At 37.2% G+C, this 288,358-nt stretch overlaps 4 protein-coding genes across 7 annotated transcripts; 3 read left to right on the top strand and 1 right to left on the bottom strand.

The window, feature by feature from the left end:
- The first annotated feature begins 25,149 nt into the window (after positions 1–25,149).
- On the top strand, positions 25,150–34,578 carry Taf1 (TATA-box binding protein associated factor 1). 4 transcript variants are annotated; one of them, XM_090176788.1, is made up of 23 exons: positions 25,150–25,291; positions 25,381–26,250; positions 26,310–26,465; positions 26,545–26,620; positions 26,684–26,782; positions 26,849–27,087; positions 28,028–28,099; positions 28,163–28,279; positions 28,340–28,687; positions 29,511–29,701; positions 29,767–29,881; positions 29,960–30,101; positions 30,298–30,357; positions 30,444–30,574; positions 30,663–31,016; positions 31,085–31,163; positions 31,244–31,626; positions 31,691–31,827; positions 31,892–32,462; positions 32,895–33,072; positions 33,142–33,425; positions 33,487–33,858; positions 33,924–34,578. In XM_090176788.1, exons 1-23 carry the CDS (start codon positions 25,187–25,189, stop codon positions 34,416–34,418), a joined length of 5,574 nt encoding a protein of 1,857 aa, XP_090032914.1. In that variant the 5' UTR covers positions 25,150–25,186; the 3' UTR covers positions 34,419–34,578. The 4 variants fall into 4 exon arrangements, with proteins under 4 accessions (XP_090032914.1, XP_090032913.1, XP_090032916.1 ...); XM_090176787.1 differs by having other exon boundaries at positions 26,533–26,620; positions 33,924–34,577; XM_090176790.1 differs by lacking the exon at positions 30,298–30,357 and having other exon boundaries at positions 33,924–34,577.
- A 1,822-nt stretch (positions 34,579–36,400) lies between these two features.
- Positions 36,401–38,560, bottom strand: LOC149943505 (uncharacterized). Its single transcript, XM_090175398.1, has 4 exons — positions 38,533–38,560; positions 37,898–38,461; positions 37,756–37,831; positions 36,401–37,692 (listed from the first exon to the last, which is right to left on the bottom strand). Exons 2-4 carry the CDS (start codon positions 38,450–38,452, stop codon positions 37,307–37,309), a joined length of 1,017 nt encoding a protein of 338 aa, XP_090031524.1. The 5' UTR covers positions 38,453–38,461; positions 38,533–38,560; the 3' UTR covers positions 36,401–37,306.
- Positions 38,561–46,181: 7,621 nt separating this feature from the next.
- Positions 46,182–49,403, top strand: LOC149943504 (uncharacterized). Its single transcript, XM_090176110.1, has 7 exons — positions 46,182–46,466; positions 46,530–47,057; positions 47,603–47,726; positions 47,794–48,051; positions 48,106–48,188; positions 48,443–48,818; positions 48,892–49,403. Exons 1-7 carry the CDS (start codon positions 46,182–46,184, stop codon positions 49,401–49,403), a joined length of 2,166 nt encoding a protein of 721 aa, XP_090032236.1.
- Positions 49,404–93,422: 44,019 nt separating this feature from the next.
- On the top strand, positions 93,423–276,211 carry LOC149943503 (gamma-aminobutyric acid receptor subunit beta-like). Its single transcript, XM_090174893.1, has 8 exons — positions 93,423–93,779; positions 101,237–101,319; positions 114,479–114,546; positions 133,155–133,381; positions 219,091–219,173; positions 245,405–245,542; positions 248,301–248,794; positions 275,742–276,211. The coding sequence occupies exons 1-8, from the start codon at positions 93,697–93,699 to the stop codon at positions 276,015–276,017; spliced, it is 1,452 nt and encodes a 483-aa protein (XP_090031019.1). The 5' UTR covers positions 93,423–93,696; the 3' UTR covers positions 276,018–276,211.
- Positions 276,212–288,358: the final 12,147 nt, after the last annotated feature.

The raw sequence follows: 288,358 nt of genomic DNA, 5'->3' as shown, positions 1-288,358 counted from the left end.
TCTACATATTTGCAAATTTATATTAGAAATATTTTATTATATTTGCATAATATATCATTTTAAGAAATCTTTTGAGAGGATATGTATTACGAATATCGAATCAAAACAGATGACGAAATATATGAAAGCGTCCAAATTACCTTACTGAAGCAAATCGTGATTTGGAACAATTTCCTTTAGAGAAAGCTATAGGCTCAGCCTAAAAGGGGGAATATACTTTTTTCAAGCTCAGTCACCAACACGACCGAAGGTAAAACAAAGGTTAAGTATACTACCGTGTATCGTATCAAAATGATCCCGAGTCTTGACTGAATTGTAGCGACGTAGGAATAAAGAAATAGAGTATTCCGTTTCCATGGAAACGCGATTCAAACAACTACTAATGAAAACGATTGGAGACTTCCCACGTGTATATCCAGGACTCGGCTCCTAATAGGCCTATTGCCAAGAATAAATTTGAAATCCTGCCTGTTTCGAAGGCGGGTGGCTAAAAAAAGGTATAACGGAACCACGCACGTACGCGTACGGGGTCACGCACGCCACGTCAGAGGGTTGGCAAGGTATCGGTGTAGGAGAGAGCAAACGCGAGTGACACCTATCGAACGAATGGGGAACTAAGCCATCAAAAAAGCGTTGCTTTTACGTGAAAGGCTAGTGAGCCCAGTTGGAGTATATTCAGGATGAAAGCGTACGTCGATCAATGTGTACGGCTTACATGACATCACGCGTATGCAAATATTTGAGTAGCTTCAAAAAGACATTTTTATTCAGAGAGCCCTGTTGACCGAACACGAAATTACCTGTCCTGAACCTTTAACCGTTGGAACATTAAAACCAATAATTTCGTTTTTCAGGGACGGCAAGCGTCTTGATTAGCGTAAATGTATTTCTTTTCACGACAATACCCTAAGACTTCTCTTTACGGTTCGCTATCCCGCAGAAAGATGTACTTGGTGAACCCAAAAGTATATAAGATATCACTTACGACAGAAGTGTTCATGTCTCTACACTTCTGAAGTCATTAACTTGAAATAACCCGAGCTCTTTCATAAAAACTTGTTGAGGTTAACGGTAGTATAGTTAGAGTAAGCCAAAGTGACATAATTCCCAAAAGTGTGACAATCCCTGTACTTTCGTATGCTAAAGGTTTAATGAATGCTTGACTCGAGATCGAAAACATAAAAGACTAGTTATTGTCGCCTTTCTGGATCTTTTTTTCAGTCTATGGTATTATATCGTACGTAGATGGCGATAGCATTTCCACAGAATGACGAAAAATAAAAAAATACACTAACTTTGACTAGTGCTCACTACGAGGCGTTATTTGTTGGTATTAAGTTCCCTCCCTCCTCAAGGCATACTTTCCCTTCTCTCCTCCCCCAACTTGTATTTCGCTCGTAACATTCATTCAGAAGTAGGTCCGATTGACACACTTTTGGTAATTATGTCACTTTTGGTGTAAGGAGCTGTTGGCTCTCGTGGCGTGAAGGGCTTGCCACTACCATCCTACGCATTGTAACCCGGTCACCTGAATTAATGGCTTTAAAAAGTCGCTTGATGACTTAGGCCTAAGGTAGTGCCAAGGGTATTAGCCTAGCTGATTATTTAAATATGCACCTTAGCATGCTCCCGATGATTTTACAACATACGTTTTGGAATACCATAAGTCTATGATATTATTCTATAAGTTTGTCACTTTCGGGAATATTTTACGGAGAGCTAGTAACGGAGTGAGGTCATCACAAGAAGAAAATCTCCCCCTAGCGAGGCGCTGTCAAAGGCTACGCGTGACGCGTTAGCAAGCGGATGCAAAGTGGCGACGAAGCCCTTAATGCAATCTGTCTTGTAAATAGCTCTCAGTAAAACTTTACCATGTGAAGAATAAGAAGTGTCACACTTATGTAACAATATTATACACTTATGGTAATACAAATTAAACAAAAAATAACATATTGTGATTTTTCTAACATTATTATTTAGGGCAAATATAGTTTATTAATATGTAAATATCCCTACTTGAAACATGTACATACCTCAGCAGGCCTCCCGATGATTTTCCAACATAAGTTTCGAAAAAGAAAATAAAAAATATATAGTATTTGGATTTTTCTAACATTATTACATCAGGAAAATATAAATTATAATATTATTATGAAGGGCTTGCCACCACCCTCCTACGCATTGTAACTCGGCCACCTGAATTAATGGCCTTAAAAGTCGCTTGATGACTTAGGCCTAAGGTGGTGACTTGGGTATTAGCCTCGCTGATTATTATTATATCGGAACTTCATACAGATAATATCATCATTATTTGATCAGGTCTGATAACGCAACTGGTTTGATTATAAGTTGTTTTAATTGAAAACCATTTTAAGCCTTCTAAGATACATGTTTCAATAACTAAATCTTAGAAAAATCTTAACATATTATTTACTTCTGATGATATATATGGTAATGAACTTGTAGTTAGTCCAATAGGTACACGCTTCATTTCTATAGCATAAATGGATACTTTTTAAAGAAATATATTATTTACTTCTGGTGAATAGCAAAAGTTTCCACACCACAATTACACAAATCATTAAAAAAAATTTAAACTCATAAAACAAAAAAAACAACGAAGTTCATTAAAAAAAAACGAAGAACAAACCTTACGGGGAACGTCGAAACCTAGAGAGCAGTAAACCCCAATCCAGAACCCCTTGATGGAATCCACCGCGGCAGACATCTAAATTCCCCCACATATAAAAAGGCCATAATAGAGTTTTTTTGCTCTTTTATTTTTTCAAATTGATAGGCATCGGCGAGAGTAGTAAAGCGAAACCAAGAACCGGAGGAATGGAAAAAAAAAACCCAAGCCGTATAGAGTGGTGTTAGATTTCGTCAATAGGACCCAGTATTCTCTCTTTTAGGCAATCTTTATTCTGCCGGGACCAACTTTACAATCTCACACACCACGATTCAACCACGGAGCTTACCACGCGGTTTAATCAACGTAAGGAAGGAAGTGTAGTCTGTTTTAGCCGAGTTAACCTTCTAAGGGCAGTTGACTATAAACTATAGGGTTAAAGTCTCGGGGTAGAGAGTCCTAAACAGGAGATTTTTTAGCCATTTGATGAAGAGTAGGGGTGAGGGTATCAAAGAGCCTCATGATGTTGGGGAGGGGGCTGAGGGCTGGAATGGTCTACGCTGTTGAGATAGAAGACTACAGGCCATAGAGAGGCAAGCGGCAGTGATGTATGTTTATGGTCGTGAAAGAAAAAGGCTCTCTCCTCCGAATTCTCCGGAATTGCACCCCGTAGAAGCGAGAACGTTGCCTCACATTTGTTATCCGTTCTGGCGGAAGGCCACTGCCACCAACGCCGCCCCAATAAGGGAGCTACAGTTTCGCTAATATAGCTCTCTCTCTCTCTCCTATGGCCCTGGCTACGGCACCCTTCGCCAGCTTGCGTGGACCAGACGGACCCAGGAGTCGTGATCTATGGCGCTTTTTTTCCAACGGGGATTCTGGCCTGGAGAGAAGGCAGTTTGAAGTTTAACGCTGCCTAGCTGCGATTGAAACTTAAATAAGAAGTCCCTCAACCTAGATTTTTAGAAGGTGCCACGTTCGTAGAATCGGAGAAAATCTTGTTAAATTATTATAGCGCCTTTGAATCGTTTCAAATTGAAGTAGGAGAGACTGTTACCGATATACCATTACCTCAATTCTTATGTTGGATTGTATGATACTGTACGTAATTTGGTTAAAGCAAGAATTTAATCAGACTATTAGATAATATATGGCTGCGACATGATTTCACGAAGGTATTCTCCAACTACAAGGAGATAGAGAGCCTGTGATCATACCAGAGTGTCTTATCCCCTTACTTGGAAACGTATTCTCTGTTCACATTCAAGTTCAACCTAATTTTATCAATACTTAGCCATCAAAATGTACGTTAAAATTTACCAATCATAATAGATAGATAAAGAAAATGTTTAAGATTCAATACTAATATACTAAGATAATCTTAAATTACAAAGTAATTAAGATTCAATACTAATATACTAAGATAATCTTAAATTACAAAATTATTAAGATTCAATACTAATATACTAAGATAATCTTAAATTAGAAAATAATTAAGATTCGATACTAATATACTAAGATAATCTTAAATTACAAAATAATTAAGATTTGATACTAATATATTAAGATAGTCTTAAATTACAAAATAATTAAGATTCGATACTAATATACTAAGATAGTCTTAAATTACAAAATAATTAAGATTCGATACTAATATACTAAGATAGTCTTAAATTACAAAATAATTAAGATTCGATACTAATATACTAAGATAGTCTCAAATTACAAAATAATTAAGATTCGATACGAATATAATAAGATTATTTTAAATTACAAAATATTTAAGATTCGATACTAATATACTAAGATAATTTTATATTACAAAATATTTAAGATCCCATTCTAAGATAATCTTAAATTAGAAAATATTTAAGATCCCATTCTAAGATAATCTTAAATTAGAAAAATCAGTTTATGATATCTGAAATCACTTTAAGATTCAAAATCGCGTTTGCAAAATAAGCAAATGTCGACGGATTTGAGAAAACTAGGTTGGCACCTCGTACGGACATGAAGAGCGCAAAACATGAGGTATCCCGTGAGAAGTTTGTTCCGAGCTATAACCGAAAGCATCCGAAAAACTAGCGATAGTCAGTGTTGAAATTCTTGAGTTCGCTAGCATTAAGGCTATGTGATGGGGATGGGAGAATACGGTGCTCTGAGTATCGGGTGTCAGAATCCGAGGCGCACCCATCCTGAGCTCCGAAAATTTCTCTCCACTTGGACTGATGCGGGGAGTTGGAAAATGAAATTGCCTTGTTAGGATCCTGCGGTCACTTTCACACGTGTCAACGGAGAAGGAGATTTGCTGGAAATTACCTCTCCTTTTTATATATTACTAAGGAGGGGCAGAAATGCCCTGGCTTGGTTTCCTATTTTTATATCAGAAAAATAGCCTATACTCAAGTTATCGGGTGCCAGTTACTCCCCTACGCGAACGGGACCCGAGTATTCTGTCATTTTCTTTCGCAATTCATCATATCCATTTATAACCCCCAAATTCAGACGAGTAATTTCTGAAGTCAATAATTATCAATTTGAAACCGGCAAAAAAATATACTTAATGGAAAGAATTAACGACTTGAAATTGAAATACTATATCCATCGTACGAAAAAAGTTGAAACCGAGGGGTCGGACACTTGCCATTATTTTGTACGGGATTTCGGGATTTCGTAGAGATTTTGGCGATTTTATCATTACTTTTTAAAGTAATTTTGGGATTTTAGACAAAGTGTACGGGATTTTGGTAAATGTCCGACCCCTCGGTTGAAACTAATTTTAACTATCTAATTTCAGACCATTTATGATTTAATTTAATTCATCGTTCAATTTAGAGAAATTCTAATTTTAAATTACGTGTTGAAATTTTTGAGTTAGTTTTCATTAAATAGGTAAGAAAATATTGCTCACAAACAGCAAACGAAATAACGTACGTAACGATCAACAAAAACTGTAAATTTATTGAAATATAATAAACATCTTTTAACCACTTTTAATTGAGGTTTAATCGATCACGTCCTTGGTCACTCTTATGATTAACTCATTATTGAATCCGATTAAATATAAATCTGTATCTTTGTTTTCCTAAAACAACTGCGACTTCCCACGATCAGCAAAGTCCATCTTCCCATTACTGTCCAGGGTGAATTTTTTTTATAGGTCCCTGTAGCCAAAAATGGCAACAGCCGCAAGAGGGGTCATCCGACCGACCAAGGGTGGACAGAGAGAGTGTTCTTTAATGAGTCATCGATCGTCTGATGGCCAACCAAATGATCCCTGAACCCTCACTTTCGTCAAGAGCCATTCGCTCGAGCTCTGACCTTACCAGATTTCTTTGGGTCGATAAGCGTGGGGACATACAACAAAAGTTTCAACAACGTTATTGTTAACTGGGACGTTAAGGTGATGGTCGCAGAAACCCGGAAAACTACTCCGAGTTTCAATTTACACCCACAGACTATTAGAGAAGCGAGCCCCTTCTAAAACAAGTTAACACTTCCGTTTGAAGAAAAAGATTTTTATCTGCAGCTTCAGTTGAAATTTAAAATGTTGTTTCCTATGAAAGATTACTGCATAGAGATAAAGAAAAGTTACAAATTATAGCTTGTAGTATTGAATACTATCACGAAATACTTTATACTATAAAGAAAACATTTTACCCCAAAATGGCAAAAGAAATGTGGACCACGAATTTAACATTGGTTTTATATTGGAAAACCACAGTTCACCGCGTGAATTTCCAATCTATAAAATTGAGGAAAATATTTGTGGTACCTAGAACTGCAACCCTACTACCCTAGAAGTGACATTTCAAAACATTCTTGAAAGAGAAAGCTATATAATTTTTTCGTTCATTAGGACAAAGGTAATATAGACCTCCATACCCTAGATTCGAATTCTGAGAGCTTTCCATTTGAGGGTTTTGTAACGAAGCGTATACAAATTTCCGACTACAGACCAATTAATCAAGGTTTCAATTGCGAACCAAAGGGGGCGTAGGGATAGTTTTCGGTCGCAAAATCAATTCCATTGTTTATTAAATTCGCAAATCTATTGTAAGACCTAGTTTTCACAGCATTTTGGTTATTTTAGGTTACGGTTACGATTAGTTAAAGTTAGGTTAGGAGAAATGAAATAACTATATGAATACTTAGATCTGCCATCTGCTTCAAAAATTAATTTGTGTTGTGAAAATAGATTTAACCATTGGAAATTGATAATCATTATTACTTAAACTAACCCTTATATACTACTTAGTTCGGTTGCCAATCCAAATCGGAGCTGCGCCAGAGTGTTAGTGTCCAAAATAGGTTCGACAAGAAACTTACAATTAAAACAATAGGAAGTATCATAGCTATTACTTTACTTATGGTAAAACTTATATTGATTATTTTCTAATTGTATCGAATTATCGTGGGAGAAAAAAAGTCAAACGCTGACGTTGAAGTAAATGGTTTTTAAAATGGATGACTCCTACTACCTATACGACACACACAAAAAAAGATATTTTATATTTACTGAGCTGACAATTGCGCAATGGCGATGTCATTTCTGTAAAAGAGACATTATTAGGAAGACAATGGAAGTGTCACGAAGGCGTTGACCAAAAACAAGACATGTAATGTACACGGAAGAAGGAGGATATTACGGTATACATTCGGACGATTTATTTTTTTCTGCTTCCAGAAACCATCATACAAAGCCATTGCTATCTTCTATATTTTCAACACGTTTCACGGACTTTGGGTCTCTAGGAAAAAGGATCATAGCGTAGGATAGCGAACGGAGGGGGGGGGGGGTGCCCATCACCGGTGCCCCTCTATTTATACCTTCCCGTAACAATGGGAAGGAAGCAACAGTTTCGCTCTCCATCCTCCGTTCTCGGGATGATCCCTCTTCATCTCTTTTTGCTCCCGCGCCTCCTAAATCGACACCTGTCAAAAATTCCATCTTCATTCTGTCAGGCGTTCGCTTTAAAGGATTTTGCCAGCTTTGTACTTCTCTGCACTCCCCCCCCCCCTCTTTACAACAGAAATCACCCGTTAAGCTTACCCAGTGTGTTTTGATGGTTAAGTTTGCGTCATTTTGAACTGCCAGGATGTATTTTGCTAAACGAAATTTTTCTTAACCTTTATTTGCTAAGTTTCAAATATGAACCTTATTTTTTGCGTCATCATTAAATAACGGACACCAGATTTGTTCTAATTTAAATCATTTAAATGTTTCGGGAATTCACTAAACTGTACCTTTACAGTTTAGTCGTAGCTTTTATGAAATTATTTGTACCATTTCAAGAATAGGGCGTTTCAATAAATGAGTCTCAATAATATCTGACGTATGCGCAGTTAGGCGAAAGAGCAAACTAGGATGGTACTTTCACGTCATACCTATGAAATCAGTTTAGTCTTCTCTTCGTTTCTTAAAAGTACCATCTTAATAGTTATTTAGATATTTAGTTATTAATAGATGGCGATGCGGTTGAGGATTTTATTTGATTTGAGCAGAAGCATGATTGGGAGAATTACAAAAAATTGTCTCAACATGGTTGCTCTAACTACAGTGTGTCAGAATTTATAGCCCGGTGTACCTAGTAGCAAAGACCATACCACCGGAGCTCTATCATCATAGTGCCCTACGCCAGCGTCCACACAGCCCGGACAGGTGATAAGTCCAGCATGGGTAGTAGTACCCTACTACTGATGGTCACACCTTTGACGCAAGCCACTCATCCCAGCAGAAGGTGCAGCAATGGGTGGACGAATCCCCACTTCGCACACAACAGTGGGATTAAGAATGGATGCTGTGGCAACTCCAGCCGACACCCTACCTACGGAGGTAAAGAGTCAAACCGTTTGGAGAGAGCTCCTAAAGGGGAACGACGAGCACACAGCGGTCCAAGTAACCCGGCACAGCTGGCACCGGAGATCCCGGTGTGGCTCCAAAAGGCCGGGAAACAGGACCGCCGTGCCCTCATACGGAGGCTTGCCGCCCGACAGCAGGCTACCCAATCCGCCGAGGCGGCCAGTTTGCACGGACCCTCTCCGTTAGTCTGAGCCGAAACTCAGTATCCAGCCCCTACCTGACCGAAGTCGGAGGTGGAGGTAGGACCATTTGATCAGAGCTAACATCTCCCAGTGCGCCGACGCCCTTATGGGTTACAAGAGCCGGACCCCGACTCCCCGGTAAAGCCACCAGTTATTACACACTCTAACCCATTTAGGGCCTCGCTCTAGCCACAGACCACCTACCCCAAGACGGACTATCGCTGGTAGTAATGTAAATGTTTTTATGTCTGTTAGCTCTAAAATAAAAGTCGCATAATTTTTTAGACACCTTTTTTCGAGGTTGATGCAAGTCCTTTTGGGGTAGGTGGTCCTGTGTTCTCACTAAGTAATAATAAATATATTCATATTCAGATATAAAGAACAAATGGCTTATTTTTAGTCAGACATTGGATAAGCAAAAATTAATATCATCTTAATAATAATAATACAAATTTAAATAATTTGAAGTCACGAATTGGAAATAAAAAAATTTTGACTTCAATGTTTTCCACTAATTGACGTTGCGAATATTCTAAAATGTTAAGCTTCTCAATTCAAACCTAACCTATGCATTTTAAGTAGCTACCCAATTGAACTAAATTTTCGAACCCTTTCAGTGTACATAGAGAAACGTGAGAAGTTCATTAACTGCTAAATTTTCGTCTGCAAAGTAGACGAAAAATCATTAAGCATCTGCGCTAATTAGCAGTCGAAGATCCAGCGGTTTATGAGAGCTAGGAGCAACAAACACAAGGAGAACGCAGCTAGCTCTTAAACACGCTAACGCAATGTTGTGTACAAATTTCATTGGACGAGCCTTTACGCTGCACGTTTTACGGGCGGGGGGGGGGAGACAATATCCGAATTTTCCCATTCCGACGGCAGCAGGCGCTAAAGCTTCTAACCAATGAAAATTGTACGCAAGAAAATGCACGACTTCCGACGGGTTGCGTTCTCCTTGTGTGGGGTGCTGTGTTTGTTGCTCCTAGATAGGTCTTCACAAGATTTGTGGGACAAAATTGTTATTGGTATACAAATTTATATTCCATAGTTCATACTAGATGGCGCTATAAGAGAAAATATACCAGATGGCGGTACTAACCGATATTCTTTTGTTTTTCAGTCTGTTGTCAATCTAACAAAAGCTGTGTAAGACGTAATAAAGATTTATTACTCATTTCAGTTACCAAAACGATTATAATTCAATAATTTTCACCCCCTAACTTTTGGAATTGACCTACTTAGAATATGTTCAGATCACATTTCCAAAAAAATTCAAATAGGAGTTTTAAGTCACATTTTATTAGTAACATAAGAAACATAAGTATTACACTTCCTATTCACACAATGAAATTTTTTTAATGATAGTCGATTTCGCCAATAACAACGTAAACCATTACGTACTGACGGACTGACAACACACAACTGCTCCTACTATTTGGAGGATGCCCGGAAAATCGCCGACAGTCCTCCGGCAGCCTTTTCGACGGACCAGCCAAGGCCTATTGAAAATTGAAATGCTTTCAAACGTGTAAATAACGCTTACTTTCGGAAAATAATGATGAATTATTGAATCGTAAGATAAAAATAACTATTATAAACACTGGCTCCATTTCAGAAGTTAGTTATTTTCTAATTTGAAACCTAAACGCGTGTACGCTCGTATTTCTCGACATCAAACTAACCAACTATTTTGCCAACGGAAAGAGTAGGAAGGGACGAGTTTCCTTCCTATTTCGAAATCACTCCACGATTAACCGAATTCGTTCTGTGCCATACGTATGTTTATTGTGTGACTTATGCACGCTACAGTCAAGCTTTTATATGAATTGTGGAATCACACATCGTCTTAATCCAAAGCAAGGCCGTAGCCAGGACATCGATATAGAGCGGGCGAACCGTATTTTAGGAGGGGTGAATTGTCCCAAAAGGGGCCGTCGGAGTTGAGTTGCAGAAAAGGCAGTACGGGCGCCGCCTGTACTGCCCCCCCCCCCTGGCTACGGGCCTGATCCAAAGCCTACTATTCTGGTGCCATCATTTCATACAAACGTAAGTTCACCTTTGCCAAATAGGCGAAACTATAAAATAAATTTGGTCTTAGCCAACTTGTTAAAATGGGAAAACAAAATCACGTGACTACCATTTCACAGCCAACTTCGATTCGGTAACTCGTGTTTATAGTTGGCCGTGTGAGGGCTAAGAAAAAATATATTCCTTCCAGATACTGCAGACAGCTAATTAACTTACACTTTTCTATTACAAAATGTTTTAAATAATAATAATAATTAGATAATTTAGAAAATTTAAACCGCCATTAGCAAAATAAAATGACCAATAGTTCGAATTTCGTAGGATAGATGGCGCTGCAGTTCTCCACAAAGTCATGTGACTACCATCTTTTCATCCCCCCTGGACTTTATAGTCTCGCCTATTGGATTCTACCTGTTTATTTGCCAATCAACTGAGGCGAATAGTGGATTTACGTTGTTCGTTTAGTTAATCAAACTGACAGTCCGTTGAAAGGACATCTGACCACTTCTTCTATGGGAAATGGTTTTCTACGAATTTGTTTCAAATTTAAATAAGTTGTTAAACCTGATCAGATAACCAAAATTGTACACTGCCAATTTTCCATAGCTCCTATAGTTTGTCCAGTATCAGCGGTCAAAGTTTGACAAAACTTTTTTTTAAATCTCGTGCGTCGCGGGTTCGAACTTTTCCCTATTTAGGCCCCTACTAAAAAGCATATCGGCATACCGGCATACCAGTTTGCCAAGATAAGAGCAAACTTAGCCTGCTTATACAAATTGTTTTAACTTAATTTTCACGCAATGTTTTGAATGTTTATACATTTTACAGACTTTATCGATTTAACTTCATTTTCAAGCAATGTTTTGAATGTTTATCCATTTTATCGACTATCGATTTAACTTCATTTTCGAGCAATGTTTTGAATGTTTATCCATTTTATCGACTTTATCGATTTAACTTCATTTTCAAGCAATGTTTTGAATGTTTATCCATTTTATCGACTTTATCGATTTAACTTCATTTTCAAGCAATGTTTTGAATGTTTATCCATTTTATCGACTTTATCGATTTAACTTCATTTTCAAGCAATGTTTTGAATGTTTATCCATTTTATCGACTATCGATTTAACTTCATTTTCGAGCAATGTTTTGAATGTTTATCCATTTTACCGACATTTTTATTCAGTTTAAGTGTTGTAAATATTTAATCAGTTCAAATTACTTTAATTGTTGAAATTAAATTAACTCAATTTAAACGTGATATTTAATTGATTTTACTTCATTTCTTACGGGGCATACCTGCACTAAAGGTACGTAGCTTCATACAATCGTCATATAATATCACGATTGTATGAAGTGATGTCCCTTTGGCGCAGTATGCCCACTCTAAGCGGTCGGAAATTAATTAAAATCAACTAAATATGACGTTTCTATTAAGTGACGTCATTATGGCGCAGGTATGCCCCTCTAAGCGCAGGTATGCCCAATGAAAAGTAGTCGGAATTGAAGTTAAATCAATTAAATATCACGTTTCTATGAACTTATCTCCCTTTGGCGCAGGTATGCCCCTCTAAGCGCAGGTACACCCATTGAAAAAAATTCGGAAATGAAATAAAAACAATTAAATTATAAAATATCAAGTTAAAATTGAGTTAATTTAAATACAACACTTAAACTGAATAAAAATGTCGGTAAAATGGATAAACATTCAAAACAATGCGCGAAAATGAAGTTTAAACGATATGTATAAGCTGGCCAAGTTCGCTCTTATCTTGGCTAACTGGTATGACCGGTATGCCGGTATGCTTTTTAGTAGGTCCCCATATTTACATATTTAAAATCCAAACTACATTACTTTTCATTTTAACAAATTATCCGATGAATTTTCGTACGTGGAATAATTTGTAAATATTTTCCATAAGAAATATTTTAATAAACGAAATATACACCGTTTCGGAAACCTACAGATTTCCATTTGTCACACATGTTCCGATTTATTAATTATTTCTTACTATTTATATTTTCTTTATTAAACCATTTCTTATGGAAAATATTGATAAATAATTAAACGTACGAAAATTCATCGAATAATAAACCGCCGTCAATTCGCCGAAATAATTTTCAACAAAAAAGATTTTTAGGATAACGTAGGACTACGAAAGACGAACAAACGGTTAGACTATACTAAATACTCAAAATTAAAACAGATGGCGTGAGAATACAATAGAATTTCTCTGCTTTGCAACGCTCGCATTTTTAAATACACAAAAATATTGAACCCGCAACGCACGAGACTACAACACGAACCAATATAATGGTAATTTTTTTAACCAAAAGATTACACTAAGTTTTGTCCAACTTTGACCACTGGTACTGGACAAACTATAGAATCTAGGGAAAATTGGCAATGGACAATTTCGGTCCTTTTACCAGGTTTAACAACATATGTAAAATTTAAATAAATCCGTAGAAAGCCCCATAGAAGAAGTGCGATGTCTTTGGTGTAAGACGTTGCTTGTATTTCCCAAATCATAGTGTTAGATTTTTAACTATTTATTTTCTATTAGTCAATAATTAGTAGGGAACAAAGCCGCAAAATTAATTTTAGGTAGGACCTTTAAAGGTTTTTCATAGTATTACGTAGGGTGGGCCAAATGAATTCCAGGAATAAATACTTGTCGGAAAGATTACCAATGAACTAAATACTTGTCGTCAAGACTATCAATGGAATAAAAACTTATCGGCAAGACTACCAATGGAATAAATACTTGTTGTGAAGACTACCAATGGAATAAAACCTTATCGGCAAGACTACCAATGGAATAAAAACTTATCGGCAAGACTACCAATGGAATAAATACTTGTTGTGAAGACTACCAATGGAATAAAACCTTATCGGCAAGACTACCAATGGAATAAAAACTTATCGGCAAGACTACCAATGGAATAAATACTTGTTGTGAAGACTACCAATGGAATAAAACCTTATCGGCAAGACTACCAATGGAATAAAAACTTATCGGCAAGACTACCAATGGAATAAATACTTGTTGTGAAGACTACCAATGGAATAAAACCTTATCGGCAAGACTACCAATGGAATAAAAACTTATCGGCAAGACTACCAATGGAATAAATACTTGTTGTGAAGACTACCAATGGAATAAAACCTTATCGGCAAGACTACCAATGGAATAAAAACTTATCGGCAAGACTACCAATGGAATAAAAACTTGTTGTGAAGACTACCAATGGAATAAAACCTTATCGGCAAGACTACCAATGGAATAAAAACTTATCGGCAAGACTACCAATGGAATAAATACTTGTTGTGAAGACTACCAATGGAATAAAACCTTATCGGCAAGACTACCAATGGAATAAAAACTTATCGGCAAGACTACCAATGGAATAAAAACTTATCGGCAAGACTACCAATGGAATAAATACTTGTTGTGAAGACTACCAATGGAATAAAACCTTATCGGCAAGACTACCAATGGAATAAAAACTTATCGGCAAGACTACCAATGGAATAAAAACTTATCGGCAAGACTACCAATGGAATAAAAACTTATCGGCAAGACTACCAATGGAATAAATATTTGTTGTGAAGACTACCAATGGAATAAATACTTGTTGTGAAGACTACCAATGGAATAAATACTTGTCGTCACGACTACCAATGGGATAAATACTTGTCGTCAAGACTATCAATGGAATAAAAACTTATCGGAAAGACTACCAATGGAATAAATACTTGTTGTGGAGACTACCATGAAATGGAATAAATACTAGTCGTCACGACTATCAATGGAGTAAAAACTTATCGGCAAGACTACCAATGGAATAAATATTTGTTGTGAAGACTACCAATGGAATAAATACTTGTCGTCAAGACTACCAATGGAATAAATACTTGTCGTCAAGACTACCAATGGAATAAATACTTGTCGTCCAAACTACCAAAGAAATAATCAACCACAGTCTGCTTAGTGGACCTCTAGCTCGGTCACGCCACTATAGCGGTTTCTTCTTAGATCCACATTCTACGTCACTCCACACATAGCTATCACTAATTATTTAAACTAACTGGCACCTAGGAGCAACAAACACAGCACCACACACTAGGAACGCAACCCGTCAGAAGTCGTACATTTCCTTGTGTACATTTTTCATTGGCTAAACGCTTTACAGCCTGCTGCCGTCGGAAGGGGTAAATGTCTTCCCCCTTTCCGTAAAACGCTCAGTGTAAAGGTTCGTCCAATGAAATTTGTACACAACACTGCGTTAGTGTTTTTAAAGGCTAGCTGCTTTCTCCTTGTGTTTGTTGCTCATAGCTGGCACATTCATAGCACATAATTATAGACTTTAATTCTTTCGTTTTAGGAAAATGTGCATCTTTTTTGGTAACCTTTTAGAAAGCCAAGAACAATATAAAACTCTGTAGAAGTGAGAACTAAAGTGGCCGGAGTCTAGCACGAGCTGACAAGTATATCCTGGCGAAGTGCGCGAGATTCTCTTAATGAATGAAAAGGGGCTAGATCCGCGATATCATCGTCCTTTCTCGGTTCTTATTCGGGGCCCCAAAAATCCAACGCTATCTTATTGCGTCCTCCAGGGATCGCTACAGAAGTATTCTCTCCAAGAACAAGAGATACTAAAATTGAGTCACTTTAATTAGATACCCTTCTTCCGTGTCACTCCCACCCCCGTCTTTCCTGCCTTTTTGGGGGTTCATCCCCATCTTTTGGCGGAGGGGGTTTACGGGGGAGGGGGGGATAGGAGATGGTCGAAGACGATACTGGCTAAAGAAAAGAGTGTCTACCAAGAAGGGGGACCGTGTGAAGGGAGGGCAGTACAGAGATCTCATTTCACTAGACATATTCCGTTTAATAACAACCCCTACTAGTACGTTTCGCTGCGGAAAGCCGGAGAGTCGCGGGGAAGGAGGAGTAGTTGTTAGCTATGAAAAATGGCGTTTGCCACAACAACCCCCGTGGGGTTGCTTCCTCTCAACGCGCTATCGGAGACCCAACTTTTACTAGCTTTTGTTGGCGACGTGGATGGGTTATGCAATTTCGCTGGTCCGTGAGTGTTACAACCATATTCAGACGTTACGAAGGATTATACTATCTCAGAGACCGAATTTATTTCATTTTTTTGTTTCGTTTTCTACTTTACATTGTTAGCTGAATGTTTAATGAATAAAGTTTTCCGGTTGATTAGTCTTGTTTCCGTTGCCAGTTTAGAGAATTTTCCGTAACAAGTGAGCTTCGGTAGGGGTAAAATATGAATTATTTGGTAATAATGTTTCGCGGAGTTGTAGGCAACATATTTGACGAACTTTGTTTGGTGAGTTGTTGAAAATATAAAAGAGGAATAGAAAATATAATTTAGACAAGGTCTTTAAAAATTTTCTTGAAGTTTTAAAGCTAGCGAAGTACTTTTAGGTAATATCAAAAGTGTGTCAGCTGTACCTTCGCGCCTATTAAAATTTCTAGTGAGACCTAGTCACACTATAGACTACATAACTTACTTTAGTTGGAAAAATACTAGCAACATTATATTTAGTCTATGGCATGGCGTGATTTTCGATTTAAACGCCTCACACGGCGGCGCTGGAGTACCTCAATTTTGATGACGTATTTTCCGACCCCTCTTCGTTTCCCTTCTTTACTTTGCGACAAACTCCCATTAACTACTATACCGTTCTGACACACTTTTGGGTCTTACGCTACTTTTGGTAATATGATATTTCAATAAACGAGGCGTAACCTTACCGGAAGTTAATAGTCCTAAATTACCCCGATACGATAAATTTGTAGGTGTTTCTATTCCTCTTCTAAATTTTCAATTGGTGAGGATAGTTTTTACTAGAGTTGGCGAAACACGGTGCATTTTCGTTCACATGTTCCACGAAAGGTTGTCTAACTTTCATAGAGGTCGGGGACGGTTAATCATTATCCATGATTAAATTGATTTTTTTCGGGAAAAAATGTAAACAAAGAAATTTACCGGTTAATATTTCGGAAAATGATTAAAAAACATGTATTACTCGTAAAATTTTAGCTTTTTATCGAAAAAAACGTCGTTTTTCCGTTTAATTTTACAAATTTATCAATATATTAATTATCTAAACTATCACGTCTTATGTTTTTAACCTCTGAAGGAAATTACTCGTAATTACTAAGAAACTACCTCTATTACAACAAAATGTCTAAATTTACATTAGCAAAGGTATTTTACATCAATATTATAATTTAGTTTTGTGCAAAAAAAAGATGCGTACGAAAATTATTAGTTATATTTGAAACTAAGCCTCGGTTACTTTAAATTTTCAACCAATTATTGCTCACACTTTAAATCCAATTTAAAACCAATGGTTTAGCCAAGTCTAAAGCTGGTTTTATCCTGTCGCGTATCCCACTTTATTGCTTAATTTAGCATTCGCATAATTACATAGAAATGTTGGAGAAATAACGGTATCGCTGTTTTCCCAATGAGGTAGAATAAATAGAGATCCAAACAAATCTGGTATTCGCGGGACACATTTTATTTGAGTAGGAGAATTAGGCTTAAGTTTCAACTTTATCCAATCGTGTTGGCGCCATCTGTTTCTATAAGCAGACACTTTTGCCAAATATGTTAAGATTTAGTTTTCCAATAACACGATAGATGGCGCCAACATGATTTTATTAAGTTCATTCACTAGGCCTAACTCTCCAATTCAACAAATACTGTCCCGCGAAACGGTAGGAGTTGGATCTCTATTTATTCTACCTCATTGTGTTTTCCAGAGCTTAAAATATTCCCAAAAGATATGCATCAGCGCCGCTAGCGGCAGATAACAGAAGTGTTGGATTTAAATTTGGTCGCCTATTCTGTAATAAAAATACTTCTTAAATGGGAACGGTCAAGCTTTAACCAGTTAGATAGCCCTATAGCCCATTAAAAACTAAAATTTATGGCGAAAACCGCATAAAAAAATATTGAGTGGTTAATTTTTAATAAAATAGAGAAATTTCGGGAAATCGAAAAGCGCGCGTCCACCGCGACACCTGGTGAGAAGTCGGTGAGACAGAAAAACAACGTAAAAGCGCGTGCTGCTGAAGACGCAAAATATAAGTTTTGCACGCGCGGCGCGTTCCAGTTATAAGAGACCTAAGCCTAAATTGCGCGATTTTAAAAGTTAGGATAGTTCGCAAATCGCTCATACGGGGTTAGGGGCGCTGGCGGCAGCCCCTAAGATGGCGGCGAAAATTCAAACCCAAACACCTGGCGTTATTTTTCGTTTCAACTTTTTGGGCCAAAAGCTATTTTTTCAAGACAAAAAAGGGTACGTGCTAGTATATTGAGAGTCTTGTTAATCTTTTGATACGGAAATAAGGCCATATTTGGAAAAGCTTGGCCGTTCCCTTTTAAAATATTTTATTTTAAAAGAGGATGGTTATTTCATGGAGTAGTGCTGTAACATAATGTTAAGACGTTAACGAAATAATGGTGGCTGGTAAGAACGGGGATAATTAAACACCGGTCTATTTTCGCACGTGTAGCATAGTGATGAGTGGTGTAGTCCTAAAATAAAAAGAACCGGGGCGCTACCTGGGTACGGCCAACTTCGAATTCGCGCGTAACCGAAGTTGGCTGTACCGGCTTCTATAAATGTAGGTCCAACTTCGATTTTTAGCGTGATCGAAGTTGGCCATACCTAGGTAACGATTTGAAATTGTTATTGTATTTTTCTGCGGGCAAAATTTATCATAAATTCACACACCCTTTATTCGAGAAAAATGATTTACGAAATAGAAGCAAGGCGCGCCCTGACAAGTGGAAAAAAAGGGGCAGGGCGCGCCCTTGCAAAATAACCAAGCCGGGGCTGGGCCCTGCCTTTGAAAAAAGCACCGGGGCGACGTCCTGCCCCGCCCTGGCCCGACTACACCACTGGAAGACCGCTATCATGAGAATCTGTGACTTAGACCATTGATGTCATCAGGCCGCTTCACGTAGAAAAAGACAACACTCTTGCTTTTATCCCTGATTATTTGAAATTATATAATATACTTCAATACTTCAATAAATTTAAGAAAAGGTACATCATAACTACAGTAGTAATGTCAATCCAAATTAAAAATTAATTGAATTAAAATTAGATACCAATAAATAAACAATAATTTAAAATAAATATCGATAAAATCTAAATTGTATTCATGCAAATAATTTGTTTTTTCAATCAAGAAATTTGTAATTATATGTTACATAACATCATGTATTTTATTGTAGCTATACACTAACAACAAAGCATAAATTTATAGAATGTAATCTGAAGTTTTTGGTCAGGGCTTACAGGGGATGTATTTATTATAAGTCTCGGAGAAAGATATTTTTTTAAATGTTTGTCTCTAAATGAGCGTTGGGATTTGCGCCTCCCTTCGCTTCATTCGAGATGCGAAGTGTACCGTTAATTGGATGTGTTCTTCCAGAAAATAATCCCTGTCGACTGGCCCAAAAAGAAGAATAAATAATTGGCGAAGGACCTTAATTTCTTTATCTCACTTCAATTTTCTTGCCTTTCTTCTCATTTTCTGCCCAATTCTGTTGGGTATACTCGATTCCTTAATAAACCCGTCTTTATTTCATTTCACCGAAAACTTAAACGTCTACGAAGTTAATCTAAGTTAAATGCGTTTGTTGACGTTCGTTAGTTGAACCTAGGAGCAACAAACACAAGGAGGACGCAGCTAGCCTTTAAACACGCTAACGCAGTGTTGTGTACAAATTTCATTGGACGAACCTTTAGAACGTTTTACGGAAAGGGGGAAGACAATTTCCAAATTTTCTCCTTCCGACGGCAGCAGGCGCTAAAGCGTCTAACCAAGGACAGTAGATACAGGGACGAGAAAGCAGGGGGGAAAATTCGATTTTAAACGTCTTCATATTCACGGGGAGTTAGATGTAAACAAACCGCGGCCATTGTTAAGACGTGGTTCACCATGGACAGTATTATTGTAGTTACTTTTTACCATTTTGATGTTAAATTAAAAATAAAACTACGAGCGTAAATAAAAAAATGCCCATTTGTTTTGAACACTTAAGCCTCGTCAAGAACTGCTAAAATTAGGTTACCGCCATTTTTTTTGTTTACAACTAACTCTCTTCGCGTTTAGGTCGTTTTAGGTGATATATTCCAACAGAGTCCGCCAATACACTTTCTTGTCCCTGTATCTACTGTCCTTGGTCTAACCAATGAAAACTGTACACAATAAAATGCATGACTTTTGACGGGTTGCGTTCTCCTTGGGTGGGGTGCTGTGCTTGTTGCTCCTAGGTTGAACATCCCATGAAAGGTATAGTAAGTGTTGAACGCAATCATAGGTATTTAGTTTTCACAAGATTATATACATAAGCCTATAATTAGGTCCCCATAAGTAAATTGATTTCATGGGTCTAGCATAGAGCCCCATGTTCAAATTAACGTACGACGATAGGGCAGTAGCGACATCTTCTTTTTAAAAAAATTGTACATCTAAAATATTATCTTACTTGGTAGATCAGCCACACTCGGGTTGATAAATGCCACACAAAACCCGGCTAAATCTCAAATTAGGAAAATAAATACTTTCAGAAACACAACTCTTATTTCTACTAACCATTTTTAGGTTCTGATGAATCATTTTGTAAAGATAAGTGTTAATTTTAAGTTTTAAAGCGATAAAATTGTGAATAAGCCATGGCTACGCAATGAGGTAGAATAAATAAAGATCCAAATCCTTCTTCCAGGACCCACCGTTTCGCGGGACAGTTTTTATTTGAGTTGGAGAGTTAGGCTTAGTAAGTTAACTAAATCAAATCGTGTTGGCGCCATCTATCGTGTTATTGGAAAACTAAAACTTAATCTATTTTGAAAAAGTGTCTGCTTATAGAAACAGATGGCGCCAACACGATTTGATTAAGTTGAAACTTAAGCCTAATTCTCCTACTCAAATAAAACGTGTCCCGCGAATCCCAGATTTGTTTGGATCTCTATTTATTCTACCTGATTTTCTCCCGCGAGGTTCTAAGTTTAAAAACGTTCGCGCACGGCTTGTGCGCATTCATCATGCATTTCGCGAAACTTATTTCAGAAATGCATAGTTGAGGACGTAACCACTAGGAGCCCGAGGTGCAGATTATGAATACCTACCTCTTAATAAAAATTAAATTTGGCCTAGACCTTTGCCTTATGATAGGCTGATGATTATATTTATTTCTTGTTTAGTAATAAAATATATATAGAACATAACTTTTACAAGAGAAGTAGCGAGCTAGGCCAATGGTGCACAAATGGGCGCTCTTTAAAAAATGGTGACCTCGACCTTCAAACTGGCCATCTTGACCTTCTAAATATCAAGCCCTTCATGCCACGTGAGCCGCTTTTACTCCTTAAACTTACTATTACCGTTAAGGGGGAAGAATACAGTAAAAGCCTCTTTTTCGTTCAAGCTGAACGTTTCTGTTTTAACAATTACATCATTGAATTATATTTTTCTTATTAGGCTCAACCTTCCTCTAGTGCTTAAAATAATCTTGATAATTCTAATATTAATAGTTAACGAGATATAAGGTCCTAACTAAAGGGTAGTTTGGGCGATTGCCCAACTTGTTTAGCTCCGGGGGAGCGAATTAAAGCGTAATAACTTAATTACTTTAAAATTTGAAATTGTCAAAATTATTTTAAGCACTAAACAAGAGGCTGTTCTACACTGAAATATTAATTTTATAAGTTAAAATATAAAATTAAAAGAGTTCAGCTTGAAATAGCGCGAAAGTAGACAATGGCCACTGTAGTCTTCCCCCTTAATAATAATAATAATAATAATAATCAGCTAGGCTAATACCCAAGGCACCACCTTAGGCCTAAGTCATCATGCGACTTTTGAAGCCCTTAATTCAGGTGGCCGGGTTACAATGCGTAGGAGCGTGGTGGCATGCCACCTTAACCTCAACAAGTTTTTAAAAATCCCTCTAAACAGTGTCGAGATAACTTGCACACTCTAGGCGGAAGGAGTAGTTCCGAGTTTTCACCCAGTGCCCCAAGATGGGATCGAACGATTCTCCTCTTGCTGCGAGGTGCAAATGCTAACCACTTCGCCACCCCACAATTACAAGTAGTTAGGTTTCTATCTACAAGCATTTGCTATGAAGTAGACATATGATGTCGAGGATATTATTATCATGAGCGTATGCATTTAGGAATTAAGGTCTTTACAATTTTTCTTTCTGTACGCCTCGTTTCTAAGGCGGAAACATCAAAGTGATGGATTCGCGTGGATTGGTCGGCTCACGCGTGTTAGCGTTTTTGCTGCTTAAAAAAAACATCACATGGTGAAGACCAAAAGATAAATGTGCAGCCGGAGAAAAAGCGATAGGAATCCTCTTCTCAGGGAATAAATAACGCGGAATTGGAGCGAGGGAGGATTGTTGCACTACTTTGGTATCTTTCTCCGAAGTTGAGAGCTTATCCACACTGCTCTGAAGCAGCTGAGAGCTTTGTAGCAGTGTTGCCAATGTTTGAAAGTTGAAATTCCCATTGCTGGGTAGTAAATTGCCCACAAATTCCCACACACCTATTTAGCCCCGCTCCCAACGAAAACTCAACGGAAAACATGCCATAATTTTCAAAAATTTGAAAAGTTTACTTTTTAAAATTAAATTTTATTGAAATAAAATGTTTAAACATTTTAGTTGTTAGGCCTATGCATTTATTGATTGTAGTATTAGGAGGCACCTCCTTTATATTATTTGTAAAAACCAAGATTAACAAAAATACACTGCTCTAGATAATTTCAGGCTTTCTATTGATAGCCAAATTAAAAAAAAAACATAGGATAAATACCCGCAGACATGAAAATGCCCACAAAATCAACGTTTTTGAAAAAAACTACCTTTTTCCCACAGAGCCATAATGAACCCCAAAAATTCCCACAATATGGGAAATTTCCCACGATATGGCAACACTGCTTTGTAGTTCAAAATTGTACTTATTCGCGACCGAAAACTATCACTACGCCCCCTTTTGGTTTGCCATTGAAATCTAGCAGACGCTATTAGATTTTTCTCATCGTTATTCGTAAATTTGATTTTATAAATAGTGATACTTGGATTTTAATATAATTTTTCCATCGTTTGCTTATATTTTGATGTTTATTTAAGAAAAACATTCCTATGACCAGGAAACTATATAGGTATACACTTGGAATGTCTAAGGAAGATTTTTACGGCCGTGATGAAGCTCGTAGAAACGGGCGTGTCTTAAAGCGGGAAAACTCACGAGAAAAACTCTGGCGCCTCGCTACCCTCATTCGACGAAAACTCGTCATTAAGCCTAGTCATGGTTTTCATATTATTAGCTTACCTGATTATCTCTTTTATAACCATACACATACATGAAAGTGGGTATCACTACGCTTCTTTCGCGAAGAACATTATAATTACTTCAAAATATTTAGTACGATAACAAATTTAGGTTTTTAAATCCATTGTTTTATAAGCCTTTTTTGCGCGGAAAGATCACCTATTTGTTACCATGACGACGCATTCTTTTCGCGTCAAACCTCGAGCCAATGAATTTGAAATGTCGTGTTACATCTTAAGCTTGTTTTCCACTGGCCCGCGCAACGACGCGTTTCTCAGCTTTGAAACGTTTTTACGCGCGTAAAGAAAATAACATTATGACGCGCGCTAGTGGAAAACAAGCTTAAAGCTTGTTTTCCACTAGCGCGCGTCATAATGTTATTTTCTTTACGCGCGTAAAAACGTTTGAACGTTTCAAAGCTGAGAAACGCGTCGTTGCGCGCGCTAGTGGAAAACAAGCTTAAAGCTTGTTTTCCACTAGCGCGCGTCATAATGTTATTTTCTTTACGCGCGTAAAAACGTTTGAACGTTTCAAAGCTGAGAAACGCGTCCTGGTGAAGAAAAAGAGCCAATCCTCCCAAGCAGTTTCCGGTAGCATGCATTGGGGGATTTGTGCACAAGTTTAGGTTTTTCACCACCAGGTGGATTCATGTAGCCAGTTTGGCCAGCTGCAGTCTTATGATATGTCAGATAGTCTAAATATTTATCATGGAACAATATGTATTAGTATATGTAACATAACATTTCCTTTGAAAAAAATTCAATGAGACCTTGTTTCACGCGTAACATACATTAAGCGGACCCAAAAATGCAAAATGCTTATCATCCTTGCGCTATTGAAAAGGTTACCATGGAAATGAAATCATGTGATCGCGAGGCACGAGCTAAACTTGACATGGGCAAAGCCAGAAACGCGTGAGGAATTCTCACCAACTTCCGTCTCCCATCAGAAAATTTGATGACGCATATTTCGCCACCGAGTTGTAAGTGACGTAATTTACGTCATACCCCGCGAGCAAGGTTTCATTAACGAAAATGCTTTTATGGCATACTTATGAGTATTGGTAATAATGATTGAAACGAGTCTAGGTGGCGCTGCAGTATCACGCCCGTCCGAGGTGATAGCGCTTATTATCTAGCGTCTGCTATTGTCAAATTTAACAAAATTGTCTAAATCTAGTCGCCATAGACTAGCGGCAGTTTTCGGAAGCTTGCGTTTGGAACATGGACGTGAATCAGACGCTATTTTAACAAGGTTGCCATGTATTTTTCCGTTATGAAATAAATAATTTATTTAACATTCGCAAATGTATGGCAACTGTTTTTCATATAGATATTATCTCATTTCTATAGTTTTCCAGCGACTAGTTGACAGGGTTGCCATACATTTTCGTTGTGAAATAAAAAAATTAGAACAAAAATATGTATGGCAGCCCTGTTAAAATAGCGTCTGCTTCACCATGTTCCACACGTGGTGACGCAGCCTTCCAAAAACCGCCGCTTGGGGGAAATAGGAATAACGCCCATTGCTCCATATGTAACCGTGTTACCATGGAGGAAACACTAAACAGGTTAAAATAATAATAAAATGCAGATTTTCCACGTACTATTATGTTTTTAAGCCAGACAATGAGTCTTCTCAGATTTTATTTGCCTAAAAACATAGTTGATAGCGCGGGTTCTGATTTGAAAGTAAAAACCCCAAAATGTTCTGTTTCTGGAGATGGTGCGTCATCTATGAACTGTTGCTTGCAGCATCGTCGTGACCTAGATTTAGACAAATTGAAATATTTGGAAATTTCTATATAAAAAACCCAAATCGTATGTGGTAAGTCATTAGTTATTTATATGAAAAAAAAAAGTAAAATTTTTATTTTCAAAGAAAACCCTGGCATAGTAAAACTTTAAACGAAATGCCCACTATGGCGCTGGCCACGTAACTATTTAACAGACAACTGCATCACGTGATTTGTGTATACTCGTCTGCTTAATATGATAATGTTATGAGCAGTTTTATTTCGCTGCTTTAGTTTGAAATTACATGTTTTTGTAATAGGACAATGCTTTATTAAATAATTGATTAGAAATATGGATAGCGACGAAGAAAACGAAACCGAAAGACTTACTTTAACCGGATTTTGGTTTGGAAATATTGATGAAAGTGGCCAACTTGAAAATGACATTCTAGATGCTGTAAGTTAAAGTTTACAAACCATAGCTTAACCTACTTATTATCTTGGAAGTGTTAATTATAAGTTTTCGGTGCCATTTAATTTTTTTAGGAGTCTAAAAGAAGCCTTCATCAGCTTAGTAACTTTGGAATTGGAAGTTTCTTAAGAGAAATTGCTGATGAACTTGGTGATCAAGATTCTCAAGACAGCGAGACAAATGATTTCGACAATGATCTTCAAGACTCGCAACATTCCAAAGATAGCAATGGGAGATTATTTGACACGGATGTAAAAGCTGCGAATGCTGTGGATTATTCCGACATCACTGAGTTAGCTGATGAAGAAGAATCAGATGATCGAGAAAATTATGATGATAAAGATGATTACGATGCAGATGATGAAAATAATCCCTCCTTTAATAGATCAGATTCGGAACTTATGCCTCCCCCACCCATTCCACCTCCTAAAGGGTGCGATAGTAATTCTCCGGGATCTCTGAAAGGGAAAAAATTGGATACACCATTGGCTGCTATGCTTCCTTCTAAGTATGCTGATTTGGATGTAACAGAATTATTTCCGGAGTTCAGACCAGGTCGAGTGCTACGCTTCTCCAGGTTGTTTGGTCCTGGTAAACCCTCTAGTCTACCTCAAATATGGAGAGGAGTGAAAAGCCGTAAAAAGAAGAAACATCATGATAATGAAATTAGTTTTACCGAAACAAAACAATGTGTTGGATTTTCTTTGCAATATTTAAAAGAACCACCTCCTGATATGATTGAAGATGACGAAGAAGCTTTAATTCTTCAACCTGAAGAGAATAGTATGAATGGAAATAGAAATGAGGGTAACAAACCTAAGGACTTAACTCCTGGTATTGCTGACTGGCGATATGGCCCAGCTCAATTGTGGTACGACATGTTGCACGTTCCTGATACTGGTGATGGATTCGATTATGGCTTTCGCCTTAAAGACAATAAAAATGTAAGTAATTACTAATTTTTTACTATCCAAAGCTATATCATTTAATATTTATTAAACAGGAGATGGATGAAGAGGACAGAGAACTTGAAAAAAGTACAGAAATCAAAAAGGAATTGGTAGTTGACGAAGATTTCCCGGATGATTCATTTCACATGGTTACCCAATTACAATGGGAAGATGACATAATTTGGAATGGAGAAGACCTGAAACACAAGGTAAATGGAAACATATTTAATGTTAAGCTTAGCTTTTTTATATGCTTTGAATAATTTCAATTGGCAGGTTTTATCCAAGATTAACAACAAAAATAACGCAGCTGGATGGGTACCTTCAAGTATGAACAGAACTGCTTCCGCCTTCAGCCAGCAAAGTATTTATTCTATTGTTTGGTTGTAAATATATACAGGATTAACAGTAAATTTATTTTAATTAGGCAAAACCATCGCAACTACCAACCTAGCGACTATCAACCCAACTTCCAAGCCGTCTTCGTCAAAAGCCTTGAATAAAGCCAATATATTAGGAGTTATTAGTAAGTTAATTTTTTTGGCTTAATTTTACCTTGTTGAGATTACTGAATTGGTTCTTGATTTTAAAGAAGGAGAGCCCCAAGAAGAAAGAGATGATACTTGGTATTCCATTTTTCCGGTTGAAAATGAAGAATTAGTTTACGGCTGTTGGGAAAATGATATAATATGGGATGCGCAGTCGGTGAATAAGATTCCAGAACCGAGCATATTAACACTGGATCCCAATGATGAAAACATTGTCTTGGGTATACCCGATGATCCTGATCCAAATGCTAAACCAAGCACTGAGCCTGTGAAAGAGAAAAAGGTAATTCATATGTTCTTGACGATTGATTTACACTCTCTATCACAGTTTGGCATAAACGCAAACACCATATTGCCAGTCATGTTTTCTGTCATACCACATTTAGAGTGTTAAAAATATAGTGCGTGTTTCCACACTGCATGTATTGTGTGTTTTGGAGTGAATACAATATCCCAACACTCCCCAAAGAGCCTCGCTACGAAAGGTCCATCCAATATTGTTATTTAATTTTCATCAAATCAATGCTAGTGGGGTGGAGGAGTGGTTAGCACTTTCGCATCGGAGCGAGAGGAGCCGTAAAAATATTGCTGAGGTTCACGGTAATAGAAAATGTAGGGAGCTGTTGGCTCGTGTGCCATGAAAGGCTTTCCACCACCCTCCTACCCATTCTAACCCGGTTTAAAGGCATTAAAAGCCGCTCGATGACTTGGACTTAAGGTTGTGCCAAGGGTATTAGCCTAGCTGATTATTACTCTGTTAATACCACCTGGTTGTTGTAAAATATGCTTTAGCAACAGCTCATTATGGAACTTTTGAGGTTGTCTTATGGCATTCTTATTCTGTATCTTTGACCCCTAAAAGATTTACAATTATGCTTGTGTAAAATGACATTAGAAAATAATGTGCCACACAGTCCTTATGTTTAAATATCAAGTGATATTTGTAGCTTGCTTGTGTTCGCTGCCATGGTAACGTGTATAGGTCGGCCATGACATTAAGATGCCCATGGCGGTCATGTTATTATTTCACAGGATTGTGTGGCATTTTGCTTCAAGATCCGAGAGGTGAAATATTTGTCGTGGCGGCCGTTTCTAAGGCTAGTCTTAGCTTTGACGAACGCTTACAACGTATAAGAGCAAGCACCCAATTGCCATTAACTGTGTCACCCTTTACCCATGGCAAAATAGCATAACTTGTTTTCTAAAAAACCTTTTTTTCAAAGGATATGGTTCGTAAATCAAGAATTTTACTTGGAAAAGCAGGTGTAATTGCGGAACCAGAACCTCCAAGTCCTGTACGTATTTGACATGATAATTTGAATGGCTTTGATGCGTTATAAAGTGTTATATTTATGCAGCCACCACCCCAAAATGATGAGAAAGATCCTTTTAATATTTCAAACGATGAATTTTACAATCCTAAATTGACTCAAGATACCGCTCTCAAACCTAATGTTGGTGGAAATCTTATTCAAGTAGGTGTCTGTTATTACAATATAATAACTATTTCATTAATAACCTAAAAAATATTTTAGCACTCTACACCCTCCATTGAACTCCGAGCACCATTTTTCCCAACTCATATTGGACCTTTGAAACTCAGAAGTTTTCATCGACAAGCGATGAAGCGATACTCCCATGGACCTAATTCCCAACCTGGCCCACATGGAGTGATTCCACTGCTTAAACATATAAAGAAAAAAGCCAAAGCAAGAGAACACGAACGTCAGTTATCTGGTGGTGGTGAAATGTTTTTCATGCGAACTGCTGAGGATTTGACTGGACGAGATGGTGAACTAATTTTAACCGAGTATTCCGAAGAACATGCCCCACTTGTAATGCAAGTTGGAATGGCTACCAAAATCAAAAACTACTACAAAAGAGTAAGTTGTCAATTTTATATTATTATTCTTCATTATAATTCAAAACTGTCATAGACCCTCTTAAACTTTATTTACATGGTTAAAATAACCGCCCAAAAACCAGGTACGAATATGCATCATTAGAATCAGAAAAGTATAAAAGTAGTATGATGAGTTAGATAAACTTCTCTTTAATTAAGTTACAATTTAATTTGGGGTTCGATAAAGACCCTAGGCTGTTTTTCATTTCTGCTACGGAATAATGACAATGCCATGGGGTTATCTGTAAAATTTAAGCCCTCCAACAGGCTTTTTTCGTGTTTAAAATACTGCGGGAGGTTTCGATATAGTTCATGGAGTAAATTTTAAAGCCGGCTACTGTGCTTAGCCATTGTAGCTTTGTTAGTGATTGTACGGGAACCCCAACCCCAACCCGATAAATTGGGGATTCCCGGGTTTTTTTAGTCCAAATCCAAAAAAAAGGCTTAGCTACAACCAAAATGGAGAAGGACGGGGCAAGTCAGCCTATTCTCTCAGCGACTTATCTTGTTCTAAGGGACAAAGGTTGCGTCACACTCGCCTTTTGTTTGCTGTTGTTTTGATTTCGTTTTTGGTTTTACTTAACTTTTACGCTTAAAAATAAAAATTCCAAAAAAAACTCAACCTGGTTTTTCGGGTTTTTTTCTGTCCCCGACCCCAACCCCGACTCAGACTCAAATGTCACCCCGTATGATCACTAAGCTTAGTTAGAAACGGAACTCTGAGTGCAGCTGGTCCTATAGATCTTCTTAAACTGTTAGTTTCTATTGAATATCGCAACATATTATAATTTGTATTTGCTCAGAAACCTGGAAAAGATACTGGAGCTCCAGATTACAAATATGGGGAGACTGCTTATGCTCACACTTCTCCGTTTTTGGGCTCTTTGGGACCTGGTCAAAGTATTCAAGCTTTTGAAAATAACCTCTTCCGGGCTCCACTTTATGATCATGAACTTCCAGACACCGATTTCTTAGTCATAAGAACGAGACAACAGTAAGTTGTTTTGTCTTGAAAAAGGCTATACATTTGTGAATATATGTGATGATAAATATTTTCAGCTACTACGTACGAGAAGTTGAAACTATTTACACTGTTGGTCAAGAATTGCCTTTATTTGAAGTACCTGGTCCAAATTCAAAAAAAGCCAATAATTTTATTAGAGATTTTCTACAAGTATGTAAAATTATTTTTCTTTTACATTTACTTTTCAATCCAAGTATTGTAATTTAAGATATAATTTATTATCTCTAGGTATTTATATATCGATTGTTTTGGAAGAGCCGAGATACTCCTCGTCGTATCAAAATGGAAGATATCAAGAAAGCATTCCCATCTCATTCGGAAAGTAGTATTCGGAAACGTCTAAAACTATGTGCTGATTTTAAAAGAACTGGTATTAAGTTTATTAATTTTTTTGGCATGTTTGGAGCATTTTGCGCTAATTGGTTGGTGTTTTTCTATATAAAGATTTATAATTAGTTATAAGAGCATGTGGATTTTAGGTTTAATGATGTTTTTTCTTGCTTGCTACTTTTATTTTATGGGTTTTTGCTTCTAAAGAAACATTTTGTCGCAAACGTTGCCTGTAGGAATGCCTGTCTTTATGCATCGTAATGCTTTGCGTTTTTCACTGCGTATGGGTAATCCAGGTATTTCATAAATGCAGCGCCCCCCCCTTTCTCATTAAATTTAAAATTATCGCATATATTCCTTTTTTAACATCATTTTAAATTAGGTATGGATTCAAATTGGTGGGTGTTGAAACCTGAATTTCGTCTGCCAACTGAAGAAGAAATACGTGCTATGGTCTCTCCTGAGCAATGTTGCGCTTATTACAGTATGTTGGCTGCTGAACAACGTCTTAAAGTAAATTGAATTTTTATTTTTTTATAACTTTGACAAATACTTTTAACCAAAAAAATTAATGTTTCATTACTAATATGGTTTTGTTTAGGATGCTGGATATGGAGAGAAATCATTATTTGCCCCTGAAGATGATAACGATGAAGAAATGCAAGGCAAAATGGATGACGAGGTCAAAGCTGCTCCTTGGAATACAACTCGTGCATTTATATCTGCTATGAAAGGAAAATGTTTGCTGCAATTGACTGGTGTTGCTGACCCTACTGGTTGTGATGAAGGTTTTTCTTACGTAAGAGTTCCTAATAAGCCACAACAAATGAAAGATGAGGAAGGGAAGCAACAGTCTTCCAAAAAAACTGTTACTGGAACAGATGCCGACTTAAGAAGATTATCCTTAACCAATGCTAAAACACTGCTTAGGAAGTTCGGTGTACCAGAAGATGAAGTAATTATTACAATTATTTTCTTCCTATCTTCATTCCAGTAATAATCACATTTGCACCTTTATTGCAGATTAAGAAACTTTCCAGATGGGAAGTTATAGATGTAGTTAGAACTTTATCAACTGAACAAGCCAAAGCTGGAGAAGAAGGTTAGTTATTCGGTTTTGCAAAGGCTGGATTTTTAGGGCCCATGAATTGAAAATTTTTAATACATTTATGTAATTTTTAGCTGCTATGAGTAAATTTGCTAGAGGAAATCGCTTCAGCATTGCTGAACATCAAGAACGGTATAAAGAAGAGTGTCAACGAATTTTCGATCTACAAAACAGAGTTTTAAACTCAAAAGAAGTTTTGTCAACTGATGAAGATTCTAGCTCAGATGACAACTCTGACATCGAAGAGATGGGAAAGAACATTGAGAACATGCTTTCCAATAAGAAAACCAGTTCCCAGTTATCCCACGAACGGGAAGAGGCGGAAAGGCGAGAATTGCAAAAACTAATTATGGGTGAGGATGCTGGAAGTATGGAAGAAAAGAAACGAAAGGAGAAAGATAAAAGGAATGACAGGGAAGATGATAGTACATCTGTTGCTAGTATGGGCTCAAGTGCTGTAAGTACTAATGATTTGATAGTATTGACAAATTAATTTTACTAATTATATTTTATTTCTTTAGACTGGTAGAATACTTAAAATCTACCGAACATTTAAAAAACCAGATGGTACGGAGTATGTTCGTATTGAGACTGTCAGGAAACCCCCGGTTATTGACACTTATGTCCGCATAAGAACTACAAAAGACCCAGCATTTATGTAAGATATATCTCTGTTTTTTATGTTCTTTTTGCTTATGTTTTTAAATTATCTTTTCTAATAGAAAACAGTTTGCATCAACATTGGATGAGCATCAGAAAGAAGAAATAAGAAAGGAACGAAGGAGAATCCAAGAACAATTACGTCGTCTTAAGCGAAATGCTGAAAAAGAACGAACAGCTCCCCCAAAAAAGAAACCAAAGAAGGAACAACCGCAGCTTAAGCTGAAATGTGGTGCTTGTGGAGCCATTGGACATATGAGAACAAACAAAACATGCCCATTGTATCAACCCTCTGCACCAGTTCCTCCTGTTCAAGTGGCAATGACAGAGGAGCAAGAAGAAGAAATTGAGCAGTTCCCACTGAATGAAGATGAATTGGTAAAAGTAGATGAAACCAAAGTGGTGCTCTCAAAATCTCTATTGAAACATGCTGATGAGATAAGGAGGAAGTCTTTGGTACTCAAGTTCCCCAAAGATGTTGCTATGAGGAAAAGGAGGAGAGCTGGTACCGTTACTCATTGTGATTATCTAAAGAAGCCACATAAAACTGCAAATCGAAGAAGAACTGATCCTGTAGTTACAATATCTATTATTTTGGAAAGCATTTTGAATGAAATGAGAGACTTACCTGATGTAAGTTATGACAGAATGTAATGTATCTCTTAAAAAAAGGTATCCACCTACCTAAGTTGCTAATATTATTCGCATGAAACAAGTCCCTTCTCAGGTTCTTGTAAATTTTTCAAAATACCTTTTGGGATAAAAATAGGGTAGGGTAAGTGACTTCACAAATGATTACATTGATAAAATATTGTTTATAAATAAGTAATTAAAGCATAATGTAATACATACTTTAAATTGAGAAATGATATATTTTATACTTCTGCAATCATTCGGTAAATTTTTGCCTAGTGGAACATGTCTTAAGCCTGTGAAGGTGCATGTTTCATTTCTATAGCCTAGTTGGATATTTCTTTCGTAAGAGATATATTACATACTTCTGGTTACTTATAATTTTATCTTAGATGAAGAGATAATTTACAATTTTAAAACCATAAATTTTAGACTCAACCCTTTTGGGCTCCTGTTAACCCAAAAACTGTGCCAGATTATCATAAAATAGTCACCAGACCTATGGATCTTCAGTCAATGAGGGAAAAGGTTCGCCAAAAAAAATACCAAAGCCGCGAAGACTTCTTAGCTGATGTACACCAACTTGTAGAAAACAGCTCTAAATATAATGGTGTGTGCTTTTTAAGCTTACTGGTACCACAAGTTCTGATCACTTAGTATATTTTATACTCTATTACAGGTGCCAACAGTACTTTGACCCATACTGCTCAAAAAATGCTAGAGTTGACTGTGCAAAGGTTTTCGGAGAAAGAAGACCGTTTCATGAGATTAGAGAAAGCTATTAATCCTTTGTTGGATGACAATGACCAAGTCGCTTTCTCTTACATTTTGGAAACCATAGTTACTCAAAGATTGAAAAGTATTCCTGAATCTTGGCCATTCCATAAACCTGTTAACAAGAAGTTTGTCAAAGACTACTATAATGTTATTAAAACTCCTATTGACTTGGATGCCATTATCAGGGTAAAATATCTTCACTTCATTAGGAATGTTTTGAATATTAATTGATTTTTCTTTGTTCCAGAATATAAAATCTCATAAATACTACAATAGGGAAGATTTCCATAATGATGTCTCTCTTCTGCTTAAAAATAGCATGCAATTCAATGGCCCCGATAGTCAGTTTACTAAGAAAGCCAAAGAAATTGTCGATGCCTGCCGAAACGCTTTGGACGAATACGATGAGCAGCTGACCCAGCTTGAACAAGCTATTAATGATGCTAGGGAAGCTGCCCTCGAAGCGGCTGAATCCGATTCGATCATCACCGGCAATTCTTATCCTCATGAAGAAATGAATGACTTAGACCATCATTATGATGAAGGTGGGAGTGGAATGAAACGGGATAATGATTTTGATTATGATAGACAAAGTGATTTTGAACCACCCATGAAAAAGGTAAGCTGATAACAAAATATTAATATATTTAAACAAACACTTTTATAACGGTTCTAAAATAATAGTCAAAACGAGAAGATGAAGATGATTTTGTGGATATTGAAGGCAGCTTTGAAGAGGCCAAAACACCGAAGCGTCCAAATCCTCCTGACCTTGAAGATGATAATAGTGTCTTGGAAAAAGATTTGCAAATAACACCAGAAAACAGTGACAATGAGCAATTGTCTGACAGTGAAGGGGAAGATGCGAAATTGATGTCTTTAATGGAAAATGTTGGTTATGTTAAAGATGATGATGATAGTCGGGACATGAATCGAGATTCTGATGGAGAGCACCAAGAGAATGAAACAGAAATGATTGATGAGAATTATGATCCCTCAGATTTTCTGCTGCAAGGACAGTATAATTTTCAGCAAAACCCCAGTGAAAATCAGTCTGAGGATATGATTGATAATGATTTAGCAGTGTCTGAATCGGATGAAGATGAAAAAAATATTTCCAGAGCAGAACCCAGTTCACCAATGGATAAAAATGATGATGATGATGATTTATGGTTTTGAAAATTATTTATGGCATGCTTGAAGGTTTTCATAAGAAGTATATATTGTAAATAAAGTGTGGTGTAATGCCTTTGTTAATATTATATTGAAATCAAATGACATGCAATTACTTAAAGAGACAAATTAAAATAAGTGTATAATATTGTTACATATGTGCAGGGTTGCCACAATAATTTCAGATTAAAATTACCTGACCATTTTATTCCCGAACTAAAATTAGACCATTTTTAGCTTCATATTTTACTTTTATCAGAAGTTTATAAATTGAAATCAACCTACATTTCAGTACAAAAGTATTATTGCAACGCTAATTAATAATCATAGAATTTGTCAGATATTAGAGAATGAGCAATGTATTCTAAGTTTTGGTGCCTGAAGGACCGGCGCCCCCTCCAGGCTCGTTCTTTATAACCTTCTAAAACGCGAAGTAGAGGACAGACCGTACCTAGCCAAACGCACCTAGTATCAGCCTAACGAGCAGTCTGCCAAATGGGCAGTGCATTTTGCCTACAGTCGGACAAGGTAACAGTCCATTTGACCGACTTCTCAGTCGGCGTAACGTGTATTTTGTGGTCGGACCTTGGAGTAGGGAAGTATTCTGGAGTGGAAAAGTCGGGCGCCACCTGCGGCTTTGTAGAATTCCCATCACCAAACACCGGTGTAGTCTGGGTAATTCTAACAGCAATAGGTGGGAAAGGACGTTCTTATTACCGCTATGGGATTTTCCACTCCAGAATACTTCCTTTCTCCAAGGTCGGACAAACGAAACTCTCCCATATGGAGATGAATTTCCTGTCTTGCGTAGTTTCGTGTTTATAGTTTAAAATCGTCTGCACTTCATATGAAGTGTAACGAAATAGCAGATTCTTATTGGTATTTCATATAAATTATAATTTTGCTGGGGGGTCAGCATTTTTATCCACCTTTAAATATAGGTGTATAATACCAAAAAAAATTTACGTTTATTAAAAATAGCTTTTGCATACAATTATCTGATAGAGAACGCTTTAAAGTCACTGTACAATTTTATTCGATGTTCATTCCTATGTAAACATATTCAAAAGAAAATCTTTTACGTTTCTAAAGGTTCTATAGTAGTGCCGCTCCAAGCAATTATGCTATAACTTGAAAGAGATCGTACTATTGGAGAAAATTTAGAAATCGGCCTAAAACAGTAAACCCCACAAAAATTGCGCTCTGAAATCTCCATATCAGTTTGATTTCTGAATTCACTTAGAGATAAGAAAAACTTATTTATGGAAATTTGTATATCACCTCTGGTATTTCTGTCGCCCTCCAAGGGTTCCAATATCGTCCGCTGCCTCCCATGGCTTTTCACACCGGTGGCGCTGATAATCGCTGATTTGTGAAGGGAATAAAGGAAATTGATGGGGTCTTCCATAAAGAACGCGTTGGAGGTTCTATTCCCTTTAAAACAAACTGTCTGAACTCTCATAAATTTCCCTGATTGTTACTTAAAAAATGGAATTTCCCTGACTTTTCTGTCGACATTCCAATTCCCTGATCTGCTGATATTTCACGGTTTGTATGAACCGTCTTAGGAACTGCCAGTTACTGCGTTCAAAACTTTGCTATCACCAATATTTTTAAAAGAATAGCCAAGCATAGTCGAGGCATATTGGCATTTTAAACGCTTTGAAAATGAAAACTAAGGCTTACTTTGACTATAATAAACATTACCTTCATTTCTGCCGGTACTTATTTTAGAAAATAACTATATAAGCTTATTGCATGTATTTATCGTCACCAAACTTAACATTTTAGTTGTTTGGCTCTAAGACAGACTACTATTAACCAAAATTGTTGAGTGTTATACTTTTGTTTAAGCTGTTACTAATGGCGGATGTAAATATTATTTCTGTAGTGTTAATAGTGGCCGCCATGACAGTTACCGTTTTTTATCAATAGGGAAATTACATTGGTGACATTATGAGTTTCAAATTGAAAGCACTCTATAGCTTTTGCAAGTTTTATTAAACAATTTATGTATCAAATGCCTAATATCAAAAGTAAATAGGGGGAGAAAGTCTGGCACTTGGGTCCAACCGCACGACGTCTTATTTGAGGGGTAAAATTTTTGGGCTTCGGAAATGACTTCCCCCTCGCCTCTTTACAGGGAAACAAAGGTATCGGTTGTACTCCGCCACGATGAAAAATAGTTCTCTATAAAATACGTGAATATTAAACTTTTGCTTTCGATAATTTGGTTAATTTAGTTCCAAAATAAAGTAGATATATGATAGAAACTAAAATGCGACATTTTAAAAATAATAACACGACTTTTGAAAAGTAATAAACCGTAACTATATTAACGCTCACTTAAATCGTGGAGAGCGTGGCGCCATCTAAGAACGGAGATCGGGACTAATTGGTGAATCTACGATGTTAAGGCCTAACAATTTGCAAGTTTAACTGAAATAATAGCTATAGCTACTAGATTTTTTTGTTATTTTACAATTGATATAGTAATTATTAATTAAAATCAACTGTTATCGACGGAAATAATGTTCAGCATTTGACAGAGAGACTATTTGAAATCGCGAGGCGGTGACATGGTTGCCAGGGAATAAAATTCAAAATTTTCATCTTGAGCGCGGACCGGAATACCACAAATGCCCTACTTCGCGCGTAATGTGCTATCCTTATTGGTTAGAAATATCACGTGATCACTAGCTCTTCAAAAAGGGTGTCAAGCATGGTGGAAGGTAAAATCTGAAGGCAGTGATAGACTTTATCCCTATATTTACTTTTGCTAATATGACATTTCATTGGTGTCTAAGGCCTTTGGCAAACACCATAGCTCCGTTATAAAAAATAAAAAAACCAACAACAAAACACTCATTTCAAAGCAATTGACTAACTGAATCTTATGTGGCACCAAACTTTGGCTGACTTTCCCATTTAAAAATATGACCTTCAACACATTCTGTTGTAACACACAGAAGTGAGCCACAAATTCTTTGTTTAACATTCACTACAGGATATTTATGACATATTTGACAAATTCTGAAAAGTGTCAAAAGACATGATGAAAAGACCATAAATTTTTCCTCAAAATGGGGATCAAATTCACTAGTGGGTTCATTTGAGATGTCACTATGGTGTTTACCACCTTCACGGGTTACAGTTTCTTGAGAAAAAGTAATTGGTTCTGGCACTGGTTCTTCAGGCATATCTTCATTTTCAGATTCAGTGTCAAGGGCAACTGACTCACTCAAAAACATTATAGGAACAGCAAATGATTCTATTAAATCTAAAACCAAATAATTCTAAAATGTACATCCCAATTAATTTAGTAATTTAAATTCATTCTTACCACTTGGACGGACAAGAGTTCCTATAGATTTTACCTTCAGTTCCGAAGTTTGGACACCCACTGATATACTAGTTTTCTAAAATCAATATCATTTAAATAACTAAAATAGATTTTAAAACAGGTAAGAAAATGTCTTACTTACACTAGAGGCATAGGAATGGAAGATTAAGGCCTGTGCGGTACTCTCAGCCTCGTGAAAACTTGTGTCCATACCATAATGCTTACTCTCAATTGTTGGTAAGGTCAATGAAGGAATCTCTTCCATAATAAATAATTTAGGAATTCCATGTAGTGAGGGAATAGTAACTGTCGCAGAGCTTGATGCAACATTGGCAATATCCTCTTCTCTATTTAATGATTGATGAATTTCTAATGGTGGGGGAGCAGAAACAGCAACCAAGCTTGGTTCACCACTAGTAATTCTTAGTACTTTATTAAATACACTTGGTACTGCACCACGATTAAGATGTTGTTTAACACCTGTATAATCATAATTATAGCAGTCATCAGTAAAGTGGTCAGAACATACTGCTAAACTAAGGGGGGGAATCCAATCGTCAGATCTCCCCAGTCTCTTAAGCCACTGGCTTTTAATTTGAGCATTCTTTGGAAAACAGTGATACTTTATCTTCTTATCATTAGTATACTGACGAGTATTGTCACAGTTAAAAACTGCACATTTATATCCACCAGGCATCTTTCTAACCTGAAACCAATGTCCCCAAAATTTTAATGATGTCTAAATATTATTAAAATTATTTCGATAAATATACTTACCGAAGAACTAAATATAAAACTGCTACGGTAATTGTGCAAAACACGAAATTAACGATCCAATTATTTCGATAAAAAACGTTGCGAAATTTCTTGACTACAAACTCACGGAACGAAATAAGCTTACGTATCGTATTGGCCGAGAGTTTAAAGTGTTAGCTTCGCGGTGATTGGTTGTATGTTGCTTACCGGTGTTCGCGGCCAATACAGTAAGCAGCGTTGCCAGACGTACGATAATTATCGCACAGTGCGATAATTTAATCAAAATTTTTAGGGCGTACTATAATTTTCATGGCGTACGATATCGTACCATTATTTCGATAATTCTGCCTCAACGTACTATAATGTACGATAATCTTTAGATTTTTTTAAAAACCTACGAACGATTTATATTTTATTACTAGGACGTTGCAAAAACCGAAAACGGAATTTTCAACAAATACTTGAGCGGAGCGAGATGCAAATCCGGTGGTTAATTAGGCTTAGATTAATTAAACTCAAGTAGAGAAAGAAAAGCGAGATAAATAATTTAGTTTTTAAAGATTACTCTTTATTTCAATTCGTTTGCATTAATGAGTGGAGAAACAGTTATAAGATGCGGGGAACGACTTGCCGGTGTGGAATCTGAGGTCGACGTCGACGTGGCCCATTGTTTAAATGTTCTTTTACGTAAAATTTCAAAATAAATTTTTAAACGTGTTGTTTTTTTTAAATAAAAATATAAATTTCAAAACTCATTTAAACGTTTTGTTTTTTTCGGTCAATAAAAATATAAATTTAAAAATTCATTTAAACGTTTTGTGTTTTTCGGTCATTGTCAGCTGTTGAGTCTTTTTAGTTTTACACGAGCCTAGTATAGGCTAGAGTAAAACTCCCGTAGCCGCTACGGTCCCCGCCGCCGCCGTTCGCAAACACGCCGTTTTCGAACGCCACGGTAGGATTCCCACCGTCCGCAATAACGTCGTTCTCTTACGCCACGGTAGAATCCTCCTACGCTCGCGCTTTAAACCAGAGAGGGAAAGGCCGTAGAAAGCTAGCCATATGCTGCTATAGTTACACCAGCTTTTCATCCCTAAAATTCACGCGGTTTAGACAACCAACAACCTTGCAAGTCAGGCAATCGGGATTCGGCGATCTTCTGGCGTTTCCGTCTCAGGCGTTTTGGCGTTTTCGTTCGCACACGGTTTCCGCAACAGCGCTTGCCTCTCGCTTCCATTCGGGTGGGGGAGGGTAAGATATGGCGACTCTCCCACCGAGCGCTCCTATCTATTGTTGGCGACTCTTCGGAGCCCAGCCATTCTGTGGAATTTGGGAACTATGCTATCACCTTCCCTGAGCCCCTAGGTGTGAAGGGAGGGGAGGGGGTGGCATGGGTTTTCGTAAGTGCATCTCTAAACGTGGTGAAATCGCTTCTGTTGGTTTTTTAACCCTTTAGCCCAACCACTCTGGGTAATTTTTGAAATTGTCACCCCTATATTTCCCACAAACATATTTCGAGCGGTTCCCATATTACCCACAAAAATATTTCGAGCGGTTTTTCTCGACCGTTTATTTTATTTGTTCATGTTTCCGTTACCGGTTATACTACTATTCGTGTGTTCGTAAAGCTTGGCTCGTGTGAAACTATTATTTGGGACTGCCGGGCCCACTTGTTTCCCCTCTCGTGGCTCCGTCAGACAGCAATTTTCTGGCGCCGGCTCTTCTGGAGTCGTTTTCCCCCCAACACGACCGATTAACCACTCTTTCCCTTTCGACTCGTTTTCCGAAACCCCACTTTTTTTCCCCCCAATTCATCGCAGTGAGAGAATACCAATTTTTTTTAAAGCGCGGAACAATCACCCGTTTTTCCCTCTCGAGTCGTTTTCCGAAACGCCCCTTTTCGTTTCATCCAATAGCTTCTCTAGGACCGGACAGCCACTTTTTCTGCCAGTTTCCACAGTGAGAGCTACGCTCAATTAATTTATATAACATTTCTACTTAAAAGCGAATGATATACATTTTCTGTACGCGTAGTCCTGAGTGTGAGTTTATTACTCCTAGCTATTACCGCATTTTTTAATACATTTTTAATCATATTCAGTTCATTTAATTATGATAATAGACATTTTGTTTATTTCCCTGAAATAAAACTCCTGTAGTGCTTTAAAAAAATCATCTAAATTCAACGCATTTTTGTATGAATTAAAATTTAGCGCCAAAAAGAAATGTACGATAATTTTCCAGGAAAATAGATAATTTTTTGGCCTAGATACGATAATTTCAGATTTTCGATCTGGCAACACTGACAGTAAGTTGTAACCATGGGCGCATCAAAATTCTAAGAAGGAATTCTGAGAAGAGTTCTTCGTGACTAGTTCGTGAGAACTCGCTAAAAAGCGTAAAAAGTAAAAAGATTCTTCTAAAGATCGCGGCTTACGAGAATGCCATGAACGTTCTAATATAAGCAGAAATATATGAACCGAAATTATCAGCGACTGCTTTTTTATTCTGAGGCGTTTTCCCACAGCGCTAGGGGAGGGTGACAAGGAAGCATTCAAATATTTCAACCCACCCGCGGCCAAGGTATATTTTTGAGTGCATGCCGGGTAGAGTATTATGCCATCTAGTGAGTGAAAAATGAAATAGTTCCAGTTGAACGAAGGTCAAATTATCGAACGTATTATAGTCTGCGAACCTAGGCTTACTAGTTGATAGATTGTGAAGTTGTAGTATCATTTAGTATGCAGTCGGAAAGTAGTTTAACTTTTTAAATAATGGAAGAAAACTTAAGAATACGTGATAAATTGATAGGATATTTAAAAAACCTTAACCGCCCGTTTGTTGCGTCAAGAAAGCAGGTTTTTTTTAACTAAATTGATATCTGATATAATGGTAGCTGTAATTCTTTACACTGACTGAAAAAGGTACTTTTTAAGTATTTTTTTAGTCCGTGTTTTTTTAAAGTTTCTCACGGCGGCCACCAGGGTGAGTATTCAAATCTGTACCACGGACCCGTAGAGGATTGCATTCCGCGGAGGGGGGGACTACAACCGAGTAAAGAGAGGGGGAGACGGGGAAAACGCCTTTAGTATAAGCGGGATAGGTCGCTGATAATTTCGGTTCATGTATTTCTGATATAAGCCTTTGACAATAAATATTTTTACACAATTTCACAACAATATAATATGAAGGAATAAAACATTTTATTTATAATTTAAAAGGAAATATTTCATTATAAATTAACTTAACATTCGGTTTTCTCTGAAATTCATTTTCGTCCACAAAAATATCATAATGTTTATTTTCTTCAGCATCAAGTAAACTGATGACTGATGCAAAGTCTAAATTCTTTGACTGATGTCAAGTTCGGAAATGTGTCGCCAGCGTTGCCAGATCGAAAATCTTAAATTATCGTGTCTAGGCCAAAAAATTATCGATTTTCCTGGAAAATTATCGTACATTTCTTTTTGGCGATAAATTTTAATTCATACATAAATGGGAAAACGTGTAAATATCTTGGGAATTTCATGGGAATGACTTGGTTATAGTTTGGGACTTTCTTTGGAAAAACTTGGTAATTTCTTTGGAATACCGTAGGATTGTATTTGGAAAACCTTTGGGATTTCTTGGGAAAACCGTATGATTTTATTTAGAAAACCATGGGAACTCCTTAAGGATTTCTTGGGAATACTCTGGGAATTTCTTGGAAAAACCATGGGAACACCTAGGGCATTTCTTGAGAATACTTTGGGAATGTCTTTGCGAAACCTTGCAAATACCTTTGGAAAACCTTGGTAATTTCTTGAGAATTTCTGTGCGAAACCGTGGGAATATCTTTGGAAAAACCTTGGGAATATCTTTGGGATTGTCTTGGGTATTTGTCTTAAGAATATCTTAAGAAGTGCTTGGGAAAAAAGTGCCAAACTTCCCAATATTTCCCAAAAAAATATCTTACGAAATTCCATAGAATTTCCCTTTACAAATTCTTAAGAAAGTTTTTGTAAGGGTAGGCCCTTTATACAGCTTCTAACAATCTCGTATTAGAGAGGGACCTTTTTCCTGGCAGACGCGCGCCTTTGCTTCCAGGCAAAAGCTCGAACGGCTTGCTTGTAGCAAAAAGGGTAAACGCCAAGAACGAAAGAATGCCTCCGAATCTCTGGGGACCCTTTTCGGGTTGATCCGAGTCGTGGAAAGCTTCGCGCCACCGCCGCTGACGTACCCTAACCCTAATATCCGTCACTTCGAGGAATCTCGTACGGACCTTGATTCCGTGATTCCGAATCTCAAGAATCTAATCAGGAATCTTGGGAATATTCGAATCTTCGGAATCTTGGAATCCTACTCGAATCGATGAATCACATACGAATCACGTTTCTCTCCCACCCCAGGCGAAAGGCGCCAAGGGTGGCGTTGCGATTCTGGTTGCTAGTTCTCTTCCGACGGTACAGTTTCCTTCCCCAGGATGTGTCGGGATGGAGGTGCTGGCTCTTAAGATTCGCTTTACCACTGTCTGGATTACGCCTTTTGACATCTATGACCGGGGTGGTGTAGCCTTAAAGGTGGCCCAGCATCATACATGGGCAAACCTCCGGAGGGCTTTGAGGGCCTCATTGAAATTAACGTTAAGCCCTTCAGCCCTCCGAAGTTCCCTCCGAAGTTCCCTCCGGAGGTTTGCCCTCGTATGCCCAGCACACACTACACGTTCTACGGCAAGTGGTATGCATTGGCACTATCCAGCGGCGGACAGGAAACGTTTTAGAATCCTTTTGGGTGACACACTGGGGGACGCTCCGTTATCTGTATACTCTGCGGAAAATCTTCTCCGCCAGATTTCCCTGGATACGATTCCTACCAACAGGGCCGTGCTTAGGGGGTGGAGAGCAGGGCGGTCGCCCAGGGCCGCTAAAATTTTACCATAGGGATGTATATACCGGAAGAGCCGCTACACTCACAAGTCAGTTTCGCCCATGCATTTCGCCCGGGGCCGCGAGACCTCTAAGCACGGCCCTGCCTACCAAAAAGGGTGGGGGCGCTCGTCTCCTCGTCGGCCTCCATGGTGCTCCATTGGTGCTAGTTGGAGGGCCTATTGCGACAGGCTACATGCACACACGCCCCTGGAACCAGGTTAGGTGGAGCAAAACAGGGATCCGCCCCAGGAAGCTCCTTACGCTCCATAATGGTGCTGAAATACCAGAAAAATGTTGTGTAGTGTTTGGCATACTCAGCTGACGCTGACATACATCTCCCGCCAGTGTATGTCCCTGAACTATTACTCGCGCGACCTTCCACCAGGTACAATGCCCCATTCTCGGCAGAGGAACTATATGGGGTCCTTTTCGGGTTACGCAATACGGCTCTGGGCGTGGACAACATTTCTAACCTTATTATAAAAAATGCTACTCCGACGTTCCGCACAGCACTTCTGAGTTTCTACAACAGCCCCAAGACCGATCGGGTTTCCGGAAGGGTCGGCGGACAACATATAATGCTTCCCGGTTGACTACAGCGGCACAGTGCGCCCTAGCAACCAACCAACATTGTCTATAAGATGCCTTCGGGAGTGTTCCTCACCACGCGGCCTCGAGGGTAACCTTCTCAGCTGCGTGGAAAGTTTCTTGACAGATCGTATCTCCCAAGTGCGAGTCAACGGTTAAGCAGGGCGTCCCTCAGGGCAGCTTGGTAAGTCCCCTCCTCTTCAGCATCATGCTGGATGGGATTCCCTTGCTATGTCCCAGGGCGGTCGAACAAGGTGAACACGCAAATGATATCGCTGCCTGGATATGCGGTCGGAACTTTGAGCGTCTATATACGACGATGCAGGTCGCCCTGGACAATGTTTCGTCCTATGGCGTAAGATAGGGTCTAAACTTCCAGCTGCTGAAATGCAAATACATAGTTCTATCCAAGGTCAAACAGATTCCGGACGCTCTTCAACTTCAGCTAGGACACAATATCCTGTCGAGGGTGACGTCATACAGATATCTAGGGGTTACTATAGACCACAATCTCTCATCGGCAGCCCACATCGACGGGCTGATCTCGACTTCTCTGGAGCATCTCAATCTTTTGAGGGCGGTTTCGGTGACTGACTGGGGGGCCGACAGAGCAGTCCTTAGAATGCTTTACACCCATCTCATTCGCTCCAGGATGGATTATTCCAGCTCTCTCTATGCGTCGGCCACCTCCACTGCTTTTGCTAAGCTTGACAAGGTTCAAAATGCAGCTCTCAGAGTCATCCTTGGTCATTAGTTTCATGGAGGCGGAAGCAGCGCTTTCTCCATTGTGCTTCAGATGCGATTTGTTGAACCTCCTCAACCTCGCTCCGTGCGCCGCGGCGGACACTCCTTCTTACTACACTTCCTTTCTGAGGAAAGGATTGTCTCCTCTCGAGACTTTGTTACATCACTTCCCGTTGGGACGTTTACTATTCCTCCTCAGGGCTTGGCGTTTGGCACAGGCCCACAACCTGAGCTGGCTCTTCAATACCTCCCGTCGCCATTTGAAGGGTTCGCCGTCCTGGCAGCCGCCCGCCGCGACGATTCTCTCGACTTCGCTCACTACCGCTAAGGAGGATAACAGTTCGGATATGCTGCGACAAATTTCCCTCGCGGCTCTAGAACCTCACGGAAAGAACGCTACAGTCATCTATACCGACGGCTCGTTGGCTGAGGGCTCGGGTGTGGCGCGTGCGGCTTTCGCGATCCCGGCTATCAATGTCGGCGCGATGCGTCTTGTGGATTCCGGTCATCCCATAAATAGGTTCGGACTCTTCGCTATTCAAATAGCTTTGTCTTACGCAGCTTCACTCTCGTTCTACGGACCCGGTGGTCACCACCATTCACGACCTTTGTGATGGATACCAGTGGCCGATAACTCCCACGTGGTGTCCGGCTCATGTTGGAGCTCCGGGCAAGAAAATGGCGGACCGTCTGACGGGAGTTACTAAGCTTCTACGCCCAGTAAAGATGGACTTCCTCCTCGCGGAGGAAAAGGGAGCCTGCCGCAGGGAAATTTCATCGACATGGACTCAAGAGCAAAGATGGGCGTTTTCAGCTCAATCACGGTCCATGACCAGTATTATTTCAGAAAATATAGGATAGCGAGATACAATTTCATAGGTCGAGGAAACTTCGCCCCTAAATATATTGAAATGAGTGAGTGAGATTTGAAAGTTTACTAATATTATTGCGTTACCACTTCGTACCGTGATAATACAACGGAGAACGACGAATGAACTAAAATTTACAAAACCGTGTTCTCAAATCCAAACAATATTAAATAAACATATTATCTTGTTAAAAATTACTGATATGGATTTATTTGAAAGGAGTTATGAACGGCGTTCACGTCGTGAATATTTCAATTAATATTGAAGCCCTCAGATACCGTTGTTATCTACGAGAATAGTATTTTTGGCACCGATTCAAACGTTAAAAAAATATTTTTTTAACGACGACTTTATTCTTTGAAAAATTCATACGAACCGAGTTTTGAGTTAGTTTTAAAAAATGCACACATTATTTGCTCAGAAATATCGTTTACAAATATTATCTGGACTTTATAAATTATCAGTTTTTAAGCGTTTTTTTCCTTCACAAAAAATAAGACAGAAGAGTATGAACATTGCACGTAAGAACTTACGAATCGCGGTCACATTAGAGTAGATCTTAACAATGTCAGACGAAGACGACCACGTTGACGCCGATAGTTTAGGTTCAGGGAACAATTTAAAATCAGTAGACGTGAAAAATATCGATTTAGTTATGTGCCCTTCTTTTACGGAAAAATTTAACTCCGGGAATTTCGGCAAGCGTAAGCTAAATATGTTTTACGTCTACGATGGTTCAGTGCCAATTACTGGTACCAATGTCCCTGGTCCCAATAAAGTTCTTACTTGTAAATTATGCAACGAAAGGAAAAGAGGAGACGGAGCGGGAAACTTCGAAAGACACTTGCAGGTACGTTTACTTGACTTTAATTAAACATTCAATAAATTCACGACGCTTGTACGGACATTTCAGAAAAAACACAAAGATGTTTCGCTTTACCCTCGTGACTTGGGAAGTAACAGTTGTTTTCTTAAATCGCACGATCTACCACTGAAACAAGTTGAAAAGACGTCTTTAACTTCAGCTCAGCAATTATGTTTCAAGCAATGTATGGTAGACCTAGTCGCTGTCGACGGTCTTCCGCTTCGATTTGTCGAAGGAAAGGCTTTTAAAGCATTTATGTGCTTGTTCCTACCGCATATCAACCTTCAGTCACGTCGATCCGTAAGGAGAGATTTAGAAAATTTTGTTTCTAACGATATAACGCCAATGCTAAAGGAAACTCTGCGAGATATTCCGTACATACACTTAACATTAGATATTTGGATTTCCCGAACGAGGGAAGCTGTCCTTGGAGTAAAATGTCAATTTATTGACGATATGTTTAAGCTTCAACATCGAACTCTTGCTTTCGTACATTTCGAAGAGAAACATACTGGGGAAAATATTCTTTCCAAACTTGAGGACATTCTTAGTAATCTAAGTATCGCTTCAACACAGGTAATCTTAAAGGGAGTATTACCTACAATTCATTATTTAACCTAGATCCGAAAAAACCAGTCCGCCGCTTTCTAAAGCGAGAGGCAGAAGCAGGACCGTGCAGGGGGTGGAAGAGCAGGGGGGTAAAATCCCTGGGGCCCTACCGAAAAGGCCACACGAGGTACTTATAGGGGGCCCATAGCTGTAGGGCTCATCAAAGAAGCTCAGGGGGGGGGGGGCATGAGAACGATTGACAATTCTTTGAAGGCTCGAGGGGTGTGCAAATATAACTCTGATAAGCTAACACCCACATCACCACCACAGGCCTAAGTCATCTTGTGACTTGTATTGCCTTATTAACGGTGGCCCGCGAGTGACGTTTGCCCCGGGCTGCAGAATATCTCTGCACGGCCCTGGGCAGAGCCGAAATATCTTGAAAGCATGGTTAACCCTAGTAAACACGAGGTCTAATACTCTCTTTGCGCTAATTTCGGAATGGGATATTTAACACGATTTTTGTCTTGCCTCGCTCTATGTCTACAGTGATTTTATTAATCTAAAAATAGATGGTCACAGTCTGTGCGGACAACGCGAGTAATATGATAAAAGCTTTCAATTTACAAGCGCTGTATGCCGAACCTTGGGAAGACGAAGAGTCCGACGATGATTCCGGCTACCAATTAGATGATGGTATTTACTTGTAAAACTTTGGTGCAAATTACGTAATTTTAAATTTCGATTAATCGTTTATATATAGCGTGGAATGATAACAGCTGGATAATTGTACAGGATACAATTGCTAAAGCCAAGTGGAATAGACTAAGCTGTGTAGCCCATACACTCCAGATAGTCGTCGTAAACAATCTCAAAATTGATTCCTTTTCGAAGCCAGTGTGCGATTATGTCCACGGCGTCATTATGTTTTTCAGGAAATCAACAAGGTGGCCTGGATTTAGTGTGCCCAGTGCAAACACGTTGGAACTCCTTATGTTTCGCAATGGAACGGTTTCTAAAGGTAAGTTTCACTACGTTTTTGGTAGTAATCCGCTGTTATAATACTTGTTTCAAGGATTACTTTTAGTTGTCACAAAACCTTCGCCTCAAATCCCCAACCGTAACAGGCGTTTGGTAGAGGGCAAGAATAAAACCAAAGTGGGTTTTTGGTTTAAAAAATGGTGGACATGGCGGACATGAAAAGCCAAAACATGCTTGTCCAACCCGTGGTGCAAGGGGAATTCCATGACCAATCATGTTTGGACATTCTCGTTCGCCATTATCCCTCCAAATCCCCGCCCAGGAATTATTTTTCGTCGATCGAACGCCTTGTACAATTGGATTTTGTAAAAACATTTCGCATCCTTTAATAACCATCTTTGTTTATTTACGGCTTGTTTTATCTTTCCAAGCCGGTAATGAGATCGGCAATTACAAAGACCCTAATGGAAGCTATAAACACCAAGGACAATTCATTGTCGAAACATGGAATAACAAGTGCACCATCACCAGGATTATTTTCAAAAATTAAAGATATTCACAATTTATTAAACCCACTGAAAGTCGCTACGGATTGTTTGCAAGGAGACGGACCTCAAATTTCCATCGTAGTAATGAAATTACTTGAAGTTTTTGAAAATATTTTTGCCAACACCACTACGAAGTTCGTTGCACTCCGCGATAATATTTTGAAAGATTTGGAATCGAGATTCGCTGCCCACTTATCTGATCCCTTTTATTTGATACCAGCAATGGTGGACCCGAGACAAAAATTGTTTATTTTTGAAGGTAACTATTGTTTCCGGAAACCATTCTCATTTACAAGAAGTTAGTCTCTAGTATCCATTTTTTATATTTATAGAAGACTTCAGCTCTCCACCTTGGGCGCATACCTACCCGCACTTTAAAACACCAAGCAAAAAAGACGCCGTTGAAATGCTAACAACCTACGCTGTCGAATTTTTCGTTCCACCTAGCCAGGACCATGAAACGGAATCAGCTGAGCGAAATTCCAGCTGTTTTGCTCTTATGCATAAAAAGAAGCGCAGATTAGAGCCAGGATCTTTAGAAGAAATTATTAATAATTACATTACTGAAGTTCAAGCCAATCCCGATTTAACGTGCCCATTAGCGTATTGGAGAGAAAACAACCAAAAATATGGACCGATAGCTCCGTTAGCTAAACGACATTTGTCTACCCCCGCCACTTCGGCGGGCTATGAAAGAATGTTTTCAAAAGGTGGCTCCCTACAAAGAGCCAGGCGCGCGAGGCTCGGAATTACTACTGTTCAGGACTGTTTACTATATCAAGAATTTAGGCAGCCACAAATAGAAGCCATTTTAACAAAACAAGATATTGTAGAAGACGACTAATCAGTTTATTATTGATTGAAATGTAGCTTGGGTTTGCTAATACTGTAGTCATTATTAAATGTAATAAATTGTTTTTCGAAATCAAGCTTTAATTTCAGTACAATCCCAAAATAAGTAACATCATATCTAAAAGTATGACACCTAATGAATAAGTTCAGTCGCTGTGTTTCGAAATGAAATACCAGGTGCTGCGCGGTCACTTCGAACAGTTCTCGTTTTTCACGCAGTGCTCTTCTAATAGTTCCTCCTCGTTTTTTGCTCGCCCTATTGTCAAAGGTCGATTCACACTATGAGGTTTTCGCTTCTTCGAGCGCTTTTCTCGCTTAGGCGCGTCTCGTTCATACTTGAAACATTTGCGCACTTCCCGTATATGAACGTGACGCGCGATCGACGGGAAAAGCGCCAGAAGAATTGAAGACGCAAAAGGCTCATAGTGTGGATCGACTTGTTCACTACACGCGCGTTGCGGGGAAATATAGACTGGCTGGTCAAAGGGGTAGTGCAGCACACGGAAGTCGTCAACAAGCACTTTAAAGGCCCATTTTCATGCTCGCTGGTAGCGGATAAAAATCGTCAAAATTCGCATCCACCACTCGCAAGCGTGAAAATAAAGCTAATATATCTGTTTAAAACAGATCGACGCGGAAAGTGAAAAGGTGTGTAGCGGAAGCGGATTTTGTCGATTTTTACCCGCTACCAGCGAGCATGAAAATGGGGCTTAAGAATACTGGTCGAATCTCGTTACGTTACGTGGCCAGAAACCGACTGCGGCGAAATAAAATATGTTATGGTCCCACATTTCCCCTTATTGGCGACGGAAATCACAGTGGCGCTCTTAGCGGTGGTGGAAGAAACTACTAGATTTAGCAGACGCTTCACCCTTATAGGGGTAGGCACCGCAGCGCCACCAAGTCCAGTGTCCGTCGCGAATAGACGCGTGCTCTTGGAGCTAAACCACTCAGTCTCTCTATGGTCGATTGAATAGCTTATTTACCATATTTTGGAACAAACAGTAGCTAAATTAAACATAAAGGCAATTAGAAGTGACTGACTGTCTGACCGCGCCAGAAAAACCTAAATTGAAACTAAACAACTTAACAGAGATATAGTATTAGTTCTTCTGTTCATAGTTTACGCTACCGTGATCAACCTTGAAAGGATTTCAAGGTTATTCACGCCAGATATCGATGGATGGAAAAAAGCGAAAAAACCTCGCCCTTTAGACTTGAACTTCGTTGTTCTTGACTATGGGTAGTTAATTTTGTTAAAACGTGACCAATATAGGCACGATAGTTTTTTGAACATTTGTAAATGACTCGTTCGTCATTCTATGCAAACATATTTCTGGGTTTAGTTTTTATCAAGCAGGCTCACATTTAGAAAAAAATAATCTCTTAAAACTCAGATATCCTCGTTATCGAATAAACATTAAGCTTAGACATTCTCTCCCGGTAAAATATCAAATTATTAAAAAAGAAACTACAAAATTACAATCACCCCAAAAAGAGCCAATATTATCTCGGAGCTCAGATCGTTATACTAATCAAAATGTTTAGCTCAACGTGACCTATTCACCCTAATAAAAAAATATTAAAATTTTATCGAGAAAAAACTTCAGTGAACAATATGTACCTAGGTTTTTTAAGTGAAATAGAATACGAATGACGATACACTCATTGTTTTTTGTGTCGAAACCTAAAAGGAACGACTCTTTCCGCGAGATTACCAAAGTTGGTCGATCATACTTTTGTTCACGCTGGTAGTGCTAAAACGACCCCACTCATAAATGGTATTGCAGGGATTTCTAGATCGGGTTACGCCATGATATTAATGCGTGATCGCAGGCACTATTTGGTCAAGCTCTGTAGTGAAACTGGTATTAACAACTCTCGAAATGCCCATCTATGCTCAAGAGTGGTCAGTAACTAGGACACAATGGCGTCTTCTGAATGCGAAGCCTTTTCCTGGCTCCCAAGCCATTATGCGGATAACTTAAACGCGGCGGGATGACACGATACTCGCGCGCCTCGGCTGTGGCAGACTTCCCACTTCCATCGCTTTAATCTAAGTTTCACGGCCTCCGGCACTAGGTGTGGAGCCGCAGTGGATGACGCTTCCCACGCCTTATTCGCTTGCCCATCGCGACGGACGGCCCGGGCTTTTCTTCTTCGGGCACTAACGTCTAGGGCTCTGCCGGCCAATCTAGTAGACGTCCTCAGTGCAGGTACACGCTGGATTCTCCGACGTCGTTGCGGCCACCTGTGACATTTTACGTAAAACCATTCAAGCTTGATTATAACAGTTTTCGGGCGTTTGTTTGGGCCTTTTATATTACTTGATGGTATTGTAGTGAATGAGTCCCTCTCCTGTGTGCATGGTGTGAAGGCTTCCAGCCATATTATACACCAGCCTTTTACACGTTATTCTGCCCCTCCCCCAAAGATAACGTCGTCAGAGAGCCGTTGGTGAGTATTATATTTAAACAACTTATACTCTTTTTAGTGGACTTTAACCTAAATTATATATCCCATGTAAAAATATTGTTTATAATTGCTGTAATTTATGTTATTCACCAATGTTCAAACGATCCAATCAACGCGAGGTGTACCTATAATTATCACCTTTTGGGTCAAAATGTAACTTTACTATCTTTATTTGAACCAGTTTTAAGCGATTTAACTAGAGATAATTTAGAATGTTATATTATAAATTCTCTCTGATTTAACTAGTCTCACAACTATGGTCGAAAACGATTTGAAGAGCTTCGAAACCTTTTTAGACGAAACGCGTATGAGTGAACGTGGCTATAGTTGAACCGTATTCGTATTACCGAGCGTATTAGCTCGTCGTATTCTCGGGCGTATTACAATCGACTACAATTTGGTTGGCTCGAATTTGGAACTTCGAAGGTGAGGTTTGAATCTCATGCAGACGGAAAATACAGTGAGCCCCTTTACAGGCTTGAAAATAAAGAACTTTTTAAAGTGAACCAGTGAGTGGCAGTTACCATCGACTTAGCCTTCGACCCCGTGCCCTGAAATACCTGAGCTGATCCATAATAGGTATCCGTAGACCAAGTTGAATTAAACGCCCCACCGGCCTTCGAATTATTACAATTTCCCGTGCAAAATTTTGACGTAGGGAATGAAAAGTCACCTGCTACTCGATTTTCGGGCTGGAATTTTCTAACACCAGTGAGACCCTTTTATTTAGTGGTCCAGTGAACCACTGACCCTCAACTGACCACCTTCGATTTAACTTTTTAACTGACCTAGACAATTTTTAACTGGTCATTTGCCTAGTCACACCGCCTTTTCTATAATATTCGAACAGCTAGATTGGTTTTGGTTGCGAATAGATGAATCAAGGAACCTTGTACAAGTGTGTAGCCGAACAAGAATCACGGAATCAAATAAGAATCAAAGAATCAAGAGTGGAATCACGGAATCAAATAAGAATCAAAGAATCAAGAGCGGAAGCACGGAATCAAATAAGAATCAAAGAATCAAGAGTGGAATCACGGAATCAAATAAGAATCAAAGAATCAAGAGTGGAATCACGGAATCAAATAAGAGTCAAAGAATCAAGAGTGGAATCACGGAATCAAATAAGAGTCAAAGAATCAAGAGTGGAATCACGGAATCAAATAAGAGTCAAAGAATCAAGAGTGGAATCACGGAATCAAATAAGAGTTAAAGAATCAAGAGTGGAATCACGGAATCAAATAAGAGTCAAAGAATCAAGAGTGGAATCACGGAATCAAATAAGAGTTAAAGAATCAAGAGTGGAATCACGGAATCAAATAAGAGTCAAAAGAATCAAAAGTGGAATCACGGAATCAAATAAGAGTCAAAGAATCAAGAGTGGAATCACGGAATCAAATAAGAGTCAAAGAACCAAGAGTGGAATCACGGAATCAAATAAGAATCAAAGAATCAAGAGTGGAATCACGGAATCAAATAAGAATCAAAGAATCAAGAGTGGAATCACGGAATCAAATAAGAATCAAAGAATCAAGAGTGGAATCACGGAATCAAATAAGAATCAAAGAATCAAGAGTGGAATCACGGAATCAAATAAGAGTCAAAGAATCAAGAGTGGAATCACGGAATCAAATAAGAGTTAAAGAATCAAGAGTGGAATCACGGAATCAAATAAGAATCAAAGAATCAAGAGTGGAATCACGGAATCGAATAAGAATCAAAGAATCAAGAGTGGAATCACGGAATCAAATAAGAGTCAAAGAATCAAGAGTGGAATCACGGAATCAAATAAGAGTCAAAGAATCAAGAGTGGAATCACGGAATCAAATAAGAGTTAAAGAATCAAGAGTGGAATCACGGAATCAAATAAGAGTCAAAGTATTTATAATAAACTATAGTTATTCCAAGTGAAATAACTTTTCGTAATTATTTATAGAGATTAGGGGTTGTCTCATTTAAGATAATCACTGTAGCTAACTAGTCTGGAAGGTGGACTGCTTTACATGGAGCATAGTTCCGAACTTCCGATTTTATTTCCTTGTGTCGCACATTTAGCAAAAACTATTCAGCAGCGACGCAGTACACATAATTTTTAGAAATTATCAAGAATTTTTTTGGGGTGGTGGCAGCGTGAAGGGGAACAATTATCACACCCCTTCAAAAATTCCATAGCATTTTTTTAATTACGTTAAAATCTAAAAACCCTTTCTTTAGATGGGGTATTTAACCAGCAGTTAGTTAGTTCCGCATAAAAATATTTGTTCTTCGTAAAAATTATTAGTTCTTCATAAAAATTATAATTGTAACATCAATGAAAATAATCCAAATCTGCGGTGGTACCATAAGATTCCAATGGAAAAAGTTAACTTACTTTCTTGGACAAAGCCATTATAACATTAATGCTGATAGTTTCTTTTTTTCGGTCCGCTTCATTGCTGTTTTCGTATTTTTCACTTCCAGCTAGATCCACCAAATTCAAAGTTCCTATAGGATGTGCAATAGGTGCTTAAATATAATCATAAACAACTGTCATTCTGACCTTCGCTAGACTGTTGCCAGATTTAGACCTTACAGTCGCAATACCAAACTGTATTTGACTTTGAATAGGAGTTTATTGACATACTTATTAGATCTGATTAGCATTTTAGTGACATGTCTATAAAATATGATCATGGAGCAAAGAATTTTATTGAAGTGTTCATTACATTTTATCAGAGATCACAGGATTTTATTGGCCTGCGTTTTAAATCTGATCAGGAAGCGTAGGATTTTATTGATGTGCCTATTCGATCTGAGCAGGGAGATAAAAGTGACAGTGAAATAAAACAATTGTTTTAAAACCACGCTTTAGCACTCTTTGACTGTACTACATTTCTAGCACCCTTTTTCACTGACTATGTAGATGCACTTACAATTGTTAATCAACTCCTTTTCAAGGTCTGCTACCTAAGCTCAGCGCCGTAACCAGCCTTAAAATTTGGGTAGGGGACTAGTAGGGCACGGTTTTTAGTGGCGTAGTATGAGCGAGTGAGGCGCTCCGCTATGTATATGTTTTAATCTGTTGTCCGTTGCTCAATGGGCAGTTGACCAGAGCCTAGCTACAACGAGTGAAGGGCGCGCCGTTATTGTTAGATTTACTACAAGCAGTGTCGTCGCCAGAATTACAAGTTTGGAGGTGCTTGAGACATAAGCCCTGCATGGGCGTTATTTGGGAGGGGTCGTTACGTTTTTGGAACAACTCATTTTAAGAAAAATTCCAAGATTGCGCCAAAATTAGGATAGAATTGGCCCAATCCGCGAAACCCCCTCAACTTTAACCCTCTCCGATATGCCCAAGAATTCACGAAGCCCTGTTTGATGTGATTCTAAATATTTACTTTCACCAGGTAACACGGCATCGAAAAAAACATTCCTTTGGCTTAGAATAGAAGAGTATTTGGCTCAAGCGCTGCCAAAACCAGCCTAGCGATGCCACTAACTACGAGTTCATAATAATTTTCCTAGTAAAGAAATATACCCCCTAGAGGTCCAGGGGATATGCTCCCCAAAACTGAATAAATTAGGTACGCGGCGTACGCCCCTTGTGTTATAGCATGTGTGAGAACTGATAAATTAAATTTTCGCCTCTGTATCTCTTTACACTGCTAGTTTTCTAGTTCAACGGAAAAACTTTAATGATCACCGAAATATCTGGGCACTTTCCTTAGATTTCAATTTAATCTCAAAATTTTAGGTAGGGCACGGCCAGAGTGCCCTCCCCCCTCTGGTTACGGCCCTGTCTAAGCTAATTCAAGATATGCTACAATGAACTGCTAAAACTGAAAAAATTTATACCCTCGCAACTTTCACTTGTGATAATGTTGTTGCCTGTGATATGAAGCATAAAAACGGAATGGGATCTTGACGAATGATCGTTGCTTAATGTGGCTGCCGTTGCCCGCTTTTTTCGTGCTTGTTTTAATAAATTATACACCTACAAATTAGAATGATTAATAAAAAAAATATATATAATAAAAACATATATTTACTTCACTGGCAGAGTGCACGGTATAGACCACTAAATTCGATATCTGTATGTTTCCATCCTTGGTTTCATTTAGTTCGATTGCCATTTTGGATGAATTGTTGAAAGGTTCATTTTTATTTTGAAGCAAATTGTTGATGACTTCATTGTAGATTTCTAAAACACTGACCGTATGAGGGCCAGGTGGTTCTGTTTCCCGGCCTTTTAGGGCACACCGGGATCTCCGGTGCCAGCTGTGCCGGGTTATGTGGACCACTGTGTGCCCGTCGTTCCCCTTTAGGAGCTCTTTCCCAAGGGTATGACTCTTTACCTACGTAGGTAGGGTGTCGGCTGGAGTTGCTACAGCATCCACTCTTAATCCCACTGCTGTGAGCTAAGTGGAAATTGGTCCACCCATTGCTGCACCTTCTGCTGGGTTGAGTGGGTTGCGTCAAAGGTGCAACCATCAGTAGTAGGGTACTACTACCCATGCTGGATTTGTCACCTATCCGGGCTTGGGGACGCTGTCGTAGGTCACTATAATGGTATGGCTATAAATTCTGACACACTGGTCGGGTGTCACCCCCAAATAACGCCCAAACGGGTGACACCCGGGATGGGCCACCCCCCTCCCCCCTAGCTACGCCACTGCCCATCTGATGGCGACACGCCGCAACTTCAACTTTTTTAGAGAAATCGCTGTTAATGTACAGCTGTAGAATTATAAACTTATGATAATACCGAGTAAATGAATATATGATTCCAATTAAGTTGGCTTTTAAAAATAAACTGCAACATAATGGGCGCGCGTTTTAAAATTATGTATTGCAGCGTTTATTAAATACTCAAACCGACCGGATGCGTTTTTATTAATTTATTAAATCTAACGTAAAAAACGCAAAATTTCCGACGGAGATGGTATGAGCCTAACAGTCCTTTCAAATTAAACAAACCGGAAAACATCATCCGTTTCGTTTCCACTTCCGAATCAACCAGTTTTCAATACCAGAGTCTAGAGAAGATTTCGTTCCTCGCTGACGTTTTCTTTTACCTTATTTTCGATCTCAGCGATACACACCAAAATAAATTTATGCTCCTCTATTAACTGACACCAAAAGTTAGGGCTGTGCGAGTAGTGGTTTTATGCAATCTAGTCGGGTTTCGAGTATTAATAAATTTTTCATCTGGTAGTCCAGTCGGGTAATATTTTAATCGAGTTGGGTACTCGAGTACTCGAGTAGTTAGAAAAATCGTTCGGGTACTTGATTAATCGACGAATTCTATTCGGGTAGTCAAGTAATTAAGAAAAATTTAAGTAGCCTACTAGTTACTACTTATTGGATGTTAGGTAAGAACTAACAAGTTAAAAGAGATATAAATAATTAACAAAACGCTAAACTTGAGAAAATTACTCAGGCACTCACGGCAGAGAGAATTCTGAGCTCTTTCAAAACCGAAACTTAAAAACTTAATCCGAATCCAGTCAGCCAATCACTCCAGGTCATTGAAAGGGATGTCCGTTTGGATTTATTTCCCCTGTTTTTCTACCCGGGCGACTGGCTATGACAAAGATATAATTGTCGATTACCCGAATATTGTCGGCCGGAACAATTCGGCGAGTTTTACAGGTGGCTTATTCGAGTATTCGAGTACCCGATTAAGGCCAATTTCTGATACTCGGTAATCGACGAGTATTTAAAATTTTCTTATTCGAGTATCTGACCTTAAAAATCGTCGAGTACTCGCACAGCCCTACCAAAAGTACAGGGCATTTTCAAACCTTCCAAATACCAGCCCCTCAAACGGAATAGGCACAACAACATGATGAATACGCCGCAACGACACAAGCTCTCAACAACTACTTCTTACCAAGACGCAACAGAGTCGTTGAGAAATAAAAATTTCGACAAACTAAACCACTCCAATGTGACTCAATTGATTAATATTCAATAAGATAAGCTGTAATTTTCACAATCGCAATAAAGAAATTTTGGATCATCTCAACCAAACGTGTTTATCAAATTCATTTTGTAGCAAAGCTTTGAAAGAACTAGGCCTGAACCTGTATCGTTCCTTTAGATAACACCCTGTGTATCGAAAATATGTGCAGGTCAAAACAAATGAAGTAGCAGTTATTATAGACTGACTGGTTAAAAATTCGACAATTTGTATGAGTCTACCATCACCGCTTTTAACCAAGATTGAAAATTGTATCTCAAACTCAAAACCTTATGCTGAAGGTATTTGACATCGGTGGATAACAAATAACCGCGCTTCAACACTCGGAGCCTGTTTTATCATTTTGGATTTCAAAACATTCTTAACATAGAACCAAAACCAAACCTGAGTGACTTTACTTTTAAAGTATTTATTTATGCCTCTGATTGGGAAATTCTTGACCAGCCTCAGTTTTAAGCAACAGCTCATCCGAGATATCATTCATGTTGTTCAATCAAGAAAACCAGCCTACAACATTGTTGACTTTAGAAAAACTTAACTTAATTGTTGCCAAATTTGTCATTTCTTAAAGTTCGTTCAATCCAAAACTCCCTTAAGTACAACCACGAGTATCCATGTCTCTTGAACGACATCACTAGACTGAAAGTTTCACGCTCACATACATGTTAACAATCCAATGACCAGGTTGCGATACACCACCAGCGAATCTCTTTCCACAACACGGTCTGACATTAATACTTAAAATAGTTTAAAAAATTCCTTATCACAGTGTGAAATTGTTAGTACTTGAAATTATTTGTTTGTTAATCAAGTAAAAGTTTACAACAATTATTCTTTCACTAATTTTTTAAAACATTTTCTCGGAGATTGTAACTTTGAGTGAAGATATTCCAAGTTTTACGGATATTTTAAGAACATTACAAGGGAATTCATTTTCTTTTTCAATTATTTAAAAAAAATCCTTTACTTCTATATATATTGATCAAAATAACCAGTCTCTAGGAATCGTCGATATCGTATGGTGGCGTTGTCTTGTTTCCTTACTTCGATATCGTATGGTGGCGTTGTCTTGTTTCCTTACTTCGATATCGCATGGTAGCGTGCTCTTGTTTCCTTACTTCAATATCGTATGGTGGCGTTGTCTTGTTTCCTTACTTCGATTTCGCATGGTGGCGTGCGCTTGTTTCCTTACTTCGATATCGCATGGTGGCGTGCGCTTGTTTCCTTACTTTGATATCGCATGGTGGCGTTGTCTTGTTTCCTTACTTCGATATCGCATGGTAGCTTGCTCTTGTTTCCTTACTTCAATATCGTATGGTGGCGTTGTCTTGTTTCCTTACTTCGATTTCGCATGGTGGCGTGCGCTTGTTTCCTTACTTCGATATCGCATGGTGGCGTGCGCTTGTTTCCTTACTTTGATATCGCATGGTGGCGTTGTCTTGTTTCCTTACTTCGATTTCGCATGGTGGCGTGCGCTTGTTTCCTTACTTCGATATCGCATGGTGGCGTGCGCTTGTTTCCTTACTTTGATATCGCATGGTGGCGTTGTCTTGTTTCCTTATTTCGATATCGTATGGTGGCGTTGTCTTGTTTCCTTACATCGATATCTCATGGTGGCGTGCTCTTGTTTCCTTACTTCAATATCGTATGGTGGCGTTGTCTTGTTTCCTTAAATCGATATCGCATGGTGGCGTGCTCTTATTTCCTTACTTCGATATCGCATGGTGGCGTGCTCTTTTTTCCTTACTTCGATATCGTATGGTGGCGTTGCCTTGTTTCCTTACTTCGATATCGTATGGTGGCGTTCTATTGTTTCCTTACTTCGATATCGTATGGTGGCGTGCTCTTGTTTCCTTACTTCAATATCGTATGGTGGCGTTGTCTTGTTTCCTTACTTCGATATCGCATGGTGGCGTGCTCTTATTTCCTTACTTCGATATCGTATGGTGGCGTGCTCTTGTTTCCTTACTTCAATATCGTATGGTGGCGTTGTCTTGTTTCCTTACTTCGATATCGCATGGTGGCGTGCTCTTTTTTCCTTACTTCGATATCGTATGGTGGCGTTCTATTGTTTCCTTACTTCGATATCGTATGGTGGCGTGCTCTTGATTCCTTACTTCGATATCGTATGGTGGCGTTGTCTTGTTTCCTTACTTTGATATCGCATGGTGGAGTGCTTTTGTTTCGTTACTTCAATATCGCATGGTGGCGTTCTATTGTTTCCTTACTTCGATATCGTATGGCGGCGTGCTCTTGATTCCTTACTTCGATATCGTATGGTGGCGTTGTCTTGTTTCCTTACTTTGATATCGCATGGTGGCGTGCTTTTGTTTCCTTACTTCAATATCGCATGGTGGCGTTGTCTTGTTTCCTTACATCGATATTGCATGGTGGCGTGCTCTTGTTTCCTTACTTCGATATCGTATGGTGGCGTTGTCTTGTTTTTCCTTCTTCGATATCGCATGGTGGCGTGCTCTTGTTTCCTTACTTCGATATCGCATGGTGGCGTGCTCTTGTTTCCTTACTTCGACATCGTATGGTGGCGTTGTCTTGTTTTTCCTACTTCGATATCGCATGGTGGCGTGCTCTTGTTTCCTTACTTCAATATCGTATGGTGGCGTTGTCTTGTTTCCTTACTTCGATATCGCATGGTGGCGTGCTCTTGTTTCCTTACTTCAATATCGTATGGTGGCGTTGTCTTGTTTCCTTACTTCGATATCGCATGGTGGCGTGCTCTTATTTCCTTACTTCGATATCGCATGGTGGCGTGCTCTTTTTTCCTTACTTCGATATCGTATGGTGGCGTTGCCTTGTTTCCTTACTTCGATATCGTATGGTGGCGTTCTATTGTTTCCTTACTTCGATATCGTATGGTGGCGTGCTCTTGTTTCCTTACTTCAATATCGTATGGTGGCGTTGTCTTGTTTCCTTACTTCGATATCGTATGGTGGCGTGCTCTTGTTTCCTTACTTCAATATCGTATGGTGGCGTTGTCTTGTTTCCTTACTTCGATATCGTATGGCGGCGTGCTCTTGATTCCTTACTTCGATATCGTATGGTGGCGTTGTCTTGTTTCCTTACTTTGATATCGCATGGTGGCGTGCTTTTGTTTCCTTACTTCAATATCGCATGGTGGCGTTGTCTTGTTTCCTTACATCGATATCGCATGGTGGCGTGCTCTTGTTTCCTTACTTCGATATCGTATGGTGGCGTTGTCTTGTTTTTCCTTCTTCGATATCGCATGGTGGCGTGCTCTTGTTTCCTTACTTCGATATCGCATGGTGGCGTGCTCTTGTTTCCTTACTTCAACATCGTATGGTGGCGTTGTCTTGTTTTTCCTACTTCGATATCGCATGGTGGCGTGCTCTTGTTTCCTTACTTCGATATCGCATGGTGGCGTTGTCTTGTTTCCTTACTTCGATATCGCATGGTGGCGTTGCCTTGTTTCCTTACTTCGATATCGTATGGTGGCGTTCTATTGTTTCCTTACTTCGATATCGTATGGCGGCGTGCTCTTGATTCCTTACTTCGATATCGTATGGTGGCGTTGTCTTGTTTCCTTACTTTGATATCGCATGGTGGCGTGCTTTTGTTTCCTTACTTCAATATCGCATGGTGGCGTTGTCTTGTTTTCTTATTTCGATATCGCATGGTGGCGTGCTCTTGCTTCCTTACTTCGATATCGTATGGTGGCGTTGTCTTGTTTCCTTACATCGATATCGCATGGTGGCGTACTCTTGTTTCCTTACTTCGATATCGTATGGTGGCGTTGTCTTGTTTTTCCTTCTTCGATATCGCATGGTGGCGTGATCTTGTTTCGTTACTTCGATATCGCATGGTGGTGTGCTCTTGTTTCCTTACTTCGATATCGCATGGTGGCGTGCTCTTGTTTCCTTACTTCGACATCGTATGGTGGCGTTGTCTTGTTTTTCCTACTTCGATATCGCATGGTGGCGTGCTCTTGTTTCCTTACTTCGATATCGCATGGTGGCGTTGTCTTGTTTCCTTACTTCGATATCGCATGGTGGCGTGCTCTTGTTTCCTTATTTCGATATCGTATTTTGGCGTTGTCTTGTTTTTCCTACTTCAATATCGTATGGTGGCGTTGTCTTGTTTCCTTACTTCGATATCGTATGGTGGCATTGTCTTGTTTTTCCTACTTCGATATCGCATGGTGGCGTGCTCTTGTTTCCTTACTTCGATATCGCATGGTGGCGTTGTCTTGTTTCCTTACTTTGATATCGCATGGTGGCGTGCTCTTGTTTCCTTACTTCGACATCGTATGGTGGCGTTGTCTTGTTTTTCCTACTTCGATATCGCATGGTGGCGTGCTCTTGTTTCCTTACTTCGATATCGCATGGTGGCGTTGTCTTGTTTCCTTACTTCGATATCGCATGGTGGCGTTGCCTTGTTTCCTTACTTCGATATCGTATGGTGGCGTTCTATTGTTTCCTTACTTCGATATCGTATGGCGGCGTGCTCTTGATTCCTTACTTTGATATCGCATGGTGGCGTGCTTTTGTTTCCTTACTTCAATATCGCATGGTGGCGTTGTCTTGTTTTCTTATTTCGATATCGCATGGTGGCGTGCTCTTGCTTCCTTACTTCGATATCGTATGGTGGCGTTGTGTTGTTTCCTTACATCGATATCGCATGGTGGCGTACTCTTGTTTCCTTACTTCGATATCGTATGGTGGCGTTGTCTTGTTTTTCCTTCTTCGATATCGCATGGTGGCGTGATCTTGTTTCGTTACTTCGATATCGCATGGTGGCGTGCTCTTGTTTCCTTACTTCGATATCGCATGGTGGCGTGCTCTTGTTTCCTTACTTCGACATCGTATGGTAGCGTTGTCTTGTTTTTCCTACTTCGATATCGCATGGTGGCGTGCTCTTGTTTCCTTACTTCGATATCGCATGGTGGCGTTGTCTTGTTTCCTTACTTCGATATCGCATGGTGGCGTGCTCTTGTTTCCTTATTTCGATATCGTATTTTGGCGTTGTCTTGTTTTTCCTACTTCAATATCGTATGGTGGCGTTGTCTTGTTTCCTTACTTCGATATCGCATGGTGGCGTGCTCTTGTTTCCTTACTTCGACATCGTATGGTGGCGTTGTCTTGTTTTTCCTACTTCGATATCGCATGGTGGCGTGCTCTTGTTTCCTTACTTCAATATCGTATGGTGGCGTTGTCTTGTTTCCTTACTTCGATATCGCATGGTGGCGTGCTCTTGTTTCCTTACTTCAATATCGTATGGTGGCGTTGTCTTGTTTCCTTACATCGATATCGCATGGTGGTGTGCTCTTGTTTCCTTACTTCGATATCGTATGGTGGCGTTGTCTTGTTTTTCCTTCTTCGATATCGCATGGTGGCGTGCTCTTGTTTCCTTACTTCGATATCGTATGGGGGCGTTGTCTTGTTTTTCCTTCTTCGATATCGCATGGTGGCGTGCTCTTGTTTCCTTACTTCGATATCGCATGGTGGCGTGCTCTTGTTTCCTTACTTCGATATCGTATGGTGGCGTTGTCTTGTTTTTCCTTCTTCGATATCGCATGGTGGCGTGTTCTTGTTTCCTTACTTCGATATCGCATGGTGGCGTGCTCTTGTTTCCTTACTTCGATATCGCATGGTGGCGTGCTCTTGTTTCGTTACTTCGATATCGCATGGTGGCGTGCTCTTGTTTCCTTACTTCGATATCGCATGGTGGCGTGCTCTTGTTTCCTTACTTCGACATCGTATGGTGGCGTTGTCTTGTTTTTCCATAACATCGATGATGTTAAACAAAGAGTGAATTCCATGCTCAACTAAAAAGTGTCAAAACTGTCAATGTATAGCAGTAGGAAATAAGTGCAAAAATATAAGCGATTGAGGAAGATCGTCTAAAGGAATTAGAATCCGTTGTAAATTTTTTAATAAAAATGCCACCATGATATCAGAGAGGAAAAAATCGTGGAAACCTTGCGTAACAACAGAGGGTGATTACGGAGAAATAGAGCTGGAAATCATTTCGTCTTCATAATCCGAAAATGAAAGCTCTTCTTCAACGGAAGTTGAAAACAGCGTATGTACACAATTTTTCATTTTCAAAATACGCGGTTGATAATTGTAGGGCTAAACTTTAAAAATTATTTTAGGAAATGCGACGTATTAATTGAAACAGCATTAGGAGAGCTGGGAGCAACGGCAACATTAACTGAAGATGAAATTGATTCCGAATTGATGGTAAAATTAAACTAGTTATTCTACATTTTAATCGAATCGCTTTACTTTATATTTGTGTGTGTTTTATTAACGTGTTCCATTGAAAGCTTAGATAGGGTAACTTTGGTAAATGGATCTATAACTTAGCGTGGAGAATTCCAGAATCGACTATCATTTTTAATAATAATTGACATATTGTAAACGAAAACCGCAATAAAAAAGCCGCCTCGAAAACCAAAATATACCAAAGGTATTTGTGGGCATTTCCAAGAGAGGCCGAAAGAAATAGAAAACGAGTGTTGCGGACACTATAACTGTCTAAAAGTGAATCCACGCAATTTAAGTTTTTATGTTTGGACGCGTTAATTCTTGTGTTAATCATGCGACTACGTAATGAATTTTGAAATGATAGAAATCTCCTTCAGTTAGCGAAAAATAACATGAGATTCGCCCCGTATAGCAACCTCTGCCTTTGGCAGTACGGACGTTTAGATCCGGGAAATCGCGAAGGTCTGCCATCATGCTGCGTTTCCCGGATTAGGAACACTTTCCATCAATCGGCGTTATCTACAAGGAACAAGTTGTCAGAAATTTTTATATCGGTGCTCCAAGCGTAATCAAGACGGCCTACCACACCGGTTGTCTCATCATAAAGCAATACGCCAGTGTCCACAAGCCCAGACAGGTGAAAAGAGCCATGGGCAGTAGAACCCTACTACTGACGGTCTTACCTCGACGCTAGCCACTCATCCCGCCAAAAGATGCAGCAATGGGGTGATCAACTTCCATTTCGCGCACAGTTGGGGGATAGAGAGTGGATGCTCTAGGATCTCCACCCGACACCCTACCTGCGCAGGTAGAGACCCAAGCCCTATGCGAGAACGACGGGTATATTGCAAGCCCCGTTACCCGGCACAGCTGGCACCGAAGATCCCGGTGTAGCTCCAAAACGCCAGGAACCAGGGTCACAGCGCCTCATACGGAGACCCACCGCCCCACAGCAGTCTACCAGGTCCTCCGAAGTGGCATGGATGCCTGGAACATAATAGTGCTCCGCATGGCTCTGGCTCCAGGTCCGGCTCCAGCTCCGACTTAAACCCTATCGGCTCCAGTCTGCTCCGGCTTTAGTTCCGGTGAAAGCCGGAGCCGGATCTGGAGCCACGGCTCCGGCACCAAGTGTCTTAAACCGGATCCAGGAGCCGGCTACTGAGCCGTCTCCAAAACTTTTATGGTAATTTCTTATGTCTAAGCTTTGGGAGCGTCCATAAATTACGTGAGGCATTTAGGGGAGGGAGGGGATCGAGCTGAATCTCACCCAATCTCACGTGGAGGAGAGGGGGGTTGCGGCAAATATAACGTAATTTTGTCTACAAGAAACAGTGTAAAATTGCGATAAAACTGGGTTAAATTAAGTAATTCAACCCTTGCACACCTTTATCAGCATGCCCTATGACCTCTATTGCCCAAGTGTACGTGGTGATCAGAAAAAGAGATGCTGCAATACATGTGGTATCTACTTTTCATCCCTCACAAAAGCTGCAGAGCACCGGCGTGCGGTCCACAGAGCACCACCTGCACCAGCGCGCAAAGTGTGACCGTCACGGATTGTCACACGCCGAGTTTCTGAGCTTCTGTGTGCAAGCGACAACAGTTTAAAGTTGCTAAATCAGAGCAACATGTTGGTTCCAGTAGTCACTCTTGAGACCACACATGAGTCCCCGTGGACTGAATTAGAATGAATATTCTTTTACGAATTTTAATAGTTCCTTAATACTTAAAATCTAAGTATTTTATTGTTCGATTTTCTCACTTTGATTCTAGACTACGTTCTATCTATAATACTAGTCTTAACTAGTCTTAAATATAAATAATTAAGCAAATTATGTTTTTTTTTTTAAATAAATCCAACGCAATCAAACACAGACTAACGTATTTACACTAAAAATACGCCTTTTGAAAAATCTCAGGTGATATTAGGAGGGAGGGAGGGGGGCGAGCTAAATCTCACGACATCTCACCAAGGGGGGAGGGGTTCGAAAAATAACCAAAATCGCCTCCCGTAATTAATGGAATCTCCCTTTTTTGTTATGAATTTACGAGTCCAGATTCCACTGATAATTTGGTAAATACTAATTATTTAAGTCCAAGCAGTAGCAGTGGTACACGTCACTGGTAATTTGGTTTTCTATCTTGTGTAAAAATAAAATAAAATATTATTATTAGTATTGATGAATGATGATGCTGTGAAGTTTATTTAACGCTTTGATTAGCTTTTGAAACACAATAGTGTATTCTTTCACAGAAATATTAGTGTTATCTTAATATTTACATGCGCTTTAAAATAATTAGTGCAATCGGAGACGGCTCCTGGCTCGGGCTCCGACTCTAGGATTTGGCATCCGGCTCCGGTTTTTTAGGGGAGCCGAGTTCTGGCTCCGGCTCCGTCTCCGACACCCCGTCGGAGCCGATATTGGCTCGGGAGCCGTGAACGGCTCCGGCTCCGGCTCCGACCTTGGATCCGGATCTGCGGAGCACCAATACATAAAACATATGTACGCGAAAACAAACAATCAATGTTATAAGAATAATAAAAACTAGATCAGCTAGATATATAAGCGTCTACCGAAATATCGGGGCATTCCCTCTTGAGTCATGATCAAATCTATTTAACTCTTAGTACTTTTAAATGTAAATATCTGTAGTTAATAAAAGTGTTTTAGACAATCATGTGCCATCTCATCAATTGACTTGGACATAACAGTTAGCCTGAACTGAAATCCAGTTTCCAGCCCCTACCTGACCAAAGTCGGAGGCTGAGATTGGACCATTTGATTACGGCTAACATATCCCAGTGCTCCACCACCCTTGTGGGTTACAAGAGCTGGACCCTGACTCCCCGGTAAAGCTACCAGTTATTCCACACCGTGACCCGTTAAAGAACGGAATCTACAAGGGTTACGAAGAAGGAATCCCTTACCATAGGCATTTTTAGTCATCCCTTTTTTTGTATAGACGTTCTGGGGAGATTTCATCCGCTACCCATTCTTGTTTCCGTATTTCGCCCAGCTAAACTCCTTCCCTCCCCCAAATCACCTGTTTAGCGTGGGACCAGTGACTGAGGATACTTCGTGAAGAAGTTTGGGGGGGGGGGGATTTCAGAACCCTAGATGATTGCGACCCTTGTTGTAACTAAAATTGAGTTTTATCACTTTAATCGAAGACCTACATAACCTTCTACTATTTCTTTTAACCTTCTAGTTATAAAACGGCCTCTGCAGGCTCCGTAAGAATATAACACGGGCCATGATGAACAACTAAAAAGGTTTTACCTACTACCTACCTTTACCATTATATACTAATATAATAACCTTTTGGGTTCACGCGACACGTATTTGATAGGGTTTTACCCGTTTCCCAATTTTATTGATAAAAAAAGCCATGATACCTCCAACGAGAGATCGGTAATTCCAAGAAATCCGAAATAAGCCTCGATTTCTTCAAAATCCTGAATTTTTTCAAAATCTCGAAATCTGGCTAGAAATCCAGAAATTCTGACGTGAATTCTTGAAATCTGGCTAGAAATCCAGAAATGCTGACGCGAATTCATGAAATCTGGCTAGAAATCCAGAAATGCTGACGCGAATTCTTGAAATCTGGCTAGAAATCCAGAAATTCTGACGCGAATTCTCGAAATCTGGCGAAAAATTCAGAAATTCTGACGCTAATTCTCGAAATTTGGCGATAAATCCAGAAATCCTGACGCGAGTTCTCGAAATCTGGCTAGAAATCCAGAAATTCTGACGTGAATTCTCGAAATCTGGCGAAAAATCCAGAAATTCTGACCCTAATTCTCGAAATTTGGCGAAAAATCCAGAAATTCTGACCCTAATTCTCGAAATCTGGCGAAAAATCCAGAAATCCGGCGAGAAATCCAGAAATCCTGACGTGAATTCTCAAAATCTGGCGAAAAATCCAGGAATTCTGACGCGAAGTCTCGAAATCCGGCGATAAATTCAGAAATCCGGACGCGAATTGTCGAAATCCGGCGAGAAATTCAGAAATCCAGACGCGAATTCTCGAAATCTGGCTAGAAATCCAAAAACCCTGATGCGAATTCTTGAAATCTCGCGATAACTCCAGAAATCCTCACGCGAATTCTCGAAATCTGGCTAGAAATCCGAAATAAGCCTCGATTTTTTCAAAATCCTGAATTTTTTCAAAATCTCGGAATCTGGCTAGAAATTGAGAAATTCTGAAGCGAATTCTCGAAATCTGGCGAAAAATCCAGAAATTAGCCTCGATTTCTTCAAAATCCCGAATTTTTTCAAAATCTCGAAATCTGGCTAGAAATTGAGAAATCCGGACGCGAATTCTCGAAATCTGGCTAGAAATCCCGAAACCCGACAAAAAATCCGGAAATCCTACGAGAAATCGCGAAATCCCGACCTTAAAGCTTGCCAATCAGAATAGTAAAAGCTAATACTTTTTTGTGTAGTCTTTTAATAGTGGTACGCTGACTAAAATCACGAACTATAGGCAGACATTGCAATAATAGTGTAACGAAAAATGTAAGGCATATACGCTAAATACTAAATTTAATCAAATAACGCCTTTCAATTAAAATATTAAATAAGATGGTTATGAAGTCATTGACAGTGCTTCTAGTTTCCGGCATGTGTGCGCGCTGGTAGCGTAGGCCTGCCGGAGACGATGGGTTCCTATGGTCCCTACCATTAGTTTGTTTCGCCAGAGCCCTTCCTAAACGATTCGGTCCAAACAACATTCACTCGCTTTCCATTTCTGGATTGGCGGGTTATTCTCCTAATCCTTTCCGTTGTAATCACAATTCCTATCATTTCCTTTTTTTTAATTAAGAAACCAAAAATAACGAGGGTGCCAATCCTCTTTTATACCATACATTAGTATATAGAAACTTTTCCAAAATGAACTATATTTTGTAAAACGGATATATTAGTGTGTGATTTTTGAAGAAAATCCCAATGACGTAGGGATGACGTGTGACGTGGAAGGATGGATCGCCGCCACTACAGAGCTTCGCTCGGATAATATAAGTATTCTGAAACTTACGAAACTCAATCTGCGATTGGTTGGTCTTGCTGCCATCTAGGAGCAGCTAGCCTTTAAACACGCTAACGAAGTTTTGTGTACAATTTTCATTGCTTTTCTTCCCACCCCCTTGAGGGTTGTTCCTTGCTGTGGTAAGGGGGCTTGTGTGGGTTTGGGCTAAGCTGACGGGTCTGGTGGGTCTTCGAACGCCAGATTCCCGATGTGTTCCCCAAACTCCAGACTAAACGCGACCTGGTTCTCCTGATGGTCACACCTTGCACGGTGGGGGGCTTACGGTTGATTGTTGACCCGAAGGGCTGTTGGCGCAGAGAAATTCCTGTGTCCAGCTCGTCCCGGAGGTGAGATCGCCTAACTGAGTTGACTGATTCCCTAATGGTTACGCCTTGTTGGTGGGGAGCTTCAGGGAGTTGTTTGACGTGCGGGCTGTGCTGGGTTAAGGTTTCCTATACCAGATTGGCCGTGCTTAGACTCCTGACCGAATGTAACCGTCCTCTGTTGAGGTTTCGGGTCTCGACTATGGCCCGTCTAAAACTAGTCCCGCTTGTTGGCCGTAAGTGGCGTCCTGTAGCCTGGGTGGTTGAGTCAAAGGATGCGGTTGCGATCGCTCAAGGCCCAACGGTCCCAAGACAATACACTGCTTGGCCTCTGAATCTGGGGTAGACAGGTGGTTGGTATTGGCCGATATCAATCAATCGGCTGTCCTTCGGGACAAGGTCAACTGGGCTCCGACTACTTTATTGTTGGTCGGATCCGGGTATATCCGTCCCGTAGCGACGCTAGATCCCCCTGTTGGGCTCCATGGTGGGTGGAGAGCGGGGCGGACGAAACTTTTTCACTTCTCATTATGGAATCATTAAACTTAAACCCCTCAACCTCTGGGTTGTCAGATGTAGCGCCAGGCGCTGTTGTACCAGAAGCTCTATTGGAGCCTTCGAGATTTGATCAACTTAAGCTCATTCGTGAGACAGTTGACCTGCTTTTGGACCAAAGAGATGGTCGTATTACGATCGACTTCCGTCGTGAAATGCGTACCAATTTAAATGCTCTTTCTGATATCATTGCTAAGCAGGAATGTGTTATCGCAAGCCTGACGGCAAAAAATATTGAAACTTCATCCTATTTGGACAAACTGTTGTCGAAACCCAACTTTGCCGCTGTTGCGAGTCGTGGTGGTGCCCCCACAGGGCGCACAATTGGTACTAAATCTGTGGTGAGGTCTGTGGCACCTAAGGGTCCACAACCTCGTTTGCTCCCCAACGATCATGTTGTCCTGGTTAAATCCACGGACTCCAAGCTTACTTCTGCCACTCTCAAACAGAGCTTGTGCTCTGAAATTTTCCCTTGGAAAAATCGCATCGCCGTCCAATCTGTCCGTCCTGGACGTACTGGGTTGGTTGTTCGTTGCCCTTCGGCTGCGGACGCCACCAATCTGAAATCGGCTATTTATAAGTTGAAATCTTTAACTACCCACGTCGGAACTAGCCACCCCACTTTGGCCAAGCCTAAGGTGATAATCTTTGGAATTGAGGATTCCTTTAAAAAAGAGGACGTTAGTTCTCTAATTTTGGACCAGAATAATTTGAACTTGGGTGACGATGAACTGGAGGCAAAATTTTGCCTTCAGGGTCGAAATGAAACCAAAAATTGTGTTTTTGAGTGCTCTCCCGAGTGCTACAAAACCCTAATGGCACTGAAAAATGTTCATCTTGATTGGAAAAGAATATTTCTTTGTACCTCGCTGCTTCAAGTGTTGCCTCTCGGGGCACACTCAAAAGAATTGTTCTGCTAAAGAACAACTTTGTACTTCATGCGGGGACGCCCACAGTTACAAAGATTGTACCGCTGCAACTAAATGTTGTAGAGCGTGTCATACCAATAATACCACTCGTGGCACTTCTTTTTGGACTGGACACAAGTCCATTGACCCGAATTGTCCCCTCTATAAGAGGGAGATGGAACTTTGAAAGCTACGTAACGGCTATGTGGAGCTCTCTGAGTAACACCTCCACAGCCGGTACCCTAACTTCAGCTTTGCTTTTGAACCAATATACTTTTCTGCTCATTTTATTTCTATTATCTTTCTCCAGTTATTCCTTTGCACCTGCGCCCCTCCGGCCCTCCCCTTTCGGCCTTCTTTCCTGTTATTCTTTTCTGTACTTCTCAATATGCCGTTTATTGGCCTTTGTACTTCTCCTATTAGTAATTTATAACTCCTGTAGTATGGCTATTTTTATATACCGTGGAGCAGGAGTATAAAACAGACACCTAATGCCTCTTGGGGCAAGGCGGCAATTGGAGCTGGCCGGGTGCTCCGCCTTCCCCTCACTAGGACTTTTATCAAAAGTCGTCTTAATACTACTAGCTACTCTTCGTGGCAAATACAGTGGACTACCTCAGATAAGGGCCGACTCACGTTTTCCCTTATTCCTTCGGTCAGCAATCTTTTTGCTGACATTAATTACTTTTCTTCCCAATTAATTGCGAGCCACGGAAAATTCCCGGCCTATCTTTATGGGCTCGGTCACTGCGCTGAGCCTTCCTGTATTTGTGGTTCTCTAAATGTGGATGCCACGCATTTTCTGATGGATTGCCCACTTACTGATCGTTTTCGAAGCTCCCTTGTTAACGACGCTGGCAACGTCGTATTAACGAACAATAACATTACTACCTTCTCTAGGATAATGAAATTTATATTCTCTAATTATAAGTTAATTGTATCCTTGCATAGGAACCCTGCAGCCGCTCCTGCATCGCCTTCTGTTAACATTGATGATTCTTCAGACTAAGATGCTCGCCGATTTCTCTCCTTCATCATATTTAAATCTCAACTCTTTGTATTCAATCATCGATTGTCCTTACTTGTGATTTTCACTTGCTGCTCATTTTTCACTTTCAGAACAAGAGTTTCTCACTCACCACTATTATGGTGTTCATCCAATTATTCTGTATGCGCACTACTTCGAGCCTTGTGCTTCTTTCCCTGCACCTTATGTACTCCTCTCTATGGACATGGATTTTCATGTCTTTGTGTTTCCGCCACTGTAGTATGAGCGTTAGCTCGTGGAACAGGGGCCTATAAATGCTAAACAAACTGCGTCTTGGGGCACCCCCTTGAGGGTCGTTCCTTGCTGTGGTAAGGGGGCTTGTGTGGATTCGGGCTAAGCTGATGGTGCCTGGTGGGTCTTCGAACGCCAGGACCCTGATGTGTTCCCCGAACTCCAGACTAAACGTGACCTGGTTCCCCTAATGGTCACACCTTGCACGGTGGGGGGCTTACGGTGGATTGTTGACCCAAAGGGCTGTTGGCTCAGTGACTTATCCTGTGTCCAGTTCGTCCCGGCGGTGAGATTCCCTAACTGAAGTGACTGATTCCCTAATGGTTACGCCTTGTTGGTGGGGAGCTTCAGGGAGTTGTTTGACGTGCGGGCTGTGCTGGGTTAAGGTCTCCTATACCAGATTGGCCGTGCTTAGACTCCTGACTAAATGTAACCACCCTCTGTTGAGGTTTCGGACCTCGACTATGGCCCGTCTAAAACTAGTCCCGCCTTTGAGGGGCTCCACACCCGGCGTTCAGAGTCGCTGGGCTCTTGGGGGCGGTCCACACCCGCTTAGCTGGGTCACTGGAGTCCTTGGGGGTCTTGCGCTCGGAGCGCTGGGTCACTGGAACCTCGGGGGTGTTCCATACTCGGCATTCAATATCCTACTGGGGAGGATAGTTGGCGGTGGAAGAGGAAGTCACTCTAGTCCTCAGCTGTGCGAGGGTGGGAATTAGGGCCATATGTGAGCCTGTCTTTATGGCTGTCTCACTGGCCGAACGTTTGTTTCGCAAAGTGCATTTTTGTCCCGGCATGACTCTTTGTCTTGTGTGCTGCCGCAGTGCCCAGCGGAACGGCGGGGTACAAATACATAACCTTATGTTGGCCGTGGGTGGTGTCCTGTAGCCGGGGTGGAGGGGATCCTGGTGGTTGAGTCAAAGGATGCAGTTGCGGTCGCTCAAAGCCCAGCGGTCCCAAGGCAATACACTGCTTCGGCCTCTGAATCCGGGGTAGGCAGGTGGTTGGTATTGGCCGATATCAATTAATCGGCTGTCCTTTAGGACTAGGTCAACTAGGCTCCGGCTACTTTATTGTTAGTCCCTGATCTAGCTATGCTAGAATCAGCTAGATCCCCTTGTTGGGCTCCATGGTGGGTGGGGAGCGGGGCGGATGTTACTTTTTACTTCTCAAAATTGGATACTGAAACTCTTAACCCATCAACTTCCGAGTTGATATCCACTGCGCCTAGCGCTGATTTGCCTCCATATACCTTGGAGAAATCCAATCTCGAAAGGTTGACGATCCTTCGGGAATCGTTCGACCTGCTTTTAGAACAGCGTGACGGACGCATCACGATCGACTTTCGTCGCGAGATGCGAGCCCCGTTTAATGCTACGTCCGACTTAATTGCTGAGCAGGAATGCAAAATTGTGGCCCTGTCGGCAAAAAATCTAGAAAATGTGTCTTTTGTGGACAAATTGTTGACAAACCAACCTCTTTTTTCCGCTGTTGCGCAACGTAAAGGGGCCCCTCCCAAGGGCCCCTCTGGTACTACTCCTCCTCCTGCTGTGAGGCCAAAGGCCCCTCAGCCTCGTTTGCTTCCAAACGATCATGTGCTCCTGGTGAAAGCCACGGATGCCAAACTTTCTATTGCAGATCTAAAAGCGTCTCTTTGTACCGAAATTGTTCCATGGAAACATAGAATCGCTGTCAACTCCATTTGTCCTGCCCCACCAAACTGCAAGCTGCCATTTCTAAATCAAAGAAATTGATTAAAACTGTCAGGACAAGCAACCCGACCTTAGCACGCCCCAATATAATAATCTTTTGGGGTTGATGAGACTATTGAAAAGGCGAACGTCAGTTCCCTTATCCTTGACCAAAACAATTTGTCTTACGCTGACGAAGACCTTGAGTTTTGCCTTAATGGTCGTAATAATACAAAGAATTGGGTCTTTGAGTGCTCTCCGGCACTTTACAAGACCTTAATGGAACTAAAAAGGTCCACATCGATTGGACCATGTGTCCTCTGAAAGAGTACTTCCAGTGGCGTAAATAGCGCCCCCGCAGACCCCGCAGCACGGGGGGGGGGGCCCGAGAACTAGGGGCCCCCAAACGTTTATGATTAAAATCGGTGCTATTTATAAGGGCCCCGAGTTGTTTTTCGCGGGGGGCCCCCGGGATTCCTAGTTACGCCACTGAGTACTTCTTTGTACCGCGCTGCTTTAAATCTTGCCTCTTGGGGCATACGCAAAAAACTTGTACTGCACCCGCCCAATTTTGTACCTTATGTGGTGATGAGCACGGTTACCATCAGTGTAAGGCAGCCACGAAATGTTGTCGGGCGTGCCATCTTAACAATACTATCCGTGGTACTTCCTTCAGGACTGGGCACAAGTCCATAGACCCGAATTGTCCCCTCTATAAGAGGGAGATGGAAATTCGAAAGCAACGTACCGGTTATGTGGAGCTCTCTAAGAAACCCCTCCACTACCGGTACCCTCACTTCTGCTTTGTACTAACACTATTCTTTACTTATTTTATCAACTATCTTTTCCTCTAGTTTCCAAATTTGTACCTAGGTGCTTCTGACCCTTCCTTTTCGGCTCTCTTTCCTATATTTATTTTCTGTACTCCTCATGATGCCGTTTAATTGGCCTGTGTATTTCTCTTTAAATTAATTTATAACTCCTGTAGTATGGATATTTTTATATACCGTGGAGCAGGAGTATAAAACAGTCACCTAATGCCTCTTGGGGCACACTCAAAAGAATTGTTCTGCTAAAGAACAACTTTGCACTTCATGCGGGGACGCCCATAGTTACAAAGATTGCACCACCGCAACTAAATGTTGTAGAGCGTGTCATACCAATAACACCACTCGTGGCACTTCCTTTAGGACTGGACACAAGTCCATTGATCCGAATTCTCCCCTCTATTAGAGGGAGATGGAACTACGTAAGCAACGTACCGGCTATGTGGGGCTCTGTTGAAAACAAAACGATTTCGAACTTCGCACCGCCAATATCTCCTTCGTCACTTAGTGTTTTACAAAGTTTTATTCTTTATCTCTACCCACCATAACGCGTATGTTTTTTAACAAGAGGTATATAAACCCTGTGTATATTTCGATAATTTGGTTCATTTCGTTCTTTATACTTTTTTGATGTCTTATTAAAAGTAATTCTCAGTTTTACATAAACGTCTGGTTCTTGTCATCATGTTCACTCACTCTTGTTGCTGCTAAGTTACTTCAACAGGCTCTCTGAGTAACACCCCCACTGCCGGTACCTTATTTTCAGCTTTTGGGTTAATCTACTCCTCTGCTCATTTTATTTCTATTATCTTTCTCTAGTTACTTCCTTTGCACTTGGGTTTTTCTAACCCTCCCATTTTCGGCCTTTTCGGCTCTCTTTTCTGTCACTTCTATTCTGTACTCCTCATCATGCCGTAATATTTGGCCTTTATACTTCACCTTACATTAATTTATAACTCCTGTAGTATGGAAGCTTTTATAGTTTTTCCGTGGAGCAGGAGTATAATATAGACACTTAATGGACGAACCTTTACGCTGAACTTTTTACGGAAAGGGGGAAGACAATTTCCGAATTTTCCCCTTCCGACGAATTAAAAATGTACACAAGAAAATGCACGACTTTTGGGGTGCTGTGTTTGTGACTCCTAGCTGCCATGAATGTAACCTTCGAACGGATCCACATGGGCCGTTATCCTTTTTTCCATTGTGCTTAGACTTGTTAATGCTCATAAAGCGTCCATATATTTAATAATAATAATAATCAGCTAAGCTAATACCCCTACTGCTTAAGTGTGCACACACCACTGAATGTGGTTAAGATTAATGCCCCTTATTCGTTTATAGATAACAATTTCATTAGAATTAATTAACTTAAAATGTCAGTTAAGCCTTTAAATATTAACCTCGCGCAACGCATTAGCTTGGCAATTTTGGAATATAAATTTCGAGAAATCGGAATGCAGCTGGCTATTACTAAATTTCCAGTGTATACTTTGAAAAACATAGGCTGAGTAGCCCATTTACCCCTTAGAATAATGTTACAAGAAACGAATAAATAACGGTTTCCTATAATAATTAACCAGTTTATTTTTTGTGACGTTTGTGGTAAATCATCGCTTAACATCTCCGTATCATACAACTGAAAATATTACAAATGGTAATTTTAATTATTTTTTCCAAAGGGAAATAAATTTGCATAATACACATGTAACTCACGCGCTCCTATCTCTTCAATAACTTCGTCGGCATCCGCGAAGTCATTGGAAAAGTTCAAAGGAACGCTCTCTTGCTCATCGCTATGTTTTTTAGCTAGCAAAAAAATATTTTTGTAATGAAATCCAGTCGCCGGTAAATTTATCCGTAAAACAACGTATTCTAAATTTTCTAAATGATTAGGCTCAAGATCGGCCTCAATTTCTTCAGTGTTCAATTCCTCATTATCAGATTCAGAATTTTAAATTTTACTCAGATAGCATTCTATAAACATAATAAAGTATAACATATGTTGACAACAGCTTACATGGGAGAAGTGTCATTAAAATTTAATCTTCTTTTTCGTGCCCTTTCAGTAAAGGGAGTCGATATTCTTTTGAATCTGGGACCATTAAATCGCTTTTTAAATCGCATGTAGGGCAATTGAATGGCTAAGCCAAATTCCTTATAAGCTGGGCGATTTTTTTCTAAGTAAAATATATTATTTTAGGCATTTTCGCGACCTTTTTTTGTAGTGAAATGTATTAGAAACTTTTAAATAGGTATTATTTTTTTTTATTCAAAGAAGAAAGGGCTGATTGAGTCTGAGAAGACCGCGAGCCCGGCGAAGACACCATCTGATTAATCAGGGCGAGATATGTGTAACGGCCACGCCAACGGGGGGATACGTGGGGACAGGGGTGGGGACACCCGTGGCGGAAGTATTCCGACCACCCGTTGGGGGATTGGTGGTCGTCCTCACACGGTCATCCACGAACTCTGCCTCCCGGACGCCTGGGATTACAGGAGTGAGCCACTACTCCCGGTAGGTATTACGGTTTAATTGAGAAAATTATGTGTTTGCCCCAATTTCAATACCGTACCAATTGGTCTGTGTGCTTTGACAATAATTGCCTTTTAAAAGCGTCAATGCCTAGAAGCTATTGTATTTGTTAACAAAAATTAGACATTGTTTTCCAAAAGATAATTAAAATTAAAATATATCACGCTTACTTTTCTTCGAAACGGGCATTTTAGCCAATGAGCCTTTGACACACGTTCTCTCTCATCTACAAGCTGTTAGCCCGAGCTCAATTTGAGACCAAGATCAGGTATTTTTAAATAAATATTGTGAGCCTGAGACGAGACCGATAAGTTTTCACGTTAAAGCCGAGCCCGAGCTGAGGTATTGTGGAAGGCATATTGTAACTAGTGAGCCTGAGCTTGAGCCCCTGTTAAAATACAAATTACTTCGAGCTCGAGCTTGAACCCATTTCATTATTCAAATTACTTGGGGCTCGAGCCCGAGCCCGTATTTAGAATTAACGTACTAAGAGCTCAACCTTGAGCCCAACATAATACTTGAGCCCGAGCTCGAGGCATGCTTTTGGTAGTTTTCATATCTGAGGAGACTAAGGTGAGCCCGAGCTCAACTCCCGATTACGATTGAGCCCGAGACCGAGAGCGATTTTTATACGGTTTTCGTATCTAAGGATGAGCCGATCTCCTTCCAAATTCGCGATATTGTTTAGCCCTAAGCCCACGTTCGAAATTTATTTCGGCAACAAAAGCGTTAGAAGCTAGCACCGTCTGGATTCCCGGGCTCAGAGCTCGCCTCCGACTGTCTTCCAGGAATGGGTTATTTGATAAATAAATTGTGCGATGAAGCAACTTGAGCAACTCTAGAGTCCAGAGCTGTCGAAAGGGTTTAATCCCGACCTTTAGCTTGTCTGAGTATTTTGAAACATCGAACTCGAGCTTGAGCCTTTAGTAGTTTTAAAACATAGTGAGAACGAGCTCGAGGCCACCATTTTATTTGTAAGTGAGCCTGATCCCATGTAGAATTGTAATTGTTGCGAGCTTGAGCCCGAGAGTGCCCGTATATTTCTAACTACAGTGAGTCCGAGCCCGAGACGGTTTGTAGGTTTTAAATCTACTGAGCTCGAGACCTCACATCGGCGAGGAAATTTAATTTGTGAGCTCGAGCCCGAAACCCGGCCAATAATTGGTGTGACCAAAGTGAGCCCGAGACCATCCGTAAGCTCATATACGAATTCAGTGAGGTGCGATCGAACCCAGCTCTTGGCGTTGACCAATGCCTTCACCCCGTGTTTCTTAGAAAATCTACCCATATGTAGGCGGGGATTTGAATTTCACTCAAAAACGTTATCCAATAAGCAGACCGATCTCATCCGCATAGCTAGCGCCCTCTCTTGGCCAAATATTTTTTAGAAAATGTTATGTGGTGAAGCTAAGGGGAAATCGTCTTAGCTAACTAGCTTACACGGACTTTAAATACCAAAAATGTACGTGAACTTTAAACCATTTATGTCTAATTTGATTTTTCAAAATCCTTTTTAAAGCTTTTTAAATGCTAAAAAACTTTCGAAACAAAGATAGTGATTGCAATTTTAGATGAGTAAGCTATGCTTTCGTAATAAAGTGCGCGCCTATCGCTTTTCGGGATCAAACAAGTTTATTTTGGCTTGCCCAACTTGTCAATTTTTCAAGTTGCGTTTCTCTTTTTATCCGTTTATTTAAAGATCTTTTATATTCATGGCATTTCGATCTCTTTTTTCATTATATTAATACTTTTACCATTATTAATTTTAAAAACCACCTATGGACTATAAAGCAGTTAAATTACGCGAAAAAGTAGAAAAATCCACAATAAAAAGGGGGCAAAAAAGCTAAACACTAACCAATTTATAGTAATGATAAAACTTACGAAATACTCGTAACAATAGGTCTTCGATAATATTTTATTTTAAATTTAATTCTCGAAGACCTATTGGTGCGTCTTCATCTGCTTCGTAACCAACAAGAAAACCCTTGTATGCTTTCTGGATAACTTATTCCTCTTTTCATTTGTGATATGTAGGTAGCAGTCAGTCCCAAACACTTTTAGGTGCTTGAGAGACGGATTCGGTTTTCCAGTCTATAATTCATATGGCGTCTTTCCTGCAACGCGTGTCGGTGTAGTACGGTTGAGTATGTATGTCGTCCACAGTTTCGGCGGCAGATCTGGCTTGGAATTCATCCATGATAGTCCGATTTTGCATCTCTGCTACTCCATTCTGCTCCGGAATGTGTGCGCCATCGAGGTTCGATGATTTTGGCCGATCTCTTGCGTAGTGATCAGCTAGCTAAAACCCAAGGCTCCACCCTAGGACCAAGTCATCTAGCGACTTTCATTGCCTTAATTCGGGTGGCTGGGTTAGATTGCGTAGGAGGGTGGTGGTAAGCCCTTTATGGCAAATCAGCTAGGCTAATCACGGATATTCAATATACAGGACGAGTCACTGAATGGAGTCGTCCATGTTTTTTTTATCGCCTTATTTGTTCCAAAATATGGCTGTACTGACAAGGGAAGGTGACGGTCTTGGACTATAAGTCGGGGATCCGAGAAAACGTTATGGTAACCTTTAGACCATGCCCCAGAAAGGTATCAGCCGGGCGGATTTTTTAGCAGAGTCAAAAGGTCAAGTTTTATGACCTTTCGAAATTTTGACCTTGGTCGAGCAGGAAATTCCTTATGGGATTTTATATGCTAATTTCATGGTCAATATGGTTAAAATGGTCAGTTTGCGATGGGAGTGGTCAATATGGTTAAAAATGGTCAGTTTGCGATGGGAGTGGTCATAATGGTCCAAAATGGTCAGTTTGCGATGGGAGTGGTCAATATGGTTAAAAATGGTCAGTTTGCGATGTGAGTGGTCATAATGGTCCAAAATGGTCAGTTTGTGATGGGAGTGGTCAATATGGTTAAAAATGATCAGTTTTCGATGGGAGTGGTCAATATGGTTAAAAATGGTCAGTTTTCGATGGGAGTGGTCAATATGGTTAAAAATGGTCAGTTTGCGATGGGAGTGGTCAATATGGTCCAAAATGGTCAGATTGCGATAAGAGTGGTCAATATGGTACCAAAGGGTCAGTTTTGCGATGGGAGTCTCCATAATAAACAAAAATGGTCAGTTTACCTAACGCCCTTTAAAACATTGGATTTCGTGTGAGACCAAATTTCTCAGTTAAAAGGAGAGTCGATATAAGTAAACAAAATGGCGGAGCCAAGTCTTATTTAGGCGAGCTTTTATTTTTGTCTTGAAAATGTTGCATTATTTGGTAGATAAGTTAATCCCAGATACGTTTGAAAATGGGAAAAACTTAAAGATGTGTTTATGGGAGCTGTAAAAATGACTCGAGTTTTATGAAGAGCAAGTAAACAGGTTATTTTTGTGCCATTTCCAAAACCTAAAATAACATTTACGAATGTAAAGAATGGATCGCCAGGTGTGGGAGACTGGATACTTTCGATGTAAATAGCATAAAGAAAAATGCTTTAGTCCCATTCGACCGAAGGCGGTTTTTGAGGTGTCCCATTCGACCGAATTCCGCCGAAACGTGCGGTTTTTATGTGTCCCATTCGACCGAACGCTTTTATGTGTCCAATTCGACCGAACGCTGCTATATAAATTGACTTTTGCTATGTTTTCAATTTAGTTACTGAAGTCGTTTGCAATGGAGCGGATAGCTAATAAAGGAGGGTATATGAATTATATTTTTATCTTCACCTAGTCAAGAAAAGTAACTGAACCAAACTGAAATAGTAAACCTAAACTAACCTAACCTAACCTAACCTAACCTAACCTAACCTAAACATGGATCTTCGATAGTACATACCTTATAAATAAAATACCAAATCACCCCGCCAATTGGGCTACATTTTAAAATTCTTTCGGTCGAATGGGATTCGGTCGAATTGGATTTCGGTAGAATGGGAATAAACGAAGAAAAATACCTTCGTTCGTTCCTTACACTTTAAATGGGGTCAAGGTCCTACAGTAGCAAATCCTGATATCGTGGACTATAGGGAAACAGATGAATATAAGGTACGTGGTGATACAATATGTATCAGTGTGGAAATATATTACAAAATTTCAGATTAATTTCAGATTTATAAAGAGCACTACGCCGTCTATAAGGCTGAAGAAAAGAAGTGGTTCACTCTAGAAGAACACCAGTCCCATTCTCAGGATCAGAAACTCGATGTTAATGTTCCGTCAGCATCTGCAGTAAAACAAAAACTAGAAAATGTTTCTGAATCAAATCAAGCCAATACAACTTTGAGAACCGATGAAGAGTTTACTGGACGGTTGGAGGACGCAGTGTCGTATGATGTTACTCCTCATTTATATGTACCAACTATAGACAATCCTTCAATAAAACAAGAACCAGAAGATGTTTATCAGATACGCAATGATTCTGGTTCTGAGATGGAACTAGTGTATGAACAATGAAACGCAACTGAATTGAATGACAGGACTAACAAGGAGACATCCCGAAGTGTAACCCACCGATTTTGTTCAAACTCGGGGGAATGGTAGACCTTCATGTAACTTGAAAAATCCTAAAGGGAATTTATTTAATGGGCAACCATTTTACCATGACAACGAAAAATGTTTTTGACAACAACAAATGGAAATTTTCCCATTGAAAATAACATGGGATTCTGATCGATTCTTAGGACCCCCCTGTGAAAAATTTTAACAAATTTCAAAATTTCGAAAATTCCAAAAATAGAAAAAATTAATAAATATTGACAAAAAAACCCATCAAAATTGATCAAGTGTTGATCAATTTGAGGTAAAAATCCCATGTTATTTTCAATGGGAAAATTTAATATTTTGTGTTGTCAAAAACATTTTTCGTTGCCATGGCAAAACGGTTGCCCATTGAATAAATTCCCTTTAGGATTTTTCAAGTTACATGAAGGTCTACTAATCCCCCGAGTTTGAACCAAATCGATGGGTTACACTTCGGGATGTCTCCTTGTAAGTTAACGAACAGCTCATTTCACTATATTGCTACTGAACTTTCCAAACATGTTCCCAAATGTTGGGCTTTTTCTCATAATGAAATGGACTGAGAATTAAATTTGCCGAAATTTTCGAAAATAAACAATAGCATCGTTATCTCCTTAACAATTGAAGTAACTTCTGCTAAAAATATTGAGATAAAGGTTTTAAACAAACTTATTCCCTAGGATCACGTAGCTGTTTTTATGTTTATAAATTTGATTTGTGATGTAAATACTATCATTTGACCGGATTACTATTGAAATTTTGAAAAAGAATTTGAAATTGTTTCAATGAAAACTTTTCATGCGATAACTAAACGATCAATACCATTTGCCAAAAGTGCAAAAATCTCAAAACTTATCTTCGAAAAAGAAAGACTCGTGAGATTTCTTTAAATTTTTTAAACACGCGTTCCCTTACTTTAAAATTCGTTTCTTCACCAAGTAATAACCTTTTCTTTATTAATTTATTATTGAATTCTAAAATTAATATATCTTCATTTGTTTGCTTCCGAATAGATAAGGCAAAACGAGCAAAGCAGACGACTTTTACACGTGCTTTCGAAATCCTGCCGTGGGACGTTTTGCGACGAATTTTTAAATTCAGTGACTCGGCCTGCATATTGAATGTCCGTGGGTTAATACCCTTGGCATCACCGGAGGCCTAAGTTCTCTAGTGACTTTTATTGCCTTTAATTCAGTTGGCCGGGTTAGATTGCGTAGGAGGGTAGTGGTAAGCCTTTTACGCCACGTGAGCCAACAAGTTTTTATGGAAAGGGCAAACCGAACAACTCAGGGGAAAACTCGATAAATTCGTCTTTTAAATACTCCGTCCCTTTATCCGTGATGAACTCTCGGACGGTACACTCGTGATTCTTGAAGAATGCGAGAAAATCCTTGAAGCGTTCGACAATGTCAGGCTTCTTGGCCAGAAAATATGCTACTAGGATGCCGGAGTAGTCTTCCTTGAAGAGGAGGTAATAACGCTTTCCGCTTATAGATGCCGTCGGAGCTGGACCCCAGATGTCGGAATGGACCCCTTCTCCCGGTTTCGTGGCTTTCTCAACTCTGTTGCCGAAGCTGCTACGAGTCATCTTGCCATAGACACAACCCTCACAGATCTTTTCAGTTTTCAAATTGGTGACTTCGTAGCCCAGTTTCATCAGCGTGGCGCTTGTATTGATGAGCCATACGTTCATGCCATACTTGTAGGTCTGCTCGTTTATCATTCCTTGGATCTGCAGATAGGTAAACCGGACCCGACGAGTGTTCCACCTTGATATCCAAACGGAATAGAGACTCCACCCTCCCAGGAAGACGTAGATGACGCCTTCCTTCTCGTACAAACCACAGAACATCGCAGTGGATTAAAACCCTAGCTTGGCGTTTCGCTTCATGGCACTCTTCAGTGAGAAGACAGAATATCGCGTCGTATGGTCTACCCAACTTTGAAACCTACGCGGGTGTCACTTTTTCCATCAACAATCATCTGCGCTTTATTTACAACTTTTAGCGTAGCTGGACTATATAAGTTTCTGAAGCTGATGAACTTCGAAGAATCATTCGTGACATGCTGTGTAGCGCCGGAATCTAAATACAAGAGAGACTCTGCCGATGAACGAGAAACTAGACCGTTTACAGTGAAGAGACCTCCACCGTCAGTCGGGTAGGTGTTGGTACTGCTTCAGCTGTTTCCGTTGCTTCCCGTTGGCTTCTTCAGCTACGTGCAATTCTTTTCCAAATGCACATGCTGGCCGTAGCATTTCGGACGATATTTGCGGAGATTCTGTCTTGAAGAATGTTCCGTGCTACTGCTGTGATCTCTACGAGCTATTAGCCCGGATGAGTCTGCAGAGGCCGCTCCGTCTTGTGTTGCAAGGCTGATCAGAAGTCCAAGCTCAGCAACAGTTTGCTTTGCCTCCGGCAATGTGAGCATTCCGAATTCTCGATATTCATCATTTGGCAAGGACTCAAAGATGCATGTGATGAGGATGATACTTTCTTCTCCCTCTTCGCAGTCGTCAAAATATCAGTCCACAGAGAACGTAATTGAGTGAGTTGGGTTTCCATGTCGACATCGGGAGATTTTGTGGCTCGCATAAGCTTATGCGAGAAGCTTTCGAAGCCAGTTCGACGACTTTTGTTTAAAAAACTCCAGGAGCTTTTCACACCTTCTGGACCTTGTAAGATAGTGCAATGAAGGTGGTACTGAACGCTACTTGTGACTTCCTCGGGACAGTCGGATATGTCTCTTCTGAGGCTGTGGCTATTACTGGTTTCATCCTATCTCCCGTGACAACGTGGTGTACATCTCGTATTGTCAAGACATCGCTGACTTGTCTCTTCCAGCTTCATAAATTCTCAGGACCGGACAATTTGTCAATGCCATTACGAAGAAGGCCGTCCATCATAAGAGAAGTCAGGATACAGTAGATGCCAATAACCTCAGATGATCATCTTAATGTCGGTAGCGCAGTGGAAGCGTGCTGGGTTTACAACCTGTTGAAGTTTACAACACAACAAGCCGAGTGCAACCGTAAAAGATAATCAAACCCACGGTTTAAAAGATAACTGGTTCAATTTAATTTAGAAATATCAACAAGAGTTACAAAATTTAAAGCAGACATAGTAAAAAAATGGATCTATTTATAATTTTGGCACTGAGTTTCCCGCGGGTCTAAAGGATATCCTAGTATTTAGTTAGTCTTCGTAGTTTTATAATGTTTTGGCTTAGCCGCTTAACTTTGTTTTGATCGACATTGCAGGGGTTCGGTCTCTTTAGAACTTTTGGTTTTGGGTAGGGAGCTTCTTAACAATCAACTTTCAGTTCCGGCCGCACTTAAGTTGACTCGTTTAATTTTTGAGAGAAGCAGAATTCACGCAATAGCATATTTGGACTAAATTACAGCTAGACTCCGTCTTAGGCTTACATGTAATTGCAACGATAATACTATAACACAGACCAACTAATACACTATTGTCACATGAACGCATTTTGTGGTCTTGCAAATAGGGGTCCAATGACTGGTTTGCCTACCTCAAAAACATTTCTGGCGTCACTTCTGTCAGACATACGAACAATCTGCCAAATTGTTTTTATCCGGTTCATCTCACAAAAATAAAGTGAAGATACATGTCGAGAATGATTTGACAAACGTACATCTGGCTGAGACTTACAGGGTGCAAGGCAATGACCCAAGTAGCCAACATGAATACGACCCGAATCGTCGTTAAAGGCATTATGCTCGCCTCGAAACAATACACTTATGACCACAACAGTGTTATCTCTTTACTAAAGCTTGGTTTTCTTCAAATCGTTTATCTTTCAGCGGCGCCGATCATAATGTTTCCCAGTGAGGGGGATCCAACAAATATTAAATTAATATTAAATCATTTAATTTAAAAAGTGATATTAACTAACACAGTTTTAATAGAAAAATGTTCCCGAAAATTTTATTAATAGTAGAAAATGTTTTTTCTGGTATCACATTCATCAAAAAATTATTCGTCAACGCTATCGAAATCAATGTTTTCTGTAAATTTTTTATACATGTGTAGGATAGCTAAATCGTTCAGTCTTTCTTGAGTTATAAAATACACGAATAGGTAGATTAATCCATAATAACTCTTTGCAATGCAGTCCATAGGTGTTTCTTATTAACTTAACAGTCTTTCTTGACCAATAATATTTCTTAAAAAGATTTTTAGCCTTCTTAATGTGCTTTCCGTCGTGGTAGAGATAATCGGTATGGTTAACAAAATGTTTAATAGTTTCGTCAGCTCTGGAATCAGTGTTATTAGAAAATCGTGCTTATTCAAAAACGAAATTACATCGGCAATTCTGGAAAACTTAATTTTCTCTGAAGCAGCGCAATCTAGGAGCATTTCTCGGTGCAATAACAAGCAATTTCTGTCAAAGAATTCGATTACGGTTTCTTCAGAAACAGTTTTATCGCCTATAATGAATTTTTCAAAATACTCTAGTTGGTTCATAACATCCGGATGAAATCTCTCCTGCAAACTAGTAATTGTTCAAACTATTCCTTCCTGTAGGATTCCTTTGGGGTAAAGTTTTCTGGTGCACTGCCATCGTAATATCGCTTAGGTACTTTTCTTAAGCGTACCCCACACGAGTCACTTGATGCGCTTTGCGGTAATCTGTCAATTTGTTACTCTGTTAATAACGTTTCAAAAATATAATACAAAAACGCAACTGCATGATTTCTAGGTTATTTGCAGCCGTGCAAGTTGAACTCCACAATTCTTCAAAGCCTCTCTCAGGTCTTTGTTTCAGAATTCTTTGAATATTGTCAATTATTGAACGGGCTTCTTTATAGTTTAAATTAAATTTCCATTATTAATGGGTTTTAAATAGAAGAACACGTTATATTTCTTGATGGCTTACAAAAATCCCGAAGCCTTAAAAGCAACATGGCTAGTTGCCGTCTTAGATGTATTTTGCAGAAATTTCATTAGTATTGAATAGTTTCTTAGAAATTATTTCAAAGATGCTATTCGAACACACCATCTAGTTTGACAAAAAGTACGCAAACTCCTTTCGGAGTTAAAAAATTTGCTTGAAGATTCTTAAACATTGAAACTCTTTTAGCCGACCCTTTGATAAAAGATCTTAGATCTTTTGCAATTTCATGGCCCCAACCAAATCTTAAAAAATTTTATAGGAAAAATAGGATTATATTTCTAAAAATATCGGACTTTATAGGATTTTTTTAAACCATAGGATTTTATAGGACTATATATGCAATTTCATTTAGAAACCGAATCTATATTTAGTGAAATAAATCTTTGATTTTCACTTAAAAATATTTAAGCATTTTATCACAAAAATATAGTAGCTAACAATGTTAACAATAACAAAAGTATAGACTAGAATGATTTTGTATAGGAATTTATGACCGAGGCCTTTTTCCCGGAAAATTTTCAGTATTTTTCAGAAAAAAATAAAAAAAAGTTTTCATTCCATGATTAGTCTAATATAATGTTTGCAAATTTCAATAAAGCGGCATTTTCACCTAATCTTTTGAATCTGAAAGTAAAACTAAACCACTAGACTAGTTTAAACTGATTGACAATGTAACACTATTAATGTTTTGTAGTATGTTTACTGTTATTAGACATTTTATATCGATAAAAAGTTAAAAACAATAAAAACCCTTAAAGAGTAATTTATGTTTCAATTTTTAATTTTTAATTTTTCCGATTTACGGAAAATTTTCTGGAAATTTTTCCGGAAAATTACAACACTGAATTTATCCTACAGCTAAATCAGGCAATTTAACTGACAATTTTTGAGTGGCTGGATTTGAAATGGGCAAAATATCAAAATTATAGGACTTTTTGGGGATTTTGTTAAAAATATAGGATATGTCATAGGACATTTTTGAAAATATAGGATGTCATAGGACATTTTTGAAAATATAGGATGTCATAGGACATTTTTTTAAATATAGGATGTCATAGGACATTTTTGAAAATATAGGATGTCATAGGACATTTTTGAAAATATAGGATGTTATAGGACATTTTTGAAAAAATAGGATTTTATAGTAAATAAAGGACTTCTGGGGGCCGTGCAATTCCTAATAAATACGTAAAGGTGATTTTTTTCAAGGCTATGCGCGCAACAATGAACACCCTAGTGCGAAGACCACTTGCGTTATTCGCTCCATCATAGCACTGGCCGCGACAGTGAGAGATATCGAGTTCGCAACGTATCAATACATCATTTAATATAGAAAACAGGGTTTCGGCAGATGTTGAACGGGTGTCATAAAAACCAAAGATAATTTAAACTTCGTACCCTAGATTCGAAATCACTCTCTCGCGCGTTGCCGATAGCGTTTACCCACTTCCCGCCGGAACTCAGAAAAAATTCGCTCCAATGGTGGCGCACTACTGCCATCTAGGGATAGAAACTAATTTTTTTTTTGGAAGTTGCAGTGCGTAATTTGACGCGTTTTGCGTTCAACTCGAAGTTTTAAAACATGATGGACCATAATTATAGCACTAAAAAAGTTTCAAATCGAAAGAAAAAACCTAGACTTACTAAAGGTGAGTAATATAATCTTACAAGCGATTCAAGCATAATTTGACTAAACTTAATAGTTCATTCAATTTCATTTACCATTTTAATAGGGTTCGTGTTTAACATCGACATTCTTAAGGAATATTTGCCTGAAATTTTAGAAAAGTCTTCAAGATTGGCATCATTACCGAAAGAAGATATTCAAGCACCAGAATTACCATTTGTTAAAGTAAGTTTTTATTGGAAATATATGATTTACAATTAAGCGTGTTTCTATAAATACTCTTGTTTTAAATAAAACAAATCTAGGCCTAAATATGGCGCCTTACCGCAACCGATGGAGCCGATTTTTCTGAGGTCACGTGCCGGAAGAGGGTAAACGCTTCGTAACAAAACCGTGAATGGGAAAGCTCTCAGTATTCGAATCTAGGGTACGAAGTTTAAATTATCTTTGTAAAAACTATAAAATATTCGTGACTTTAGAAACTGTCATCAACAACACGAAAATAAAAAGTAACTTGCTTTTTCACCGATATATCAGTTGTTGATAAAGTATTTGGCCCCTTTAATAATATCGACTACTTGTCGAAGAACATTAAGTGGATAATAAACATAAGTATGACACTTCCTATTCACACAATGCAAATTTTTTAATGATTGTCTGTTTCGCCAATGACAACGTAAAACATTACGTACCGGGAGACTGACAACCTTCCGCAAACTACTCCTAGTATTTGGAGAGGATGCGCGGAAAATCGTCGACGGTTCGCCGACAGCTTTTTCGACGGACCAGCCAAGGCCTATTGAAAATTAAAATGCTTTCGAAAGTGTAAATAACGCTTACTTTTGGAAAATAATGATGAATTATTGAATCGGAAGCTAAAAATAACTATTATAAACACTGGCTCCATTTCAGAAGTTAGTTTTTTCCAATTTGGTGTAGTCTACATTGTAGAAACCTTCAAAATTATCTATGGTTATTATGTCGTGTCCGCAGCGCAATTTTTAGACCTCAAATGGACAGGGCGCAAAGCTCCCACCATTATTAAAAAAAGGTGCCTCAGTACGGTTCGGCGTACTTTCTTTACCCAACGCGTTATTAACCCTTGGAACTGTCTTCCGTCGTACGTTAAAATTAAATCGTCGGTGTTTGCCTTTAAGGCACGTTTAGATAAGTTTCGCGGATGGCGCTAATGTGTGTGTATATATTGTTTGGGTACTGGGTGTATTTATCTATAGCGATGTCTACGTAATCTTTTATTTATTTTTGCCTGTAAACTTTAGTGTTTTATTACTTTCAATTACTTGTCCATTGCTTGTTCATAACCTGTCAGGGCACAATAAGTGTATAGCTTTCTTTATCTGATGAAATAAAAAATTATTATTATAAAAAGAACCGGGACGCTACCTAGGTTCGGCCAACTTCAATTTCGCGCTTAATCGAAGTTGGCTGTACCGGCCGCTATAAATGTACGTCCAACTTCGATTTTTAGCGTGATCAAAGCTGGCTGTACCTAGGTAACGATTTGAAATTGTTATGGTATTTTCCTGCGGGCCAAATATATAATAAATCCACACACCCTTATTCGAGAAAAATGATTAATGAAATTGAAGCAAGGGAGCGCCCTGGCAAAATGTAAAAACCAAGCCGGGGCGGCGCCCTGCCTTTGAAAAAGCACCGGGGCGACGCCCTGTCCCAACTACACCACTGATTTCAAACCTAAACGCGTGTACGCTCGTATTTCTTGCCATCAAACTAACCAACTATTTTGCCAACGGAAAGAGTAGGAAGGGACGAGTTTCCTGTTCGGAAACTTCCTATTTCGCAATCGCTCCACGACAGACTATCATAACCGAATTCTTCCTGTGCCATACTTATGTTTATTATCCACTTATGGTAAAGGAAATTTATCGTTGATCACATCGTGTGATATCCATTTACTTCTGGTACATCTTCCGAGCGCCGGAGTAAAAGTTGATACAAGTTCGAGTTTTTGTTCGTATGACCCTTTAGTCAAGATCCAAATTAAAAGAAATTTTTTTCGTTAAGGCTTCACAAGACTGTTTCAGATGTTGAAACATTGGCCTTTGTTTTTAAAACCATTCAGCATTTGAAGCAGCTCTGTGAAAAGTACTGTGTTCGTGTTTTTGGAACCTTTCAATAGCTCTTTTCCAATTACAAAATCGGTCATTAACAAATTAATGTTGGTTTTTCAGTTGAAGAAACATTTCCTACAACAGTTTTGTCTGTAACAGCAGATTGACAAATTTTACAATAAGCTTTATCGACGTCCTTTTCACGTGATTGAGCCACGGATTGAAATTTTCGATTATTGATAATTTTCGGTCCTACACTGGAAACACTTGGTTTGACAATTAAAGTAGAGTGTGGGTTCTTGAACAGATTCGTCTGTATCAAACGAGTTATCGACTGCATTCGAAATGGTTGTATCATCCTGGATCGTTCGCGAACATTTTACTAACGGTTCATTAATATTTTGACAGTTATTTTTCGACGATTGCTTCCATTTTTGTAAATTTTTGTCCATTATAGGTCCTAAAGTATTCAAACACCCACAGGAATTATACTTTAAATTAATATAATTTTATAATTTTTTAATATGGAAATTGAATATATTTACAATTAAAAATTATATCTGATATGATTCAAATGAATTTTTCTAATATAAATCATTATATTTAACATATTATTACCACTAATTATTATTTAAACGAAACTTTTTAATTTTGAAATGGTTTAATGCTATTCAATATTTAATATTTTAATTCAACAGAGTGCGCTACAAAATGTTTAGAAGGCGTGGTCTGAATAATAAATAGTAAAATCACGGCACCACACCTAAATGCTACATTTGTTTGTTCTTAGTTGCTTCAGAATGTTCTTGTCAATGTTTATTTGATTATTAATATATTTATACTAAAAGGCAGGGAAATAATGTAATATAATTTTATACTAAATTAAAAAAGCACTTATCAAAATATAACTAAATTTATACACAAAAGATAATGTTAACAGGTTTTTAACATGTTATATATTTTTACAGGAATCCATACCTCTACTTGGAATGCTTATCCTGCCGTATTGCGTATGGTAAGATCACTCAGACGGCTTTGGCCTCGCCTGCGAGAGTAAAAATCCCGTTTGCGCACGCTCCCCTTTCACTTAGTTGTTTTAGTGACGTCAAAAAAGCCATCAGACACATCGAGACGAAAATCTGCCGCGATAAGCATTCCAAGTAGAGGTATGGATTCCTTATTTTTGTTAATCATTCCGCGGAATTCTTAGAAACCACCTCGCGGTACCTGTGGTTCCGGGGTACATAGTCAGGAACCACTGTTGTCATTACACTTCAACCGGAAGAGTTGCAAAACCGTAGATCAATCTTAGCCCCAGAACTTGAGCAATGTCAATGTTTGGGAGTTATTGATTTTCTTAAAGGAAGTATAACCCTAGCAGGGATGATCAAGTTTCCATTAATACTCACGACAGTCTAGAACGTAGTAGAAAATTTCAATTTCCCATCTTGCTGGGAGGTGTTGAGAAGTATCGTTGGAAGTTATACGCTACTAATTTGTAAAATGGCTAAATTACATTTTATAGCAAATTGAAGTAAGTTACTAACCATTCTAATTTTAGTAAATTATTAATTCTTAGTTTATTACTAAATTATGATTTTTTATACCAAATTTTATCTGAGTTGAACTATTCTATATGTTTTAAATAAAACAAAGCTTAAAATACAGTTAAAAGTTGGTATTGTAATAAATCAGTAAGTAAAAATAAAAATATTAATTTAAAATGTAATCTTGGGTGCCCTGGCCAAAAGAATGATACTGTGACAGACGAGTTAGTTATTTTGATGTTAAGAGCTGGGAATTGTGTAAAAATATCTAGTAAAATATCATTGAAATCGGTGGCTCTCCATGGTTTTTGGGTAAAAGTGATTTTGGCCAACAAATTATTTAATTGAAGCAAAAATATTTGTTTGATCAGGTTGAAAGAGGTCGGAAACTGTAGATAATGTGATTATGGCAAAAAATAAAATTTGAGGAAACATTTTGTGGGGAAAAACTAACTTTTTCCATGTTTTCGACAATTATTATACAAAGAACCGTTCAGACAATGCAACTTAATTAGCGCCAATTAGTGGTTCGTGTCCGAAGTAACGACTAATTAGTCCCCCTATGCCTTTCACACCTTTCCAACAATATCTTTTGGTGGGTCATAATAGTACCGCAATTGTCCACACACGGGTTCTCCAATAGTAATTATATTTTCAACAATACAGACATCCAGAACATGCAATTAAATTATTTTAATTTAAAATCAGAGAGCCATTTGCTAATAGCGTAAGCTTTGGAAAGTAGGTCTGGATGGTACACACGTCCCGCAACGTTTTAAGAGCAGGTTTAGGTCATTTCGCGAGTCGTCAATTGTCCACGTTTCGCCGAATTGAAAGTTGCGCCGCCGAATTTGAACTTGCTCGTCCGCGCAGACTCGGTGAAAATCAGGAGCCAGAATGACTATAGGAACCGCGCGGTATCGGTTGAAGCAAAATCAAGTCCGTAGGCCAACACGACTCGGATGTCAGCTGGGAAAGCCCTTTCTCGTATATATGTACACACGCAGGATCGCCGATCAATAATCATGGAGACCTGGGCGTCACTGAAAACGCGTCTAAGCTTTCCCGCTGTTTTAGTGTGGTGCGGCGCGCTCCGGCGTTTTCCGAAGGCGTTGACTGAGAGCAGCCCCGCGCGAGGATCGATAGAGTATAAAATGTTGTTCCCTTCAACCACCCCTTCGTTGCTCTAGGCCTAGGTGGGAAAAATACCTTCCTTTTTTCTACAATCCACGCGTAACACACAACTCCGTTTTTAGTAAACCCCGTCTAAGACCCGTCGTCTCTCTTTAAAAAGCCCTAATTTCCAAGTCACCGCCGGACAAGTATTCGGGAATTCTTCGAGGAAGTCTCAACCGCGACTTTTTTCTAATTTCCGCGCGAGCTCGAAAATATTAAAATCGCCGACGTTATGACGATAAATTTCGAATCAAACGCTCCGATTCGCGATCTGGTTCGAAGCCCCGTCTTCTCGCGTCGATAATGTAAACGATCGGAGGACGGATTGCGAGCCTCTTTGATCCGCGATTGTGATCCGCAAAGAAGCGAAATCGAAAATTCAAAGACGAGTTTCGGAGGGTTGTCTCTCGCTGCGAACTATGTCTACCGGTAAATCGGAAGCCGAGGCTTAATCGCTGACCGGCGACTAAGACGTCTGTCGTCCGGGCTCCGAGTGCAGTTGACGGATGTCGCGTCTTGGATGATCACGCGACGCGCGAGGCCCAGGTATGAACCATAACACCTGATTTCTAAAAGAATGAGAAATTGGCGGGTCTGCCTTAGAAGATGGCTTATTCTGATGGCTATTGGTTTGATGACGAGTACAACTCGCGTTTTAGGGTAAGTAATCTGACTATACCATCGGTTACTTAAACCATAAACTATTTTACGCAACAATTCAATACTGTTATCTCGTAAAATGAGCTCACGAACCGGGGCAAACATCCGGAAAATAATGTCCGCGAAAGTGTCTATAAGACACATGGTCTGTCTCCAAATCATATTCGTGTCGTTGTTCTGGTTCCGATAAGCAGACGGAGAGTTTGCAAACATATAGCTACATTAAGGTAGAGCGTGTAGAACTGGTAGGATTCAACACAATGTCTGAATAATTGTCCGTTTGGTGTTATTAAACTACTTGGTGATATTTCGTAACTTAATTCCTAACTATTTTGGGCAACTGGTGCTGTATTCAATTGATACCATCGTAAATATAATGGCTTACCGTGTTTGTTCAGTTTCTAATTACCTAAACCATGACCTCACTTTTCAATATCGTGTAAAAATTTTATATACAGCATAGTCCATGTACCTTTCGCGCTGGCAATATACTCGCATATTCTGCCAAAACATGTAAAAATTATCCATTGAACTTCAATCAATTTATTTACAAGGTCTATATAGGAGCTGTTGACGTAAATTATGCAAAAATCAATCCATTTCAATAACCAAACACGTTTAAAATAACGCGATGAAGTAGACAAATATTGAGCAAAGCTCCACACCACCAAAGTGCCGTTTTTCGATAGTAATACATTTGGATAGAGGGTGGAAAATGGCAATGCTATTTTAAGATTACACTATTTTTGATTTTCTTTTTTGCATAAAATGCAAATGCGCTGAAGCTTAGCGTATGCCTTTAATACACTGGCCTCATTTAAAAAATCAATATGGAAATGTACAGACGACGGAACAGAGAAGTTTTAGTACCGCGCGCCTGTGTTAAAACAGTCTCATACTGTTCCGGCATTATACAAGCATGCACACTTTAACGCGAAATCTTAATAACCGCCACCTTGTGGTCAGGAACCGAATTATATCGCCAATTATATGGACTACTTAATGAACAAGGCTTAATATATTAGTTTTCGAGCTAAGCGTATAGAACGACTAAACTGGGCACTACTCGGGGAAATAAATCCGAGATTCTGAGCAGCGTGACTTATGGATTTATCGGGAATAAGAAACCTCGAAATGACCAAAGTTTTTTATCATTTTCTTTCTAGGCCAACAGCGAAAACGTGTTTCCTATACTCGATAAAAAATACTATTACCCCATTTCTGAAAACAATGCGAATGAAAAGTTAACGGGGGCTTAAGAGCTAGTTCGGTTAGAGCCAATTGGTAGGGTCAAGTCTGCTGTGTAGACTTAGTTGGACTCGTTCACGCTTCGGTGAATAGCGTGACACGTTCTATACTTAAGCCTAGTTTATTTTCAGAAAGTGCACGCTGATATAGTTTTTACGAACAGCAAACACTAACTTTGGAAGATCCGCTTTAAATTATACAAATTCGTTTCTGCCAAATTTCTTGGGCACATTAGGTAGTAGTGTAGTTTATGCGACATTATTTTGATTGTTTCCGTCATTAACTTCCCTGGCGACGATTTAAATATTCCACGACGGACAGGTTAGTTGACAATATCGTCCATTATTTAATTGAAATAACATCTATAGCGATTTAACTGGCAACGTCGAAATATTATCAGCTGTATATAACCAATAAAACTAGGGTCTCAAATTGCATTGTATTAATGAACGTGCATTTACAATTGTTTTTACCGCAATAAAAGAAAAATATCTTAAAGATTTTAATATGTACACATGCATAAATAAACGTGGTAACACTCGTGAAGTTAAATGCTAATTAGCTAGTCTAAAACAAAAAGCCTAAATCAGCTAGCGGCTTTTAATGCCTGTAATCCAGGTGACCAGGTCAAACCGCGTAGGACGGCGGGGTTCATGCCAAGCGAGCCAACAGTTCCCAACACTAATCAACCTCAACAAGGTTTTACGGAAAGGGGAAACCAAAGACTCAACACAAACTTAACGCGGAAGGATTTGTTACGAGATTTCATTCGGTGCCAACAGTCCGGATCAAATCCGGCTCCTGTTGCTGCGAGGTGAAAGTGCTAACTACCTAGCCTTAAGTAGAAGACTTGAACTGAACAACATTTCGACAAATTTATACTTTCATTTGATATTTGAAATTAGAGAAAACTGTAAATTTGGATTGGGTCAGTAATTATAATAATCATAATAATAATCAACTCGTTTATTCCCATTCGACCGAAATCCCATTCGACTGAATCCCATTCGACCGAAAGAATTTTAAAATGTAGCCCAGTTGGCGGGGTGATTTGGTATTTCTTTTATAAGGTATGTACTATCGAAGATCCATCTTTAGGTTAGGTTAGGTTAGATTAGGTTAGGTTAGGTTAGGTTAGGTTAGGTTAGATATATATACCCTCCTTTATTAGCTATCCGCTCCATTGCAAACGACTTCAGTAACTAAATTGAAAACATAGCAAAAGCCAATTTATATAGCAGCGTTCGGTCGAATGGGCACATAAAAGCGTTCGGTCGAATGGGACACATAAAAACCGCACGTTTCGGCGGAATTCGGTCGAATGGGACACCTCAAAAACCGCCTTCGGTCAAATGGGATTTCGGTCGAATGGGACTAAAGCTAATCAACTAGGCTAATACCCAAGGCACCACCTTTGGTCCACGTCATCTAGCGACTCGGCCGGGTTACAACATGTAGAAGTTCCCTACACTTACCACCAGTGATAGATTCTCAGGAAGATAATCTTTGTTGAGAGATCTGCCATAGAGCTGGGCTCAGAGAGAATGCTCAGGAGAAAAGCAACAGCTAACATTTGGAAGAATTCCAAAAAAAAGGCTGGTACCAGAGGGGGTTAAATCTTTAAGGAACCTATCACTATAAACAACAATCCGAGGATGCTGGAGATTCTTAGGCACTCGAGAAGGAACCACTTGGAATCAACAGCGTTCTCGCTCCCAAAACGAGCAACCGGAAAAAGAGGAAAAAGAATATGGAAAGAGGGATGGAAAAGGTCGCGACTGGAGGCTCATCGTCGGGAGAAAGAGAATCCAGGACCTTCGAATCCCCCTTTCGCTCTACGACTTCTCCTTTAAGTATTATTGATCCGAACATCCGAGCGACTAATACATGCTGATTCCTAGAGATGCATCCGCCTTCCCAAAACGGAAGGGCAAAAGGAAGAACGAAGAAGAAATTTCAGATTGAAACGGAGTTCAAAGCCACCGGGACCATCGTCAAAAAAATGAAACGATAGAAGCTAAATTTAGCGCGGACCGGAAGTAAAGGATGTACCGTACTCGAGATTCAACTACGGCTATAATAGTATTTTCAAAACTTTTCAATGAACTTTCACGTGTCTAGGTTAGGGCTGTGCGATTAGTGGTTTTAGGCAATCGAGTATCAATTTTTTGTCATCGAGTATTCGAGTCGAGTAATATTGAAGTCGAGTCGAGTAATCGAGTACTTGATTAAGGGGAAACTTTCTCTTATTCGAGTCGAGTAACAAAAAAAACCACGAGTAATATTTTTAACGAGTCGGGTTATCGAGAACTTGAATAGGAGCTGGTTTTATTCAAGTAATTAAAGTAACTTTCAATGCTGAAAAATGTTCCTTTAATTTAAATGAACCACAGTTTCCACAACTTTGTAGGTACCGTTTATTGCCCCCCAATAAACTTTGAAGCAACGAGGATAGAAAAAACCAATACTCGACGCGGTTAGAGAGAAGCTTATTCGAGTATTCGTGTACCCGAATATGCAATTGTTTGGTACTCGGTAATCGACGAGTATTCTCGAACTGCTTATTCGAGGTCAAGTTCTCCACTTAAAAAAAGACCGAGTTCTCGATGATGTTCGAGTACTGGCGCAGCTTTAGTCTAGGTCGATTTAGACGAAAATCTGTTGTCTAATATCCAAGATTGATGACCAGATAGGATCATCCAAAAATATAAAATGTTAAACTAATAATGCTAGATTTGGGCCCGGGCCCCGGGTAAATCCATAACTCCCAATAACTTATACAACTTGAGGCCCCAGTAATAAATAATAATATCATAATAATAATCAGCTAGGCTAATACCCAAGGCTCCACCATTAATTCAGGTGGACGGGTTACAACGCGTATGAGGGTGGTGGCAAGCCCTTCATGCCACGCGAGCCAACAGCTCCCTACACTCACTATTACCGTTAACCTAAACAAGTTTTTATGGAAGGGGAAACCGAAGAGCTCGGGGGAAAACCCCTTAACCAGTGAGGAGAGAACTTGCAAACTCAACGCGGAAGGAGTTATTCCGAGTTTTCACCCAGTGCCACAAGTTGGGATTGAACCCGGCTCCTTTTGCTGCGAGGTGAAAGCGCTAACCACTCCGCCACCCCACCTATTTTGGAACCAATTTTGTATACCTCTAGAAACCTAATTCAATATGTTACAATGTTTTGCATCACCTCGAGTGGGAAAAAATGGGGCCCCAAATATCGGGGCCCTAGTGCGCCTAGTCGTAGATTCGCAGCTGATAATTCGGGCTCCAAGAGATCCGTTATTTCTCATAGAAAACTACGCGTTTACGAAGAAGGACTTGGAAGTAAGGTTCAAATTGGGACCACCAGGCTCTGCAAGTTCCTGCAATTTGTACCGGTTTCACATCAACAAGAAACTATAAGATGCAGCTAAGAATAACCGAATCTAAATTCGTCTGTTTAAAGCATATTTTTTCGAGGTGGCTGCTCGCCCGTTTTTTCTCCGGAGCTGAGCCCACGTGGTCCGCCTGAGTGGTTGATATAAATTTAATTCCAAATCCATATTGGCGGCCCAGAAGAAACGGTCAGAGGGGTGGGGGTAGGCAATAGCGTTCCCACTCGGTAATGAGTTTATACCGAGAGCCTGCGTGTGCGCTTTTCCTCAAGGCTCTTTGGCCAGGCGCGTACCTTTATACTCTAGCGCGGTTCGAGCAAATATCCAGCTGACAGTTGAAATCGAAGCCCGGGAAAGGGTTAAACCCGTCCGCCGTATTAGTCCCTTGACTGCCGCCTTTCGTCCCAGTGTCACGTAAGCCTTGAACTGGTAACTTTTACTTACGCGACGTCTACACGCATTAATATAGGGGCGTTACGAGTTCTGTTTTGTAATAGGAGGCTAAAGTTTTTTATTCGGAAGAGAGAAATGGAAAAAGGTAGTCGCAAATGTGTTATTCCCTTCGCCAAATGGTTCAAGTATAAATCGATTATTCGCCGAGTAAGGCGACATCGCCCCTTCATAGAGATGCTGGAAAAACCCACGGCGAAAAAATTCGCGTAAAAAAAATAACATACCGAAAATGCGAAGTTCAAGTAGTAAAAAAGTTTATCTCATATTACAGTTGCGGAACTAGAACCTATAGCTTTAGCTATGTATATTCGACAAGTTGGCAGGCCGAAAAGCCCAGTTTTTAAAGAAAGCTAATCAAAAGTTTTCGGGGATTACTATTTACATATTCTTACTTTAAATTAAACTACGACGCCATTGGTAATTGCGCCACGAAAACCGATTTTGGAGGTCGATAGAGACTTTTCAAGCAAAATGAGAAAAGACCTTACTATAAATTCCTAGCTAAACAGGCCAAACACTTTCACAAAGAGAACATAGCGCAACTTCAGTAGGACTTTCAAACTTATTTATCGTCTGTTTTTAAAAATTCTGCCTATGCTCATTCCTATTTGATTGGCATTTTCTGAAGCGTCACCCATAACCTGGATTTTCAAAATATAGCTAAGGTAGCCTACGTTAAGATAGTATATTTCAAAATATAGTAAGTCCATAACTGAATTATTTACCAAATCAATGAGATATAGTTAATTAATTATTTATAATGGTTTGTATAAAACTATAACCGTTAAATGAGTAGGATTGTGATAAAAAATCCATTATTTATCCCGACAACTAGGTTGGCACGTTTACCAGATAATCCTTTTTTAAGCCTCCCTGGTTCATGAAAAATCGGGCTAAACCTACTGCTTCTCTATACACAAAAGTAAATAACCACATAAGTAGTAGTTTATAGAATGATCTATTGTATTTTTTAAGGCGTAAATTGAGTGAAATAAAATGAAATTTAAAAGACAAAGTTTTTTTGGTTAAAATTAGTACGTTTACGTTTGTGATTAAAAAGCAGGCGAACTTTCGCTACAAAGTATTTCAGTTTGATATCAGAGGCTTATGCTATTGTCTGATATTCTTGGGAACTCATTCTGGCCAAAATGTGGTAAAATCAAAATTCAGACATTTTAAAGGGGATCGGCCAAGCTTTTCCAAATATGGCCTTATTTCTGTATCAAATGGTTAACAAGACGTTCAATATACTAACACGTACCTTTTTTTGTCTTGAAAAAATAGCTTTTGGCCCAAAAAGTTGAAACGAAAAATAACGCGAGTTGTTTGGGTTTGAATTTTCGCCGCCATCTTAGGGGCTGCCACCAGTGCCCCTAACCCCGTATGAGCGATTTGCGAACTATCCTAACTTTTAAAATCGCGCAATTTAGGCTAAGGGCTCTTATAACAGGAACGCGCCGCGCGTGCAAAACATATTTTTTGCGTCTTCAGCAGCGCGCCCTTTTACGTTGTTTTTATGTCTCACCGCGCTTTTCAATTTCCCGAAATTTCTTTTTTTATTAAAAATTAACCACTCAATATTTTTTGATGGGGTTTTCGCCATAAATTTTAGTTTTTAACGGGCTATAGGGCTTTCTAACTGGTTCAAGCTTGACCGTTCCCCTTTAACGTAAATCAAACCCCTAAAAATTCAGTCTTTTTAATTTAGTAACCTTAGTTGAATACCACTAAATTTCGTTTACAAATAACACCAAACGGAGAATACATAAGCTTTAGCTTATACCATATTATTATTTAAAATATTAAAATAACAATCGCTGTACATTTTAAAAAGCGCAAAGCGAATTATCGTTCTTAATTTCAACGTATTTGAGGTTCTTTTTTAATTTGAAGAAAACGGAATATGATTTACGAGCTGGTGTTTCTATCGCAAATTGCTAGACCTCATTACGTTCTGGCAAAAATTTCGAATGAAAAAGGCCAATAATAACAAAAGTCCCTGCCGTAACGTGACTCTAATTCGAAACAAAGGTGAAATTGCGATATTAGGCGCTTCTTAAAGAAGAAAGATTCTCTTTTGCAGCAATGCGTAGACACACGTAGAACGAGTCAACACACGAAATGTCCCCTAATGGATGGCCAAAAAGATCAAAATGAAACTTCACATTTGACTTTCAAAATTGCTCGTCCGAGCCAAATTATTACGAAATAACAGATAGGTTGAATCCCTAAAACATAAACGACAGTAAAAATTTACAACTAATACGTGGTTTAAATGTAAACACCAAAGAATAGGCATCCATACGCTTTAGGCGGATCGAAGATTAAATTTATAAAAATCACGTCTTTTGATTTTTCTTTCCAGCGAGGAGCGTTTAAACATCACGAAAATTCTAAACGCTTTTTTCGAAAAGGGCTACGACAAGAGAGTTAGACCCAACTATGGAGGTACGTTCATAAGCGCTTTTTCATTTCAACACTACCAAGTTTTCACGTCGATCGAACTCGGTTCTTTATTATTTCTAAATTAATTAATTGTCACTTTTCATAAATTCATTAACAAATTTTTGAAAATTGCAAACTAATTAAGAGCCAAAAGGCAAAACTATTGTCAATTCTAATACAAATTTTGAATTTCAGTTCCTATAAATATTTGAGAAACAAAAATTAAATGTTCGCTGATTAATTAAAATTCAACCGTGTAAAAACGAAACAAAAATTAAAGCGATCCCAGTTAGCTTGTAAAATTTAAATTTCCCACTATCTCCTATAAACAAGGCTGCACCTCAGTACTTCTATGTATTGGGGGAAAGTCCATAAGTATCTGAAGGGGCTACACAGTGACGGGCGCGTAATCTATTTGCCACTTTTTCTTTAGACAAACTGTCCTATGGTAGAATTGCTAAGTGACCGAACCATCTCTCTACAACCCTGGCATTAGCGAATCTGATCACCTTCTATATTTGAATCGTTTCACTTTATCTTACCCAATAATTATTAAGATTTTATATTATCAGATATTCCAATTTTATTTTATTTTATTTTAAAAATGTATTTTACTTTCTACCCTTTAACTTTGCCAAACGTGATAATAAATTTGATTGCTGAAAAAATTGCGACGCATTGCGTTCACTCTTAAAATAAATAACAAATTTCTGAAAACCCGCGGATTTCCAAAAATTCCAGTACACGTTAATGTGATACCGTAAAAGAGAGGGTCGATTTCGAAAGTGTTAATGCATTTGGCTTGTAAATTTATTTAAATATCCGGATAAAATCTGCAACATTAAACCAATAATATACTTAGTAGCGGAGCCGATCAAAATCGAAAAAGCGTCAAATTTATATCGTGGGCTAAATAAAGAGCGTCAAAAAAGTGTGGGAAAAATCTTCCAATTTATTCATTAGGCTTTTAAGCATCATTTCCTGTTTTGCATAACGATATTTCGAAGTAATAATATGCATAAATGGTAAGGTTTTCCCCATAACATCCGCTCTGGCATTAAGGTACAAGCAACCGACTCAGCTCTTGAATCCGAAATTTTCCCAAAAAGGCCAGCCAGCTATTTTTAACCTTTACAAACGCGGATAAGGCTGTATTAGTCAAAGAGCGGATAAGCCATAATATCGGGAGCCAATAAAAATAGCAAAGCGTTATTACGCCAGCCAAGATTGACTTTACTTGACGGTTATAACAAAGGAGAACGAGAGGGTCAAGTCTAGGTCATAAAATGTGATTTAAACAACCACGCTTTGTAAAGCGCGGCGTGACATTGACTTGTTTGCTTATCAATGTCGTGGTTTTTATTGCGTAGGAAGCAGTGATTATGGGTGTGTCTTACTTGATAGCTATAGCCAATCGATACTTACGGGTCTTTATGACTACATCGTATTACGAGGTATATCCCATTATCCTTCTATTTGCGCGAGTGGACTAACAGTCCTTGTTGCTGTATAGCCCTATATACAATCAATGTTCCGGGACATAAAAGTGGTTTTGAGTTTCCTGTTAAAGGCAGTCCTTGTTTAACCGGATTTTGTAAACTATTTAATTTGGTAACTTATCTAAAATCAAGTTACGATTTCTTACATTGCGTTACATTGTATACAGGGTGTTACGGATAAGAGTACCGAAACTTTCTATATGCATTCTATGGGTCTCTATGAGTAAAAAATGTCTAATAAACATGGGTCCTAAAGTGCTTCGTTTCAGAGATACGGGCTCCCAGGAAACTAGCCCAAAACCCGGACACAGCCTTAAATCTGGCAAACAATATTCTTCTTTTAACCAAATTGTTTTCATTAAACTATCATTTGTTTTTTATCCGTAAGGCGAGAAACTTTAATAACAAGTGGCAAAAGTTCATTAATGTCCTTTTAGAAGTAAAATGAGTTTGAAGACAAAGCCATTTTAATTTAGTGATACGATTTTAATTATTAAATTTAAAGATACAAATGTCATAAAAATTCTAAAGGAATGGTTTTAAAATTGTCTAATTCGTTTTGTAGCTAATATGGCACATTGGTCTAGGAACGCTTATTGTACGGACGGGCTCAAGAAAAATGGGTTAGAAACTCAAAGCAGTAGATTCCTAAATGACTGGTGTCAGATCGACACAAAGTTTAAACATTGTTTTTTTTTTGTGATTGGCATGTAACCTGGAGAGAGGTACAAATAATATTTCGACTGGTTTTACCAAATAGACGAACGATTGAATCTTTGAACTTTTAACCCAATAAGCGTTCTCGGACGGGCCATATTAACCACAGAACGAATTAGACAAACTTAAAAGCATTCTTTTAGAAATATTATGACATTTTATCTTTAATTTTGATAATTAAATTCGTTCGTAACCGAGGGGTAAGACACTCTGCGAACTCGGTGTACACTGCCGTACCTCTGACAGTGCTAAATGGAACTCGCGAACTCTTGAAAATATGTACCTTTAACAGTGCTAAATGCACGAACTCGGTGTACAGACTATCTGAGACTGTCTTACCCCTCGTTCGTAACGACAAAATGTTTTTATTTTATTTGGAACCGTGTCAATAAAATTAAAATGGCTTTGTCTTCAAACTCATTTTACTTCTAAAAGGACATTAATGAACTTTTGCCACTTGTTATTAAAGTTTCTCGCCTCACGGATAAAAAACAATTGATAGTTTAATGAAAACAATTTGGTTCAAGGAAGAATATTGTTTGCCAGATTTAAGGCTGTGTCCGGGTTTTGGGGTAGTTTTTTGGGAGCCCATATCTCTGAAACGAAGAACTTTAGGACCTATGTTTATTAGACATTTTTTACTCATAGAGACCCATAGAATGCATATAGAAAGTTTCGGTACTCTTATCCGTAACACCCTGTATTGTTATACTCGGTGTTTAGATTTGATCGGTACATAAACTAGAATTCAGAAATTTCCGTTGTTCTTATTAAATTGGTAAGTTTTAGTTTTTGCAATGTAGATAAGACGCTACAATGAGAAAGTTGTAAAGTATAACTTTAAATGTAGTTGGTTCTCGAAAATAACACTATTTTGCACCAAAATATAATATAAAGCCATGAAAAACATTGCTTTCCCGAAGCAAAGTAAAAAGATATAAAAATATTAAAATCATATTATGCACGTAAGTTCCTAATGCTTCAGAAATTCTCAATTTTTGTTAAAACCAAAAGTTAAACGTTCTATTAATTAACAATAAAAAATCAAAAAGTAACGATAAATTGATCCATGCACGTGCCCTCACGTTTAGTCTAAATGGGACTTGTTCCCCAATCGCTACCTTAGAGCAAGAGTCAAGCAAGTCTGAAAACCCCTATTTGAGAAAAACCAGTTCGAAATCTGGCAAAATAACAATGACAATCTAATAATGAAAATTTATAAAATAGAGTGAAAACATGTATTGAAAATTTTGTACTGAGGCATCTTAATTTAAAAACACTCGAGGATTCTTATTTTTAATTTCTTTCAATAGTCACGTATCTCGACTTACTTGACTTTTGCTCTCAGGTAGCGCCATGAGGATTAACATTACTCCACACGTGGTTGTTTGGCGGTTGAATGACCCACCTTCACCAGGCAATAGAATAAGACAGATAAAATAGCAAACCAATTAAGTCACGAATAATCCAGACATACAGGGTGGAAGCCTCAGCCGTGGTCCAGCCTCGGTACTTCTCCTAGTACACCAGAGTGCTGCGGGTCGAACACTTCTACAGGCGCTGGTATTACCAAAATAGACCAATGGGATAATTAGAAGCGCAAATCTATCCAATCGCCCGAAAAAGCATTTGGAAGATGCGCTTCTAATTCTCCCACTGGTCTATTTTTAGACTAGGAAAAGTAACGAGGCTGGACCACGGCTGAGGTTTATAATTCTCCCATTGGTCTATTTTTGGCCTACCAGCGCCTGTAGAAGTGTTCCACCCGCAGCACTCTGGTGTACTAGGAGAAGAACCGAGGCTGGACCACGGCTGAGGCTTCCACGCTGTAGGTTGATCAAAAAACCACTTGATATGACGCAAAGTTGACAAGGAGCGCGTTTCCGTTGCTGACGTTCTGATAATTACATTTACAGTATTTCCTACATTAAATGAATTACAAATGGTGGATTTCATTTTACAAGGCACTTTGGACAAATAACCATCGCATTTATAACGCGTGTGACTTTAGCAAGTACATTTTAATTAAAACATCTGTCACAAAAGTATCATACGCCCCGAAACTGACACAATAACGAGATACGTGCGGCAGTCTTTTTCGAAACAGTTCAATACGAATCAATCTCAATAAGTGAGGTACAAATTTCTGTAGAGTAAAGTATAACGTGTCATACATTTCCACAGTAATTAGTAGGCCTGGTGGCAGCCAACGAAAGTTATCTTAGAAGGGTTAAATCCCTTTTAGCGCCCTACTTAGGAAAAGGGTGTTATCTCCGGTGTTTAGAAAACGCGCGGGCTTGCGCCCCTACTTGAGATTCCGGGTGTGCGGTCCAGACTCTTTTCATATACGTCGCTTGACCGGCGAAAGACCGCTCGGAATACTAAACACTCGGCCAGTTTACAAGGTTAAGAAATGAACTCTGTTCTCAAATAGAAAGAGCGCGAACCGTGCCTGTGGTGCGTATTAATGGGCAGTGCCCCTAAAGGCGGAGGCTGTAATCATACGCGTAAATTAAAACTTATACTAATTCATTACCAAAAGTGAGTTCAATATACGACAACAACAGATGTGCCACCATAATTATTCAATTTAGCCCTAGTCACTATACCACATGGCTAAACATTTCAATGTCAAAATGGGCATTTTTTGGTTTTAGCTCATTCAATTCAGATAAGCATTTTTACGTATGTTTTGTTTTAATAATTTACGATATAGGTTAATTGGGCAAGCAAAATCTAAAAATTGGCAGTAGAAACTGCTTCATAAAAGTGTAGAAAAGCTCTTATTGTTGACGTTCCTACGTAGTTTACCCTTTCAATTGTACTAGATCCATAAAACGGCTAGCACCTTCATGCGGGATGCAGTCATTGAGTTGGGAATATTAATCTAGAGATCCAATCAAATCTGCTCCCCGCGAAACAAGTTTTTGGAAATTACGAATGTGCCGTCTCTTCTAAAATGACGAGAAAACGTTATCATATGACTCGTGGCGCCATCCATTATTTTTGAAAAAACAATCTTTTCGCCGGAAAACGCGTCTTATTTGAACGAACCATTGAGAGATAGACGGCGCCACGGGTAGAATGATAAAGTTTTCTCGTCATTTGGGAGCAGACGGCAGTATTCTTTTTTTTTTAAACTTGTTTCGCGAAATACTGAAATCCGACGTTTTGATTGGACTTGTAGATTAATATTCGCAACTCAATGGATGCAGTCACGTGGATTACTATTTAGCACGTACATTCGATCGATGGGTGGTGCTAATATTGCCACTAATCTGGTTAATTAGCCAACGACGATGTAAGATAAGATTTTATCCTCTAGGTTCGTGACAAATCTAGCGATCGGCTAAGCAGAAATAATCCATCTCTTCTTAGAGTACCGATAGATCGGTCACGAACCTATTGGGTAAAGTCTTAGTTTAAATTCCCAGTGTGTCCAGTGCCAATTTACCTATGAGCTGAGTTAGCCGCAGCTCGTGCCTCCGAATTTAAGGGACCCTGACCTGCCCCCATTTAATAGGTGTAATTAATTCTGGCTCTTCGATTTAACACTCGAATTCTGTGGCCTTCAGCTCTTCCGCGCCTTGAATTATATTTAGATATCCTAGAGGTCCACACAGCTCGTTGGGCCTGCCCGCGAGAGTAATTGGTCGGCTAATGATGTTTTGTAATATTTCATCAATCTAGGGCTATTTTCTTTTTAGTTATGCAGGGCTGCCACCAAATAAAAAGGTTATTGCAATATTGAAAAAATTCTTTCAAGGAAATAAATCATAAAATTTGTTATAGATCTAGAGTAAAATTACGTTCAATAAGTATCAAAAGAAAATTGAATTCCCTGACTTTTCCTTGATATTATTACAAATTCTTAAAATTCCCTGACTTTTCCTTGATATTATTACAAATTCTTAAAATTCCCTGACTTTTCCTTGATATTATTACAAATTCTTAAAATTCCCTGACTTTTCCTTGATATTATTACAAATTCTTAAAATTCCCTGACTTTTCCTTGATATTATTACAAATTCTTAAAATTCCCTGACTTTTCCTTGATATTATTACAAATTCTTAAAATTCCCTGACTTTTCCTTGATATTATTACAAATTCTTAAAATTCCCTGACTTTTCCTTGATATTATTACAAATTCTTAAAATTCCCTGACTTTTCCTTGATATTATTACAAATTCTTAAAATTCCCTGACTTTTCCTTGATATTATTACAAATTCTTAATATTCCCTGAATTCTTCGGTCCATTTTTAAATTCGCTGTTTTCCCTGACATGTTGCAACCCTGTTATGACTCAAATAACTAACTTCGATAACTATCTTAATTTCGGTTAAGAAGCTTGAGCCGTCGACAAATAACATAGGCACTCATAAGGCAAGCATAAAAATGTTAGCCCTTTTCTGTCTAGCCTAACTAACTACACGCCCTCTAGCGCGGCTCTCTTCAGTAAGAAATTTAGGACAAAATGGCAACGACCAAACGAGTCAACGCCGTTCATTCCAAATTATAACCTTGAAAAACCAAGTTTAATAAATTTAAAGAAGCATATAAATATAAACAGATTGATTAATTACCTTTCCAATTAGTGGAACTGGATGTGCATTTAAAATAGTTGGTCCAGATTGTCCTATGAAATGTAGTGAGCAAACATATTTCGCACTCTTCTTGTAGTCGAATTTATCAATATAGGCCAAGTCATAACCGCTGTTCAATAACCACGATTCAAATTTTGTAAATTGTTTTTTAGGGTTTGGAAACCTATAGTATTTAATTCCCTCAACTTCGCGCCTTGAATCATTCTTGCAGTCGCCATAAAAACACTTTTTTACCGTCATTATACGTACAAAATTTAAATTTTTCGTAAATAAACAGAGAGCTATAGGAGGCAGCCATATTGTCCTATATTTTTGTTTCCTTAACAATTCGCGAGGTGGCGATGCAGTCGTTTAGCGTGACCGTTCTTGGGAAATTTCTTTGCCGGGAGTTTGGCTTACCTTATGAGTCCCTATGTTATTCGTCGATGCTGAGCGTTTAACGAAAGATCAAAAAACGGATTTAAAAATTTGTATTCAGATTATCCGGTACAAAAATAAAGAACAGCCTAATCCAGCAGAAATCAAAATGTCGTCTAAGCTCAGGCACCACCAAACACGGACGAACGTTAGGGTTAATTCAGTCGAGTCTTGGATCAGGGAGTACAGAACGGGAGATGAATAGAGGGGGATTTTTTGGTTCTGCTGCAATGAGCTACACTTCAGCAGGCGCCTCTGCAAAATACGGGACACCTCGACTATTTAACGCCATCTATTATCAGCGGCCATGCGATTTTTGTTGAGAAATTCAAATTTTACACTCACGTGGTGAAAATAAGCATGGACCATTGTTACATAAATCGACTTTCAAAAGTCAAAAAAAAAAATTGTAATTATTTTAACAGATCTTATAATTATTTTATATCATTTATTTTTCTATTTTAGGGAATGTGTTTAAAAATGCCATGTTAAAGGCAAAAATGGGAAATATATTAGCCAATCATTGCAAAGGCTTAAGGTTTGAAATATGATACAAAATTATATTTACATTGATTTAGTACTATGATTTAAGTTGTATTGTATCCTAAAAATTATACGCTTTACTTAAGAAACTTGGAATATTGCCAGTCGTAAGATAATTTAAATATTTACAATTAGGATTTACGTTATCTAATGAAAGACGGCAGCATCCACTTCCTCCATAAACAACAAAGCCACAAAAATTAGGTAGATGGCGCAAAAAGCCGTATCTTGTCCCGTATTTTTCCAACCTTTCCACCCACTTTCAACCCACCCCACCTCGATTCTCTGGCTTCTTGGTTGAGAACCCCAAAAGATCTGGCAAAACGACTCCCGTTCTGTACTCCCTGCTTGGATTATAAGCGAGTTTCAATAATATCTGACACACGAAAAAGCAGACTAGGATGTAAAAGTGATCAGCCTTTAGAGCCTTCGCCGCGCCGTGGCGTGCCGACAAATTTTCAACGGCGGCGGCGTAAGGATAATTTAACCAGAGGCGGCGGCGTAAGGATAATTTAACCAGAGGCGGCGGCGTAAGGATAATTTAACCAGAGGCGGCGGCGTAAGGATAATTTAACCAGAGGCGGCGGCGTAAGGATAATTTAACCAGAGGCGGCAGCGTAAGGATAATTTAACCAGAGGCGGCGGCGTAAGGATAATTTAACCAGAGGCGGCGGCGTAAGGATAATTTAACCAGAGGCGGCGGCGTAAGGATAATTTAACCAGAGGCGGCAGCGTAAGGATAATTTAACCAGAGGCGGCGGCGTAAGGATAATTTAACCAGAGGCGGCGGCGTAAGGATAATTTAACCAGAGGCGGCGGCGTAAGGATAATTTAACCAGAGGCGGTGGCGTAAGGATAATTTAACCAGAGGCGGCGGCGTAAGGATAATTTAACCAGAGGCGGCGGCGTAAGGATAATTTAACCAGTATAGTAAACATGATTAACTAATTGTTTTGCGATACATTTTAGTATTTTCAAAATTCTAGTCATAATTTGAAATGGCGTTAAGCCTTGGCTATAAGCGAACCGGGGTGAAGCGATTTCGCACGTGTGAACCAAGAATTCTCGTAGGCGGTCAAAACTGGCATTCAAACCATGGGCCAAATAATGATAAATCATTATTTGGCCCATGTTCAAACCGACCTAAACTGGGTTTTAGGCTCTAGTGTGAGCGTGGCTTAATTGGTTACTAACAACATAATGCGTTTCTGCAAAATTCGGAGGTCGTTAATAGGTTTCTGCGGAGTATTATCGAAACTTTTCGATTTTAATGCGTTTTTGCATTTCCGCATCTCGGAAACTAGACCGGATAGAAAAATACGGATTTCAAATTTAGAATCAGCGCCTTAAAATTAGTATGAGGAGCATTCAAACTCAAAAAGTCTAAAATGGTCGATAATGTAGTATGAACTAAATCGAAAAATCGTCTGCTAACACCGCTACGAGCCTACGACTTCTTTTTAAACGTCACTGGCGTAAATTACCCTGGTGGCATAAATGTTAAATACGTTGACTAACCAAAAATATGGTAATTTATACTATTTTTAATACAGGGACGTTTCGGTGTCAAGGAATTTCTCTAGCAACGCGAAACACTCTTCTCTCTATCCCTCTATCGGGGAAAATATACATAAAAGCTACTGCGCACACAGCAGCCACATTTAACAATCTGTAGACGCTAATATACGGAACTATATTTAAAAAGGCTGCTCTTTCCGCACATGCACATTCTTTAGCCGCTAGAGGAATGATAAGAAGTATTTTTGCGTTTCAGGGGACCCGAAGTGTTCCTGTATTAATATTTTGCAGAAACATTGTTAGCCAATACGGGTCGTAAACCAAGCTTCACCGTATGAATGGAGAAGTTATTTCCAAAACGTGTTAGGCACACAAACGCATTTGCTAGACAAGTTTCAAAGATTGGTCGTTTTTTGGAGCCGAGGCTTAGTTTTAATATTTAAATTTAGTAACGCTTGAACAAATAAAATTAATATAAAATTCGTTTTTAACGCCAATAGTTCTTTTTATAAAGAAACGTGGCCTTATTGTTTTACTTTTACAAATCTACGAGCGCGCGCTACACTCGCCAGATAAATATAGTTTTTTTCTAGCGTGCGTGCAAATCGCTCGTGCTAAGAATAAACTAATATAGCTGGATCTTGTGACGTAAGAGCTACATTTTAACAAGTTGGGCAAAACCACTTTTTATTTTATAAAATCAACTATTGAATTATTTTCAAGCATTGGATCTAGTTTTGTTTTATAAGAATTACGAGTAATTTATAAGCCTTTAGAATCAGAAAAAATCTTATAAAAATGAAAAGGCGTAGAAAACTGTCTAAACTTAGACACGACTAAAACCACTCTAAAATCAGAAATGGAAAAAGCTCCGTAAAATTCAGAAACAGGTATTTTAACTATTCAAAACGATCAATCAATTGTAATTAATTTTTAAATCTGATAATAAATTTTAATTTGAAATATAAAAGACACCCGAAACTTTTAAAATCACTCAAAATTTCGAATCCGCCTAGAAGTTGCCAATCTTCTAAAACGTTTATACTCTAGACAATTAAAAATTAAAAAATAAATGTCAAAACCCCTCAAACGTTAGAAAGAGTCCAAATAGACCATTTACGATACACCACTCAAATAAGTAGGTTGGTTGAAAAACCGATAAAATCAGAAACTACCAAAACCAAAAATGGAAAACCGACGACGAAATTGCTATACAGTTAGGCAACCAGAAATTAATAAAAGTGGGTAGACTCGTAGTAAAACCTTCATAATAATATCCATGGCATCACCACAGGCCCAAGTGAGCTAGCGACCTTTAATGCCTTTAATTCAGCTGGCCAGGCTACAATGCGTAGGATGGTGGCAACAAGCCCTTCATGTCACACGAGCCAACAGTTCCCTACAATGTTAACCTCTACAAGTTTTATGGAAAGGTGAAACCTCCTCTTATTGCTAAGCATTCCCCAACACCACCTTAGTAAAAAGAACAATGAAATTTCATAAGATAAGAAGGGGAACTGGTCTACCTGCCACCCACGGTGTGATAACCAGAGAAAATCTAACCTCCAAAGCTCTTTTTCTCATGGGTCTGCAGTTTACTAACTTTTCCATACGTTTCCATGTTGCATTTGAATACGAATGCAAGTAAGTTCTTTGAAAGGCTTGCCACCACCCTACTACGCATTGTAACCCGGCAACCTGTTTAAAGGGATTACAAGTCATTAATGACTTAGCCCACAACCAATGTAAGAAGAAAAAAAAAGGATTCCCAAGGGATTATAAAGTGCTAGATGACTTGGGCCTAAGATAGTGCCTTGGGTATTAGCCTAGCCGATTATTATTATTATACTATTTGGCAAATTGCGATATGCAAATTGCTAGAAATGATATAATACGGTACTTAATTTCGTTTAACTATAAATGGGAAGCGGCAATTATCCAGTTTTACGCTCGTATCATTCCCAAATTTCTCAGTTCGCCTCATTTCAAAGTTATTATTGATTTACGTTGCGTATGATGCCTCGCAAACTTCAAACTATCAACCCTTGATACTAATTTACAACGTACATAGACAACTAGAGAGGGCAGAAGGACTGGATTAAAAGAATAACTTAGAATCGATATCTTTCTTTCCAATCGGTGCTAACGGCAATCGCGTACGCTGGCAACTTGCGTGTGTCGTGTAGACAGTCGCGTATGGACGCATTTAGCCTAGTTCTCTTTGGGGAAATCAATTTAATGTGGAAGCTCTCTTCGTCCACGGGCTTTCCGAACTAAGAACAATTTCCTGTCTAAAGAAGAAAATTCCGCTCAAGAGCCCTTAGGAGATACTCAAAATGATTAAATTGAACTATTCTTTACCCCAAATACTTTGAAACGCGCGGCTTATGGTAATTAAGAAATATATATTGTAAAATGTTAGGCTTTAGAGACCTAGTTTGCAAATTGTTACCAAACTGTAACGACTTTCTATGACAGGTGTATTGCGTAAAAGTGGTTGAAAGCTAGACCAGAAATCAGTTTGAAGCGCTAAATGTCTCCAAAACAAGAATATAAATTAGAACATAATTCAGTCTTTTAAATAACCTAAATGTATCTTCTCTAACGTTTCGGTGTCCTTGATGAAACCAGAACAATTAAACGAAAGATACGTAAAAATTTTACTTAAAAACCCGGAAAACAAACGTATAAGTAAGAACATAATTCAGTCTTCTATAAAAGAAATGAAATTTCTCTAACGTTTCGGTGTCCATTATAAAACAAGAACTATTAAACTATACGAAATTAAAGCAACGTTTGAAAGTGAAATACGTCCCCTTTATTTATGAACCAACTGCGGAGTTGAAATCTAACTATACCATTTAAGTTTCTATTGAAATATATGAATTCGTGGAAGACATTTGTCGCTCAATTTGTCACAATAGAAGAATTCGACCAACTCACGCTTTTAATCAAATTTCTCCAACACTTTGTTTAATTAGATACGTGCTAGTAGCTATACCGCAAACTCGGACTGCGAGCCCTTAAGCTTCCGACTAACGCACGCCATACTGCTTTCGGTTCGATGTTTTTGTCCCGTCCATAACTCTTGTCGGCATAAAGGACTATCGCCTTGGAGCGGTCAGTACTAAAGGCACCAGTTCGCCTAAATCAGAATCAGTAAATGGCCAGAAAAATCCGGGCCTCCGCAATTTGGAGGGGGTCGACGTGCCTCGATAAATTTAAATGTCAACTCGCATTTTGCGAGCGACTATTTATGCAAATTTTAAAACGGAATAAAAGTAGGAAAGTTCTTCCGAAACGAATTGTTTCCGTATACGCGCCAATGATAATTGCGAACTGGCTCGATTACATTTTGGGGACTTAATTATCTAAATTACCAGTTGGAGGAAAGTTCGCGTGCAAGTGTCCCACCTATAGGGGAAAAACCTCTGACTGTTCAGATTTAGCCGCTCCGAATTTAAAGCGCTTATTTTTAAATCAATTTAATTGGTTTTCGTTCATAAAATATTAGAAAGCTTAAGAGTGAATAAAAAACACTGAATCTGCGATAAATTTGTTTCACGTTCGGGAGGTTAAATTGGAAAAGTGAATTTTTCCGATTCACTTTGCGAAATGTTTATTTAAAAAAAAAGCTTTCAAGAATAACTTCATTTTCTCTATCTCCCCCAAAGGGACGTCTCTGTTCACACGATACAATTGTTATTCATACCAATTGTACGATATCCCAATCAGTTTAATGAAAATGCATTGACAATCTCAAAATTATTACGAAATAGATGTATACGAGTTTGTAAATTTGCTTGTGTATTTTTCAGTACTTAAATAAACTAATTAACTAATTTCGATTACTATTTTATAGGTACTCCTGTGGTGGTGGGCGTAACAATGTATATCATAAGTATCAGTTCAGTATCCGAAGTACAAATGGTGAGTTCAATTGGCTAAATTCTTTATTTAGCGAAAAATGTTTCACCTCATTAAACAAGCACAATAGAATCCTTCGAAATCGTTCTTCGGATATTGCCCCCAAATCGCCTTTTACGCGTGACTCTTAAAATCAAAATTTTGAACCGTGAAACTAAAACAACATTACATTTAGAAAAAAATGATATCGTCGCGAACATTGGTGATAAAAGTTTACGGTTTTCGTCACAAATATCAGATTTCATCATTCCTTGATTACGATACCATAAATTTCATTTCTATTGCATCCAAACTCCTGACACCTTGAAAGACACTCTAACAAGAAGACTACCCAAGGTGTTACACACCGATTTTGGTCAAACTCGGGGGATTGGTAGACCTTCATGTAACTTGAAAAATCCTAAAGGGATTTTATTCAATGGGCAATGGTTTTGCCATGGCAACGAAAAATGTTTTTGACAACATAAAATGGAAATTTTCCCATTGAAAATAACATGGGATTTTGACCGATTCCACGGGGTCCCCCCATGTGAAACATTTTACAAAATTGAAAAAAAAATTAAAATACCAAAATGATAAAAAAATTGATAAAAATGGACGAAAAAAATCAAAATTTGTCACATTTTGAACAATTTCTTTAATTTTTTTCACAGGGAAATCGCTCAAAATCCCATGTTATTTTATGTTGTCAAAACATTTTTCGTTGCCATGGCAAACCCGTTGCCCATTGAATAAAATCCCTTTAGGATTTTTCAAGTTACATGAATGTCTACCAATCCTCCGAGTTTGAACAAAATCGGTGTGTAACACCTCGGGTGGTCTCCTTGTAAGTGTACCCACTCACATTGCGACCCTCAATTATAAATCAATTCTACATATATGTGTTGACTGTGAAATATTTGTTATACTGTTTGGCGCAATATACCGTTACAATAAAATATTTATTAAGTTTTTAAATTACTGTGTACGTATCAGTGAAATAACCTTATTTGCAATAACATTTTCGTATGGTACGAAATTAAATTATAAGTTTTTATAACATTTAGTAAAATGGGATAAATATTTAGTTCCCAATAGACTAAGCTCCGTTCAATTGGATAATTTGCAATTATGTGGGTGAAATTCAAAGCAGAGTTCCTATTGGCTATTAAAAAGTGTCACCATGGTTAAAACCTTTTAATAAACGTTTTCTTCTCTATTCTAAAATAAAATTTCTGAATTCGGTGTTATAATCGCAAAAAGTTTTGGCTTTTGGCTTATGACGTTTACCGGATTCGCCCTACTTGGCATTTTTTTTAACAACTTTCAATTTAGCCATTAAAATTAATTAAATATTTGGTTTACTAAGTAAGTTTGAGTGTGGAATCTAGATACTAGTTCTGAAAAATTATTCTAAAAATCGTGATATTAATGACACATAATTGAAAAAAATGTTTTTTTCGGGGGTATCACAAGGAGTACTGAAATGTTACCTCACCAGTTAGTTAATGAAAAGTGTTTTCTTCTGATATCAAAAAATGTCTGTACACTCTGTTTGAAAGAAGTTGCGTTATTTATAATCGCTTGATGCATTTTAGGTGTTTCCTAGTTTCGAGGAAAGTTTGGAAACGCTATAACTTCTCAACCGTTGGTTGTAGAGGGATAATTTTTCCACTTTCTAAATATGAATCGACCATTGTCAATTCAAAAACGCGCGAGTCAGTGCCGTAGAACCAATATTTAAAAAGTTGTCAAAAATGAGTTTTGACGGTTCCCGCCAAACTATTAATTTTTGGCGGACGAAACCAATAAATAACGAAAGATATTGGAAAATAAATAAATGTTGCAATTGGTTTCATCGAACTATCTATTATAGTTTTCTAGCAGAATTAAAAAGAGGGCAAAAATTTCAGCTGTCGAAGACTTTTCAAACAGAGTGTACATTAGTTTGCTCTTCATTTTTCAACTATTAATGAATTATGGAATTTTGATTTAATTCCGGGTCAGGTGGAACCGTTGTGTCCTATCTACCTTTACGGAAACGGGGGATCAAAATTGGATCAAATGTTGATATAATTTAATTGAGCCCGAATTGGATCAAAAATTAGACAGATCAAACAGGGATCAAATTATTACTTGATCCCAAGTGGATCCAATATTTATATATTTTATTTTATCTACATTGAATGAAACGGTAATCACAAAATTACCTGATGTTAATTTTTTTAATCAGCTAGGCTAATACCCTTGGCACCACCTTAGGCCTAAGTCATCAAGCGACTTTTGAAGCCTTTAATTCAGGTGGCCGGGTTACAATGCGTAGGAGGGTGGTGGCAAGCCCTGCATGCCACGCGAGCTAACAGCTCCCTACACTAACTATTACCGTTAACCTCGACAAGGCTTTATGGAATGGGTAACCGAAGAGCTCGGGAGAAAACACCTTAAACCAGTGGGGAAAGAACTTGCAAACTCAAAGCAGAAGTAGTTGTTCCGAGTTTTCACCCAGTGCCACAAGCTGGGATCGAACCCGGCTCCTCTTGCTGCAAGGTGAAAGTGCTAACCACCCCTATGGACTGCATTGCAAAGGATGATAAAATTAGCGAAAGAGTAGATTATGAAAAGGGATAAAAAAGCTAAAAAAATTTAAAAACTTACAAATAGCTCGTACCGATAGATCTTCGCTAATTTTATTACATAATTACTTGGTCCAAATTGAATCCAATTTTGAAATAAATTGTTTGATCAAACGAGGATATAATTATTATTTGATCCAAATTGGACCCAATGTTAATATAGAATATTTGGATGAAATAGGGATCAAATAATCACTTGATCAAGTTTTTACCCAATGTCTATACACAGGGGCGGATTAACACTGACGGCGCCCCTAGGCACATAAAATTTTATCGCCCCAAATCCAAACTAGCTGTTGATTTCAGGTTTTGTTTTGAAAATCAAAAACCATTTAAAAAATATAACTTACTAACTTTTAAGTATCTACTATAGTTTGATTTCCCTTCAACGGAGAACCTTAACCTTGGATCGGACCATTATCGTATTTTTTAGCGTTTGGATAATTGTGCAACAAGATTACTGTCCGTCCAATGTGACGATATTTCAGCGATATTTTTAATAAATTCGCCGAAGAATGATTAAATGTGACCTGTTTTACAGTTTCTTCGTTTTACTACATTAGTCTGTCTAATTTTGAACAAAACGTTTGAGAAAATGGAAAAACGATATCAGAATATTGGCGCCCCTGGAAAAGTGGCGCCCTAGGCACGTGCCTACTGTGCCTAATGATTAATACGCCCCTGTCTATACACATTTGAGTAAAGTAATAAAATTACGTAAGATGAACTGGAATAGTTTAAGCTAAAGGATAAATTTAGGGCTGCTAACTGCTAGGAATAGCGTTTAATACCTTGCCAGAATAGTTAAAAAAATGCACTACAGGCTGAGCTATTAACTAAACTACAACTGTGTTTTTGTTTTCAAATTTTTAAGTTTCCAAGAAACTTTTACTGATTCGCACGAGCACTTTAGTCTTACAGAAAAAGCTATTAAAAATAATTTTTGTGAATTTAATTAGAATCGAAATTATTAAGTTTAAAGGGGAACGGTCAAGCTTTAACCAGTTAGATAGCCCTATAGCGAATTAAAAACTAAAATTTATGGTGAAAACCGCATCAAAAAATATTGAGTGGTTAATTTTTAATAAAATAAAGAAATTTCGGGAAATCCGCCGCGACACCTGGTGAGAAGTCGGTGAGACAGAAAACGACGTAAAAGCGCGCGCTGCTGAAGACGAAAAAAATATGTTTTGCACGCGCGGCGCGTTCCAGTTATAAGAGACTTAAGCCTAAATTGCGCGATTTTAAAAGTTAGGATAGTTTGCAAATCGCTCATACGGGGTTAGGGGCGCTGGCGGTAGCCCCTAAGATGGCGGCGAAAATGCAAACCCAAACACCTGGCATTATTTTTCGTTTCAACCTTTTGGGCCAAATGCTATTTTTTCAAGACAAAAAAGGTACGTGTTAGTATATTGAACGTCTTGTTAATCTTTTGATACGGAAATAAGGCCATATTTGGAAAAGCTTCGCCGTTCCCCTTTAAGATTTACAACTCAGCTTCCGCTAATTTCATCAAATTAGGATCAAACTTTGATCCAATTTTGATTTTGTTGAAATTGTATCAAACAGTAAGGCAAAATTCTTAATTTCATTACTGACCAAATATTCGGAATTGAAAATTTGTTCATGTTATTCAAGAGCCCGAAGAATTTTCAAATAAGTACAACGAATAATAAAGAAAGATGGAAGTATTTCGTGGTGTCTTGTAAAAATGACATTATTTTTAATTATTACGAATTTGAAGTACCAAATTGTAATTAAGCACTTTTAGCGGTTTAGTGCGAATTGGAGAAGGTATAAATCTCGATAAAGTTTTGATTTGGTTTTGATCCAACATGGAAAAATGTTAAATCTCTAAAAGTAGAACAAAAGTACTTATATTAAGGCTTAGGATTATAATTGCATTAATAATAATTTAAATATTGAGCGACGCCATGTTTTATTCAAAAATTATTTTAATTAATTTTTGATTCTGATTTAATTGAAATAAAATACTTTTCATCGAAAATTCGTAAAATATTTATTATTAAAAATAAATAATGTAATAAAAATTGTTAAATGTTTTCTTTGATAATATTTTGGTCTAATCTTGATCTAAATTATTTGATCCAAAATTATTATATCCTTTCTGGAAATGATTATATGCAATCTTGGTCAAAATTATTTGATCCTTTCTTGATATCACTTGATTCAATCTTGATCAAGATTTTTTGGTACATTATTATTTGATCCAATCTTGATCAAAATTATTTGATCGTAAAATTATTTGACCTTTTCTTGATATCACTTGTTTCAATCTCCTAAATTTTATCAAGTGATTTTCGTTAGGGTAATCATATTCAAATCAGTTCAAATCCTGTTTTGATTTTCCTTTTGGCCGTTGAAACCGAATCACGGATTTTAAGAAAGTGTTATTGAATCTTTTTGGAGATTTACTAAATTGGATTTTACAAATTTCAACTCATACTCGATGGAGTAGAAAAACTAAATGTTACTTCCCAAAAAAGTATTTTTTCACATAATGTGTCACTCATTATAATGCTGTACTTCAAAAACTACAAATTATTTTTGGTAAATTAAGAATATAAAATTAAAAAATTCATAATAGTTGAAAAACGTTCTAGCACAAGACTACGTCACTGATTTCATAATCATACCTGTAATAACCTTGAGACAAAGAATTTAGACCCAAAGAATTCTTGGATTGTATATTCTTTGACTGAAAATGTTTCCTTGGATTAGTCCCCCACCAAATGAAAATCTTAGAGACACCACTATCAAATCTCCAAAATATTTTGAATTTCGACGCGGTAGTATCTAGGGATACTATGCCCGAAGTCCATAAAAATCAAAATTGAAACATAATATCAAAATTTATTTTGAAAGAATATAGAGATGGAAATTTTATCTTCTCAGCGATTACTATTGAGAATTGTAACTCCGTTTTCTAAAATCAGGATCATATTTTTGAAAGAAATTGAACAGAAAATTTTCGGCTTTCATATTATTTTTGGTTTGGGTCTCCGTTGCCTCTTCGGCTACGACATACCTTCTTTCCACACCTTAAACTCGTCACTTTAAAGTTATAAACTGATCAAAAATTTGGAGGGAGCAAGTACATTAATTAACCCTTCAACGTTTTTGATTAGTTCAAAACTTTAAATTTTAGGATAACCGCATAAAGAAGCATAGTGATAAACTTACAAATCCGAAAATATACTAAAATAAAAAACTAAACAAAGGTAAGAAGATCTTAAATATAAAATAAAATATTTATCAGTAATAGTTTGAAATATAATTTTTATTTTCATTAGACATATATTTCGGGAAAATTATTTTCAATCAATAAAATTCAAAATGGCTATACCAAAAAAATATTACGTTGAGTAGCTTTTAAATATCGATTAAAATATTTGTCAGTAATATTTCAAATATAATTTTTATTTAAATTAGAGATATATTTCAGAAGAATTATATTTAATTGCTAATAGGTAATATTTCCATAATACTAATTTTAAGTAGAGGGAACAATTTGGTTGACACTTTTATTTCGGTAGACAATTAATACGTTTGGAACACATACGAGAATGGGGTAGGTACATTTGTTCGAATTTCAATCATCCGAACGGTGGAACAAATGTTCGAATTTCATTCATCCGAACCGCCGAAATAACAAATGTTTCAATTGTTCGAATTGGAGAACTTGTTTGTTTCATTCGTCCGAATCGGTAGCATCACTTGTCCTAATTCTGTCGCTAAATTAGTATTTCTTATTGCTGTTTTTTTGGTCCATATTTTTTTTAGTGCAATAATTAATTTTTTTCGCTTTGGCCGATATAGTAAGTGGGAATTGCGTTGAATGTTGTGGATATTTTAGGTTAGGTTAGGTTAGGTTAGGTTATTTTAGGTTTAGTGCTCGGAATTGTTTATTCATTATTCACAAATTTTCCGATTTATTTAACAAACGTTGGTAAAAAGGATATCAATTTGACTTATTTAATTATGTTTTTTACGCAACCAAGCATTTATTTGGAAAAAAGTGGCATTTATTTAAATAATTGTTTGTTTTATTTAAATAATAGGCTTATTCACTCGCGATTATTCAAACTTTTTATCATTTTTATTCAACTATTAGTTATTTAAATAAATATTTTTTAAATAACGCCGGGCTTATTTTATTCATGGATAAAAATTAATCGAAATCCGAGCACTAGTTAGGTTAGGTTAGGTTAGGTTCACGTTAATGTTACTATTTTCTTATATTAACAATATTTTTAAAAAAACAAGCAATTCCTTATGTTCGAAAAAACGGACAAACGATTATTCGAACAAATGAAAAGTTAACATAAATTGAACGACCAAATCACCAACAAAAGTTGTGATAAATTTTTCGGGCAAATGAAATACGTTTTCGGACATATGATCCTGTTTTCCAGCATTCGGACAAATGATCATTCGGACATTTGTACCACCGTTCGGACGAGTGAAATTCGAACAAATGTACCCAAATCACGAGAATAAATCAGCAGAAACCACCTCATTTCATTTTCATACGCACAAATAATAATAATCAGCTAGGCCCAAGTCATCTAGCGACTTATATTGCCTTTAAACAGGGTTACAGTGCGTAGGAGGGTGGTGGCAAGGCTTCCATGCCACGCCAGCTAATACCCTTAACATCAACAAGTTTTTATGGAAAAGGGAAACCAAAGAACTCGAGTGAAAACCCCTTAAACCAGTGGGGATAAAACTTACAAACTAAACGCGGAAGGAGTTGTTACGAGTTTTCATCCAGTGCAAGAAGCTGGGATCAAACCCGGCTCCGCTTGCTGCGAAGCGAAAGTGCACTCAACCCCAATCCACCGAACATTAAAATTGCAAAATAGGAACACAAGAGATTCACAGGGGAATGATAGTTGTAAAGTTTTCACGTCACACCAAAAAATACAAGATGATAGTTTAGACAAATTGGGGTTTGAATATGTTACCTAATTTTTAGTAAGTTTTTAGTCTTTGTCTTTTTGGAGTACAGATTACTATTTTTTAGGTACCGTAAATTAGCTTTTCAGTATTATTCAACTCTATCCAACCAGTAGCGTAGACAAGGGGGGGGGGGGTTCCGGGTCCAGAGACCCCCTTGGACTACCTTTGACTGTACTAAATTTCCACCCCTTCTCGACCCCCCTCTTAACATTCACATATTTCAACCCCCCTTGGGGAATTTCTGACTACGCCACTGTATCCAACTAATATGACTAGACCCATAGCTATATGATACTAACCCCTTAATGTGGCCGCCAATAGATGCTAAACATTTCAAAACTCATTACCTCACGAAGTTTAAATTTGGCACCTTACAACTGTAAAATTCAATTTTAGGACTTCACGAAGCAAATTGACTTGATCAAAATAACGAAGAAGCACTAAAAAGTTGCTTAATATTAAAATTATTAGGGATAAACATAATATGGGTCGAGATCTATACTCAAAAATATCATTTTCGGAATAAATTGAGTGAAACTCCCGAAATGCATGTAGATTTCAAGGTGAAAATCGATAATTTGAAGAAAAAAACGGACATAAATACAATTTCTGAGCCAGGCTTTCATATTTCCTATCGATTGAAACGTAATTTAATAGGCCTTTCTATAAAATAACATTGACCTTCTTGTTTAGATGTATCGGGCGCTGTCACTCGTGACGTAGAAGTGACGTTTCACTATGATAGCCAATAGACGCTAGCATAAACTCTATTAATTTATGTCTTATTCAACTTGTTAAAAAGTTCCACGCGCGTCTTGATATTTTAGCGTAAATGGGCTCGAGCGATTTTGCGCGTGCCCCCTGAAATTAAAAAAAACATTGCGCGAGCCTTTACGCTAAAATATTAAAGAGCGCGTGAAACATTGGAACAAGTTGAACAAAATACGAATTAAAATTCGACGAGTAGCCCTTTTTATAAAGATCTAACCTTCGAAACTGAACTGAACTCCTACGTGTCTCGTGACGAAACCGATACATTAAAACAAGTTCGGCAAGCGTAATGACTTTATAGCGAACGATTGAGTATACACTATCTTGCACGCGAAACTAACACATTCAATTCGCTGCTGGATGCCCGGGCATTTTACGAAACTGAGTGTGGTCGTCAGTATCCGAAATTTACTATATGTATCCTGGATTGATTGATCCAAAGAATCTCCGGGGAGAGTTTTCTATCGAATAGATATGGGATTTTATAGAGAATACAGTTTGTGCCTTAACTTAGATGGGACTTCGGTGAATGGCTTTAGGGAGAGTAAAGTCCCCGTCATTTGCGCTGGGAAATAAATTGTCGCCAAATTGTCCTTCCCATCCGCACCTTTACATTCAAATCAATCGCGCCGGGTTTATAGAGCTCTTCCGGTTTTAGTCATGATTGAATTTCCGCATTGAACTCCTTTCAAATACACTTCTTCTCAAAAGGTACACTTTTTACTTAAATCTAAAGCCCCAAACGCCACTCTGAATTTATATTTATTGGGGTATTGAAATTGGAATTGCCTTTGGATTTCGGCCATACACTCGCGCACGGAGTAAGGCAAATTGATTTCCATTGAATGTTCAGTTCAAAGAACCAGCGAAAGTTTACAGTGCTAAAAATTGACTGTGTTTATTTTTAAACTTTCTATATTAAAACTCCTTTTTTTTTGTTATATTTCAATTGATTCGTATTTTACAGATCTAGATTGGAATTTTTTAAATAAAAGTATTTAAAAAAAACCCGACATATTGTTTTAAAATCTTTGAATGGCACCAGATGGAAAAAATTCGACATGGCCAATTAATGTAGCAAGTTTCTCTTGGGGTAGTTTGTCACGAAAAGTAGTTGATACATTTATAGATATAATGAATGGTATTACAACACCAATTAAATAATCAGCTAGACTAATACCCAATGCCCAAGTCATCTACAATGCGTTAGAGGGTGGTGCCACTCGATCCAACAGCTCCCTACACTCACTGTCAGGGTTGTTCAAATTGCATTTGTGGTCGGATGGTTTTGTTCTCATCGCCCAAAAGGAAATTGCATTGTAGTTTCTGATTAAATTTAGACAACGCCGTCAGGCATTGTGTTAATTAAAATTGGGTGTCGAAGGTTTCCGAAACTATGAAGTACGCTTGTTAATTACACATATTCGCGGTTTTCAAAGGAGCTTGAAATACCAAAAAAAGTCTTACTTTCAGTTTTCAAGCGCCTTTGAGGTTAACGGTAATAGTTAGTGTAGGGAGCTGTTGGTTCGCGTGGCATGAGGGCTTGCCACCACCCTCCTACGCATTGTAACCCGGCCACCTGAATTAAAGGCTACAAAAGTCGCTTGATGACTTAGGCCTAAGGTGGTGATTATTATTATAATTATTATTATTACCTTGATCTATTCTAAAATGTATTTTTGGGCTATGCTAAAACGTATTCGCTAGGCTTATATTTAACTAAAATATCGTTGAGGCTACGCAATTTTATTAGTGCAAAATTAGTGGTTCATAACCGATATAACAATATTGGTCACCCTACGCTATTCACCCTTTTCCACCAAACAAGGCGTTTATCAGGGTTGTTCAAAATGCATTTTGAGTTAAAAACAGTATTTTGCATTTTACATTTTGCATTTTGAGTTTCTACGCAACTATTTTGCATTTTGAGTTTCTACGCAACTATTTTGCATTTTGAGTTTCTACGCAACTATTTTGCATTTTACATTTTGCATTTTGAGTTTCTACGCAACTATTTTGCATTTAACATTTTGCATTTTGAGTTTCAACGCAACTATTTTGCATTTTGAGTTTCTACGCAACTATTTTGCATTTTACATTTTGCATTCTGAGTTTCTACGCCACTATTTTGCATTTTGAGTTTCTACGCAACTATTTTGCATTTTACATTTTGCATTTTGAGTTTCTTCGCAACTATTTTGCATATTACATTTTGCATTTTGTGGGTTTGATATGTGGAAAACTTTTTCAAAAGGTTTTTACTCTGGTACCATCATCGCCACTCTTGTAGAGAAAGTTCGTCTGATTTTTACTCCCAATTAGTAACCATAGATGGCGATACTCAGTTAATTACTTACTAAGAAGCAAACGAACATTCGTACAGTGCCACCGCTTTATTTCCAAAGCTGGCTGCGAGAATGGTTTTCAAATATCTACATTATTATTGTTAATTACTAATTAATAATAATGATTAATTAGTAATTTATTAGGGAAGGAGCAAACTGTAAATTAGGCCCAAAGTTTTTCAAAACATTATGTACTAAAATTAGCAATGGTTTCCAATTTCATTATCTGCATATGAAGTCTTCTTGATCTTTTCCAGGTTGTCTGGAATTTGTGATTAGATTGCTTGACCTAGTTTTTCGTAGAATTTGGTTAAGTTTAGGTTCGATTCGTTAACTAAAATTCCAATTATGTTAAAAAAAGCGTTGTTTACAAGAGGTTATAGGGCTAAGTCCTACTTTGTGACTGGTAAGCCCTGAGCTTAAATTATATTATTTTATAACACTCGAAAAATTTACAAAGGAGGTGAGAAAATAAATAAAGTTTGAATGTAAGACGTTTTTTACAGTTTGGGAGGTAAAATTAGGAAAATAAAGATTAAAAAAGTGAACAATCGACACTTGTTAGGCCTAGTTTTAGGCTTAGCTATTAAAACTTAAAAAAAAAAACTATTTTTGCTCAAGGTTACATAATTATTATTAAATGTAACAAAATCACTCATAAGTATGCCATAAAAGCATTTTCTTTAATGAAATCCTGTTCACGGGATATGACGTATATTTTCTTTACTTCCAACTTCGTGACGAAAAACGCGTCATCAGCTTAACTGATGAGAAGTTAGAGATTGCGGATTTAACAATCTGTAGTTTAGCTGGTGAATCGTGATCACGTGATTTCGTTTCCATGGTAACCTTTTCAATAGCGCAAGGATTATAAGAATTTTAAGTTAAAAGGAACCACCTATGGACTGCATTTTCGGGTCCACTTTTTGTATGTGCCCCGTGAAACAAGGTCTCATTGAAATATTTTCTATGGAAATGTTATACAGAGGCACACTTATGAGTTATTATATTACATATGTTATTTGTTAGCGACTGTGTATAGAAATCCGCTTTTACTCGTGAACCCAAAAAAATATCTTTAAATTTTTATGCAAACGCGAAACTAGTCGTCCAATTCTATAAGTTTACGATTTAAACTGTATTGTGTAAATAAAGTTGTGTTTTTAAAATTTTTAATCTGAGAAAAGAACTGAGTTAGTTTCCGAAAGTTTGTCGCTGAAATTTTCGATTTAACAATGTTTTGGAAAAAATTATTGGCCAATAGGTGATTATGAAAAAGAATTGCGCGCAGAGGCTCACGGGAGTTGGTTATTTTTTGACAAAGCGTCGGCTGCTTCAATTCGTCTGCACCTACCGAGGCCCGCGGTCGTCCGCGTTTAGTAAAAAGTACCAACCATGGATTGATTGTTTGAATAGTTGGCTGTAGTTACTAGTTTTGGGTGACGTAGGGTACGCGACGATTGTATTAATAGTTGTAGACTAAACTAAGATTTTAGTTTCCTATTATCTTATAAAATGTTTTCTATTTGTCATTGTTAAGTTAGGTTAGGTAAGGTTTATGTTAAGGTTAGGATAGGTTAGGATAGCAATTTCTGGTTCTTTTGTAGCTGATTCGAAATTAATTACCTTGTTTTCCATAGAAACCAGCCATCTTTGTCTCTATGTAGCTTCCCCGAATGCACATTCCCTGTTTTACATTGAAATAAAAAATTTGTTTCTTCTGTAGTTATTCCGTATTTAATTACCCTGTTTTCTATTGTAACAAACCATTTCTCGCTCTTTTGTAGCTGCTCCGTATTTAAATATCCTGTTTTCCATTTAAAAAAGCCTTCGTTTAGTCTGCAACTCAAAAATCGGTCACCTAACATTGTAAGTGAAAAACGTTAACGGTTGGTCCACCAAAAAGTGTACCAACGTTTGCTGTTCACACTGTTTAATTCACTGCCGATTAGTTGAACAAGTTTGGTGGCTAAAGCAATTCGCCTTTAAAAGTTGTGTAGTCTGAACACCCATTTACTCTTATAACAACTTCACATATAGACTCTTAAACGCGTCTTCCCAATCGACCGCCATTACCTTACCGTCTACGGGGAGGATGATGACATAACCGGTTTTGGGGGGTATGAAATTTCTGCGGTATAGGGCTTGCTCGTTAGTTGTCTGTACGATAATGGCGGCGCCCAGTAAACGTTTCTAAAAAGAGTGTATATCAAGTTCAAAAACGTTCAAAAATCGCCGTTCAATTTATCCTCCTCCACTAACAAGGAGACATCCCGAAGTGTAACCCACCGATTTTGTTCAAACTCGGGGGATTGGTAGACCTTCATGTAACTTGAAAAATCCTAAAGGGAATTTATTCAATGGGCAACCGTTTTGCCATGGCAACGAAAAACGTTTTTGCAAATAACATGGGATTCTGACCGATTCCTAGGGCCCCCCCTGTGAAAAATTTTAACCAATTTCAAAATTTCGAAAATGCCAAAAATAGAAAAAACAGATAAAAATTGACAAAAAAAACATCAAAACTGATCAACTTTTGATCAATTTGAGGTCAAAATCCCATGTTATTTTCAATGGGAAAATTTAATAATTTGTGTTGTCAAAAACATTTTACGTTGCCATGGCAAAACGGTTGCTCATTGAATAAATTCCCTTTAGTATTTTTCATGATACATGAAGGTCTACCAATCCCCCGAGTTTGAACAAAATCGGTCGGTTACACTTCGGGATGTCTCCTTGTAAGACTAGTTTCAAAAACTAAAGAGCGCCGTCTACTGGGCGTCAGCGTAAATATAGTGATATACAAAACATTAAGTATTTTAGGGATATACGCAACTGCCTTCAAATAGAAAAACAAACACCTATAATTTCAACTATATACGTTACACTTCAAATATATCTTGGTAAGGGGCTAGTTTCTACTGACGAAAGAAGATCTGTCCGAAATAGGAGCTTTGCAGAAATCTTGACAAAGAGTTTTTCCCCGCCAATTTTATTGTTCTCCAGCAGCAATTCCCAGAAAAGCATTTCTTTTCTAACGCACGGCTGCCACGGCTCGGTCCTATGGCGCACTGACAATCCGGATAATGTCCCGAAATAAAGGGTGGCAATGTTACGATTCTTTGTACGACGTTGTTGCCAGTAGCGACCGCGAAGCGTATCGAACGGTAGAGACAGGGTGAAGTCGGCCCTTTTTACTGGTATTTAAGGGCTCTTTCTTGATCAACTAAAGCCATTTATTACATCAGTAGCACCCCTTTGCCAAGTCTTAAAGAAAGCATTTCTTAAGGGCACCGCCATTTTTTTCTTCTCTCTTCGTCTACCAGAAAACTATTAGCTATCGTTACTTTTATTTCACTCCGAAGATGTTCGTTAGTTGCGTTAATTACTGATACATGTTCTCTATACGGAGAGCATTAGATAAAGTTATTTTTCGTGTTCTGTTTCTAAAAGCTGCTGGCTCGTGTGGCATGAAGGGCTTGTCACCACCCGCCTACGCGTTATAACCACCTGATTTAAAAAGGCATTAAGTGTAATTGGTTGACTAGGATATAAGCAGGGCCGGACTTAGAGATCCTGGGCCCATAGGCAGATAAGAAGTCTGGGCCCCCTTTACTCTTATCCCTGGAACTAGGCTGTGCCTGAATTTCCCTGAGCTCTACGGTTATATTACTAAATAAAACCTCTTAACAATCGTCGACTAAATATGCGATAATTATGCAACATTGCGATTTAAGGCTGCGTCCGTAAAGTGCCAGGCAGAAATTTTAGTAATTTTAAAACAAAATCTTCTGCCTAGAAATTTCTTCAATATAAATTACGATTGATATTATAGATTTATGCCTTCGAATACAGTAATTACGGTCACTGGAGGGCCCCTTCCAAGGATGGGCCCATAGGCCACGGCCTAGGTTGGCCTAGGCGGAAATACGGCACTGGATATAAGGTGGTACCTTCGCTGATTATTATTAAATACGAGCAGAATTCTTCACTCGTTTCAAACTTTAACAATTTATAGTTTAGCTCGTGCATCGCGATCACGTGATTTCGTTTCCATGGTAACCTTTTCAATAGCGCAAGAATTATAAGAGTTTTCCATTTTTGTGTCCGCTTATTGTATGTTCCGTGTGAAACAATGTCTCATTGAAATATTTTCTATGGAAATGTTATACAGAGGCACACTTATGAGTTACATATGAAAAATTCGTATATTTCTTGTGTTATTGTAAAAGATACCATAGAATACAAATTTCGCGATCACTAAAGTAAAGTTTGTCAAAGCCAGAATAGACGATTCAATAAAACATCTTCAAGGAAATTGCCAAGAAGTAATATTTCCGATAGCCAGGACGTGCAAGTTACTGTTTATATAGTGCTTTTTGAATTAATTCAAACTTTTCACCGGTACGGTATGCAATAAGTGTTTCCTTTTAACCAAGTAGCTTTTTTCGACGCATCAATTCTTAAAAAAACACGACGTTCTATACAGGTGAAAAGTTACCATTATTTCAACAAGCACTATATTAACAGAGATCTGGAGGTCCTGGCTTTCGGATATATTTCTTCTTGGCGATTTCCTTGAAGATGTTTTTTTGAAGCGCCTATTAAGCTAGTTTTCAAAATCCGCTTTACTAAATTCCATTTTTCCATCTCAAATTATGTTTATGAATTTTCAATTGAGGGGGCTCAGCAAATTCCTAAGGGGCACTCTAAAAATTATTTTTTTCCCAAAGACCTATGAGGCTAAGCCTACTTTAAAATGAGCTTCTAGGTCCACACGCACGGGCCACACTGGCGTTTTACATTGGAACACGTGGTTTAAATAAATATAAATTAAATTTATTTATTTCCAATCACCTAATAGTCCAAGAGCCCATGAGAAAATAAGCATGTGATAAAGTACACGATGGGTCAAGGTATTTTTTTAATTAGGTTAGTGATTTGTAACAAAGAACTGTTTGTCTTACGGGTCAAAGTGGGGGTTTTCCGGAAATACGAACCACGTGACGTCACTTCCGGTGACCTTGAAAACTGATATGACCTGATATTGGTAGCATTCGATAGGTCTCAACGTGCTCTTACCAAATATCGCTAAATTAACCTTCAAATCTGAACCAAACGGCGTATAAGACTAAAGAAGTAATTTTGTCTTATACATGTAAATTGGGGAGTGGCCCGAAATTAGTTATTGGGCGTTATTATTTCCCTCAAGTTTTCGGAAGCATTCGTTGGGAACATGGTGAAGCAGACGCAATTTTAAGATGGTTGCCATGCATTTTTCGTTCTAAATTATTTATTTCGCATCGAAAATGTATGGCAGCCCTGTTTTCCAGAGATTTATTATCAGGGTTGTGATTCATTTTCGGTATGAAATGAATTACGTGCCATATTATTGTTTCTGCTACAGCTAAAAATTTCAACTTCACATGTTGGAAGTGATACTAATCTAGTAAAGCAAGGTACACGAAAGTAAATAACATAGTTTGGACTGTTTGACTTAATAGGATATTTTTATTGATTTTGTTTACTTACTTTGATATTTTTCTAGGGGCACATTGATATTTTAAGGGGGCACAGATAACTTTTGAAGGGGCACGAATTGGGCACTCCCAGATTTTTTTTGAGGGAGCCCAAATTATTTTTGAGGGCCCTCAGGCTAATACGCCTGAAAGTAGCGAAACGCGAACACCTAATTAAATGAATTTAAAGACAAACCGTCGAGTTACCTGGTTTTGGAAATAAAGTAGCGAAACGCGAACACTTTAATTTAAATCAATTTTTAGACAAATTGAATTTTTCGAGTTACCTGGTTTTGGAAATAAAGTAGCGAAACGCGAACACTTTAATTTAAATGCATTTTTAGACAAATTGAATTTTTCGAGTTACCTGGTTTTGGAAATAAAGTAGCGAAACTCGAACACTTTAATTTAAATCAATTTTTAGACAAATTGAATTTTTCGAGTTACCTGGTTTTGGAAATGAGGTAGCGACATGGGAATACTTTTGTTGGAGTTAGATGGCACCCGTATTAATTGGTACGAAATTAAAATATCACAATAGCGCATACGCGGGTCAGTTGGGTCCCGCGAATTGACCAGAAATCTCACTTAATATTAAAATTAGTTAACGCAACTGAAAACGTAGTTCAGAAATAATCAGTACCAACTAAAACTATAATTTACAACAAATTCGGTCCTAATTTAAACAGGTTATGTGCATTTGAAGTCGAAGATCGCTAAAAATTATATCTCCAACAATTACTAAAATGGGCAAATGCCCCAATTTCGGGCCCCCGATCTCACAAATGTTAACAATGCCGACGACACCATACGTGAAACTAATACACACAAATCCTCTAGGATTGTGTGTTAAACCGTTACGTCATACTTATGTTACATATGCTATATAAGGGTGCCCAAATTGCCAATGTTTATAGATTCGGACATCCTTGCCTTACTAGCGGTGGCTGTAGGTAATAAATTTTTATAATTCCTTCCTTCAGTCGTTCTGTACAGTTTTCTGCTAAAAGATGAAGGATCGAAGGTTCGACTAGATTTTCATTGTGCGGTGAAATATTTAAACAAATCATTTTATACAGAGAAGGAATAATATATTATTAATTGTATAAATATTCCATTTATTAAATTGCTATATTAAAATAATCGACTATCTAGAAATTTCAAAATTAAAGGAAATGTGATTTTTTCTTGCTGTAACTAAAGGAGCTTGAGAAAATGTATTGCATATAGTGTTGTAAGTCGGAAAATTTTCTGTGTAAAATTTCCCGCTGGGAAAATTTTCCGGAAAATGACCGAGTGCTTTTTTTCCGGAAATTTTCCGTATTTTTCCGAAAAAAATATAAAAAGTTTTCATTCCATGATTAGTCTAATACATTGTTTGCATATTTAAATAAAGCGGTATTTTCACCTAATTTCTTCGAATCTGTAAGTAAAACTAAACCTCTAGACTAGTTTAAACTGATTAACAATGTAACACTATTAATGTTTTGTAGTATGTTTACTGATATTAGACATTTTATATCGATAAAAAGTTAAAAACATTAAAAACCCTTAAAAAGTAATTTATGTGTCAATTTTTTATTTTTCCGACCATTTTCTGGAAATTTTTCCGCATTTTATTTTTGCGAAAAATTAACAACACTAATTGCATATAAACAAAAAACCATGAGGGCCATGTTGGCCGGTCAGAGTTGGTTTCGCCCCCCCCCCCATTTTGGGACGAAACCAAATCTATATCATGAATAAGGAGCGTTGTGCTTGGGTTTATCGAGTAGACGCATAATCAAAGGACATTAATTATGAATAGATCGATTTCGAAAGTCAGTGGGTGAAGATTCACTTCCTATACGTCACAACGGCTTCTGCTCCGTCGTCTAATTTTCATCTTCCAAGCTTGGTTTCATTAGGGTAAAAACGTATCTTCGACGCAAAAATATTGTATTAGCCTCGGTCACTCAACTTTGGCAAATAGAAACGATTTGATGCACGTAAAGAAAAATGCATAATGACGCGCGCTAGTGGAAACCAAGATTTACGGGTTATTTTTTTGCGTCAACGCAAAAATATAGTAGAAGCCTTGGTTTCCATTAGCTCGCGTAACGGCGCGTCACTCAACTTTTGGCAAATGAGAACGATTTGACGCGCGTAAAGAAAATGCATTACGACGCGCTAGCGGAATCGAAACATTAACCTTAATGAAAACCAGTACTTTATCTTTCGGAGGGACGGCAGACGAAGGAACAGACGACGTTATGACGAATGGAAAGTGAGTCTTCACAAATTAACGGAAACAAAGTTTTCACACACTGACTACTTTCGGAATCATTCTATTTTAAAAATTGAAATAAGGCATAAAATAAAATCAGTTTTTGGTTTTGCAGGACTTTACTGCAGACTTTTATTTTCGTCAGGCGTGGGAGGACCCTCGCCTGGAGTTTAAATCGCGGCCGGGCTTCGAAAGCCTGACCGTGGGTGCTGAGGTCGCCGACCGAATTTGGGTGCCAGACACTTTCTTCGCCAACGAGAAAACAGCCTACTTCCACTTGGCCACAACGCCCAACACCTTCCTTAGAATAGGTTACCAAGGACAAGTCTTCAGAAGCATCAGGTAGGAAACTAAATATATGCGCTTCTAAATGCGAAATTTCATGAAATTCTAAAGCACACGTGCGTTATGTCTATTACTATTTTGGAATTAGGCATATTAGCGAATGGACGTTTTCTAAGTTCTAGAAGGATGGCACGAAATATCTAGATGAATAGCTATACATTTCTAGACGGGTAGCACTAAATATTTAGATAAATAGCTCTACATTCCTAGAAGGGTAGTAATAAATATCTAGATGAATAGTCATACATTTCTAGACGGGTAGCACTAATTATTTAGATAAATAGCTCTACATTCCTAGAAGGGTAGTAATAAATATCTAGATGAATAGTCATACATTTCTAGACGGGTAGCACTAATTATTTAGATAAATAGCTCTACATTCCTAGAAGGGTAGCACTAAATATCTAGATGAATTGCCCTACATTTCTAGACGGGTAGCACTAAATATTTAGATAAATAGCTCTACATTCCTAGAAGGGTAGTAATAAATATCTAGATGAATAGTCATACATTTCTAGACGGGTAGCACTAATTATTTAGATAAATAGCTCTACATTCCTAGAAGGGTAGCACTAAATATCTAGATGAATTGCCCTACATTTCTAGACGGGTAGCACTAAATATTTAGATAAATAGCTCTACATTCCTAGAAGGGTAGCACTAAATATCTAGATGAATAGCCCTACATTTCTAGACGGGTAGCACTAAATATTTAGATAAATAGCTCTACATTCCTAGAAGGGTAGTAATAAATATCTAGATGAATAGTCATACATTTCTAGACGGGTAGCACTAATTATTTAGATAAATAGCTCTACATTCCTAGAAGGGTAGCACTAAATATCTAGATGAATTGCCCTACATTTCTAGACGGGTAGCACTAAATATTTAGATAAATAGCTCTACATTCCTAGAAGGGTAGCACTAAATATCTAGATGAATTGCCCTACATTTCTAGACGGGTAGCACTAAATATTTAGATAAATAGCTCTACATTCCTAGAAGGGTAGCACTAAATATCTAGATGAATAGCCCTACATTTCTAGACGGGTAGCACTAAATATTTAGATAAATAGCTCTACATTCCTAGAAGGGTAGCAATAAATATCTAGATGAATAGTCATACATTTCTAGACGGGTAGCACTAATTATTTAGATAAATAGCTCTACATTCCTAGAAGGGTAGCACTAAATATCTAGATGAATTGCCCTACATTTCTAGACGGGTAGCACTAAATATTTAGATAAATAGCTCTACATTCCTAGAAGGGTAGCACTAAATATCTAGATGAATAGCCCTACATTTCTAGACGGGTAGCACTAAATATTTAGATAAATAGCTCTACATTCCTAGAAGGGTAGCAATAAATATCTAGATGAATAGTCATACATTTCTAGACGGGTAGCACTAATTATTTAGATAAATAGCTCTACATTCCTAGAAGGGTAGCACTAAATATCTAGATGAATTGCCCTACATTTCTAGACGGGTAGCACTAAATATTTAGATAAATAGCTCTACATTCCTAGAAGGGTAGTAATAAATATCTAGATGAATAGTCATACATTTCTAGACGGGTAGCACTAATTATTTAGATAAATAGCTCTACATTCCTAGAAGGGTAGCACTAAATATCTAGATGAATTGCCCTACATTTCTAGACGGGTAGCACTAAATATTTAGATAAATAGCTCTACATTCCTAGAAGGGTAGCACTAAATATCTAGATGAATAGCCCTACATTTCTAGACGGGTAGCACTAAATATTTAGATAAATAGCTCTACATTACTAGAAGGGTAGTAATAAATATCTAGATGAATAGTCATACATTTCTAGACGGGTAGCACTAATTATTTAGATAAATAGCTCTACATTCCTAGAAGGGTAGCACTAAATATCTAGATGAATAGCCCTACATTTCTAGACGGGTAGCACTAAATATTTAGATAAATAGCTCTACATTCCTAGAAGGGTAGTAATAAATATCTAGATGAATAGTCATACATTTCTAGACGGGTAGCACTAATTATTTAGATAAATAGCTCTACATTCCTAGAAGGGTAGCACTAAATATCTAGATGAATTGCCCTACATTTCTAGACGGGTAGCACTAAATATTTAGATAAATAGCTCTACATTCCTAGAAGGGTAGCACTAAATATCTAGATGAATAGCTCTACATTTCTAGACGGGTAGCACTAAATATTTAGAAAATAGCTCTACATTCCTAGAAGGGTAGCAATAAATATCTAGATAAATAGCCCTACATTTCTAGACGGGTAGTACTAAATATTTAGATAAATAGCTCCACATTCCTAGAAGGGTAGCAATAAATATCTAGATAAATAGTTCTACATTTCTAGACGGGTAGCACTAAATATTTAGATAAATAGCTCTACATTCCTAGAACGGTAGCACTAAATATCTAGAAGAATAGCCATACATTTCTAGAACGGTAGCACTAAATATCTAGATGAATAGCCCTAAATTTCTAGAAAGATAGCCCTAAATTTCTAGAAAGATAGCCCTAAATTTCTAGAAGAAAAGTATGGCTCTAAATATTTAGAAGTATATGGCTCTATATTTCTAGAACGCTAGTCTTACCCCAAAAACCTCTAGATCGATTGTCCAAAACATTCTATAAATAAATGGTATTTATAAAAGGTAGCGCAAAATGTCTGTAAGGATTTTAACACTTACGGTAGCATATTTTTCATTTTCCCCCGAATTACATGCCCACCTAAAACTCCGTTTTCAAAGAAACACTCAAAAGTATCGGATAAGGACGAAGAAAGAGCAAAATGATATTTCTTTTCGGAGAAGCTTACTTTGAGAATGGGATAATCTCCAATTTTATAGTAATATCGTCACGCCTGACAACTTGGTTTCCTTGAAATGGAAAGTGTATGTTTTCGGCTCAAACTTGGAAGCTCGGGTAGGATCCTAGCCGACGCCGATGCTTCAAGAAATTCCAATCATATTGTTATGAAAAAGGGATTCTTAAGCGGTTTTTTTGAAGTTACATTTTGGCCGAAGCTATTCCAATCTTTTTTCTAATTTCGTTTTCTTTCTATCATATCTCAAAAAAAGCCCTCGTTTTTCGCCGCTCGGTCCCTTTATTAAATTCCTAAAGCTCTCTACTTTCGGTTCGAGAATATAAGATAAAAATAAGATTACCGACTCCGAAAACAAAACGTATACCGTCTATTCCAAAGGGCTCAAAGTTCCCGCCGAGTAGGTCACCTTTACCGACGCCGAATTTATCCGTTTTCGAATAACCCTGGATCGTATTAAAACCTACTTATCGCTTTATTTCGTGACTGTCGCTGATCAAAAGAGGCCTTTACAATTTAAACCGATACACGAGGATTGTTAATTATTCAGCCGTAAAGAATAAAAATGAAAAGTGGAATTAGGTAATAGAGATACGACGGCGAAATTTTAAGAACTTTCTCGTACATTGAGAAATTTGAGAAATTTGTAATCGTGACAGCTGGAAACGCGTTCGGTCGGCTCATCATAAATTCCCCCGAATATTAAATTTTATCTCGTTTTAAATATTACGGCGACTTAGCACCTGCCTATGAATATATTATCAAAACAGATAGCGCGTAGTATTTTGAATAATTTCACTTTCAAATTTTGCAGGTGAAAACATTAATACGAAGATTACGGGGTTTTCGTTATGATCTTATAAAATCAATTTGACTGTTTGAAGATCTTTTTTCGTCTTTGATAATTAGGCTTTTGACTTTGGCAAATATATTAAGTTCTAAAATTCGAGATTAGCCAGTGAACAGCACGAAGAACCTTTCAGATATTTAGAGACTCCTAATTCGGATTTTAATAAGAACTAATTTAAAATATTTCAAACAAATACCTGAATACCTTTTGAGAGAGTCGAGGTTGGTATGAACGGGGTACTGACCGTGTTACCAGGCGATTAAATGAAATGAGGCTCGTCAAATACAATTTGACCCGGTGGTATAAGCAAATCTTATAGGGGTCAGGGTGGTTGTTTGTTTATAGAAAGTATTCAGCTAGGCTACCCAAGGCACCATCTTAGGCCTAAGTCACCAAGCGACATTTAAAGCCATTATTTCAGGTGGCCGGGTTACAATGCGTAGGAGGGTGGTGGCAAGCCCTTCATGTCACACGAGCTAACAGCTCCCTAAACTTACTATTACCGTTAACCTCAACAAGTTTTTATGGAAGGGGAAACTGAAGAACTCGGGGAAAAACCCTTTAAACCAGTGGGGAGAGAACTTGCAAACTCAACGCTGAAGTAGAGCTCGGGGAAACGGATAAATTAACCGTCAAAATTTCAATTAATCATAAAAAATTCGATTAACTGTTTATTTATGGAATTTATTCGCATTAATTATACGATTTAATATGTAACAAATAAGTTTTTGTTCGGATAATTTTCGTATATGGATATAAAAGAAATGAACGGAAAATTTTCTATCCGAACGCCGAGTTCTACGCAGAAGGAGTGGTTCGGAGCTTTCACCCAGTGCCAGTGGCGTAGCTGAGAACTCAGAGGCCCCCTGCAAAAATCTCATAGTGAAAAATAGTGCGGACCATCAGCTACGCCACTGCTCAGTTCCACAAACTGGGATCGAACCCGGCTCCTCTTGCTGCGATGTGAAAGTGCTTACCACTCCGCGCCAGTAAGGAAGTGTGGTGTTTTTAAAAGGTTTATTTATAACTGCATAGATATGCACAGTAAATAAAATTTCCCTTTAAATAAATATCACAATACTTATATTAAATAACTTCCACGTCAAGTTATGACTGATTTAAGAAGCGTTTAGCTATTTGAGAGTTTTTCTATGATATTAAATTTTTTTCCGAACTAATTTATGACGTAAAAATATTACATATATTTGAAAGGCTATTTTGAATCTCAACTACATAATTGAGAAGATAAAGAACGGGGCAAGTTTGGGCAATCGAGTTCATTCGTCATTAGTCAGCTAATGCGCGTACCTCGACACGACTCCGTTCGAAATTGGTAAGTGACTAGCCGAGCATTCTCACGTACCATACCTTTGCATCGGTGTCATGCAAACCTGGGCGATATACACGTACATGTACGAAAGTCATTTTTCACGCCGAAATACTCCATTAATTTCAATGACACGCAATGAATAAAAATGGGTTAATATCGAAGCAGGGACCCCAGCAGCTGAGACCAAAAAAGAAAAATTGAGCCGAAGCCTAATCAAACATTTTCTCTGGGCTCTATTTTATACCTTGATATGTAAACGACATTTTTCGCGAAACGCGCGTATATTTTTCTTCGAACCCTTTCGATCAAATATTAGGGTTAAACTTTCACGCCTTTTCGTGATTACCCATTATGGATTTATATACGTATCACTTCACACACTTCTCAAAATCTTCGACTTTTTCTATCTCAATTGACGCATTCACATAAATTATTGCCTACAAGCAAATATTCAAAAAGGGGCGAAATCCACCAGAGGTACCTTCCTATATAATAATGTTTGAGGTAGATGGCGAGACTATAAAGTTTATGAAAAATAAACTTTTTTAAAAAGTTATTAATTAATTACTAAATTATAGTACTTTAAATTCTTATTAAAAAAATATAATTTTTGTAATTTAAATTAACAATTAATTTTAACAGTAGTTAACACTCTCCGCCATAGATGGCACTATAATACGATTTTAAAATATCCAATCAGGGAAGATAATTTTGTATTTTAAATCTCGACATAACCGTTCTCCACTAAAACTGAAAACTTATCAAACTTATGACGTCATGTTGCTATCAGAGCGCCATCTACTAACAAATAACGCCATCACCACGTTACCTCGGATGAATTTTACCCCTTTAAAGTCTTCTTTGCCCGTTATAAATTGTAAATCGATCTATAGAATACTCTCACTCCCACGTGACATGCTGTCACTTTTTTCTGTAGAAAAATATTCCCCCAAAATGACAGCTATGACCAAAGCTACGGAGTGTTCCTGCTCTGTTGGCAAGCTCAGAAGATCAGTTCAAATGCTTAAAGATATCCGACGAATGATAATTTTCCATTTTTCAAGCCCTATTTCCGAAATTCAAAGGATTATGTGGCGCTGTAATCGTGTGAACCATGATTTCCTTCAAGTACTTAAGAATAAGGGAACGTTAAACATAATTCTCTAATACCACCCAAGCATACTTTGATGCCTAAGTTAGTTTGCTTTTTAAATCGCAAAACGTAAACATAGATAGCGCTAAAGAGTGCCACAAGAAAATAAAGATCATACGAACTTTCGTTACCAATTCTTGGTAACTGAATTAATTCTTTACAATTCGCTACTATCTAGAAACCATTATATTTTAAAACTTCCAGCGTAGTGCGCATTATATTTAAACTTGACCCTTTTCGGGGACAGAAGGGAATTTAGGGAAAGTGCGAGGAAGACAAAGGTTCCAATTAAGGGACGACCCTCAAAAACAAGGGAGAGATTAATTTTTACGGGGCTTCCGTTCCGAACCCTTTTAATCCCAGCGTAGCGTTTAATGAAGCAGTTCCTGCCACCTGGACAATTTTTGTAAGGCACATTTTACACCAAGCGAGGCTGCTATTTTAAGCTTTTTTTGGATTGTTCATTAGCGTTAATTACGGTTATGGAGCTGGCTCTCGACTAAAATAGAATAAACAGCGGAAAATGTGAAGTTTGACACTGGCTTACCACGGTTCTTTATTTTTCACTTCAACAGGCTTGAGAGACGCTTTATAGTTCACTGTATTTTTTTAGAAGTAGCTTAATTTAACTTTAGGAAGAATCGAGGGAAAAATTTAATATCTGTGACGTTTCTTACTTTACGCTTCTAAGTGTTTCCCCGTTTGATGATTCAATGATAATCAGCTACGTTACTACCCTTGGCACCACCTTAGGCCTAAGTTAATCTAGCGGCATTTAACGCCATTAATTCAGGTGGCTGGGTTACAATGCCAACAGCTCTCTATTACCGTTAACCACAGCAAGTTTCCCAAAGCGGAAGGAGTTGTTCCGAGTTTTCACCCAGTGCCACAAGCTGGGCCATACGAAAGTGTTAACTCCGCCACACAATGTGTTCAAGGACACCTTCAAATTGATTTTCATTTAAATTAAATACATTCATAATATACCCTTATAAAACGTAATTGTCAAATATTTCATTTGACTTGTAATTATGATATGTATTTTCGGTTCACTGTCGCGTCTCATTTGAAAACCAACAAGGCTTCAGATGAAATTATTTTGATTAAGGAAAATAGACTAGAGGTCGGCGTTTGAAGAAATTATACGATTGTTTATATTTATCCATAAGCGAGAATTATTCAGAAATATTCGAAAAAAATGATTAATTTTGCATGTTAAATCGTTGTTTAATCGTATAATTTATTCGTATAAATCAAATAATACTAATTTTAATGATTAATTGAAATTTTTGCGGTTAATTTATTTGTTCCGCCGACCTCTTAAATAGACTAGGATGTTGTAGCTTAGCAAATATAACTTAATATTTGTATTTGATAACAATAGTTTGAGTTATTGCCACCACCCTCCTACGCATTGTAACCCGGCCACCGGAATTAAAAAAGGCTTTAAAAGTCGATCGATGACTTAGGCCTAAGGTGGCGCCAAGGGTATTAGCCTAGCTGATTATTAAGAGCAGTTCAACATAAAAAACATACCAATATAAATACGCTTTGAAAAGCTCATGAAAACAGAGGCTATAGTTGCGGCTTCATCTTCTATGTTAACTCGAATACGTTCTTGGTGTGACTCTAAAATATACGTGTATACAAGGAGAGACCTTGGTTTATTACTGTACATATAATGCTCACGTCAATGCAATTTGCATTGATTTAGCAATTTAACACGACAAAATAAAATTCATACAATACTAACACTAGATTTTTGCACTTAAATTTAAAACGTTCGTTTTACTATAATTAAAATTTTATTTGGTCGTCTGGATTAACTAAATTGCCTAGCTATAGAGTTTTCTTGGTCTACCACGAAACAATAATCTAGATGGGCTAACAGCTTTGGATAAAAAAATCGCAACGCGTTTCGTTACATTTCTGACAAACTTGGGGTCACTGGTCAGTTGATTACTGTTGAACGGAATTCTTACAGCGCTTTTGACGGACTGTGCAGTATACAAGATCCGCGATTCCAATTAAGGCCATGTCTACCATGAGTTTATCTAGATTCGTGTTAATATTAAAAACGCATCCATGACAACGCCAGAAGTAAAATTTTATATCTGCAATGAAGAATATAAATTAAGGCTGATTTTCACTAGAGCGTGGTATAATAAAATTGTATTAGGCCATGCGCAAAATAATGATAAATCCAGGACATGAGTCTGATACCTTCACGCGTCCACTGAAAGATACAGGCGGCCATTTTAATAGGCGGAAAAGGGGGTAAATAAAAAAAAATGGGAGCAAAATTAAGCAGAAATTTCCGGTTTCCCGAACGCCATCTAGTGTTGACTAAGTCGGAATTCGGAAATAAGTAGCGGTTGTAATTTGAATATCCTGCCAGGTTTAGCCCCTCATTTTTAGATTAAATTGAACGATTCTAAGAAAGTATATGATTAATATTAAATAATTATATATTATAATAATAATCAGCTAGGCTAATAGCCAAGGCACTACCTTAGGCCCAAGTCATCGAGCGACTTATAATGCCTTTCATCAGGTCACCGGGTTACAATGCGTAGGAGGGTGGTGGCAAGTCCTTCATGCCACGCGATCCAATAGCTTCCTACACTCACTATTATACCGTTAACCTCTACAAATTTTTATGGAAAGGGAAACTGGAGATAACTTGCAAACTCATCGCGGAAAGAGTAGTTGCTCCTCTTATTATGAGGCGAAAGCGCTAACCACTCCGCTAGTTACGAGCTTAGTATGTATAAAAATAAGTACTTACTTTAATAACCACAAGCCCTCAAGGCTGTAGCTGTGCATAAATATTCCAGGATATTTACTACCGTGTATTATTATTGAAAACTGTCCCTAAAAAATTTCCCCCCAAAATAACGTAGGTCCGCGATCGCGCGTTTTCCAATAGGGGCAGCGTTACCATACGTACTATAATTATGCTACAAATACCATAATTTTGCATCATATTATAAATGGTACTATTATTTAGCGTACTATATAGTACCAAAATGTACCATGTTTCCAACCTATTGTACTATAATGGTAGTATTTTGATATTTACATAATTTCTACTACTAAAATAATAAGAATTTCTCATTAACTATGCATAAAATCGTCGCCTGAAAGCAAACACCACGTAACTTTATACTAATTAAAAGTATAGTTAAAGTTACGTAGTTTTTGCTTTCAGGCGATGAAATATTAAGCCCACGTTCAAGTGTTGGCAGATCACTCGAAAGTTGATACCATAGAAATCGGAATTTTTTAATCGTCGCGCGCGGCAATATTTCAAAAATCGTTCTAGTTAGCTATTCCGATTTCTATCGTCGATATTGACTACATCCACTCCAGATAAAGAAACGTCACGAGAACAGTTATCCGCATGTTATGCAACAAACACTTTCAATTAAAAGTAATTAATTATATTTTATATTGGTACCATAATTCCCATTGTTGTACTATAATTTTTACCCTTTTGTACAATAATTCGGTCAGGAAAATCTGGCAACGCTGAATAGGGGGCAATAGTGGTCGGGTGTTAGCGCGCTTTAGTCCCATTCGACCGAAATCCCATTCGACCGAAGGCGGTTTTTGAGGTGTCCCATTCGACCGAATTCCGCCGAAACGTGCGGTTTTATAATAATAATAATAATCAGCTAGGCTAATACCCAAGGCACCACCTTCGGCCTAAGTCATCAAGCGACTTTTGAAGCCTTTAATTCAGTGGCCGGGTTACAATGCGTAGGAGGGTGTCCCATTCGACCGAACGCTGCTATATAAATTGGCTTTTGGAATGAGCATGAATTATATTTTTATCTTCACCTAGTCAAGAAAAGTAACTGAACCAAAACTGAAATAGTAAACTTAACCAACTCTAACCTAACCTAACCTAACCTAACCTAAACATGGATCTTCGATAGTACATACCTTATAAATAAAATACCAAATCACCCCGCCAATTGGGCTACATTTTAAAATTCTTTCGGTCGAATGGGACTTCGGTCGAATGGGAATAAACGGTTAGCGCTATTGGACGGGTTTTTCGCATAGAGTCAGGTCCTGGATTTATCGTTATTTGGCTAATGAATAGGCCTACCGCTTGCCGTCATGGCGTTGTTGCCCTAGTGGAAACCAGTCTTTAGCCTAAAATGGCGTGACCAAAATCGAACAGTGATCGAGCGATTACATCTCTTTGCAGTCTATAGCAATAGAAAAACCCCTCCGGAAGAATGGGAATGGGCTAGCTCTACCTGCACGGCGCGTCTATATGGAATAGTTCTTTTTATAAAATAACCTTGGCCATCTTGTTGAAATGTTGCCTCCCCGCTTCAGCTGTGGATCCGTTTTCTCTCCCACTAAAGAGTTTATGAACTCATTCTTAGGCATTGGTTGAACTATTCCAGGGCAACATTTCAACAAGACATTTTATAAAATCAACAATTGGATTATGCCGTGCACTGTTTTCCGAAGAGTTGTCTCACGATGGCTCAGTAGTAAATCAATTTTAAAGAGTCAACGTGATGGCAGCGGTTGACAAAAAGAGGGTTGACAATAGGTTTATTTTCTGACGTAAATGAAACAGATCCTATTGCTGGCTCTATCTCATTGACCTCATCACGCTGCTCCAAGCGCAAAAAGACCAGTTGTTAACCCCTTTTTGTTAAACCTCATTCTCTTGGCAATGGCATGAATTAATGGCAATGCTTTAATATTGTGTTACAATACTTCTCCTTGGACATGGACGACTTGAATTAAAGCTTTCCAGCCAAAAGCAAGTTGACTACGTTTATTCCCATTCGACCGAAATCCCATTCGACCGAATCCCATTCGACCGAAAGAATTTTAAAATGTAGCCCAATTGGCGGGGTGATTTGGTATTTTATTTATAAGGTATGTACTATCGAAGATCCATGTTTAGGTTAGGTTAGGTTAGGTTAGAGTTGGTTAAGTTTACTATTTCAGTTTTGGTTCAGTTACTTTTCTTGACTAGGTGAAGATAAAAATATAATTCATGCTCATTCCATTTTATTTTCAAATAAATGCATAGTACAAAGATATTAAAATGGCTTATTATTGATGTATAAATACCCTCCTTTATTAGCTATCCGCTCCATTGCAAACGACTTCAGTAACTAAATTGAAAACATAGCAAAAGCCAATTTATATAGCAGCGTTCGGTCGAATGGGACACATAAAAGCGTTCGGTCGAATGGGACACATAAAAACCGCACGTTTCGGCGGAATTCGGTCGAATGGGACACCTCAAAAACCGCCTTCGGTCGAATGGGATTTCGGTCGAATGGGACTAAATGCTTGTTACGATAACATCATCGCGCGTGGTAACACAAATGTATGTTCTTTTTTGTTACCATTTCACCAAGAATATATTTATTTATACTCAGGGAGAATGAATATATCGAGACTATCGACGGACACGCTGAGGCCCTAACCCCGTCACCCTAAGGGGGGGGGGGGAAGGAGGGGGTCTTATTTTTGGCGTCCTCGCAGCAGCGTTAATCGCGTCGAAAAACGTAATTTTTAAGAACCAATGAGCTTGCAGTATTATTTGATTTTATTACAGCGGAGCAGCATACCGGGGCCCCAACGGGTGGAATTGGAGAAACGCTAAAAATAATCTCGACATATTAATTCTCCCTGAGTATAAATAAATGCATTCTTGATTTCACTACCGACCTTAGTTCCAAAATCAGGTATAGAAAAAAACAATGTTTGAGTAAAAAATTTTGAGTTGTTAATTTTCCGGAAATCAGAAAAATAAAAAATTTAAAATATATATATTGCTTTTTAAGGGTTTTAATTCCAGACTAGTCTAGACATTTGGTTTTACTTTTGGACTCGACAAAACGAGGCGAAAATCCCGCGAAATTTAAATTTGCGAACAATATTAGGTTAATCATGGAATTAAATCCTTTTTTTCGGAAAAATACGGAAAATATTTGAAGGAAAATTTTCCAACTTACAACTGTAAAATATTGTTAAAAATGAATGGTAATAAATCGATAACTTTAAACTAAAACAATATTTAACTATAAATAAAGGTTTAAATACACTTTCCATAAACAAATTCGCTGAATTCCAGTTACTTGGTTTTGGAAGTACGGTTAACGGAATAGAGGTAGAATAGAATAATGGCCCTGTGACGTCCTATCATTTAAAAATTTCCGCCCAAAATAACTACGGATTTAAGGAAATTTAACTCATATTTAAGATTTTTTTAAAGCTTGCCAAAGCTTCCGTTCTTTCATATACAGGGTGTTTCAAAAGATTATGCAAAAATTTGAAAGAGTTGTAGCGGGTGAGTTGAGAAGTATGCCTGTTTTTTCCCCATTTTCCTACGATGAGTTAAAAGAGCGCCAAAGAGCTACAAAGTGTGGGCTACTAGCCCCTGAAAGTAGGCTGCAACAAGCGCAAAACCAAGCAGCACGGACTTAAATACTGTTTAAGTTTACTTTTTTACGCTGGTTACCTCGATTTGTTTACAAAGTCCTTTTTTACCTATCACACGAACCCAAACCTTAATGTTCGCATCTCCCTACTGCTTGGTTTGGTGCTTGTTGCAGCCTACTTCCAGGGGTAGTAGGCCACACTTTGAAGCTCTCTGGCGCTCTTTTACTCATCGTAGGAAAATGAAAAAAAAAACAGGCATACTTCTCAACTCACCCGTACAACTCCTTAAAATTTTTACATAACCTTTTGAAACACCCTGTATAGCAAAAGACAGAGTACGAGAGCGATCGAGGCACCAACACGGAAGTGGAAAAAAGAGCTGGAAATGGAGCTCAATGAGGCGAAGCGCCAGCCTCAGTGACGACAAGGCTAATATAACCTCCCTTCTCTAAATTAGTCATTACACTTATTGGCTACTTGATCGGCTGCACCAGAAATGAGAGACATTAGAAATGGTGCTGGCTATCGGGCCGAACAGGTTAATATAAGAGACACACCCAAAAAATGAAAGACCAGACCACCTAATAAGCTGAACTTCCCACAATTTTTCCTTTTTACCCCATTAATTTTTCTTTAAAACAAAAAGATATATCTATTCTTCCACGCGAGATTCCACGGCGATACATGTAATATGACATCGTATCATCATTCTTCTGGGTTTTTTTGGCAGACAATATTACGTTCGTTGTAGCGCGGGGGTCAACAAAAGGTCAAAGAATGCGTACTACAGGAATCACGAAAGGAGTTATCCCTATTTGTTATCGCAGTGTTTAAGAAAATTATTTATTGGTTACCATGGAAACTAAGACAAATGATTAAAGATGTTTGTTTATGCTCGATTTTGCTGTTTTGTTGTATGGTGCAACATTTTAACATAAATGCTTTTATCAAAGCAGTTTAAAGGTGGGCAAATAGGATGGGGTCAACCAAGGCACAGATATTTAAAATGCTGGGGAGATGAGTTGGGGTCTACCAAGGCACAGATATTGAAAATTCTGGGGAGATGAGTTGGGGTCTACCAAGGCACAGATATTTAAAATTCTGGATAGATGACTTGGGGTCTACCAATGCACAGATATTGAAAATTCTGGGGAGATGAGTTGTGGTCTACCGAAGCACAGATATTTAAAATGCTAGGGAAATAGGATGGGGTCTACCAAGACACAGATATTTAAAATTCTGGCGAGATGAGTTGTGGGCTACCGAAGCACAGATATTTAAAATGCTGGGGAGATGAGTTGGGGTCTACCAAGGCACAGATATTTAAAATTCTGGATAGATGACTTGGGGTCTACCAATGCACAGATATTGAAAATTCTGGGGAGATGAGTTGTGGTCTACCGAAGCACAGATATTTAAAATGCTAGGGAAATAGGATGGGGTCTACCAAGGCACAGATATTGAAAATGCTGGGGAGATGAATTGGGCTATACCAAGAGACAGATATTTACAATGTTTTAGATTTCAAGAGATATTTATTAAATAATTAAATAATCTAAATCATATTTTACTTTATTTCATATATGTTCTAAAATAATTGTGATTGATATTCTTCACAAATAGATTAGATATACATATTTATCATACATAAATGTATATATTTTAAAACCCTTTTCTGACATTTGAGCCTTTAAACTGACTAACAGTAAATTAAGAAAATATTAAATTTTAAAGCTGTACGAGTGTACATCTGGGGAAACCCAGTTTGTTATCCTCTTGTAAAATATAGCAAGAGTAAAATCGTTCCGATGTTGTGAGCATTTTCCAAGAAAAATCGAGACTCTCCGTAACAGAGCTTCCACATTTGATATCTAAAATTTCCCTGTTGCGATAATTTTACCAAATGAAAAATCCCTTTTTTCCTATTTTTGACTTGGAAATTCCCATATTATATTTTGGAGCTTTTAATACTAATTGATATAGCTATTCAGTTTAATTCTGAAAATAATCCCAAATATAAGGTTTTACTTAATACAAAATTACTTACATTGGAATAATTTTGCAAAAATATATCATCAAAAGTCGCAAATGGATATTTAGAACATGACTAGAAACGAATTAAAAATATTTTTTACATGACTCATAACATAATTTATCCATGGACTAAATATACAATTACTGTAGACTAGAACAGGTAATGTTATCCGAAAAGCTAAAAATTCCCTTTCTTCCCGTGCAAAGAACACTTTTCCCTCATTTTCCCCCGCGAAAGGCCGTTTTCCCTCACTTTTCTAGTTTTTCCTCTTAAATTACATTATTCCCCGGAAAAGGGAAAAATTCGCCGCATGTGGAAGCACTGCTCCCTAAACCGGTAATTGGCGCTAGTTACGTTAAAAACTATTCGATACGCTTGTCAGCTGACGATTTTCCGATTTCGAATATCCTACACTTTTTCATCACACAATTTAATCGATATATTATGTAACCGACCTTTTCTGATTTTTTTGTCAGTATTTCATTTTATAACTTTAAAAAAAAAAGTGACGGCACAATTTTAGTTCTTGAATGATACAATAGATGTCGCTTTCTGCAGCTCCTCCAACCTAGTGTATTAGGTCCTAATGGTTGAGATTTCCAAAGCTTACGAAAGGGGACTGAATACTTGCAACGGGGCATACAGCGAATCTATCACGTTCCTAAAATTTTAATCATAATTTATAATAAACATCATTTTGATTGAAGAAAAATAAGTTAAAGTATGAAAAGGTACACACCTATATTATGTTTATCAGTAGATTATTTCAACAAAAAAATTGTAAAACATTTTATAGAAATCAACTATAAATATTTGGTTATTTCCTTCGACTGAAATCCTTAGTGTAAACGCTGCGACCCAAATTTCGCATAATAGAAATGATAAAACCCGTTTAATCCCTAGTGAGATGTTTTCTGATACATGAATTCTACGCAAAAGTGATATTACAAAACATTGAACCGCCCTGTTTGGGTTATTAATGTGTTTCTGGATAATTAATAAACTCTCTGGCTGACCCTATATCTCGGGCTTCCCTTTCCGGCGAGTTTTATTCCCGTCCTTTAATTATGGACATTATTTAAATGAGGAGCCCCGTCTAAATGGATTAGAAAATTAATTTGGATTGTTGGGGTGGAATAGCCGCAGTAATAGTTTGGGTTTTTACGGCCTTGCATTTTTAAACGTCTTGACCATTTTGTGCAACGTATCATGGAAACCAAAAATAAATCGTCTGTATAGACTCCGCTACGCTATCAAACGCTAAGCCTGAATAATGCATGATATTCGTGACGTAATTGCTGATAAAATTACACGTTTTGTAAAGTACAACCGTCACAAAATTTTAAGTAGATTAATTTAATTTCATTTAATTCAATGAAATATTATACGGTAAATATTATATTTAAATGGTAGAGTAGATAGTGGAATTGAAAGCAGAAACGTTAACAATAATGCCCATTTCCGTTGGAAAAATAAAAATTCTAATACTGGTTGAATATTAGTATTCCAACCATTCCCATTCCGTTGGATATACATGTAACCAAAAGTAGCGTAAGACCCAAAAGTATGTCAGAACGCTATAAAAGTTAATCAGAGTTTGTCGCAACGTAAAAAAGGGAAACGAAGAGGGGTCGGAAAATACGTCATCAAAATCGAGGTACTCCAGCGCCGTGAGGCGTTTTAGAACGTATGTCTACGGGTGGGTAACTAAATATAATGTTGCTAGTACTATTCCAACTAGTAGGTTATGTAGTCTATAGTGTGACTAGGTCTCACTAGAAATTTTAATAGGCGCGAAGGTACAGCTGCCACACTCTTGGGTCTTCTGCTACTTTTGATGTAACCTTTATCATTCCGTACTAAAGTTGTAAGTCGGAAAATTTTCCGGAAAATTACCGAGGCCTTTTTTTCCGGGTAATTTTTCGTATTTTTCCGAAAAAAAAAATATTAGCTTAATATTTTTCGCAAATTTAAATTTCGCCTCATTTTGTCGAATTCAAAAGTAAAACTAAACCTCTAGACTAGTCTAGAATAAAAACCCTTGAAAAGTAATATATGTTAAAAAATTTTATTTTTCCGATTTGCATTTAATTTTTCCGCATTTAATATTTCGGGAAAATTAACAACTCTATTCCCTAGCATTCCCGATACAAGGTATCGCGACCAGAAAGAAGAAAAATCCATTCCCAATAATTACCGAACCCAAGATTAGTTTTAAAATCGATTCCTTAATAATAAATAAGATATCAATCTCGTTGTAAAAAACCATTTGGCTACTAGAAAAAAACTAAATCAGACGCGATTTAAGCACACGACTGTGACGTTTTCCCTTACCGCTCTCATCACATGGGAAAATGAAAATTCGACCATTATCCCAGTCATTCGCCCTAAGCATAAATAAATATATTGCTAGTACAGCAGTGACATTGTAACTTTCATTGTGAATAAAACCTTTTTAAGTTGAAAATTACCCTAATCTACCATTAGACTAAATAGACCCTTGTATAAAATACAACTTATGTGGTTATTTACTTTTGTGCATAGAGAGACTGAAGGTTTAGCCCGATTTTTCGTGAACCAGGGCGGCTCATTATTATCTTTCATCTGGCAGACATGCAACACTGGTTGGCTGGTCGATATAAAATAACTAAATAATTTTAATATGTCTAGCCCAAATAAGGACTGAACATAAGCTAAATTCTTAAAACCAAAGAATAATGATAGTTGCCAGTCCTACAGCAATAGCTTTAAAGTCTTTGCCAAGGGTTTTGGCCGGTTTAGCTCGGATTGTATAGAAGAGTCTATTTGCTTAAGGGGAGATTTTAAATGTAAGGTTCAGCTTCTAACAATACTCAATGGTGTCGCTACAGTCTAAGGCGTAGTAGAAAATTAAAATTTCCCATCCTACTGCGAGGTGTATCGAAGTATCGTTGGAAGGATTGTCTACTGCGTTCTAGACTGTCGCGCTTCCAGTGAGTATATTTTACAATGAAAACTCGTCTACTATCACGCACGTCGACTTGTTTTAAACTTAACCAGCGCCAGTTACCATCAGCTTCTGTTAACCCAGGTGAGATAATTTGATCCACTATAAATCAAACACTGGTTAGCTGGTTGATATAAAATAACTAAATAAATGTAATATGTCTAGCCCAAATAAGGACTGAACATAAGCTAAATTCTTAAAACCAAAGAATAATGAATGTTTCCAGTCCTACAGCAATAGCTTTAAAGTCTTTGCCAAGGGTTTGGTCGGTTTAGTACCCCACACAAGGAGAACGCAACGCGTCAAAAGTCGTCCATTTTCTTGTGTACAGTTTTCATTGCTAAGGTTGGAAGGTTAAAATTACGAAATTGTCCTCCCCCTGTCGGTTAAATGCTCAGTGTAAAGTCTTGTCCAATGAAATTTGTACACAACACGAGCGGGTTTAAAGGCTATAGCTGCGTTCTCCTTGTGTTTGTTGCTCCTAGATCCATCAGTTTTTAGAAGACCTCTATGGAAATTCGAAAAGCTAATACCTAATTGAAGATATATTAATCAGGCCTAAACAAATCGGCATCTGATTAATCAAAGGAATCACAAATTATTTCCTCGTTCTATTATTAGCTTACCAAGACTATAACGATATTATATCAATAACGGTACCTTTCTAACAATAATTTAAGGCGATAATAGAGGGTACAAGATTGAAAACGGTTTTGGGTTTAGGCGACCACTACGGCCATGATCGTTAGAAGAGCGAATATAGTTTCCCGGCGTCATTATGTTATCTTCGTGTCTTATTGAAGTTTGGGCTCAATGCCCATAAGCTTAATTCCATCTTTGTTCCAGCGAAATCTTCTTTCCGTTCTGGCTTATCGAAGCAAATTCCTTTTTTTCGGGCGAAAGCCTCGATCCGTGGAAATGCCAGAGGTCTCATTTGTTTGAAAGAATAACAGAGAAAATGGGAGCTCGTATCCGTTCTGGCCGCAATCTCGTATTATCTTCTAAAACGCTTTGATAGTGCCGGGATTTTTAGTTAGTAGTCCCACCGAAAGCGAATAAAAGGCCAAGAAAACGAGGTTTAATTGGACCGGTCTAAATTCCTTGCCGAATTCGCACCTAAAAGTTACGCTAGCAGAACCACAATTTAAACAATTGTTGTTCTTAAAGAAATACGGCAGAAAATTTTATTTCAGTTCAGGGTAACGCCATTAGAGGTAGATTTTTAAATACGCATTACTAGATGGCACCAGCAGTCAAAAAACGTAAAATATATGATTATCTACTGGTTAAAGATATTTTTCCGCTAAATTATTCGGTTTCCCCTTTCCATAAAAACTTGTTAGCGCCATCTGGTGTAAATGAAAACATTAAAATTGAACCTCTAAATGTGAGCAATTTGTGAGCTCGTCTATTAGGAATTATATCGATGTAATATTTATACTTTGGCCTATCCTAATGATCGATATTCATGGATTATTAATTCCTAATAGGTTCAAAACATTTAGAGAAACCATCAATAAAACCTACTCTCTATAATTAATTAAAATTATAGTTATAATATCGCCGCTGCTATACATGTATTACCGATTTCGAATCTAAATTATGAAAACCACTCAGTAAATAAAGCAGATTTTGTGAGGTCGTATAAATTCGTTTTATAAGTAAAGAACCTTTATTTTTTTACAAATCGAAATCAATTTTCTAAGGAGAAAAATTGACAGTTATAAAAGATAATAAAAGTTCAAATTATAATGCCTACAAGTTACGATAGATAAAATATAAGTCGAGGAATATTTAGCGAAAAAGATCAAATACAGACATCGGGAGAAAAATCAAACAAGAATGTCCCTCCCAATCGCGATCCTGGAGTGAATATTTTTATCATCGTAAAAATCGAAAAAGCAACAGAACCGCCAACTGGCAAAGTCCAACGCAGGCTACGGAGCTCAGCACTTATTTTTACCCATAAAATAGGCCACGGCTTTCATTTTTATAGTATATCTAAAAGACTGAAAGCACTAATAAAATTGAGTAAAAACGGTTATTACGTGGTCTATCAAGTTGATCTAATCGACCAACATATAAATGATATTGAGCGTATCATACTGAGAAATATGATTAGAGCCAAATCGATAATATATTAAACCCTTATTTATAGGAACGCGCGACTCTCACGGACCGTTTTTTTCTGTTTGCATTGTCGATGGAAATTTATTCCCTTTAACCTCCAGGGATTTATATTTTACTACCAGTAAGAACGCGTAGAAGTAACTAAGAACTATGTACGTTAATATTTTCCTCGCTACCATCTAGGAGCAACAAACACAGCACCCCACACAAGGAGAACGCAACCCGTCAAAAGTCGTGCATTTTCTTGCGTACATTTTTCATTGGTTAGACGCTTTAGCGCCCGCTGCCGTCGGAAGGGGAAAATTCCGAAATTGTCTTTCCCCCCGCCCGTAAAACGTTCGGCGTAAAGGTTCGTCCAATGAAATTTGTACACAACACTGCGTTAGCGTGTTTAAAGACTAGCTGCGTTCTCCTTGTGTTTGTTGCTCCTAGCTACCATGATGTTATACTTTTCAAAATGGACACGCCCTAAAAAATCTGTCTGTAGCGCCATCTGGAAAATTCAAAAGTGGGATATATTTTCCCCGCTCTGTTTGAAGATTCAAAATTGGAAAATAATTTTTTGAATTTTTATTGGCTGACTAAAGTATTATAATTTACAATTATAGTAATAAATAATAATAACAATAAACAAGAATAATAAATTATAATTTAAAGACTCCATTGTCCACGACCATATGAAAATGTAGACACTAGAGGGCAGCAGTCCATTCCCTGGGTTTGAGAAGAATAATTTCAAGGCGTCAAAAATTAATATTTTCATTATTCTTATTTTACTCTCCAAAAAGGCATAGTAAACAAGAATGATAAGATCCAGTGATTATTATATTTTCAGAAATATGAGAAAAGCTAAGTATAGACAGAAAAATTGACCGATTACGTTTTTGTAAAGGCCCGTGCATGGGTAACTTCTTCAATTTATTTCTGGCATTTTAATTAGACAATTTTGGTCACTAGGTGTCTCGACAGCGGTATCTAAGCAACGACAAAGGTTTCAAAAGTCGAAAGCCAAAAAAATTTCGCATTGCAAAGTGTTGGATTATAGTAAATTTGGGATGTTATTTGATTTTTTTTTCTTTTTTTAAAAGAAATTTAATTTCCAGAATTTAATTAAAAGACAGTTAAATTATAATTTTGTCTCAATGGCAAAGGCTGACTCTGAAAACTCCTTATTAGTTTCAGATCAGAGAGCCATCTATCGTGAAACAGAAGCAAAGAAACTAGTTGTAGCGTCTTTAAAGGGAGTATAACCTTTTCAGAAATTTGGGGAAACACATAATTCCCGCCCCTCATTTTTCTAACCACGTCTTATACGTAGTGTGAAATACAGTGGTTTTTGAGGAATTATCCCACTGAAAGTATCCACGTTTTGGTAGTGCTTTAATTTCTCATATCTACTAGAAGGCCTTTCGTGAATCTAAAACCACGTACCTCATTATTAAGAAATTATATTTGAATAATTATCCAAACTAAAATGAAAATAATTCATTTATAGCTCGGATATTGTTGTTTATATGTTCATTAAGGGTGCATTTAAAAAATTTACACTAAATATGAAACAATAAAGTTTTCAAGTGAGAAAACCTCTTCAGGGCGGGCACGCTTCCCCTAATAGAAGAATTGGCGGTTTCTACTATCGTTCTAGACTAGCGCCACGAGCGAGAAAAGAGAGAAGCTATGGCGCGCCCTACCAAACAAGGAGGGTTCTACTCAATTTAAAATGTACCCGATTGTCAGGAGGTTTATTTAATAACGTAGGTAACTATTACGTTATCAGAGAGTTTTTCTTTAAAACTTAGTACTTACAAGTGCGTCCAGCTGTTCGGGTTATTCAGCTTGTAATTATCAGATATCGGAGGATAATCGGTTAGTCAGACCAGATTAATCTTTTATATCCCCCTAACCCAGCAATCTGATTTTAAATTGTATCTGATTCATTATCGCAAGAAACAGATCTGAATTAATCTGCTATAATTAATCTGACCAGATTTAGTTAGCTGAACAGTTATCTGACATGTACGTTTAGTTTGAAATTTTGTGGAACCAAATTATAATTTTTAAAGGAATTTAATAAGGGGATAGCTGTGATGCATCTGAAATCGGTTCACATTATTTTTATCGGTTTACTATTAATTCAGATTAGTATCGGGTTTAATCTTTTTAGTTTGAGTTTTGGTCAATTACAACTCATCTGTTGGAAACCATATCTTAGTTACTATAGGATTGAAAGCATGTGGTTTTCACGCGCCAGCTTACAAATTTTTTGTAAGAATTGGAATTGTTAATATTTGAGTATATAACGTCTGTTGTAGATAAGTTTTTCCATGAATTCATGGTATTTCACGAAATGGAACTTTCCCAACAAAACGTGCCTAAGCCTAGAATAAACGAACATATGAGTAATGATAAAGGTGCCACGAAATTTTCCGTTACTTATAGCATTGAAAGAGCTTAAATGGTCAATACCAGATATTTATAAGTTACATGTTTTTAAGGGCTTAGCCTTGGTTTCCACTAGCGCTCCTAACGGCCTGTCATTCAACTTTGAGACGTACAAACGGTTTGACTCGCGTAAAGAATAAAACATTACGTCGCGCGCTAGTGGAAACCAAGCGTAAGGTGGACACTCCTTTTCTAAGAGAATCTCTTAAAAATATATATTATATCAAGAAGGTATTGAAGTTACTAAGAATATTTCAGCATTCAAGGTCATACCATATAGCAAACTTGAATGGGAAAGCAGACGAATTTAAGCAACAAAGGCTGCGAGGATGGGAATCAGAATCCTGCAGTCCAATATTCTTAGTAACTTCAATACATTCTTGATTATATACTTATGGTATTACGAAAATTAGTCAAGCATTTTCTTTCTTAATGATCAAAACAAATTGGTCAATATTAGTAAAAAAATCCTTAATGACGGCAGAATTCAAGTAAGATTTTTGCCGAAGTAAGTATAGTTAACGGCGCTATTTTAGCCGTGCTGCGATATAATATATCATTGGTATTAGGAATAAGTTTAACCCACTTTCTCGTGAGAAAAATATTCCAAAACGGAATCGGACACGTTTCGCATGCACGAATAGCAATGGCGGATATTCAGTATTAACCTCGCTTTAAAACAAATTACAGCTCCTAAGAATCCTTAATATTTTACGAGCCGAAACGCAAACTTGATTCATGAAACAATGTCATGCGCTTCGAGAAAGTCACGCTCGTACCTTTCCAAAATCGCTTTGCTGGTCCCAACTAATCCGGCTACAAATTTTGACAAAGTACCGCGATATCAGCAAGGTCTGTCCCTGGGGACCAACCCTCACTTTTCAAGTATTACTTTGAGCGAGAGGAGCGTGTACGGTGCGTGATAAACTTGTGAAGGAACGAAAAAAAATTGACAGATTTATACGCGTCATTTTGGGCTGTTAGTTGTTAAGAAATGTTTTTTAAATGATCTTACTTTCGAATAATAGATGTCGCTGCTGCGTGCGCTGTCTCGAGAACGAGATCGATTGTTTTGGGGCAGTCAAAGGTTACGTAATGTCCTCCTGGAGCGTCGGCGAAAGGACTCTGCCAAGAATGTTGATTTCATTATATTCATAAGTGGGCATCGTACAAAGTATTCAAATGGTTTGTTACTGGAGAAAATGTACTCTTTTCAACTACATAAATGAATAGTGATTTAAACTTTAATCATTTTTAATCACAATTAATTTTTATATATCCAAAGATAAACTTTTGAGCCAATAATAATGCGTAAGAAAAGTAAAATGGTTTATCGTATCTATTAGACGGGTTAAACATCCCTTTTAAAACGTGTACCGGAACTTGTAGGAGTACGCGCTGAAGTTACGTCTACACGTTTTAGAGGAGAGGCTTATATGGTATGAAAATGCACTGCCTCAAATTCCAAAACAATAAATATTTTTTTTTATCGATTCTACATACTTTGAATAATCAATTGAACTCAAAGGCTTACAATTTATTCATGAACACTTTTAATACCGCATCTAGTGTCACACGTGAATATTTGATATTTATAGAAAGTAATTAATTTAGTCAACATCTTTCTAAACGTTAAGTTGGTTTGAGAGTTATACCCTATTCAGACGAGGCAAATAAAACTGGGTTCAGTAAACCAAAGTTAAATTTTTATAGCACATTTCAGTATAGCTAAATAAGCTCTGGTTTCAAAAACGGGATCTAAACCCGAGGGGCTAACCACTCTTAGAAAGTCTGTACACCGGATTACGCCTAGATTACCACTGTCAAAGGCAGGGACTTCAAAGATTACGCGTAATCCCATTAGTACAGTCAAAGGTACGGCTCTGTACACCGATTACGTGGAGTGATCAGCCCCTCGTCTAAACCCAGGTTTATAGGACTCGTCTGTAAAGAGTATAAAGAGTATAACACTGGTTTCGAGCTAAAGTGACTTCAGTCTCTTTTACGTTTAAAGTCAAGCGTCTCTTCATTTTGTTCAACATCGCGAATTGAGTAATATCCCACAAAAATATCAGAAATGATATCAGCGGGCTTGTCTAAACATAAACCAAAAAAATCCCCGAAATAATAACCCAAAAAACCGTTAGATGATAAGCTGGTTTTTGCGGTTTCGTCTTAATAACAAAGACGCGAAGTTTTCTCGGTGATACGGCAACGATAAAATGGCAGAAAACAATTCAATACTTCTGACTGAGATACAAAAACAATAAGATACGCCTATATGAATAGGGTTGCTATTTCGGCAAACACTACAACCAAAGATAACTAGAAATACAAGCGAGGCTCGCTTTGAAGAAATTTTCCGAGGGGAAATTGCGAGACTACGACGAAAGAAGCGCGTAAAGCCAACCGACGTAAATCAAATAAAAAACTTTGGGGTGCAAAAACGAACTACGCAATCTCTCGCCAAGGCCTAGCCGAGATGCGGACCGAGTCTTAGCTAAAGGCCGAAGAGAAGCCGCGTAAAGCCGTGGTGGCTAGTGAACTGCGGGGTAATTCCAAATGCCACACGCTGCGAAACTTGAATTATCCGACGCTGGAAGCCCTACATTGTTGATGAAGAGTCAACCCTTAAGCCAGGAGCTTTATTTCCCCGCCTTTAATGTTTACGCGCCTAATATGATATATAGTTTTCCCTTTCTCAGGGTTACAAAAAATTGGCTAATAAGGAATCCCTAGACGCCCATCCTAGGTACTAAGCAACTTGAAAGTAATATTCTTCTCATTTTCGAAGAATAATATTTCAGAACGAATACGTATAATAAGGGAAGCCTCCAGAGCTGCCAGATATAATTTTACTTTACCGCCCAAAAACTCTTCAAAGGAGCCCAATTTCCAGCCCAATTATAAATAGGCCTTATTTTGTAAACAAGCCCAAATTCTTGCCCAATTTGGCGAGAGTTAATTTTTTAAAAGGCGCGCTTTTCAAAATATTGGTGTTTGCGTGATGTTATAGTTTCAAGTATCATGGGAAAGTTTATAGAAACTCCAATTTTTATTATTCGAAATATTTTTTTAAGTGCAAATTAATCGAATTTTTGAAGAAAAATTGTACATATATTGAGAGTAATATTGCTTTAAAGCGTATTAATTTGAAACAAATCGGTATCCTACCGATTTTAGTGTATATTATCGAAAACCTCTGAAAGTAGCCCAAATAACAGCCCAACAGCCCAATTCATTTTTTCCCGCAAGTAGACATAAAAAGAAGCCCAATTGGGCTGTAAAAGAGCCCAAAACGTCTCGTTTTCGATATAGAGGTATTCGGAGGGATACAGATTTGTTAGGGCGATATGTGGCCAGAAAATATAGTCCTCTATATATTCATACCGAAGGTGTACAAATCAGCAGTTAAATCACTTGAAATCACATAAATTTAGTAGCTTTAATAACTTTAATCAATTAAATATTGAAATCACTTGAAATCTGAAATCAGATGTACAAAATTTCTAACATTGGAATGATTGGATAGCCCCTCGATTCATACGCGAGCAGTAGCGGAGAAAACATTTGAAAAATGCAGACGATTCTTTACATTTTAGCTCGTAGAATTCCCATAGGATTTGGCTGGGGATTTTAAATTTTGAGACTCGCCTCGTTTTGATTGAACTTGGTAATTTCTACATTATAAAGGTAATAAATGTTAAAACTATTATTTGCATAAATAAATATATATACTATGAACAATAATCGTTATTCTGAAGGCGATATCTCCGTATAATTTTCTCAATACGCTTTGAAAAACCTTAAGCCTTAAGCTTGTTTTCCACTAGCGCGCGTCATAATGTTATTTTATTTACGCGCGTAAAAACGTTTGAACGTTTCAAAGCTGAGAAACGCGTCGTCGCGCGCGCTAGTGGAAAACAAGCTTTAAGCTTGTTTTCCACTAGCTCGCGTCATAATGTTATTTTATTTACGCGCGTAAAAACGTTTGAACGTTTCAAAGCTGAGAAACGCGTCGTTGCGCGCGCTAGTGGAAAACAAGCTTTACCCGCGTTTCGCGTTTAAAGGGGAACGGCCAAGCTTTTCCAAATATGGCCTTATTTCCGTATCAAAAGATTAACAAGACGTTCAATATACTAACACGTACCTTTATTTGTCTTGAAAAAATAGCTTTTATCTCAAAAAGTTGAAACGAAAAATAACGCCAGGTGGTTGGGTTTGAATTTTCGCCGCCATCTTAGGGGCTGCCCGCAGCGCGCCTAACCCCGTATGAGCGATTTGCGAACTATCCTAACTTTTAAAATCGCGCAATTTAGGCTTAAGTCTCTTATAACTGGAACGCGCCGCGCGTGCAAAACATATTTTTTGCGTCTTCAGCAGCGCGCGCTTTTACGTTGTTTCTGTCTCACCGACTTCTCACCAGGTGTCGCGGCGGACGCGCGCTTTTCGATTTCCCGAAATTTCTTTATTTTATTAAAAATTAACCACTCAATATTTTTTGACGCGGTTTTCGAAATAAATTTTAGTTTTTAATGGGCTATAGGGCTATTTAACTGGTTAAAGCTTGACCGTTCCCCTTTAAAGTTTTAAACCAAGGATGATCTATGCCTACGTTTCAGGTTTGCCAACGTACGTTTTGGAGAGCAAACTACTTTTTCGCTACAAAGACTAAATATAGGGCTCACTAGATTCGCTAGTCCTATTTCTTCTTTGCTCCGTGTCGAAAACAAGACGTTTCAAAAGTTGTACGTTGGCGGTATAGGGAGTTAGAGGCTTCACTTATTATAGGCTTCTGGTACAAAGGTGTCTTTAATGCCTTATATTTTCCAATTTAACAATTTTTTTGTGGTTTTGAAAAAAAGTTTGTTTTTCCTTCTCTTATTAAATTAAAAAATAGCCTAAGAGTTTTACCTCCAAATTCCACAATTTTATAAATGGCGTAGGTGGGAACGTGAAAGAGATTATTTATCGGATTAGGAAGTTGATAAACAAACAAACATTTTTCAGAATGTCGTTTTATAATTCCCACTTATAGCTTAGATACACGTACGAACGAATTTATGTTATTGTTAGGATTCTTAGGAAGCTTTACTTTACGTTTTAAAACGGTAAGTCATAAATCTGCGGCATCGTATCTAGTATTAAACGACGAAAACAAGTTTATCAAATTATTATTGTTATTATTAACTTCCTTTACGAAATTCGTCGATCAAATTTGATTCCAAAATTATATCAAAAATTGGGAAGATCGATATTCGACTTTGATCGAAAATAACCATCCAAATTGTGTTATATTTGTATACAATTACAATTTAAGGAATTCAACTTTATTCCATTTTGAACAAAATTATTTGATCCAAATTATTATTCAAAATAATAAAGTACTTTACACCAATTCGCATATTACATACAGGGAAACAAACCTTTAGAAACCGCCATCGAGTATAAAATTTTAATTTCGTATTTCTACACTAGATTACACCAGCGTGGATATTTTGGCGCAAAATTTGAAAAAAAAAATTAAATTTTCATATTTATTATATAATTTAAGTGCTACTTTTAGCTGAAAGTTTATGTAAAATATTTTAGAAAATATAGTTATACAAAATTCTAGCTTTTAAATAACCACAATTTAAATTAGACTTTCGCGGATATTACCATTTTTGTTATTTCGGATTGCAAACTGAAGGCGCCATCTAGTAACAAGTAGATTATTAAAAATGTACACACAATGGCGTTACCCCTGTAAGAGGGTCTTATCCGTAATTATATGGCTTTCAACAATAATTTGTCACGGAAATATCTATTTTAAAAAATGTTACTTTGACGTTTGAGAGGTGAAACGCTTAACTTCTAAACGGCAAAGCTCAGGTTTCAAAAATGCCTTTTAGACGTTTCGCCAAGTTAAATCTTCAGTACTTAAATTTGAAAGTTTCCACAATAGTGGTATTAAGAAAAAAGAACACCCTAACAAAAAGGGAATATTGATAACCCTAACTTTGTACAAGGTTAACTGAAAACGGTCTATCGAGCATTTTGTTTTACGTACAAAAGAAAATCTAAGAAAACTCGAAATAGCCCAAAGGGTCGAGCGAGAGAGAACGCCGAAAGAAGAATTCGGCTTATCGTTCTTGGAAAGAGGAACTATCAATTTCTGCTTTTTATTCGCGCGTGGCCGCAAGACGTACGCAACCATCCAAACGGGCGAGCGTGAGGACAGCCTTATCGACGAGACATTCCAAGATGCGATAAGTCTACAATGTGTTCCATTATCAATGCTTCAAAAACGCGCCTTAAAGTTAGCTCGCCCGTAAATTTCGACACGAAAGAAAGATGACGTCACCTTTCAACGCCACCTCGGACCCCCTAAAAAACAATCCGTGACGTTGGCCAGCTCCGAATCGTATAGTCCGCCCCTATCGCTGTACCGTGATTGATGTCAGCGAAAAGGGATAAACCTAAACGAGCATAAAGACAAGTTGACAAGCGCGTGCCCTCCATTTTCTAGTTCTTCGACGAAATATTCCCCCTCTCTTTTATCTTATTTTTTCTTAGCATCGTCGGCCACGATTTTTCATCCCCAAATGTCATCAGCGTTCCTCAGGGTGCTGGTTTCATCTCGTGCCAGATCACGCGCGTTCTGACCAGCCTGCCGGCCGGCCAATCGGGATCAATCTAATATTTTCACTATCACAATTCTATGGCATAATAAAAAAAACTACTTTTTATATATTTCTTTATGCCACACCTAAAATTATCTGCTTGGAGAGTCATTTCCCAAGAGATTCTGTCGTAATGTATCAAAATCGAGGGTGTTCTGTTTTTACAATATGATAGAATTGATGACGAAAAAGGTTGCGATACGTTCAACGTAATGATGCGGAGTTTACGTTTCTGATTTACTTCACGTAAACATTTTAGCAATGCAACTTTCGTCAATAAACTATTTGGATATAAATAAATACTTTCAGGGACACTAACAATAAAAAAGGCAAGTATAATAACAGAAGTAAATGAACCGAAGTTATCAGACCGCTATATCTCTCATACTAAGCGCATTTTACATATGAGATCTCCCTTTAATCGACGTTTTCAAATTTCGCGCCTTCATAGCTCCACTATCGCCAGGATTGTAGAGATATGGTTCGATCACTTCGATTTTTTACTTGGCGAAATATGTTTTTAGCACGGATGGCGCTAGTGACGCTTAGTAGCCCCTACAGATATTTTGTGGGCTTTATCTCATTACATTGGAGTACCTACGGAAAGGGAACATTACCAAGTTTTCGTGTCGATCGAACTCGGTTCGTTATTATCTCTAAATTAGTTAATTTCGCTTTGTTATAAATTTATTAACAATTTAATTTTTGAAAATTGCGAACAATCTTAGCAAACCTAAACTAATTAAGAGCCAAAAGGTTAGTACAAAATTTGTATTTCAGTTTAAATAAATATCTGAGAAACTGAAATTTAATGTTCGCTAATTATAAATATTAAAAAAAATAAATTTCCTTAAAATTCACACATGTAAAAACGAAACCGAAAATTAAAGCGATCCCAGTTAGCTTGTAAAATTTAAATTTCCCGCTGTCTCTTATAAATTATTCTGCACCTCAGTACTTCTATGCATTGGGGAAACGCCTATAGGTATCTTAAGGGGCTACACAGTGTCGGGCACGCCATCTATTTGCCACTTTTTCTTTAGCTAAACTCTCCTATGGTAGAATTGCTAAGTGATCTCTCTACAACCCTGCTATCGCCATCTATCGACTAGTAGGTGATGACGTGTATATCGAATGTGGATACCCACAATTCCCTAGTGCAATTTTTGGCGGGAACTAAAGGGGGTGGGAGTCCGATGGATTTTCATCTCACCACGTTAAGGAAAATTTTGGCGCTCTCCTATAACTTCGGTTCATTTACATCTGATAATAATAATAATATAATAATAGATTTATTTGTTGGACTGTTACATCGATTTGCTATACAGGGCGTTTCAAAAGGTTATGCACAATTTTAAGGAGTTGTAGGGAGTGAGTTGAGAAGTATGCCTGTTTTTCCCCCATTTTCCTACGATGAATTAAAAGAGCGCCAGAGAGCTTCAGATGTGTGGCCTACTAGCCCCTGGAAGTAGGCTGCAACAAGCCCAAAACCAAGCAGCAGGGACTTTAAATACTATTTAAGTTTACTTTTTTACGCTGGTTACCTCGATTTGTTTACAAAGTCCTTTTTTACCTATCACACGAACCCAAACCTTAATGTTCGCGTTTCCCTGCTGCTTGGTTTTGCGCTTGTTGCTGCCTACTTCCAGGGGCTAGTAGGCCACACTTTGAAGCTCTCTGGCGCTCTTTTAACTCATCGTACGTAAATGAAAAAAAAAAAAAAAAAACAGGCGTACTCCTCTTTAAATGAGGGGGCTTGGACTAAGCAGTTTTAACTTAAGCGTTACACTTTTTAAAGAAATTAAGAACACGTAAACTAAGAAATTAAAGTTAAAGTGAAATCAAGTAGTTAAAAATAGTAGGATAATTTTATATAGATTTTAATTCAATCCATGTACAAATTTTTAAAACTTTAGTAAGAAAATTGTGGACAGTAAATATATCAGATTTAGACATTACGGTGTCCGAAAACAATTTTAATAAGGAGCTCTGTATCTAGCGTAAAACATTTGGTCTGAAGGATCGGTAGAGGGAGCATTTTGCCATTAGGGACACTAATAATAGTTCGTGTTATAAGCTGCCCCTTGGAGAATAAAAAAGGCAAATATAGTTAAAATGGATCCATATGGACATTACTATAGTTTCCCGTAAATAAAAATCTATTTATCTTATTTTTATTTAGGTTATGGTTTCTCCCCGAGTAATGGTCGGAAAAGCTGAAGTCTGCCTGGAACTTTACGAAGACTCCTTTCTCCATTCCATAATGGTTTTCCCATTGCCCTCGTGTTCAGCGTAAAATAATTTGCCTCGCGTTTCTGATCCAGAGAAAACCCGCGAAACCTTCGAACTTTTCCGAGTGTAGAGAAAAATCAATATATGGAAGGGTGCCAAAATTAGTTTCCACTTTTGGCCAATAGATGCCGACTGCAGCGTCGTGGTCTTATTGATATATTATCAATCGAACTAACCAAGGCTACTTTAAAGGGAAAATATGACTTACTTTAATTTCTTCATTTGCTATATATTTATCGAAAATTACGACCTGTATTTTGTAGAATAGATTCAATGGTGACTATGTACAAGCAATATTTAATATCGATAATATTTCGTCAAATTAAAATCAATTTTGTTAAAGTTTATAATACATACAGCTCCCTATTCTGCTAATATTTACCATCGCGGACTGAAACTGATTTTAAAAAATATTTTTGTAGCACTATTACAACAGGAAAATATGCTTTTTGCATAAGTGTAATTTTAACATTTTGCATCGTTAGGTGGAGTAATACACGCGTTAGTTTTTGAGTCATGTACACATCCACGGTGTGAAAAGTGCCTCGATCCTTTGAAGGTACATGTTTCATTTAAATAGCGTACTTGCGTACTTCTTTCGAAAACTGTCTTATACACTTCTGATTTGACGAGCCTTACGCGTTACTTACAATTTACAATGCACATTTAAATTTTATATTTATAATGTCTAAATATATAAATGCAAAATACTTTCTCTAGTACTCAAAACGCAAAATACTTTCTCTAACTCAAATTGCAAAATTCTAAATGCAAAATACTTTCTCTAACTCAAAATGAAAAATGCTAAATGCAAAATACTTTATCTAACTCAAATTGTAAAATGCTAAATGCAAAATACTTTCTCTACTACTCAAAACGCAAAATACTTTCTCTAACTCAAATTGCAAAATTCTAAATGCAAAATACTTTCTCTAACTCAAAATGAAAAATGCTAAATGCAAAATACTTTCTCTAACTCAAATTGCAAAATGCTAAATGCAAAATACTTTCTCTAACTCAAATTGCAAAATGCTAAATGCAAAATACTTTCTCTAGCTCAAAATGCAAAATTCTAAATGCAAAATACTTTCTCTAGCTCAAAATGCAAAATTCTAAATGCAAAATACTTTCTCTAACTCAAAATGAAAAATGCTAAATGCAAAATACTTTCTCTAACTCAAATTGCAAAATGCTAAATGCAAAATACTTTCTCTAACTCAAAATGAAAATTGCTAAATGCAAAATACTTTCTCTAACTCAAATTGCAAAATGCTAAATGCAAAATACTTTCTCTAACTCAAATTGCAAAATGCTAAATGCAAAATACTTTCTCTAACTCAAATTGCAAAATTGCTAAATGCAAAATACTTTCTCTAACTCAAATTGCAAAATGCTAAATGCAAAATACTTTATCTAACTCAAATTGCAAAATTGCTAAATGCAAAATACTTTCTCTAACTCAAATTGCAAAATGCTAAATGCAAAATACTTTCTCTAACTCAAATTGCAAAATGCTAAATGCAAAATACTTTCTCTAACTCAAAATGCAAAATAGTATTTTTCATTTTGCATTTTCAAAATGCAATTTGAACAACCCTGCTAATCAGATTGCTCGAGCGTATTTTGCATACTGGGACATTATTGAGTTTTCTTAAGATCATTTCCCCATTTCGAAACTAATAGAAAAGTAAAATAGCACCCCAAACTTTATTCAAAATTCGCCTCGAGCTGAATAGGAAACCACCCTTAGATTAGTAATGTTATTAAATGGCAAACTAAAAATTGAATTTCGCGCCCAGAAATTGGTTTTTCCGCTTACTATTCAGAGAAGTGGACAATGTTGTCGAATGCGATGGAAGGGTAAAAGCCGCGTTTGAAACTCTGTAATTTTCTTCTAGCTTTGTTAGCATTGATCTTCCACAGTTAAGCACCCGCTTTTCATAAACGATCCGAAATGTCAGCTAAGGTTTAAGCAATTTTAAAAAGGCTCCATCAAAAATTACGTATTTGAATAAATAAACAAAATCGAGAATAATTTATCATTACCATAGCATTATAAAAAAAAGTGGTGTCCTTTATGATTTTATTGAAATCCTCAAAGACGAAAGTGTATACTTTTGAAATTGGAGTTTTTTTCTTCTTTGGTTTTGTTTTTTATTTTCCTCATAAATGGGAAAAGTAAATTTCCCCAGGGAACGCTACATCTGTATCATTGTTTGCCCGGGAATCGGGTGAAACCACCGCCGCAAAGGATTTAATGACGAGGACATTGATTAGCGTGCTTGGGTTCATCCCAAATTGAAGGAGCCCTTAATTTCCCCATTCGCTTAAAGGCGGTTCAGGGTACCAAAAATCATCCCCCAAGCCCTATCTACGACATAAAAGAAAAATCTAAATTTTAATAAGTTTTGTCACTTTGAAATGTATACATAACTTGGGGTCAAAGGTATACTGTTCAAGACTAACTTCAATGATTGTTAGAATCAAATCAGATTTAAACCAAACGTGTAGCTTAAGTTTTATGTACACGGTTTTTCGCGTCAAAGTTTTGTACTAGCTATTACCGGAAATTTTGGTTTTGTTAATTGTTTCTTTGGGCCTAGCTACTCCAAGATATATTACCAATCTCTTCTTTAAATCCACGCTCACACTATATCTTGAAACTAGTTTTGATGGTGTGTTTCTCTCAATTTCATTAATCAAATCTGACATTGAAACCAAGGCGGTAGTCGCTCGTAAAATATTTTTAAATTTTCTAAAAATAACATTCTACCTACGATTTGTACACTTGATTAATTAAGTGACTACGCCCTCGGAATAGGCTGGGTTTTATGCTCTAGTGTGCCGTGGTTTGATTTGGTATTTCAATAATCTTCGAATATTGTAATATTGTAAATACAAAATCAAAATCATCATCAATTAAATACAAAATCAATATGGTACCGTTAATTCAGTGTACACAATGATTTGTTAAATAATTTAACAGCTAAATGAATAAATTTTCGCATTCATAACCATATATTTATTATGGTGGGATCTCGGGAGCAATTTTTCAAAATAACTACTAACAATCAATGCAAGGTCAACAATGACGACATCCATGTTGGGTCGTGAGCAAAATCTATAGATTAAATCCTAGTAAAAAATATCAAGATAATTGATGAAAATCGAAATGTTGAAATATAAAACTGAGGCGGGAAAATAATCTACAAGTACCCCTTTTATTTTTTTTTAATAACGCAATTTCTCATGCATTTCGGAGTACACTTATTGGACGAAATAGAGGTCTCTGTAGGGAAAAATAATCCTTCGCCAAACAGCGAAAACTTTAAAGCCGTTTTCCATTCGTAGAGGGCGCTGTATAAGGACAAAATGGGGGGCTATGTCGGATCGATAACTGCGCCAGTATTAATATTTTAATTTAAGAAGTAGGGCTCTCGTAACACGCCCCTCTATAAAACAGCTCTTTTAAATAAGCTTCCGCAAATGGCGTGTTTGTGTTTGACGTTGTTTGTCTCGATCCCACCCAGGGCTGACTTCCAACACACGGGGGCGCGTCGATCGATAAAGCGAGCGGGAGCCGGCTTTTACTTTGTCAACGCGCTAGAATGAAATGCCAGCAGGAAGTAGATAATTGATTGTCGCGGGCCTAGAAAGTGACGTATATTACCTTACGTCCTTACCTACGGTCTTTCACGCCCTCTACCGTCAGCCGCGAGAGGAAGTGGGGAAATCCAAGTTTTCCAGTTCAAAAATCATCGCCCCGCCGCAACTTCATAAGTACAAACCGCCAGTAACGGATGTCGCCTTAAACCTCGAACCCCGGGAATTGCGAAAAGTTTAAAGAGCTACTTATAAGGCTGGAAAGCCTCTTCCGAACCATTATGAAATATAGAAAGTACAGAAACGGGGCCTCCCACCCCACCGCGTCGAAAAATTGATTAATTTTGCAAACACATTGAGGGTAAGGGGAGAGAAATCATATTAGCCGCCGCGCTGAAATATGAACGATAAAATCGAAACGCTGGATTAGAACTTTCCGCGTACCGTTCGATGCCAAATTGATAAACTGTCTAGGCAAAGGTTGGGTTTGATAATGGCTCGCTTTTTCAACCGCGTGTTTGAATAAGAATACGTAAATAATTGTACTTCATTATTTCTATCTTTTGATAATTCATTTTGCGTGGGGTCGGCCATTTTCCAAAATGGTGGCAATACTGTCCGGATTTGTGTCAATTTGAATGTTAAAAAAATATTATTTTTAAATCTTTACTGGATTGTAAAATAAGTTGAAGTCACGAAGGTGGGATAAACTATAGAGTAGTATCGCTCTGTAGCTTTGGGCTATGGTCGGCATTTTGAGGGCAGTTTTTTATCTATAGGAAAAAGCATGGGTGACGTCGACATACGTCACGCCGATATTACTCTATTTCAAGTTAGGGTTAGATCTGATAATCGTATAAATTAAAATCTTTTACCATGGTTAAAATCTAATAATTAAATAAAGTCTTGAAATCACGAGCCACTAGTACTTCGTGGTATTTTAAAAACATTAAACGTCAGAATGTACGCTTGACAAGGGGTACCCGAAAGCTAGCGAAAACTATTAAAAATAAAAATAAATGTTTTTAAAATACCATGATTTCAAGACTTTATTTAATTATTAGATCTGATAGTGACTCGGCTTTTTCAACTGCATGTTTAAATGAAAACATGTAAATAATGGTAATTCATCATATTTCCGCGCCATTTTCTATACCTTGGCTATTCCACGGTGGCCAAACTGGTCACATTGATCTTAATTTTTAATTAATTAGGTTGTAAAACAATTTAAAGAATTTAAGGAAAAACCTATGACGTATGTACTTTTTAACAATTTAATCAGTCAATTACGGATAGAATTACCCTGAGACAGAGATAAAAAGTTTGACCTTTTCCCCGATTTCAATTAAAAGCAACGATCAACGTATTGTAGGCCTTTACTTTCGGTAACTTTCAAAAATGCCTTTCATTGTGGCGCGGGTGGCCCCCCAAGCGGACACTCGTAGAACCGTGCGTAACATCTGTTTGGCGCTAATATATACGTATCACTAACAATACGAACGTCGTTCCTCAAGCCTGTTAATGGATAATAATTAAGTCTGCCGCCGTTGGAAAATGAAAATAGTAATGGGCCGGAGGCATAATAAACGAGATGAATGGTATGGCGCGCGAGGTTCTAGCCTACCTAGCCCAACATACAAGGGCTTTCTTCGCCAGGCAGCGAAGCGCATTTCGATAGCGACAGAAAAGGCAAAACCCAAAAACATGGATTCGTTGAGGCCATTAATATCTAGCGCGTACTCTCTTTCTCTCTCACTCACTTCAACCGGGCTCAGTTTCAAACATTTCCACCGCTGCAGGGCCTGACAATCTACGATCTTCGGTTACCTTTTTACTCGGCACCAACTCTCTTTCTCTCGTGGCTCCCTCTGAAATATTCCCCATTGAATTTCAAAAATGAAGAGGTAGGAAAGTATCAAGTGGAATCGCGGAGGGCTCGGAAGTTCAATGCTTCACCCGGTTCTGTTCAATTTACTTTGCCTTAATGGCAATAATGATCGCGTGTAATTATTCAAATATTGTAGTTGTTGTATTTTTAGCTACATGTATTTTTTCACCTTCGGGCCTAATTTTTCTCGAATTGTTATAGTTTTACAATATGTTACGTTCTGTTTTCCAAGAACTCTCTGGTAGTTGAATTACCTCAGCGATGTTTAGGATCTCGAAATCGGGTACGAGCAAATTTTCCTCTCTTAAAACGACCGTTGGCCTTTCTTGACCATGCTGTTAACGCGATCTGTGACCTCCCTAAACCAGTTAGCCCAAATTTTCAAAATAAATAGATCTGCATTTTGAAGGTCGAGGTCGCTCTTTTGAGCACCCCTGCTTTAAACTATGTTTTGTAACTCTAATAAAGGTTTTATATAATTTATCACGAATAATATAACCCCCACTTAGACTGCAGAATAGCACCGTTAATTTATAATTATTTTCCATAAGTGTATAACTAGTGTCTAAATAATTACTGATAATATAATATATGGAGGTGAAGTATAATTGATTTGATACCTATACGGATAAGTGCCTCTAGTGTGAAAGATACGCAAATTAAATACAAATTATCATGTACGGCTCCCTTCGTGTGGAAACTGACAGTCAGTAAATTGAAATACTTATGTGAAGTATAATTAAAAGATAGGGAACTGACATACTTATGTGAAGTATAATTACAAGATAGTAAACTGAAATACTTATGTGATGTATAATTATAAGATAGGGAACTGACATACTTATGTGAAGTATAATTTTAAGATAGGGAACTGACATACTTATGTGAAGTATAATTTTAAGATAGGGAACTGACATATTTATGTGAAGTATTATTATAAGATAGGTAACTGACACACATGTGAAATATAATTATAAGATAGGGAACTGTTACTTATGTGTAGTAAATTTATAAGATAAGGAACTGACATATTTATGTGAAGTATAATTATAAGATAGGGAACTGACATACTTATGTGAAGTATAATTATAAGATAGGGAACTGACATACTTATGTGAAGTATAATCATAAACCTTTGGTAATACTACCACCTATGTTACATCTCCATAGAACGTCATACAGTCAAATGTAGAGCTGGTATTTCACTATACTTCCTCTCTGTTGCAAATAAATTTAAATCGTGAAATTTTGTCTAGGAGAAGACATCAATTTTCCATTTGATAGAGACAGCTCCTAATAACCAACTGAAAACGTGAAAGGTTTTTATAGTGGAAAGTTTTTGGGGCTCGAAAACATCCTTCTGGATTCTGTCTCAACTACTGGATGCGCCACTGCATTAAGTACCAGGCCTCGATTAAATGCAATTGTTTGCCGAAGAAGAAAGAAATTAGCTCTAATTGGAAGAACTCAATTTCACTTCATGGAAGCCTTAGTCTGATTGCAACGTAACAAAATTCTTATTTTGTGGGAAATTGGCTATTTCTTGATGCGCCATAAAGATAAAATACAGTTGGGCACTCCTATTCTTCTACATGTCACTTAATTTTTGTTGCAACTAGTTTAGGGGGTACTGGCATATAAAAGCAATCTCTATTAATTTGTGTTGTGCACTGTGAAAGGGTGGACAGGAATCTTTATTAATTTATGTTGTGCGCTTTCAAAGAGTCGACAGGAATATATTTTAATTTGTGTTGTACACTGTCAAAGTGTGGACTAGAATATCTATTAATTTGTGTTGTACATTATCAAAGTGTGGACAGGAATCTCTATTAATTTGTGGTGTACACTGTGAAATAATAGACATGAATCTATTAATTATTTTCGTACACTATCAAAGAGTGGACATGACTATTAATTAGGAATCTCTATTAATTTGTGTTATCCATTAACAAAGGGTGGACATAAATCTCTTAGAATTTGTGTAGTTCACTGTTAAAGTATGAACACGAGTTCCACTGATGGTTACCGCTGATATAATATAATGTTTGAACACTAGGATTTCCAAGATAAATACCGATTAACAATAAGAAATGGGTCGAGAACGATTTGAAAATATTTGCATAAACATTTTTTTTAATATTGGACTCATTTGAAACGTTTTGATTCCTGTCTCGTTTTACAAAAAGTTGTATATGGAATATAATGTTAGTCCGATTAACAAAACGAACCACAAGCGAACACGACCTAATAGAAGCCAAATATATCTGCCACAAAACTACCCAAGACCTAAATACAGTTAAGAGGAACAAATAACGGAAAAGCAACCAAAAAACGTTCCATGGCAGATCACATTGGACGAAAAAATCTACTACTCGATCAGACTAGAAAGTCGTTGTAACTTTACCAAATCTTTGGCTAGACAGAAAATGCCAGTTAATATTGCTGGCAATTTTGGTGTAGATATATAGTTCGGGGTGCTGCGGATGAAAAGGAATTGCTTATCCTGGGGATGTCGCAGCGTTTTTGGGGAGGGAGGAAGAAAATTTAATATCCGGTCCGAAAGCGCCACAAAAAAGTGAACTAGGCCAAAGGAACGCGAAAAAATCGAAGAAGGTCTCTCTTTTGCGGGGTTTCCAACATCTGACTCTTGTGGTGTTGACATGGCCATCACCAACACACACACACACACGCGGGGTGCGAAAAAAGAATCAAAAGTTCCATCTGAATATTCAACGTTTACTTTTTCGTGCCTTTCATAAATGGCTTCAGTGTCAATATAATATAATGGGCAGACATTGCGACGAAAGCGGAATTATAACGACTTTTGATGTCTCACCAAAAGTAAATTAAAGCTATTTACTAACAGTTGCTGACACCACCATGCCATTATAGCATACCTCATTAAAAAGGATCTCTATCATTCACAGGAGTCACAACTGCCTCAAAATACTAACGTATCAACGTTTCCGTTAATTACTATGAGTAAAGCTTAGGCGTAGTTTCACATCTTCTAACGCTAAAATTTTGTTTTCATTCGAAATATAGTTATAAATATTATGTCAATTAGGTATAGTACAATAACATAACTTTATAATATATTCTTACGAGAGAAAAATCCAAAAAATATATTCACATTAAGGGGGAAGAAAAATTCCAAATTATGGGAAATTATAAAATATATTCACATTAAAGGGGCAGACTACAGTGGCCATTGTCTACTTTCGCGCTATTTCAAGCTGAACTCTTTTAATTTTGTATTTTAATTTATAAAATTAATATTTAAGTGTTTAGTGCTTAAAATAATTTTGACAATTTAAAATTTAAAAGTAATTAAGTTATTACGTTTTAATTCGGACCCCCGGAGCTAAACAAGTTGGGCAAGCGACCAAACTACCCTTTAGTTAGGACCTTATATCTCGATAACTATTAATATTATAATTATGAAAATTATTTTAAGCACTAGAGGAAGGTTCAGCCTAAAAAGAAAAATATAATTCAATTATGTAATTGTTAAAACAGAAACGTTCAGCTTGAACGAAAAAGAGGCTTTTACTGTATTCTTCCCCCTTAATCAAACTATCTGTAATAAGCTAGGAGTTATCATTTTTGAATTTCATCAATTTAAGTTCCACAATTATTTCCTTCTAACCGAATTCGAGTTTCTCTAGTAATGAAGTTGGGTTTCAAGGTCTGGTGTAAAACAGTAAATATAGCAGAAAAATCACGACCCTTCGCGAACTTTGGAAAATGCGCGTGAATATCGATAGATTTATTTTCACGTACGAATAAATCCATTGAATGTGGAGAATCTAATGAAATTCCTCCGCCTGTAAAAGGAGTAATAATATTCGCAAACATTTTAATTGGCCGCTGTTTTCGGAAACCAATCAGGCATCTTCCCTACCACTCCAATAGGGGAGCTCAATATCGATTGGGGCGTAGAGCGCCATCCGACGGGCTATTTCCAGACCATTCTTTTGTTTTAGATCCCAATTTTCTTTTCGATTTTCTTTTTCCCTTCGATAGAGGGGGCTGAATTTAATTTCTTCCCCCGGGTTTTACCTTGAGCAGAGAATACTCTTACCATAAAGGTGGCAAAGACAAAAGAATACAGAGAACCGTAAAAGAGGAAAGGCTAGAATTAATCAGATCAATTTTCATTCAGTAGCGCGAAGACCCGCACGAGGAGGGCCTGAGAAAAGTAAAAACATGACCTACTTTATTTTACGGGGCTCCAGGGAAGGCCCTTTTATTCGAAGCCTTCTCCGCCATATAACTGGCTAAAGGACTCAGCGGGCTTATCTATAATAAAATAATCTATAAAATGATTTAAGGTTCTTCAATTGACGCTGAGAGCTAGCAGCAACAACCACACCAGCCTCATACAAGGAGAACGCAGCTAGCCTTTAAACACGCTAACGAAGGATTGTGTACAACTTTCATTGGACGAGCCTTTACGCTGAACGTTTTACGGGCGGGGAGGGGGGGAGATAATTTCCGAATTTTTCCCTTCCGATGGCAGCAGATGCTAAAGCGTCTAACCAATGAAAACTGTACACTGCTGTGTTTGTTGTTCCTAGCCCAGAGGAAAAATATGACCAAATTTGTTTATCCACAATAAAAATCAAAACTTTTCCAGACATGACCTATTTGAGTACATTAAGTCTAAGATGCTATAGTGTCAAGATTAAGTTAACATTTAGTTTAGCAAATAGGGGTGATGGTATACGACCCAGCAAACACACAGGGTCCCCAGGATATTCTTTTTAGATCCAAATCTCCCTGGAACGTGACATACGAATATCCCAAAAAAATGATATGACATGAATATCCAGGTTTAATCCAAAGGTCTTACATCGCTCGTATCTAAATATTCAGAACATATCTATTACATCAGGAATCCATACCTCTACTTGGAATGCTTATCGCGGCAAATTTGCGTCTAGATGTGGCTGACGGTTTTTTGACGTCACTATGTTAACTTAACAAACATCAGCGTGAGAGGGCAGCGCGCGCAGTGGAGATTTTTGTCCTCGTAGGCGGGGCCAAAGCCGTCAGAGTGATCGGCAGGATAAGCATTCCAAGTAGAGGTATGGATTCCTAATTACATGGATATCCAGGTTTTATCCAAAAATCTTACAAATATACCAATAATAAATATCCATGGGACATCTGAACATCGTTGAGTTCTTCACAGCAAGCACAGCTAAAATTAATTCCCAAATATCTAAATATTTCTAGTGTGAAATTGGAAATCCAGAATTCTTGCAAATCACTTTGTTTTATCCATGAAATTATGCAGTAGAAGTTTCAGAGAGAGACAATTTTGGATTAACGTTTTAACTTGTAGAGTAAGTGTAGGGCGTTGTTAGCTCGCGTGGCATGAAGGGCTTGTAACCATCCTCCTACGCATTGTAACCCGGCCACCTGTTTAAAGGCATCGAAAAGTTGCTCGATGACTTGGGCCTAAGGTGGTGCCTTGGGTATTAGCCTAGCTGATTATTTATATGGGTGAAATTCTGAATTGTTAATTTTGAAAACTTTGAGACAGGTCTAAACCTGAGGAAATTCCAAGCTCACCTAATGTGATCAGTAATTTTATAAAATATATCAGAATTCTAATATATAAATTTGGCACAGAATATTGAGAATTCCTCATACTTGATGAAAAACGTCATAAATAAATTGTCCTTATTTTATTTTTATTATATCATCAATCCATAGGTGTAAATAGATGGCTTACTAGCTAATCTATATCTTAACCAATTTATATTTTTTCTGCTATGGTGGAAATGTTGTAAATCTCCGTGATCAAAATAAAATCGTAAGCGGTACCTAATTAGCCTTTTAGGTTTACATAGAGCCATGTAGCGGCCAAAGCGAGAAGCTGAAAAACTACTGGATTTTCGTCTGCTAAGAAGACGCTTTGGTCTTTTAGCAAGGAAAATAGTCTGCTTAGCAGAAGAAAATCCAGTAGTTTATGAGCTTCTCGCTTTGGCCGCTACATGGCTCTATGTAAACCTAAAAGGATAATAGGCGCTTCAATAAATGCCGCTCTCTTTTTCTCCCCCCCCCGTATGCGCATGCGCGAGTCACTGAATAAAATAGTCACGTGTTTATTTTAGTTTTATTTTTTTTTGGCTAAAGTTAATAACATTATTTTCTTTCAAGAGGCGCGTGCGAAATTGCACGAGCCCTTCAATATTGAATTATTAAGCAGCGCGCGCTTTAAAATATCACGCTTTTACAACTATGTTCTGGCTCTCGGTAAATCGCTGAACAGCTTTTATTTAAGCGTCAATTAGCGTTAAAATATTAATAATACTAGATATCCAAAGAACATAGGAAACCGGTTACATTGCGGTCGTAGCACTGGGTATTTAACCACCTATACTTTAAATTCCGAACATATGAGAAATCTTCTATACTCACAAGGAGACATCCCGAAGTGTAACCCACCGATTTTGTTCAAACTCGGGGGTTTTGTGTTGGTTGACTAATTGGCTCAACGTTTACATGTGATAGTACTCCGTCTAACAATTTAAATCAGAGAAACTAAACTTCTTAGGGATATGAACTGATTTATAATGTACATTTTCCAGATGAAGTAGTAAGTTACTGTTTAATGTATAATGTCCCACGTGTATTTTGAAACTTCAACTGGAGCCTGATAAAACTAATAGTATTCTTCAATCTAAGAGTTATATTTAGAGTTGCCCTTTAATCTTTGCTAAAACGGATCTCTCAAACCATTTCTCCCAGGAGGGCTTCTTTGAAACCTACGCAATCGCATTACAACGACCGACCAGGTGACGTCACATTTTAAGTTATTTTGTTGTTAATAATCGATTTAGAGTTTACTTTCCCGCGTATCACTTGCATTCCTTTGAACTAGCGTTAAGTATCATGCTTAATGGTTAAGAAAAGTTATGTATTTATTCCACGCGAAATAATCAAAATTTATCGAAACCTTAGGCATATATTGGAATACAACATTTTTAATATAATAATAACAAGGCACCAACTTAGGCCTCAGTCATCAAGCGACTTTTGAAGCAAGTAATTCAGGTAGCCGGGTTACATTGCGTAGGAGGGTGGTGTCAAGCCCTGAATGCCACGCGATCGAGCCAACAGCTCCCTACACTAACTATTACCGTTAACCTCAACAAGCTCGGGGGAAAAACCCCTTAAACCAGTGGGGAGAGAACTTGCAAACTCAACGCAGAAGGAATGGTTCCGAGTACTTCACCCAGCGCCACCAGCTGGGATCGAACCCGGCTCCTCTCGCTACGATGCGAAAGTGGTAAACACTCCGCCACCCCACCGTGCAAACAATAGGTTTTTTAAATCACGCTACAATTAATGTCGAAATCCCTAACCACAACCTAGTTAATCTTAATTTTAAATCTCAGTAAGTTCGAAATGGCGGAATATCCCGTTAGTCTAGACAGAATCGACAAATATCAACCCTCTGAAATTCGGATTATATTAAACTTTAATCAATGGTAATGTACGGCATAGGACAACACAATCATAATTTAAATAAGCGATGAAAAAGTGATTAAGATGAGTAGCGAAAGGCAATAATTACTTCGACAATCTCCTCGTATGGGTCTAATAAGAATAAATTTAAAACTATAATTAAAAGGGCTGGTCGCCGGCAGCAGTAATCGAATATTTGGTGCAAACTTTAAAAGCGGAAAAGGTAGTCTCTCTTCTTTGGTAGGCTTTCTTTTCGTGATTCTTCAGAACGCGCCGGCAAATCGGCTTCCGTTAAGACTCGGTCGTTAAAACGCACGCTAGGAGAAATTCATTTTAAACAATTAAAAATACATTACCCTTAATAAAAGGGAGTTGCTAATGATAATATATATATACGGGAGAAAGCGTGGCTGAATGAATATTTCAGTAAAGTACAGTTTGAGAACGGTAGCTTTAATAGCTTATAGCGGAACTTATAAATTTTCCCGAAACCTTCCAAGGAAAAATAAAAAGACGTTCCTAAGAGCTCCACCCCAAATAGTCGATCTTAATTGACAGTTAAATATCTCAAATAATCTCGTAGAAGTGGAAGTTGAGGAGTCGGGACTCGTTCGACTGTCTATATAGCCACGATGCCCAAGGACCTGCTGGAGAAGTCTTAATATGTTTCATTAGGCTTAGCTTTCACTTCGAAGAGTGCATTTTCACCTGATAGCGTTATAACAATTGAATCGTTGCGTTGTTGAAATACGTTCGTATCTTATGTGTAAATAAATACAGGGATAATAATATTTAATGAGCCATGAAATACAATATTTATTAGATTTGAAACTACTTATTTTATCTTATGTCATTTTCGATAATTAAATTGGTACATGCATTGGCAACGGCAGGAATATTTTGGTCAAGTAGGCCCTCTTGCAATTAATTTTTTAAACCCCTTAGAAGGATATTTGTGCCTCTTCAAGTTAGCAAAATAAAGTGATTGATCATTGTTAAATATATCATTATTAAAATATGTTTTAAAAATGAAAAAAAAATTTGGTAACTAGTCTGTTTTCACTATAAATCATGTCCGCTTCACAAGGGGTCAAAGCTTGAAGCTTGTCAATTTTAAATGACCAAGTTTGAATAACTAATTTTAATTATTACGGCGATTCATAGCCAATATTTAAATTTATTTGTTTCTTGGGATAGATGTTTTTGTACGGTAAATGGAGTTTAAAAATGCACTGAACATTGACAAGGAATCTTGAATCTTAGCCTTTTTTTGGAAGCCGAATATCGATTGAGTGTAGGAATTTATGCTCGATCAATCGATATATCTGCGGTATTAATTTTCAGGACATCGGCTGAGGCTCAAGTTTACTAGCCCTATATATTTCCTAGAGTCCCCGTGTACAGTCATTATGCATTTGGAGAGAATTTGAGTACAATGATTGTTTGCTCATCCAGCGGCGGCGGTGAAGGGAAAGCCAAACTCTAATGGATTTATCCGTAAATCGAAACGCGGGAAAGATTTAAGATATGAATAATAACGAGGAACGGAGAATTTGAGAATTGAAAATGTATATTTGTACACGTTTGTTTAACTTTGTTCACGTTTCGAAGTCAGACTTTAGTAATTGATTTAACTAGTTTTCGTCTGATGTGTTTGTGTTAGATATCAATCAATATCGAATTTTGGAAAGTTGATTTCGATAAGTTGAAAAGTGTGAGGCTGAAATATATATATTTTAAAAGGAATCAATTTTTTTAACTAAATTAAAATGGTTTAAACAAAATAAATGGCATTCAGGACAGGTATCCACCCCAAAACACGTTACACTATCTTGAAGGTAGTGCCGTTGTAAGTGAAGATATTCAGATATTACGCAACGTGGGAAAGGGGCGACAGAGGGCCGATGAAATGTTAAGTAACATATCAAACTTTTATACCAGAAACTAAATCATCAATTATTTAAAATTACAATCGCTATTTAATACTTTCATTATCAATTTCTGGAGGTAACATAATTAATAAATATACTTAATTTTTATTCGCCCCTAGCGGTGATAAAATTAAAGATGCTTAATTTTGAATTTAATTTGATGATTATGATTTTAAATCGTGTTAAAAATAAATTGAAAAATAGATATGCTAATTGTTTAAAAAAAAACAGAATTTGTGCTTTAACAAAACACAATAATAGTATAAATGTTTTTGGTTTTCACTAAAGTGACATGCAATTTATGACAGATATCGTCTGGACTCGCAAACAAGTGACAAATATTTTACCGTTAAAAACTTTTTCTGACACTATCACTATCACACGAATAAAGCATTCCCTAAAAGGAAAACGCCCTTATTTTAAAAACGCCAAACTAAGCCACTTGTATTTTCGAGTCCTTCGAGAAGAGATTCGCAGCTAGCCGAAATCGGCTTCATTACGGCGATAAATCTTGGATATAATACCAGCCATGAATCCAAAAATATCTAAACATTATAAAGCAGAAGGGTTCCCCGCGTTACTTCTAGGGTTTCCCTTTCAGGGACAAAATGATATTTGGTTTGATTTATGAAAAGATACCAGAGTTATTTACGATATTTCTCCATTTTTCTTCTCCCGCGTAGCTAAAATTATTCTAAAAATAATCTAATTTATATTCAAAACGGCCTTCCTCTTAAAACTTTTTTAATCCAACAATTATATTCGGGGCAAACTTGAGTATATTAATGTTTGGAAGGAATCACGCGGGGTTCGGTGGCGTTTTGTCCAAGCAGGGTGTGTCCCTTCCTAGGCTTACAAAAAGTAAAATGTCCATCCACAAGAGAGACCACGAGTTAGCGTGTTCTCAAGGGTCATTAAGTTCCGCTCTTTTCGAAAAAATTACGTAACTGTGAGGCCGTGTCTGTACACCGTCACTGACACAAAAAGGACACTTTTAATGGACAGTTAATTCCAACCTTTTCAAGTTAATACTTTGCCGCGCGGTATCCATTTTCTTGATGTAAAAAAATATGTCTATTTTTTGTGGCGTCATACACTGAACTTTATATTACCTTATACGTACAATATTCAGAAGCTACCATAGCATGTAGCATGTTAGTTTTAAGTGTCACAATAATATAATAAACATTTGGAGTGCAGGACGCTATTTTTAACTATTTGGCAAGCGTTTAGATTATATTCAATGTACTGCATTGCGATTAAATATTAAGGATAATTTTTATTAGTTTCGGTCTATACGTAAGCTCCAGTGTAAGTTAAAAATTTGCAATTTCAATGTTTTGTAAGATTTATTTCGAATCTTTGGCCATACCTTATTAATTACACAAACTTTTCATTGGTATATTAAAAAGCTTTTTAAGTTAACGCGATTGACAAAAATGTACGATTCTGTTACTTTTTTAACATGAAAAGCAGTTTAGTATTTTTGCTAGCGTTGGCCACTAGGTGACTCCATATTCACTGAAAAAGACAATTGATCCGTTTTGCTTTAGAATCGCTCAAATCTAATCTTCGTCGACTGTGTAGATTTTGTTATTCGCTAATTTTTATCTTTAAAAAGTGTTGTGATATGATGAAAAAATAATTTAGTTACCTTCATTTGTCTTATGTTCGAGGGGAGGTCACTTCCTTGATTAACGACGCACCCCTACAAAGATTAAATCCAATTTAACCGTGATTATTTTGCTTAAATTCGATTTAATCACGATTATGTTGATTACATCACTTTAAATTATGTTTAGAAAGTTTAAATCTGATTTAATAATGTTTAAATGATTAAATCGGATTTAAATGATTAAGTCATGATTAAAAAGATTAGATAATGATTAGAATGCTTAAATCACATTTAATCATGGTTCGAATGTTTACATCTGATTTAATCATGATTAAATTATTAAATATGATTGAAATGATAAAATCTGATTAAAATGATTAAATCCTGAATAAAAAGATTAGATCATGATTAGAATAATTAAATAACATTTAAATTGTGATTAGATTGATTAAATCGTGATTAGATTTTATAATCACGATTAAATTTTTTAATCTTGATCACCCTGATTTAATCACGATTATCCTGATAAATCATTTTACTATGATTAAGACGCACCCAAAATGGAAGTGACCTGCCCCTCGCTTATGTTTTAAAAAGTGTAGCTTTAAAGCTTAAAAGCTTGTTGAGGTTAAAGGTAATATTAATTTATTGAAATTCCAATACATCTTTTATCGCAACTCCTAGTCTACCTGAGGAAAGGTTTCTTCTCGGTAGATGAATTGGTATAAACGCTGGTTGATAGTTAAAGATCTTTGATACACTGAACAAATTCACCATGTCATTACTGACTCATTAGTTAAAACCCACTGCATACACTACCAGCAAATAAGGATCTATAAATAAACCAAGGCTTAGAATACACCCAAAGTAGTAATGTATAAAATTCCCTATTATAATTTATTCTTACCTGTAAAATTGCTAAGAGTGGCTGGCTTATGTTTCGTAAATTATGATTGTGGTTAGGCCTTGGCTCTGACAATAATTTGACAAACACATTATTCGGAAAGCGATAATGAGCTAGAAACTCAAATTTTAATAATTTAAAAGATTCTGACCTACCGTGTTGTATTATTTATCTTATTAAAGTAGGTAAAAAGCGTTTACTTCTCAATTTATTTCCCGAACTCTTTGCGTACCACAATCCGCCATTGTTTTAGCGAGCTTTGGGGCGGCTAGCGATTGCCGTAGACCACTCGCCAAATAAACAGAACGTATTCCTGTTTATTTTGCGATCGCGATGTCTCTGCACACTGATTTGGCGCGAAGCTCGCGATTTTCCGAAACCACGCCCCCTTTCTGTTAATTTGGCGATGAATCGCAATTTGGCGATTCTTAAAAACGTCTCTGCACCGGGCCCCAAGAGTGCAGATTTAATTATGGGAGTGAATTGCCCCTCGAATTTTACCCAGTTTTTCAAAATGACTCAAATTTCAGTTGAAAAATATTTATTTTAATTAAAACTTTGGGGACCAGAATATACTCATTGTTTTCACTCAACAATACATGTATTTTACAATTGGCTTTTAGGTTTAGGTTTGTTTAGATTGCTTACTTAATGTTTTCTTTTTTTTTGTCGGCTTTCTCTATTTCTGTTTACATTTTTACATATAACATGTAAACGTGAAACTAGTAAAACATAAACAGCTTGTGAAGTTAGTGTAACATATTGGGACTCGCAACCTATGGCTAATGTAGTAAAATCCAGGGTAGAAAACAATTTATTCGTAATATTTTCAAATAAGTCTTCTGTTGGTTTAGCACTAATCTTTCAATTTCGATAACTAATGAAAAATGTTGCTGCGATGGATATATAAGTCCACCCCTAGACCTCAATTGTACCAAAAAAGCTTCAGGCATTAATTTAGCTTCTTCGTCTCTTGTTGTTGAGAAACATTTTTCGCAGATCTTAAATTTTCCCAATTTGGCAGCCACATAACCAGCCAAGTAAAATAGTAGGCAGTCTTCGGCAGTTGCTTTGATTGTAGTTGTTTACTTCGCAATAGGAATTCTGCCACATTTTAATTTCGTCATAATTACTTGACATGAGAAGTCTATCGATCTCTTCTTCAATAGTGGTTTTGGCATTACCCTCCTTTCTTTCAGAATTTCCAGCAATTTTTAACAGCACTCTTGTAGAGTCGTAATCAATATTGGCTCGTTTAGGTGGTTTAATTAGACTATGAACAGCAAGTAGTCTGTAAACATATAAAAAATTATTCGGAGTTGGATGGTCTTCTCCGCCGCCTGACTGTCGTACCATTCCAAAAAAGCGCTGAAAATGTAAAATGGGTTAGCAAATTAAAATTAAAAATATCAAACTGAATATTAATTTAACAGTTTAAATGTGATGGATAATTACAACATTGGAGGGGGTTGAGTCCCTTATTCCAGTGGTCACTGTTTAAAATATACAGAAACATTACCTCTAGTGGGTCCTGGTTTAGTTTGCCAGTTAGAATACAGTCAAAACCTTGATCTAACAAGGTTTTGGCTAATTCTACTGTACTTTTTAGAGTTACTTTTAAGGCAGCACATGTTTGGAGACTAAGAAAAAGTATCTCGGGTTTTTTATTTTTTTATCCTTCTTTGGTACCGTTTTTGGTGGCTCTGGTATTGGGAGTGATTCGTAATAAGCTTCCCAGTTTATCAACCATTCAAACATCTCCTCTAATTCCTTGAAATAAAGGGTGTATTTAAATCTATGTTAATTACAATAAAATTGAGACTACTGGTTGTAAAAAATACCTCTATTTGCCCATTGTGTAAGCGCAAACCATTGACTGGAGTAGAGGTCGGGGATGGTTAACTTTTATTCAATAGATAAAGCTATCAAAACTATTCGTAAAACTTTTTGATCAAGTAATTTATATTTCTGTATTATACGATTAATTTTTTGATAAATTTGTAAAATTAATCGGAAAAACGTCGATTTTTTCGATAAAAAGCTCTAATTTTACGAATAATACATGTTTTTTTAATCATTTTCCGAAATATTAACCGGTAAATTTCTTTGTTTACATTTTCCCCCCGAACAAAATCAATTTAATCATGGATAATGATTAACCGTCACCGACCTCTAGACTGGAGTTCGGCCATTCAATAAATCAAACATTGTTTAATCTAACAGTAAATGTAACAGTTGTATTGCAATTTTGCGGTCCCGGAAAACCAAGCTCCTTGTAAAAGACCATAGCAGTCGCTACAGAATTGCTAAATAACTAGAAAAAACATGGAATAATGTGAAGTTATATTTTAAAATACTATTATTAATATAAAAAATGAAATACCTGAGTGGCCAGCGTAAAAGATTGCTTTTGAAAGTTGTTTGGGTTTAAATGCACTTCAGTCAGCTTAGGAGCCGCTCTCAAAGACGTAGCCTTATTCAAATCAGCTACTAGAAGCTGACAGTAATCCGACAATTCTACTGTACCATCTGGTACCTAAAATTTAGTTATTTTACATTATATTATTTATCAAATTACAAAACGTTAGAAATTACCAGGAATCTTGTAGCTTTGACAAGATTGTTGCGAATGCATTTTATTATGTGAGGAATGTCGCAAACTATATATATCATTTAGGATTGATCACAGTGATGTTTGAAACTGTTGGTGATATTTGGTCCTTTGACACCGAAACCCAAGGCTGTCAAAGCTGAGCGGTTTCTTGAGGCCCCATCAGATACCAATTCATCAACAATTGCTCCGGTTTGGTGCAATTGTATTATTGGTTGTAGAATCAGTTTTGTCAAGACAATAGCTGGTGTAGCACCCGCAGAACAAAACGCTCCTATAGCCTGAACCCATCCGCCCATTAAGGGTTGGAAATAAAAAACTAACGCATGGTCTCCATCTCTATCGGAGTGTAGTTCATGATTTACTGCGCCGTAGTCGACCTTTCCAATGACTTTCCCTTCATTAGGCCTAAAATCCAAATGTTACCTAATTTGAATTTCATCGAACATCAATGTTCCTCTTCTTTCTTTCTCTGGAAGGTGCGATAACTTTTCTTTAAGGCTTGCAAAAAGAGTGTCATCGAATCCAAATTCTGCTTTAAGATTTTTCACAGCCCGGTTCAAAGTTGGAATTGATGGCAACGGTAGATAACTGTTATCCCTTAGAAAGTTCTACGCTGAAGTAGATTTGATTTTCAACAGCAGACTATCCAGAATCCATTCTCTTGAGTATCAGTAGCCAGTAGATGATTTTGCGGATGAGTTAGAAAGGCACTCCGTAATCACTAATTGTTGACGTTTGGCCATTTTTTTATTATTGCTTCATCCTTCCTTAGTTTCTCAATATTCTTTTCCAATTCCTTAACCTTGATTTGAAGTATCTTTATACGCAGACATTTGGTTTTGACAGACCGACGTAAATTGTACAGTTGGTACAAATTTCTCTCATCAGAAGGGGTGCGTGCTTTCGTGTTTGTGGCTGTAGATAACTTCCATATTAATATATTGAAACTTGTACCGAAGAAAGGGCACACACTTACCTAATGACATGCTTGGAGTTAAATCAATATTTAAATTCAAATCCATCTCTAGCTGAGCAACTGAATTAGACGCTGGTCTCTTTCTCACGAAAAATTATCGTTTACTGATGTTGGAGGTTGAGCTATTTAAGAAATAGATAAATTGTTAAGTTTAATTTAGAGTTAAATTTATGGTTTTTATCTTACCAAGACATGGTAAAATAAGTCTAGGTGTTGACAACCCTAGTGTTGATAAAGATGTAGCTTTAGAATAATTATTAACAGGGGTATTGATAATTGTTCTGGGAGTGTCGTTAATTTTAAATTTCTGCGGACTGTTTTCATCTAGCCAGCATTTAAATTTTTCTTTCTTTCATTAGAACTCTACCTAATCTGATAAATTTAAGTTTTCAAAATATTTTCACACTTACCACGAGATATTAGTAATTGGTTTGCAGAATTTGTGATGTCACCTATAGTGCTGACTTTCTTGGACTTTCTTCATGGTTGTTTAATGGAAATATGGTGGGATACGCATCTGCGGTTAAAGCGCTCTTCTTTCCCATTAATAATATGGACAAAATCTTTCAAAACGTACTTTGCCCCAAAATGAAGTTAGCAAATACGGTTTCGATCTGCCAAATTGATGCCCAGTTCATTTAAACTTTTTCTTTCCATAATTGTTTTTTGTTGGGGTGTTTGGGAATTTGGAAAAAAATGTAATTTGGTCCCTCGTTTTTTAGATATTTTAATGAATCGCAATTAGGAATGTGGCACGTGGTCATTTTTCGATTTTCATTTAAAAATTTTCACTGCTTTCTTGCTAGGGCTTAGCAATAGTGGGTACGGTTTGAATTAAAATACACTAACGACGTAAGTTATTCCACGCATAAACCAATAAATGGAATTTCATTAATTTCATTGTCGAAAATAAAATTACTAGTTCTTCACTGCAGGGTTGACAAAAACCCGGCAAAAACATGTGGGAAAAAATGGTAAAAACCGGAAAAAATGGAAAAAACTCTTTTCATGCTAAATTAATCATTGATATATCTATTAAGTGACTAATTTGGTCATTGCAAATAGGAGACATGGAAAAAGGCTAGAAGAAGAGTGAATAGAATGGAAGAATATACTGCTTTAATTGTTTATTTTTTATTGAATTTTACCACTAGAGGCGGAAAAAACCATGGAAGTACGATTTTCCACACGGTTTTTAACAGGAAAACAATAGGTGGAAAAAACCGCGGGAAAATCTATTTTTTTCCACAATTGGCAAAATTGTGCAAACCCTGCTTCACTGTGATTATCACGACCACGATAGCTAATTTCGAAAACGAACGGAGCGAAAAATAAATTCTTAATCCAGGCGCTGACCACTACTCGATTGTACTGCGAGAAAGCCCACAAATAAATTTAGGGGATACTCACTCTCCGCAGCGCCATCCGCGTCATACCTTGAATCACGGCCAACTTTGATTTCTCACGCATCTCTCGCGCTACAGCGGCCATCTCATTCGTTGACGTTTCTGTGTTAACCTATGAGCAAAAGATGTGTATGACGTCAGCGCCCCTAGCGGATTATTATTTTTAGTATAGTTTTTACATTGGGGACAATATAACAACCGAGCGTTATAGTATAGTTTATAGGGGGAAAATCCTTGCTCGCAGAATTTCGACGAATGTGTTGGCCGTAGTAGCGCGAACAGCGCGTGATCAAAGTTGGCCGTGCTTGAATGAACCATGATCTTACCAGCGTACTTTTAATGTTTTGTGTCCTTAACAGTCTTAAATAGTCTCATACGGTCTTGCTTAACAACGCCATGATTTTGCAAGATATTTTTCAAGGAAACTGGGTACATTACTTGGAAAAGTAGCTTTATATACAATTTTAAACTAAATGCAACTTACCTTGAGAGTAATTTGTAAAATAGAGAGCTACACTATAGTTCGTAAAACCTATTACGTACTCAATCAATATAAAAATTGTAAAATGGGCGCTTAAAAAAGCCGCGTGAAATATTATGAACTAAATCGAAAAATCGTCTTCTAGCTATGGGGGTAGCAACGTTTGGGAATCATAGAGAGGGTCAAATTCACGTAAAACGGGTCGTGACCGCATGCAAAAAGCTAAAACCACGTAAAGATTATTATTTTTAAGATTTAAAATTTTTATTGCATTTTTATAACGGAATATCAAGAAATTATATTAGATGTTGCAAACTTGATATATAATTACATGCAAAAAAAACACAGCAAAGAAGGTCAATTGCCGCAAACCGGTTTACTAAAAACTGCAAAACTGTTTTGAAACTATACATTTTTCAGGGGCGGGGGCAATAGATGTTTCTATAAATTATGAGAGGTCACGTGTAAAGGTTTTTTCTACATCACTAGCTATAGCTATTGAAGAGGTGTTGGTCCATTTGATCGAAAAATATGTGATCGACAGTCAATCATTATACGTTGCAATTTATCGAAATTCCATTTGATCGAATCCCATTTGTCATTTGTTTCATAAGATCGAACCTTCAAATGATCGAATACTATTTGATCGAATTCAAAAGTATTTATAGTACCAGTTGGTATGTTTTTATTTTACCGAATGTCAATATGAAGTGCAGAAGGAATAATGATGGAATAATTCATTGCTTTAACTGTATTAAGCCACAACGATGAAGAGATTTTTACTTTATACACTATATGATGGAATTTTTTATGACATCGACGATAACGGCCCGTTGTTTTTGATATATATAAATAGGGTCAGGTTAGGTTAGTTTAGGTTAGGTTAGGTTAGGTTAGGTTAGGTTGATGTACGCGAGCCGTAGGCGCGTATGCACCGTTGCCTTTTCGATTTACTCCCAAAAACTAGTAGTTTTACCCTACAGTAACTTTCGATCAAATTTCGTTCGATCAAATGCCATTCGATCAAATGGGACCCGTTCGATCATTTGGGAATCGATCAAATACACTCAAACCATTGAAGATAGAGAGCACGCGCTGCAGTCGAGAAAGATTTTGGAATTTGAAGTCCACGTGCGAAACGCGCGTGCCAATAACGTACTAAAAAGCTTAAGCTCGTGACGTGCTAGGAGCAACAAACACAGCACTCCACAAAAGAAGAACGCAACCCGTCAAAAGTCGTGCATTTTCGTGTGTACAGTTTTCATTGGTTAGACGCTTTCGCGCCTGCTGCCGTCGGAAGGGAAAAATACAGAAATTGTCTTCCCCCCTGCCCGTAAAACGTTCAGGGAAAAGGCTCGTCCAATGAAATGTGTACACAACACTGCGTTGGCGGGCGTTCTCCTTGTATTTGTTGCTCCTAGGTGACGCGGACTAAATCATTTCATACTTTTTTTTATTGTTTAATTTTACGGAAACGCCTACTTCGTATTGTAACGACTTGTAGCTACGACTATCACTTCTAATTTTTGTTAAGGCTTGTGTTAGTAATATAAAATTCATGGATCCATCATAAGTATCATAGTTCACACTTCCTTTAACTGTACTTAAAATTATAACAAAACTTCTCTATATACTTTCTAATGGAGTGTACACAATGAGCAACTATAAAAAGAAGTTTAATTCCGTGTGAAAATGCTATAAACTACAAGGCACTTTAACAAAGGGGGAAATGTAACGTTGGCAATAAAAAAAAAATACTTTGGCCCTTATGAAGTTGGAATTCTGCTCAGAGTGTGTCTTAATGAATGTCCGATTGATGTTTCGCTTCTCAGGGGACCCGGGCCAACCGTAACCTCCCTATTTAAAGATCAAAAACACGAAGCACGTATACGCTTCTCATTTTTTTTCTCATTTTAGCAAAACTAACTATTTCCACTCTTACGAGTCCCTATATTTCGCGACAAAGTATCATTTAACGATGAAAAACTTAACCGGTAATGTAGCTAATTTTTTCATTACCGGTGACCTTATAATTCAATAGAAATACAGGGTGTTTTTATAAATTTCTTTATGCCACACCTAAAATTATCTGCTTGGAGAGTCATTTCCCAAGAGATTCTCTCGTAATGAATCAAAATCGAGGGTGTTCTGTTTTTACAATATGATAGAATTGATGACGAAAAAGGTTGCGATACGTTCAACGTAATGATGCGGAGTTTACGTTTCTGATTTACTTAACGTAAACATTTTAGCAATGCAACTTTCGTCAATAATCTATTTGGATATAAATAAATACTTTCAGGGACACTAACAATAAAAAAGGAAAATATAATAACAGAAGTAAATGAACCGAAGTTATCAGACCGCTATATCTCTCATACTAAGCGCATTTTCCATGTGAGATCTCCCTTTAGTCGACGTTTTCAAATTTCGCGCCTTCATAGCTCCACTATCGCCATCTATCGACTAGTAGCTGATGACGTGTATATCGAATGTGGATACCCACAATTTCCTAGTGCAATTTTTGGCGGGAACTAAAGGGGGTGGAACTCCGATGGATTTTCATCTCACCACGTTAAGGAAAGTTTTGGCCCTCTCCTATAACTTCGGTTCATTTACATCTGATAATAATAATAATATAATAATAGATTTATTTGTTGGACTGTTACATCGATTTGCTATACAGTGTGTTTCAAAAGGTTATGCAAAAATTTGAAGGAGTTGTAGGGAGTGAGTTGAGAAGTATGCCTGTTTTTTTCCCCTCCATTTTCCTACGAAAATTAAAAGAGCGCCAGAGAGCTTCAGATTTGTGGCCTACTAGCCCCTGGAAGTAGGCTGCGACAAGTACCAAATCAAGCAGCAGGGAAATGCGAACATTAAGGTTTGGGTTCGTGTGATAGGTAAAAAAGGACTTTGTAAACAAATCGAGGTAACCAGCGTAAAAAAGTAAACTTAAACAGTATTTAAAGTCCTTTCTGCTTGGTTTTGCTGCCTACTTCCAGGCGCTCTTTTAACTCATCGTAGGAAAATGAAAAAAAAAAAACAGGCATACTTCTCAACTCACCCCTACAACTCCTTCAAATTTTTGCATAACCTTTTGAAACACCCTTTATACGCTGGATATATGATATCAATTAAAATCCAAGGCGTCTTCGTACCAGTACAATCAGCCAGTGCAAGAGTTGGTCTTCATTAGCCTGGAAAAGCTAGAGATCATAAGCAGTGTCGAAAGCTTTTAATTAGCCGCACTTTCCTCAACGCAAAAACCCCGGGAAATCAGTCAACTTTTAGTTAGGACATTCACCGGCAGATGGCGTCATCTGTTCTCGGACGTCGCAGCTGCGACTTCGGAGTGAAGTAGAAACTTCGATCGACGACGGAGGGAAAAACCCCTTTAGAGGGAAACAATAAAGATAAAACCCTCTCAAAGGTAAACTTGACGAGCGCGGAGTGTGAAGATTATAAAGCGGAACCCTTCGCGAACCCCCGCTTCTTTAATGGGGTACAGAAACTGAGATCATACCGCTTCGAAAGAGATAATTTGAAAATACAGGGATGCCTGAAAATGCAAATCAATGTCCGGAGCCCTTCTAAACCTAGAGCGATTTCGTAGATTGACTCCCGATCGTCGAGAGGGTAAAGTCGTCGTTGTATGGGTAACCTTCAGTCCGCCTTCGCGCGAACTGTCAACCGACTTCGACGACAAAGGCTAAAGTTAAAGAATAAAAGAAGATGGAGACATTATGCAAAAAACGGGGGCTCCATTATTATATAACCGGACTTTATTAGCTCTCGAAACTTGGCGAAATCTTTTAGGATTCCTTTCTTTTTTTAACGACTGGGCTATTTTGAGAGCGAGTCGCTAAACCATAGTGGCTTTTAAAATCAATTACTCGAGAGCCGGGTATACATTTGAAGTCACTTCTTTTTTAAACTTCGCATATTTTTCGACGTATAAGATATGTATAACAATTTACTTTTAAAGCAGTTTTTTTCATTAGCAGTCGTTAAGGATTTGAAATTCTTATCGGATATAATGATTAGATTACCTGCTCTGTGTTTCCAAATAGTTCTTTATATAAAATACCAGAGGTCACGTGATTACGTTAGATTCATCGTGCAGTTAAAGTTAGAGAGCGCACGCATATTTTTGTTTTTGTTGAGCTCGCGCAAAAACGCACGAGACCCTCTACACGGAAATATTAGGAAGCGCGCGCTCCAAAAAATAACACTTTTTATACATGTATGCGTATATATTATTTTATAGAAAGTGCTATTAAATAGCTAATCAAATACGTAATCACTTTAGTACAGCTAAAGCTACAGGCTTCTACACCGATTAATATTTTAATTTCATATCTGATTATACGTAATTGGATTAAGCTACCAATCTCAAATTTTAAATTTTATTATTATGTACGTAATAGCATAAGGAGTCAGAATTAAAACTCAGCCAATCATATAAATCATTAGGAAAACTCTATTAATTCTAGCATAAGTAACATAATATCTCTGAGTATGACACTTGTAGCCAAGGTCATGCATTTTTTCTTACTACCAAAGATAAATCAGTGAAACGACTAGCAGCTCTGTAGCCCGTAAGTTAAACCCTCTTTGTGATTTGAATTTTTCTATCGGTCATTCAAAAGGAATCAGAGTTCAAATTTAGCCAATCATATAGTACTCTAAGAAAATTCGTCTGTTGCGTAACCATAGTGCGGCATGTAGGGCTTGCCACCACCCTTCTACGCATTATAACCCGGCCACCTGAATTAATAGCTTCAAAAGTCGTTTGATGACTTAGGCCTAAGGTGGTGCCTTGCGTATTAGCCTAGCTAATTATTATTATTATTATACGCGTTTAGTCTAAAAGTGGCGGTATTTAAAATCACGCTAAATTCCCGGAATATCACGTTAACGGAAGTGGTTTTAGATTAGTTCATGGCATGGCTCCCGAGGGGCGCTATTGAGAAAATTTTGGCGTCACTGTGAAGAAAGGATGTAGTTAAAAAAATTCTTTGTGTCATACTTAGAGGTATTATGTTACTTATAGTAATAGTTAACTACAATTTAAGGGGCAGTTAATTAAGCAGTGTGAACAGCAAAGGTTGGTCACTTTTTGGTAAACCAAGACGCAACATTTTTCGGTTAGGTGACCGATTTTCGGGTTCACATTTTATTTGAGATATACAACTATTTGAAATTCAACCAATTAAATTAAGCTATTTCGTAACGTCACTCATGCGAGAGCTTTGTAACAATGAAGCCCTTGTCGGCTTATTATGAAATATTGATATTTTCGAAATAGCAGACATTTTGACAGGCTAAACGTAATTTCTAAATTTCATATAGGAAACATTTTAGCAGACGACAATAAAAAATACAAATGATTCCATTGGAAGAAGCCAAATCATTAGCCATCGTTTGAACAATTGTCGTACTATTGCGACGCACAATAATTGAATAGAGTGTTGTCGTCTGAAACCCTGCAACGTCACCATTGTAATTTGCCTATTGATAAAAAACGGTAAGTGTCATGGCGGCCACTATTAACACTACACCTGTGACGTTACAAGTTTTCAAAATCGTATCAGACGACAACACTCTATATAAACGCATGGTTTGGTGGAAAAGTGTAAATAGCGTAGGGTGACCAATTAATTGGTACATAGGACAGGAACCACTAATTCTGCACCAATGAAATTGCATAGCCTGAACCAGGGTTGGCACAATTTTGCCAATGGTGGAAAAAACCGGGTGGAAAAAACTGTATTTTTCCACCTATTGTTTTCCGGTTAAAAACCGTGTGGAAAATCGTACTTCCATAGTTTTTCCACCTCTAGTGGCAAAATTCAATAAAAAATAAACAATTAAAGCACTCTTCTTCTGGTCTTTTTTTTTTCATCTCTCCTATTTGCAATGACCAAATTAGTCACTTAATAGATATATCAATGATTAATTTAGCCTGAACAGAGTTTTTCCTTCATGTCCCGGAAAAAACCTGTTTTTGCCAACGATGGCCTGAACGGTTTTTAACTATACCTAAATCTTACTTATTGTAAAATTAAAAAAATTGTTCATTCAAATCTTAGGCGTAGGCAGAATCCCAACAGACACGTTAGCTTTGGGTTTCTGGATTTTTTTTATATCGGATATGAACATAATTTGGCAATAATAAAATTTAGCATGACCCAAAAATACATTTTAGAATAGAGCTAGGTTTCCAATGGCGCTTGAAAACTAAAAGTAAGATTTTTTTTGGTATTCCAAGCGCCTTTGTCAACCGCGAATATTTTGAAACTAGCAAGCATACTTGATAGTTTCGGAAACATTCGACACCCAATTTTAATTAACACAATGCCTGCTGGCGTGGTCTATTTATACTTACCTCAAAATTTAATCAGAAACTACAAGGCAATTTCCTTTTGGAGAATGAGAACAAAGGCTAAAAGATTTTACTTTCCTATGAAAAAATTGATAATTTTATTTATTTTACGGTCTAGTGACATTAAATTTTTTTTCTTCAAATACTCTTTATTTCATACAACTAGAGGTCGGGGATGGTTAACTTTTATTCAATAGATAAAGCTATCAAAATTATTCGTAAAACTTTTTGATCAAGTAATTTATATTTCTGTATTATACGATTAATGTTTTGATAAATTTGTAAAATTAATCGGAAAAACGACAATTCTTTCGATAAAAAGCTCTAATTTTACGAATAATACATGTTTTTTAATCATTTTCCGAAATATTAACCGGTAAATTTCTTTGTTTACATTTTTCCCCCGAACAAAATCAATTTAATCATGGATAATGACCTCTATGATACAACGACATAAAGATAGCTTGGACAAATAAACTACTGGACCCAAATATATATTTATCGCATGGTTTTTGTGAGCAGCGCCTATTGTAGCGCCACCGGTGTCCATTATTGGAAAGATTTTCACCCAAATATTAAACGAGTAAGCACTCGTTGTCTAACGTTTTACGTACGTACTTTGTATTTGAGGGGAAAAGTTCACCAATTCTCTCGGTAGGGGTGCTGTCCAACACGTTTCCTGTCACTATTGTTGCATACCTAACAAAATGTATTACTTATTCTAAAATTATATGATTGAAAATGGAAAATTAAAAAGCTTCAAATTAAAAATTGAAATGTTTCGTATAATAAAATCTTTGGAGTAAATAATTAAAACTATTAATGTTTAATTTATAAAACTTGGTAATTTGTTTAATTTTTAGTTTATATCTCTTTATGGGTTTAACCCTAGTTGGGTATAAGTGGGTGCCAAACGAAACTACACGAATTAATGGCATTGGAAGTCGCTAGATGACTTAGGCCTAAGGTGGTACCTTTGGTATTATCCTAATTAATCATTATTTATTAGGTGTTGGTCCATTTGATCGAAAAATATGTGATCGACAGTCGATCATTATACGTTGCAATTGATCGAAATTCCATTTGATCGAATCCCATTTGTCATTTGTTTCATAAGATCGAACCTTCAAATGATCGAATACTATTTGATCGAATTCAAAAGTATTTATAGTACCAGTTGGTATGTTTTTATTTTACCGAATGTCAATATGAAGTGCAGAAGGAATAATGATGGAATAATTCATTGCTTTAACTGTATTAAGCCACAACGATGAAGAGATTTTTACTTTATACACTATATGATGGAATTTTTTATGACATCGACGATAACGGCCCGTTGTTTTTGATATATATAAATAGGGTCAGGTTAGGTTAGGTTAGGTTAGGTTAGGTTGATGTACGCGCGCCGTAGGCGCGTATGCACCGTTGCCTTTTCGATTTACTCCCAAAAACTAGTAATTTTACCCTACAGTAGCTTTCGATCAAATTTCGTTCGATCAAATGCCATTTGATCAAATGCCATTTGATCAAATGCAATTCGATCAAATGGAAATTCGATCAAATGGGACCCGTTCGATCATTTGGGAATCGATCAAATAGACTCAAACCATTTATTATAGTTACAGGAAATGTCCACTACACCTCTATTTGTTATTAAAGTATATTATTAAACTACTCTACAATCGTCGTAGGTTTTTAAACAAATTCTAAAAATCAGGTTTCGTCTTCTTGCCTAAAGCTTGAGTGTTAGAGAAGACGACGTTATGACGTAGGGGAAGTGAGTTTTCACAAGATAGGATCAACGCCATTTTCACTCACAGACTTTCAGGATCTACGTTGAATACATATTTATATGAGCCGCAAATAGACCGAGTTAAGTTCATTTCGATTACTTTTACTTCTTGTAAAAATCTCTATCCATTAACAGATAAGCGTTGCTCACACCCACGGGAAAGTTGCATCTCCTTTATCAGTTCGCTACCAAAATTTCATCCGCTACATTAACCGCAACATTCAGTTGGCAGCGCGATCACGGTGTAGCTAAAGGAGTACAGTCTTTTTCCGCTATTGTGTAGGTCTTGGAAATAGCTGGCGCGAGAAATGTTATTATCAAAGGCCCAAAGGTGCCGACGACCTTCTCCCAATTTACAAAACGCACCAAATCGGAGTGTCGACGTGAAGACTCAAAGATAACGTTGGATGTTTCGTGGCCCCTGGTCAAAAGTATTCCCTTCGATCCTGGATCTTTTTCCCTTTTTTATTGGAAGGCTAGATTGGTTAAGGCATCGATTCCGTGGACCACCGATTAGTTCAAGCTATACCGAAACTCTTTGGGCCTGGGAGCTTTTTTTTCTACGTGCCACTCTATTTGTAGCTTTTGGTTCGAGTGGGCGGGAACTATAAATTTGCACTGACTCGGGGAATATTATGAGGTCGATTTCGAGGGGTTGGCGGGCTGTTGAGGGCGTTCGAAGGACTGTGCCAAAACAACCTGGAGCGCCTTTCATCTTTGGCTGATGCGAATGGGTTAAACGTTTACCAAATCGAAGAGATACCACTTCCGGGCTCTCGAAAGGCAATTACCGAGTGGCCATTCCCCCCCTAAAGAATACTTTGCGTAAAAGCCAAAGTATACCAAATTAGTTTCACTCCAGCGCGTAACGGTGTATTTCTCAACCTTTTTACGCACCAATTTCTTACATTATTACCTGAACTATTGGAAACTATAGATACAGATGGCGTAAAATGCAACTTACCGTTGCTCGTACATTAATCAGCGAGCTGCCAAGCTACTCGGACTATATCTTCTCGAGATAAATTTGAATAACGCCGAGTAAATGTAAATCGAGTATCGAGTCAACTTCGTATATTCGTAACAGTGCAACTTAGCATTGCTCTTACACAAATACCAATCAGTGAGTTGCAACGTTACTCGGATTATATCTTCTCTAGTCAAATTGGAATAATGGGCCAAAACGGCTAAGTAAATGTAGATCGAGTAGTGAGTCAATTTCGTATATATGCATAAAAGCAACTTACCATTGGTCGTACATTACAGTCGATCAGCGAGTTGCAACGGTCTATCTTCTCTATAGGTAAATTTGAATAGTGGTTAAGTGAGCTAACAAAGCGCTCTGAAATTTCACGAAAGCTAAGCAAATTTGGTATTCCGGTTTGTACGGTGATCTTTAAATGAAAACACCTTATACAACTAGACAATTCGCTTTTGAAGTTTGCACGGCGATTATGTTCCATTCAATCTTCTTAGAATAGTGTTTTTTGTAAGCATTAAGTTCGTAAAGGGATAGAGAACTAAATAAACTGTGTTTTCTATAGGAAACAAACTAAAAGGAAAATTCATCCTTTTAGGAGTTTTTCTGTAAAAACGCCCCGAGAAAATATATTCCTTTATAATTCAAAAATTAGATTTTTCAAGAGATACAAATTTGGTCCAAAGGTTTTCGAGAAACAATATCAACGCCCTCCCCAATTTTTCCCAAAAAATAGAGATTATTTATTTTATCAGGTTTGAAAAATAGCGTTTCGGAAGCATTATAATTTCAAAAAAGGGGAAGCTGAAGATTTTGATATTCCTTAAAATAACATCGTTTTTAAATCCGTTTTTCCCCTTTAAGGCCTTACGGCGTATAGGCCCTTCTTTTGGAAGGGTTATATGGTATTCCAACTTTCCTTTTCAGGGCTAAATTGAAAACGTTAATCGATAACGAAAGAATAACGCGCAAAAGGCTTTCGCGAGGTGTTAGAAATTCTCCATTTTTTGGTAACGATATAGATTTTTTTTATTCTCTAACGTAACTTTCACTCGAGTTGATTGAAGTTTTAGCTGGAAGTAAAGAATGAGGTACATAAATAAGGAAACTATCCTTGGCGTAAATAGAACGTAAAAACTACTCCATTCAAACTGTCAGGTAACTAGGAAACGGAGCGCAATCAAAACTACAACGGTTAGGTTAGAACCTTTTGGCGATGTGCCCTGTAAAAAGTGCCACAAAGACTTAAATGCAACGTTAGTGTAACGTTGAAATAAAAAAGACATTTTATATATTTTATATATTTTACGTAAGCGCAGATTTTCTATTTTCTTAGCTTTCATGAAAGCACTCTTAAGTCAGGAATAAAAGGTGACTTAAGGGGTAAAAAGTCACCAAACTGAAAAAGAAACATATCATCTTTTCACAAAAATGTCAAAAGTCAACGTAACCCAAATATAACATTTTTAATCGTTCAAAAGTCTAATGCTTGTTTTCCACTGGCGCGCGCAACGACGCGTTTCTCAGCTTTGAAACGTTCAAACGTTTTTACGCGCGTAAAGAAAATAACATTATGACGCGCGCTAGTGGAAAACAAGCATAACAGAAGTTAGAGCATTTGAGCTTTTACTGACGAGGTCTAAAAATAAAATGTAGATTACGCTTTTGCCGTTGCTATTTGTTTTATAGATGCATTAAAGGGACTATGATGAGATCGTTTCAAAATACAAACTTTTCGTCGTAAGACTATAAGATTCCTGCTACTGTACATTCTTTTCGTAACAGACGAAATTTGTAAGTATACCACCCCCAATTCTAAATTCGTTGCTGAACCACCATTTAGCAGTCGACAGTCGCTAGAATCTAAAGTAACATATCCTGTGGTTCAATTTACTGTTTTATTTACTTGGGACCCAAATTGTTTAATTAATTTGCCTCTAGACCCAAAGTCTGAAAAATGTACTCAGTTATTTATGAACAAACTGAAGAAATTTATAAAATATAATCAAAGTTTTCCTCAATAATTTAATACTTAATTTAAATTTTTTTTAAAAAATCTATTTAAATATAATGATCCCAACGTTGATGTGCTGCCGGTAGCCTAATTATTTTCTAATTTGTTACCTCCCTTTAAATACAAGCCCGGCTTAGATATGGGGAGATATGTTACGATAATGTAAACTATTTATTTATTTGTGCTTAATAAACAATAATAGTAATAATAATACCTCTAAGTGTGACAAAATGATTTTTTCACGGTGAAGCCAATTTTTTTTCTAAATAGCACCCCTATGACCCAATTTCCGTTAACGTAATGATCCAGGGATATGGAAGACCGCCATTTTTTGGCTTAATGCGTATTCATCCGTATTATGGTTACGCAACAGAAGATTTTTTTGGAGTACTGTATGATTGGCTGAATTTGAACTCTGATTCCTTTTGAATGACCCATAGAAATATTCAAATCACAAAGAGGGTTAAGCTTCCGGTTACAGAGTAACTAGTCGTTTTACTGATTTATCTTTGGTAGTAAGAAAAAATGCATGAGCAGGACTACAAGTGTCATACTTAAAGATATTATGTTAATTATACTAGAATTAATAGTTAAGTAATGAATCAAATGATGGCGCCACCTTTGCGGCTGCTGGTAATCATCATGAGAGGCAGTAGGATAATTAAGAATGTGATTGTTGAAATCATGTATTTTAATCATACTAAATATAGTCCTCGGAATTGTTTATTCATTATCCACAAATTTTCCGATTTATTTAAAAAACGTTGGTAAAAAATATCATTTTAACTTATTTAATTACGTTTTTTACGCAACCAAGCATTTATTTGAATAAAAGTGGTATTCATTTAAATAAATGTTTGTTTTATTTAAATAGTCTTATTCATTTTCGATTATTTAAACATTTTACAATTTTTATGCAACTATTGGTTATTTAAATAAATATTATTTAAATATCGTCGAGCTTATTTTATTCATGGATAAAATTTAATCGAATGCCGAGCACTAACTAAATACCATAATCCTATCATAAGGTCCCCAAAAGCAAAGGTTTAGGCCAAATTTTTGACGATCACATACCCGTTATTAAGAGGTACGTATTCAAAATCTGCACCTCCTAGTAGCTACGTCATCAACTATGCATTTCTGAAATAAATTTCGCGAAATGCATTATGAATGCGCACAAGCCGTGCGCGAACGTTTTTAACTTAGCGCCCTTAGAAGGGCATATTTTGTTTAACGACGCGGCATTTTTACAAACTTTTCTACTTTGCAATAAATTGAATTGAATAAAAATAAATTTCTACTAAAGTTAATTCGGATGATACATTGTAATATTTTATAAGTAAAAGTAATTATCTCTACCGGAGGGAATTACAATCGGGAAGTTACAATTGAAAATTTAAAAAAATCTTCACCTAACTGAAATTATAACTAGTTACTTTAAAAGAAGTATACTGAAAACGCTAATTATCCTATGACAAACGACCTTAGGTTTAAATTTATCAAAAGTAATTAAAACAAAAGGGTATTTCTCTGCAATTACGCCATCTTGGTATCTCCGAAGTACCTCTGTCAGGCCGCCACAAATGAGTTAAATTACCCGGCATATTTTTTGCGCTCCTTTTCCCGTTATAGCTAAAGTTTAATTTTTTCGCTTCGCTCATCCCTCCCTTAGAGGCGCTGCCAGTTCGGTACTAAAAACTTTGCTAGTATCACCGCAGAGACACAGTAGGCTTGATTAATGCGCGGTAATTCCTAAGAGAATTCTATATGGAAGCTCGTTTATCCTGTCTTTTAAAAAATAGGAGTGGTTTTGCCCGGACACACCGCGCGATGTCGTTCTAATCGATTTCCTTACGTTGCCCGAGCTTACGCACGACGAAAAGCCACCGATATTTTTCTCCGTTTTCACCAGTTAAACGTACTCTTAGTTCCTTTTCCGAAAGATAGAGGGAGCTAATAGTCATTAATTAAGGGACTTTCGAAATGCGCTTCGCATCGAACCGAAATTTTCCTTTTTCTCCCCGAATTTCGCGAAGACAATGTTTAGGAAATGTTTTGAGCGTAAAATGTCTCAAATTCACGATTTCTTTGACTTTTGAGCAATTCCCAAATTCCGAATCGTCACTACCGTCCCTACAGTCTATTTTTCAGAAATCCAAATTAACGGGAAACTGACTTCAGGAAACATTAAGACTAGCTAGAAAAAAGCCTTCGGTTATTTTCTTTTATAGACGAGATTTTCTGAGGAAAGACTTCAAAAGAAATGTCGTTGAAGTCAAGGAAATAATGAATAAAATTCATCTAGGCGAAATAATTGGATTCGAGTTTAAGGTTTTTTATGGAAAAAGAACGCCTAAGGATTAGAATAATGGTGGAAATTCAGTTAGGTGTATGTTCCTTTACGATATAGTATTTTGAAAATTCTACTCGTTATAAAGGGTTTAACTCTCTGTAAAATATCTTCATAGACTTTGTTTTGATCTGAACATAAAATTAGTGAACTTAAATGATAAAGTCACCACCAGGTTGTCTTTCGCGAGCTTTTAAAGGCCGACTACATAAATCTTCGGTTTACTCTGTCTTTCAGCCAGATTTCCCGCACGGTACTGATGAGTTCCAAATAGAACGAAACCGGTCTACCGTTGGAATTTCTGGCTATTTTATTTATTTTTAATTTAGTTTATTACTCGAAGATCTATTTGATCCGAGTTTTGCGTTGCTCGAAGACCTATCGGTACGAGTTATTAGTAAGTTTTTAATTTTCTTCAAATTTGTTTAGGATTTAGCTATATTATCCCTTTTAATTATGGACTTATCTACTTTTTCGCGTATTTTATCATCCTTCTCACAGTCCATAGGTGGTTTCTTCTAACTTAACTTACTGCAATACACGTGTGCCATGCAGTCAGCCTACTTCCAGTGAAAGACAGAGTAAACCGAAGATTTATGTAGTCGGCCTTTAAGCGGCATAATGATGTAGCACTTTTTAAAGCATTAAAGTAGTATAACGTAGATCGATCGGTGGTCGATCAACAAATTTCACGTTTTGGCTGATATGAGCTCAGCTGTTTCACTTTTTGGCTGAAAAGTTGGTGTAAGTCTCTATTCCTAAAAATTAATGTCTATATTGACATTGAAATTTGACCAGACCATTATTAATGATTTTGAAACCCGAAAATCATCCAAAATGTAGCTCGAATTAGATTTTCTGAGTGACCTTCATGGATCCGGAAAAAACTTAAATTGTTACGCTACAGTAAATTTAGAATACGGTGATTATGTAACAGACACTGTTAAATTATTGAAATGTTTACTAAAAATATCACCGTTGAAAATGTCACGATCGAAATTAAAGAGGATATTCTTTTCTTCTAAATTAAAGATAATAATCTGTGTTTTCCAAATTAAAGAAGATAATCTGTGTTTTCCAAATTAAAGAAGATAATCTGTGTTTTCTAAAATTAAGAGGATAATCGGTGTTCTCTAAATTAAAGAGGATAATCGGTGTTTTCTAAATTTAAGAGGATAATCGGTATTTTCGAAATTAAAGAAGATAATTGGTGTTTACTAAATTTAAGAGGATTTTCGGTGTTTTCTAAATTTAAGAGGATAATCGGTGTTTTCTAAATTTAAGAGGATTTTCGGTGTTTTCTAAATTTAAGAGGATAATCGGTGTTTTCTATATTTAAAAGGATAGTTAGTGTTTTCTATATTTAAAAGGATAGTTGGTGTTTTCTATATTTAAATGGATAGTTAGTGTTTTCTAAATCTAAAAGGATAGTTGGTGTTTTCTATACTTAAAAGGATAGTTGGTGTTTTCTAAATATAAGAGGATAATCGGTGTCTTCTAAATTTAAGAGGATTTAAGATGATTACTATCCGTGATTTCTAAAAATTCAGAGGTTTATTACTATCCGTGATTTCTAAAATTAAAGAGGATGATTATTATCGGCTTGTATTCGAACAAAGCCTAAAGTATTCCATGTCTCGAGCCAAGAAGAAGAGAAGTAAAAACAAAATAGACGGTCTTATGAAATTCAGCAGGCGATCGTTTCGGAGATCTTGGTCTTCCGAATAGGAACGTTTTGCTATTCGCCGAAGCCAGAAGCCTTTGGCTTCGGTGGCGGCTCGCTGCCTATCCCGTGGCGTGATGAATTCCCTGTCCAAAAAGCAGTCATTCGGAACAGTTTTCTAGTCAACCCCCTCCTTCCGCCTAAAACTCTTTCCCTGTAGTTTGGCCATCTTTAACGGGGACTCGGCCCTCCTATGGCTGCAAACCCTTTTCCCGAAAGATAATTCTTTCCCCGCAGGTCTATCTTCGCCTCGAACAAAACTATCCGGATATGTTCGCATTACACCCCCTTTTTCACATTTTAATCTATAGAAAAATATTTCGAGAGAATCGTTAAACTTCAGTTTTGGAAATTTATCTCGACTATATTCACTAGCGTCACGTCGTGGTGTGGCGGAGTGGTTAGCATTTTCGGCTAGCGGCCAGAGAAGCCGAGTTCGATCCCAGTTTGTGAAAACTCGGAGCTACTGTTTCTGCGTTAAGTTTTCAAGTTCTTTCGCCGCTGGTTAAATGGGTTTTCTTCCGTAAAAACTTGTTGATGTTAACTGTAATAGTTAGCGTAGGGAGCTGTTGGCTAGCGTGTCATGAAGGGCTTTTCACCACCATCCAAATGAATTAAAGTCACTAAAAGACTTGGGAAGGAGGTGGTGCTTTCGGTATTACCCTAGCTGATTATTACTATTGTTATTTAGTTTAACAAATAATCTATGGCTTTTACATACACGTTCAAATACACCGCAGCTAGTGCCATCTAGGAGCAACACAATGAGAACGCAACCAGTCAAAAGTCGTGCATTTTCTTGCGTACAGTTTTCATTGGTTAGATGCTTTAGCCCCTGCAGCCGTCGGAAGGGGAAAATTAGGAAATTGTCTTCCCCCCGCCCGTAAAACGATCAGCGAAAAGGCTCGTCCAATGAAATTTGTACACTATCCTTCGTTAGCGTGTTTAAAGGCTAGCTACGTTCTCCTTGTGTTTGTTGCTTCTAGGTGCCACCTGTGAACTCGTTTTGAGTTTAATCATGCCACAGTTTCCACCTCTCAGTGTCACGGTGCAATTTGAGCACTTTCGTCGTGCAGTTTTCCTAGTGTAATTTTTGTTGCCCTTTAATGCAATGAAACACTTGTACCATACGTTTATATTTACGTGTCATATAAGTGCGCCTGCATACTAATTTGTACTGAGAACTATTTCAAGAATGACCAAACAATTTGGATGAACTTTGAACTAAGTCACTATGCCTAATACGTGCTCTTTGCTAGCTAGTGCGGGGTACCGTGCCGAAGTGTTTATCTTTTTGGGTATGACGTCAATTCTACGTCACTCCACACGTAACTCTCAGGAACTATTTCGTCTACCTGATACGCTTATGAAACACCACAAAAAACATTTTTTTTTCGATACTATTTTGTTCATTTGACATTTCATTTCAACTACTAGCCTCGTATTCAAAGCTGATTTATTACAACTCAAAACACGACCATTGATGAAAATGATTAATCCACAAAAAGATACGAAACAGCAGTGAGATATTACACAAGTACATAGTCAATTTTAATAAAAGAGGGATGACCACGTATCCTCATTCATAAAACATTTCGAGCTTCTCATTTCGCCGAGAGCCCGGAGTTTTAATAATAACACTCAATAGGCAAACCCAATCTTTTCCCCCCCGCCATCCCGCGAAAGATTTAACTTTTGTGGACAGTCACTTAAGCCTCGAATGGTGAAGAGGGCCTCCAGGGTGGTTTATCAAGAAGCCCAAACAAGAGAAGAGCCGAAATAGAACAAGGAAATGAGGGGAAATTAACAAAAGAGAGGTAAGAATAGGATTCGGATATTAACAGCGTTCGTATTCGTCGATAGTCTGGTGAACGTTTTTTTTGCTCGCCGTTAAAAGTAACCATGAACTGAGAAAGGAAGCTTAGCTAAATCACTGGAAACTTTGCCGATTTGGAGTCAAAGACTTCATTTGTTTTAACAGTCACGCAGATTTTTTTATCCCGGAATTTTTCCTCTTTTGTTCTGCTTGCAAATTTGCCCCTTTTTTGAGTGTGCGCTTTATTTTGAACCAAAAGAAACAATAGAATTAAGGCGTAAATGTTATTGTAGCCATAGTGGTATCTATATTCATATCATAAAATACAGAATACTTCATAAGCACAGCCAATATTGTATTTATTTATACTAACAAGGGGAGTACTCGAGGTGTTTATTGCCGATTTTGTTCAAAGTCGGGCGTAATGTAGACCTATATGAGATATAAGATTTCCCAAAAGTAAACGTTGCACTACCCATTCGATTTGCTATGGAAACCGAAAATGTTTTTGGCCACTTAAAACCAAAACAAATCTCAATTTAAAAAAAGCATGGGATTTTCTCGGTTTCACCTACGAAATTTTTTTAAAATTTAAAATTTTAATTTGTTTTTAAATCACGAAATGGATAATTTGGAAAACATTTAGGTAAATTTCATAAAGTTTGGGTAATAGGTAGTACCCTGGGAAACCGAGAAAATCCCATGCTTTTTAAATGGAGATTTTTTTGTTTTAAGTGGTCAAAAGCATTTTTGGTTGCCATGGCAAATCGAATGGGTAGTGCAACGTCTCCTTTTGAGAAATGTCTTATCTCATATAGGTCTACATTTCGCCCAACTTTGAAAAAAATCGGCAATAAACACTTCGGGTACTCCCCTTGTAAGGGGGAATGACTATTCTGATACAATCCGCTGCCACCAGGTCTGGTTTTCGTGCGGAAAACGTCGCCTGCCTGTGCTTGAATCACGTCGGAAGACCTAAGATTTAGGGAACTAATGAGGTACTGGGCTGATTTGATATTTTCGAGGAAAGAGCTTATTGGAAGCAGCATAGTGATTATCCCTCAGTATAAAGAAATACATTCAGTGAAACCCTTAGGAAGGTGATGTAATTCTAGGCTTTTCAGAAGTTCTGTAATAGTTTAGCTATAGCTTATTTGAGGGAGGTTCATCATTTATTAAATTACTACAAAATGAAGGAAGTATACCTGACGCTAATGTCGAGTATTACAATGGTGTCTTACTAACATTGTAAGTAGAAGTAGTTTTACCAGCAGGTTAGAATCATTTACCGAACTTTTAGCAACGGAATTGTTGTTTCTTAATTCACTTAGCCATCAGCAACTGTCCATTTCCTAACAGAGCCCGAACGTCTCAACCTTCTACGACACAAACATAGATTGGTTGCGCTACCAAAGGAAGATAATGTATGTTCTGGTTTGCCCGTTTCATAGTCCAAACTTTGTAATTCTTCATCCAAAACTGTGTCACCTTCTTGGTTGCGCTACTAAAGGAAATTAATTGATGTTCTGGTTTGCCCGTTTCATAGTCCAAACTTTGTAATTCTTCATCCAAAACTGTGTCACCTTCTTGGTTGCGCTACTAAAGGAAATGAATTGATGTTCTGGTTTGCCCGTTTCATAGTCCAAACTTTGTAATTCTTCATCCAAAACTGTATCACCTTCTTGGTTGCGCTACTAAAGGAAATTAATTGATGTTCTGGTTTGCCCGTTTCATAGTCCAAACTTTGTAATTCTTCATCCAAAACTGTGTCACCTTCTTGGTTGCGCTACTAAAGGAAGTTAATTGATGTTCTGGTTTGCCCGTTTCATAGTCCAAACTTTGTAATTCTTCATCCAAAACTGTGTCACCTTCTTGGTTGCGCTACTAAAGGAAGTGAATTGATGTTCTGGATTGCCCGTTTCATAGTCCAAACTTTGTAATTCTTCATCCAAAACTGTGTCACCTTCTTGGTTGCGCTACTAAAGGAAGTGAATTGATGTTCTGGTTTGCCCGTTTCATAGTCCAAACTTTGTAATTCTTCATCCAAAACTGTGTCACCTTCTTGGTTGCGCTACTAAAGGAAATGAATTGATGTTCTGGTTGGCCGTTTCATAGTCCAAACTTTGTAATTCTGCATCCAAAACTGTGTCACCTTCTTGGTTGCGCTACTAAAGGAAGTGAATTGATGTTCTGGTTTGCCCGTTTCATAGTCCAAACTTCGAAATTCTTCATCCGGAACTGTGTCACATTCTTGGTTGCGCTACTAAATGAAGTGAATTGATGTTCTGGTTTGCCCGTTTCAAAGTCCAATCTTCGTAATTTTCTATCCGGAACTGTGTCACCTTCCAGAATCTTGTAACGGATGTCGAGTGTCATGCTAGAAAAATATAAATATTTTGCGTAGTCCGTGAGAAACTAATAACAATATAGCGTGCCCTTCTTGTTTGAAATCTTCAACCCGTTTTGGCCCCCACCAATCTAAATTTTCCTATCTAAGACGACAGCAGGGTGGTTAATGTAGTCTTACTTTAGTTGCCTCGACGCCTAAACCCGTCGCCAGGAGCCCAAACGTCGGTAATTGGGTGATAATGTCGAATTTAGGTAATAGAAGGCGTAGTGAACGTTAGAAGGAGGGAGGAGCCGAGAAGACGAAATGCGCGGACCGTGTACCGTATTTAGAGAAGAAAATTAACTGCAACGCTAAAGAGTCACGTTTTAGAAGAGGGTAATTTCGGGAAACGGCACGATTAATGCGCACCCAATAATTGACGATTTCCAAGTTCTTTTCCTGGCTACCAGGCGTGCGCGAAAAATCCTCAATAATATTAAAAATAAACCCTATAATAACGGGATTATCTTTGTAATTATCTTAAGAGCAGTTAAAACGGTTTCTCCATACCTAGTTAATGAGGTGTAGTCTCTTGAACTAGATTTATTATAACTAATCCTTACATCCACCTAAGTTTAGGCTGAATAATTTTTGTTGGATTAAAGACGTAGTTAAAGATATTCAACGTAGACTATTCTATAAAATATTACTTATGTGGTTTATTACTTTTGTGTATAGAGAGGCCCGTTTTTTTTATGAACGAGGGATAAATAGTAGATTTTTATTAAAATCCTACTAATTGAACGGTTATAGTTTTTTATATCTCATTGATTTTGTAAATAACTCAGTTAAGGGCTTACTATATTTTGAAATATACTAACTTCACGTAGGCTACCTTAGCTATATATTAAAAATCGACTTTAAGAGTGACGCTTCAGAAAATTCTAATCAAATAGGAATAGGAATTTTTAAAACCAAAGAATAAATAAGTTGGCTAGTACTACTGAAGTAGCGCTATGTTGTCTTTGTGAAAGTGTTTGACCTGTTTAGCTAGGAATTTATAGAAAGGTCTATTCCAAGATTTAATGTTTCCAACCGCGATATCTGTTGATTACACGTAGATTTTGTTTCAACTGTATAAATACCAGATGAACCAATTTTTTAAACCATCTACAGATAGCAGTGGCTTGATTTACAGTAATTTGAAGGAATATAAAAATTCACCCGTTTTCTTTAACCGTTACGTTTAATTTAAGTGAGGTAAAGTCGCTTTAGCCGAAAACAGCTGCAATTTTCCTATAAATATTGTTATTTACTAGTCACACCACATTATATTGCTATAAAACCTATCGCAGATGGCCGTTCTATTAATGGAATTTTAAATTTAAAGGCAGATCAGTCAGCATATTCAGATATGGTTATATTATTTGTATAAAACAGGAGTAGCAGATAGAGATATCATAATATTAATAACAATAATAATAATAATCGGGGTAGGTACATTTGTTCGAATTTCAGTCGTCCGAACGGTGGAACAAATGTTAGAAATTTCATTCGTGCGAACCACCGAAATAACAAATGTTTCAATTGTTCGAATCGGTAGCATCACTCGTCCGAATTCTGTCGCTAAATTAGTATTTCTTATTGCTGTTTTTTTGGTTCGGTTAGGTTAGGTTAGGTTCACCTTAATGTTATTATTTTCTTATATTAACAATATTTAAATAAAAGCAATTCCTAATGTTCGAAAAAACGGACAAACAATTATTCGAACAAATGAAATTCGCCAGTAAAGTTAACATAAATTGAACGACTATATCACCAACAAAAGTTGTGATAAATTTTTCGGGCAAATGAAATACGTTTTCGGACAAATGATCATTCGGACATTTGTACCACCGTTCGGACGAATGAAATTCGAACAAATGTACCCAAATCTAATAATCAGCTAGGCTTAGATCCAAATCCACTAGCGACCTTTAATGCCTTTCAGCTAGAGCTCGGGGTTTAGATAAGAAATATCCGTTTTATTTGTTTTTATCCATAACCGAAAATTATCCGAATAAAACCTTATTTTATTGCATATTAAATATTTTTATAAACGCGAATAATTTACATAAATAAACAGTTAACCGAAAGTTTTGCGGTTAATTTATCTGTTCGGCTGAGCTCTACTTTCAGCCTCCTAAACTCAGTACATACCGTTAATATAGACACATTTTTATGGAAATAGGAAACCACTTTAATTAATTTAATTCCTTAGCCGAACCACTACAATACATACATGTACTGAAAGTCAATCAATTACGATTATACCATTTTAAATGTCCAGTTTAACGCAGAAAATATACGCTGACAGTTCTTGAAAATTGAAAAAAAAATCAAACTTTTCTCTTTCTGAGAAAAATCAATTTTTGTTTAAAGGAGGGAGGGGGCTTTTGTTGACCTCGATTGACCGAGAAGACCAAGGCATAGAACTCCTTAGTCAATTCTTTGTATTTTTTTCGCAAATATCAGCGGATATTTCTACCCAAAACTAAAGAAAGGGTAAATTCTACGTCTCAAGTACATTTCGTAACATTTTTCAATAACCATTATTCCCTTTGAATAAAATGTCCGGTGACGGTCGCCAATGTCGCGTCAATTTTAAAGTTGGTTTTATGAATCAGTCACTCGAGCAGGGCGAAATTCCAGGAAGATTCTAGGATACTATTTTATTGATATTCTTTCAAAAACGAACGATGAAGTGGAAATTTCGGATTTAAACAGGAGGCGGGAAAGGGCAATCTCTCCGGGTATTGATTAGCTGCAAATGCGTAAACTGGGGTTATTGAGATAAATGAGGTGGCTCCGTCTATTGGACGATATAATTAACACTTCTTTCTACCCACTATGTATTTTTGGACCTTCATCAACGTTGTAATGTAAAATCGCCATATGACAACCTAATATTTTCTTAAGCGAGGCTTATGCGGAGAATGCGAATAGTTACGTGAGTGAAAATTCAATGTGACCGAAATATTTATTGTAATAATAATAATAATATTAATTTTAGTTTTCTCGAGGTGCCAGCCACCAGATTTCCAAATATTTCCTAATAGTTCCTGAGATTTCTTCATAAAGTTCTCATTATTTTCCAATATTTTTTAAATATTTCCGATATGCCTTCATATAGTTCTCATTATTTTCCAATATTTCTCAAATATTTCCGATATGCCTTCATATAGTTCTCATTATTTTCCAATATTTCTCAAATATTTCCGATATTTCTTCATATAGTTCTCATTATTTTCCAATATTTCTCAAATATTTCCGATATTTCTTCATATAGTTCTCATTATTTTCCAATATTTCTCAAATATTTCCAATATTTATTCATAACGTTCTCATTATTTTCCGTTATATATCAAATATTTCCGATATTTCTTCATAGAGTTCTCATTATTTTCCAATATTTTTTTAAATATTTCCGATATTTATTCATAACGTTCTCATTATTTTCCGTTATATATCAAATATTTCCGATATTTCTTCATATAGTTCTCATTATTTTCCAATATTTCTCAAATATTTCCGATATTTCTTCATATAGTTCTCATTATTTTCCAATATTTCTCAAATATTTCCGATATTTCTTCATATAGTTCTCATTATTTTCCAATATTTCTCAAATATTTCCGATATTTCTTCATATAGTTCTCATTATTTTCCAATATTTCTCAAATATTTCCAATATTTATTCATAACGTTCTCATTATTTTCCGTTATATATCAAATATTTCCGATATTTCTTCATAGAGTTCTCATTATTTTCCAATATTTTTTTAAATATTTCCGATATTTATTCATAACGTTCTCATTATTTTCCGTTATATATCAAATATTTCCGATATTTCTTCATATAGTTCTCATTATTTTCCAATATTTCTCAAATATTTCCAATATTTATTCATAACGTTCTCATTATTTTCCGTTATATATCAAATATTTCCGATATTTCTTCATAGAGTTCTCATTATTTTCCAATATTTTTTTAAATATTTCCGATATTTATTCATAACGTTCTCATTATTTTCCGTTATATATCAAATATTTCCGATATTTCTTCATATAGTTCTCATTATTTTCCAATATTTCTCAAATATTACGCATATTTATAAAAAATTCCCATATTTTTCAAATATTACGCATATTTATAAAAAATTCCCATATTTCTCAAATTTTTCTATATTTCTATTTTTTAATGTTTCTCAAATACTTCCGATATTTCTACTTTCTAATATTTCTCAAATATTTCCGATATTTCTAGAATATTTTCGATATATCTCAAATATTTCCGATATTTCTAGAATGTTTTCGATATATCTCAAATATTGGTAATATTTCCATCGATTTCCAATATTTCTCTGAATTTCTAAAATTTCCAAATTTTATTTTATAAAATTTCCAAATTTTATTTTATAAAATTTCCAATATTTTTTATATCTGAAATTTTCAATATTTGCTTTTTAATTTTTAAAATTTCGAATATTTGTTATTACTTCCATTTATTGGTAATTGTACATCAGATTTCTTAAGTAGCAAGCAACTTAATATCCCGAATAGGACCGCATTTTAATACTTTAATAGCAAAGCTTATTTATAAATTATTCTTTCTCAATAGAAAGAATATTCTCAATGAGGTTTAATATTTAATATGATTAAGTGCTTTCTTCTGATTTCCTTTTTGACAGGAAATACGAAATATTTATATTATTCTGGTATAATTTAATAGCCTTAAAATTCCATATTAAGTCTGCGTTTGAAAGGGTTGACTCCTGACATAAAAATAGTATGACCTAATAAAAATCAAAAGATGACGTTATCGAGACATATTTCACCGAAGAAATAACAATGGCTAACATAAGCTTCATAAAGTGTTAAAACTTCGCGAAATCGCGTTTCCCAAAATGTCGATGAATTTTTAAAAAACACCAAGAAAAAGGCTTTTGAAGCGGATTTAAAATTAAAACTAAACGTCAAAGCATATTTACTAAGAATGAAGTTCGCGGTGCTGACTAGACTAAACCATTTTACGATAAATAATGTATTCGGTTTTTCTCTCAACTCATAAGAGGAAAGAATAAATATTTTTTTTTTATCTTGCAGTTCAAAATTTCCCGCTTTGCTTCCATACTTCGGATCGAAGGCTAAACAAGCTGGCGAAGATCACTAATAACGCGTTTCACTTCGTTCTTGTCGTTAAATAAATTCTGTTCAAATTCGCGGAGTGTTTAGCACTTTCGCCTTTAACTTCCTTTAGTCTGAGTAATTACTGATTCAATAGAAATAGCCTTGATCAACTTAAAAATGCTTAGCTCTAAAATATCCTAATTTCTTTTTATAAAAAATAACTTCTATTTATTAGCTTAGCAAGCGTAGCGCTTCGGACAAAAGGATTTTCCAACGAATATAATATTAAATATTAATTAAATATTAAAAATGTTAAAGAATAGGGTATTTGTATTTTAATGAAAATTTAGTAGTATAGTTAGATTTACAAATTCTACGGTACTTGATATAATCTAAGTATTATTGATTAAAATATAAATATTATTGCACTTAGATATATTTGGATAATAGGAAAAATTATCGAGTGTAGTTGGAATTGGTAGAATAATCCCTTTAAAAATTATACCGTACGAGATAAAATATTAATAAAATACTAATTAATTTATGAAAATATAAATATCATAGCACTAAGTATTTGTATTTGGTAGAATACTCCCATTATAAAATGCTACGGTACTCCATAAAATATTAAAATATTGAGTAAAACATAAATAATATAGCTCTAAACTATTTGGACCATAATGAAAATTTAGTAGTATAGTTGGAATTGGTAGAATAACCCCAATAACAAGTTGGCAAGCCAAAATATACCTATCCTCGGAAGAGTTTTTAATTTCCAGTGAAGCGTAACGGTATCCGTGGTTCTGCGGTAGAACGCTCACCTGTCGTTCAAGAGGGCTCGGGTTCGAATGCCGGCCGATTAAAAAATTATACTACACCCAATGACAAAAAGAGGGCGCTTTTGGAAAAACCTTTTCCCTAATTCTAAAAAACTGCGTACGCAGTGATTACCCTTTGCCTCGAAAATGCGAACGCGTTCGCAGGCCTGACAGACAGACAGACCCACCCACCCACAGACAGACAGACAGACAGACACGTTGGTTGTGTAACCCCTCCTAGGGTACAAAGTCCCCTCGGAGAGGTAAAAACTTCAACGTTACTCAAATATGGCAGTAAATACATGATTTGGTATCTTCCCATTGCGCCAAATCCCATTCGACCGACGCAATATTCACAATTGAGCAACCGCAAAAAAAATTGTTTTTCTTTTTACGCTAAATTTTTATGTAAAAAATAAATTGCTTAAAATTTGTATCTATATCTAATAAAATTTAATGAAATTGCATAGTATAAGTAAGGTTAGGTTAGGTTAGGTTAGGTTAGGTTAGGTTAGGTAACACTGCATGCTGTTCTGACAGATGCTGAAACGGATAAAACCGAATCGTAAACCCGGAAAAGTGCGGGTTTTTCGGTCGACAATCCCATTAGACCGAATCCTAAATCCGCCAAAGTGCGGCTTTTTCGGTCGAATGGGATTGGGTTCGGTCGAATGGGATTCGGCGCAATGGAACAGATTCCATGATTTCATAACGTATCTTAAAATGGTTTGTCACGGGGGCGAGGAAAAATCGTTGATATATAAAGAGATGGTGCTACTGTAAGGAAGAAGGAAGGAAGAAGAGAAATCGGAGGCGCGCTGCTGGAAAACGAGGCTAGTTCGGCAATCGTAATTTTTCTCTCTCACATGTCGGATTCGATCACGAGAGATTTGGGTTCTATAGAAAATAACGGGTTCGCTAAAAATCCCATCTTCCCCCACTACCCAACCCCTCAGACTCGCTCGCGCTATTGCCATCGGCTCCCGCTTCGGATCTGAGATAGTCCAAAGAGAGAGTAGAGCTGAGAAAAAGTTGGAGTTCAAAACTCTAAAAGGTATTATAGAAATAATCGAGATACCACTACCCGAATACAGGTTTCTAACAACTGAACTAAGGCTTAATATAATAAGCGAGTTTCAATAACCTCACAACCATCGGCTTTAAAAATGACTAATAGGATGGTACTTGTCACAGCAAAGGGAAGCCTAAGCTGATGTCGTAGGTCAACGAGATCACGCTGAGAGGTATGATGTCAAAGTGCCATCCTCGTCTGCTTTTTCGTCTAACTGGGCGTGTGTCAGGTATTATTAAAACTCGCTTATTGAAAACTAAAGGGCGTTCAGACTTTTTAAGGCGAATTAGGTTGGCCACCAAACTTGTCCAACTAATTGGCAGTGAATTAAGCAGTGTGAACAGCAAACGTCGTTTCACTTTTTGATAGGCCAACATTTTTCGGTTAGGTGACCGATTTGTTTGAGATATATAACTATTTGAAACTCAACCAATGAAATTAAGCTTTTCCGTAACTTTGAAATATCCGACCCGTCGTCCCCTAACTATCAATATCGCTATTATCGAAATAGCACACATAAATAATTTTGACAGGGAAAATCTAATTTCTAAATTTCACACAGCAAACATTATAGCGGACGACAATATAAAATACAAAATTGGGAAAAGCCAACTCGCTAGCCCTCGTGTGGGCAATTGTCATGGTAATTGCAACCCACATAAATTGAATATAAACGAATTGTTTGATGGAAAAGGGTGAACAACGTAGGGTGGCCAATTAATTGGTTAATATGATATGAATAACTAATTTGGCACCAATAGAATTGCATAGTCTGAACGGTACTTAAATTATATCAATAACCTCGGTTATTGTACATATTGTCAAATAAAAAAATAGTTCATTTAAATCCCAACAGACACGTTAGATTTGGTTTTGTTAATTTTTTATTGGTTTTTGGTATTTCAGTCATGGTTGGCAAACACGCGACAAAATCTATATTTTACCGCTGATAAAAAACTGAATTAAACACATCATTCATTGGTTTTAGTCAGTTTTCCGTAAACCAACGTTTCTACCAAATAAAGAAAAAACGTACTAACAAAATTTGCTTAAGTTATACCGCATTAAATCTTTCTAATACGGTTAAAAATGCAGATATATTTAAAATCAATCGATCCATTTTAAGAGAAGCGTGTCATAAACACTTGCTTTTTTGTTATTGAGCGTTGCGAATTTACGATGGCAACGATGTTTTAAATTTGATAAACGATTCTCCAGGTAGGGCCCTAATTAAATTAGGTAAATCTAACACCGAATTCCCTAGTCCATTAGAGCTTCTGGCTCATTGGAAATTTTAACCACGGCGACTAGTATGACTCGCGATTTATCTCACACCAGCAGCGCGTGCGCGTTTTAGTTTTTTCACGACTTCCACCGAGTGGCGTTGTTTTTTAGGTATCGTATTAAAATTAAATGGCTCTTAATTTATAACTATTCAGATTGACACCGAAACGCTAATAAAAATTTTGAAACATTTAAACGTATTGAAACATGTTACTCAGCGAACTTTTCAATTTATAGTACGGTTTCAAGGCTCAAATTTAAGCAAAGAGTTTTAAAATATTCATTTCCATCTGATAAATTTGTTTACCAATTTGACTACAATTATTTTTAAAAAATTGTGAAGATATACCACATTTCTTTAAATTAGTCTTTAAAAATATCTTTTAATGTAAAATATTATAGGTCCCAACTTACAAGGAGACTACCCGAGGTGGTTATCTCCGATTTGGTTCAAACTCGGGTGGTAAGTAGACCTTCATGTAACTTAAAAATTCCTAAAAGGGTGGACAAGAATGGGCTTTCGTTTTGCCATGGCAACCAAAAACATTTTTCACAACTTAAAAACTGATTTTCTCTATGAAAATTAACATGGGAAAATCGAAGATTTTAAGGGTCCTCCCTAACAATATTTTTCAAAAAATTAAAAAAGGTTCATCAATTAGATACATAATTCAGATCATGGCTAAATCTAGTACATTTGGACCAATATTACGTCAATTTTGGTAAATATGAGTAAATATACATATATTGGGTAAATACGAGTAATCAGTTTTTAATTTATAATTTGAAAGGTTTTACCTGTCATGGCTTTAGAATTTAAAATAAAATAAAATTACGTAACAAAAAGACTGGATACTTCATGGCTAAAATTTATATATTTTTATTTACATTTAAATGTATTTTTGTGTGAAATCTTATGATTGTTCATTTTTAATTTTCATTTGTAATCCTCGGCTTGAAAAGGGACCACGGTCCGAAAGCTCGCCCATGTAAATAAAAATATATAAATTTTAGCCATGAAGTATCCAGTCTTTTTATTACGTAATTTTATTTTATTTTAAATCAGTTTTTAAGTTGTGAAAAACATTTTTGGTTGCCTTGGCAAAACTAAAGTCCATTCTGGTCCACCCTTTTAGGGATTTTCAAGTTACATGAAGGTCTACTTACCACCCAAATTGGAGATAAACACCTCGGGTAGTCTCCTTGTTAGTTCCCCCCCCCCTCCTTAAATCTGCCTTTAAATCTGTTTTAATACGAATTATGGTGATGAACAACTCTTAAAACGAAAGTAAACACATATATCTGAAAAATATAAAAGTTTCCGCTTTAAAAGGAGTATGAACTAGCATTCTTATTGTGGATCAACGAATTTCACATTCCTGCTAGGGCTGATCGGCGCTAGTTTTTTCGATTAAGCTTAAACTCCCTTTAAAAATAATAGAGGTCGGGGACGGTTAATCATTATCCATGTTGAAATTGATTTTTTTTGGGAAAAAAATGTAAATAAAGAAATTTACCGTTTAATATTTCGGAAAATTATTAAAAAACATGTAATTTTCATAAAATTTGAGCTTTTTATTGAAAAAAAAACGCCGTTTTCCGATTAATTTCACAAATTTATGAAAAAATTAATCGGGTAATACAGAAATATAAATTACTTGATCAAGACGTTTTACGAATAATTTTGAGAGCCTTATCTATTGAATAAAAAATAATATAATCTTCAACGCGTTCTTAACGGAAGACCCCGACAATTCTAGGGTTTACCTACACAACAAACAACTGAGCAGCGCCAAAAATGTCAAAAGTCCAAATAAAGAAGCGGTCAATAATGAAACCTTTGGATAGCTACAAAGATACTCCCTTTAAATGTAGTTTTCACCCGTAAAATTTAAAAAAAAACTATAAGCGGTATAATTTCACATCAACAACACAGTACTAAATGCTCTCTCTTAGCGTTTACATTCTCTAAAGTTATAGAAAAGTAGAAATTATCGTCAATGTCTAACTCGTTCAATTGAGAACGCGGAAATCAAGTTATATATAAAGGGGGCTCGGACCAATCTGGAAACAATAGAAATTCTTCCTCTGGAAAAGTATTCCCTACAAAAAAAGGGAAAAACGTATTGGTGGTAGTGGGATTTTAGAGTCGCTCGGAGTTAGAGTTGAGACGTCTCTTCCCGAGAGAATTAGAAGTGGCAGAATACACGTTGTTAAAGAGAAAAAGGAGACAAAATAAAATTTCGAAAGGTCGCGTGTATTGGTGAAAATCATCACGAACCACCTCCACGCGGAAACGGCGTCCCATCAGTTCCGCCGACTGGAACCCTATTCCAATCCCGACCGACTCGAAACCCGAGGGGAAACCCGACAAAAGTTCCTCCCGACTACTTTTTCTTCCTTTACGGGTTTACATTTTTTGGCCGACACACTTTTTTTATATTTCTATTACCTATGGGCTGGCGCGAAGCGTTGGTCAGAATTACAATGGCGTTCAAAGAAATGTTACCTCGATCGAATTGTTTGCTCAGCTTTTTAGCCTCTAGCTTCTCAATTTTCCGTAACTTCGCTTACCTAAGCTTAAATCTTAGGAGCGACGCTTGTGTTTATCTCCGGAAAGGAATGACGTTTTCTTCGGCTTTTCGCGAGTGTCGATTTTCCCCATCAACGTGTAAATCATGATGGCCTTTGTAGAAATTGCTCGCCTTTTCTTACCAAAAATAAATGTCCACTTTATCGGGTTGCAATTGACACTGCTTATTGACTGAGACAAAAGAAAAACGGATACAGCTGAAGGCAATTAGCGATCACTTATTTCTTAACAAGAAGAATTCCCACTTTGCAATTTGCTCAGAAATTACATTTCGGAATCATTTGATAATAGCGCTTTGAGCCCTTTATAGAAAAGCTAACTCGTAGAACCATGATATATTAATATTGAACAACGTTGAAGAGGTAAAAAAGACCAAACTTAAATATAATCATTTATTAAATTGAACCGATACGTGGTACTACTGCCGATAGGCCTTCAAGGTGAAGTTAAGACTTGTAACTTCGCCTCGAAGGCCTATCGATCTTAATACCGCGTATCGGTTCAATTTAATAAATAAATACATTTTAGTTTCCCTCTTTTCAGTTTGTTAGCTTGCACTCTAGATTTTCTGCACGGTACTGATGGGCCCTAAATAGGGCGAAACCCGTGTTCTGTTGGAAATTCTGGCTAAATTATGTAATTATTAATTCGTTTTTGAATTAAAGACCTATTTGGTATCGTGTATTTTATTCTTAAATTTATATTGGGTACTTTCTCGTAGCGTCGTAACCATACCAAAGCCCCGCCCTTGACATACTTTAACGTCACAGATCACGAGGCAAAAACGGCACCCGATCCTGCGAAATAATCACGTGACCACCATGGGCGTCTTAATGTCATGGCCAACTTAAACTCTTTACCATGGCAACAATCATGAGCCACATCCACATGCAAGCTACGAATTTTAAAATCTTTGAATTCTTCTAGGAGTTCTCGAAATATGACATAATTCAAGCATAAATTGCTTAAATACAGGGGAGTAGGAACCGGGGGGGGGAGGAGGGCAATGCCCCTCCCTAGAAATTTTCTGGGAGGGGCAACTAATGTTATTGCCCCCTCCAACTTTTTGGTCAGTTGAAAACTTCAAAAGGCTCAAATTCTCATTTTGAAAGCATAAAAAACTCAACTGTGTTTAAATTTCAGTCTTTTCCCGCCAATTTACATAGTAGTAAAATGTACACGTGCATTCGGAGAAGCTACACTCCATTAAAAATTCAAAACCATTCTCCAGACCTCTTTTGGTTTCTCTATGCCGCCTCGAACTTCTAGAACGTTCCTAAGCCCCTGCTTAAATATAACCAATGTATTAATTTAGATTTCTTTTGTTACAGGTTGACGGTAACAGCGAGTTGTCCAATGGATTTGCAATATTTCCCTATGGACAGGCAAATGTGTACCATCGAAATTGAAAGCTGTAAGTATTATAGTTAATTCATCGCTCGTTAATTTTACGAAACGGTACAAGCATCTCGAAATTTAATATTTTACAAATAAAAACTGACGGTCTCAAACTCTCGAAAACGCCTAAAAGTACCAAAAACTCGTATCGTAATAAAAACCAAATGTTGTTATATCGAGCACGTGTCATATGGCGTATAGTGTTCACTTTTTGAAAATACAAAGTGTTCGTGAGGTTGAAATATGGGTCGAGCAAAAGATTACAACTGTAGTAGAAACAAAAATACGCTATAAACGAAAGTCAGGAAGCAGATGGCAGGCTGATTTCTCACTTTCCGATAAAGGTATATACAATTCCCCAAAAGCGAAGGCGTGTGAGCCATCTTTCCTAGAAACGATGGAAAATATCCCAAACTGTTTTAAAGCCCCGGAATATTCCTCTGTGCACCAAATATAAAATGGATCTATTCGGTACTACACGCCACACTTGCGCCCGCATTTCTCCAGACAGTAGAGGTCGCTTTTCCGTCATTGATTTACCACTTCTCAAAGAAAATTGGACAAGGGGCAAGATTTTCCAGGAAATAAGGAGACACGGATCTCAAAAACGGCAGTTAACAAGATCCTCGTGGACTCCATACGGAAATAAAATGAGGTTGCCGCTCCATAGAAGACCTAGGTACGATCAGTAATTGTAGAGAGACCCCCGTGATTCCTGGAAAATTATTTGTACCGAAATAACAATTTACGGGAAATTGGGGTTCATTTGTTAGCTTTTAGACCAATTGTTGGAAAATGTAGGCAACTTCATAATTATCTTTGAAAATGACAGAGCCCTTCAGAAAGAGAGCCACGCGTTAATCACGTAACTATTAATGATCTTCATTCTTATTGTAATTGACCCGCTATTAAATTAATTATTCGGATATTCTTATGAATAAGAGTAAAATGAAAATATTTTTTTGTTATGTTAGTTGACCTGGTTTTTGTACTTAGGTCAAAAGTAAATATTGAGATAGCACGTCATATTAGGCTTACCGAAAGCACTGATTTAAGTTACATGTGTATCTATTTCAAAACGTCGTATTATTGTTTTTAAAATGTCGTATTTTAGGTTCAATCATATATCTACTTTATATACTTTATTTTGGAAAATAAATTATAAAATTATCGCCAGCGAAACTTTAATATCCGCGTATTTTAAAGCGAACTATTTTTACCGCGGCGGAGTACATCGATACACTTAATGTTCCTGAAAAATGGCGAGGGGGAAGGCATCACCAAAGCCAAGAATTTTTTACCCCTCAAATAAGATGTCGCAGGTCGAGGCGATAGTGTTAGACTTTCTCAATATTTACTTTTGCTTAAGTGAATTCAATTCAAAATTATTTGATTATGTAAAATATCGAAATATAAATCTTGAATCGCAGAGTTACTTTTCCAGTTGAGTATAAAATGAGCTTTAATAATTAATGGAATGAAAATTGATTTAATTTAAATACCCTGGTTTTGCTTTTGCCACGGAATAGACTACGGCTTCAGACCATAGACCAAGAAAGGTTTCACAAGGACATTTCGCGTGTGACTCCCCTTAGCTTTTTCCTGTATAACCGGCGGCGCGAGACCCCCCGACTTCGTTAATGGTGCGAACGGCCGCGCGCCCAGCGGATTTTTAAGAAAGTGGTGATCACGTGCATATTATTTTCAAACCCATATAGTACCTCACGTGTATCACATCTGATTTCTAATAATATTTGAGTCCTTCGAATTTGGTTCGCACCAGCATTTTGATATACGTGGCGCCCTCCCGTGCTGAGACTTTACATGGTCCTAAATTCGAGCGCGAAATGTCCTAGTGAAACCTTTCTTAGTCTATGTTCAGACTATATATGTCTGGAAATAAATTTACAACCTCCTATTTTAAGCCCGTTTCTAACGACGTAATAATTCGCGCTCTAAAGTACGATTTTAATTTGGAAATTTATGACTCTTTAGAATCGACTGTTTTTGAGACGGCGATCGAGCAAATTAGGAATTCGAAATGTTTTCGCCTTTTCAAATATGAAGTTTGAAAATTGAAATGCAGACGAGAATGCTCAATGTAGCGTAATAATTTTTTTGGGTTAAAAGATGGCTCTGGTACGATATTCGGGGCCGCAAAACTGATAAGGCTCGCTTGTCACTTCCACACGCTTGGGAAGATCCAGTTTCGTCGCTAAACGCTACTCCTTAGCCTTTGGTTGCGTTTTAAGAGCGAGTCTTAAGCGCAGACGCTTGGATTTGGCATTCGCGAATAGCCCATACTTTGACCATCATCAATTTTGGCCGATTCGACGCTAGGGAACCCCGAATTAGGGGTATTTGCATTGAAAAGTAACGCTCCACAAAGTCCGACGCATTCTGAAGCAAAAATAGAATTCATTTGAATTAATTTGCCTCGCTTTCAAGCGTGGCCGTTCAATTAAAGGCACTTTTTTTCATTTTACTGACGACCAATTACGGAGGTGTCAATGAATCATTTTGCCGTGTGTTAAAACTAACAGGCACTGATAATTTATGACGGCACTAATTTGCTCGTAATGGTGCTATTTTTTCAAGCACAAAATAATAATTTTTCAATTTTAATTTTAGACGTGAGTAGGCGAAATTCAGGTCAAAAACCAATAGAAGTAATTTTATTCTACTTTTTTGTAGAGTATCAAATTTATTCGAAGTATACGTAATTTTAGAAAGTCCAACTAATCTCGAAAAGAGTCTTCAGTTTGTAAATGAACCCTTGGTAAAACAAGGAACAAAATAACTATCGCAATTTCCTTAAGCGGGTAAGGGGTAATTTGAATAGACGTAATCAGTAGCAATTAGGCTTAGAAACCCAAGCAGTTAACGCTAATGAGAAAGAACGTTGGGACGAGGGCTAAAAAACGCGTCTCCAGGTAACCCTTTCTTATAGGGATTAATGGGGGAAACTTTTTAAGCGAAGGTTTTAGTCAGAATGCTGTTAAATCTCGGACACTTCTGTCCTCGTACCAAAAGACAAGCCGTACTTGAGTGCTCACGCGATTGCCGGGTGGTGTGGGCCTTGTTTCAAAATGGCGCCCTTCGAAAAACTACGCGGGGGTTAAATGTCCAGAACTACTCGGCAGTTTTAAGCAACCCCGTAAACATCGATATGAAAGGTGACGTCATTTTTTCTCGTCAAGAGTTGAGAGCGACTAGGAAAAAGTATAAGAAGCGGTAATAGTGAAGAGCGGGTGATTGCCCTTTCTTGTTAGGCCTTGGCTCAGAGTGCGAGATAAAAGTGGCAAATTCTCTTCAAATATATGAACGGGGGGACGACGGTTACTTCTTTTCCCCCTTTTTTTGGTCGGGGGATGGGGGCCCGGCCGTGATAGCGACTAAGTAGAAACTCCCTCGGGAGTCGTGGGGGTACTGCGACTTAACGACTTGCCTCATCAAATTACCGTTAATGGTAGCAGCAGCCAGCAGGGCCCAGGTCCGAACTCTAAGCAGCCGACGGCTGCCAAGGCTTAAGGGAATTGAGGGCAACGGCGCGATATCGACGCGCCAGGCAACGCGGCAAGACTGCACAGCGACTACGGAAGAAAAGCTCGCTTTTATTTCTTATTCTAGGAGATCGTGGAAAAGGGGCAAACGTTGTTTTAAAATAAGCCAATTCCAGAAAGCGCCTCCTACCGGGGGGATGGTAACGGTAGACAGCCATAAACAGACGACCAAAAAAGAGGGCGCTGGTGTCGAGAAATCCCGAAATGAATTCTTATACGCGTGAAATCATTGATCGTAAGGGGCTTTCGAGAGACTGTTCATACCAATGCCCCCTACTGAGCTATGAAAACTGCGCCGGAATAAACCGACGGATAATCAATTCAAAGCACTATTTTTACTTTTTAACCTAAGTTCCAAGGAAAAGACCTGGATAAATATACCTAAATTGGCGCCACGGCATGAAATCCGGCGTCTACAGACGTATCAACCCTCGGTGGGTTGGCAAAAAGACACCTTAATCGCTACCAATAATTCAGATCAGCAGCGATTTAAAAATTGAAAGTGAAGCTGTATGCCAACGTGGCAATCTTGTTTTAACGCCTTTTTTTAACAAGCACCGCTATTATTTAGCAGAGAGAAAGAAGCTATTGGTTCGCGTTGGATGGAAGCTTCCATTTTAATTTGGAAAGCAGTCTCAAATTTAGTCGGTGAATCTTTTGAAGAATTCCTCTCCATACTCTTACGTGGTTTGGCGGGTCATGAAGAGTAGTGAATGGAAACAAATATTCGATTTGAGTGAGTGTATGGACGTGCTCCGGCACTCAAAACCGAAGCCATTTCGGAGTTTGACAAGTATCTTGTCAAATCGATAGATCCCCGGAGATGAGGAAGACCCCCTTCCCTGTTATGGCGAGTACTTTTATCCGAGCGAAATGGTCCCCGGGAATTTGCATTTTTAAGGCGGAACGGGCGAAACTAAACAAGATTTTCCCCTCGCTTTAAATTTGCAATAAGATCCTGGCAAGGCTCAAATACTAGTTTCGTCGCAATTGGCTTATTTGGATTCCGAGACGAATTCAACGACGGAGCGTTTCAGCGTCTTACGTGGCGCATAGTTGAAAAGGTCAAAGCGTCTGGTGACATTTCGCCTTCCGCGCATACCTAAAACATATCAGAAGCGAGGATCCAATTTATGCAAAATATGGTCTATTTGAAAAGCGTACTCCCTTGGTTCCTAAGCGCTAACCGTCTTATAAAGAGGTGTAGTTCGGGAATCGTTGGTTTCTTCGGGTGGGGTTTTAACTACGTGTACCCTTTGTTTCCAAATTCGACTTTGATTCAAAATATGTTATTATAAATTAAATAATAATCTATTTGATCCAAACAGAATTGGGTATATTTAGATTTCATTAGCATCAAAATTTTTTAACATTCGATCGAATCATTATCGTAAAGGGCCACACGGGCGTTTGAATATTACCGTTTAATCGTACGATCTCCGGAAATGGGGCTGGAAAAATCCGAGAATATGATTGGCCAGAATTTACGATATCATAAGGTACGAAAAAGGAGGAGCTACTCGATTTTTTTTCCAAACGCGGTTGACGCCCTTTAAGGTTTGGCGCTTGTAAATTTATCCAAATTGATTGGCATTTTAAGTTCAGATCATTGATAATCTAAATCCTTTACAGCAAAAGTTAAAAAATAAATAAATAGTTTGGAAGGAACTGAAAACTTGTAGACCTGATCGCGTACTGTTCGATAATACTTAAAGGCCTAGGTTTTCTTAAGCCAGTCACCCTTTAAATTTACTTTCCTTCCGAACAAATACCCTGGTGGTAGGCCAACGTGCTCTGCTGTTGGCCTACCACCAGGGTATTTGTTTGGAAGGAAAGTAAATTTAAAGGGTGAATGGCAGAAGAAAACCTAGGACTTTAAGAAACACTATCCCTTACCGTGTATGAGATGACGTAATAATATTACGCAATTAATAGCAAAAAACAAGTAGCGCGTGAAAAGTGGGATCTATATGTATTGCTTAAGCCGAGGAAGTACGCTCTAAAGTTCTATTTGATTAGCATCCAATAAAATTTTCATTAGACTGTTCCGCTTTCTCCTTCGCGCGGCCTGCTCCCAAATTTAGCCTGGCAGCAGCCCACTTTGGAGGACAAGGCCCGGCCTCTCTTGCTCAAACAAGCGTCTCTAACTCGCATTACCTTCATCAAAGAGAGCCCGCGCCAGATTATAGAGCCAAATTACGAAAATTTTGAAAGCCAATTCTCCCACGTTCGTCCTTTCCACGCTAGATGGCGGCATTTACAAAAAGGAACCGCGACATTTCTCGCCTTTCCTCTTATTTCTCTCGGCGCGAAAGTCGTCTCCCTTCAGATTATATCTGGACTTACAACTACCCTTTTATACGGCCAACTTTAATCAAACGGAAGGGGTCCGTCTTCCCTTTGGTCGATTGGCCGTCTCTAGCGAAAGAAAGGCTCGTTCCCACTGTCCGCCGGACTCGCTTTTACGATGATTAAGAATATTTTACGAGCGCCAAAGGTTAATTGAAATTCCACGCCAGAAAAGCTCCGAAGAATCTTCCCTTGTCCTTTGATTAAGCTTTAGAAATTTCGATTCCTCGCTGAAGTGTCATTTACATATTATTAAATAGTGTACCGTAAGAGGTCGATATTAAATTATAAGGGATAAATTAATGCCGCTTGTTTTGAAATATATCAAATCAGTGATAATTGCATATGATGATTGCGGAGATATTGAATTCCAAACGGAGGCGTGCCACACTGAAACCACCGTCGACGTAGGCGTACAAATCTACCATTGTAAAGCGTTTCTATTTGGCATTAAAATTATAGGCAACCCTAACCCTAGAATGATTCGGCTACTCTTCAGCTTATGAAAATACAATGAATGATCACTGGTTCAGTCAAACCTTTCACCTGTTTAAAGGCATAATAAGTCGCTAGATGACTTGGGCCTAAGGTGGTGCCTTGGGTATTAGCCTAGCGGATTAGTGAAAGTATCAAATGCAAAACTAAATATATATTACCAAGAACACATGAAAGACTTAAATTTTGGCGCCTTGAAGTTATACTTTGCCGTTGGCGTAAGCCTAACTTGGGCCTTGGTGTAATTGATTTTTACATAGAGAGAGAACCGTCGACTGCTTAGACTGCTTCTGAAAGTATAAGATCATGGCAGCAGGGGACAATGCTATCATTCATAGTTCTTAGTACCTCTATGTGTTCTTGATATTACAGAATCTCTATTTACTTTATGAAAGAGTTCATAGTCTAGAGGATACCGTAAAAGTTTCCATTGAAAGAACATAATGATAGTTCGTTGAAAGCCAATTTTATTTCGAAACGCTAAATTCGAAATCATAAATTTAAAAAATCTGAATTATTAAGGAATAACTCCCTTAAAACATGCAGATAAGTTGCTGCCGCTCCCTTTGACTTATTCATTTTATATTCAAATAAGAGTTTCGACCGATGAAATATTAAATTCAGCATAAATATCGTATTCGATTGCGATTTACAACGGTTGTTTCGGTTCAAAGATAGTACGCACTAGAATCCATTACATTAAGGAGACTGCAACATTTATCACGGTAGTACCAGTTTCATCGCAGTCTTAATTATTATCCTAATGTACGAATTAATTCCGAGATTTTTTCAAAGATTTTTTAAAACTATCCAAAATTGTTGGACGCCAATTTATTAACTATATGAAAGACTGAATTTAATATTAGCCCATAGACTTGTATATACAAAATATGGGTGGTTCTAGCTTTTTAGAACTAGTAAAATACGCAGTATAATCCGGTCACCTGCTTAAACGAATTAAAAGTCACTAGATGAGTAAGGTTATTAGTATTTTTATTATTACCTTAGAATTAGTAGTATAGTAGTAATCATCAAGTTTTAAAGTAAACTAAAATTAAGCTCTTAAGAAAGTTCCTATGGTTCTACCACTATGGTGTACCTAATATTTGCGCAATAACTTAGCATTATCTTTTTACGACAACACAATTTACATATAACGATATAATCTTATGTATACTAAACAATTTTAAAGTTTTTTTATGAAACGGTGCGTAATCTAATTTTAAAAAGTAAACATACAATTTGAAATGCTTTCGAAAGAATACACACCGTCGCTTGAAAGCGAAAACCTAATATATTAACGTTTTACAAATGCACGTGCTTTAACTATAGTCACCAAAATATAAAAAAAAAATATCATTCATAACATCCCTAAATAACCTACGTGGAATTTTATGACTGCGCGACATTAAGGGGGCTTTCTCTGCTCTATTTAATAACGGCCCGCGGCGTATGATCGGTTGCGCATGACGTCCAGCGTTCGTCGCGCGCCGTTATTTAATTCAATAAACAGGGGCGTTTGTATTCGTTTTAAAGGTGGTAACGATACCAAATGGTGCAGTGGAATGATTTCGATATCCTTAAGTAGTCGTTTTATAAATTGAAATAAAATTGAGCGTAGTACGAACTCGACCCTAAGCGAGAGGCAGTTTCGCTAGAAAAGAACGCGACTAGACTGCACTCTAGTTTTATTTTTGGATTGTTCCGAACTAAAGGTGCTTTCTCTTGATTCGACTGCAGATTCGCTTCATTTCCGTCGGATCGTCCGCTTCGGAAGACGGTCATTAGCACCAAAATCAAAAGGGAAGATCACTCATTAAAATGGCTGATGTTTTCTTTTTCGACCCGTAGATGGCGCGCCGTTCGGCCTGCAGACCTCTCTTTTTCAACGCCTCGCTTCCATTCGCTGGCGGAGATCTTTCGAGCCATAAGTCACCACCTCTGCCCGCTTGATTGTCCGCGAAGGGGGTAAATTAGCGCCTTATAAGCTCCTGGCTCGGAAGGCGATCGCCAGCCTCGATTCAAAACAGTAGCCGCGCTACCGCTATTATTTCAGGAACGAGCTATTTTGCGCGATGTGGCCAAATTGGCTCAATAGAGGGCGGGCGTTGCCCAGTTACTAGGATACGGCTAGTCGTAAAAGCTTTAACGGTATTAGCTTTCGCGATCCGCTCCTGCCTCTTTAATCCGACACGATAAAGAGGGTACAGTCTGTATTTCTATATTATCTGTCCTCGGCGACTCAACCGTTCTCTGACCTTTAGCATCGTCGTTTTTACTCAATTCTCTTCTAGAAAACGACCGCTAGATAAAAATTAAATTTATAACGCTCGCTATAACTGACGTTGTAGTCGTAAATTTCAGATTCGGTACATAAACAACGCCCTTATACTCAAACACTAATTACGTATTCTGGTGCCGCTGGAATCGCGAAATTTCCTTAAGCTCTTTCGAGGTTTAAATTAAACACCTCTCGGAGTAATTCTTCTTCGAGGTTCACGAAATGCGAATCAATTTGAAAGCAAACTAGATACACGCGAGAAGTTTCCCGAAAAGTTCAAATGTTCTTAACGCGTTTTCGTTTGGATTTCAAATTCTTGCGTAGAAAATTCAATAGTTGAAATTCGATTTAAATGACAGTTGAAATGTAAAAAACAAATATTGCGCATAATACGCGGTTTTGAACAGCGGGAAACCGTTTCCGTATAGTCTTTTCAAATGTACTAATTTAAACCTATTTTATCGGTTTCGGTACAGTCCATTATAACCCGAGTATACCAATAGAAAATGTGGAAGAGGAATTATAAAGTAGGCTTAAAAATGTAGTTCGCTATTCTAAAGCTAGAGTTTTTCACGTGGTTCTTCCTGTTAATAATTAAATTCGTAACAATAAATTAAAATGGCTTGTATTTGTCTACAAACTCATTTTACTTCTAAAAGGACATAAATGAACTTTTGCCACTTGTTATTAAAGTTTCTCGCCTCACGGATAAAAAACAATTGATAGTTTAATGAAAACAATTTGGTTCAAGGAAGAATATTGTTTGCCAGATTTAGGGCTGTGTCCGGTTTTTTAGGTAGTTTTTTGGCAGCCCATATCTCTGAAACGAAGCACTTTAGGACCCATGTTTATTAGACATTTTTTACTCATAGAGACCAATAGAATGCATATAGAAAGTTTCGGTACTCTTAACCGTAACACCCTGTATATGTCAATGGAGAAGACTTAAGTCATAACATTACCGGAAGGTAATAGGCCTAAAATACACCGAGACGATAAATCTGCCAAGTTGCAATTCCTCTCTTATATTTTCTATCGTACAACAAAAATATAACTTCTTAGCGATTAATTATAGGATGTATTAAAAGCGCGCCTCTTGAAATGTTAATGCCATAAAATAGAACTATAAAAATTAAATAAATTTGGTATTAACACAAAAGAATTTGCACAGGGAAAAATTCAACAGTACTTCCAACGTCATTCACGAGTATTTTCATCTAAAGAGCGCTTAACAACCCTGTAAAACGTACGATCCAGATAAACTTGGTAATTCCACAAGAAATAAGCCGTGCTATTTTCAAAGGTTTGGCCGTCGGGAAGTCAAACAATAAAGATTATGGCTTAAACCGTAAAACCCGAGGTAAAACCTCTCTCTCCCCTATTACCAAGCGTCTTTAATTAAGGTATCCACAACCAATATTCCTCAGGGGTTTAGCTAAACAAAAGCTGGTTGTACGCAGAAATAGCCTATTTCTAGGAGAAGGATTTTTTTAAAGCCTAGATTAATAATTAACACCACCTATGTTAGTCTCGATAATTAAGGACGAAGTTTAATTAAATTATTTCTGAAAGAGAATATATTGGGGATATTTGATTAAAAAAATAACTAAAGATGATGTTCTAATTTCAAATTATCACGAATTCCCAAGTAATCGGAATGGAGAAAGAACTAATTTCAAAACTTCTTTTGAAGATTCGGATTAAGAGAAGACAGTTCTCGGGATAGTATATTCCTGATTACAAATGTTAAAAAAAAATATATTTCGTGAGAGATTTTCACCAAAAAAAGAATAATGAAAAAATAAAATCGATAAAAATATTATAGATTGATATGGAAATAGAACTGACTTTACTATAATCAATCTGATGATTTTGTTTTATTCGAATTTGTCCCAGACTGAGGTTTACTGGCTGGAGTTCTTCGCCAATTTAATGGTCCATGTTTTTAGAAATACCAAAGACATTAACTATGTAACATATTCATATTGTTATCTTATTGATTTGGGTTTTTCCCGATAACTTATACGGCTAAGCAATGGAAGTTAAAAATGCAAAGCCGATAACGTCCTTATATATCGCAATAACACATACCATTCGTATATTAAGCCTATATTTGCTATTTTATGCTCGATATTTAGCCAATATTTAAACGATATAATATTAAATTGCCGTTGATTAAAATGATAAGGATAAACGTTTGAAATGAAGCGGTATAAAATGATAAGACAGCCTGTAACAGCAGACAGTTCATGGATTTTGATAAGAACATGAGAGTTTCATCTATTATTATTCAACAACTGACAAGTTAACTCAGTTCTCTTTGAACCTATTTCCAACTCTAACGCTATCTTCTACGTATGTCTAAACAATTTTGCATCGATATTATGGTGTTGGTCCATTTGATCGAAAAATATGTGATCAACAGTCGATCATTATACGTTGCAATTGATCGAAATTCCATTTGATCGAATCCCATTTGTCATTTGTTTCATAAGATCGAACCTTCAAATGATCGAATACTATTTGATCGAATTCAAAAGTATTTATAGTACCAGTTTGTATGTTTTTATTTTACCGAATGTCAATATGAAGTGCAGAAGGAATAATGATGGACTAATTCATTGCTTAAGTGCAGAAGGAATAATGATGGAATAATTCATTGCTTTAACTGTATTAAGCCACAAAGATGAAGATATTTTTACTTTATACACTATATGATGGAATTTTTTATGACATCGACGATAACGACCCGTTGTTTTTGATATATATAAATAGGGTCAGGTTTGGTTAGGTTAGGTTGATGTACGCGCGCCGTAGGCGCGTACGCACCGTTGCCTTTTCGATTTACTCCCAAAAACTAGTAGCTTTACCCTACAGTAGCTTTCGATCAAATTTCGTTCGATCAAATGCAATTCGATCAAATGGAAATTCGATCAAATGGGACCCGTTCGATCATTTGGGAATTGATCAAATAGACTCAAACCGATATTATAGACCCGTTATATAATATATTTTGCCCTGCATTATTTTTTAGCAGTATGCAGATACTAATCTCTTATAAATTATATACTTAGTTGAAATTTACTATAGATAACGTTTTTCCAATTTAGTCCTTTTTCATGAAGACTAAATACTTGAAAAAATTCTAGTTAAAATAAACTTAAAATACCACTATTGTACTAAAGTGGTTTAGCAACTAATTTAGAGATGGCACTAGTGATAAAGCAAAATTTCGTTTATTGTCGCAGAATAGCTAGAATCTCTGGTATGTTTTCTTAGGGTGTGATTGGCATATTCTAGAGAAGCTTAAAAATAAAATGAACATTTGTAGTATTCGAAACGAGTCTAGGTGGCGTATCGGCGCTAGCTTCTCCGAGGTAGCGCCTATGATCTAGTGTTTGCTACAGTCAAATAATAAAGTCATAAGAAGGTTTTTTTTAAAATAAACTTATCAAAATATAAGCAAACGAGTTAAAAATTATATTAAAATGCAAGTATCATTATTTATCAAGTCAAATTTACGAATAACGATGAGGAAAAACTTTAGCCGCTACCTATCTAGGTTTCAATGGCCAACCAAAGTGGGCGTAGCTAAAGTATACGGTCGCGAATAAAGTGAAAAGGGTCTTGTTTATGGTGGTAGGTTGAATTTCTGGTTTATATTTTGCCAACGTAAGGTGGGATTGGCATATTTTAGAGAAACTTAGAAATATTAATCTATAGAGTAAAACGCTTCTTGCTTTGATGGATAAAATTTTTACCATCAGGTATTCAGGTTTAACAGTAGGCTGTGGTAAACATTAAATACAAGTTGTAGGGCGGTTTAGTAGATGATTTTTCAGGGTATAATATACTCCCTTTAAACGTTAAACGCGAGGCATTTCATGATAACGAAAGGTCATACTGTTCGGCTGATTGATGCAATTATTTGCTTAGTTGCGGAGAAATTCGAAGGAAATGAAACAGAGCAAAGGAAAAAGAAAGAGGAAGACCTATTATTTACTGGTCTTTTCAGCGCCGAAAATACTACGCCAAGAACATTGCTCGAAAGCCAGAGCGAGGCTAAAGTTCGATAAGAAAAGGTCTCTAGTTCATTAGGTACCGATGATTTTCCTTGAATTATTTAAACTAGAAATTTCATTAAGGAAAGCGCCTTTGCCCAAAAAACAACGTTCATTTACTTCCACTTCCATTGGCAACAATATCAAGATAATTTAGCTCAATTTATTTATATAAGACTTACTTCAATGCGCTATTTACTTAAGTTCGCTTTTCCAGTTAGCTTGCCAAGTAAAACATTGTAAACAGTTTAGCCTCGCTATTCGTTTTAAATTCAATTAGTATTTACTTTTACTATTGCGATACTAGTTATATCATTTAGATAGACTTTTTTAGTATGCCATCTGCTGTCAAGAAGTTATTCGGGTTAGCTCGTGAATCCCGGAAAAAAATCACGCCCCTCTTCTTTTTCTCGCGTAATCTTTCCCCCTTTCCCCCGGTACTCAAGTACGATGGTATAGAAAAGATTTGCGGCTAAATATTCTTGCTTATGTATATAACCTAGCAAATGTTGAAACAGCAAATTCAAAGAAAACCGATATTTCAACGTGGCTATGATGCGGAAATAAATTTATTTGAATGGTTGACGATTAGTTCTTTCATAAAATCCGAATATCTAAAAATGGTAACCAAAGGCAGTGATTTAATAAACAAAAATGGACAAATGGTCTTTGGGGACGAGGTCATTACTATTTCATAAGGCTCAAATTCCTCCTAAAGTTCTAGTCTCAAATACTCGTAGCGTAATGCGATTGAAAAGGAAAGCTATTTCGGTCGCGTATTTGGCAAAGATTATTTCTAACCAACACAAATTTTAGGTAGACTTGAATGGTGTTGCAAAAAGACCATATTTTAAGAACGTTCAACTATTTTTATATAACGAATGTGGATTTCTTACACTTCGTTTGCTTAGCGTTCTTTTGAAACACTATTCTAGAATTTAAAATATTTTCCCTTGAAAGCTAAGACCAGCCAATATGCGACGGTACAGTTAATAGGGAGCAATTTAAGCTTAGATTAACACTTGATGACAGCGCTATGGTGACCGCATTTGGAAACTGGTCACCTTAAAAAAAAACCACGTTTGAAAACTGATCACTTGACACAATAGTAGATATGTTTCAAATATCTGCCACTAGAGTACAAGTTGGAAATCATGGTTTAACATTGAGTGTGCTGTTTCTTGTTTGATAGTCTAAGTGCATTGGTATAGATTCTGCGTTAAAATTATCAAAACAAAATACGATAGTAAACCAATAGTCCTTTAAATAAAATATAATTCATAGCCGATTATAGAGTTTGTGCTGCTGCGACTGGACAGGGTTAAAATACGATAGTAAACCAATAGTCCTATAAATAAAAGATCATTCATAGCCGATTCTAGAGTTTGTGCTGCTGCGACTGGACACATAACTTGTTTCTCTTTATACTATAACTTGTTTCTCTTTATACTGCCAAAGTTGAGAATTTTCTATGCATAGATCAAGAAGCATATTTCAACAGAGAACAAGACACTCAGAGAATGGTTTATTTAAGCGCCTATTGCGAATATCGTAGAAAATAGCGTTCAAAACCAAGTTTGAAGTATATAGGCACAGCTTCAATTTCAAACTAAGTTTTATCATATTTGTAATAAAACGTTATAAATAAATAGTCACTGCAATGGATTAATTAATAATATGACAAGTAAGGTAAAATCCACCATTAATTAAGAACAATAAAAGGAAGTCTTGTAAAATTGGGATTCTTTTCATTCGCGCGGCAGTCACTTTTGACGCTCAAATTCATTGAGGCGCGAAATTCGACCCCTTTTACATCAAAGCTAAACATAAGTTTATAACGGTCGAAAACCTCGCGGCAAAAAGGTTTTTGTAATGCCGATCGCTAGATTTACGTGAATTCGTTAAGCTCTTTTTTTGAAGCGGCATACGTTTCGGCAAGTTTGCCAAAAAGCAAAAGCCTGCAAAGAGGGCTGCTACGTGAACTACTTCGCTAATTGAAATAAATTTAATCTTTTCAGGCGAAGTATTTTATTCTCAAAAGCGAGCGTAGCGTTCGTTCCGAAAATAAATAATTACTGGGGAATTTCGCGCGCGGATTAAAACTATACACTCTTTTTTCACGGCTTTCCGAATCAAGAGTATTTTTGCTTTTTATTAAAATGTTTAAGTTGGAAATTTAATCTATTTTTAATATTTTTTCTTTTGGGAGATACAAGTTTCCAGTATTTGGATAAAAATTCAATCATTATAAGGTTTGTTTTATTTTTAGAATATAAAATTTTGAGTTAAGTTACAGATTAGAAGAAAATACAAAGAATTTTATTTAATAATTTTGCCGTTAGTACCGTTATAGTGGCATACTCAGCTCAAACGGCACCGGGAGCTAGTTTACTGACCCTAAACTATAATCGGAAAGAAAATCCGTTTAATGTAGAAACAACTCAATTTAATTTTGTCTGAGCTTTTTATTTTTATTTCGTTGCGTGTTCTACGTTACTTCCAAATATGTGGAAATGGAGAAATAAGCAAAAATAGCTGCGCGAGTTAGTTTTACCTTTAGATTTAGACCTTCTGCTCGGTTCCGAAAATGAGTTACCATAATTTATCAAGGAATAACGGAAGAAAGAAGTAGTAATAATTTTCAAGCATTAACTGCAATAAAAAAGTAAAAGTTTGGTGTAAGGTTTGATCGCAAATTTTTATTTCGGTTGTCAGTTCGGTTCGGTTCGGTCCCTTGTACTTTTCAGCTTGGTTCCGGTTCCACTTAGTCCGGTTCTTCAACCAAACCGATCGAGAACCGCGGTAACTCTAGACAAAACTATTTAGACTAGGTACCATTCAATTAAATGTATCGATTAAATTTGGGTCCGCGAATTACGCCTAAGGTCTGTTAAAATCTAGAGATACGTAATGAGACTGGTATGACGCTTCAGACATCAAGTTGTCCCCAGACAAATATTTAAATCTTTCCATCTTTACCAAGAATAATGGTGAAATTCCATAAACCATAAAAATGAACGTTGTTAAACTAAACATGGATTAAACACTAAAGGATGTTCCACGGGCTAGCTTCCTAAGGCAAAGTCCTCGTTAGCTAGGTGTTATTTTTGTTTTTCTTCTATCCAGGGGCACCATTATTTATTTAAAAGCACGTGGGTTTGTTTGCCCCTGGATAGAGCGGGAGAGAAAAATAAATATCCGGTTTTTCGGACTCGCGCCGCTAGGTGGCGACGTGACAGGGCATTTGTGTGTTTTTTCGCCCGTGGAACATCCTTTAGTGTTTAATCCATGAACTAAACATGTTTTCAAAATAACTCGAATATTTTATAGAATATTACGCGAAATATAAAACAATCTGCATAATTACGAGGCACAAAGAACGCCTCTTTTCTAGAGTAACTATTTAAAGTCCGCGCCAAATGCGATTCTCCTCTCGAAAGTGATTGATGAGTCAACTCGACTATTTCGTCCAAGCAAATTCGTCGCGATAGAACAAGTAAAGTCGATCGGTTCTCCGATTCAAACGTATTAGCTCTCCTATATTGATATATCGTCCGAGAGTTTCTCGGGGTATAAATGAACATTGAAAAGCATTTCGAAGTTCCGATTGATTTAGGCGTATGGCAAAGGCCATTATCTGGCCAGTCATTTCGCGACGCCTTTCTCTGGTTCGCAAATCGCATCCCATTATACCTTCCCCGAGATACCGAAAGGGGGGACACAGGTCGGTGTCTAATTACGGACGAAGGCGGGAACGGTGGAGGCGCGAAACTCTGCAGTTAATTGTCCAACGCCTTTATTTATCCCGCAGAACCTTTAAAATCGGTCGAACCGAAGCCAGCTCCGATATAACGGGTATAAATTTAGACTCATTTTCCAACTATTACGTTTCGGAAGGATTCTATAGCCTCCCTTTGATCTGGCCGTCTCTTTTCTATTTCCTAATTACGTCCTTCAAACGCTTCTAATCCCTAAACTAAATAAACCAGTACGTGGGTAGGGCCGAAGAAGGTTGGGGCTATAATTTAGAATTGGTTGGAAGAGACAGAGTTGATCTTTGGCTTAGCGGACAGTCCTGTTAAGGCTCGCTACGAGTGTTCTTAGCCTCGGACCACGATGTCCGCTAACGCGAAATTTCATTACGAGCTGGCAACTGAACAACGCTGGTGGCCAATAACAGGGTTAACCGTGGAGCCGATTCTCCTTCGATTGAATGTCCAGTTCAATTACTGTCCGCTAGTAAGACTATACGTCTAGGCTTAACTCTACGAAAGGAGAAGCTCCCGAATACGGACGGGAAAGGCTGAATTTCATACTCTAGGATTGGAAAGTTCGTGCCTTGGTCAGATATCTCTCCTTTCCAGTTTGCACTATATCATTAGATTTTCTTGTCCTAAAATATCAAACTGATCTTTATATGGGGCGTTAGAGAAAAACTTAGTTTTAAAAGAGTATAAAACTATTTGAAACTAAACTCTTATTTGAGTTGACCATCTCGGTTGAAGAATCATTTATGAAAGTTAAAATATGCGATGAAACGTTGCATCCACGGTCCGACTTCTTGCCTGGCCAATACGTTGCCACAATTTTGGACCGTAAGTTATATTTCTGAGTTGTTAGAGAAAAAATTAAGAATGCGGATAATCACTTATTAGTTTACTCACCCGCACGGAATATTGAGCTCTTACAACTGGCCAAATAGAAAAGATGAACACTGGATTTCGGAATTTGAAATTCTTTTGTGTAGTTAAAAGTCCCACATCACCAAGGTGAAGACATTACTACTTTGCGAACGAATGTTTGAAAAAGACCAAAGCACGGTTCTTAAAAATGGAATAAATTGCATAGAAATTGTTTAGTATAACCATTAGTGGTTTTTTATATTACTTCAAAAAAATTGAAATAAATAATTGGTCAAAAATTAGAAAAATTTTATGTTATTTTTATATAGAAATAATACGTAGACCAAAACGATATTTTACAAGAACGTTTCTGTGTATAAGATGATGCACTGAAAAAAGTCTTCTTGATATTGGAGGTGTGCCGCCTAGTGAGTAAAATATTAAGTGTCACCCCACGTTTTGGCTCGTATATCAAAATTTATAGCAGATACAATAAAATAGATTCAAATACTGTTTCAGCATACAGTTTTATCTTAGGATACCCTTTTTTATGTTTTCCCAACCTTTAGCGAACGCGATATTAAAATTAATGTCAATAACATACACCAAAATTAAACCAAAAAACTCAAATTTCTAAAAATCATAACTTTTAAAATATTTGAAATATTTCCGGTAAACTTCGGAAATCTTCATTGTAGAGGTAGATGAACGCACAAAAAAAGTTTGGTTAAAATCTGTTACTATCATGCAGCAAAGTCTGATGATTTCAGAAATAATTACCCGTGTGCAAATAATAGGTAATCACGGGAATTCACTTAAAATTATTTCAATTCGATATAAAAATTAATTATTGATTTACGATATTATTCATATAGACGATGGTAATTTAAAATAAAGAATGATTAAAACGCTACTTTCGAATATTTGGAATTTACAGTTTTATTAGTTGAAATATTAATTAACCTTCTCAAATAGTAGAAAATTTGGCAAGCTTAAGTTAATATAATATAATTCGATATTAAATCAAAATATTTATTTATGATATTATTGATATAGCGGTAATTTAAAAATAAGTATTGATAGGAATCATTTGTTTTAAATGTTTTATTCAGTGAAATATTTATGTATCATCAAATAATGTATCAGAAGTTCACATTATATTTTTCTTAAAAATGTACGTCGATAATTTGACGATTGCGTATTAGATCTGGTTAGAATATTGCGTCAAAACTGGTTTCAACGCTACACTGTGACATAAGTCCTTGGTACGTCTAGTTTCCAGTATGAACGTATTCCCGAGCATTATTCTATTCCATTATTTTTCGTTGTTGGGCTGGTATATTGGTTTCGCGCGCGACGCACTGAAGTCCTTCTTCGGCGTTTTTTTGCGGATCCGAAGCCTAACCATCTGACAATGACGGAAGACCGATTCCAGGCCAAAGAGAAAAGAGAATGGGGGTACGGGCCAGTCGAGGAGGGATATCGCTCTCCTTCCTTCGGATGATGATAAAAAGGTTAAGATCACACTGAATAGGCAGCCAGAAGAAAGAGACAGTGGGTGCGGCGTGCTGGGAATCACCTGGCTGTGAAAACAAAAATCCGGCTGAGACATCCGCTCCCTATCATTCGCCAATAACTCAATATAGAACCGCAATCGATAAGCAAAAGGCGCGATGGCCTGGAAATTTATTGAAGAGAGTGTATACAGTCTCGATACTGTCACTGTGATACGCTATCTTCGAGCGGTGTCGATGCCAAACAAACATCGCGTTCTGGCTTCGTAATTCGCTCACCACATTTTTCAATTACTAAACTACCAAGTTACGAAGAAATAATAAAGACTAGTTAGTTAGACAAGGATATTTATTCCTGGTCTAAGTAGTAATTTTGCGCAAGTCGCTAACCAAACAACACTAAATAATAGAGAGGTTAAGCAACATCGTCGGGAGTACATCGACGTTCGAGGATAAACATTCTTTAAAATCGGTTAGGCGCGCTTTCAGTTCACCGGCTAACCCAATCAAATACGTTTGCAATCGAATTTTAACAAATTGCACACCTTTCGCTAACTCAGGGTACACGAAGAATTAAAAACGTTGTTTGAGCAATACTAAAACAGGCTTTATACATGGGTATGAGTGTTGTCGAAATACAATTATATTTGTTTCTTCGTGTGCCCGGGTGTACCTCAAATGTATCTCTTGTACTTATTTCGCCCAATTCGTCTTAATTGTACGAGGCTTAGGCGTAATTCAATTCAAACAAGTATTTACGCTTTTTAACAAGTACGCTGTTTTCGTAAATCTGTTTCGAGTTGTTGAGTTGGAAAATTATAATTTTCAGTATTTTTATTTAAACACTAGTATAAATATATTACCACGTGTCACCTAAGCTCGACAGAAATAGGGCGTCGTTTTGAAGTTGTCACCGAAGTACAAACGGGAAAGTTAAACGTCTAAAATGCTCACTTGACTAACCAACGTTCATGTTCAAACTTCTAGAGTGCTCTGCTTAACATCTCTATTTATATCCGTGAAAACGTCAGTTTCAGAGAACCAATGAGATATCGGACTGATTTGAGTATTTTAGGAGGAGGAAGTTTGCTCTTCGTGCATGAGGAGCAACGTTAAAAATAAATACAATCTTGTCCACTAAAAAACGATCTATAGCTAATAATTGAAAAGCTATTTTTCCTAGGAATTTTATATTTTCAGATCGCATAGCACGCGCAGGGGGTCATTAAATGCAACAAACCCAATGACCTTGAACTATGTCTGCAAGGTCAGTGGCGTAACTATAGCCAATGCACCCAATGCGACGCATCGGGGCCCGCCAGCTAAGCCGTCCACCACGACGGGTGAACTGTCACTGGCGAGGGGTCAGACATTGGCCAAAATCCCGTACACTTTGTCTAAAATCGCAAAATCTTTTAACTCTCTCTATGGTAAATTAACATTGAAATCCCAAAATCACTTCAAAAAGTAGTGATAAAATCGCAAAATCTCTACGAAATCCCGAAATCCCGTACAAAATAATGGCAAGTGTCCGACCCCTCGGTCACTGGCGTAAGTATAGAAGGGCCCATATTTCATTGGAGCCCAATTTTTCTAGTTACGCCACTGCGCAAGGTCATTCAAAACCTATCTCGAGAACCGTTGGGCTTAGAGACTCGGTTCCAATTAGAAAATTAACTAATTATCAACATTAGAATTTATTTCAGTTACGCTCATAAGATTATAAGAAATTTGGATCTAAAACGTGATGGCGAACACTTTTCGAATTGGAACAGACCTTCCAAAACTAACGGTTTTCGAGATACATTTAGAATTAACTACATGGTTCAAGGTCATCCAAATTTTAATAGCATAAGATCTTACCAGAGTGAATATGTTCCTATAATAGAGGCACCAATTTTTGTCATGGTGTTGTAATATAGAATGTTTAATTTATTACGGAGGACTCATGAGGCATATGATTTTAATTAATTTTAATTTATTAAAAACATATATACAACTTATAATAAAGCTGGACACAACGTTTCAGGTCTTAACGAGACCCTTTTACACGTGTCTGTTCCTATAATGTCGATGCCGTAGAACTTAAGAATTATGAACACCTAAGCATGATCTCTTGGACATTTTCATTTATGTCCTTCTTGTTTTTGGTGTTCGTTTTCTTGGACTTAAAATGCGATGACGCACACTTTCTAATTGGAATGGAGTATTTAAACCCAACGATTCTCGAGATAGTTTTTGAATTACCTTGAGGACATGGTTCAAGGTCATTGAGTTTGGTTTCATCTAATGACCCCTGCGCGTGCTATACGATCTGAAAATATAAAATTCGTACGAAAAATTGCTTTTCAATTATTAACTCTGGTTCAATTATAAGTGTACACCCTGTATACATATTTAATAATAATAATAATAATAATAATAATAATAATAATCAGCTAGGCTAATACCCAAGGCACCACCTTAGGCCTCAGTCATCGAGCGACTTTTAAAGCCTTTAGTTCAGGTGGCCGGGTTACAATGCGTAGGAGGGTGGTGGCAAGCCCTGCATGCCAGGCGAGCCAACAGCCCCCTAAACTAACTATTACCGTTAACCTCAACAAGATTTATGGAAGGGGAAACCGAAGAACTCGTGGAAAAACCCCTTAAACCAGTGGGGATAGAACTTGCAAACTCAACGCAGAAGGAGTTGTTGCAATTTGCATGATTTTCTGCGCACTACTCTTTTGCCGAAATGAAACAAAAAATAGCAATACGATTTTACGTGTTTTCTCGACTAGATCGAAGTGCTTAATTCCGCAAGTGTCAGAATATAGCTCTTGCCATTATCGGAAAAAGGAATCCGTTTATCGGGCTCACTTTGTTTATACGTAATTGCGCTTTTATTAGTTTTAAATTCTCCCCTGCAACGGCAAGAAAAGAAGGGACCCTTTGATTTCAGGTTCCCCATTTCTATTCAAAGAGAGTCATCGTGCGTAAGATTTTCTAGCGTCCTTAATGCTACGAACGCAAACTCTGCAAAAGCCTCTTCAATTCCTACGAATAGAAATAGTCCTTTTTATAAAATAACCTTGGCCATCTTGTTGAAATGTTGCCTCCCCGCTTCAGCTGTGGATCCGTTTTCTCTCCCACTAAAGAGTTTATGAACTCATTCTTAGGCATTGGCTGAATTATTCCAGGGCAACATTTCAACAAGTTGGGCAAGCGTTAAGACATTTTATAAAATTAACCATTCGAGTTTGTTTTATTCTTTTACTTAAAAAAATACACAGCTTATTATTTTATCGGATACAAACAAAATAAAGAACCATTTTGAAAAATCGAATAGAATTTGTTTTGAGGCAATACTGTACCATGATAGTTTTTAATAATAAAATTAAACGACAAAGTGTTTAATGTGTATTAAAACCATACAAGAAGCATGGATAGTAGATTTTAGAGGATCGGTAAAAAGCCTGGTTTTTAGCCCCCGTAAACCAATCACACTAAGGGAGTCGTCCAAGGTTATTTGAAAAAAAAAAACAAGTGTCGCTAAGAGTGGACGATACTGTTCGAAAAAAGAAAAAAGATAAACACGAAGTACATTTTTACGCCAAAAGGGATTTTTTCACGTTTTAATAGATTAAATATGATATACTAAATATCAGTTGATTGCTAAAAAATTACTAAAATATAAAGCGCAAAAATTACGTAACAATATCCACCGCATTATATTGCCATTTTGAAATTTTAAGATCACGTGGTACAAACGACTTTGCAAGACTCCCTCGGAGACTCTCGAGCTGATTGATACGCGGGGAGAAATAAATTGCCCTGTGGAAGGGTATCGAAAACCTGTCCTCTTAATTTACTGTCCATGCAAGAAGTATCAGCAAGTTAATACACTCATAATACAGATGTTTTAGATGGTGCAATTCAAATAAAAAATATAGGTTACAAACATTTTATCAAACTTTTACCACTTGTATCAGCTAGTGCGCTTTGATAAATAACCTAGTTTAAATATTATGAAAAGTTTACATTTTTGAAATTGTAAATTTTGCAGCAAAAAATATCAAACATGGAACCGTATTTACTGGCTGTTTTTTAATTCGGTTTAATAAGTCCAAAGAGCTCATTTTATTTTTAAACATACTGATGTTTCGCATTACGTAGTTTGTTACAGACATATTTATTTGTAACAATGGGTTAGAATCAGGAGTTATATTACGAAATAATTTGTTCAAAAATACCAGGTCAACTTGTTTACGATTATTTGGCAATGTCTTTAAAGGGGAACGGCCAAGCTTTTCCAAATATGGCCTTATTTGCGTATCAAAAGATTAACAAGACGTTCAATATACTAACACGTACCTTTTTTTTGTCTTGAAACGAAAAATAACGCCAGGTGTTTGGGTTTGAATTTTCACCGCCATCTTAGGGGCTACCGCCAGCGCCCCTAACCCCGTATGAGCGATTTGCGAACTATCCTAACTTTTAATATCGCGCAATTTAGGCTTAAGTCTCTTATAACTGGAGCGCGCCGCGCGTGCGAAACATATTTTTCGTGTCTTCAGCAGCGCGCGCTTTTACGTTGTTTTTCTGTCTCACCGACTTCTCACCAGGTGTCGCGGCGGACGCGCGCTTTTCGATTTCCCGAAATTTCTTTACTTGATTAAAAATTAACCACTCAATATTTTTTGATACGGTTTTCGCCATAAATTATGGGCTATAGGGCTATCTAACTGGTTAAAGCTTGACCGTTCCCCTTTAAGCCAAAATCTCCGGGCATATAATCGGAGGCGGCATTTACGCCTGTTTTCTGTTGAATTCCTAAAGGTTCCCACGCGTGTTACATAAATCCATTTTAGAAATGTTCATTGCTTAAATTTCAAAGTGATCAATAAATATTTAATGTAGCTTATTATTTTTAAGCTTCATTATAGAGATTATTTATATAATACTAATAACAATATCCAATATAAATTATTATTTTTAAGCTTCTTTATAGCGATTATTTATATAAAACTATTAATTATAATAATAATAATAATAATAATAATAATAATCAGCTAGGCTAATATCCACCTTAGGCCTATGTCATCTAGCGACTTTTGATGCCTTTAAATGGTGGTTGCAAGCCCTTTAGGGCACGCGAGCCAACAGTTCACCAAAATAAAGGTATGAGTATCCTTCCCCCTTTTGACTCTAGGTATGGAAGTACATATAATTTCCATCTAGTTACGTGCATAAATAACATTTCGAAGCATTTCGGTAATCATAACAAACTATAATTTTTAAATTTGCGCTTACTTCTTCATATTTCTTCAAAATTGCTGTTAAATACATAGAATTTTAATAATTATATAGCAAAATCCCTTAAAATTTCGGTTGATTTTGTAATATTATCCCGTCATGTAGGTTACCTTAAATACAAATTATAAATTAACCTAATCATTCAACAAATGCAAATTAACAAACGACTGTAGGAGGTATATTCCCATTGCACCGAATCCCATTCGACCGAATTCCCATTAGACCGAATTCCGCCAATGTTTTTGATGAAATTAGCCCATAGGCAAAATTCACAACTGAGCGACCTTTTGATTTTTTATGGAAGCGTTTTAATATATTTTTAAGTCTGTTAGGTTAGGTTGGGTAACACTGCATGCTGTTCTGACAGATGCTGAAACGGATAAAACCGAATCCTAAACCCGGAGAAGTGCGGGTTTTTCGGTCGAATGGGACAATCCCATTAGACCGAATCCTAAATCCGCCAAAGTGCGGCTTTTTCGGTCGAATGGGATTCGGCGCAATGGAACAGATTCCTGTAGGATGGGGGTATGATTATGAATAATTGTCGAATTAATGTTTACAAAATCACATGTCAACCTTCAATCACTATTACCGTCACCTACTACTCTCGCAATACGCCTATATTAAAAGGTGGGTAAAAATGTCGACACACCCTGTGAAATTTCAAATTATGTTAAAAACAATTTCCCGTCTTGCGTAGTTTTGTGTTTTCGATTAAGAATCGTCTGCGTTTCAGACGACGTGTAAAGAAATAGCAGTTTCTAATTGGTCTTTCATATAAATTCAAATTCCGAAGGGTGGGTCAGCCTTTGTACCCACCTTTTTATATAGGTGATGGCTGTGATAAAAAACATTATTTCTTCATTTGTTTTGTAGAAATTAAAATTTTTAGAAGTGTATAACTTCATATTAATTATTTATTTAAGATAGCCAAAGAGTAGATTACATAATTTCACCAAAAAAGTATTGCTAAAATTTCAACATTTTGAAGAAATCAAATGTTAGTTTTCGAGTCAGCCGGACGTAGTGGCGTACTCCTGTAATCCCAAGCGTCTGGGAGGCAGAGTTTGTGGATGGCCGTGTGAGGACGACCACTGATTAGTGGTGGTTGTCATACTTCTGCCACGGGTGTCCCGTCCCTATCCCCAAGTATCCCCCTGTTGGCGTGGCCGTAGCACGCATCTCACACCTGATTAATCAGATGGACGAGCGGACGGAACTATCCCACCCGTCACAATCGCTCATAACGAGTTAAAAAAAACGTTTTCGAGTTACGACAAAACAAGCAGAAAAATATTTTCACTCGACCAATAAAGTCTAAGAAATATTTACGTATCCAATTTTAATTTAATTCAATATATTCAATCGAGTTTCGCGAGAGAACTCCTATCCGAAAAATGATACTGAAATGGGTAGTTTTGGTCGTGGCGGAAAGGAACTCTAACCTGAAAAAAAAATACGAATGAAACTATATTATCCCCGAAAAGGTTGAGGTAAGGCAGGTGCACATTTTCCCTGGAATAGTTTCTTTCGATGGGTCCTCGTGCGGGCTCCGACATCCGCTAAAGCTCCGTCCAAAAAACCTTAATACCCAGAGACAAAAGGAAAGGGGAGGCAGTTACGAAGCAAATTCAAGCAAAGAAAGGTTTAACGGGAAATGGCAACCCACCAGGAACGGAGAACATTAGAGAAACAAAGAGAGATCCTCAGCCCTTTTTTGCCCGGGAGCAGCTGACAGCCCTGTTTACCCGGAAAAGCCCGGTCCTATTCCGTCGGATAATCTCTTAGGTGAGATTCGGCATAAATCTGGCCACGAAAAGGCGCCTACGAAAGAGACGTTGGTTTCGATTCGGTTCTTTTGTGTACCACGGACGTTTCTTTAGTCACTATAAACGAATTTTCTCTTTCGTCTTCTTCCGCCGCGAAAGGTCAGTAACGGGGTTTGCGTAACCCATTCGTTGGCCAAATTGAACTTATTCTACGAGCGGTTTCGCGAATAAATAAACCCAATTTCGACGGTTTCGTTAGTTGTTTGTGAAATTTAATGGTTTCGATTATCTTTGATAGTTGGTTACACGATGAAGGATATTCGATATACTTGGGCCAAAGGAAAACAATCAGTGGGGATGTCATCGGACGTGGAACTTCCTCAATTTAAAGTGCTTGGTCACAGGCAACAGTCCAAAGAAATCTTCCTTACCACAGGTGAGTTGGGAAGTGTCACTTCAATCCGGAATTGCAAAGATTTGCTTCAGGGCTGGTTTTACCTGGACCAATGCGCCCCAACGGTGATTTGTCAACGACAAAAATTTATTAGGCTTAAGGGCTGGTTTTCACTTCAGAAAAAACGGTGCGAGGGTGAGCGTCGACGTAAAAACAACTGTTAGCCTTGGTTTCCACTAGCGGGCCTCAACTTTGGGATGTACAAACATTTTTACTGGCGTAAAGAAACATATGACGCGCCATAGTGGAAACCAAGCTTAACGACGGCTTTTCCTTAGTGTAAACCAGCCCCAAATTTCCAATAGGTCTATTCCAAAAGACAATGACTGAAAATTTCCTTTCCTCCATCTTGGGACTTTCACTCTCCCAAGCTTAAGGGGAGACGACGTAAGATAGGAGGAACGAAATTTTGAAGGTTGAGATCACCATATTCAAAGTCGGGTTCACCCTGTTTAATTCAGTTATAAGATTTTAGTGGATTTTGTAGGTAAATATTGTTAAGATTGAAATCACCATTAACTAAAAATCGTCCATTTAGGCACACCTAAAAATACACAAAATTATTTTTAATAGCTTTAAACCACTTTTATTGGTTTAAAATTTTGAACTTTTATATTTAGTTACCATTAAAAAGTAAATTCAAGCATAATGACACTAAAAATTAGAATGCTAGCAACGGAAAAATAAACTTATAACTTAATTTCGTACTAAGAAATGAAATTTAAACGTATTTTAGAAATGGAAACACTAAAATCCTTTTCTTTCATATATAAAATAGAAAAAATCATAATTGAAAATTGTTAACTACCCTTCCGAAAACCGCTGATAAATTGTCAGAAGATTAAAAAAGTGTATTTTTTTCCTTAATACAGTTCAATGACAGTTTAGGGCGAATAAAAGAACTACATATCAGTGGCATCACTGTAGAAAAACGCCAAACTAGACTTAAGCCTTGGTTCTTTGAAGTGAATATAATGATCTCTACTCTTCTATGATCTTTGGGGGGAAAGAAAGGAGTGCAAAAAACTGGGTGTCTCTCTAACGTCATTAAAAGTTTGGGGAGCGAAAAACCATGAGCAGTAAAAAACGCGGAGAATCTAGCAGCCACGCCGGAGCTGTCTTCGTTAGGGTTGTCTTGGCCTTTGAAATGTCCTCAACCGAAATTAATTATCTGTACTGGGTGGCTAAATTACATTACGGAATCATAGGGTTTAGTCCTCGAAAGCAAATAAACGAGATATTGACATCGCCTTTTTAACCTATAATATCCTATAGCATATCCTGTATGAAGAAGGATAAAAAAGCTAAACCCTAAACAAATCGGATAAATTTAAAAACTTAGAAATAGCTAGTACCAATAGGTCTACGAGCAAACCAAAAGACTCGGATCTCGGACCAAATAGATCTTCGATTGAAAAACTAAATAAAATAAAAAGAAATAGCCAGAAATTCCAACGGTAAACCGGTTTCGTCCTATTTGGGACTCATCAGAAATCTGGTTGTGACTATTACACACTCATGTGTGATATTATTCTTGGAAATTTTTAATATATTCATGGAAATATTTAATATATTCATGGAAATATTTAATATATTCTTGGAAATTTTTAATATATTCATGGAAATATTTAATATATTCTTGGAAATATTTAATATATTCTTGGAAGTGGGGTAGTGTGACTTATTTGGTTTTTGCTTTCTTCTCAGTTCTGGGAATACATTAGCAAAGTATCATTTGAAGTTTAATAGGACGGATTTTTGCATTTAAAGATTATTCAATGAGGTTACTCAGAATGTTTCAAAACGTAAAGCTTAAAAATGCTAATATATTCTTGGAATTGGGGTAGAATGGAATATTTGCTTTTCAATCATTATTAATTCTTGAAATACATTAGCAAATTAGTTAGGACAGTAAAAATTACAGTCTGCTGTTTAATAAAATGTAGAAAACAAATTATCTAAACCTTTACTCCAAACTGCATATAAGAAAATATTATAATAATAATATTCTAATATTTAAACAGAAGCTATATAATATTTTAAAATGTTAGATTCAATCATGGATAGTAGATTTTAGAGGATCGGTAAAAAGCCTGGTTTTTGGCCCCCGTAAACCAATCACACTAAGGGAGTCGTCCAAGGTTATTTGAAAAAAAAAACAAGTATCGCTAAGAGTGGACGATACTGTTCGAAAAAAGAAAAAAGATAAACACGAAGTACATTTTTACGCCAAAAGGGATTTTTTCACGTTTTTATAGATTAAATATGTAATACTAAATATCAGTTGATAGTTTTTATTGAATTAAAAAACCCAAAATTAAAAATTACTAAAATATAAAGCGCAAAAAATTACGTAACAATATCAACCGCGTTAGATTGCCAAATTGAAATTTTAAGATCACGTGGTACAAACAACCTTGCAAGACTCCCTCGGAGTCTCTCGAGCTGATTGATACGCGGTGAGAAATAAAATGCACTGCGGAAGGGTATCGAAAACCTGTCCTCTTAATTTACTGTCCATGATTCAATTCTGTACAGTCTTTATTAACTTGACCATAATTTTCACGCAAAAAATCATATTAGTTCCACTAGCGGTGCTTAGATGGCGCGACGAGTCACAATGATATTTTCCGTCTACTGTAATAGCAGATATTTTTAACTAAGACATTTATTCTCATTTCAAAGTTTTAATAAATTTTCGTTGTCCGTGGTTAATAATGAAAGCTTGTATTTTGCGTAGGTAATTATTCTCGTCTGGTTTGCGAGATCCAGTTCGTGAGAAGCATGGGTTACTACTTAATCCAAATCTACATTCCCGCTGGCCTTATCGTGATAATCTCGTGGGTGTCTTTCTGGCTGCATCGCAACGCCACTCCGGCCAGAGTGGCGCTGGGAGTGACCACCGTGCTGACCATGACTACGCTGATGTCAAGCACCAACGCTCAGCTACCCAAGATCTCTTACGTCAAGAGTATCGACGTGTACCTGGGCACGTGTTTCGTCATGGTCTTCGCTTCGTTACTCGAGTACGCCACCGTCGGCTTCCTGGGCAAGAGGATCGAGATGAGGAAAAAGAGGCAACAGCAGATCGCCAAGCTGGCCGACGAACACCGCCGGAGGTGCGCGGCGGCTGCGGCGGCCGCCCACGCGGAGACTCACCAGGTCCACGAAACCGTCCTTACGACCGGAAACCACCCCGAGCTACAGCACATGCTCAGGTCGCCCGTCAGGAGAGTGAGTAAAAATATTACCTACACCTTAACACACCTTAGATCAGTTCGATCCCAGCTTGTGGCACTGCTTGAAAAGTCGGAACAACTTTGCAAGTTATCTTCCGTTTGGTACCAGGGGCTTTATTCAGTGACTCCATTCCAGAGAACCTTGCAAAGGAAACAGTGAGTAGAGGGAGCTGCGTGAAGGACTTGTCACCACTCTCCTACGCATTGTAGCCTGGCCAGCTGAATTAAAGGCATTAAAAGTCGCTAGCTGACTTCGGCGTATGGTGGTGTCTAGCTGATTATTATAATTATTAGATTGTACAAAGAAAAGATGTATGTGGCACGGTAGATCCCTGTACCAAATAAGTAATACCAGTAGGTTATGATATAGCTCTCACGTGAGAAGTATCACTTTATGTTTCTAATATTACACGCTTGAAACATGTAGCTTCGTAGACGCACGCAGATTTTTCAGAATACGTTTCGGAAGTTAAAATAGTGCAAGGCAAAAAATATCGAATATTTACTTCATATAGCTATTACATCATTGACGTTTGAAAATTAATAAATATGTCTATCCAGGGTAATTTAAAACATTTCACCAATATACGCGTAAAATATTATTAGTAGATGGATACTTATCTCCGAAGCTATATGTTATGAACTTCTGGCCATACAAATGTCTATGACTGTAGGAAATATTGGTCGTCGTAAATTTAAGATTTAATTTCAAATGGCAGTAAAACCGAGCAAAACGTCTACAACGTAAAGCTATCCCGTTGATCTAATTGTCTCTGTAATTTACATTGTAGGCAGACAACATTAGCGGATTGTAAATGAACCCGCTAAAACCCTGCTGGCAGTTTCAACGGCCGCTTTGAAAAATAGTTATCCCCCAAAAGTACAATTTGGTTTCGTGTTTAGAAAAAAAGAAAACAAATATAAGTTGTCTACGAGCTAAGACCAGAGTGAATAGAATCTGATCTGGAAAGACAGAGTGTCCAATACGCATCCCAGAAAGCCACCACATCGCGACCTCCCATTTAGAGGGCAGAGGGTTCGCCTTGAAAAGGGACTAATAATAAATAATATTGCCGTGTCATATCGACGGCGACTTTTCGAAAGTCAACCCTACGCGCGATGCCAAAGCGAAGTGGAAGGCGGCAAAATGTAGAAAGCGAGTTGGCAGTGTTAGTAGAGAGTTAGGCGGCAAAGCCGTTCTTTCTCGAGCGGGATAAAATCGCATCCATTTACTGTCCCTGGCAGATAGGATAAGCAACATTTATCTCTTCGTAGACTATTGTCTCTGTACGCTTTGCTGGCGATGCTAGCGGAACCGTTTATCTAAAGAAAGCGATGTCACTCTTGCATAACAGAGACGGTGGATGAGCGCCTTCGCTTCGTTTTGTTTACGCTTTACTTTTTACGGTCGTTCTTCGGGGAACTGCACCCAAAATAGCCATCAGAAAGGTCAGGCCCTTTCCAGGACGCGAGCACTATCGGCTAAAGTTACACCGTCGCTATCACGTATGAAGCTGTTTTATATACAGGGTGGAAGCCTCAGCCGTGGTCCAGCCTCGGTACTTCTCCTAGTACACTCGAGTGCTGCGGGTGGAACACTTCTACAGGCGCTGGTAGGCCAAAAATAGACCAATGGGAGAATTATAAATGCATCCTCCAAATGCTTTTTCGGGCGATTCGATAAAGATGCGCTTCTAATTATGCCATTGGTCTATTTGTGGAATACCAGCGCCTGTAGAAGTGTTTACTCTGGTTTACTAGGCGAAGTAGCGAGGCTGGACCACGGCTGAGGCTTCCACCCTGTATTTAGCTCGATATTGAGGACGTCAGTTTTAGGGAACCAATGAGATACCGGGATTTGATTTTTGTTGGGGGGAAAAGATAAGTAGAAATTAATAAATTCTTCATACTCGAGTTAGATATTTTTCGGTTTCACTAAGTAATTATTAGGCCCAATACCATCCAATTACGTTAACTTTGGTCTTAAGTAGAATTTAAATAATTTCTTAGCGATATATTTATTCAAAGTTAATTTAATTTGAAAAATTTTGTCTACATTTTAAAATATTCAGGATAGAGTCCGACGCCGCTGTAAAATAGGCGGCGGCGGCGTCACTTACTTTCTGAACGTTCAGTGACCAACTAGTTTCGGCGGCGTTTGGCGGCGTAAGCCTTAAAAATACATCAAAGAATATAAGAAATTGAAATTGTAATTACTTATACTAGTTTCGGGGACGGCGTACAGTTATTTCTGTTCAGCGACGATGGCGTTTGGATGCGTAAGCCTTAAAAATGCATCAAAGAATATAAAAAATTTAAATTGTTAAATGAGTAAACACCGGCTAGGAAGTAGGAACTGAAACACGCATTCTTTATTTAAAAGAAATACTACAAAACACAATACTGGAAATAAATGTAACCTGAGATAATAAGCTTTGCAATACTAGAATTGTCTGGCTTTGAAAATTTTTGGTTTTTTGGGAAGAAATTGGAAATAGCACGGCGTCGCATCAAAAATGAGGCGAAAAGGCGGCGGACTCTAATTCCAATACTTTGATCTAAAGTCATACATAACTTATTGATATTTTTTTATAGAAATATAACATTAAAAAAGGGTTACATTTATGTCACAAAATGTATGGGAGCATTAATTAGGTAAATACAAATATTGGATTTAGCCTGTAAAAGAATGGAATTAACGCGTCTATTTAGGGTTGGCGAGAGTGGGGTGGCGGAGTGGTTAGCACTTTCGCCTCGCAGCAAGAGGAGCCGGGTTCGATCCCAGCTTGTGGCACTGGGTGAAAACTCGGAACAACTCCTTCTGCGTTGAGTTTGCAAGTTCTCTCCCCACTGGTTTAAGGGGTTTTTCCCCGAGTTCTTCGGTTTCCCCTTCCATAAAAATTTGTCGAGGTTAACGGTAATAGTTAGTGTAGGGAGCTGTTGGCTCGATCTCGTGGCATGCAGGGCTTGCCACCACCCTCCTACGCATTGTAACCCGGCCACCTGAATTAATGGCTTCAAAAGTCGCTTGATGACTTAGGCCTAAGGTGGTGCCTTGGGTATTAGCCTAGCTGATTATTATTATTATTATTATTATTATTATTATTATTATTATTATTATTATTATTATTATTATTATTATTATTATTATTATTATTATTATTATTATTATTATATATTACGACGAGGTAATTATCTATAAGAACGATACGTATCAGGCTGGTAACTGAAGTCACTAGTAGTAAAACGGTCTCCAATTTATAAACATTACGAGCGTATTCATTAATTTATTCAAGTAAGCGGGCTGGAAAATTTCCAGAGCTGAAAAATGGCCCCCATGAAAAGCGGAGACCTCCAATTTCCAAAAGCCCGAAATCGTTAGTGACTCGTAGAAGAATTTGCAGATTGCGCAACTGCATGCTCCAGTTGTTTTATTTGGATCGGATTATAGCGGAGCAAACTGAGATTCCGCGGAGAAATTACCTTTATAAATCAGAGTAAACCTTTCTTCTTTTCATGGTTTTCGCTCTGACCAAATATGAGAAATATTTAAATACGGGGTTTCTAATATTTCCGGATATTATTATCCGAACCAAGAAAAACTAAGATTTCCTAGAAAATGGAGAAATAGTTTCGTAAAACTACTTAGACGCCTATTGCTATAAATTTATACGTAACTAAACACACTCAAAAGTTTTTAAGCAAAAGCGTATTTAGACACCGATATATATCTGAGCTTTATATTAATAATTTATGACTTTTGAGGTTACGTCTAACTCAAATAAAGTCTTTCGAAACATTAACGATACATTAATATTTAACATTACTTAAATATCAGGCAAAACATTTTATATTTTACGTTTCAATGACTGACTGGATCAAACAACAATAACACAATTCAGATAATACGGTTGCTATTATCAAAATGGTCAAGTTAAATTCAAAATTATTTCACAGATTGGGCTGATCCAAATTCAACTTTAATCAAAAATTAAACCCAAAATGTGTTGTAGTTGATTCAACTGAATAACCATTTTGTTCAAAATTATTTCCCAAATTGGGCTGATCCAAATTCAACTTTAATCAAAAATTAAATCAAAAATTTGTTGTAGTTGATTCAACTCATTCCAATTTGCTCAAAATTATTTATGTCAAACAGAATTGGATATGTTTTGCTTTCAGTTGGATCCAATTTAATAATAATAATCAACTAGGCTAACACCCAAGGCACCACCTTAGGCCTAAGTCATCTAATCAATTTCTTAATGGTAGGTGTAATCAAGAGCAGTGACGCACACAGGGCTCAGGCCACATCCAGAACTCTCGCAATTACATTGGTTTTCCTACTTACTTTCTTAATCCACGCCTTCCACAAAACTTACGCCCTTTTAATTAATCTCTGTTTACGCCATTTATCCAAAATGTATTTTTACACACAATCCCTATACTGGGCTCACGTACAGTGTAGTCGATGACGCCGTATTCCACAAATCTCCAAGAATTAGGCCTAGAAGGACCAGAGATATCTCAATCGAAAGGAAATATCGTGCCCTCGGTACAAGCCCATAATAAATTTTGGAGATCGGAGCCCACAAGTTGGTTATTTACCCATTTTAGTAATATTTGTCATATTTCGAATTTAAATGTATATTTTTTTAAATTAAGACCGACTTGGTGGAAAATAGAATTTTTATTTAGTACTGATCATTTTTTAACTAGGTTTTCGGTTGTATTCAGAAATTTTAAGTGGCCAAATCGCGGGACCCAAATTGTGCTTTTTGAATTTCGTACCAATTGATGCCAGTAGCGGCGCCAGCAACAGGCTGGGGTAGGCCTGGGCCTACTTTAAAGTTTGGTAGGGGCCTCCAAAAGTTGGCCTAAGGGGCCTCCAAAATAAAAATAATAATCAGCTAGGCTAATACCCAAGGCACCACCTTAGGCCTAAGTCATCGAGCGACTTTTAAAGCCATTAATTCAGGTGGCCGGGTTACAATGCGTAGGAGGGTGGTGGCCAGCCCTTCATGCCACGCGAGCCAACAGCTCCATACACTAACTATATCTAATATATGGGCCTCCAAATTATTTAATATCAGAAAATTATGTAATTTGTTTGCGAAATAATTTATTTATTTATAAATTGTTCAATATTCAATGCGAGTGATACGCTTGACGACACTGCTGTTTTTATTCCTTGCAAAGGCACGAGTAACTTTTCTTTGACAGTAGTTTTTTTTTTAGTTTTAATTTTTGGCGAGCGCTTCTATATCCAAATTGTATCTTTAATTTATCTTTACAAATAAATGGTTCTTAAACTTATTTTACTTACAAAGGAGACGACCCGAGGTGATAATCACCGATTTTATTCAAACTTGGGTATAGTGTACACCTCCATGTACCTTAAAAAACCTGCTAGGAAAAAGTTGCGACGGCCTTTCGTTTTGCCATGGCAACCGAAAACGTTTTTGACAACATGATTTGGAATTTTTCCATTGAAAATAACATGGGAATCTGAAGGATTTTAAGAGTCCCCCCTATTAACCCTTTTAAAAAAAGAAAAATATTTAAAATTTCAAAAACGTTAAAAATACATTTAAATTGATTTTGAAAATTAAATTTATTCAAGTTTAAATGCAATTTGGTCAATTGGGGGACCCTTAAAATCCTTCAGATTCCCATGTTATTTTCAATGGAAATAATTCCAAATAATGTTGTCAAAAACGTTTTCGGTTGCCATGGCAAAACGAAAGCCCGTCACAACTTTTCCCTTGCAGGTTTTTCAAGTTACATGGAGGTGTACACTATACCCGAGTTTGAAAAAAATTGGTGATTATCACCTCGGGTCGTCTCCTGTTAGTGTACCCATGTTTATTCATTTTCGTAAAGTTGTAAGTTCTGATGTAAGGGATGTACATGCGAAGTACCGACGGAATGAATGTAAATTGATAGACTTGAATTCAGTCGTAGAAATAAGTAAAAAACCACTCATTTAATTTGTTAAGTGTTACTAGTTCTAATTTTTTCGTCACGTACCCATATTACCCAAAAATTAAATTAAATAATCCACGTGGATGGATTTGAAAAAATTGGGGGAGGGGGGGGGCGGCTCCAAATGGTTGGCCAACCTCCCCAAAAATCCTGGCGCCGCTACTGATTGATGCAGGCGCCATCTGACGCATGTCCCAGTGAAAATTATTTCCAAATCCAGGTAACTTTAAGAATTCGGTTTGTCTAAAAATTAATTTAAATTAACACGTTCGCGTTGCGCTACCTTATTTCCAAAACCAGGTAAATTTAAAAATTCGGTTTGTCTAAAAATTAATTTAAATTAACACGTTCGCGTTGCGCTACCTTATTTCCAAAACCAGTTAAATTTAAAAATTCGGTTTGTCTAAAAATTAATTTAAATTAACACGTTCGCGTTGCGCTACCTTATTTCCAAAACCAGGTAAATTTAAAATTTGGTTTGTCTAAAAATTAATTTAAATATACACGTTCGCGTTTCGCTACCTTATTTCCAAAACCAGGTAAATCGAAAAATTCATTTTCCATAAAATTATTCTTGGGTTTATTAAGAAAATGTACACGATGATTGAAACTGTGTTCAAATTTAAATTTAATATTTAAAATATATTTAATACATCGGGGTAATTTTGTGTCCATGACATCTTTTTTATAGTTAGGAGAATGACTCTGAACACAATTTAAAGCTTTTCTGATGTCGAGCACTAACGCTTAGCTGCCCAAGATCTCTTACGTCAAGAGTATTTATAGCTTTTCTCGGAACCCACCGAATGGTCTGCCATTATGCTGCTCCTCTTGAGAATCAATCAAATCGGCCCAGTATCGCATTGGTTCCCTAAAACTAACGTCTTCCGACCCGATTGGCACAAACGCGTTTGATGTTTTTCTTTGCTCCTTCTCGTGACTTTAGGAAACTTCAACATGATCTTTATTCCTAAGTATAATCATAAGCCTATCATAAGGTCCCCATTAGCAAAGGTCTAGGCCAAATTTTGGACGGTCACATCTTGGAGGAGAGAAGGGGTTCCTGGAGGGAAAAATATCATACCAAGAGCATAGGCGATTGGTACCCGAGCGTGGGACAGGGGGAAAGCAGGGGGCGGTAATTTTTGGTCGGACCCTAGAACTTTAGTAGCATCTAGCGGTGGATAAATTTATTAAAAAATTCCAATTAGTCGTCTGCACATTTGGAAGACGTTTTTAGATCACACAAGGCTTAGGAATGCCCAACGGTCTTTTACGCGTTAGTTTAAATATTAAAACTTTTACAATTAATTCTATATAACGGGAAAGTACTGTTGTTATATAGATTGTAGAAAGAGAAATGCTAAGTTAGAACTCACCCAAAAATGGATTTCTAGTATTAACCGAAAAAAAAAAATCATTATGTTTGCAATTTGCAAAAAAAAATAATAATAATAAAGTTCCAAATTCCTCTCAATGGTGGCAGCATTTAACGAGAGTCCGACCAAAAAAAAAACGTCCCGAGCTATGGTTTTCATATTTTCCCCTCCAGGAACCCCTTCTCTCCTCCAAGGTCACATACCCGTTATTAAGTGGTAGGTATTCAAAATCTGTACCTCCTAGTGGGTACGTCCTCAACTATGCATTTCTGAAATAAATTTCGCGAAATGCATTATGAATGCGCACAAGCGATGCGCGAACATTTTTGAACTTAGAACCACGTGCGATAAATCTCCGCCGCGAGCCCTTAGCACCGTAGCCAAGGCTTATTCACAATTTTATCGTTTTAAAACTTGAAATGGACACTTGTCTTTTTAAAATGATTCATCAGAACCTAAAACTGATGTTAATAATAATAATAATAATAATAATAATAATAATAATAATAATCAGCTAGGCTAATACCCAAGGCACCACCTTAAGCCTAAGTCATCATGCGACTTTTGAAGCCATTAATTTAGGTGGCCGGGTTACAATGCGTAGGAGGGTGGTGGCAAGCCCTGCATGCCACGCGTTCGAGCCAACAGCTCCCTACACTAACTATTACCGTTAACCTCAACAAGTTTTTGCGGAAGGGGAAACCGAAGATCTCGGGGGAAAACCCCTTAAACCAGTGGGGAGAGAACTTTCAAACTCCACGCAGAAGGAGTTGTTCCTGAAGGTATTTATTTTTTAAATTTGAGATTTAGACGCGTTTTAGTGGCATTTATCAACCCGAGCGTGGCTGCTCTACCAAGTAAGATAATATTTTAGATGTAGAAATTTTGAAAAAGATGATGTCGCTACAGTACTGCCCTATCGTCGCTACTGCCCTATCATCGCTACTGCCCTATCGTCGCACGTTAATTTTCTTATCTCCAGGACAACGCCGTTACCATGGTAGACCTTTACTTATGGGAACCTTATGATAGGCTTATGGTATATTAAGTAAATATACTTACTTCTGGTACCAGGATTTAGTTCGAGGTCGGTTCTTAATTTCCAGATCAAACGTATGCTATTAATTAAATCAATGATGGCGGCGATACTTCATCCGGACGTATTATGGGGCCAAATCCGAAGTAATGGATTTCAGAGGTGGATATGCATTGCTAATTGAGCTTCTGGAATCAGCCTCCTCTTCCGCCAAGTTGCCTATTTTCTTAAATAAACGATAAATTAGGCTTTGGCCAATTCCGGTATAGCTTCACTCTAAGCTTGTTCTCCGAAATTATAGGGCTTATATAAATCCTTCGCTCAGCCGTAAATTAGACACGCAACCAATATGCCCGTTTGAACTGGTTCTCATTTGGACTGGCGCCTCGTTCGTCCCGAGAACCACCTCGCGAAACTTCATAATCTAAACAACCCAACGGAAGCCTTATCAGGACGCCGACTCATTTTCTTGCTGCTAGAAACGCCGTTATCCGATCTGCCGCACATACATTACCAACGGAAAATAGTACAATTGAACGTTAAGTTATCGCTCAATTTCCATATATTACACCAACCGCTTTTGATGGCTTTGCCTCGATACGGCAACGCCGCTAATCGATAATAATTAGGGGCAGAACGCCCTGCACCAAAATGCTCAGTCTCGAACGTTCCGCGATAAATAACTTCATTTATTTGTATAATTATATCACTACCGTTAATTCAATATTGAAACCACGGACTGAGGGGATATTTCTCTCTGTCAATGTATACACTCGATATTATACGCCCTTTGCGAAATACTTTAAAAAAAGAGGTTGCGTTTCCAAGGCATAATTCAATTAAGCTAGAAGCCGATTTGAAGCGATTGAAAGCGTTTTGAAATTCGCATTAAAGGTCACGGTCGAGTTTAGCACAATTCATCCCGCCGGTATATGGTAGTATCTCATGGGCGCTAAAATAATTTATAATTATTTCTAATTTCTTATTTTAATATCCAAAAAGAATACTCATTCGGCTGACCTCTTATTCTGGCCCAAAGATTGGTGTACTGTGCAGCTATGACCTACCACGTTTAGAGCGATAATTAGGGTTATAAGCTGATGCTAAATTGCATAGATTTGCAAGTATTACTTGATGCATCTAATATTTCTTTGATGCAACATCTAATATTATTGGATGAAACACCTAATATTATTGGATGGAACATCTAATATTACTTGATGAAATATCTAATATTATTGGATGAAACTTCTAATATTATTGGGTGAAACATCTAATATTACTTGATGCAACATCTAATATTACTTCCTTGATGCAACATCTAATATTACTTTCTTGAAACATCTAATATTACTTTAATGCAACATCTAATATTACTTTAATGCAACATCTAATTTTACTTGATGCAACATCTAATATTACTTGATACAACACCTAATATTACTTGATTCAACATCTAATATTACTTGATGCAACATCTAATATTATTGGATGAAACACCTAATATTATTGGATGGAACATCTAATATTACTTGATGCAACATCTAATATTATTGGATGAAACTTCTAATATTATTGGATGGAACATCTAATATTACTTGATGCAAAATCTAATATTACTTGATGCAACATCTAATATTACTTTCTTGAAACATCTAATATTACTTTAATGCAACATCTAATTTTACTTGATGCAACATCTAATATTACTTGATTCAATATCTAATATTACTTGATTCAATATCTAATATTACTTGATTCAATATCTAATATTACTTGATTCAACATCTAATATTACTTGATTCAACATCTAATATTATTGGATTCAACATCTAATATTACTTGATTCAACATCTAATATTATTGGATTCAACATCTAATATTATTGGATTCAACATATAATATTACTTGATTCAACATCTAATATTACTTGATGAAACATCTAATATTACTTGATGCAACATCTAATATTACTTGATTCAATATCTAATATTACTTGATTCAACGTCTAATATTATTGGATTCAACATCTAATATTACTTGATTCAACATCTAATATTACTTGATGCAACATCTAATATTATTGGATGAAACACCTAATATTATTGGATGGAACATCTAATATTACTTGATGCAACATCTAATATTATTGGATGAAACTTCTAATATTATTGGATGGAACATCTAATATTACTTGATGCAAAATCTAATATTACTTGATGCAACATCTAATATTACTTTCTTGAAACATCTAATATTACTTTAATGCAACATCTAATTTTACTTGATGCAACATCTAATATTACTTGATTCAATATCTAATATTACTTGATTCAACATCTAATATTATTGGATTCAACATCTAATATTATTGGATTCAACATATAATATTACTTGATTCAACATCTAATATTACTTGATGAAACATCTAATATTACTTGATGCAACATCTAATATTACTTGATTCAATATCTAATATTACTTGATTCAACATCTAATATTATTGGATTCAACATCTAATATTACTTGATTCAACATCTAATATTACTTGATTCAACATCTTATATTATTGGATTAAACATCTAATATTACTTGATGAAATATCTAATATTACTTTAGAAAAACCGAATTTATTTGAAAACCTACACGTTTTCTGGCCGTTATCAGTTCTGGTGCTGGCTTAACAAATTGTAAATTTTTTGTGCTTCAAATCCAAATACAATTATATGAAGAACGAGTGTGTTAGCTAAAAGTCGATAATATAGCTACGATTTTTAAATTCTTAAACAACTGAAATATTGTTTCAACGTATCCCATTTAATGTTGAAAATTCACATCACAGAGTTACAAGGTTGAAGGTGCCAACGGACATATTAGCTTTGAAAATCTATAAAAAGTTCACGACTTAAAAATACTAGAATTTATGGAAAAGGGCTTAATAGACGCTCTAATAAACTATCTTCAAGGCAATCGCCTAGAAGTAATATATCTGAGAACCAGGACCTGCAAGTTACTGTTCGTATAGTACTATTTGTTGAAATAATTGAAACTTTTCACCTGTCTAAAAAAGCTACCTGCAGAAGGAAACACTCGTTGCATACCAAACCGGTGAAACGTTTCTATTATTTCATCAAGCACTATAACCGCTAAGAGCAACAAACTCAGCACCCCACACAAGGAGAACGCAGCCCGTCAAACGTCGTGGATTTTCTTGTGTACATTTTTCATTGTTTAGAAGCTCTAGCGCCTGCTGCCGTCGGAAGGGGAAAATTCGGAAATTGTCTTCCCCCGCGCCCGTAAAACGCTCAGCGTAAAGGCTCGTCCAATGAAATTTGTACACAATACTGCGTTAGTGTGTTTATAGGTTAGCTGCGTTCTCCTTATGTTTGTTGCTCCTAGATAACAGTAACTTGCAGGTCCGGGATCTAGGTTATTTCCTTGAAGATGTTTTATTGAAGCGTCTACAGAAATTATTCTATTAAACAAATGTATTTATTCAATTGCAATGTCTAAGGTTCCATTGGCACCGTCCTGCCAATGCGTCTAGAGAAACGGGCCGGGTTTAAACTATGTACGACGTTGCACGTATTTTCAAAATCATTGGGTAGTCACCGTCACGAGCAAACATCCACTGTTTCTACGAGAGTCATCAGGGCCACCATAGTTTTCCTTAGAAATTCCAAGTGTAAACGTATATAATTTCCTGCTTTAACCATTAACCTTTTCCCGACTAATTGATTCTTTATAGCAGCGGTGCCCAAATGGGCGATCATTGGTAAATGGCTATTTCGACCTTAGGAATGGCGATATCGACCTTCAAAATGTTTACCTCGGAAATTTACTAAAATCTTATTAAAGTACTATAAATAGTGCTCTTGACCTTCAAAATTGCCATCTTTTTAAATTGTAAATTTGGGCTCATTAATTCTTGACCATATCGAATACGAGGCTTGAAAATTTCTTCACGATTGGTCAGTGGTGGGTAGAAAGGAAATGTTTATCTCACTTTAAATCCTGGTATCTTCCTTTAACAGTTGTCGGTGGGTGGTGGCGCGATAGGTCCGGTTACTCGTCTTCCGTTGAAAGGTCCAAATTCGTTTCGTAATAGTAGCACGTTCGTTTTGAGAAAATGACTTCTTCACTTAACGTATGGCAAACAAATACATACGTGCTTTAGCTTCTCCGAAAGAAAACGTTTTCCCGGAAAATTCTTTAAAACTTCACAATCTTATATTATATTTCACTTCCAAGTCGTCATCTATTGAGTATCGGTAATCTCAAAATTATCTCATATTTACAAATGATATATCTTTAGGCATGCGTTTATACCAGTCTAAATTACTTTCATACGACCTTAATATCGTTAATTACCTAATATCAATTAAATAAATTAAATTAAATTAAAATAAATACTTTCATTCCACCTTCTTTAAATTTGCGTAGTAGTAATAATAATAATCAGCTAGGCTAATACCCAAGGCACCACCTTAGGCCTAAATCAAAACATCTTTCCAGTTTTGATAAAATCAAAGTTACACTTTTAAAAACTTTAAGAAAATATAGAATACTTATTTCTAATTATATTTACCGTAAAATCTGTAGACCGTACACGATAAAATAAAGCATCGTATGAAAACGATCGAGTTCAAAATAAATTAGAAAATATACATATCAGAGCTAAATTCGGGTAACGATTTCTAATTCATATTATTAATTTTTCTTTCGTTAATCCTCTTCATATTGTATTTAATCTTTGGATATTAAAACCCATTTTTTCCATTCGTATTTTCTTAAATTTGAATTATTCAAATATATAACGAATGTTTCTAGCATGAAACATTTGATAGAAAATAAAAGGGGTTTCCGAGCGAAATCAAACCACTAACCCTAATTTAGGGCACTTGGCAGGATGACGCTCGTAATCCAAACAATCGCGTTGAAATTCCACACAAATCTCTCGCGAACTTGAGCGGATTAGAGGTGACGAAATTCATTACGGCAAGTTTTCAAAGAAAACGTGTACCACCTCAATAGGAACAAATTGAATAATTACGGGATAATAGACACGGTTTCCACGCGCTGTAGGATCATATTGGCTCTTCAATCGATTGTTTCTAGGCCCTTCCGTACAACGACGACACTCGGGTCTCGCGTTGGAGATTTAGGTCAAAGTTAATGTATTTGTAATGAAGGACGCGGCTCTAGCGTATATCTTCGGATACTATGTTACGGCCTTTATCTTCCGGTTGGAGAAATCAGACAGACTATATCCGGTATTACGCAAGAATAAAAACCCCGCCGAAAACGGATAAAGGAACTTTCGCTCGGACCAAACGAATGAGCCCGGCTATCTCGATACGCTCGTAAAATAAATGGAAATACGGACTTCATTTCGCCGCCATATCTACTTCATGTTTTCGGTCATGTTGTGTTTGCGCTGATAAAAGCTACGCCATCCCGTATAGTACGGTAAATGATAAGATCTAAGGCTAAGAATACCCGAAACTTAAGAAAGATTCGGCGGCTTTATACCGAAATATCTTCCGTTTCTTATTCGATTCGAGAGTATAGAACGCGAAGGGCAATTCGTCGCTGGGTTCAATCGGCCGTTTAGAATCTCGAGGTACTTATCGCCAATAGGCCATAGCGTCATCCCGGTAGCGAGGACAAAATCGATAACGCGGGCCTGCAGGACGCGAAAGCCAAAAATTGCTTCAACGCTCCCCATTAACTATATAGACGCGCCTCTGCGAACGTGAGCCGGAGACATACGCGAGATATCGATGATTTCGGCTAACCTTTGCTACGTTCGTACTACCCACGTCTATATTTAGAATAGGGATAATTATACTTTTAAATCTCTTACGTCGTTAGTTCGGTTCCGCGTCAACTGTATTTTTTAACTATTAATAGTTTCGGCTACGTATCTAAAAAGTATTCAATTGAATGTATTAAATTATAGTCTTTAAAATAAATTTATTTTAATAACAAGTTGGTGGAACGCTCACCTGTCGTGCAGGAGGGCTCGGGTTCGAATACCACCCGATACTAACGCAAATTGCAAAAAAAATATATACTACACCCAATGACAAAAAGAGGACGCTTTTGGAAAAACCTTTTCCCTAATTCCAAGAAACTGCGTACGCGTTCGCAGCCCAGACAGACAGACCCACAGACAGACAGACAGACATACACGGTGATTGTAAAACCCCTCCTAGGGGACATATAGTACCTTCAGAGAAGTAAAAACGTAAATGTGCCAATTGGCAAAAATTGTCACTAAACGGAATTTTAGAGTTTATTACAAAAGCAACTTACGTCGTTAGTGTCTAAATATGCCAATGTAGAAATATACTACTACCAAGGACTATAATATATTTCTCAGTTAGATTGCAAATCCGAGACGGATCCACGTCATCCAGCGACTTTTATTGCCTTACACTAACTATGACCGTAAACTTCAACAACATTTATGGAATGATAAACTAGGAGGAAACCCTTTAATCAGGCAGTTGACTTGCAAAACTCAACGTAGAAGGAGTTGTTCCAAGTTTTAATTTATTTATACATACCACGTGATAATTATCTCAAGTATTGTACACAAACACCGGCCTTAACTTTAACGATGTTCATCCAAACATGCTAATTATAAAGTTGCTATTGACGATATAATTATCTATTGAACTTTTGTTGGATCTATAGGTAAGGTTTCGCGTTTGATCTTAACAGTTCACACGCACCTTTGACAGAAGTGGAAAGTAGCGGCCATCGGTCATATGATATTTCTGAGACCATCAGTCACGGAGGTGTCAGAACGCTTACAGCAAGGAAATTCCAATTATGATAGGGTTTCACGCTTCCACAGCTCGCCTGTCAATTTGGGACATCCATTCAGCCAGTGCTGCTAGTGGCCATTCGCCATTGTTTCGCGATCGCTAATGATTTACAGAGAGATTAGATTAGTCTCGCGTTGACTTCTGGTCAAACGTAGCTGACCGGACAGGCTTTAACGCGCTTAAAATGGCTCGTTGCTTCGATTTCACGACATACGATACGCAAAATGGAAATCGAACGTGAAAATGACTCAATGGTAAATCATAATTTGACGCGTTGTGATATTTTGATATCATTTAATGACACGAAGCAAACGGGACCGAGATTTAATAAGTACGCCATGTTACGCGTCATTTCTTTTACTTTAAATTGCATTTGAAAGCGTCTTTCGCGTCCTCGGTGGCCTGGAAATCGAAGACACTGCGCGATCCTTTCGGGGAAGAAGCCGCTTATCGAAGCAGATAGTCTTTTTGATTGAACTCCATGCCAAGATCCGAATTTATACAGTGTAAAATCCGCAGGAGACACGAGATTGATAAAACTGCGTCAGTGGTCACCTTGATGGATCACTGGTCATTCTATTACCGAAGCTGGCCATTTACATCCTGGCCTGTAGACTTACGTACCGCATTTTTCCGAACGTCAAGATCTTTATTGGCCTCGAGCAGAAGCCTAGCGGCGAGAAACTGTTTCCCTTTGAAGAGCAAGTTGCCAGCTAGAAAGCGACTCCCTTCGCGTTACGTGTTGGGACTTGGGGACCTTGTTAGGAACAGTTCGCGGCGGAGCTGGCAACGCGCTTTTGGATAAGAATCTTCGGGCCGTCTAGAGACAGTAAGTTCATTCGGATAACAAAAGACACGAAACCCAAAAGTGTACCGAATTAGACACTAGCCGTAATTAATTAACGTACGAAGACTAATTTGAGGTTGTTCCTTTACAACATCGTCTCTAAGCGTTAATCCAAAATGAGGATAGCGACCTCTGACTTCGGAAACAACTTCGAGAAATTTAAATATACGAAACGTATGAGACGACCCGAAGCAAAAACGAATAGACGATAAACCACGAGAACCACTTGGACGAGTTGAGTAGGGAAATTACGCCACAACGTCGTCAAAGTGGTATCTACGAAGTTGCTGGAAATTCGAGGCTGAATTTAAACTAAGGAGTAAGGACCAATCAAGACAGCGCGGGACTGGAAAAATGACCTAATATCCCATTTCGCTCGAGGGTCTCTTTAGGAATGGCCCACTATGGGGGTAAAGTGGGCGGAGAGACGAGCGGGGATTTGTCGACAGTTGGGTCCATGGGAGGCTTCGGGCGAAATGTAATCTAAGCCCGCGAGGGTTCGCTTCTCCACCGAACGTCGATCGTCGAAGTCAAGCTTTCAAGAATGAAATGGCGGAGTATAATGGTGGAAGAGTGCGTAGCGTAATCGGCCAAAGCCTTCGTAAAATTGGATATTGTCTCTTGGTACCCCTTCTTAGTCGGTCTTTTCTTCTCAGACGTCATTACATCTTCTGTTCTTCCATCTGCTGGATTGCTGGATAAAATGGTCGAACAGCGAGTTGACGTTTGCTTAAATTTCTAAGTAAGATTCAAAACATGATTTAAGTGTTCAAAGGAAGATAATAGCAACCAAGACAGAAAATTAAATAAAAAAGTTCTAACAATTAAATTTAAATAATTTTGTACGAATATCTGCCGTCAATTTGTAAAGTTATTTAACGACTTTTTGAAGTTGTTTCTCTTTGAATTCCCTATTTTCCCTCGTCCAAACCAAAGATAATACGTATAGAACTTTTCAATTAACGGTTTTGTAATGAAGTGATTACCCACTTCAGGCACCTGACCTCTGAAAAATCGGCCCCGTCGGTCGCTGTAGGGCGCTATCTATAGTTGGTTACCATGGTAACTATGGACCTAATTTTTTCAGAGTTCCGGCAGGAAGTGGGTTTTAAGAGTTTCGACAGTAATTAAACGCTATTGAATAGACAGGAAGTGGGTAAACACTCTTGATTACAACAGTGATTTCGAATCTAGGTTACGGGGTCTATATTATCATTGTCCAAACCACCTAAAAATTCTTTAAATCGTATTTTGTCTAGAAATACGTAATGTATACGAAAATCAGAATGTCAATGATGAAATGGCAACTGTAAAAGCGACCGTATTTGGACGAGCCAAAAGACTTATCATCCCTTCGTTTATGGAAGCGCTGGTTTTCTCCCTTTTTATTCGGAGATATTCGTAGGAAGAAATTCTCTCCGGATAAGATATACGGTTTCAGGCGCGTTGTATAACTGCACTTGAACAACTTTAGAAGTCTTTTCTTCTCCCGCAGAAGTATACTAGAGGAAGAAGAAGGGAAACCAAGGCCCTATATAATATACTGGAATGAGGGACGTTTTTGAAAAGCAAATAGGAGCGAGCGATGAGTGTCTTCTGAAAGCCAGAAGAGTGCCACGTCAATGGCACAGAATGGAGAAAAGGGTTGTTTCCATAAAAGAATGATTGATGCGACCATGAAGAGTACTTCCGCGTGTATTTTATTACTTAGGTAAATTATGTTTCTAGCCAGAAGAATCGACCACCGCTAATAAAACAAAAGGAACCGCCATTGCCTCTTCCCTTTCGTTAAATTGATTTCTTCCCATCCACTCCCCTCACCCTCACCCCGCTTATCAGTAATGCATTTTTTACTCGCTTCCTTCATCAACGACGATGTTGTCTGGGATATTTTCAGATATTCCTAGAGATGACAATAGAGTAGACGAGTTGATTAAGTCTTGATAAATGATAGTTCATTTAGAAATGAAGCTTAACGTCAGTATTTTATCCTTTCTTCATAACCGAGCTAGATACGAAACGCCAATCTGATAGCTAAATCGTTATTATTTACAACGTCCTAATAAATCAAAGCAAACATAGTACGCGTGGTGGAGTGGTAAGAGCTTTCACCTCGCAGCAAGAGGAGCCGGGTTCGATCCCAACTTGTGGCACTGGGTGAAAACTCGGAACCTCTCCTTCCGCGTAGAGTTTGCGAGCTATCTCCCCCAATTTCAACGGTTTCTCCTTCCAATAAAAACTTGTAGAGGCTAACGGTAATAGTTAGCGTAGGGAGCTGTTGACTCTGGTGGCACGCTTCTTCGCATTGTAACCCGGTCACCTGTTTAAAGGCATTAAAAGTCGCTAGATGACTCTGGCCTAAGGTGTTGCCTAGCTGATAATTATTATTATATCGAAATTCCTAAAAAGCAAACTATCTTTGGTTAAGGTAAGAGTTTGGTAGTCGTGTACCAGTTGTAGAGAAGCTGACGTAGTCAAAAAGTAAATGATGTAAGAAATGGATTGTTCGGAAACTCTGTAAATGATTTACTCGCGAGACAAATCTGTAGAACAATTGTGAGAAAACCTCGAGGTCTACAACCTGCCAACCAAATCAATCCAGCCACGCGCGTTGAACGTCACCAATGAAGCCTTTTCCGGAGAAGAATATATTCGCTAAACACAATACACACGGTAAAGATAAACAGCGCGAGAGTACTGGATATATCCCGTATAGTGTTATTGAAGAGACGCGAAAAGAAGTTTCGACTCCCAGCAGCGCGCTGTTTCATTCTTCCTTGGTTCTTCTGGGAAAGAAGGTTCTTTAGCGGCGCGGATTTCGTGTTTCCGCTTCAACAATTCGTTCGCGGAGGATTCTCGAGCCTTTCGCGATTCTTCAGCTATCGAAAACCAAGCCTACCTTAAAGGGTTTCTATCGAACACTTTTTTCCCTTCGTTTTAGCCTTCAAGTCGGCCAGCCTTCGACCTGATTCGTTGCAAAAATCTCCAGTACAAATGCGCCGTTCAACGGGCCGTGGACATTTAGTCTCTCGCCAGAAGAAACGGATAAAATGCAGACGCGTACCGTGTACGACGGGGTAGCGCCCTATAAGAAAGAGCAAAGATCCACGAGCAAACAGATCGGTCAAGCGTATCCACCGTCTCCTACTTTCCTCGCGCCGCGAGCTCGCTTGGACGCCAGTCCGACGATGTGACGTGACGCTTCAACCGAACGGAATGAGTGCCACGATTTTACCCTACGCCGGCTCGAACCGAACCGCCAGCTAACCATCAATCTGGTCAGCTATAAAAACTTCTTTCGCGTCTTAGCTTCGCGAGGTTGCGTACCGAATCAAACGCCTTTGAGCAGCCCCGGACCGGCGCACCGATGTATTACGAAGCTAATCGACCCTTTTTATATATAGAACAAAAATTCAGAAATTTTGTCTCTAATCGACGAGTATTTACGCAAACAATTTCGAAATAGGCGTACCCCGAGGATTACTTGAAAAACAAATACGGCGAACTAAATGAAAAAAAAGACCGCGCCTTAGTACACTCCTGAATCGAAAGTAGACCAAAGAATCGAACACTCTGACAGATTTTGTAATAGAATTTTTTTCGCTCTTCGCGGAATTGAATTGAGAAAAAGAGGACGTGGCTGAAACGGCGAAGAGAAAAAAAGAGAACGTATATTTCCAGCCTTGCCTGAAAATATATAATCGAAATCCTTTGGAAGTTCCGCTTTGCTGGTGTGACTCTTCTTACGAAGAAAAAATCGACCTCAACTCTCTCTCCACCCGCCTCCTTCCGCTTATTGATCTATATTTATATTCCGATTCAAAAGACGCGCTGTGGCTCAAAAATTGATCAAAACGTCATTGGAAAGAAAGCTTCGCCTAAGAATCGAAGCTGTATAAATCGAACTAAGCTCGCTGTTCGGAATCTCGGCGGGGTGAGAGAAAAAAGGCTCGCGGAACGCGTCAAAAAACTTCCCTTTTGATAAGGAATGGTTTCTGGACAAACTCCCATTTCTATGGATATCGAGCAACTGCCTCTTGTTGTCAAACAGTCAACCGCACGAGTCTGTCGTAATTTTGGATACGCTTCTATCCCGTCCATTCAACCCCGGCGCGATGACCACTCTTCGCCTCACCGTACCACTCGCCATCAACACATCCCGGATAAAATATGGAAACCGAGATACAAGCGTCACTTCAAAATAATCGCTCGTATTTCGAGCACCGAGTAAACCGACGAAAAGATATCGTTTTCCCGAGCTATGCCAACTTGATGAACCGTTACGGAAAACCGCCAACGTATTTGCGTCTCTCAAACGGAACTACGAAATTGTGCTACCGTGAATAGACCGTATACTAACAGTAAATAAATATAGACAACTTTACTTTAAAAAAATCACCTCAAATAATATTTTAAAAGTTTATCAGCAAAAAATTCGTTCTAGTTCAAAATTTTATCAACAAAAATCAATAGTATTTGAAACTTTTATCAACAAAAATCAATGGTATTTGAAACTTTTACCAGCGAAATCCAATGGTATTTGAAACTTTTACCAACGAAATCCAATGGTATTTGAAACTTTTACCAGCGAAATCCAATGTTATTTCAAACTTTTAACAGCCAAATCCAATGGTATTTGAAACTTTTACCAGCCAAATCCAATGGTATTTGAAACTTTTAACAGCCAAATCCAATGGCATTTGAAACTTTTAACAGCCAAATCCAATGGTATTTGAAACTTTTGCAAGCAGAAAACACAGATTCTTTAAAATTGTTTCAATAAAACTAATATACTTGAAACATTTCAAAGCAAGAAACTAAAATACTTAAAAATTGTTCCAGAATAAAGTAATTTACATGAAAATGTAGCCAGCAGAAAACAATGATACCTAAAATTTTACCTGCAAACACTAATTCTTAGCAAAAATCCATTAAACTTAAATATTGTGCTAGAAATATTTTTTCCCAATTTTACGAGTTAAAAAATCATGATATTTCAATCTTAAACCAGCAAATTCAAATAAAATAAACTTCAAATTTAATATTTATGAATTTGATAAGCTCATATATTTTTATATTTCGTTATCTTTGAATATGCATACATTCTCTCAAAACGAATTATATAAAGAAATCAAAGAAATTCTTTATTTCCTTTTAAGATTAAAGGGTCCTTTAATCAGACTTTCCCGCGTAATTAGGTTAGGTTCATTTTGCAAACTTCATTTCATCGGCAGTGCGAAGTACGGAGCGGCCAGCTCAAATAGAAGTATTAACTCTTATGATCACTCATATGTACTAACTCGATACAAATAAATTGATGGCCAAATATCGTAGTAGGGCCGGATTCTTGTTAGGGAACTTCCGAGGTCAAAGTGCGGTCGTATTTGTTAACAAAACCAGAAGGTAGCCGACCCAGAGAAGAAAACGCGTTAAAACCCATAAGCTCCCATAATTATCCCAATTTATCTTAGGAAGCATCGCGAAAAGTTGGCTTTATTCGAAACGACATCATCTTGGCTATCCCTATATAGTAGGCGATAGTCTCGGGTGGCGAGCCCTAGCGGCAAAATAACAACGAAGTATCTGCACGAAGGATAGAGCACGTTCGACTGGTAGCTTCTATTTTCTACGCAATGCGAGAATCGAAAGTTGCCGGTGCGTGAAGCCGGCAGAAAGAAGAACGGCCTAAAAGAAAAGACAGTGTCCGGCATAGAATGGAGTCCTCGTCTGTTTGTTTCTGTTTGCGCGTCGCCCTAAAAGAAAGTAAAAAACTCTTCGCCGGGCCAAAGCGAAAATTCTCTTTTCCAGCGAAACGGCGTCGGTCCGCGGAGGCCACTGGGCTTTGGTTTCGCCATCGCTCGTAACGCGATCCGACATCGAATACGTCTCGCAGATTTAAAAAGAGCCATTCCTTGCCAAATGCGATGAGCATTCGCTGGCTAAAGCGTGAGCTCGCATACTTAAACAGCCCTGTTTAGCATTCGTATCTCGATTCCCGCGAATATCGCGTCAGTTTTTAGTTTTTGGCAATGTTGCGCGAATCGTATGCAATTAGGTTTAGTGTGTTAAAGAAGCGGCTGCACTCTGTTTGTCTTGACGCCAAATCCCCGAAACGATAAACTTCTAACGTAAAGTAATCCGCGAAGACTTGTTTATTATCGTAGAAATAAAAGTTATATGGGTAAAACCTCAAACTCTGCATTTGCAGAAAACCTTAATCGACCCATAATGGTTCACTTATTAAAATTAGAGGGGTCAGACATTCACCCAAAATGTGTACGGGATTTTGAAATCTGGGATTTCACGCTGGATTTCAAGATTTCTGGTTGGGATTGGGAATTTTTTACTTTTGGCCCGGATTTCGGGATTTCTCGTTGGATTTTAGGTTTTCGCGATTTTTCGCTGGATTTAAAATTTTTCAATTTCTCGATTTCCCGTCAGATTTCTGTATTTCTTGTTGGATTTCGAGATTTTGAAGAAATCCAGGCTGTATTTTTGATTTCTTGTTGGATTTCGAGATTTTGAAGAATTCCAGGCTGTATTTTTAATTTCTTGATGGATTTCCAGATTTTGAAGAAATGCAGGCTGTATTTTTGATTACTTGTTGGATTTCGAGATTTTGAAGAAATACAGGCTGTATCTTTGATTTCTTGTTGGATTTCGAGATTTGAAGAAATCCAGGCTGTATTTTTGATTACTTGTTGGATTTCGAGATTTGAAGAAATCCAGGCTGTATTTTTGATTACTTTTTGGATTTCGAGATTTTGAATAAATACAGGCTGTATTTTTGATTTCTTGTTGGATTTCGAGATTTTGAAGTAATGTAAACTGTATTTTTGATTTCTTGTTGGATTTCGAGATTTTGAAGAAATCCAAGCTGCATTTTTGATTTCTTGCTGGATTTCGAGATTTTGAAGAAATCTAGTCTGTATTTTTGATTTCTTGTTGGATTTCGAGATTTTGAAGAAATACAGGCTGTATTTTTGATTTCTTGCTGGATTTCTTGGAAAGTGTACGGGATTTCTTTGAATGTCCGACCCCTCGTTAAAATTACTATCGGTGGAGGCTTGAAATGATAGACTTTATGAGCAGTTGCTGAAACTATGAAACTTTTCCACGTATTAATGAAGATATGTTAGAAATCTTTTCATTACATGTAGGTGTTTCTTTAAAATACTGGAAGTCACGTTTAAATAATTTTTGTACGTCACTAGCTATAGTTATCGAACATAGAGAGCACGCGCTGCAGTTGTTAAAGATTTTGGAATTTGAAGTCCGCGTGCCACTAAAGTACTAAAGAGCTTAAGCTCGTGACGCAGAGAAAAACATTTTATACTCCTTACTTTATAATGGTTTTATTTTATGGAAACCCCAATTCAATGAATTCCTTACAAATTTTCAACGATAGCAACCGACCACGAATTCCTATAGAGGATAAATACCCAGGGTGAAACTGCGAACGTAGATTTGGACCGTCTTGTTTCCAAATCTTCTACACTCATTGTTTTTCCGGGGCATCATTTGCAAAATGTTGTTTTAGAATTTGTAAATACCGAAAAATCGAAAGACTTTCGTAGACTCAATGTAAACTAATCTTAATTTGGCTCGTGTTCTCAATCCTATACTCTGATTCTATCACCCCTTCAGCTAGCTTCTCTCTCTGGCTTTCCGGTTGGCTGTCATGAATATAAATGAGATACGAGGCAAAGGGTCGCCCTAAGGCTCGAAAGGGACTGCGAGAGGAAGGGTTGTTGCAGTATTCCGAAAGACCACCAAATATTCTACACCGGGATCGACCGATCGATGAACTTTGGCGCGCTTTGCTCACGTCGAGGAGTTCGCGGTGCATGGTGGGCTGCGGGGATGTAAAGAGGCTGAAGCTCCCGCCAAATGGATGATGCTGGGGTTATTGCGGACCATTGTTTTCTCGTCTCTACGCTCAAACAAAAGAAAACTATTTCGCGCCGCTATATCCTATATTCGAATTGTTTGTAGTACAGCGCTTATTTTCCAAATTACCAAAGTTCAATTTTCCCGGGCCTGTTTCGGAGAAAGAGACTTATGGGAATATACGCCCTCGATAGGCCTACCAAATGGGTACAGTCTGAGCCCCATTTCGTTTAGTTCTCGAAAGCTAAAACGAGTTGTCAACCGAGATTCGCTAAAATAATTTTGCAATATTAATTAGTCAAATTTATTGCCACCATTAATGCCATACTTTCAGCCAGTAAACAAAATTATTGGAGCAAAGTGTAACGCAAAAATAAGCTCGATGGAAACAATTGGTTAGTGTTCTTGAAAACTGTAACACCACGGCCAACTTTGACACTCGCGCAATCGCGACCAACCCATTCTTTGAAATTTCTATGTTAACCTTCGAACAAAAATAACTCTCGGCGTTGAGCGCCCCTAGCGGAACATTATTTTTAGAATAGTTTTTGCGTTGAAGCCAATATAAAAACGAGCGTGGCGCTGAACGCCGATAGTTTATAGCATGGTTTATAGCGGGAAAAACCTTGTTCATGGAATTTCGGCGAATGACTTGGCCTCTTTTGCGCTAGTGTCAAAGTTGGCTACCCTCATTGTGTAAATCTAGACTGACGCGATTCCATGATTCAAAATGGCGACTTTATAAACGATAATTTCACCGCTTCAAAAAGTGTTTTGAATTTTTGACCCTTTTAAACTAAAAAACGTATCTGTTAATAAGAAACAAACATAAGATAATAAAGTAGTTTTCTTTCTTTGAAGACCAATTTTCGTTAGATTTAAATTATTTACGAATAAAACTAGACCAAAATAAAAGTTAAGCCTTGCCTATAGCTATAAATGAACTATTCGCTTTATTACCGTCTACTACATCAGAAAAGCATTAGATACTGTGGACTACACTTTCCAATACACTGGTGTTGCCAGTAGTTTCCTTTCTACCAAATATGTTCAATTATTGGTAGTTTCGGTTTTTACACACAATCCCTAAGGGATTTGTGTGTTTTAAGATCACGTACTGAGTAGCCGCCGCCGAAAATATCAAATCCTCAATAGCCCAATATTAATTTTGCCGATAGGGGGCCTACAAGTTGGTCATTTGTTCATTTTAGTTATTTTTGGCGATATTCGACTTTAAATCTACTTTTTTAAATTAAGACCGACTTGGTTAAAAATTATATTTTTAGTTAGTGCTGATTATTTCTGAACTACCCTTACGGTTAATGCATTAAGAAATATTAATTTTAAGTGAGGTCTCTGGCCAATTCGCGGGACCCCACAACCCGCGTATTGTGATATTTTACTAACTCCAAAAACATAATTTAAATTAACGCGTTCGCATTTCGCTACCTTATTTCCCAAACCAGTATACTCAGAAAATTCGGTTTGTCCAAAGAATATAAAGCTTCAGGAATGGAAGGATTGAAATTATTGGCCGCGTGTTTTGGCTGCGCTAGAAACTTCCGGCAAAGCAAATCAGAGTAACCGGAAACGGTTAACGTAACCCGGTCTCTCTTTAAAAACGAGAGGCGCAAAAGTTCCACTAGATGGAGCTACACCTTCCATTCCTGGGGCTTTATATTCTTTGGTTTGTCTAAACATTTTATTTATATTAAGGTATTCCCGTTTCACTACCTTATTTCCAAAACCAGGTAACTCTAAAAATTATGTGTTTTTATAAAATTTCTCTTAGGTTTATAAAGTTAATGTACAAGATGATAGAAAATTTGTTTAAATTTAAATTTAATATTTAAAATATTTAATACATCGGGGGGATTGTGTGTACTTAAATGCTCGTGACATCTTGTCATTCTTAAACTAATATAAATTAATCTAAAACCTACTTTGGAAATAATACTGGGTATATTAAATGGTCGAAATTCCGTACGATTTTAAATATAGATTTGTACATTTAAAATACTATTTATGTTAGTGGAAGCTTATAAACATGTTCCTTTTTTATCTAAACAAATATAAAGTAAAGTAAATATAAACGTGAAAACAATTTTAGACCAAAGATTTCAGATTCTAAGGTATGCTCAGTAGATTCCCAACCATCGATTGAAATATTCAACTTGCAAAGTCTTAGCGCTACGATTAATGGAACGCGAGAAACCGCTAAATCAGCTTTTTAAGTCCGAGAATAAACTATTAGTTGAAAACGGAATATCTTGGATTCTATAAGCCAAATACGAAATAATATTTTGATACCTTATATACGTAGAAGGTACTAAAAGTAGCAACGATTCTCAATTTCATTGGGTTTTTGAAGTTCGCGATTGCGAAGTAAATTAAGTTTTTCGTTTCGGTAATGTAAGGTTACTTACGGTTAAATCAAGGTTATAGCAAGACTAGGTTATGTGATTGCAAACCAAAGTTTTTCGTTTCGGTAATGTAAAGTTAGTTACGGTTAAATTAAGGTTATAGTAAAGCTAGGTTATGTGAAGTTTGTGAAGATTAGGTAAGTTTAAGAAATGGCGAGGTTAGGTTTGGTTAAGGTTAGGTTAGGTTAGGTTTGGTTAAGGTTAGGTTAGGTTAACTTAGATTAGTAAAGATTAAGTAGGTTAAAGTTAAGGTTAGATTAGGTTTGGTTAAAGTTAAGGTTAGATTAGATTAGGTTTGGTTATGTTAGGCTAGGCTAGGTTAGTGAAGATTATGTGGGTTAAGGTAAGGAATGCTAGGTTGAATCCAATGTTTTGCTTTTCCGATTTAAGGAAAATTTTCCACAATTCGGAAACCTTTCTAGAAACATTTCCGGGAATTTTTCCGGAAAATTAACAACTCTACTTTTTTTTTACAAACCAAATTGTCAAAATATAGTGTTATCCTATATAATCTAAATGATTTTCTAATTTCTTTTCGTTTAACAGCAGCACGAAGTGTGTTTGAAGATGTTGGACTTAAAGACGTATAACCGAACGGCCGTTCTGGAAAACTCCATAAACGGGATCGGTGAAATCGAGCCTCCTCCGCCATTTGCCTCGAAAAATCCCAATAAACTCTGCGGTGTGAGTCCGAGCGACATCGACAAATATTCCAGGGTCGTGTTCCCCGTTTGCTTCGTTTGTTTCAATCTCATGTACTGGATAATCTACCTACATATCAGCGATCACATTATGGAGGATCTGGTACCGAAAGGAAAGTGATGAGGGAACGTTGTTATTCTTCTACCACACACAAACACACCTCTAAATTCTTCCTCTATCTATCACACACGTACACTCTTTGCGTTTAAATCTTTTTTTCACGAAACTATCAACTCTGAACCATATTTGTATCGACACCACTCTCATTTCCGTTTCAGATTCTTTGTCTACTGCCTGTTTTTGACTTTTTTATATCGTGAGAACATTATATACGAAAATCGAAATGCTACCGATAAAATATCAAAACCGTAATAAAATCGATCTTACTTAACTGCGCCAACGAGATTAAAAATGAAAGGCTGAAAATGATAAATTGGCGTATTTTGGAAAAACCTTATTGCTTGCAAGTTTTGCATGGAATTTGGCTAGTACTTCTGTGGCTTTGTGTTTCGCAACACGTCTATGCTTCACGCCATGGGTCTTAAAATTTTAAAATCCGATTTAGTCATTAGAAATTTAAGTTAAATCATTTTGTTTTTACGTTGGCTATGCCGAATTTTAAGCTGATATAAAAGTGGGAGTTCCTAACATATCACCGAATTGAAAAGCGGACAAATCATTACTATAATTAAATTTTACACGATAGCACTAAATAATCATATCTAGGAAAACCATGTAAGTAAAGACGTAATTAAAGTTATCGAATAGATTTTTTCAAATTAGGCACTGCTTCGATCCAGGATAATCTGGTATTGAATTTTTAAACAGGTAGAAAATAATTTTACTTATTCACTTATTTAACGTAACATGTCATGAGGAGAATCCCACTAAGTAGGTTTCCAGGCGCCCACAATCCAAGTTTTAACTAATTTAGGACGTTTATTTAATTTTTAATTTAATTTTTAATTTAATTTTTAATTTAATTTTTAATTTAATTTTTAATTTAATTTTTAATTTAATTTTTAATTTAATTTTTAATTTAATTTTTAATTTAATTTTTAATTTAATTTTTAATTTAATTTTTAATTTAATTTTTAATTTAATTTTTAATTTAATTTTTAATTTAATTTTTAATTTAATTTTTAATTTAATTTTTAATTTAATTTTTAATTTAATTTTTAATTTAATTTTTAATTTAATTTTTAATTTAATTTTTAATTTAATTTTTAATTTAATTTTTCATTTAATTTTTAATTTAATTTTTCATTTAATTTTTAATTTAATTTTTAATTTAATTTTTAATTTAATTTTTAATTTAATTTTTAATTTATTTTAATTTAGCGGGGATAATGTATTTGTTATAACTCCCATTTTTGATAAATTATGTGTATACGGATTTTAAACCATTAAGATCCACGAACAAAATTAAGTTTTGGCTTAAACGCTATTTAAAATAATCAATTAAAAAAGATCACACGTAAAGGCGACTGAAATAACGAATATTTAAATTATCCTGATTACTTTTTCTATCAACAGATGGCCTATAATGAAACGCCAAGCGTTTAAGTTTTCTTTTCATTAACATTTGTCAGTGCAATCATCTCTTACATTCATAAAACAACAGCCAGTGAGTACTTTTGTAGTTGCGCGTCGAGTTGGTTTAAAAACACGCGAACCGGTTAGCCTAAATACGTCATCGTCATATTCGTCACGTGACGTATCGAAATTTGAATGAGAATCTCGATGGATCATTTATAAAGGTCTATGTAAATAATCTTTCCACATGGGTGTAAAACGCTATTTCTACGAAGAAAAATTATGGCGACGGTAACAAAACGAAATGGAGCCGCGCTGTATAATATTGCCTTCAATGCTCAATCATTTATTTTTCGAAATATTAACCGAAAAACCTGAAATTTGACTGAACTTCTATAAAAACAAAACAAGAAAACCCCTCATATCAAATTCAGCAAGCACCTTTAACTACTTCGACGTTTGGTTATAATTTAAAACTGCTCTGATTCTCGGGATAAGAACGAGAGATTCATTAAACAATTAACGAAAATTTGTAAAATAAAGACGCAGAGAGTGTGTAGAAAATGTATAATTCCCACCGTGTTTAACAAACAAAAGTCTTCAACAAAACAAAAGATAAATAGCTTATTAGCGAATGTTAATATATTCAACGTTGGAATACTAAATAAAAATCTGAACTGTTTTGTACATTACTATGGTATTCCCGCAAAAGCGTCTCGAATTTTATGAAGAAAATTAACTACTTCCATATATTGCTCATCATGGTCTAATTTTAGCTACGAAAGTATTCATTTATGATGAAATATTTATGCAAGACGCAATTCCAATTATTTATTTCGATCGAAGTATTTCAGTTCCGAAACTTGAAATTTTAACACATTTAAAGCTAATTCATATAAAGTCAACCACCGTGATTCAATACGAAAAGCGAAATGACGGGGAAATAATTATTAAATTATTGAATTGGAGATTTCGGGAAAAGTTCCAGTAAATCATTGTTAATCAAATTAGATCAATCAAAAGATTAAAGTAAATTACATAGTGAAGCCGTTTTGAAGTTACCTTGCAGAGGCTAACGACAATCGATTTATATAAATTATGTAAAAATTATTTCCTGATCTGACGTAAAGATATTTTAAAAGTAATTATTTAACTGATTAAATCGTAACAGACATTTGCTTATAATTATATATTTTTAAATCTATTGGTAAAAACTTAAAAAAAAACCTGTTAATACCTTAATTAGATGGTAAAGTTACCCATATTTTATAACTAGAGCAGAAGAGAACATCAAAATTGAAATTAGGTTTGTTTCATTTCTGGTTCTTATAAACCTTTCCTGATAATCTCCAATTTACAAAAAGAAAAATGTTTCAGATCAACAGTTGCTTAAGTATTGGGCAGTGAGTGAACGCCTGTAATACAAATTCGAATCGTGTGCCTGTAATTTTTTTTATATACTTTTAAATTATGTTTTTCTACTGAATTCAGAACGATAGATATAACAAAAAAAACAATTCATGATTAATACAAATTCCAATAAACGGTATATTTATCGCTGTAAATTATGGCTAAACACAACGGTGCGTTTATAGATACGCACGTGCCGACTTGTAGCCTTTTATTTAAGAAAATATTCGAAAACCAAATATAAATATCACTAGATTAAAAAAAAGTCGCACTCTTGTATATATTTACCGATGTTGCCTATGAATGAAATTAATATATAAAAAGGAACATTTAACAAAAAGGCATGCGAGGAGATAAGTGTAAAAACAATTTATGCTTCGAAACGCGAAAATTTAAAAAAAAACCTTAAAAAAATTGGCCATAAACAATAACCAATACTGCTTCCAATTTTTGAGACTTATTAAAATAAGAGGTCTATTGTTCTTATGATCATGTTAGGTTTGATTCCAACCCAACACCGACTAAAGTTTAGCGTCAAAATATTTATAAGGAGAAAACCTAGGTTGCACTCGTTAGTGATATTTCTAAAAAGTTAAAAAGAAAACTCATACGAATACATTTTTAGAAATTATGAAAAAAAGCGTATAAAAATATGAAGAGAAATAATTCTAATGCCTAATATCAAATTATATATTAAAGAAAATCCTGAAAAATATTATATAGCTCTATAAAAAAATGCTGCAAAGCACTTATTTCTATCGATAAAAATAAGCACATTTAAAAAACAATGAAACAACACTACAAAAATCTATGATGAAAAAAATGGTAACACTTGAGACGTGTTACGAGTGATAAATATACACTAGGCCCTATAGAAGAAAATCAGACTTTTTCGAATATCTAGCATATCACTGAATAAATACACTTAAAACGTAGCTGATCACGATAATACCTAGATTTAATTGCATAAAAATGAAACTAGACCTGAGAACGTAATATAAAGAAATGGAAAATGAAGTGAATTATATGTATCCCATACAGTATACGTGTAGTGTATTTTTAGTTATTTCGGAAGTAAATGAACGGAAGTATTTTAAATATCTACTCACACAGATTACAATTGAAATACGTATCAGACTTAATGCCTTAAAATGAAAATTATGTAAAACATTATTTTAAAACGTGAACGACCAAAAAAAATTATTAATGGTCACTGTTTTTAAAACGCTCAAATGCATCTGGTCATTTACTTCCGCAAATGCACATTAGTTTAAACCTAAGACTTATAATGTTTAATTATAAAATATATGAATGTATTATTTTTAAGGATATCTAAAGTAATTAACTTGGATATGTTGAAATATTTTATAAATATATATCCCACAAAATGTTACTAAAAACGAAATTTTATTCGAGCTGAACTACATTTCCGCTTCCTGTTTTACGAACAAAAGGATTTAAATTGCGTGAAATTAAATTTATTTATTTATTAAATTTTTGAAAATTTTATACCACGCTAATTTAGTTAAAGAACGAAAATAGTTAAAGGTATTTAAGTGCGCTAGCTAGCTAATTTAAAGGAAATGAAATTCTTAACTTTTGTATATCTCAACAAATTGTGATGTGATAAATTCGGATACCTTCAAATTGAACACGAACATATCAATTTAAAAAAAAAGATGTTTTTTCTAACGATAAACTTTTCTTTACTCGTAAGTACAAAATAATACTGTGGCAGTAAGCAAAGTAAGATTTCCAGATGTAATATCACTTCTTGATAAATTTCGAAAAATCGTGTTTTATATCAAGGCTATTTCATCATTAAAAGATAAAACAAATGCTTATTTTATCACATACGACATTTGATGTATTAGGGGAGAAAGTTTAATATAAAGTAATGTATAAGCATAACGGAAAATATTATTTGAGATTAAATTATTTATAATATATGATATGTGATGTTGTTGTTATTGTTTTTGACATGATTTATATTATGTTAGAACTCTTTGTTAAGAGATAAGCACCTAATCCCATATTTAAGTCTACATTCATTAACCCTAATACGGTGCACGATAGAACTATAACCGCTGTTGTCAAACAGTTCGAACAAATTTAATACGGGTACCAATAACTCCAAAATATCACGCAATTTGATCATTTTTAAGAACGATTTCATCTTTGAACATATTTAAATTAAATCAGAATTTAGCTATGATCGAATAATAATCATAAAGAACAATTTGTTTAATTATTATTTGTCCCTTGATTTTGTCAGATTTTGTATGTTAAGCCTGAGCGTGTAATATGTCTGACAAAATGTCAGAACAAAATAACCACTAAATCCGAGCTTAACTTTTTTGTTATGACTTGGTTGTTTTTTTTTTCACTTAAGTCGCTCGCGAAAAGAAATGTATAGTGTCAACCGTTAGAAATTACTTCTGTCACTTAAATTTCTTCGTATGTAGACGAAGAAACGAGAACAACAGGATTTTGCTAGTTTTGTAGCAAACTCTTTTCAATTCGTTTTGAAACGCCGAAAGCCTGACATTAGCTCTCTATTATTTGGCACAAAGAGCTAATTTAACTTATTCTTTTTCTGGTAAAGGACTTCAAAGAGTTCCGCCAAAACACTCAAGATATCCATTGACAAAATCCGATAATAAATTATTCGAACTGTTTCACAATACCCGTTCCAGTGTCAGAACTGTCATGTCAATAGTTACAGCTAGAAACAAACCGCGTCATTAATTTGTGGGTTTTAAAAAAAATTGCTTTCAAACATCCAAAAATTTCTAAAACGTATCCGTCCTCCTTTCCACTATAACAATAACTAGAAATCAGAGTTACCCGCTTCTTAAAGAGCATTGAAATGAGGGTCGTTTAGCCCTTGATAATGATAGCGGGTAATGATGACAAGTGGAATAACTTGGAAAGGATATGTTAAGAGATTCCCCAGGCGTTGGGCTTAAATAATTTAACATATACCTGTATTTGTTGTTACCAATATTTTATTTCCATCATTATTAGGGGAACATTACCCGTAAGCTGATTCCAAAGAAATTTAAATTATTATATAATATAGTGTATCGCTTGAATGTATAATTATCCTAAGCCTTCGAAAACACGATGGCATACGAAATGTTATGATTTCACGAAAGAATATGAATATTGAATTAAGAAGCGCGAAATCGGGAAAAGTAAAATAAATACATAACTGGTGCTAAGAAAACTTCTTAATTTCCCTGACCTTTTTTGTTAATCTATACATACATGCAAATTCACGGCAGCTGAACTTAACTTCTTATAGATATTTAAACCTCGAAAAGCGAGGCGGTATAGTTATTCGCGTAGCTAAAACAAAACTCTTTATTGTAATATATATTTCCAATGTATGAATTTTAATAGCTGTTGTATACGCGGTACTGGTTTAGGCAAAACAGATATATACGTATTATGAAGTTATACTTTTTAAAGCGAAAGAAAATTACTCGCTTAGGAAACCCGTACGTCTTAAGAAATTTAAAACCGAAAACCTTCAATTTCCCCACTTACATTTACAAACGCCTGCTCTGTGAAATAAAATACAAAACTATTACGCAAAACGATGATGATATTGTTATAATTGGTAAATATTTATGTGGAATGTACAGGACCATATCTTATGTACTTAATAAACTTTTTACTGAAATAACACTGTGTTTCCTACATCTAATTTTTGTCACTGGGTAGGCCAAATAGTAAGCTTATGTTCCAATGACCTGATACTTCCATATTCCCAGGAGCTTGGTTTGTGTGTCAAGAATGTTTATCTTTAAAATTGAGTTCAGTAACTGATCTGTGCCATCGAATCACGTAGGTTTATTTCAAACACATCTGGAATCCGACCGATAGAAAGAGGTATGTATCGAAATACGCCATGTATGCCACCAAAATCCCAGTAGCATAAAGTGGTATGTCTTCAAATCTAGTAGCACATATCCGCACCTTATACAAGGTCTATCTTCTGCAATTTCCATGAGACAAAGTTTAACTTATGAAATTTCCTTAAGACAAGGTCTAACTTCTGTATTTTCTAGAAGACAAGGTCTATCTTCTGAAATTTATAGAAGACAAGGTCTATTTTCTGAAATTCCCAGAAAACAAGGTCTATCTTCTGCATTTTCCAGAAGACAAGGTCTATCTTCTGAAATTTCCAGAAAGTGTTTATCTTCTGAAATTTCCAGAAGGTAGTGTTTATCTTCTGCATTTTCCAGAAGACAAGGTCTATCTTCTGTAATTTCCAGAAGATAGTGTTAATCTTCTGAAATTTCCAGAAGATAGTGTTAATCTTCTGAAATTTCCAGAAGACAGGGTCTATCTTCTGCAATTTTCAGTAGACAAGGTCTATCCAGTGGCCCATTTAGACTTTTGACGCCCATATGCGAAGAACGTATTAGCGCCTTCTTAAACCAATAAAATTAAAAAAATGTACCAGTATTAGGCATTGGTCAGATATGCATCCATTTTTGTCACCAATCACTTTTAGATCATAAACCTAGGCTAAGCTTAGAAAAAAAGAATAGCCTTAGCTGTGGCCTGCACTTAGCTTAAGTTTTCCAATAGACTCGCCCAGCTAGTGTACTTGATAGACCTTTTGCATTTCCCCGTTACGTACGCATACATAGTACCCTCTTCGTATTCTACAGCAGAAAGAGGGAGCGCACCATAAACCAAACTAGTAGCGCCTCTACTGGTGTCTATGTATAACATTATTGTTTGGCCCCGGAGAGAGACGCAAAACGTTACGTTGGTTGCTACCTAAAATATTGCTTTTCTGGCATTCTCATTTTCATGGTCTTTCGGACTCTTTCGCCTAGTAGGTAAATACGCTCCTGGGGTCTATCATCTGAAATTCTAAGAGGACAGGGTCTGACTTCTGAGATTCTAAGAAGAGAGGGTCTATCTTCTGAAATTCTAAGAGGACAGGGTCTGACTTCTGAGATTCTAAGAAGAGAGGGTCTATCATCTGAAATTCTAAGAGGACAGGGTCTGACTTCTGAGATTCTAAGAAGAGAGGGTCTATCTTCTGAAATTCTAAGAGGACAGGGTCTGACTTCTGAGATTCTAAGAAGAGAGGGTCTATCTTCTGAAATTCTAAGAGGACAGGGTCTGACTTCTGAGATTCTAAGAAGAGAGGGTCTATCTTCTGAAATTCTAAGAGGACAGGGTCTGACTTCTGAGATTCTAAGAAGAGAGGGTCTATCTTCTGAAATTCTAAGAGGACAGGGTCTGACTTCTGAGATTCTAAGAAGAGAGGGTCTATCTTCTGAAATTCTAAGAGGACAGGGTCTGACTTCTGAGATTCTAAGAAGAGAGGGTCTATCTTCTGAAATTCTAAGAGGACAGGGTCTGACTTCTGAGATTCTAAGAAGAGAGGGTCTATCATCTGAAATTCTAAGAGGACAGGGTCTGACTTCTGAGATTCTAAGAAGAGAGGGTCTATCTTCTGAAATTCTAAGAGGACAGGGTCTGACTTCTGAGATTCTAAGAAGAGAGGGTCTATCATCTGAAATTCTAAGAGGACAGGGTCTGACTTCTGAGATTCTAAGAAGAGAGGGTCTATCTTCTGAAATTCTAAGAGGACAGGGTCTGACTTCTGAGATTCTAAGAAGAGAGGGTCTATCTTCTGAAATTCTAAGAGGACAGGGTCTGACTTCTGAGATTCTAAGAAGAGAGGGTCTATCTTCTGAAATTCTAAGAGGACAGGGTCTGACTTCTGAGATTCTAAGAAGAGAGGGTCTATCTTCTGAAATTCTAAGAGGACAGGGTCTGACTTCTGAGATTCTAAGAAGAGAGGGTCTATCTTCTGAAATTCTAAGAGGACAGGGTCTGACTTCTGAGATTCTAAGAAGAGAGGGTCTATCTTCTGAAATTCTAAGAGGACAGGGTCTGACTTCTGAGATTCTAAGAAGAGAGGGTCTATCATCTGAAATTCTAAGAGGACAGGGTCTGACTTCTGAGATTCTAAGAAGAGAGGGTCTATCTTCTGAAATTCTAAGAGGACAGGGTCTGACTTCTGAGATTCTAAGAAGAGAGGGTCTATCTTCTGAAATTCTAAGAGGACAGGGTCTGACTTCTGAGATTCTAAGAAGAGAGGGTCTATCTTCTGAAATTCTAAGAGGACAGGGTCTGACTTCTGAGATTCTAAGAAGAGAGGGTCTATCATCTGAAATTCTAAGAGGACAGGGTCTGACTTCTGAGATTCTAAGAAGAGAGGGTCTATCTTCTGAAATTCTAAGAGGACAGGGTCTGACTTCTGAGATTCTAAGAAGAGAGGGTCTATCATCTGAAATTCTAAGAGGACAGGGTCTGACTTCTGAGATTCTAAGAAGAGAGGGTCTATCTTCTGAAATTCTAAGAGGACAGGGTCTGACTTCTGAGATTCTAAGAAGAGAGGGTCTATCTTCTGAAATTCTAAGAGGACAGGGTCTGACTTCTGAGATTCTAAGAAGAGAGGGTCTATCTTCTGAAATTCTAAGAGGACAGGGTCTGACTTCTGAGATTCTAAGAAGAGAGGGTCTATCTTCTGAAATTCTAAGAGGACAGGGTCTGACTTCTGAGATTCTAAGAAGAGAGGGTCTATCTTCTGAAATTCTAAGAGGACAGGGTCTGACTTCTGAGATTCTAAGAAGAGAGGGTCTATCTTCTGAAATTCTAAGAGGACAGGGTCTGACTTCTGAGATTCTAAGAAGAGAGGGTCTATCTTCTGAAATTCTAAGAGGACAGGGTCTGACTTCTGAGATTCTAAGAAGAGAGGGTCTATCTTCTGAAATTCTAAGAGGACAGGGTCTGACTTCTGAGATTCTAAGAAGAGAGGGTCTATCATCTGAAATTCTAAGAGGACAGGGTCTGACTTCTGAGATTCTAAGAAGAGAGGGTCTATCATCTGAAATTCTAAGAGGACAGGGTCTGACTTCTGAGATTCTAAGAAGAGAGGGTCTATCTTCTGAAATTCTAAGAGGACAGGGTCTGACTTCTGAGATTCTAAGAAGAGAGGGTCTATCATCTGAAATTCTAAGAGGACAGGGTCTGACTTCTGAGATTCTAAGAAGAGAGGGTCTATCTTCTGAAATTCTAAGAGGACAGGGTCTGACTTCTGAGATTCTAAGAAGAGAGGGTCTATCTTCTGAAATTCTAAGAGGACAGGGTCTGACTTCTGAGATTCTAAGAAGAGAGGGTCTATCATCTGAAATTCTAAGAGGACAGGGTCTGACTTCTGAGATTCTAAGAAGAGAGGGTCTATCTTCTGAAATTCTAAGAGGACAGGGTCTGACTTCTGAGATTCTAAGAAGAGAGGGTCTATCTTCTGAAATTCTAAGAGGACAGGGTCTGACTTCTGAGATTCTAAGAAGAGAGGGTCTATCTTCTGAAATTCTAAGAGGACAGGGTCTGACTTCTGAGATTCTAAGAAGAGAGGGTCTATCATCTGAAATTCTAAGAGGACAGGGTCTGACTTCTGAGATTCTAAGAAGAGAGGGTCTATCTTCTGAAATTCTAAGAGGACAGGGTCTGACTTCTGAGATTCTAAGAAGAGAGGGTCTATCTTCTGAAATTCTAAGAGGACAGGGTCTGACTTCTGAGATTCTAAGAAGAGAGGGTCTATCTTCTGAAATTCTAAGAGGACAGGGTCTGACTTCTGAGATTCTAAGAAGAGAGGGTCTATCATCTGAAATTCTAAGAGGACAGGGTCTGACTTCTGAGATTCTAAGAAGAGAGGGTCTATCTTCTGAAATTCTAAGAGGACAGGGTCTGACTTCTGAGATTCTAAGAAGAGAGGGTCTATCATCTGAAATTCTAAGAGGACAGGGTCTGACTTCTGAGATTCTAAGAAGAGAGGGTCTATCTTCTGAAATTCTAAGAGGACAGGGTCTGACTTCTGAGATTCTAAGAAGAGAGGGTCTATCTTCTGAAATTCTAAGAGGACAGGGTCTGACTTCTGAGATTCTAAGAAGAGAGGGTCTATCTTCTGAAATTCTAAGAGGACAGGGTCTGACTTCTGAGATTCTAAGAAGAGAGGGTCTATCTTCTGAAATTCTAAGAGGACAGGGTCTGACTTCTGAGATTCTAAGAAGAGAGGGTCTATCTTCTGAAATTCTAAGAGGACAGGGTCTGACTTCTGAGATTCTAAGAAGAGAGGGTCTATCTTCTGAAATTCTAAGAGGACAGGGTCTGACTTCTGAGATTCTAAGAAGAGAGGGTCTATCTTCTGAAATTCTAAGAGGACAGGGTCTGACTTCTGAGATTCTAAGAAGAGAGGGTCTATCTTCTGAAATTCTAAGAGGACAGGGTCTGACTTCTGAGATTCTAAGAAGAGAGGGTCTATCATCTGAAATTCTAAGAGGACAGGGTCTGACTTCTGAGATTCTAAGAAGAGAGGGTCTATCATCTGAAATTCTAAGAGGACAGGGTCTGACTTCTGAGATTCTAAGAAGAGAGGGTCTATCTTCTGAAATTCTAAGAGGACAGGGTCTGACTTCTGAGATTCTAAGAAGAGAGGGTCTATCATCTGAAATTCTAAGAGGACAGGGTCTGACTTCTGAGATTCTAAGAAGAGAGGGTCTATCTTCTGAAATTCTAAGAGGACAGGGTCTGACTTCTGAGATTCTAAGAAGAGAGGGTCTATCATCTGAAATTCTAAGAGGACAGGGTCTGACTTCTGAGATTCTAAGAAGAGAGGGTCTATCTTCTGAAATTCTAAGAGGACAGGGTCTGACTTCTGAGATTCTAAGAAGAGAGGGTCTATCTTCTGAAATTCTAAGAGGACAGGGTCTGACTTCTGAGATTCTAAGAAGAGAGGGTCTATCTTCTGAAATTCTAAGAGGACAGGGTCTGACTTCTGAGATTCTAAGAAGAGAGGGTCTATCTTCTGAAATTCTAAGAGGACAGGGTCTGACTTCTGAGATTCTAAGAAGAGAGGGTCTATCTTCTGAAATTCTAAGAGGACAGGGTCTGACTTCTGAGATTCTAAGAAGAGAGGGTCTATCTTCTGAAATTCTAAGAGGACAGGGTCTGACTTCTGAGATTCTAAGAAGAGAGGGTCTATCTTCTGAAATTCTAAGAGGACAGGGTCTGACTTCTGAGATTCTAAGAAGAGAGGGTCTATCTTCTGAAATTCTAAGAGGACAGGGTCTGACTTCTGAGATTCTAAGAAGAGAGGGTCTATCATCTGAAATTCTAAGAGGACAGGGTCTGACTTCTGAGATTCTAAGAAGAGAGGGTCTATCTTCTGAAATTCTAAGAGGACAGGGTCTGACTTCTGAGATTCTAAGAAGAGAGGGTCTATCATCTGAAATTCTAAGAGGACAGGGTCTGACTTCTGAGATTCTAAGAAGAGAGGGTCTATCTTCTGAAATTCTAAGAGGACAGGGTCTGACTTCTGAGATTCTAAGAAGAGAGGGTCTATCTTCTGAAATTCTAAGAGGACAGGGTCTGACTTCTGAGATTCTAAGAAGAGAGGGTCTATCTTCTGAAATTCT

This window comes from Leiobunum rupestre, chromosome 5 (genome assembly GCF_980474605.1).
Source record: "Leiobunum rupestre chromosome 5, qqLeiRupe1.1.hap1, whole genome shotgun sequence".
Taxonomy (NCBI): Eukaryota; Metazoa; Arthropoda; class Arachnida; order Opiliones; family Sclerosomatidae; genus Leiobunum; species Leiobunum rupestre.
Note: the sequence above shows the minus strand (reverse complement) of the source record. Positions and strands in the feature narration are given on the sequence as shown.

Bases quoted from the DNA above. Each gene is read 5' to 3' on its own strand.
- Taf1 (XM_090176787.1), top strand. From the start codon at position 25,187: ATGGATAGCGACGAAGAAAACGAAACCGAAAGACTTACTTTAACCGGA. The intron at 28,280-28,339 runs GTAGGTGTCTGT...AAAATATTTTAG, and splicing joins TTGGTGGAAATCTTATTCAA to CACTCTACACCCTCCATTGA. The intron at 33,073-33,141 runs GTGTGTGCTTTT...ACTCTATTACAG, and splicing joins AAACAGCTCTAAATATAATG to GTGCCAACAGTACTTTGACC.
- LOC149943504 (XM_090176110.1), top strand. From the start codon at position 46,182: ATGTCAGACGAAGACGACCACGTTGACGCCGATAGTTTAGGTTCAGGG. The intron at 47,727-47,793 runs GTATTTACTTGT...GTTTATATATAG, and splicing joins CGGCTACCAATTAGATGATG to CGTGGAATGATAACAGCTGG. The intron at 48,189-48,442 runs GTGGGTTTTTGG...TATCTTTCCAAG, and splicing joins AGGGCAAGAATAAAACCAAA to CCGGTAATGAGATCGGCAAT.
- LOC149943503 (XM_090174893.1), top strand. From the start codon at position 93,697: ATGAGAAATTGGCGGGTCTGCCTTAGAAGATGGCTTATTCTGATGGCT. The intron at 101,320-114,478 runs GTACGTTCATAA...ACTATTTTATAG, and splicing joins AGTTAGACCCAACTATGGAG to GTACTCCTGTGGTGGTGGGC. The intron at 219,174-245,404 runs GTAAGTATTATA...TATCTTTGATAG, and splicing joins TACCATCGAAATTGAAAGCT to TTGGTTACACGATGAAGGAT.
- LOC149943505 (XM_090175398.1), bottom strand. From the start codon at position 38,452: ATGCCTGGTGGATATAAATGTGCAGTTTTTAACTGTGACAATACTCGT. The intron at 37,832-37,897 runs GTAAGTAAGACA...TATTGATTTTAG, and splicing joins TCCATTCCTATGCCTCTAGT to AAAACTAGTATATCAGTGGG. The intron at 37,693-37,755 runs GTAAGAATGAAT...ATTTGGTTTTAG, and splicing joins AACTCTTGTCCGTCCAAGTG to ATTTAATAGAATCATTTGCT.